Source organism: Marmota monax, unplaced genomic scaffold (genome assembly GCF_021218885.2).
Source record: "Marmota monax isolate L192 unplaced genomic scaffold, Marmota_monax_Labrador192_F-V1.1 WCK01_AAM20220418_F8-fsc00156, whole genome shotgun sequence".
Classification (NCBI taxonomy): domain Eukaryota; kingdom Metazoa; phylum Chordata; class Mammalia; order Rodentia; family Sciuridae; genus Marmota; species Marmota monax.
The window spans coordinates 2,500,859-2,789,216 of NW_026694013.1; the positions used below are offsets into that span (position 1 = coordinate 2,500,859).

General features: G+C 34.7%; 4 protein-coding genes and 1 pseudogene across 15 annotated transcripts; 4 read left to right on the top strand and 1 right to left on the bottom strand.

The window, feature by feature from the left end:
* Positions 1–16,173: 16,173 nt before the first annotated feature.
* Retnlb (resistin like beta) lies at positions 16,174–18,026 on the top strand. Its single transcript, XM_046464050.2, has 4 exons — positions 16,174–16,254; positions 16,350–16,492; positions 16,933–17,013; positions 17,764–18,026. Exons 2-4 carry the CDS (start codon positions 16,375–16,377, stop codon positions 17,889–17,891), a joined length of 327 nt encoding a protein of 108 aa, XP_046320006.1. The 5' UTR covers positions 16,174–16,254; positions 16,350–16,374; the 3' UTR covers positions 17,892–18,026.
* Positions 18,027–53,790: 35,764 nt separating this feature from the next.
* LOC124106425 (large ribosomal subunit protein uL15-like) lies at positions 53,791–54,198 on the top strand (annotated as a pseudogene).
* Positions 54,199–69,086: 14,888 nt separating this feature from the next.
* Positions 69,087–158,111, bottom strand: Dzip3 (DAZ interacting zinc finger protein 3). 11 transcript variants are annotated; one of them, XM_046464040.2, is made up of 33 exons: positions 157,524–158,044; positions 156,986–157,049; positions 146,504–146,602; positions 145,485–145,557; positions 143,903–144,058; positions 136,869–136,985; positions 131,665–131,745; positions 130,361–130,485; positions 127,273–127,387; positions 124,097–124,216; positions 122,676–122,777; positions 121,026–121,118; positions 120,218–120,270; positions 114,894–114,970; positions 112,620–113,237; positions 110,317–110,349; positions 108,955–109,124; positions 108,056–108,100; positions 104,152–104,177; positions 100,496–100,661; positions 98,876–98,971; positions 98,591–98,718; positions 89,628–89,696; positions 85,295–85,391; positions 83,423–83,526; positions 81,614–81,701; positions 80,072–80,173; positions 76,458–76,583; positions 74,795–74,934; positions 73,291–73,411; positions 72,537–72,680; positions 72,337–72,438; positions 69,087–70,825 (listed from the first exon to the last, which is right to left on the bottom strand). In XM_046464040.2, the coding sequence occupies exons 3-33, from the start codon at positions 146,533–146,535 to the stop codon at positions 70,715–70,717; spliced, it is 3,630 nt and encodes a 1,209-aa protein (XP_046319996.1). In that variant the 5' UTR covers positions 146,536–146,602; positions 156,986–157,049; positions 157,524–158,044; the 3' UTR covers positions 69,087–70,714. The 11 variants fall into 11 exon arrangements, with proteins under 11 accessions (XP_046319996.1, XP_058441456.1, XP_058441453.1 ...); XM_058585473.1 differs by having other exon boundaries at positions 145,485–145,554; positions 157,488–158,044; XM_058585470.1 differs by having other exon boundaries at positions 157,488–158,044.
* Cip2a (cellular inhibitor of PP2A) lies at positions 157,969–193,449 on the top strand. Of its 2 annotated transcripts, XM_046464046.2 has the most exons (21): positions 157,971–158,329; positions 160,317–160,464; positions 162,878–162,990; positions 164,253–164,347; positions 164,894–164,990; positions 166,380–166,502; positions 166,647–166,792; positions 170,109–170,184; positions 174,729–174,947; positions 175,905–176,064; positions 177,676–177,817; positions 178,883–178,982; positions 181,253–181,371; positions 183,210–183,405; positions 185,006–185,080; positions 185,168–185,278; positions 188,623–188,819; positions 190,810–190,923; positions 191,100–191,182; positions 192,090–192,229; positions 193,134–193,449. In XM_046464046.2, the coding sequence occupies exons 1-21, from the start codon at positions 158,228–158,230 to the stop codon at positions 193,302–193,304; spliced, it is 2,727 nt and encodes a 908-aa protein (XP_046320002.1). In that variant the 5' UTR covers positions 157,971–158,227; the 3' UTR covers positions 193,305–193,449. The 2 variants fall into 2 exon arrangements, with proteins under 2 accessions (XP_046320003.1, XP_046320002.1); XM_046464047.2 differs by lacking the exon at positions 192,090–192,229 and having other exon boundaries at positions 157,969–158,329.
* Positions 193,450–223,194: 29,745 nt separating this feature from the next.
* On the top strand, positions 223,195–223,641 carry LOC124106451 (60S ribosomal protein L7-like). Its single transcript, XM_046464064.1, has one exon. The coding sequence runs from the start codon at positions 223,195–223,197 to the stop codon at positions 223,639–223,641; it is 447 nt and encodes a 148-aa protein (XP_046320020.1).
* Positions 223,642–288,358: the final 64,717 nt, after the last annotated feature.

The following is a 288,358-nucleotide window of genomic DNA, read 5'->3' on the forward strand; positions in this document are numbered from 1 at the left end:
AGGTAAGAAACTTGTAAAAGTTTTTTTAAACTATGTAAAAATATAGGATCACTGAGAAATTAAATAATACCAGCTTGCTTATTCTTTTCTTGGACCACTTCTAGTCATATAAAAACACTTGCATAGGGCTGGGATACAGCTTAGTTGGTACAGTGCTTGCGTAGCATGCACAAGGCCCTAGGTTCAACCCCTGGTACCACACACACAAAAAAAGTTTGCATAATCTGGTCTCACAGCCATGATAAACTTCTGTATTGATTGAAAATACAAATAGAATATACTTCCCCACCTCACAACATAAGAACATCAAAATTTTCATTTATTGTATATAATTTGGCTTTTTTTAAAAAGAAAGGCTGGTAAACATGGAGAAGACTCTAGCATGTTTGTTTTTCTTGTGTATGTATGTAATAAAAACATTAAAGATCTCCAAAATTCTCAAATATTCCTGAGTATTCTGTAGGAGAATTTACTACAATTATTTCATGGTTTGCATATAACATTTGGGGGCCCCCATAGAAGTCTGTATATCAGTTAAGAATAGGAAATAATAAGGAACAAACTCATCCTGACGAGGTCATTTGGCTACATACGCCCTGATTCTTCAACTATCTTCCCTCATTAGCTTGTTTCACCTGGCTACAGCAAACTACCAATTTCCTTGCACAACACTCTCTTGCTTTTTTTTTTTTTTTTTTTTTTTTTGTAAATGCTGTACTCAGCCTAGAAAAACTGCTAGGCTGCCACCTTCCTGCTACCCCTGATGATCATCTAAGACCGAACTCTGGTGCTACCATTCTGAAGGACTTTCCCAGAGAACCTTAGGATAAGTTTGTCACAAGTAGGCCCTCTCGAAAAAGGTACATTCATACATTGCTGGTGGGACTACAAATTGGTGCAGCCAATATGGAAAGCAGTATGGAGATTCCTTGGAAAACTGGGAATGGAACCACCATTAAACACAGCTGTCCCTCTCCTCAGTCTATACCCAAAGGACTTAAAAACAGCATACTACAGGGACACAGCCACATCAATGTTTATAGCAGCACAATTCACAATAGCTAAACTATGGATCCAACCTAGATGCCCATCAGTGGATGAATGGATAAAAAAAAAAACAATGTGGCATATACACACAATGGAATTTTACTCAGCATTTAAAAATAATAAAATCATGGCATTTGCAGGTAAATGGATAGCGTTGGAGAATATAATGCTAAGTGAAGTTAGCCAATCCCAAAAAAACAAATGCCGAATGTTTTCTCTGATATATGGACGCTGACTCATAGTGGGGTAGGGAGTGGGAGCATGGGAGGATTAGATGAATTCTAGATGGGAAAGAGGGGTGGGAGAGAAAGGGAGGGGGCAGGGAATTAACAAGGATGGTGGAATGTGATAGACATCATTATCCAAAGTACATGTGTGAAGACATGAATTGGTGTCAACATACTTTATATAACAACCAGAGATATGAAAACTTGTGCTGTATATGTGTAATAAGAATTGTAATGCAAAATAAAAAATTAAAGAAAAACCAAGTAGGACCTCTCTGAATACTTCTTAAATGAGCCAATGAATTAGAATATGTATTTTTGTATAATAGCTGTATATTTGCTATCTTGTTTTCCCTGTTCATTTTTCTCTTTTTTATATCAGTTTAGTGGTAACACACTCTTCATAAAAATTTCCATCTGTCACTACCATGATAAGGGGTAATCAAAGGTTTAAATGGGGTTCCCACATCTGAGAACTGATGTAGGCACTGAGCAACTGAAAGCTGAGAAGTATGTCTCCTCTTACTCACAGAGACTAATTGCCTCTCAGAAACTCTTCTAAAACCAGAGTGGTAACCAAGACTAGCAAGTCCCAGAGACCACTCCTGCTGATGCCAGCTTCAGGGTGCTCTATTGAAAGGCCAGGACCAAAGATTAGCAAGCATACCACAAGGCCACCTGCTCTGTTTCCTCATGGGCAGCATGCTGCTGAGCCCAGCTCTCTCTCAGCTGCCACAGCACAGCTCCTTGGGAGTGGGTGTGGGCGGGTACACCTCAAACCACACTGGCATGTGAGGCCAAGGTTGTCTGTACCTCCGTGTCTGAGTGGCTTATCTGGATGCTGTGTTTTAGTTGAAAGGGGGATAACACTTTGCTTTGCTGTTGGGTCTATATTTACTTTTTCCTAGACAACCCCAGTCTTTAAATAGCTTGAACCCATTACATTTTTCATTTGATTGCTTTTCTCACTGCTTTCTGTTGACATTTCCTTTGATGGGAAATGATACAGTACTTCAGGTAATGCTGCTATTCTGAGAAGGAATTAAACCACCTCAGTGTAGATGAGCCTGCTTTGACTTAATGGGCAAGCCACTGAGCAGGCTGTGGCTTTTTCAAAATAAGCCTCACTTCTGCTTATAAGCCTTAACAGATGAGACAGAATCTTCTTATCACTATTCCTGCTTTATACTGACGAAGTGAGCTGCATCCTGATAGTTATCACACTATCTTTTCTTTTGACAGATATTCTTTGAGTACCTACAACCATCATGCAATGTGCTAAGTGTTGGAGATACAAAGATGGGAAAATGACAATTGCCCTTACACTCTACCAGAAACCCAAAGTGGAAACAACCACCTATAGTTCAAAGCACAATAAAACAAGTAAGTCTAGGACATAGGAATATGTAAAGTGCTGTGTTTATACTTCTGTGGGAGGAGCCACCACTGAGAAACTGGCATTTGAGGAAGGATTTAAAAAAAAAGTAAATAAAGATGGAAGGAAAGGACTTTCTAGACAAGGGAACAAAGAATATGGCACCTAAATTTTACCTTTATTGCTCTTAAACAATTTGGGTTAACTGTTTTCAAAATCCCTTATGTAATTCTTATTGTTGTTGTTATTATTTTATCATTTGAAATATCAACCTCTGTTAGAAGTGCTTTGTACTCTCTATTTATTTCAATCTTTTCCTTTTATTTCTATTCATCATTTAACTTTATGTATTTTTATATGATGTTAGTCTCTAAACATGTCTCAACCTTATCTTCTTGATGAATTGCATATTTTATAAAGATAAATTACTTGTCCTTGTCTTTATCTGGCTAGTGTTTTTGGTTCAAAAATTCCAACATTGTCTGATTTTGTAAATTACTTTCATTAAATAAAGTAGTCGAGTCTATAATATTGGACCCTAGCCTTTTGCCTGGACCTCAAGAAGAAATAAGATAATAAGCAATAAACTCAGTCTCTGACAAAATGGCTTTAAGTGATAGAGATTGTTGAAGATTTGAGTGAATAAGAACTAGGCAAACAGGGAAAGATGGTGAATGTGTAAAAGTTCACATTATCTGAAACCAAACTCATGCCTCCACTTCTTCAAAAGTTAGGAAATGTGAGGCCCTGTAGAGTTGAGCTTTAGTCCTAGACAAACCATTAACACTTCCTGGCTGCCCAATAAGTTATAGGCTTCCTCCAGCAAAAGAATGAAACCATCCCGCTGCAGGACCACAGGTGGGAAAATGGGAAGGAAGACAGTGGGCCACAATTTCCTTTTGTTCTTTGCCTCTTTTTCATTTTGGTTAAACCTTGAGGGTGGGTTGGAGAGAACTGAAATAAACAGTGTAGTATTGAACTAAACCAGGCCTGCACCACCACACCCAGAACTCTTTATTTTACTCCTGCTCAAAAGTCCTGGCTAGGAGGGCAGTGAGAAACCAAGAGAGTGAGCCAGAGAGGTGTGGACAGGCAAGAAACAAGAACTCCAATCAGAGGGACCCAGTAAAAGAGACTGAGAACTCCACAGAAGGCTACCTAGAGAATAAAGCAGCATTGAACATCTGCCAGTCCTAGATCTGGATCTGGAGCTTTGGGAGTGATAGCATCTTGTATGTGAAAGGGATTTGAAATGGTGGTTCCAGATAGAAGACAGACAACTGTATTTCCCAAAGATGGCTGTAATAAGACTTGCTTTCCCACATATTCTCCCACAGTCTTACCTTTGCATAAGTGTCCCTCCATTTGAATCTGGCCTGATCTTAATGACTTATTTAGCTAAAAGGAGGTGGTTGAAGTGATAGTATGCATTTTCAAGATTAGGTCATAAGAATCCTTGTAACTACCATACGCATCCTTAGAATATGTGCTCTTGAAAAATACTTTTTATAAATCTAGCCTTCATGTTGACCAAAGTCAAAGTTAATGGCATGTAGCACTTCGCCTCATCTCAGCTCCCAGCCAAATGCCAGAAATATGAGTGATCCTTCTTGAAAACCCAGATCAGTTGAGCCTTCAGATGCTACCAATTGATTACAAATATATCAGCAGTCCCAAGAGAGAACCTAGCTTTGCCCACCCAATATACTGAACCATGAGAGATAAGTAAAGGTAGTTTGCATTCCGACATAACCAAATTTAGTACTGAGTTTCTGGTCCCACAAATGAGGAAACTGTCACAAATTTAATCTACTTTTCTTCTTCCTTTCTGATATTACAGTTGCCAAAAATAAAAACATTTGTTCTTTTTCTACCTCTTCATACTTTTGTTTCCTAGAAACTTAATTTCTGACATTCAGAGATTGTTTTCATTTTTTGTGGTTTCTGGTCAACTGTAGATTCATGCTCAATTTCTCTCTGCTTTTAGGAACTCATTGAAGAAAAATACCTGTTTTAATAAACTCTTGCATCATATAGCTTTGCAAAACTCAAGAACTGAATCCTATCAATTTACTTTCTTTTCAACAGTACAAGAATGAAGAGGAGCAGTTAGATGGAATCAAAGTGATCACACCGTTAAATTTTATATCCCAAATATTAGGAAGAGAAAAAAAACAAATTATTTTATGTATATAAGCACATACTGGATTTTATCAAGATTTTTACAGAGAAATAAGAGATTAAAATTTTTAATTTTATAGACAGATTAAAATTTTTCAGTCAGCAAATATCCATAAAGGGCATTTTCCATTTTGTGTCAATCATGGATTTGTAAAGATTCAGTTCATTCATATAATTTTTGGTAGCCTGTTATAACAGATAGGACACATGTCCAGATTGATGAGAAAGGATGTTTTTCGTAACAGATGTATGGGTAAATTAAAATTCCTCTCAGTTCTTTAAAAGCTCATGCTGACAAAATGTTCAGAATCAGTTAGTGAGTTACATGATGGATATGTAGGATGTTTAGACAATAGATGGAAAAATTGAAATAGTTAGCTGATCTAAGATGTAATGTCAGAATAAGTGTTCTCATGAAGAAATGCAGAAAAAAGTTGGCAACCTTAACTTTCCAGGAAAAATTCTGTGCGTAAAAATTATCTAAATCCAATATACTGCTTTCTATCCAAGTCTACAAGCCTACTATTTTTGCTAGAATAACAACAAACATAAGATTTAACCAGCTATACTGTGCAACCAGAGAAGTGAAAAATTCTGTGTACAATGACTCCAAGAGCTTTCTACTGTCATGTATAACTGACTAGAACTAATTTAAAAAAAAAAACCCTTAATCATCTATTAATAATGTTTCTATGTATACCATAAACAAACAAAGAATTTGTGGGCTTACTTTAATCAAGTGTGTTGTAGTAGTTGCCTCACTGGTCTTAGCTACTTGAAAATCCTTTCATTTTTTTATAGCAACAAACAGAAGTTGGGCAGTTTTGAATGCTTCTTGAAGAAATGTATTGATTGGTATTTGGGAACAGCAGTAGGAAGCGCATGACTTTTGCAGCTGTGAGTTTTGATAAATCACAGAGACCTTTGAAAGTGAGTTTCCTTACTTGGAAAATGAGAATGGGGCCATATTTACTATGAAAAAATTAATGAATTGTAATCTCTTATTTATCTCTCTATAAAAACCATGCTAAAGTACATAGCATGCTTCAAACCTTGAACCTGAGATTCCTCTCACCCAGCTAGCTTAGGTGTCTCTCTGTGCCCTTCCTCAGCACCTGATAACCTGCTCCTTCATATCTGTTATTCTAATTGTCTAGTCACACGTTCCTATCAGCTAGTATGTTCTTTAAGAATAGGAACTGTATCTTGTAATTGTATCTTCAGTGCCTAGACATACCACATGAACCAAACTAGGTTTTCAACAAATGTTCAGAACCAAGAAAGGATTTTTATAGAACCAATGCAAGAATTACATGTTCCATTTGTTTAAACTATGTGATAGTTACCTTCCTGGAAATCCATACACCCACATACATGAGATTTATTTAAATACAATTGTATGATATACAAATACTACCTGTTTGCCACAAGGAACAATAAAACTTTTATAGTGAGGGTAGAGGGATGTTTTAGGTTTAAAAAGGCTAATTTGACAACAAGATCTTCTAGAACAAGTTAAATTGTAGTGCCAGACTTCTGGCAACTATGTGTTGAGAATGTTCCAGCTCATCTTCTAAAAACTCTACTTGTATATAATTTTAAATCATGGAGAAGTTTGGACTAAACCCTCGAAGTGCTTCCTTTTTTCACTGTTAGGTACTTGCCTAAGTGAGAGATGCAAAGACAGTGATGTCTTCTCGGGGAAAGAGATAACAAAATATTTTTCTAAGAGAAGAGGCATGCTAACCTCCATGTTCAGATGTTGTTAATATTGATTTATTTTCAAGCCATCAGAAAAAAACTGCCCCACAGCTGAAAGGATTTGAGCTCATTTGGAACTAATTTGGACTCTTCTTCAGTTTCTGAGGACATAGTTTACAGATGAGAGCTCCCTCCAACCCGCCATCTCTTTGTCAGTACCTATAATTCTGCACAATTTCATCTCTGGTTGAAATTCAGAGTATGCTACTTATTCAGCACAAATAGTTCATTATTTTATATTCTAAGAATTGAAATAGCAGTAAAAGGATGTGTATATCAGCAAATAAAACATTCTTCTAGTTTATTTTCTCATCCCAAGAGGTGCTATTCCCCTTTTGACATCCAAATTACCTGCTATTTTTGCTGTCCTGCTGTATTCAAAACAAATCTTTGTATATTTTTATTGAAGTGTCTCATTAAACTTTTATCACAATACATTGTGAAAAAAGATGTTTCATTCCAATATGCACTTTGAGTTCCTTGCCTGGATACCCCATTTGATAGACAGCAACCATTAATTTTTGATAGAAGTAGATCTCCTTCAGCTTCTCCCCAGTAACAGTGTTAGGGGCCGAACTGTGTCCTTCTCAGAATCAACATGTTTTAACCCTTACTCCCAGTACCATAGTATAAGTATCTGGAAATAGAGACTTTAAAATTAAGGTGATGAAAGTCTATTAGGGTGAACCCTAAGCCAATAAGATGGGTGACTTATAAGAAGATGAGGTTAGGACCCAGGTATCACACAGAGGGTCAGACCATATGAAGACAGAGGGACAAGAAAGCCATGAAAAGCCTAAGCAAAAGATCTTGAATAATATCAGCCCTGCCACACCTTGTTCTGTCTTCTGATTTTCTATTGCTTAAGCTGCCCTGTCTGTGGCACTTTGCTATGGCAGCAGCCTAAGGAAATTAATACAACTGTGTAGAAAACTGTCATTAAATAGAAACAGATGTCATTTCTGACCCAAAGTGAAGACCTAGAATGGAACTAAACAGCTGAACCCAAATTCAAAGAACAAATTCAAAACCTAGGAGCAGACTGAGTAGGATAGTCCATGACCTCATCAATATTTTACCTTCTCCCATATGTGAGTGCTGTCCTTTCTCTATGACAATGAAAAATTTTGAAACAAATTTTCTTAATAATTTGCCTGAGAGAAATACAGGAGCAGACAAGGGAATGAGTAAAGTCTGGTTTCAATGGGGGGGGGGGTGGCTGATACATCAGACACAAAGCTAATTTTCAAGGTAGCACAAGAATAGGACTAGAAAAACTAAAGTGCAATCAGCTTAATGATTGTTATTTCCAGCACTGAAGAAGAAAGTTTGCTTTTCAAAAACCCAAAATAAGCAATATGCAAGCATGGAGGAAAGAACTAGAAGTTAAGTATGTGATTAGACTTGCCTGCTATTCACATTATATGAATGTAAATTGTTGCATTTTATCAATAATTTCTGAAAAGAAAAAGAATGTGTTTGGGTATGAGATTTTTACTTGTTTCTGAGTTTGGGTATGATTTATTAAGTGTCTCAGCCTTAGAGACATACTAAAGGAGATAACACTTTTGAGGCTTCATCTCTCAAACCAAATAACCACCTTCACAAAGCAGAAAAATTTGCTTCTTTATCCTTAAATAAGCCAATTAAACCCCAATAGCCTATTAACCAATGGCTGGTTCACTAAAATTTGATTTGGAAGAGAATGATAATGCAACAATATAATTTATTAATAGATGTAATAATTAACATTTACTAAATGTTATTCATAAGCTACATAATATTTTTGCACAAATTAATTCTTAGCACTGTCCTTGAACTCTTACTTACTCAGACTGAGCACAGAGGGGATAACAGGGAAGACCCATTCCTGGCCTCATTTTGGGGCCAGCTGTGGTTCAAAGGCCCTTGATTCCCACACTACATATTGGGTTGCTGCTACTCAGTCTTCCTTCACTCCAGGCCAGAAGTGCATCACAATGTCATGCTCACCCAGGCTTTCCTGTCCCTTAATCTATTTCCTTTCCTCAAGTATGGCCCATAATAAACATCATGTGTCTTTAATCCTAACTGAGCAGTTACACCTCATAGGACCCAGACTACCACAAAATATTTGACTATTTTTTAAAATGCATAAAGATGCTGATATAATAAATGCAAGCAGGTTAACAGTATCACTGAATTCATAAGCAGTTTTTTTTTAATGTATTTCTGTGTCAAGTGTCTGCACTTCTTACAAGTGTCCTGCTATCACCCTCCTCCAGGATTATTGATCCCTCCGAGGCTCTTCCAGAATGTGTTCTTGCTTCTTTCTAATCCATTCTCTACACAGTAGCTAGACCTTCAAAATGCAAATCTTCAACACACAAAATACTCCCTAACTATTTAAGTGAATGAATATGATCTGATAGAGTAGAATCCCAAGGCAATTTTATTCCTTCTCTGATCAACCTTGGAACCTGCATTTCTGGACTTATTCTTTCTCCATTCCTGGATGAAATCTCAGGCAGGTCCTACATTTTTTGAGTGTTCTAGAAAAAATCTAATAAGCCATTAACTTGGCATGGAAAAATCCATGTGGATTTGTATTTAAGAGAGATGTTTCCCCTCACCCCAGTTTGGCTGTTTTCTGATGGAAGTAGAACACCAGGCTGTTCTACTTATCTTCACATCTTGCCAATGACACTTCTCCAGGGCAGACTCTTTCACCTAAATTCTTAACACATGGTAAGTATGTAGTTATTCATGTGAATATTTATATAATATTTAATGTTTTTCTCTCCAACTATACCACAGTCTCCACAAGAGTAGAGACTATGTGTTTTTGTTGGTGATCCAATTCCTGACCCCTTAATAGTCACTTAATTAATATTTGTTTTGATAAATGAATATAAAAAATAATTAACGAGTACTGAAGAGTATGAAAGCTATCATGGAAGTGCAAGGATGTTAAAAAGGTATTCTTTTAAAAATTTTTTGGAATATCTATTTTGGTTTCTTAAGATTGTGACACCATGGCCAAGAATGGGCTTTAAAATGTTATTTCTTCCCCAAAAGTAGAGATTTGGAGAAAGGATCTGGAAAAAAAATAATCATAGCATGGACAGGGGAAATATCAGAAATGTCAGATGGAGGACTAGGGATGACGCTTGGTGGTAGAATGCTTTGTTTAGCATGTGCTAGGTCTTGGGTTCAAACTTCAGTACTTTAAAAAAAATTGTCAGACACATTTCTCTTTTTCTCAGGAATCTGTCCATGGTTTCATCTCTCAGAAAGAAAACAAATAGAATACTTTCTAGGAAAATGAATAAGAAAATGGAAATTAAATACCAAGAAATGCAAATCTGGAATGATCATTTTCCTCTGGGATAAGCTAAATGACTGAAGAAAAAGCTCCACATAGTATATAGTCTTCCCTTGCCTACAAGAGAAGATAGAAGTCTGGCTTTTAAATGGGAAATTCCCTCTGTTAATACAGACAATTAAGTAACTTTTTGCAAAATATTGTGCATGTCAAGCTCTTTAGCCAAAATTTGCAACTTTTGTTCTGTTAGACTTTCTTTCTTTGTTCCCAGCCTTGCTTTTACTCACGTTGTCTCAGAGTCTGCTCAACTCCTGATTGCTTGGGATTTATTGTGGTCCATTTGCCATGCTTGGAACTTTACTTTAATAAATATGTCTCTACAAAAGAAAGTGTTACAGCCATACTCCAGCTTTTTAGATCTGGAACCACATATTGCCCAGACTTCCAACCCTAACACTAGACTGCCAGGCCAGGCACCCAATGAAGAGCAGGTGGTCAAAGTTTCATGCAAAATAAGAGTGACAACCTCCCAAATATCCTGGACTCTTGCCAGATTTGTGTAAGTACAGCCTATTATTTTTATGACAGTAAAGTTAAATGAATGAGCACTCAGAAGACCAACAAAAATTGAAGGCTGTCACGACTAAGGGAAGCTCAGTCACCATGAAGCCTTGTGCCAAACTTGATGCCAACAGAGACTGCCAAGATCACATGTCATGGTAGGCTTCAGTCAACTTCAGTAAGAGCAAGTGGTTTAAATTGTTCCTTAATTCTGTGTTGGAAATTCAGAGATCCAGAGAAGAAAGGCAGCAGAGAAAGGAAGAGGCCCTCAAAGCAAAGATAACCCCTGGATTCTAATCTATGGATACAATTCCCGGGTTTGTGTATTCGACAAAAGATCATGGTCTATTTGATAACACAGCTTTGAAGTCTCATTCCCAGGTCATGGCTTTTGGCCAGGGCTCAGCATGGGAGAGACAAAATAATAATAATGGAAACTGATTGCAGAGGAATATGTCAACAAGTGTAACACCCATGAGGAGTATGGTTGGAGGAGATGAACTGTGAAAAATTGAATATTGCAACTAGCAGTTGTTAGAATTCTTTTCCCCAAACCCGGCATGCTCCTGTTTAGTTTTATAATAAATATCAATTACCCAGTAGGAGAGAAGAGAGTCAACATCCATCACCAGACATCTGGTTTTGAAAACAACATTGTTGAGGAAGAATATAATATGTGAAACTGCATCTTCCACTCTCCAGCAGTCTTGCATCCAGAAAAAGGAATCACTTCGCTGTTTTATTGCAGTTTTTATGGTATTGCATAAAACATTTTTGGCTTCGTGATTTACCTGACTTCACTCTTTTATGACCACAGAAATGTGAAATGTACCTAAAATCAGCCACACCCAACAGCTGAACTTAATAGACAAGTAGTACCACAATTAACCTTCTGTGACTACTGTCAAGAATATATATCTCATAAACGTCATTATTAGACATTTTCCAACATTTTATTTGTTGGACAAATGAAGTCTCTCAGCCACTCTGGAATGCAATCTCCTTTAAGAGATGTGTACCTGATTGAAGCCTTGGTGAGTAAGGGTCCTTTAAGCTTTCACAACAAATTGAAAGCATCCCCCCACCCCCTTGATGGTACAGAACTCTGCAGTCTTAATCAGGTTTTATACAACCCCTGAGCAGATTCCAACATCATTCTGAAGGACATTATACCAAGAGAACCCATAGCTAATTTCTATTCAAGAATGAAATAACCTCTGATTTGAATGATAATACAAATCTGGATTCCCAAATTTATATCTAACATTGCTTTTATTTATCAGGAAATAGCTAATGTATATGAGTCAACAAGTTTCATTTTTGTTGAATATCAAAAATGATCAGCATGTAATGTCTCATCAGAGACCTCCTCAACACCAGCCAAAAACACAGCTTAGAAACTTGTTTGTTTCTGGGTCTCATTTTTTTTTTATCTAGATGTACCATGAGTTTTAAAAATCAAACTATCTTTAAATATAATTTATAAACATGTAATACTATTCTGTTCACTATAAAATAAAAACAAAACAGAAAATATTAGATAATGAAAAAAAATAAATAAAAATGAAAGATCTAATATTTACTTCTTATAATTCCATGGATTGTCCTGCACACGTTTTGGAGTTCTACACTCCACACTGAAGACTTTTGTTTCCACACACAAGGGAAGTCATTACAAAACCATGCTGTGAAGTTACAGCTTAACCTCGGATGGATGACCCTGTCAACTCCACCCCCATCTGCTCTGCCTTTACCTTTCTTTCCAGTTGCCCAGGTTCAGATTTATGGTCCTCTTTTTGTAGTAACAACCCTATGCTAACAACTTTTCAAAATTTGTTTACATGTAAAATAAAATACAAAATAATCAGTGGAGATTTGGATGAGGCAGGGAATAAAGAGTTAAAAGATAACTGCACATTTGGGTGTTTGGGAAAAGAGTGCACCTTTAGAAAGAAGGTAGCTCTAAGGAACAGAAGAATGTTTACAAAAAAAGACTACTTAGTTTATCTACAAATTATGGAAAAACAAAAACATTTCTTCTACTCTTTCTGTTTTGAACATTTATGAACATTTTTATGAACATTTTTCCTGGATTACTGAGATTGAAGTCCTATAAACAGGATGTTCGATCCCAGGGCAATGTCCTTCTATTATTAGCAGAGACTACCAAGGGTGGGCATGTTAGCAACATGTAAAGTACATCATTTTTAAAGAAATTTAAAGTAAAGCTAAGAGTAAGTAAATTTAATACCATTTTTATTATCACCATGCATGGCAATTCTAAATACTATCAAGAGTAAAATATTCCTTTCCAAATGTTGTTAATCTAAATTCTAAATAATTGTGGTGATTACTGTTGAGTTTTAGTCATATGAATTTAAAGCTTCTGATTAGCACATTTTATTATTCGTCCTTTGATAAACATTGTATTCTACATGGAAGTTAATTCAGAGAAATTTCAGTTAGCTAGGTGCCCCTACATACTTGCCTCAGTTACCCACTTTCATTTCAACAGTTAGTAACAACTCAAAACATTTGTTTCTCATATCTTGTGTTTCCAATCTCTATACTACAATATATTCCTGGATTTAAACAGCAGATTCTAAATAAATGTAGTCCAGTGATTGCAAAGACAAATTAACAGAAATTGAATTACATTCATGTGACCATTATATATGATTATATGAATTTAATGTGTTAAAAATTAAAATTGAAACAGTGAAAACCAGGAGGTACAATATTTTTCTTTGATAAGTACAAACTTCAGTTCACATATAAAATATTATAATGAAATATTTTTAAGATTGATTTTTTTTCTTTGACAGTGTTTTTGTCTTAAAACCATAGATTGGATCAAGAATAGTGACCTTAACTAATCATTATATAATTACTACTGAAAATAATTTTGTTACATATAGGACAGGGGTGTTAAAAAGTGACTCCTTATGTGCCAAATATGCTGGACATGCCACTGACTAAAAATATTCCCCAGAGGTGATGGTCCCCATCCCTGTGGTCCAGGCTCATTATAACCTACTTGACTCTCCTACAATCCTGTTCTCTTTCCTTGCCATTCCCAACAAACTGACTGGTCAATGTAATTAAATTCAGGTACCTAAACCTATATTTTTGTAGTCATCCACTTTCAGACTATCACTTTCTTTACCTGATTCATAAATAATAAATAGAGGTTTCTGTTTTCCTGTTAGAGTATCTTTTAGTAGGTCCAGTTGTGTACTGATTCCTCTTAAATTTATATCACTGACTCTTACCTATTCAGTGAACAGAAGATTTGTGTACCCAATTTTTTATGCTACAACTGCATCTGGATGCCTAAGAGGCAGATTAAATTGACATGATCAAATATGATTTAATGTTTCCCACCATATCTACTCTCTCCCCAGAGAACTTCATATCAGTAAATTCCATTATTCTTCAATGTGTTGCTTGGGATTAACACCTGGGTATCTCATTTCTCTCTTTCTCCTACATCCACATCCAGTAAACCCTATAGAGGCTCAAGTATCTACACATAATCCAAATGCATCCAGTCTTCACTCCATCCCCAACTCCCGCCCGAGACCTAGAAATCTGTAAAATCCTGCTACCGTCTGTTTCCCAGCTTATCTGTTTCCCATCCATAGACTCTTTCACAGTGGCCATTGTAAGCTTTTAAAATATAAATAATCTCACCTGATCCTCCGAACAAAACACTTCCATAATTTTCTGTCAAATTCACAAAACTCAAAGCCATGACACCAGTGCACAAGCTCTCTATAACCAAGTAGAGGTGGTACCTCTGGCCTCTCCTGGCTCATCTGTCCCTTACCTCACTCCAGGTGAGCCATGCTGCCGTTGTTGCCATTCCTTCAACATACCAACAGTCACCCGCCTTAGGCTCTTCACACATGATTTCTCCTCAGCCTGGGACACTTGTCCAGATTTCCCCAAGACTTTCCCCTTCACTTCTTCAGGTCATGGGTACCTCTTATGAGACGCCTTCCCTGAACACTCTATGCTACGTGGAACACCACACCAGCACACCCTACTGCCTTGCTTTGGTTGATTTCTCCTCAGGGCATTTTTCAGTATCTGACATATTATACTTCTACATTATTGTTTACATTTCCCTCCCAAGTTAGAATGTAGTCTCGAAAGGGCAAGGATCTTGTCTGCATTGCCCATGGCTGAGTCAACCAAAGCTAGAATTGGTACAGAGAGGCTCTACAAATATTCATCCCATTAACCAATGAATTGTTTTACCCGACTTTTATACCAAAGTCCAGTCTCTGATCTTTCTTGTTCACTCTCCCCCCTCCCCTTCCTCAACTCCTACTTGGTTATTGAGAATGCCTCTTTTGCTGGCATCTCTGGGCCTCACTCTCATGTTTTCTTGACAGAACCTTGTAGAAAAAAAATTGCAATTTGTTAGCAGGCGTCTCTAGGGAAGGAGGCAGAAAGCCTGGCCACATAAATAGAGTGGGCTTTTCCAGCTCTGATTGCCTCCAGTAATGGTCACCCCCACAGCTATTCTCTGCCTCTTCATTGTGTTTTCTTTAAACCTCATTTATTCGTGGTGGCCACCTGCCCCATCCTGGATGATGAATTGGAGCACTTTTGCTTTTTGTGGGCACATATGACTCCTCATTCTCTCATTCATGATTCTAAAATGTAAAAAAGTTCTGAAAGCCAAGAATGTTTTTTCTAAACTTGATGCTAACTCACTTGGCAGGAAAACTTATGTGGTTCTTTATGACCATTATTTATTCCATGCTAATATTCACACATTTTATAACAGATATATTAATGTGTTTGATTAACAGAGTGCTGCTATAGACTTCCTTGCTGGTATAACATAAAATACAGAATTTGCTCTGTCTAGCTTTCCCAAATCAGAACTCTTTTGAGTTGTGAAACATGTCTGGGCTCAGAGGTCTTTGATGATGGAGGTGGCTGAGTCTGACTCAACTTTCCTAGCCACATGTGGTAGAAAGGGATATCCATATGACCCAGAACTAAAGACTAAAATGTAAGAGGAAATCTTTTGATCTTCTAGAAAAAAAGAATCCTGCTTCCAAAATGAAAAAGCCAAGCCTCAAATGGAATGGTTTTGCCTCAATTCTTGCTTCGTGCTCAGGGTCTGGACTGAGGATGTGGTACTTGCCACCTGTGTCTGTGAGGAGCCAAGATGAAAAGGTGAGTTGAATATTGTCGGGGGAAAGGGGAAGAGAAAAAATCAAACTAATAATAACAACCCTATCCCCAAAAGAGCCTGGAATCATGCCTCATGTTCTTCTTAAGTAAATAGAAAACTCCCTTATTTTTCAGCCAAGGTTACTCAGTCTCTCTGTTAATGGCCCAGATGGGATATGACAGGTACAATATAACAATGTGTCTGAACAGGTGTCAAATAGGATCCTCACTCAGCAGACCACAAAGTAACCACTTCCTGATGAAGGATCAAACAAGAGGTTCTAATATGGGACAGGCAACAGAAGACCCAGGTGCTAGCCTTATCAGTTTGCCAGTAAGTGAGGAGAGAGAACAATAAGGCAGGAGCACACCCACTGACAAAGAACCAACACTGTTGCAGCAATTGCTTATCATGAACACACTCAAGTTTATCACAATCCTGTGTCATGCTTATGTGGTAATGGTGCCAAAGTCAATACCACTGGGTATTAAAGCGTTGTTGCTTGCCTAGTCCTTGCAAAACTTTTCTGAACTTTTTGGTGAGTGAGTCTGCACTGCCAAAATCCTCTTTGCTTCTCCAAAGAGCTTAAAGAGATCCAGTACTGGTAATGCTCTTCTTCGATCCTTGCTCCCTTGAGACTGTCCCTCACACCCATGATGGAGCTCAGCGATCTCAGCTTCTTTCCATTTTCCCTCCCAGCTCCAGGACACTGACTTCCTACAAGATGAAGCATACTTCTTGCCTCCTCATCTTCATCTCCCTTCTTCAGTTGATGACTCCGGGGAGTTTTCAGTGTTCCTTAGACTCTATAGTGAATAAAAGAATTCAGGAAGCTCTCAAAGGTATAGGGAACTGCCGGGAATTGGGAGAAATAGGAGGTTCACCCTTACTCATGCCTCCTGTTCTTAAACCCTAATTTCACCCCTAGTGCATCCTAAGTCAGTCCTAGTCAGCCCACCAGAGCCCAATCTTCCTGCCCAGGGCTTCCTTAACTCTTCTACCCACTTTGGGCTCTTGACTCAAGTTTTCCTGATGAGGAGGAGGAGGAGAAGAGGGATAGTTATAAAACATTCAAATGTAATACATAGATTTATGTTGATTAGTTTAATTTCCAAAGCCACTTTATGAGGTAAGTACAGCTATAACTTCCACTTTACAAATGAGGAAGCTAAACCTTAAAAGTTATGATTGTGGACACAGTGATACCTCTAAGGTAGAAGAAGATCTGGAAGGGGATTATGAGAAAGCATCATGATGGGCAATATGTCTCTCTCCTACTCAGAGTATAAACCCTCCATCCCAACCAAGACACTCTCGTGTGTCAGCATCACAAGCTCAGGAAGACTGTCCTCCTGTCCCGCTGGTGAGTAACACCATGTGGAAGACTTGTGGGTAAGATGCCCCTGTTTTCCCTGCCCATCCCCTAATACATATACGTTCCCCAAGTTAAGGTCTGTGTTACCTTGAAGCCAAGCCGTAATTTCTGCTTCTCGGAGATAACTTCCCATCCCGTTTTCCTTAGGATGCTATTGAGAGATCTTGAGTTTCTATTACTCCCCACTGTTCTGCCCCCACACACCAGCCCATTCACGTCAACTGCCTTGTCATAGTGATAGCTTTAGTCTCTCTCTAGTTCTAAGCCTCTGTGTTGGTGGTGGTGATGGGGCATTCACAGAGGTAAATTTATCAATTTAAAGAAACTGAGCCGGACATGGTGGTGTATGCCTGCAATCCCAGCAGCTTGGGAGGCTGAAGCAGGAGGATCACAATCACAAGTTCAAAGCCAGCCTCAGCAAAAGCAAGGCACTAAGCAACTCAGTGAGACCCTGTCTCTAAATAAAATATAAAACAGGACTGGGGATGAGGCTCAGTGGTTGAGTACCCCTGAGTTCAATCCCTGGTAACCTCAAGAAAAAAAAAGAAACTGTTGTTGCTTCTGTAATTTAGGGATTTTTTTTATTCTTAAAACAGACTGCAACATTGACTGTAATTTAGCCCCCACAAAACCTAGATTTATCCCTGGGCTTCACGGGGATAAAAGATGTTTACAAATGTGCCTTCCAGTTCTCAAGATCCAAGGGCTCTGATGTCAGTGTCTCACATGTCCATGCAGGTATGGTCGTCACTGGTTGTGCTTGTGGTTATGCCTGTGGTTCCTGGGATGTACGGGGAACAACCACATGTCACTGCCAGTGTTCTGTGATAGACTGGACCACTGCCCGTTGCTGCCATCTGGCCTGAGAAGAAGGAGGCCGAGAACCCAATTTTGTGATGATGTCTATAATGAAACTGTGATTCCAACCAGGAAATATCATTTATTATAATACTGTTTCTTGAGCAATAAGACCAACTTAAAAAAAAAAAAAAGAAAGAAAATAAAGACCAACGTTGTACTTCCCTGCATTTATGTCTTTGATGTTATTGACCTTAGCTTGGGATTCTTCTAGCCGGAAAATATTTTCAGTATCTCAGAAATTCCATCTTAGTATGGCATGTAGGATTGGTGGTTAGGAAAGCTAAGGGAAGAACGGGGGAAATTAGACTGACATGCCTTCCCCTCCCTCATCATTTAATAAAAAATGTCAAGCATATTGCTTGGCATGAGGCACAGAGAAGTGAAATAACATGCTCTTATGGAACAATAGTGGGCTATAAGCTGAGTGCATAAAGAATTTCCAAAGTATAGGCAGGCAAGGGTAGCTTTAAAGAAATAGTTTCTAGATTTTCAGCATGTATTTGTACTCTTTCTTAAACTCAAGTACCCGAGATGTGCTTTGATCAAGGTGACTTCTTTCACCACTGCCTTTCTCCGAGGCAACAATAGAAGACTACAGCCCTCACTGAATCTTGCATGAAGTAGAATTGCGTGCGGTGGCAGGCCACCAAAATCAGGCCATAGGAGAATTTGTCTTGGGCTTTCTGAAAAAGAGTTTAGTGCCTAAATAAAAACAGAGACTCAAAATTGTCCATGATTCTTGTTTCGTGGGTTATTTGTGTGAGGGAGGACATGATGTCTAGAGCCTTGTCAGACATCTTGTGTCTGTGAAGTTAGTTCAACCATCTTGTGACCTTTTAGACAGAACTATTAGAATGGTAAAACAGAAAAGAAGAAAGGAACCCAGGGCTGCAATTATATTATTCCACCTCTGAACAATCTCTGGAATCATTTAAACATGTTTCTTAATAATGAAATTATAAACATCCTTATTTATTCATTTAACAAATATTTATTAAATTCTATCTATATCAGGCATTGGGATTCAGCAGGGGCCAAAATAGGTAATTATTACTACCTTTATAAAGTCTGCATTCTATTTCTAAGTCTTCTGGCTAGGAATTTTGTTGCTTTCCTATGGATAGGATTAATCTAGGGCAATGTCATGTTATCTAAGCAGATGACTACCAGGGCATACATTTTATACTTCGATTTTCCTGTTAAAGCAATAAATGAAAAGCCTATATTGAGAGATGTCATCAAACTTGATGATTCCTGGCAGGGTAGCTGCCAGGTTTGTGGGGCTGTTGGGGAGAAAGAAAAAGTCAGGAATACTTCCCTAAATAGAGAAGCAGAGCAAAGGCAAATAGAACTTCTTAGGATGCACTTGAGATTGTCCAAGCCTCCTCCTGAAGGCCTGAAGTCCTTCCTGCCTCCTTAGATCCCAAGTACTGCCAGAGTGTTTGTGGAAGTTAACCATTACCTGCATCAGACACTGAACATGCAATGAACACTTAGCTCCCAACCTTTGCAATCTACAATCATTTGTCTCAGGCTGACTGGTTCTAAAAGAAAAACATAAATCATCACTGATATAGAATCTGATAGCCTATCATCTATGATTTGTAGACAAGTTGACTTCAATTCTAGAACATTAAATTAACAATAAAAGATAATATTCCTAGTTACTGAATTTGTGGGGGCAAAAAAGAAAGAAGGGAAAAAATGGGACCACTCTCTAGTGCTCTTTCTCCTTCCCATAAGTCTAGTATAAATATTCATGATACTAGGCATACCTTCCCTACAGATGGAAACATAGTGGTTCAGAATATGGTTCCATGATGAGGATATGATTAGAAGAACTAGAAAAATATGATTGCCTTTTAGATTCTTATGGGAGGGTGGTGTTATGGTTTGGAAATGAGATGTCCCCCCAAAGCTCCAATGTTCATGCAGGAATATTCAGAGGTAAAATATTTAGATGATGAGAGATGTAACCTAATCAGTCTAATCCAGTTTGAATGGAGTAATAAGTATTATAGGCAGGTGGGGCAAGGAGGGAGGAGGTGGGTCCACTGGGAGCATGTTCTGGAAGCATTCATCTTCCCTGCAACTCCTTCTCCTTACTATCTCTGCTTCCTAGCCACCATGAACAGAATAGTTTTACTCTATCATGCCCTTCAACCACGATATTTTGCTTCATCCTGGGCCCAGAGCAATGAAGTTGGCTGACCATGGATTGGAACCATAAGCTCCCCTCCCCCGCAAACTTTTCCCCCTTTAACTTATTTTTGGCAAGTATTTTGGTTACTACAATGAAAAGCTGACTAACACCAATGCAAGAACCCTGGTGGTATCACAAGTCAGATGTTATAGTGTTGTTCTCTCATCTCCTCCCTCTATTCCTGTCCACCTTCCTTTTGCCATGCTATGAGTATTACAGCAAAGTTCTTGCTCCTCACAACTCTTTAGGTTAAATTACTTATTTTGAAGGCTCAAGTGAAAAATAGATATGACAAATATCTATTTATTACTGTTCTTCTCATGTAGACCAATAATCTGTAAGGAAAAAAGGAATCACCCAAACACAGGCCAACAACTACTAATCTTTACAACCCACAACCTAAAAATACCATGAAAATAAGACAACGAAGGAAAAATTTCAGAAACCTATACATTATTCAGTAGTTTTTGCTAATTTAGTATTTTCACAATGAGGTTGGAGGGATGGAACATTCAGAAAGGAAAGAGGAAGAAAAGCAAAGAAAAAATTATGTGCATTTACTCATTCTTTACTCAAATGCTTAATACATTCTATGTAAGATTCACATGTTACTCTTTGGTTATCTAGAGTAGCAGGCCTATCCTCCTTTTATACTGCAAAAGTGATTTTCAACCAGAGAAATTACAAATATCCAGATATATTTATGGTTGTCATGCAAGACAGGGGAAATATATTGCCATCTAGTGAGTATTAGCCACAGATGCTGGGAAATATCCTGCAATGCACAAGAGAGGCCATATAAAGAATCATCTTATATGAAATGTTGGTAGCCTAATACATTTACATTAAGAAACTCAGTGCTAGAATATATGCTTCTATCATGAGAGAGATGACCCTATTTCTCACTTAGAACACTTGGAACAAGTATTAACAAAGTGAAAAGTACTATCTTTCTAAAGACTTCTATTGATAGGCTAATAATACTTATGTATCTCTGTTCCCTAATTCTTATAAGGGCTGCTTATAACCTGAACTCCAAATTTTACAAATAAATGATTTTAACACTTCTTCCTCACATGCTAGCAATTAGAAGTACATTTCTTCCACAGGCTTAAACTGACCAATGCATAAGTACCTGGAAATATTTTGAATGGCAGATTTACAGTTCTACAGAAGTCAAAAAACTATAAGAAAGAAAGGGATTTATGCTAGCAGTGCCTCATGTTTTATTTGTCTACATGACAATTGTATTTACTTCCTTGTGTGCTCTCTGGGTGTCAGAAGGCAGAGCTTCTGTATATTTGCGCAGTAAAACTTAATGGGACCATAATGGGAAACGTTGATAATCTAATAAACCATCATCAGACTCTTATTTTTAGTTGTCGCATACCCTTTTTCTGAGATATTGTGCTATTTTAGCTAAATAAATCTCCTTTCATTTAGGTGAGAGGAATTATTATTTTTTCTTCTGGAAAACCCATAGAGAGGAAATGTCAAACACATAAACTGTATGATAAGGAAATGTTAGTACTAAGACTTGGACATAATCTCTTAGAATATGGACTGGAGGTAGAAGAGAAGATCCTGGATGATGAACAGAAACTCCTGCATGGCTCTAAATAATCTGAAAAGACAACAGAAGGACTTCTACAACTCCACAGAAGCATTACTTACCTAAGCAATGAAGATCATTTGCATGAGCAGTGGTATAATGTGAGGGAATCTAAGAACACTCCCCTTTTTTAAATGCCCTTGTCTTTTTGACCTCAAATAGTAACACTACATTAATTTGGAAAGCAAAAGGGACTAGAAATTTCTGAGCCTTCTAATTAAATACATATATTAAATATATTTAATAGGAAGGATCCCTCTCTGAGCTTTTCTGGACAGTGTGGTTTGTATAATGGGCGGAATCATAGAAGCTAAATTTTAAAAATTATCAAAGTTTACAGTATTCACCCTGTATATATTCAAAGCTCTGCCTCAGAGGGAAATAAGAGGGAAGTGGAAGAAAAATTGTTCCCTTCCTGGGAGAGGCCCCATAGCTGAGGGGAAAGTGCTATAAATAGTAGGGATGTGAGGATATGTCTGTAAGGGGTCAGGAGGGAAGGGTGGACCAGACAGAGATGATGTTCAACCCCAGGACTACAAAGACCCCAGCATACAATTTTCCAATCCCAAAGAAAGAATTTAGAGGACTTAATGGAGAGGGCTTAAACATCTTATTACTCCTGTACTCCTCAGCAGTGGCAGCCCTGTGAAAGGGAGGGCCACTCTGGCCTACAAGCCGGGGAATGTGTGGCATAGGTTGCATGCCCTCTGGGCAGATGGAATTCTTTAGATATTTTGTGAGTACATTGTGCTTTGATCACTGCGCTTTGATCCTCACCTGAAGACTGAAGACAAGGGAAGTGGCCCATTTCATTTCTTTATTTCCTTTGTTATCAACATTCTTTGGAGTCCTTCTCATTTCACTGCCTGGAACAAGTATTGCTAGGCACTCACTAGTGTTTACCCCAATAGAAAAGGAGATTGAAGAGGACCTGAGACTGAGTGTGCTTAGATTTTAAAAGGTGGGCTTTCTCCCGTTGCATTCTGAAAAAAAATTTATTGTAAGTGAGGTTTAGGGGCTTCATTAATCCCAGGAAGAAATTTGTGGGCTCTCATTGGCATATAGTTGGTAGAAATTTTGCAGCCAAACAATAGGCTTCAAAAGGAAAGAACCTGGTGCAAAACTTAATTCTAAGCTTAACTTATGTGCGAAATAAGGCTCATAAGTTTAAGGTAAATAAGGAAAAGTACAGCTATCTAGACAATTCAACAGTGTATTGTCTGTTATTGATTTTTGTACACTTACGTAGAAAATACACATGGGTTAAACTACATTGGGTGTGGTTTCCTCTAACTGGAATTATTACCCTTAAGATTAAAACTTTTAAAAAAGAATAAAACCTATCAGTCCTAATAACATAATAATAGCTGTGTACATTGTACACACACATATAATTTAGGAAGACATTAAAAATACTTATTGATATAATTTTTAAAAAATATTTAATACATTTGTGTTCCCAGAAATAACTAGTTCCTAGTTTTCCCAATATTTCCTCATCCATTGAATTGAAGAAATTTTTAATTTCCAAAAAGATAACTGTTTTTTAAAATTGGGATTTTTCCAAAAGAGAGAATTTAAGCTGAATTTATAAATATTTCCTCCATAAAGAAATTCATGGTCTGATTTACAGTTTACCAAAAGCCAATGTTCCATGTCTACACTGTGCCATAGAAAAATCAAACAGATATTATTCACGCTGTTTGAGACATTCTTCTTCCAATATTGTGATTTAGGCATCAGAGTTGTTACCTCCTAGACAATGTTTCCATTGCTTAAATATACATCTTACTTACACTGGGGAGAACTGGAGAATAGGTTAGACTCTGTAGAGTTTGGCAGTGGCGGAGAAGAGTAGTGTGGCAGTTCCAAATAAGTCCACACCTTATGGCTGGAGAATAATCTTTGGTTACATATTGCCTCAGCTAAATAGCTAATTTCATCACTGGAAAATTCTACCTTACACAAAACACAAGAGCACAAACCCAATTCAATCAAATTCTTTGTCATTTTATAAAAATAATGGTTTTTCCTCTGTTATCCAATAACTTATTCTTCATCAGGATGGCCTTTCCATCCATATTTCTATTAATATTCTGTTCAGAATTACTTAGTTTATAAGATGATTGAGGTAATTTCTAATGTAGTTTCTAAGTTGATCAACACTTTAATTTTCAGGGTTATGATTTCCACACATGAACTGGTTAGGGGGAGGCATGTGCATTTAGTCTATTACATTGAGAGAACCCCAAGTGGGAAAAAAACCAAAGAAATGCATGACAAGATACATCATAACTATACTTCTGAAAACTGAAGTCAAAGAATAAATTCCTGAAAACAGGCAAGGAAAAATGACATTACAAATAAGGAATGTCATTTTGAATGACAATGGACTTTTCATCGCAAACCAAGAGGTCATAGGAAGTTACACATTTTTCAAATGCTGAAAGAAGAGAACTGTCAACTGAAATTTCCAAACGTAGAGAAACTATCCTTCTGGAATGAAGAGGAAATAAAAACACAAAGAATGGGTCACTAGCAGACACACCCTAAAGGAAGTTCTTCAAACATAAAGAAAACAAACAAACAAACAAAAAGTGAAGATATTTGAAGTATCAAGAAGAAGAAAAAAATGGAGAAAGCAAAAATTATTGGCAAATATAGTAGACTAAACTCTTCATAAACTTAATAAATCATATTTAATGACTGAACAAAAATTATAAGACCATCTGATACTTAATACAATTATATTTAAAAATAGAGGAGATGAAGGAGCTGGGGTTGTGGCTCAGTGGTAGAGAGCTTGCGTAGCATGTGTGAGACACTGGGTTCAATCCTCAGCAACACATATAATACAAATAAATAAAATAAAGATATTGTGTCTATCTACAACTAAAAAAAAAGTATGTTAAAAAGAACAGAGAAGATGAAGTCATATAAACAGAGGTAAGATTTCCACACTTAAAGTGGTAAATTGATATCAGAGAAGAGTGATAAATCATACACACACACACACACACACACACACACATACACACACACACACCAAGCAACCAATAAGAAACTATAGAAAGTAATATACTCAATAACACAATAGATAAATCAAGGTAAAATACTGAAAAATTTTGTTTAAATAACCAGCATGAAAAGAAAAACAAAGGAGTGAAAAATAGGGAAAAAAGGAAAGCAAATATTGAGATTGGCTAATACTGCTTTACATGGCATTTCAGATAAAGCAGACTTCAGAACAAAGAAAATTACTAGAGAAAAAGAGTATTATATAATACTTTCAAAAGATTAATCTCTCAGAAAGACACTAAATATGTATACAATGGACCCTCAAACCCTGAAGCAACAAATACAGGGGTAATAAGAGAATAAACCTGTAAAGGAAATTTTCAAAACCTTAAATTCTACTCTATGTATAAAATTTTCCTTTCTGAATATCTACAAAAGTATATCTGCCTTACCTTTTGCATTATAATGTGGCCTCCTTTCTCAAGGCATATGTCCCCTTTTCTCAGAATAAAGACATAATGAAAAGGTATCAACAGAAGTAAAAAAAAAAAATGTACTGCACTCCTAAGACTTGCTGGTTTTGGATTTATGACTTTGACTCCAATTACCCCCAGGCTGTTTGTGATAGTTATAAATTTGCCTGAGTAATAGTCAATCCCATGATCATCCTATTTTCAAAATTCAACTGATATAGTTTCATTTAGCATTTGTTCCTAATATTCCAGTAATTAAAGGGAAAATTCTTCATTTCAAACTGAGAAACATGGAAGTATCTGGAAGCCACATTGAGCCGCAGATATATAGTTCTGAAGGAGTGAGCAACCATAAAGTTAGAATAAACATCTCTTTACTTGTCATTTCCAGAATTTTATAAACTAAAGAATTACATGTTCACACTCTCAGAAGCCACAAGAATGACAATTGTTCAGCATCAACACAAGGAGGGTATTGTAAAGGCTCCATTCTTCTACTAGCCATTGCTGGGCCCTATCTTCAGTTGACACATTATTTATGCAATAATAAATGTCTTTTGCATTAAATAAATCTCTTCTTTTATTGAAATGATAGGTGGTGACTGTTATTTTTCCTTTTGGCAAACCCTTGAAAAATAGAGGAGATGAAGGAGCTGGGGTTGTGGCTCAGTGGTAGAGTGCTTGCCTAGCATGAGTGAGGCACTGGGTTCCATCCTCAGCAACACATATAATACAAATAAATAAAATAAAGATATTGTGTCTATCTACAACTAAAAAAAATATGTTAAAAAAAACACAGAAGATGAAGTCATATAGACAGAGGTCCCTCATAGACTGTAGGGGCAAGAAGAGTAGGACACAATCCCTTAGGTGGTAAAAAGAAACTGAAGAGGAATCTTTGCCTATGACTCAGTTCTTCTCTAAGATCATCAGTTTATAGAGCCATACAAAGGCACAGTGGTACATGCCTGTAATCCCAGCAGCTCTGGAGGTTGAGGTAGAAGGACAGCAAGTTCAAAGCCAGCCTCAGCAAAAGCGAGGCACTAAGCAACTCAGTGAGACCCTGTCTCTAAATAAAATGCAAAATAGGGCTGGGGATGTGGCTCAGTGGTCAAGTGCCCTTGAGTTTGATCTGTGGTACTCCCGCCCCCCACCAAAATAGAAGAAGCCATACAATCCTGTACCTCCACAGTGACAACTCTTTTCTGAACAATGAATATTTTAGTTGCAAGACCCATGGTAGCCTTTGAGGGATTCTGAGAAAATTCTTTCTTCAAATGTCGTTCTACACTGTGGCTCAAATCCTACAATCAGCTTAATTTGGGTAGGTTTATAAAACTTTGAGTTCTCTAGTAAAAAAAAAAAAGAAGAAGTTTTAAAGTATAAACTTAAAGTAGAAGTTTCTACTTTAAGCTGTACTGAACAATATTGTATGTGTAATGGTAAAGGCAGTGAAAACGAAAGTGTACAAAGGCAAATTTTATTTATTTCAGTATTTACCTGTGGTCAGCCATGCAGTCAAGCTCTGTAGGGAAACAGGAAAAGGAAGCAAGAATATGTTGACTACCAAGAGCTTCCTGGGACAGGGTACCCTAACTGAGGAGCAGATGATGAAGGGGGGAAAAGGGAGGATGGTTTTGTGAGAAAAGGGCTTGCATGTGGTGGGGGTCATTCAGGACTCCGAAGGCTATTTGACACTTGCTTAAAAGTGCCTAGATTCTTCCACATGCAAGCAGAGGGGAATCATCTGTGGATGCTCCAGGTGAAGCCTAAGTGAGTATACACAAGGCATGGAAGATGTTTAAAGAAGTTTATGATGTCTCTGGACAGTACTGGGGCAGATTAAAAATAGGGTCTCAGATAGGGGAAAGACTTATGAAAGCTAAGGAAGACGGTGCAAAGGTTTAAAGTAAGTACTATAAATGGGGACACAAGAGAACCTGCAACACAGCAGCAGAAAATGAGAAAAATATGTTTTTAAACTAATCATTCAAACAGTTTGTGCCTGATAATCTCAGAATCCAAGTGTAAGGAACATGAAGCCTAGGGGAAAAGTGGTCATCTCTCAGCTTTGGGTTTTAAACTGGTATCTTTAAATCCACAGTGAGGCAATATTCTTGAGGTCAAGGACTTACTGAAAAAGACAAGGGATTTTCTATAATCTAAACAATTGGCTTTACAAAACAAAGGCAAAGAGCATAGAGATTTCCTTTAAATTATCAGGCAGAAAAAATGGAGGATACACTGTCCGGTAAGTCCTTACCATCAGCAAGGAAAAGCCCTTTTATTCTAAAAGAAGCTTAGGGGGACTCAGAGGCCTATAACTACTTATGAGATTACCTGCGTACCCATGAAGGGACTCAGACATACACCCACTCTCCTCCCCAGTCTGAGCCCCCACTTTTCAGAGCCAGAGGAGAAAGATGATTAACAATGGTAGTAGAAATCCTAAGTCAGTTGAGGGTAAATTACGTTTGGATTGGTGCTCCACTCCCGAAATTGCTTGGGAATTGAGGAACTTGCCTGAGGAGACACAGCTGGGAAGAATCATGGCTGGGAGACTGTGAAGTCTGAATCTAAAGCCGCTTTTTCCGTATCCAGGTTGTCCTCCAGTGTGGACCTACACTTTGGCTTGCTGAGTGTTCTTTCTGACCCTTCTTTGCCTGTTGCAAACCACTCTGCTAATGTTGAGGTTCTCATCCCCCAAATCTTGTCTTGTCAAATACCCATCTCAAAAACTTTGACCAGTCCCCCAGTACCTACTGAACTTTGCAATGGTATGTTCCACAACTAATTCCAACCCATCCTTCCAAACTTATTTTCTAATTCTTCTATAAAGGTTCTTTACTCCATTCAAATGTCCCTGATCCCTATAGTCTCTAATCCACTCTGTACTTCTTTTCTCCATGTATTTGTTCAAATCATTTCCCATCCCAAATGCCATCCTGGTAATGCTTCCCATGTCTCAAACATGACTCCTGCCCACAGAAAGCTATCAGTCCTTGAAAACCATAAGTAGATACTTCATCCTCCACTGAAGCTCTCTCTGAACAACCTTAGTCCACAATGACTATGATTTTCTCTTGCCTCCAATATGTGTCCATTGTAATTTCAGGTTGCTTCTTGTATTATTGGTTGTTTCCCTTATATGTGAAATTATACCTTATTATTTAGATCTTGGACACTAAGGATGACCTGGCCACAGACTATGTTTATAGGGAGGCAACTTGCTAGTGGGAACATTGCACACATATGGACAGGGCTAGTAAAAATGATCTGCTCACTTTTCATCAGAATGACAGAGTAGTAAGCTTGAGAATGGCAAATATGTTTTTTGTTACATATTCTTATGTAAATATAATTTTTAAAAATGTTTTATTTGTTCTTTTTATACATGACAGTAGAATATATTTTGATATATCATATACACATGAAATATAACTACCCATTTTTGTGGTTGTACATGATGTGGAGTTACTCTGGTCATATATTCATACATGAACATAGGCAAGTTATATCTGATTCATTCTACTGTATTTTCCATCCCCATCTCTTCCCCCCACTCCCCCTACTCTGCCCATATACCTCCCCCACTCTGCCAGAATGGAGGAGGGAATATATCACATCTTAAAAATTGTGAACAAGTCAGCATCCACATATCAGAGAGAATATTTGGACTTTGGTTTTTTGTAATTGGCTTATTTCATTTATCATGATAGTCTGAAGTTCCATCCACTTACTGGCAAATGCCATAATCTCATTCTTCTTTATGGCTGAATAATATTTCATTGTGTATATATACCACAGTTTATTTATCCATTTATCTGTTAAAGGGCACATAGCTATTGTAAATTGAGCTGCTATGAACAGTGATTAGGTTGTGTCACTGCAGTATGATGATTTTAAGTCCTTTGGGTATATAATGAGAAGGGATAATGGGTCAAATGGTGGTTCCATTCCAAGTTTTCTGAGAAATCTTCATACTGCTTTCCAGAGTGGTTGCACCAATTTGCAGTCCCCTCAACAGTGTATGGGAGTACCTTTCTCCCCACATCCTCACCAACATTTATTGTTACTTGTATTCTTGATAATTGCCATTCTGACTGGAGTGAGATGACACCACAGTGTAGTTTTAATTTGCATTTCTGTTAATTGCTAGAGATATTGAACATTTTTTTCATATATTTGTTGAATGATTGTATTTCTTCTTCTGTGAAGTGTCTGTTCAGTTCCTTAGCCCTTTTGTTGATTTGGTTATTTGGTTTTTTGGTGTTAAGTTTTTTGAGTTCTTTATATATTCTGGAGATTAATGCTCTATCTGAGGTGCAGGTAGCAAAGATTTTTCTCCCATTCTGTAGGCTCTCCACGTTCTTTATTGTTTCCTTTGCTGAGAAGAAACTTTTTAGTTTGATACCATACCATTTACTGATTCTTGATTTTATTTCTTGCACTTTAGGGGTCTTGTGAGGAATTTGTTTCCTAAGCCAACATGACAGAGATTTGGGCCTACTTTTTCTTCTAGTAGGCACAGCGTCTCTGTAATAATGCTTAGGTTCTTGATCCACTTTGAATTGAGTTTTGTGCAGGGTAAGAGATGAGTCTAATTTCATTTTGTTACATATGGATTTCCAGTTATCCCAGCACCCTTTGTTGAAGAGGTTATCTTTTCTCCAATGTATGATTACCGTACCTTGAGAATGGCAAATATACTGGTACTTAGTATGGACCTGCCATGGACCCAAAGTATGATCTGTGAAAGTGTTACCCAGGAGGGATAGTCTTGGCCTTGTATCCACTTACAATCAAAAAAGAACCCCTAACTATTATCTACCAGTAACCCCAACTCTCTATCTCTTCTTCCCTATGCTAATGTCACATAAGGAAAGATACAGAGCAACTGCATGAGAATTACATTTCCCCAATGGGAAATAACCTTCTTTATTATGGATGTTACAAGTAACTTACTCTGGCCATGACTAAAATATCTCTGACATGTAGTTCCTAGTTTAGCTGTTTCTAAACAAGGGTTCCAAAAGGTTGGGACTGACTGGTAGCAAAGACAGTTAATACCCATATGAACTCAGAGAATGGAGGAGGGAATATATCACATCTTAAAAAGTGAGTAGACTATGAAATTCATGTAATCCAGTCTTAGAATAATATAGCTTTTCATCTGTGAGTTAGCTAATTTGAGTCTGGGGGGTGAAATCTGAAAAACATAACCTTTCTCTTTTTGTAATCCAAAACACCAGAGGCATTAGATCACATCTGAGGTAGGAGATTATTGGTTTTAAAGGATCTGGGCTCATTGCATGGACATTTTATTGGCCCTCCTGTGCTCTAACCTCAAGAAAGTGGGCTGGTTCTTGAGTAGGAAAGAATGGGATCGTTTGAAATCTCATCAGTTTGTCCTAAAAGGATACAGTCGGAGGACATCCATGTGATGAGAGAGAGGCCTATAATCAGCAGAATAGGAATCTCTTGGCCTCTCTTGCTGCTTTTTGCCAATCACAAAAGGGGCTGAGGAAAACCAAAGAACCACCACGAGGGTTATAAGTGCCCTGACTTGAGTTTCAACCACCACCAAGTAATCTTAATGATAATAAGTGACTTACAGTATAGGGTGGATTGTATCTGATTAGAATGAGCATAGAAGTTTACTCAATCTAAAAACGGATAAGAATTTGTTGGACACACTGCAGAGTGCACTTGGTTTTTCCACCGAAGGACTTCTTTATGATCTGCACCACTGTCAACCAATCCACAAGCCCTTTCACTTCAGAGGAGGGGTGATTGAGATGAGTGATACATAGAGCTGAGAAGGTTCCATCTTTCAGACACAGCACAGAAATTCCTTCTGAACAAGTGAGCTTGAAATGCTGCCTGGGCTCAGACATATCTAAATCATGTTCCTGAGTTTGTAAACCTCTATTTTGACCAGATATTGACCTAACATCTTAAATGCCCTGACTTAACAGGAATCAAATAGGTTGCCATGACATTGAAAAAAATTGGGGAAAAATGCATGATTACCTGAATGCATTTCTTTAAGAGTATGATAGCTGTCAGTGCACCCACACCTAACATTTAGAGAAGGGTTCAGGGACCCACTATTTCATATAAACGGACAGCAAAAGCTCCCTTCTACATATGAAAAAAAAAAGGAGAACAAACTGAAACATGATCAAAAAGGCTCTGGATGAAACATACAATTCAAGGAACTTTTACTCAAAAAATAAAGCATACATAACATGTTAATACTGATATGTGAGAAATCAACCCAAAACAAAGCAGCAGCAAAACAAAATCCAAGTATTTGTACAAACATGTATGCATATAAATGCATAAAATAACATGATTGGAGGGGATTAGATTTGGAGTGTCATCAAGTGGGATTTCCACTACCTTTAGAATTTAATTCATTTAACATAGTTATGGTTGAAGCATAACCTCTGGAGACAGGTGGGCTGACTTCTAACCCTGCTTTTGCCATTTCTTACGTAAACTGGAGATGATTGTATGATCTATGCTTCAGTCTCCTCATCTATAAAGTAGGAATAGTAACAATACATAGGTCATAGGTCTGTTGTTGAGGTTTGAATGTGAAGTGCCCTCTAAAGACTCAGGCTTTAAAGACTTGGTTCCCAATGCAGCAATGTTCAGAGGCGGGGCTTTCAGGAAGTGACTGGATCATGAGTGGGCTCTGATCTCACTGGTGGATTAGTACAATGATGGGTTCAAATTTGATGGAATTATTGGGAGGTGGTGGAAACTTCAGGAGGTGGGACCTAGCTGGAGGAAATAGTCACTGGGGGCATGTCTTTGAAGGGTATATTATGTTCCCCATCCCTTCTTCATTCTCTCTCTTTGCTCCCTATCACGAGAAGAATAGACTCTTCTGCCACTGTCCTGCTTCCATAATGTTCTGCCTTACTTCAGGCCTAAGCAAATGGTGTCAGCTGACCATGAACTAAAACTTCTGAAACCAGAGGCCAAAACAAACTTTCCCTCCTTGATGTTGATTTTATCAGGTTTTTGTCACAGCAATATAAAGTTGACTAATATGGCTATTGAAAGAATTAAATGAATTAATGTGTATGAATATATGTAAATCAAGTAAATATCGGCTTTAATTGATGCACAATTAAAAATACATTTTAATTTTCTGAAGTACAAATTCATGGCCTAGTACCTAATAGGTGCTCTATATTATTATTTATCCTCCTGAGATGACATCTCAAAAACATTGCTCTGTCATTGACATTAATCTTTCTTTCTTGTCTATACCAAATCACTGTTTTTTCTACTGCAAACAGTAGTGAATCTGGCAGAATCAGGCCATTATCAGAAGCAAAGGTACCAAATAAGAAGATGGGGAGCTGTGCCAAGGATCAGTCCATTTATCATCCTCAAAGAGATAAAGTAGACATTTGTGAAGCATTAACTTATGGGCCTAGAATTCTAAATCACATCACCTATAAATCTAAGCTGTTCTTGAGTGAGACTTATACCTGAGCGTGAAAGATGAAGAATAATGGTGTTATTTATCTGCTAAAGCCCCATGGATGGAAGAGATCCAAGAATTAACATTGATAACCAAGACTACTGAAGAAGCACTGTCCACTCTAATTCTAGGTATTCTGTTGACAGTCTTGCAGAAAAATTCAGACAGGAAATGAGAGTGCCATTGACAGGAAATTCTCTGGTCATAATTTGTTTTACCAGCTTTGGGTGGTTTTAGGGAATGGTAGTTCCTTCCTCCCCAGGGAGGTAAAGCTAATGTGATTAGCAGGATTTTTTTAAAACCCTTCATTGATAGGCTTTTAGTTTTGTTTTTCTCTTAGAGGAATTTAACATCCCATGAAGGTTCTATTGTGTTAGAAGGAAGTTGAATCAAGTTAGTTTTGCTCATGTTAGGGAAAAAAATGTGTTCCATTTTAGATTAAATTGTCTAGTTAGTGACTGAAGGGGTGAGGTAGTATTGTTTAATCATTTCCTCCTCTAAGGAGAAACATTATAGATTCTAATGATGTTAAAGGTAAAAACAGAAAAAAGTCACCAATGAAACTTGGTATATTATGTTCCCCATGAATCAAATTGAGTGCACACTAAATCACCTAGTGAATATTAAAGGAACATTTTAGCAAAGAAAAAAGAAAAACAATTTCTTGTAAGATTCAAGATAAATTAACATTTACAACAAATACTCTCTCAATGCTGTGATTAAAAAGGATGTTATATAGGCAATGAGGGCACAAAAATTCTGAAACAAGGCAACTTTAAATGTGTCTGATCTTTGGAATTTTTAAAAACAACTGACTAGGAGATTTTTGAGAGGTTTCATTATAGAAAATATAAGAAATGTAGCAGATTGACATAGGCTCAGCGTCCTGCCAGCATTTATTGAAGGTTTACTCCTGGCCCCACCACGTTAGGTGCTATGAATGGAAGGAGCAAGAGAGTAAAACTCGCTTCTCTGAAAGCCCTGAAAATCTACTTAGAGAGGTATGATCAGCCAAGGGCAGTTAGTGAAAGTAGATAATTAAGAGTATGTTCAGCTTAAAAGTCATCATTTGGGTTTAGATTTGAGGGCATACAGATTGACAAGAAGAGAGAAGACCTGAGTTCTCGGCTTGGCTCTGCCACCAATTAGATTTTGGCTCTGAACAAGTTTCTTAAGTTCCCCCTGAGTTCAGTTCCCTGGGAAGAAGCATGAGCAAAACCTAGGAAAGCAAAGGCAGCCCTGCTATATGCCCTGCAACCCCACTTCTATTTTGATACACTGCAAATGATTCATGGGTTACTGTATATGCCTTAAGATTTAGGAGAAAACAGGACTTCGTGGAAATGAACAGAGTAAAATCCCTCCTTTCCATAGTTCACTGTCTGAGGGAAAAGAAAAACTTTTAACATTAAAACACATATAAAGTGAATAATAATGTTGAATTGAGCATTATGTTATGATTAATGCTAGTTCATTTACCATGATCTCTCTTACTGAGGTACATACAAGGATTTTATAGGGTGACTATAAAATGGAAAAATAGCTCCCTTGACAATAAGCATTCAAACTATTGGTAATTAAATGCAAATTGAAGTAACATTTCTATTTATTGAAATGGCATGGATTAAAGAAATGGTATTATTTAGTGTTAATGTGGATGTGTAAGGAAATGGGCCCCTTCACATACCACTATCGGGAGTGGAGCTGAATCTCCTTTTTCTAGAATGAAAATTAACACAGTTTTAAAAGGTTCTTTAAAAGGCACATTAAACCCGTAATTTCATTTCTAAAAATTTCTTCTGAGCAAACAATTGTACAAGAGTCCAAAATATATAATACCACTTCTGTAACATTGTTTAAAATAGTGAAATTATAAACCTAAATATCTATCAATAGATTAAATGAATGAAAAACAGATACACATATCATGCAACCACTACAAATAAGGTTTGTAGTGGTTAAAACAACCTAGGTAACTCTATATGACAAAGCTTGGGACAATTTTAAATTTAGTTTCTTTGTCATCTGTTTCTGAAATTTTTAACGAACTATTGTGAGAATGTGAGACAATTTAAATAAGTGACTAATATAATGCCTCTGATAAAACTTGTGCTCAATAATCAGGGTCTCATAATATTTTTAACAATTAGTAGGATTTGCAAGCATGTGGGTCCAGGTTTCAACAGATGGATTTATATCTTCAATATGAGTGCCTCTATCACTCTTTTAAAACGGGGCTGGGGATATAGATCAGTTGGTACAGTGCTTGCCTTGCATGCACAAGGCCCTGAGTTCAATCTCCAGCATCACATACACACAAAAAAAGTTTAAGATGTTTTTCATAAAATTTATAAAGTATTTTCCATTTATCAGTGAAAACACAAACGGTCCCTAAACTTTTGTTTCAAAGGAAAAAAGTATCTGTGCTTCTCCTAAAAAAAAAAAAATGGGGGGAAGGGGGTACCAGGAATTGAACTCAGGAGCACTCCACCCCTGAGCCATATCCTCAGCCTAATTTTTGTATTTTACTAGAGACAGGGTTTCACTGAGCTACAGGGTCTCACTGAGTTACTTAGCACCTTGCTGTTGCTGAGGCTGGCTTTGAACTTGCGATCCTCCTGTCTCAGCCTCCTGAGCTGCTGGGATTACAGGCATGCACCACCTCACCTGGCCCTCAACAATTTTTTGTTCCCCTTCCATGGGATTAATGGCAAACAAGAAAAAAAAAAAAGACCCATTGCCTGGTGACCTAGAACTAACCACTTTCTTATCATTTTTTTTTCATGATTCTCTGCTCAAAATCATCACCAAAAAAATCCTCTCTGGTCAATGTGAGGACTAAGAAGAAAACATCTAAATGTTAGAAAAAGCATGGTATTTGAAAGTTATTGGCAGTAATCTTAGAATTTTAATTAAGAATGCCAAAAACTGTAAGTTTTAATGTAATGTGTGAGCCACATACAGAAATGAATCATCTTTTGATAAGAGTTGGCTCCAGTGATAATGGGTCATAAAACACCATCACCTGACTTTATTGAATAACTTAAAGACAAATTAACCAAGGATATAATTTCTTTAGCTATTAAGGATTATTAAGAAGGGTTGGCTATTTTCTCGATAAAAGTGTCAAATAATTTGTTTCCTCCCTACCTGCCAACTCTTTCCCTCTTTTTATTCAATTACCTCCCTGTCTTTCTCCTGACCCCTTTCTAGCCTTATCCTAAATTACCTTTCACTTGAAGCTTATACTTCTTTCTTAGATTCATGTAAACAGGGTGAATTAACTATCAGTAATTCTTTACATTTTAATCAGCCTTAGTTTTTTTCTATGGAGCCTAAAAGTAGTCTATTATTATTTTTTCTACATAATAAAATATTAATAATTTAAAAACTATGGCTAAGAAAAATTAAGGGAAAAAAGAAAATCATGTATGATATACCATCCATAAAACCACAATTATGTCTTAGACTATCTCTATAGTGTGTTGTGCATATACAACAAATTTTAAGAAAAATTGCACCACAATGTCATAGTTTTTTAACCTATTGCTTTTTTACATAATCATTATTCAAAAATTTCTCACGTTGTTCAAAATGTTAACATTTGAATGTAACAGAGATTATCATTGGAAATGCTTCTTACAGGGGCTAGGGTTGTGGTTCAGTGGTAGAGCACTTGCCTAGCAAATGTGAGGCACTGGGTTTGATCCTCAGCACCACATAAAATAAATAAATTAATTAAATAAAGTTATAAAAAATTGATGAAAAATATATTTTAAAAATGCTGCTTACAACCCTGTTAACCAATGGGGTCCAGAGGAGAACCAATCAATCACAGCTTTACTCAAACACAAAAGCAAGCACAAGTCAGGCGAGTGTTAAGGAGTAGACAGGGTATTATAGAGGCAAGTACTCTGGAGAGTAAACCAGGTCCAGAAGTTGGGAAAGCCTCTCAAGGAAGTGACTTTACCTAGTAATAATAATGCAAGTATTTGAATGTTTAGATAGACTTACACATTATCTGCTTATATTTGAGGTTCTTTACCTAGTTAGAATTAACAGGTATTCATATCTATTTTAATTCATGCTTTACAACTCCTATTAGCCAATTGTGTGTAGATAGCGTTGCTTTGCACCCTTTGCTAATCAAGAATATTTTCTTATCTCAAAAGTGTTTTCTAGGCTATTGTCCTATAATAAAAATGATTTATATAGTAGTGCCTAAATATTTCTGTGGTATGGACTCAACCACATAACTGTATGCTCAACATACTGCAGGCACATACCTGCATCCTGACTCCAGTTTTGCAAAAGGCACTAGGGAAAGAATCTACAGACTCTCTAAGCTTTCTTCCTCTGTAAAGCGAGGATCATTATTTCACTTTATAAATATGTTGTAAGGATGATATAATGATGCCTACCTTAAATTTTACATTATTATTCACCTACTTGACTGAATATGGTGGGAAGAGACAGGGATGCAGACTTGGTATATCATACAACTTCTCCAATGTTCCCAAAGTGACTGGCCATTTCCAGTCACTGATGCGATTTCCAGATTGTTCCTAGCACAAAGTGGAAATGTGGATACTGCCACCTAAAGAGGTTATAAGTTCCTCTCCTGCCAGGTTGCAGACTACTCCAGTCTGAAGGCTTTCTCTTCTTTCGTGGCTACCAAGGATGACCTCTGCTTGATGTTGTTACCCTTCTCTCTTTAGTTTTAACTCCTGCCTTTTTAAAATTTTATTTATTTTTTATTTATATACGACAGTGGAATGCATTACAATTCTTATTACACATATTGAGCACAATTTTTCATATCTCTGGTTGTATACAGTAGACTCACACCAATTCGTGTCTTCATACATATACTTTGTATCATAATGATCATCACATTCCACCATCATTTATAACCCCATCTCCCTTTCTTCCCCTCCTACCCCTCTGCCCTATCTAGAGTTTATCTATTCCTCCCATGTTCCCGCTCCCTATCTTACTATGAATCAGCCTCCTTATAGCAAAGAAAACATTCAGCATTTGCTTTTTTGGGATTGGCTAACTTCACTTAGCATTATCTTCTCTAACTTCATCCATTTACCTGCAAATGCCATGATTTTATTCTCTTTTAATGCTGAGTAATATGTCATTGTGTATATGTGCCACATTTATTTTTATCCATTTATCCACTGAAGGGCATCTAGGTTGGTTCCACAGTTTAGCTATTGTGAATTGTGCTGCTATAAACATTGATGTGGCTGTGTCCCTGTAGTATACTGTTTTTAAGTCCTTTGGTTATAGACCCAGGAGAGGAATAGCTGGGTCAAATGGTGGTTCCATTCCCAATTTTCCAAGGATCTCCATACTGCTTTCCATATTGGCTGCACCAATTTGCAGTCCCACCAGCAGTGTATGAGTGTATCTTTTTCCCCACATCCTCGCCAACACTTATTCTTGATAGCTGCCATTCTGACTGGAGTGAGATGAAATTACACCTTTCAAGAAATGGTCTGGTTAGACACACTTTCATTGCACCCCAAGTAGCCACCTCAGGATAAAAACACCACATATTCTTCACATCAATTATTCCCAGAGGGCTGGGGATGTGGCTCAAGCGGTAGCGCGCTCGCCTGGCATGCGTGCAGCCCAGTTTTTTTCCATCCTCAGCACCACATACAAAGATGTTGTGTCCGCCCAAAACTAAAAAATAAATATTAAAAAATTCTCTCTCTCTCTCTCTCTCTCTCTCTCTCTCTCTCTCAAAACATTAATTCCCAGCATACAAAAGCAATCTTCTAAGCAAAAACTCCTCTGTGTATCCTCCTTGCTGGCATAATCTAGACCTCTGATCTCTGATCTCCATTTGCTTTGTTTCATTTTTGTAAGGCATTCTGTTTACATGGTATATTTTTTCTAAGTTTAGAGGTCAGATGCCATCATTTTTTCCGCTCTACCAAATATTCATCTTTTGGTTTTATATTTAGAAAGGATATAATGAAGAAAACAGAGATTTGTAATTACAATTCAAAAACATTTTGGATCCTTAAATTATCTAGGAAGTCCCCAGATATTTGAGTTGACAATTCTCTTAACTCTTTGAAATATTTTGCAACTGAAATTGTTTAATTAAATATTTTCTTGTTTTGACATGGAGACTTGTAAAAGCAGAAAAGTAATTTTTAAGTTATATTCTCTGGAGTAATGAGAAACTTGGAACTTGGAGTGGGAAATTGTCTTTTCATTATTGACTTTGTGGCCATTTCTGAGGGTGGGATTCCTGATTCCTGAGTCTCTGAGACTTGATTTCCTATCTAAAAATGGATTAATGTTAACATGACAGCAATGTCATGAGGATCATACAATATCTGTGAAAGTGACTTGCAAATATTAAAAGTTGTACAGAAGCTAATCATTGTCTCTCTACAACAAATATCACAAATATTTATAAAGTAAAAATATTGCCATCAGACTTACTTTATTTCTGTTACAAATGATTTTTAGGAGGTTTTAAAATTTACTGATGATATTATTTCATTCAAGCAGTTAAGAATGAAGAATATTTCATTTATCAATGAAAGAGAGTTTTTACTTGCTTAATGTTTTTGAACCTTTCAAGACATAGCATTAACACTTTTGATGTCAAGCCCCTACAGATTCAAAGCTGGGCCAAGGAAGCAGAATGGGAACAATTACAAAGAGTTGATTTGGTATCTGTAAAACTGGTGTAACCATAATTAACTCACATTGACCTGTAGGTGTTTTATGCCAACATTGTAATATAGCAAAATAAGTGTGGACTTTGGAGTCCGACTGACCTAGTTTCAAGCCTTGCATGAGGCCTCACTTAAGTTTTCTTTATATTGTAGATAATAATTCCTACCTTGCAGGATGTTTCGAGGATAAAATATGGCAAATAATAAGTTATATAACAACCCTGGAATGTAGATGAAAAACTTTCTGTCTTCTATCTGTGGTGCTTCCTTTTAAGCGCCTTTTCCCTATCAACATTCAGACTGATGGCATCTCCAGCAAGTCCACAGTACAGTGAAGGTCAAGTTGGCACTAAGTTTGAATGCAAGTCTTCCCTTTGGGAGGATCCTACTGACAAGACTATTTCCTTGGCATAGTGCTAATTGCTTGTTCCTATGGTATAAAGAAACATGAATTGAAATCTGTAAATTGATGAATGCTTGCTCATTGAATATGTACTTATTTATCACAGAATGGTAATTTTTTTCCAGAAAGAAATATTTCTGATCTACATATGTGTGGCTGATGCATGAAGTAGGTTTTATAAATCATTATGTCATCACCACCAAAAAAATGCCTTCAAACCATATTAAAAAGAGCTTGTGACAAGGGGCCTATCAACTTGAATGGAAAGGCCATAAAACCATCAGTTCATGTGACATAAAACTGATATATTATGTGATAATGCTTCAAGTAGAACCCAAGACCCCATTCATCATACAGACTGCTCCACACTAGGTTCTGAGCTGTGTTAATGAAACCGTCACGCTCGATTCACGCTGCAGATGGCAGTCCCCAATCCACATTGGGAACTTAGACACCAGAAAATGTTCCCATTGAAAATGTGTTTTGTTCACTAATGAAGTTTCCCAGGAGAAAGCAACATTAGGACAGAGGTCAAACAGCTTCCTGATACAGTATCTTCATGTGTAAAAGTCAAACTAGCAAGATGGTTCTTGCTCAGAGAAGGACATCCAACTCATTTGGTTAGCCTATAATAAAATACAGGGGCTGGGGCCCCATCTTGGGGGCAGGATCTGGGACTCTTCAGATTCAAAAAAGATCTCTAATTGATTCAGACTCACCCTGTGGCTTAGCTTTTCTACTTAAATTACCACCCCAGGACCAACAATATCCGCATTATAATTTGGGAACTTAGTGGAAATGAAGAATCTCATACCTCACTCCAGACCTACTGAATCAGAATACAAAGTTTAACAAGACCACAAATGATTCAAAGTATGTTAAAATTTAAGCAGTATTAAAGCAGTGTTTCTTACTCTTGGGGCCATGTTAACATGTCTTGGGAAGATTTGAATATCCTAATGCCCAGCTGTGCCATCAAGTCAATTAAATCAAAATTTTTGGGTAAAACCTAAACATCATTTTTTTTTGGGTGGGGGGGTATTTGTTTTTCCAGTCTCCCTTATTATTCTAATATGTTACCAAGCTTGAGATCCACTAGTTAAGAACTTTATTTACAGTTTACACATGTGGCTTCAGCTGGAGTCCCCATAGCATAATAAGAGTATATACAATTATGGCTTGAGGATAGTACTCAAATAGTAGAAATAAGAGTCATTCCTATTGTGCTGCTCCTTTCACCCCAAAGGTCCCTATGTAAAGGTCTGGTCTCCAGTGAAAATGCCTTTGGGTTTTTAAGAGGTGGGTCCTTCAATGGTACAGAATAGAGGACACAGAGACTAATCCACAAAGTTACAACTATCTTATATTTGATAAAGGGGCTAAAAGCATGCAATGGAGGAAGGATAGCATCTTCAACAAATGGTGCTGGGAAAACTGGAAATCCATATGCAACAAAATGAAACTGAATCCCCTTCTCTCGCCATGCACAAAAGTTAACTCAAAATGGATCAAGGAGCTTGATATCAAATCAGAGACTCTGCGTCTGATAGAAGAAAAAGTTGGCTCCAATCTACATATTGTGGGGTCAGGCTCCAAATTCCTTAATAGGACACCCATAGCACAAGAGTTAATAACTAGAATCAACAAATGGGACTTACTTAAACTAAAAAGTTTTTTTCTCAGCAAGAGAAACAATAAGAGAGGTAAATAGGGAGCCTACACCCTGGGAACAAATCTTTACTCCTCACACTTCAGATAGACCCCTAATAGCCAGAGTATACAAAGAACTCAAAAAATTAAACAATAAGATAACAAATAATCCAATCAACAAATGGGCCAAGGACCTGAACAGACACTTCTCAGAGGAGGACATACAATCAATCAACAAGTACATGAAAAAATGCTCACCATCTCTAGCAATCAGAGAAATGCAAATCAAAACCACCCTAAGATACCATCTCACTCCAGTAAGATTGGCAGCCATTATGAAGTCAAACAACAACAAGTGCTGGCTGGCGAGGATGTGGAGAAAAGGGTACTCTTGTACATTGCTGGTGGGACTGCAAATTGGTGCGGTCAATTTGGAAAGCAGTATGGAGATTCCTGGGAAAGCTGGGAATGGAACCACCATTTGACCCAGCTATTGCCCTTCTCGGACTATTCCCTGAAGACCTTAAAAGAGAATACTACAGGGATACTGCCACATCGATGTTCATAGCAGCACAATTCACAATAGCTAGACTGTGGAACCAACCCAGATGCCCTTCAATAGATGAATGGATTAAAAAATGTGGCATTTATACACAATGGAGTATTACTCTGCACTAAAAAATGACAAAATCATGGAATTTGCAGGGAAATGGATGGCATTAGAGCAGATTATGCTAAGTGAAGCTAGCCAATCCCTAAAAACCAAATGCCAAATGTCTTCTTTGATATAATGAGAGCAACTAAGAACAGATCATGGAGGAAGAGCAGGAGGAAAAGATTAACATTAAACAGAGACATGAGGTGGGAGGGAAAGGGAGAGAAAAGGGAAATTGCATGGAAATGGAAGGAGACCCTCATTGTTACACAAAATTACATATAAGAGGTTGTGAGGGGAATGGGGAAAAAACAAGGAGAGAAATGAATTATAGTAGATGGGGTAGAGAGAGAAGATGGGAGGGGAGGGGAGGGTGATAGTAGAGGATAGGAAAGGTAGCAGAATACAACAGTTACTAATATGGCATTATGTAAAAATGTGGATGTGTAACCGATGTGATTCTGCAATCTGTATTTGGGGTAAAAATGGGAGTTCATAACCCACTTGAATCTAATGTATGAAATATGATATGTCAAGAGCTTTGTAATGTTTTGAACAACAATAAAAAAATAAAATTAAATAAAAAAATAGGTGGGTCCTTAAGGCATGCCTTCAAAGGGGAGGTGGGATATTGAGAGCCACAGCCGAATCAGGGTGGCGCCTGGCATTTTACCAGAGGGAGTGGTTGAGAGGTGACACCAGCGAGCCATTGGGATGATGATAATTAAGTTAAGCTATGTATAATTGCTGTGACTGGATGATGCTGGATTGGGGCAGGCTGTGTATTCAGTTGTATATGGGCCCCAGCTGTCCGGCAATAGGGTGGCTCCTGCTGCCTCGGGCGCCTGCTACTTTTGAGTTCTTGCAGAGTTCCCCTTGAGTTCCCATTGAGTTCTCGCAGAGTTCCCATTGAGTTCTTGCGGAGCTCGGTTGAAGGCAGAGAGAGTTCCCGGGGAGTGCGCATGGAGTGCCGGTGGAGTTCGGGCAATAAAGGAGTTCCTGTTTGAACCTACAAGTACCTCATGGTGGCTCGGTTATTTGTGCCCAGCAAGACTGCGGCATTTGGTGGCCCGTGCAGGGGACGCCTGAAGCTTGGGGGTAAGTGAAATTGCTCGCCCCTGAGGGAGGGCGAGAGAATGGGTGACCATTTAAAAAAACAATGTGTTCTTGTTTTGATTTGTTTTGTTTTTGTTTCAAGCTGTCTGTCCTTAGAACTTTCTCAGGCAAACTGGGGAAAATGGTTGGCTCAAGGTTTGAAGTTGTTTGCCCCTGAGGAAGAGATAGAGGTAGACCACAAATGCACATGTCAAGAAAATAGAAAAACTGATACAATGATTTTTTGTTCCATTTTTGTTTCGTTTTTGTTTTTGTGTTATTTTGTTGGGTGGCGTTATTTTTATAGCAGAAATATGGAATTAAAAATTAGTAAAAAACAAACCTAAAGGGTGTTAACTAAATTGCTAGAGGAAGGAGGCATCTCAGTAAAATCAAGAACAGTTAGGGCATACGTTAAGATGATACAAAGGTGTAGCCCATGGTTCATTAAAGAGGGGTTATTAAATATATCACAATGGAACCATCATGGTGAAGAAGTAAAAAAGATAGAAAAGGAAAGCCCAGGAACTCTGCCAGTTGGCACATTACCATTATGGACGTTGGTACAATCTTGTTTGCTTAGTCAAGGAGAAGACATTTTAGATCAAGTAAAAGAGGAAGTCTCTCGAGTTAGTCAGACAGGGGAAGAAAGTTTAGAGAAGGGACGGCTATCAGGGGAAAAGTTACAACAGGAGGTTGCTACTAACAACTTTCTATCACCAGAGGGCGTAAGTATTCAACCAACAGCTCCACCTATGGAGACATCATATGTTGAGTGGCCCCCAACCCCCATAGTTGATAGATGGGATCCTGAGACAGGACCTCAAAGATTAGCATGCCCTGTATTTGAACAGGCAGGAGGGCAGTGAATTCACCGTGCTCTAGATTTCAAAACAGTGAAGCAGCTAAAAGAGGCTGTAACAACCTATGGTCCTCAAGCACCCTTCACTGTAAGCATGGTCGAATCCATTACCAACTTGGACATGATGCCAGCAGATTGGACTAGTATGTGCAAAGCTGTGCTAAATGGAGGACAATATCTGTTATGGAAGGTTGCCAATCAGGAATTTTGCACGGAGACAGCTAGGTGAAATGCAGCAGCTGGTTATCCTCAGAGAAATTTAGATATGTTGCTAGGAGAGGGACCTTATGAGGGTCAGCTGCAACAAGTTGGATATGATCCTGCCATATACTCACAAATCGCTTCAGCTGCGATTAGGGCATGGAAAACTTTACAGGGGCATGGAAATTTACAAGGTCAATTATCTAAGGTAATACAAGGAGCTAATGAACCTTACGCTGAATTTGTAGATAGGCTTATTCAAACAGATACCAGAGTTTTGGGGGATACAGAACAAGCAATGCCATTAATTAAACAGCTAGCCTATGAACAAGTAAACAAATGGTGCAAGGAGGCCATTAGACCACGGAAACATGAAGATTTAAACACATATATTAAATTATGTAGAGACATTAATGAACAAGGGCAAGTCTTGGCAGCTGCAGTACAACAGGCTTTAGGTGCCAGGCCAAAAACATGCTACAATTGTGAACAAACAGGACATTTTTAAAGGAGTTGCCCCATAGGAGGAGGGTTTAACAAAACTAGGTATCAAAGGGGTAGAGTACCGGGTATTTGCCCACGATGCCATAGAGGGAGACATTGGGATAATGAATGCCGTTCTCAAACCATCTGGTACTCTGTTATCAAAAAACAGACAAGGACCAAGTGTTTACCCACGATATCGTGGAGAAAAACATTGGACTCCATCGCCAAAAAACGGACAAGGGGGCCCAATGTTCCAGGGCCCACAACCACAAATATATGCGGCACTGGAGGAGACCAGCAACACCATCAGGGTAGTGCCCAGGACACATTATCCATTAGATCTCTCATCAGACAAACCAGAGGGAGCACAGGGTTGGACATCTGTGCCTCCGCCAGAGCAGTACTAACTCCAGAGATGGGAGTTCAAATCGTTCCCACAGGGGTAAAAGGACCTCTTCCCCAAGGAACAGTAGGCTTATTATTAGGACGCAGTTCTTCTACTCTAAAAGGACTTATGATAAGTCCTGGGGTAATTGATCCCGATTATGAAGGTGAAATAAAAATTATAGCCAGTTCTCCAAAGGGTATATCAGTAATTTCACCAGGAGATAGAACAGCACAGTTATTAATAATACCCAGCCTACATGATAAATTTTTCACTATAGAAAGAGATTCCAGGGGATTAGGCTCCACAGGTGTAGATTGGGCTATGCTTTCTTTAAATTTAGATTCTCGCTCAATGCTAAAACTAAATATTCAAGGACATGAATTTAATGGGCTACTGGATACAGGTTCAGACCTTAGCATTATCTCTTGTCAATAATGGCCAAAACATTGGCCGTTTCAACAAGCCACCCAAATGCTTCGAGGCCTAGGGGTGGCAACTAATCCCCATAGAACTGCAATGGTATTAGATTGGAAGGATCCTGAAGGATGTGAAGGAATTATATAGCCATATGTATTGGATCATTTTCCTATAAATTTATGGGGACGAGATGTCCTAGATCAATTAGGTTTGACATTAACAAATAACATTAATCCAAATGCACCCACTATTATGGCTAGACAATGTTTTAGGAAGGAAAAGGATTAGGAGAAAAAGAAGAAAGTATACTGGCACCAATACAAATAGATCAAAAAATAAATAGACATGGATTGGGTTTTCAGGAGGGGTCACTGAGACAATAAAATTACTTGGAAATCAGAAAGACCAGTATGGGTTCCTCAGTGACCCCTGACTAAAGAAAAGATAGAAGCAGCCCATGACCTGGTCAAACAACAATTAGCGGAGGGACATATACAACCTTCCGTATATCCCCATAATACTCCCATTTTTGTCATCAAAAAAAAAATCTGGTAAATGGAGATTATTGCAAGATTTAAGAGCCATTAATAATGAGATGGTTATTATGGAACCTGCTCAATCGGGGATTCCCCAATTGTCTGCTTTGCCAAAAACCTGGTATGTTTTAGTTATAGATCTTAAAGATTGTGTTTTTTCAATTCCAATTCATCCTGAGGATAGTCCACGTTTTGCATTTACTATCCCTGCGCTGAATCATGAAGGTCCCGATCAGAGATATGAATGGAAAGTACTCCCTCAAGGGATGGCTAACAGCCCAACTATATGTCAAATTTATGTTAACAAAGCAATCCAGCCACTTAGAAATCAAAATCCTGAACTACAAATATTTCACTATATGGATGATGTATTATTAGCACACAAAGATAAAAACACATTGCTAGAATGTTATGCCATACTTACAAACTTATTAAAAAATTATAATCTAGAGATAGCAATAGATAAAGTACAATTAAATTTTCCAATTAATTATTTAGGAGTTCTATTATTCTCAACCATGGTCCATCCACCAAAAATTCAAATACGAGTAGATCAACTCAAATCACTTAACAACTTTCAAAAGTTATTAGGAGACATAAATTGGATAAGGCCTTATCTAGGCATACCAACAGGAGAGTTGGGACCTTTATTTGATATCCTAAAAGGTCCATCAGATCCAAATTCACCCCGCATGTTAATGCCTGAAGCAGGAAAGGTATTAAAAATCATTGAAACATATATGGAAAATATGCATTTGGATATAATTGATATAAGTTTGCCTTTATTATTTATTGTACTACCAACAAAGAATATTCCTACAGCAAGAAGGTCCATTATTATGGATACATTTATCTTATTCTCCTAACACTATCCTTACTAGGTATCCTGAGGCTGTAGGACAATTAATATTCAAAGGAATAAAAGCAGCAAAGGGAGTGTTTGGAATTTCTCCCAATAAAATTATTAGTCCATATACTATGGATCAAATTGATGAGTTAGATAATGAGTTAAATACTTGGGCAATAATCATGTGCAAATCTAATGTTTCATTTGATAACCACTTACCATCTAATCCTTTGTTGTCTTTTTGGTCTTCTCATCCTGTAGTTTTCCAAAAATGACAAGAAAAACACCTATCATGAATGCTCCAAATATATTCACTGATGGGTCAAATAATGGTACGGCAGCAGTAGTTACCCCTGATCAAACTTTTACATTTTTAGTACCCAAACAATCAGCTCAAAAGGTAGAGCTTAATGCAGTATTACAAGCTTTTGTAATGTTTAAAGATTCTGTATTTAATTTATTTTCTGATAGTCAGTATGTAGTTAATGCTATAGTATCCCTTGAAGATGCTGGTAGGATTTCCCCTTCCTCTACTGTTTTCTCTTTGTTTTCCACTATACAAAGTCTAATCTGGGACAGAAAAAATCCATTCTTTATAGGACATATCAGGGCACATACAGGATTGCCTGGAGCCCTTAGTTTGGGCAATGATTTAGCAGATAAAACTACACATGACATACATATTTTTTCTACGCTAGAAGAAGCTACAAAGTTTCATAAATCCTTCCATGTCAATGCAAATACTTTTAAAAAGCATTTTAAAATAACTAAGGAACAAGCTAGACAGATAATAAAACAATGTCAAAATTGTGTGACCTTTTTACCACAAGTTAATCTTGGAGTCAATCCTAGAGGACTGATACCAAACCATATTTGGCAAATGGATGTCACACACTTGCCAGAATTTGGAAAATTAAAATATTTGCATGTTACAGTTGATACTTCTTCCGGATTTTTGATGGGCTCCCTTCATGCCGGAGAAAAAACTAAAGATATTATAGCTCATTGCTTACAAAATTTTGCCACTGTGGGCATTCCAAAACAGTTAAAAACAGATAATGCCCCTGGTTATACTTCTACCTCTTTTAAACAATTTTGCTCATCATTTGGCATTACTCATATAACAGGAATCCCATACAATCCACAGGGACAAGGCATAGTTGAAAGAGCTCATCAAACTATTAAAATGTACTTATTAAAGCAAAAAGAGGGAATTGGGAAGGGGTATATATCCCCCAAAGATAAACTTAAAATAACCCTTTTTACTCTAAACTTTTTAAATTTGGATTTATCAGGGCTTAGTGCCGCGGAAAGGCATATGTGTCCAAAAAATGTACATAAGCCCAAGGTACTTTGGAAGGATATTCTAACAGGACAATGGAAAGGTCCTGACCCAGTGATTGTCTGGAGTCAGGGGTCTGTTTGTGTGTTTCCACAGGGAGAACAGCAGCTGATTTGGATTCCAGAGAGACTAACTAAAGTGATTTCTACAGACCAAAAAGAAGATGACTTGACTCAAATCCATAACAGCTGATATCCTTACATCTGCAACAGTGGTTCTCCCACACCTGGAGGCTAATGAATAATGAACACCATTAAAGCCTATTTCAAATGTAAAAAAAACCTTGGGGCTTGCTGTGGGAATACCTTCAGACCCATTATGCAAGTTGCAGGAAAAAGGATGGGATATCCAAAGAAGAGTCAAACCCAGGTGGTAACCTGGATGCCTTTTTCAATATCTATTATTGCCTTTTCCCACATCATGAAGTTCTATTTTATTTTTTTGAGCTCATACAGGCGTAGGTTAATGTTTTTCTGATCAGTTCTATTTTTTGACTGTGGAGTTTTTAAACATTGCAATGGGGATTTCACCTGTGAAAAGCTACAAGGCCTTTACTATTATGTTATGTGTTGTATGTATTGTGTTATGTGTGCACACTTCTGTTTTGTGTTGTATGTCTATATGTGCATATGTCCATATATCATATATGAGGAGCGCTCATGAAAAAATGGATCCAAATATTTTTTTTATTCACGTGATTTAAATGGTTTAATTTAAATTGGGTAAACAGCTGTTGAGAATTGTTTTAATATGTGAATAAATAAGGAGGTTAACAGATCTGTTTACTTTCACCTTTCCTTTTCATTATATTTAATAATTCTGTTCAGGATAATGTAAATTGTTCAGAAAATTGTTTTCTTAGTGCATGCTGGAATGTTACATAATTTTTTTTTAGCCATCATTGCCAGAATTCCTATCTTCATCCCAGTGCCAGTGAAGACAAAGATAAAACCAAACTACAGCTTCTACGATAGCTATTACAACAAACTGTATAAACTGATGCATCAATGAATAATAACTCAACAAGTGATGCTCAATCAAGGAGTCGATTTACTTTGGGAGGAAATGGACATATTGATGATTCCTCTGCTTTGAACTGCTTCAAGAACTTGCCTGGACTATGTATCACTTGTATGCATTGTGAACTATCTGTTGGTGCAGCGAATTGTGGTAGTGCTGGGGCACCTTTGCTGATGGTGTCATCGGTGGTATAATTTTTCCAAAAGGAACGTCATTTGGCTTGGTGTCGTGGCATTTTGAATCCCCCTCCCTTCTGCTTGTGATGGTCTAAAATTTGGGGGCCAACAGAGGTGAGGCTAAGAACCACACCCCTCACTGGCACCAAGGCCAAATTTGGGGGCCAACAGAGGTGAGGCAAAGAACCTCACTTCCCCACTGGTGCAAAGGCCTATCCACAAGTATGGCTGTATGCTGGACCGGCAGTCAATGACGGGTAAGATCCAATTGCAATGTTACCAACCTAAGACAGGAGGCTGACACCTTGAGGTCAGCTCATCCGATGACGGGGAAGGACCATATGTAGTATTGGACAACCTAAGACAGACACGGTCCCTAAGCCACATGCTTGTTGTTTAATTAAACAGAAGGGGGGAGATTTTGAGAGCCACAGCCGAGTGGTGGCGGGGTGGCGCCTGGCATTTTGCTGGAGGGAGTGGTTGAGAGGTGAAGCCAGGGAGCCATTGGGATGATGATAATTAAGTTAAGCTGTGTATAATTGCTGTGACTGGATGATGCTGGATTGGGGCAGGCTGTGTATTCAGTTGTATATGGACCCCTGCTGTCTGGCAATAGGACTGCTGCTGCTGCCTGGGAGCCTGCTACTTTTGAGTTCTTGCAGGAGTTCCAGTTGATTTCTTGCGGAGCCCAGTTGAGGGCGGAGAGAGTTCCCAGGGAGTGCTGGTGGAATTCGGGCAATAAAGGAGTTCCTGTTTGAACCTACAAGTGCCTCGTGGTGGCTCGGTTATTTGTGCCCAGCCAGACTGCAGCAGTGGGATCCCTGTCTCAGTCAAGAACTCTCACTACTTCCTGGCTGGAGATTTAATCAATTTGCTCCTATGTACACTATAATCCACAACCCTTACTAGACTAAGCCCATATAGGTTCCTTCTCTTTAAACTTCCCAAACTGTGAATTAAATAATCCTTTTCTCTTTATAAGTTAGTTGCCTCAGATATTTTGTAGTAGCAATAATGCAGCTGATTAATACACAAGGTATTCTATTACATTCTTTTACCTTCAAGACAACCCTGTCAAGAAGTGTTAAAATTTTTTTAAATGGAGAGAACTGAGGTCAGGGAGATAACTTTTACCTTCCAGAAAATATGAATTTTTAAAAAGCAGGAGCATGTTTTCAGGAGTGATAGAAGTTGGGTGACTAACATTTCATCAGAACAGAGCATAGGGATTCAAACTAGGAGGTTTTTTAGGATCATATCAGTAGAAAAGTAGAGGACCTAGGATCCAAGCAACCTGGTGGTGATCCTGGATAGAATGTCTTTTCATCTTTGTTCCATTTGATTACTGCAATCTTAGGATGTAATGGCCATTAATTTATTGCTTATTTTTTAAAAGTTACTTGAGATATAGTTGACATATAGTAAACTGCCCATATCAGAAGTATATATAATTTGTTAAGTTTTGACATAAGTATACACTTATGAAACTATCACCACAATCAAGAATTACATTTATTGTCTTTTTCTAATTATCTTTTGTGTTCTGCATAATAATTCATTCCTATCCCTTTCTGCACCTTCTTTGTTCTCAGGCAACCACTCATCCGTTCTCAGTCAATACAAATAAGTTTACATTTCCTAAAAATTTTTACAAATGAAATCATACAGCATACATTATGGTTTGGATGTATGGTGTCCCCTAAAAGTTCATGTGTGAGACAATGCAAGGTTTGGAGGAGAAATGATTGTATTATAGCCTTAACTTCATCAATGCATTAATGCCTGATGGGATTAACTAAGTGGTGACTGGGTGGGGTGTGGCTGGAGGAAGTGGTTCATTAGGGCATGACTATGGGGTATATATTTTGTTTCTGGAGAGGAGATTCTCTCTCTCTGATTCTTGATCATCATGTGTGCCAGTTTCCTCTGATACACTCTTCCGCCATGATGTCCTGTCTCACTCTGAGCCCCGAGGAATGGAGCCTGCTGCTTATGAATTGAGACCTCTGAATTTGTGAGCCCCTAAATAAACTTTTCTTCTCTAAAGTTGTTCTGGTTGGGTCTTCTAGTCAGAGCATTGAAAAAGCTGGCTAAAACAGTATATATTCATTTTTGTCTTAATTCTTTAAATCAACGTAATTGAAGTTCATCCTAATAGTTGCATTATGAAATGTTCATTCTTTTTATTGTGTATTCACTTACCTGTGAAGGTATTTTTAGATTATCCAACTTGGGGATGACAGAAATACTCTTCGTATGAACTTTCATATACAGGCACTGTAAGGCCATATGTTTACAGTTCTCTTGGATAAATGCCTCGGAGTGGAATGGCTTGAGCCATACAAAAGATGTAATGCTTAACTTTTTATTTTATTCCAAATAGTTTTGGAATTTTGTATTCCAACATATCATTTTATATTTCAAAAGCAGTATATACATATCTTGTTTTGTCGTGATTTGCATAGTTTTTTTTTTATTTGAAGTTTTGTTGCAACCCTGTGTTGAGCAAATCTTGGTGCCAATTTTTCAACATGTGCTTACCTCATGTCTCTGTGTCACACTTTTGTAATTCTCTTACTATTTAAATTTTTTAAATTGTACCCAATATAGTAATCTGTGATCAGTGATGTTGTTACTATAATTATTTTAGGGTATCACAAGCTGAACCTTAGTCTCACTGCCTCTCTTTAGGCCTTCCTATTCCCTGAGACACAATACCATTGAGACTAGGCCAATTAATAGCCCTAAAATGGCCTCTAAGTTTTCAAGCAGAAGGGGGAGTTGAATGTCTCTTACTTTAAATCAAAAGCAAATCTACGCTTAGTTAAGAAGGTATGTTGAAAAATGAGATAGGAGAAAAGCTGTTTCTTGCACCAAATAGCCAAGTTATGAACATAAGGAAAAATTCTTGAAGAAAATTAAAAGTGCTATACTAGTGAATACACAATCAGAAAGTGAAACAACCTTATTGCTGATGTGGAGAAAGTTTTAGTGTTTGGATAGAGACCAAATCAGCCACAATATTCCCTTAAACCAAAACCTAATTCAGAACGAGGTCCTATATCTCTTCAATTCTATGAAGTCTGAGAGAGGTGACAAGTTGCAAAATAAAGTTTGAATCTAGCAGAAGTTGTTTCTCAAGGTTTAAAGAAAAAAAAAGCTTTCTTTATAACATAAAAGTGCGAGGGGAAGAAGCAAGTGCTCATGTAGAAGCTCCAGCAAGTTTTCCAGAAGATTTAGCTAAGGTTATTAATGAAGATAAATGGCCACACTAAATGACAGATATTCAATGCAGAGGAAACAACTTTACTTTGAAATAAGAAATCATTTGGGACTTTCATAGTTAAAGAGAAGTCAGTGCCTGGCTTCACAGCTTCAACAGACAGGCTGACTCTCTTTTTAAGGGCTAATGCATCTGGTAACTTAAGTTGAAGCCAATGCTCATTTCCGATTTAGAAAATATTAGGGAATTTAAGAATTATAATAAATCTATTCTGCCTGTACTCTATAAATGGAACAACAAAGCTTGGATGACAACACATCTGTTTATAATATGGTTTTCTGAATATTTTAAGCCCAATGTTGAAACCTAATGCTCAGAAAAAGATTTATTTCAAAATATTACTGTTCACTGATAATGTACCAAGATCTCTGAAGATGTACAATGGGATTAATGTTATTTTCATGCCTTCTAATACATCCTTCATTTGGCAGCTCATGGAACAGAAAATCATTTAAACTTTGAGGCCTTATTGTTTAAGAAATAACTTTTTATAAGGCTATAACTGCCCTGCATAGTGATTCCTTTGATGAATCTGGGCAAAGTGAATTGAAAACTTTCTGGAAAGGATTCACAGAAGTATTTGTGAGGGCTGGGGATGTTGTTCAGTAATAAAGAACTTGTTTAGCATGTGCAAGGCCCTGAGTTTGATCTTCAGCAACACACACACAAGCAAATTATGATTTGTGAGAGGAAGTCAAAATATCAACATTAACAGGAATCTGGAACAAGTTGACTGTAATGCTCATATATGAATCAAAAGGATTCAAGACATCAGTGGAGGAAGTAACTGCAGATGTGGTAGAAATAGGAAGAGAACTAGAATTAAAAGTGGAGTCTGAACATTTTTATTAAGGTGTTGTGATCTCATGAAAAGACTTTAGTGGATGGGAAGTTGCTTCCTGTGGATGAGAAAATAAAGTGGTCTCCTGAAATGAAATCTACTCCAGGTAAAGATGCTGTGAACTTTGTTGAAATGACTATACAGAATTTACAAAATTACAAAATTTCCTCTAGGTAGCCGACATGTCATCCAGACTAAGGAAGACTTGGAAACTTCAGGGCCATGTGAGCCATGGCCATGGCCACATAATGCGGGTGGCATGCATCACCACAGGATTCACTTTGACAAATATCACCCAGGTTACTTTGGGAAAGTTGGTATGAGGCATTACCACTTAAAGAGGAACCAGAGCTTCTGCCCAACTGTCAACCTTGATAAATTGTGGATGTTGGTCAGTGAACAGACATGAGTGAATGCTGCTACAAGACCGGAGCTGCTCCCATAATTGATGTAGTGCAATCAGGTTACTACAAAGTTTTGGGAAACAGAAAGCTCCCAAAGCAGCTGTCATTGTGAAGGCCAAATTCTTCAGCAGAAGAGATGAGGAGAAGATTAAGGGTGTTAGGGATGCCTGTGTTCTGGTGGCTTAAAGCCACATGGAGCTCTGGAGGTTCATTAAATGCCAACAAATATTTTTTTAAAAAAAAACCTTAGTTGATATACAGTGGTGGGTTTGAGAAGACTGACTCAATTTTGAAAGTTCTGAGTAAAGTGCTACCAAACAGCATTTACATGTTACAAAGAAATTTTCAATAACATTTTCACAACAAAATATCAATGTGGAAAATTTCAATGTTGTCTTATTTTAAGAAATTGAATGGTTATGCAAATCATCAGCAATGACCACCCTAGTCGTTCAGCAGCAACTGACAGTGAAGTAAGATTCTCTACCAGGAAAAGGAATACAACTCAAAGGGTGAGACAATCATTGACATCTTTTATTTTTTTTAAAGAGAGAGAGAGAGAGAGAGAGAGAGAGAGAGAGAGAGAGAGAGAATTTTAATATTTATTTTTTAGTTTTTGGGGGACACAACATCTTTGTTTGTATGTGGTGCTGAGGATCAAACCCGGGCTGCACACATGCCAGGCAAGCACACTACCGCTTGAGCCACATTCCCAGCCCCATTGACATCTTTTAAAACAAAGGTACATACATTACTTTTATCAAAATAATATTGCACTTAATAAACTATAGTTTGGTATAAATATAACTTCTATGTGCACTGGATCCAAAGAAATTATGATTTACTTTAATGTGATAATTAGCTTTATTGTAGTGATTTGGAACCAAACTCACAATCTCTGAGGTACACTTGTATGTGTATGTGTTTGTGTGTGTGTGTATGAGTGTCCCTTATTCTCCACATACTCAGCCAACACTTGGTGTCTTCAGTCTTCTTAATTTTAGACTTTCTAATAAATGTATAGTAGTACCTCACTATTTTAGATTTGCATTTTCCTGATGACTAATGATGTTGAGAGTGTTTTCATGAACTTATTTAGAATGTATATTCCTTTGGTGAAGCTTCTGAACTAATTTTGTCTCCCTCCTACTGAATCGTTTTTGTATTACTACATTATGAGAGTTCTCTATACATAATTCAATCAAAAATTTATATGATTGGCAAATATTTTCTGTCTTATGAGTCTATTTATAGCATCTTAAAAGAGCAGAAACTCTTACTTTGGATGAAGTCCAATCCATCTATTTCTCCTTTAGTGGTTTATGCTTTGAATGTTGTACCTAAAATTGTATCTTTTACCTATCACAAAGTCACAAAAGCTTTGTTTGAGTCTATATATTTTAGTTTTAAATGTTACATTGAGGTCTATGATGCAGCCACAGGGTATTGAGCAGTTTCTTTTGCTTTTATTTGAAAAGTCTCCTTTCTCCACCCAATTCTCTTTAAATTTTATAAAATATCAGTTGTATATATATGCATGGATTTACTTATGGAATCTCTATTCTGTTCTCATTCATATATTTTTCCATGTACAATTACTGTCTTGATTATTCTAGCTTTAAAATTAGCAAAGTCAAATAGTGGAATTTCCTCATCTTTTAAGTTCATTGTTAATGCTGTTTTGGCTATTTTAAGTGCTTTAAATTTTTAAATGAACTTTAGAATCAGCTTGTTCAATTTCTATATATAAAGAAAGGCTTCTTGGGATTTTGAGATTGTCTTAATCAATTTTGGAAGAAATGATATCTTAGCAATATTGAATGTTTCAATCCATGCAAGTGTATTTTTCTCCACATATTTAGGTCTTAAGTTCTTTCAGCAATGTTTGTAGTTTTTATTATAAAGATGTTGCCTATCTTTGTTAGGCTTGTTACTGAATATTTCATATATTCTCAATGTTATTATAAACGTATTTATTGCTTTCAAATTTTAATGTGTAATTTCTTATTATTATTACACAGAAACATAATAGATTTTCATGTAGTAATATTGTATCTTCAAATTTAATAAACACAGTTTTTTTAGATTCCTTCAGACTTTCTACAAAAATAATAATTTCATGTCTGGATAAAGAATAATTTACCTCTTTCTTTTGAAACTGGGCTTTTCATTGATTTTTTTCTTGCCTTATTTCATTGACTAGAACATTTAATACAATATTGAATAGCAATAGTGAGAGCTGGCATCCTTGCCAAATGAATATAGGGAAAAAGCATTTCATTTTTCACCATTAAGTGGTAGTTGCAGGTTGTTTTTTCTGTTTATTTTTTAAAAATACATGGCCTTTATGACATTGAATAAGTTTCTTTGTATTGTTTTTTTTTTTTAAAATCAGAAACTGATGTAGGCTTTATTAAATGCTTCTTCTACATTTGTTAGGATGAATCAGATATTTTTTCTTTAGTCTGTTAATATAATGAATTACATTGATTTTAAAATGCTAATTCAACCTTATATTCTTGAGATAAACCTCATATGATCATGATGCACTATCCTTTTTATGTACTATTGAATTCAACTTTTCAAAATGTTGTTAAGACCTTATATTGGTCATAATATTAACTCAAAATGCACCTGAGACCTAAAAGAAAATTCAAAAGCATAAAACTAGATCAGAGTAAAAAAAATCTCAATGACCTTGAGTATGGTGATGATTTTTCAAGTATAAAACCAAATGCATGATCCATGAAAAAAAAATAATAAAAATGAAAAATTTCATCTCCATAAAAGACAACTGTCAAAAGAATGAGAAGAGAGATCCGCCGCCCGCGCCTGCAAGGTAGGCAGACCTACAACAGACCGGCGGATCAGGCCCAGGAGCCTGCCGGCGTGGTACACACACCACCCTAATTGGAGTAGGGGCAGAGCAGAGTCGCCGCCCGTGCCAGGAACAGGCCCAGCGACCTGCAGGCGGGGTAGCCACGACACCCCAATTGGAGTAGGGGCAGAGCAGAGCCACCACCCGTGCCCGAAAGGTGGGCAGATCTGCGACCGACCAGCGGGACAGGCCCAGTGGCCTGCCGGTACGACAGACACGTCACCCCATTTGGAGTAGGGGCAGAGTAGAGCTGCCGCCCGCGCCTGCAGGGTAGGCAAACCTGCAACCGACCGGCGGATCAGGCCCGGTGGCCTGCCGGCGTGGTACACCCGTCACCCCAATTGGAGTAGGGGCAGAACAGAGCCGCCGCCAGCGCCCAGAACAGGCCCAGTGACCTGCCGGCGTGGTAGCCACGACACCCCAATTGGAATAAGGAGAGAGCAGAGCCGCCGCCCGCACCTGCAGGAAAGATACGCAAGCAGTATGAAAAGACAAGGAAAGAAAGGACCACAAGCAATGCAGGTCAACGCAACTTTAGAAGAGGTAACAGCTGCAGCAGATGGAATGTCAGATAAAGAATTCAGGATATACATGCTTCAGATGATCTGGAGTATCAAGGAAGACATTAGACAGCAAAATCAGACAATGAAAGATCACTTCGACAATGAATTACGCAAACAAATCCAGGAAGCAAAGGATCAACTATACAGGGAGATAGAGGTTATAAAAAACAAACAAACAGAAATCCTAGAAATGCAGGAAGCAATAAACCAACTTAAAAACTCAATGGAGAATACTACCAGCAGAGTAGAACACTTAGAAGATAGAACATCAGACAATGAAGACAAAGTATTTCAACTGGAAAAGAACATAGACAGCTCAGCAAGACTGTTAAGAAACCATGAGCAGAACATCCAAGAAATATGGAATAACATTAAGAGACCAAACTTAAGAGTCATTGGGATACAGGAAGCTACAGAGCTCCAAACCAAAGGAATGAGCAGTCTATTCAATGAAATAATACGAGAAAACTTCCCAGACTTGAAGAATGAGACAGAATCCCAAATCCTAGAAGCCTACAGGACGCCGAATGTGCAAAATCATAAGAGATCCACACCTAGACACATTATAATGAAGATGCCCAACATACAGAATAAGGAGAGAATTTTAAAAGCTACAAGAGAAAGGAAGCAGATTACATTTAGGGGTAAGCCAATCAGGATAACAGCTGACCTTTCAACACAGACTCTGAAAGCTAGAAGATCCTGGAATAACATATTTCAAACACTGAAAGAAAATGGGTTCCAACCAAGAATTGTGTATCCAGCGAAATTAAGCTTCAGGATGGAAGATGAAATTAAAACCTTCCACGATAAACAAAAGTTTAAAGAATTCGCAGCTAGAAAACCATCTCTTCAAAACATCCTTGCCAAAGCATTACAGGAAGAGGAAATAGAAAATAACAATGAAAACCAACAGTGGGAGGTAGGACAATAAAGGGGGGGGAAAATAATCAAAGAGGAAAACAAACCATGTTTAGTAACAGAAATAAACAAATATGGCTGGAAGAACAACCCATATCTCCATAATAACCCTAAATGTTAATGGCTTAAACTCACCAATTAAGAGACACAGGCTAGTAGAATGGATCACAAAACAAGACCCAACAATATGCTGCCTACAGGAGACGCATTTGATAGGAAAAGACATACATAGGCTGAAGGTGAAAGGTTGGGAAAAATCATATCACTCATATGGACTTCGGAAACAAGCAGGAGTGTCCATACTCATATCAAATAAAATAGATTTCAAGCCAAAGTTAATCAAAAGGGATAAAGAGGGACACTACATACTGCTTAAGGGAACCATACACCAACAAGACATAACAATCCTAAATATTTATGCCCCAAACAATGGTGCAGCTATGTTCGTCAAACAAACTCTTCTCAAGTTCAAGAGTCTAATAGACCACCATACAATAATCATGGGAGACTTCAACACACCTCTCTCGCCACTGGACAGATCTTCCAAACAAAAGTTGAATAAGGAAACTATAGAACTCAATAACACAATTAATAACCTAGACTTAATTGACATATATAGAGTATACCACCCAACATCAAGCAGTTACACTTTTTTCTCAGCAGCACATGGATCCTTCTCAAAAACAGATCATATATTATGTCACAGGGCAACTCTTAGACAATATAAAGGAGTAGAGATAATACCATGCATCTTATCTGATCATAATGGAATGAAACTGAAAATCAACGATAAAAGAAGGACGGAAAAAGCATACATCACTTGGAGAATGAACAATAGGTTACTGAATGATCAATGGGTTATAGAAGACATCAAGGAGGAAATTAAAAAATTCTTAGAGATAAATGAAAACACAGACACAACATATCGGAATCTATGGGACACATTGAAAGCAGTTCTAAGAGGAAAATTCATTGCTTGGAGTTCATTCCTTAAAAAAAGAAAAAACCAACAAATAAATGATCTCATACTTCATCTCAAAATCCTTGAAAAAGAAGAGCAAAACAACAGCAAAAGAAGTAGAAGGCAAGAAATAATTAAAATCAGAGCTGAAATTAATGAAATCGAAACAAAAGAAACAATTGAAAAAATTGACAAAACTAAAAGTTGGTTCTCTGAAAAAATAAACAAAATCGACAGACCCTTAGCGATGCTAGCGAAGAGAAGAAGAGAGAGAACTCAAATTACTAGCATACGGGATGAAAAAGGCAATATCACAACAGACACTTCAGAAATACAGAAGATAATCAAAAACTATTTTGAATCCTTATACTCCAATAAATTAGAAGATAGTGAAGGCATAGATAAATTTCTTAAGTCATATGATCTGCCCAGATTGAGTCAGGAGGATATAGAAAACCTAAACAGACCAATATCAATTGAGGAAATAGAAGAAACCATCAAAAGACTACCAACTAAGAAAAGCCCAGGACCGGATGGGTATACAGCAGAATTTTACAAAACCTTTAAAGAAGAACTAATACCAATACCTTTCAAGCTACTTCAGGAAATAGAAAAAGAGGGAGAACTTCCAAATTCATTCTACAAGGCCAACATCACCCTGATACCTAAACCAGACAAAGACACTTCAAAGAAAGAAAACTACAGACCAATATCTCTAATGAACCTAGATGCAAAAATCCTCAATAAAATTCTGGCGAATCGGATACAAAAACATATCAAAAAATTGTGCACCATGATCAAGTAGGATTCATCCCTGGGATGCAAGGCTGGTTCAATATACGGAAATCAATAAATGTTATTCACCACATCAATAGACTTAAAAATAAGAACCATATGATCATCTCGATAGATGCGGAAAAAGCATTCAACAAAGTACAGCATCCCTTTATGTTCAAAACTCTAGAAAAACTAGGGATAACAGGAACATACCTCAATATTGTAAAAGCTATCTATGCTAAGCCTCAGGCTAGCATCATTCTGAATGGAGAAAAACTGAAGGCATTCCCTCTAAAATCTGGAACAAGACAGGGATGCCCTCTCTCTCCACTTCTGTTCAACATAGTTCTCGAAACACTGGCCAGAGCAATTAGACAGACGAAAGAAATTAAAGGCATCAAAATAGGAAAAGAAGAACTTAAATTATCACTATTTGCAGATGATATGATTCTATACCTAGCAGACCCAAAAGACTCTACAAAGAAACTATTAGAGCTAATAAATGAATTCAGCAAAGTGGCAGGATATAAAATCAACACGCATAAATCAAAGGCATTCCTGTATATCAGCGAGAAATCCTCTGAAATGGAAATGAGGACAACCACTCCATTCACAATATCTTCAAAAAAAAATAAAATACTTGGGAATCAACCTAACAAAAGAGGTGAAAGACTTATACAATGAAAACTACAGAACCCTAAAGAGAGAAATAGAAGAAGATCTTAGAAGATGGAAAAATATACCCTGTTCATGGATAGGCAGAACTAACATCATCAAAATGGCGATATTACCAAAAGTTCTCTATAGGTTTAATGCAATGCCAATCAAAATCCCAACGGCATTTCTTGTAGAAATAGAGAAAGCAATCATGAAATTCATATGGAAAAATAAAAGACCCAGAATAGCAAAAACAATGCTAAGCAGGAAGTGTGAATCAGGCGGTATAGCGATACCAGACTTCAAACTATACTACAGAGCAATAGTAACAAAAACAGCATGGTACTGGTACCAAAACAGGCAGGTGGACCAATGGTACAGAATAGAGGACACAGAAACCAATCCACAAAACTACAACTATCTTATATTTGATAAAGGGGCTAAAAGCATGCAATGGAGGAAGGATAGCATCTTCAACAAATGGTGCTGGGAAAACTGGAAATCCATATGCAACAAAATGAAACTGAATCCCTTTCTCTCGCCATGCACAAAAGTTAATTCAAAATGGATCAAGGAGCTTGATATCAAATCAGAGACACGCCGTCTGATAGAAGAAAAAGTTGGCTACGATCTACATACTGTGGGGTCGGGCTCCAAATTCCTCAATAGGACACCCATAGCACAAAAGTTAATAACTAGAATCAACAAATGGGACTTACTCAAACTAAAAAGTTTTTTCTCAGCAAAAGATACAATAAGAGAGGTAAATAGAGAGCCTACATCCTGGGAACAAATCTTTACTCCTCACACTTCAGATAGAGCCCTAATATCCAGAGTATACAAAGAACTCAAAAAATTAGACAATAAGAGAACAAACAACCCAATCAACAAATGGGCCAAGGACCTGAACAGACACTTCTCAGAGGAGGACATACAGTCAATCAACAAGTACATGAAAAAATGCTCACCATCTCTAGCAGTCAGAGAAATGCAAATCAAAACCACCCTAAGATACCATCTCACTCCAGTAAGATTGGCAGCCATCATGAAGTCAGACAACAACAAGTGCTGGCGAGGATGTGGGGAAAAGGGTACACTTGTACATTGCTGGTGGGACTGCAGATTGGTGCAGCCAATTTGGAAAGCAGTATGGAGATTTCTTGGAAAGCTGGGAATGGAGCCACCATTTGACCCAGCTATTCCCCTTCTTGGTCTATTCCCTAAAGACCTAAAAAGAGCATGCTACAGGGACAGTGCTACATCGATGTTCATAGCAGCACAATTCACAATAGCAAGGCTGTGGAACCAACCTAGATGCCCTTCAATAGACGAATGGATAAAAAAAATGTGGCATTTATACACAATGGAGTATTACTCTGCATTAAAAAATGACAAAATCATAGAATTTGCAGGGAAATGGATGGCATTAGAGCAGATTATGCTAAGTGAAGCTAGCCAATCCCTAAAAAACAAATGCCAAATGTCTTCTTTGATATAAGGAGAGTAACTAAGATCAGAGTAGGGACGAAGAGCAGGAGAAGAAGATTAACATTTAACAGGGATGAGAGGTGGGAGGGAAAGGGAGAGAGAAGGGAAATTGCATGGAAATGGAAGGAGACCCTCAGGGTTATACAGTGGAGGGGGTAGAGAGAGAGGAGGGGAGGGGAGGGGAGAGGTGGGGAGGGGGGATGGTGGAGGATGGGAAAGGCAGCGGAGCACAACAGACACTAGTATGGCAATATGTAAATCAATGGATGTGTAACTGATGTGATTCTGCAATCTGTGTATGGGGTGAAGGTGGGAGTTCATAACCCACTTGAATCAAAGTGAGGAATATGATATGTCAAGAAATTTGTAATGTTTTGAACAACCAACAATAAAAAATAAAAAAAAAAAGAATGAGAAGATAAGTCACAGATTGGAAGAAAATAAGAAAGACATAGCTAATAAAAAAACTGTTATCCAAAATGTGAAGAGACCTCTTAACACTGAACAATTAAAAATGAACAAAGACCTAGACCCCTCACCAAAGAAGAATACAGATGGTAAATATGCATTGAAAAGATGCTCCACTTAATATGTCATTAGGGAAATGCAAATTTAAATAAAATTGAGATAGTACTATGCACATATTTGAAGAACCTAAATATATAACACTGACAACATGAAATGCTAGTGAAGACATGAAATGACAGGAACTCTCCTTTTTTGGTAAGAATGCAAAATGGCATAGCCACTTTGTATAACAGTTCGGTGGTTTCTTAAATAAAAGATAAAACAGATAATACTTTGTACCGAATGAAAATTAAAATACAAAATATTGAAATTAGGAAAGTGTAGAAATACTAAAACTAAATATTAAACAGTATTTGGAAATGTATAGCACTAAAGGCCTTCTTAGAAGATAATCAATCAATGACCTCCTGGAGATTATTCTGTTTGTTACTTGTGGTTCTCTTCTCAGCCTTTGTTTCCTCAAGTGTATGAGTTACTTATTACTAAAAAGAATACTCCATGGGGTACACAGTTAGGTCTTTTCATTCTGCTCTGCAAAACTGAGTTGCTATGCTGCAGTGTACTCCTAGCTCTATTCTCTCAAGAAGGGAATTTTACAGATCTTATCTGAGCTTCCTCTCCCCACAGCAGCCTGGAAATTTTCTTAAAGTAGCAAAATGGGTCAACTATAAAGCTCATCTTGCTTGTTTCTGATTTGTCAGGGTTCACTGTCCCATTATGCTTGGGTTAATATTCTAAGAACTGCTGTTAATTTTATCTGTTTGTTTTGTTTCATTCGGCAGCAGGGTAGATTCAGTTTATGTTTGTTTGAGAGACATCTGATTCATCGTTGGATATATTTGCTGATAATTGAATTCTGAATTGGCACTTTTCATCCTTCAGCATTTATGTGCACCAATGCATTATGTATTGGCTTGCTTTTTTTGTGTGTGTGTGAAAAATCAGTGGCCAGTTTCATTGTTGTTCGTTTAGGGTCTAAAATACTTTTAGGAGGTCTCATTTTCCCAGAAGCTAATCTATGATGTGACTGAGTATGATGGTGAGGACAATGGCTCCACATCTTCTTCTCCAAATGCTACTTGGCATTTGAATAGCTTTTCAATGTGTAGCTTTGGAAAAAAATCTCAGTTAATATTCAAATGAGGCTTCTGACACATTCAATTTTCTTTCCTTCTGTGAATATATATAATATGTAAATATGACTATATACATATATACTAATGTTTTCACTTTTCCATTTTTTCCATTTTTTAATTTTATGATTTTTTCCATTTTAAAATGCATTTTGTTTTTTAAAATCTAAGCTTTAGCCTGGATATTTTCTACTGCTATACTTCGATATTCATTAATCCTCTCTTTTGCTGTGTCTAATATATTATTGAACTCATTTACTGAACCATAGATTATAGTTATTGAATTTCTTTAGTTTTTAAGTTGTTCTTTTAAAAAATTCCAATTTAACATTTTTTTTATCTTTCTTTTAAAATATATTAGTCACAGAGTTTTTAATCTTAATGTTCCAATATCTGGAACACCTCTGAGTCTGATTCTGTTTTGTTGTTTCTCTTAGCTTTTAAAAATTTTAGGTCAGTTTTTTAGCATGCTTTGTAAGTTTTTTGTTGTTGTTGTTGTTGCTGAATGCTACTCATCATGAATAAAAAAAGTTAGGAAACTCTGGTTTATGATTATCTCTGTTCTCCAGAAGACAGGTAGATCATGATCAAATCACTTGAACCCAATTGAACTTGGTTAATTCTGGTTTGTCCATTCCCCTTGAACTTTCAGGTTTTCAATGGAATGCCTGCCATTTGTAAGCCCTGAACCCCAATTTGATCTCTGGAATCATGATAATGCCCAAATCTCAACTTTAGCTTTTTAGCCTCTTAGCAGCAACTCTTTTCCACTTAATTTTTGTCTTACCTGGCACATGTACAGCTTAGAAAATGGCAGATGTTTCATGAGGGAAAATGCATGAAAGAGTGTGAGTTTTACTTTTCTATGGTCCTTTTTTGTTTCTGGGACAATGGTACTTTAGTTCTGTATATCTTAGTAATGCATTTCCCCTCCCTAATATGTTAGTTTCTCGTGCAATATGTAGATGCTTTATTTCTATCATCAGCCTTAAATATGAAAATGTGTGGAGGAAAAAAAGCAGCCTTAAGCAGAGTTCATCACAGTATTTATATGTTTTTTGGAAAGTTGACTTCTAGAGTTGTGGCTATCCTTCATTACTTTTTAATATTTTCATCAGATCTTTTTAACCTCCCCCCCAGCTTTTATAGGTTTTCTTAATTAAAGTATTATTGGGATAGCAGTTCTCCATAAAAAAAACAGAAGCAGAAAAATTTTAATACATTCTTATTTTCTTCTTTAGAACTTCTTAAAAATCCCATACAAATCTAGATTTTAAATGTTCCAAAATTAAAAAAACTATTAATATAGCAAAATGTCAATAGTATTTGTAAGGTATTTTATATGGCCATCTATTGGCCATGACTGAAAAGAATTCTTTAGGAAGCACTTGAGTTTCAAACTACTGTCCTTGCCTTAAGTGGTACTCTGTATTCTTATGTAAGTTCTATTTAATTCACAGGGCCCATTTTGAATGCAGACAATGTTTTGGACAATAGATACACAATGGTGAACAAGAGTCTTGTTGACATGTATCTTATATTGCGAGAAAGATGAAATCAACAAACTGAATTTTAGATAATAAGAGAAAATAGTATCTGTGTTGAGGAAGATAATTACATTACAGTAGTTAAGGAAAGCTTGACATTTGAGTAAAACTGAATGAAGAGAGTGTGAAACATGGAGTATGAGGAATGTCCAGGTGGAAAGGTAAGAATGACCAAGAATCACCAAGGTCCATACCCATTTCTTCATTTTCCAAGACAGGTTCCAATTGTCCCAGCTTACAATGACCAGGCCAAACTCTTGTTAATAGTATTTGCTTATAGTTCATTGGGCAGTAAATGCATGTTACATCATAATATGAGTTATCAATTTGAGATGCTTGCTTTCCACATGACTCAGCTTCTTCAGGTCAGAAACTATGTCCTATTGTTTTGTTGTATACAGAGAGTCCAAAATTGTATTCATTTAGCAAGCATTCAATAAATACTGATGAGTATGATCACAGGAGTCTGATATAATGATCTGTGATGTTGTCGTAACTTCAAAGAGCATATCAACTCTAGATTAATGATATTGTTGAGCAGAGGGTAGTAATCGATTTTTGCTTTCAAAAAATATATTTAAAATCTATTGGTCTTGAACTTTATTTGTAGTGATCTGATAATGTTATAAATGTATTCATAATTTATTAAAAACAATCTACTTTTCTTAACTGAAAATATTTCATTATTAGTTGCTGAGGCATAACTTTATTATAGACCTTAGGAATTAAAACAATTTTCCTTGGATTAAAATAATGCACAACTTCACAACTATTGCTTATAATTAGCCTACTTTTTCGTCATAAAATATTTCCAAAAAGAAATCAAAGGCCTGTAACACTGACAGAGATAATTCATACTGCAGAACTGTGGTGGTGTGATACTGAAATCATAGTAGTAATTGTAAAATTTCATGGTTTAAAAAAATGATGCAACCTTAGGGACATGTTCTAAATAAGCACCAAGATGATATTTGAAATTAAAAAGGTGAAATATCTTTCCTTTGTCTTTTATTGTTTTTTTAGTTGTAGATGCACATAATTTAGTTGTAGATAGATATATACATTTATTTATTTTTATGTAGTGCTGAGGATCGAAGCCAGTGCCTCACACATGCTAGGCAAGCACTCTACCACTGAGCCACAACCCCAGTCCTGACCTTTGTCTTTATTTAAAGTATTGATCAAATACTTTAACCTTGATGCAAGAAGACTGTAAGTTTGGCTTTACTCTGAGCTATAATAGTATTTCCTTGTGCTAAGATTGTTCTAATCTTGTTTTGCTTCTGTCTTTATCCAAAGAAACAACTTGTTGATTTTCAAATAGTCAGTTTTGTTTGTTCTTTTCAAGTAGGCAGTATGGTGTTAGAATCTGACTTAGAATCATGGCCCTACTTAATAGTTGTGTGACCTTGGCAAATCAATTCTTCAGGGTTCTTATCTTCCAAATGAAGATGAAGTCTTTGCCATAAGCCTTCAAAACATTCAGTCTTCAAAATCATTGTTAGTTGTTCAACCCCTTGAGGCAGTATTCCATATTATTAAAAGGAATCAATCAAATGTTTATGAGGGTGTGATTATCTGAAATAAACATATTGAACATTTTGGGGTGTTGTGAAGCTGGAAGTAGAACTTTGATCATATTCTCTCTTCATCTCTTTTTAATAATGGTAGTTAAAGATAAACAAATTTTTTAGAATTTTATCATTAAGGAGTAAATTTAAACAGGTCGAATAGTGGAAATTTTACTGCTTTGGGAAAGACTAATAAATGTTCATTAAAAATTATAATTTTTTTTCTCCATTTTCCAGAAAAAGAATTAGTTGAGAAAAGTAATTCATTTATAAACACACAATATGTCAAATACAGAATTCAAAAGTCCAAACATAGATCTGCTTGAGAAAGTATCTTTCTATTAACACCAGTAATTTCCAAAATTTAGTGTGTATCAGAGCACCTATGGTGCTCATTTGCAAGGCAGATTCCTAGATGGCCTCCTGGAATTTTTATAAACACAGCATGTAATGAGGTCTTGGTCTAGGATAAGATACAACAGCCCATTAGCTCTACTAAGTAGCATCTTCAAATGTACACAGCTGGTTACTGAAAACAGCCTATTCAAGAAAATCAGAAATCATGTATTTTTATAATAAATTAGTAATCATTTGCTGTTTTTATCTGGCTATAAACTAGAATAATCTCAAAACTATTCCAATCCCAGAATTCTTACCTGAGAGGCTTACAGATAAGGTATTAAGAGCATTTTATAAATGCAGAGAATTTTTTGCTAATTCTGAATCTGGTAATTAAAAAGTATTTAAGCCTGCCTTTCCTGAATTGACCATTTAAGATAAAGTTCATCATCCAAATTGGGACACTTCTGAAAGTGAAAGGAAGAACGAATAATTATGTCAAGACAACAGGCACCAATTTGAACTATCCTAAGCAAACTATAAAAGGGAGAAGTGAGTCCAACTTCTTTCATGATGTCCCACTACTATTATATACTTTTATATACTCAAAACCACATTCCTAGTACAAAACAATCAATGAGTTTACCGTGTAATCAATTTAATTGGAAGAATATTATTTAAAAGGAATAAAATACTACTTCTCTTATATGCAATGTCAACTCAAAATAGGATGGAGTTGGGAAGTACTAGAAGTGAATACCAAGTAAGGGACAGAAGTCTGTATTCAAATGCCAAAATGCCAAGAGCTAAACTCTTGGACAAATTATTTTCCTCTTGCTTGACTCTTAGTTTCACCTATAAAGAATAATGACATCAAGTCCAGATTTACTAATGGATCAAATGAGGTACCAATCACATTTGAAGGTATCCTTTATATTTATTTTTTCTGTGGTGCTGAGTGAAGGTGTCCTTTAAAAACTGTAAAGTGTTAATCACATGGGAAAATATGAAGGAAAATAGAAGACATATCCTTTAGCAGCAGCTGCAATGATATTACTTTATACCTGCAGATTGTTTGATATACATATTGCATCATCAGATGCTTTCTGTCCTCACTGCATCTCTGGGCACAGTAGAGTGTTCTTCTGGACCATCCTTCAGTACACAAGCATGACAGTGATAATAATTCTCTGTACTATGAAATTATATCAAAAAGAAAAATAATCCCATTATCTTCAGCACCTGTAGAACTAGACAGGACTTTCAGGAACACTGTCCTATTATGTACATTCTTACCATACACTGGCTGTTATGTTAAGTCATCTGGCTTTTCCTTGGAGCTCAGAATGGCAGGTCAGCACCAATCTTACAGCATGAATTTGTAAAGGAAGTATGTAATAGAGCATAAGGACATCAGGTATTGGGACTAGATTTGTCACTATCTAGTCACATAAATTGACATGCCCATAGAATGAGAGGATAGATTATAAAATCATCAAGGGCCTAAGAAGTTCTGGCACGCTGATTCTAAGACATCATTGTCATTTTGTAAGTCTAGATACTCACTTCTTCTTGGATATTTTCCTTCACATTTTCCTAACCTTTTTCAAAACAGAAGAAAAAGTTTAAGCACAGTTAAACAGAAACAAATGTTTAAAATAGAGATTTAAAGTAGTTTTGGGTATACTGAAGATAAAATACACAAATAAAATAGTTGCTTAAGAAACATTTATTATTTTCCACATGAAAATGGAGTTACATTGTAAACATAAACTAAGTTTTACAAAGTAACTTGCTACATGACCATGACTTTGAAGTGCTAGGTTAATTTAAAGGCCCTGTGTAATTCTAATACATTCTTGGCATTTTATATATGATGACTGCTACCTTTTTTGAATATTTTCCCTCATATTTTCTCATTACAGAAAAATAACTATTTAGCATTCAATTACAGAAATAGATATTTTAAATAGAGATTTTAAAGTAACTTCAAAATATCTAAACTGAAATATATAGTTCAAATAGTTGATGAGTTAGAAAACATTTATTCTATTCCATAAATTAATGAAATTGAGACTGTGAATGTGAGCCAAGGAACATATGAATCAAAAAGTAACCCTAAATTACTTTAATTTTGCAACTAGAGACATATACAACACAGCATTTACACAATACTATTTTCAAAATAGTTTTTTGACTGCTAAGAATTAAAATTCTCAGTGACAAGTTTTATATATGCAATCCAGCCCAGTGGGCATCAATTTTGTCACAAGAAGCAACAACATATAAACAGTATTCCCCCTTAACCAGAAGAAGAAAATTAAGACTTTCTAAAGAGAAAATAAATCCCTTCAAAATGCAAATTATTAAGGTCCAAAGAGCATGTATACAAATGAACATAAAATCTCATGGCAAGTGCACTAATTTGTATATTAGTACTCCTTCCCTCTTTTACCACGTCCTGATTTCTCAGAATATTTGTTCTGCACCTATTATGTAAGACACTGGGAACACAAATGTCTTGTGGTGTTCTGGCAAATGTTTAAGAACCAGCTCATGAAGGAAAGACAAGTCATTACTTACAGTATTTACCAATTTCTACTGTATAAATACTGCCACCACGGCAGCTTTCCTTCCACCAATCATTTGATACCTAGTTTGCAAAATTTCTGAAACTTTAACAATCATCCCTCATAAGCCATTGCAAACCAGCTCCAACACACCTCTAAAATATGTACCCATGAAGAGATTGTGAGCTACCTGACAGTGTGGTCTCTACCATCAAGTAGCTCACAATCTCTTCATGGGTACATATTTTAGAGGACAGAAAAGAATAGGAAAGAGAAATACAATTTAAATAATCCAATTAAATTTTTATAGCTAATATTTAAAAGTTAAGAGGAACACTAAAATCCATGGGATTTTTCTACATCTCTTCTTCACTATTCTACTTTTTCTCCTAAACTTTTTTCAGGAAATTATAATGTAGTGTACTTGTCAGAAAGTAAAGAATGAGTAGAATAAGAAGGAAGAAAGACAAGAAATCTTAAGAAATTCAGCAACATAGCTATCGTGTTTACAGGAGAAAAAACACCTACGAAGATAAGAGCAAATATAATTTAACAAAACTCATCTTCTTTAAACCTCTTTAGTTCAGTTCACAAGTCTTGAAGATTTGTCTTGATTCCTCTGGCTGCCTCTTCAATGAGATTAGCTTGCTTCTTTAGCATAATAGGAGAGCACTGCTTCACACTACTCACACAATCAGTTCATAATAAAAGGCAGAACTAAGTTCTGGAGTATGAAAACTTAGCCTCCTTTGCAGTCACCTGCCTTATATCACACCTTGGGCAACTGTCGGCTGGGGTGACCAGGAAATTCCTCTGGTAATAAAACATGGAGTCTACAGGTTGGACATGTCCCCTGTTGCATCAACCATGGTCTAATGCACTAAGGAGCAAAAAGATTCACATCAGTCTCTTAGATTTAGTCTAGCAGAGGCAGCTGTCACTCTGTATACCAACCAGCATATCTTCTGATGGACCTTAAAGCTTAAGCCTTACCCAGTGGATAACTATGTGATTTGTGATTTGCTGAGCAATATTATTTGGTAACTGCAGAATACCTTTTAGCCAGTTTATTTTTATTAAGATTCTTTCCCCAACCTGTTGTCACAATGACTAGCAATTCTTCCTGACAAAGAAAATCAGGAAACTTGCTATAATCTCTTTCTGGTTTATTTCATTATATAGTATGCTCATATAATCCAGAAAAAGTCAAAACTAAAAATACAAATTTATCAATACTTTGTATAAAATGCATATCATGTTCAGAAGTTAAAATCCCTAGTGATGAATAAACTCAGGTTGTCGTCTATGTTAACAATGGCAGTGATATTCAACTATAAACTATCTGTTAAGAATCTGCTTGAATACTGACTTTATAAAAACAAGTAATTTTGACCTGTATGAATAATGGAGAGCCAGGTCAGATGAGAGAGGATTAAGAATTAAGCAGTATAAATGAGGTTCACTAACCCGAATCCTAGAAAGTAACCTGAATAAATTATGTGCTTTGTATTCAATTGGCAAAGACAAAGAGCAAAATAAATTTTGTTAAATATTTACTTTTTATTATAAATTGTCAGGACTTTTAAAACTTAAAATAGGAATGTCAGGTGGCTAAGAATCTCTCTTGGAGCTCTTTTGGGATTAACTATTTTGTGTATATCTCTTCATGTCAATGTAAATGCAATACATAATTTTGTACCAGGTACTACATATTGAAATTTTGAAATGTTTTACAAACATGGCTTGAATGAGCTGGTTATTTTTCTGAGAAGCCTTTCTTGTGTTAGACTATTGTTTCCCATGTCAAATTACATCTCTCCACAGAGGACTTAGACCGTATACTGTATATGAATAGCACTTACATAGCAGCAACACTAGGAGTTAATTCATATAAATGCCAAAAATAAACAGGAGATATTACAGCCTTAATATTTTTCTAACATTAAAACTCAAGTCTGAGCATCTTCAAATGCAAATATAGGAGCCTGGATAGACTGTTAAGATAGGTTTATGATTAATAATGGGGGGGCAGGCATCAAAGGTATAGACACAGTATACTATGAGGAATTTACAGCAAGTCAAGGTAAAGTGCCACTGTTGTGTTGCTAGTTTTGCCACTAAATTGTCATGTCAATCAATATTTTCTCAGAGACCTGCTTACCGTGTACCATTTAAATCTCAACGTAGTCTCTTCTCCTGTAAGGTATATGGAGATATGAGAAAGCAGAGCGTAGATATTGTACGAACAGGAGAAAAGTATAAATGTTTCTGTGTGGTACCCAAAGGTGAAGTTCAGAGTTATACCTAGTGGAGCTTGTCACAGGAAGATGATGCATGTATATGATTTTAAATAAGGTAATATGAATCTCCCTTAGCTGATTAAAGGGTTACCTGAGAGTGGAATTTGTGAGCACAAGGCAAAACTGAAAGGTTTTCTGGAGAAAGATTCTCATGACAGATTACACAAGGTTCCTCTTCTTCCTCCTCATCATCCTATGGAAAAATAAATATGTTAAATTTGGCCTATTTGTTTCTCCTGAATAGAAATGTGTTCGTTAAGTGTTTCAACAATTCAATAATTTCAGTCTCACCAAATTATTTGCTCCTTCCCATGTGGCAGAACCTTGTGAACTGAGGGGTTTCCAAGCTGGTTTGGGGGTCTGGGGAGCATTAGGCTGTGATGAGGTATGACTGGGTGAAACACAATTGCCATTTGGTACTGATTTTCCTTGACTCTGAAAATAAGAATATTATATTGATAGTTTAGAATTGTTCTAAAACAGCATAAACTTATAGAATTTCAGACAATGGGGTGGAAGAAGAATTAGCAAAAGGATAAATAATCAGATTCATGAGGAATCTTGACACAAAATGTTGACAATACTTGTCAGAGTTAGGTGAAGACAAAAATAACTCTATATGTTCTTTTAATTAAAATAATCCTTACCAAAAAAATTTTAACAAATAAATTAAATAATCTTTACAGAAAATTAAGGAAAAAAGGCACCATTTAGAATCATTCAAAGTAACCTAGAGAAAATTTCCAGAGGGTCAGTTTTATTCTAGAATGATCTGGTGAAAGACATTTAAATTTGTCCATTCAAGGACATTTGTTCTTTCAAGTAGAAGTTATTAAATTATTTACTGTTAATCAATTATTTGCTATATGACTACAGGTTATCAATTTTATTAGCATGCTATGGAAATAGTTAAAATAACCAACTATTAGAGAGATGCAAGCAGAAAGATATGAAATAATAATTGAATCTGGGGCCTCATGTATCTAATCAAGCACTCTACCACCGAGTTATATAAACCCCTAAACTGAGAGATAGAGTTTTTTACCTGTGATTTCTTGGGATCGATAAATTGGGAAATTTTGTAAACAATTTCATCATATGTCAGCCCAGATAAGGTCTTCCCATGAGAATCCTTCAATTTTCGTAAGAAATCTGTAAGTTCCTTTCTGAAAGAGATGAAAGAAAGAGAAGTGGTGATTTTCCCTACTGACTTGAGGATATACCCTCCAAATGAGACATAAAACCCTGTTACATAATATGTATGTAGAATACAAATGTAACCCTTCTGGTTTCTTATCTAAAACAATTGATTATAGGTCCATCTGCAATTATATTAAGCCAAAACAAAAACACCTAATTCTGTTTAATAATGATGTTTAATGTTTTCATTAGTAATAAAATTTAGTATTTATTTTCTTTCCAAAAAAGAGATTATAACCTTTTTTTGAGAGCTCATTATATAAAAATTGAGTTTACCTATTTGTGTACTAAAGTTTTTATATTTTTCTCTCAAACTTCCCTTATGACTAAAATATTCCTTTCACCTAGGTTGTTAGTGTTTTATTTCTTATTTACCTGTTAAGAGTTAACTTTTTAAAATTCATAGAGAAAAATAAAAATTGGAATAAAAAAGCAAAAATTAAAAACCACATTTTTTGATAAAGGAACTTACAATTGTTTTAATCAATATGCTCCTTTTCAATTCCCAAAGTCCACTGAGCCTACAACTACTTTTTTGATGAAAGAGAGGAGGATCAAATACATTTCTCCCTCAAATGAAGAGTCGTGTAATTAGCCTGATATATTTACCTTTCATTTATAATTTATTCATTTTATACTTATCTATTTATAACAACTCTGTATATTATATTTTTCACTTTTATTTTATTATTATGAATTATAAACTTATCATCGAATCCAGATAGCAACAGTAGGCATAGTAAAGTATTAGTTTTTGAATGAAAATATTGGTGAAAATTCAAATTACATCCTTGGGTACAAGAAATAAAAGAAACTTCATTTGTGTAGGAGAATTAAATATCCTTCTGCCAAAGTCAGACTATAGAAAAAAAGAGCACAATAAAATCATGATTTCTTGCACTTAACTGTTTTTCCTAACAAAGAAATTATAAGAATCTTCAATAAAATTAAGAAAATAGGGAACTATAACCCGATGATGTTTGGGCTTATTTAGCATACAATTAACTTAAAAACCCCTTTGAAAATAGGTTATCAAGGTAAATATTGCAGCTGGTAGCATTAAAATTCGATCGGTTACTACTACTAGTACTCTCAGTAAATGAGCAAACCTAAATTTAAAATGTTATTTTCTCATAATTAAAGTCTAATAATATTAGTGAAGAAGTTTAGCATTTCTGTTGAATACTATCCTTTCTTGGTAAATTTTATTTTTCTTACCAAGACCATGGTAAAGAATTATTTGTACTTCTGTGTGAATTTTATGTTTCTCTGAAAGGTTTCACTGTCACAGTTACGGCTATGGAAACTGTATAATATGATCTACAAGCACTAAATAAAAACTAAGGTACCTGGTTTGTTGTGGGAAAGCAGTTTTCAGCCTGTCTGTAATCCTCTCCAAATTCATCAGGGAAGGATCATTTCCCAGACCTGTACCAGGAGGCACAGTCTCTCCCACAGGAGCTGGCATAGTCCAGGCTATGCCAGTCATCTGTAAGGAGCAGAAAGTTATAACCCATCAGTTTTAACTGGTACAATTCCATGCCAACCTGACACTTACATACTTCAGAAAATGACTACAATGAAGAATAACACTGATACTCACATTCCCTTTTCAGAGATCCTTTAAACTAGTGCAACAACATTTCTAATTTGTTACCTAACTATTTATTATAAAATAAGACATGCTTGCCTCAGTAATTATAAACATGTACATAAATGCACAGTGTTTTTGCTGTATTTTTTATAATAGTGGAAAACTGAAAACAACCAAAAGACTGTAAAGAAGAGAATGACTAAGTTATGGTAGATCTAATTAAGTAACTAAAAGAAAATCTAAATTATGGAGCATGAATGATGTCCATGAAATACATCTAGTTTTCTGCCATAAAGTATTTTCTTATAATATTAAAAATTTTTTTAAATGTCTAAGCATATGCACATACAGAAAAAGTTTTAGAAGTCATAAAAAAATTAGCAACTGTTAACAGTCACTGGATAACTTGAATAAAGTCTTGTAAGTAAGAAACAGAATACTGCTCAGAAAATTTGCCTCAGTATTAACCTTTCCCTTAGCAATCAGAAAATAATGTTAATAGAAAGTTAAGGTATTTCAATGTTTTCAAGAAAATTTTATTACAATTTCATATACATATACACATAATTACTTAGAACATACAAAAAAGTTATAATTTTTTTCATTAATTACATGTAACATCATTCTTTTTGAGAAAGATTCTCTTTTAATCAAATAAAATTTTACTTTAGCCAAGACAACAAATAATTCTAGTAATTTTAAATTTCTTTATTACTTCTTCAAGCTTAGATAAAAGCTTATCTGACTATTGGTAGGTAGGAAGATTTGTTACTTGAAAGCATATATTCCAAGGTGGTGGTACTTATATTGTTTGTTTATAGATATAGTTAAAGAACTCCTAAGTGTTATACAGTACGTGCTTGTATAAATTTTTTCTTTGGCTTCATGGCATAATTTAGTTTGGAGTGATTTGGCTTCTTTGCTTTTCAATCCACCCAACAAACATGCTAAAAATAAATTATCTATTATAAATACCAATCTATTAAGCATTGTTGCCTGTTACAAAAGTAAAATTGTAAATGTGATGACTCTATAGTATAAAAATATATCTATTCAAAAACCAAGCCAGATGCAGTGGCGCACTGCTGTAATCCCAGTGGCTCATGCTTGTAATCCCAGTGGCTCACGCCTGTAATCTCAGTGGCTCAGGAGACTGAGAAAGGAGGTTTAGGAGTTCAAAGCCAGGCTCAGCAACATAGCGAGGCCCTAAGCAATTCAGTGAGACCCTGTGTCTAAATAAAATACAAAAACCAAAAAGGAGCTGGGGATGTGGCTCTGTGGTTAAACACCCTAGTATCCCCTCTACCCAACCACTGCCCCCAAAACCAAACTGTCAGTTGATAAAAAACTAATTGAAGAAGCCCATAATAGTGATAAACAACTAATTAATATCTATTTCATCACCAAGAAAGACTTACCAGGGGGGTTCTAGGTTGGCCTGCTGTAGAGATGACACCAGAGCAAACTGGTGGCATTTGAGGAACAGTAAGTATGGGTCTGAAGAATGATTCTTTCACAAGGGGTCTTCCCAAGAACTGCTGCATCTAAAAGAGAAAATTTAAAAAATTTAAAAAAAACTATACACATTTATATATTTATACAGGTTATACAGGCAATGATTTAAATTCACAGAGCAATATAAAGATAAACATGCTGAAGTTCAGATACAAAATATATCAGAAGCAATATGTTATAGTTTCCATCTTAAATGTCCCACAAAGACCCACATGTTAAAGGCCTGGTTGCCTGCTGCAAAACTATTGGGAGGTGGTAGAACCTTTAAAGGATGGGGGCCTACTGGAAAGAAGTTAGGTCACTGAGTAGAGATAAGGGTATGTCCCTGTAGAGTATATTGGGACCCTGGCCGCTTCCGCTGTCTGTTTCCCAGGGGCCATGAGGTGGAAAGCTTCCTCATCCATTCACTCACCACCATGATGTACTGCTTTGCCAAAGTCACAAAGCCAAATGGCCAAGTAACCATGAACTGAAACCTGTGAATGTGTGAGCCAAAACAAATCTTTCCTCCTTTTGTTTATCTTGGATATTTTATCACAGTGACAGAAAACTGCCTAAGAAACAATGTATGTTAGAATATTTGTTAAATATATAAATATCTCGTGTGGTGAGATATATTGGGAAGAATATTGAGAGTCAGAAAAGAGAACTGGGTTTTATTTCCACATTCTCTCGATTTAGCTTAACCTTGGATGCCAATTTCCTAGTTTGGTGATCTTTAAGGTTCCTTCCCACTTGTATAATATAGGACTATATAAAGGAGGTTCTTGGTGAGTGCTGGTCATGTTGGCTGTTAGTATTGTTATATTGTTATGCTGAAATTTCACAAAAAAACTCAAAAAGTTATCCACAGAAAATATTGCTTTTTTTGGTTATGTATTAAAGATACCACCTAATGGATGCACAGCTTCATGTTTAGCTCCAGGAGGAATAGAAGAACAAAGGAGGATAGACCTGGCAGATAAATTCTCTACAGTGACTTCCAGATGTTTATGGGTGTCATTGTATTTACCAGGGATTTGGGGAAACCTGAACCTTTTTAGCAGCTCTCAATGAGAGAGAAAACTTGTTGGTTGGAGTACAAAAGAGGACAGATTTATTGAGCAACTATCATGTGCCAGGACTAGCATTGCATAAAGCATTAAATAGGCACTCCACTGTTTTGCTGAAGTAAAAAAAATAACCAACATTAACATAGCTTTAAGAAATGATCCTAAAACTGGCAAATGAAAAGCTAAAGGAGAGCATTATAACAGATTGGGTTGATACTTGGTTTTTAATACCACTAAAGGACAGATATTATATATCTTATAGGTTAAAAAAAAAATTTCTGAAACATATGGTGGAATGCAAATTTGAATTGGATCCTGGATATTAAAAATTACTTATAATTTGCTTAGGTAAGATAATGATGTTTATGAGTATATCCAATGAGAGTTCATCATCTTTTAGGGTATAACCTAAAGTATAAATGGATAAAATTATATGATGTCTTGGGTTTGCTTCCTCTCAGGGAGGAGAGGAAGAAGGGGTGACATAAAACAATGCTGATAATATTGAAGCTTGCTCTTGGGTTTGCAGAAGATTGTTATAATATTTTTATGTGCGTTTCAAATTTTTCATAAGTTTTTAAATAATAAATTAATGGTGGGTAACTGAGTTAACAGTATGCTCTTTTTAAGAACCACAGTTACCTAACAATTCTTTGAGAATTAAAAAGCCAGGATACATGAATCAAGATATAATGAAACACACACACATACACTGAGAATAATTCACATTATCAGAGACTTCGCAGGTAGACTTCTATAACTTTGAAGTCTAGTGATCATTTCTTGAACACTGGAACTTCAGAGATGGATGGCAATTTAGTGATCAGATCATCTAGTACAATTTCCTAATTTATTAATGGGAAAACCCAGAAAACCAAAGTCCAGGACAGCTGATTTGACCAATACCAACATAGCTCTTCATACAGTGAGACCTAAACCCAGTCCCCTTTAGTGTACTTGTCTTGTATAATACCACCTCAATTTATACAAATAACACTAACATTTCTAGTATTTGTTCTCTCAAAAGTATTTTGTTGCTGCTCAATGGCCAATAGTGCTTGCATTTTTACACAACTGTGAGCTGAATCAAGAATGGTAGAGAATTGGGTTAGTAAGTACAGAAGATATATATATGTATACCCCTCAGACCATTAACAAAGGATGCTTATAAATTGCCATTGAGCCTAACTGCCAGTGGATTATGCCCTTTATTAAAACTGGGTAAGCCACAAAGATAGTCTCTAACAGCATAAAGATCTAGAGGGTGTGGGGGTCAAGATTTCACTGTTTTTCAGTTGTAGAGTATCACAGGTATCTTCCAGTCAAGGCTGATGCTGGTTTCATTCCAGAAAACTCTTTAAAAGAATTCTATTCAGCTTCTCAGTTTGTGGAGCCCTTTTATCACGGGATTACAGCCTATAAGCAATATTTTGAATATTGGCAGAAGGTATAAGATTTTTGGAAATCCTACCAAAAATATGTGTTGCTTCCTGTAATAGATAATCTTTGAAATTTCTCTGTCGGCTACTTCCTTCTCAGGGTACTTGGGTATTGATGATGTGCTAAGTCTTTAACAACAATGTTCATAAAACATTGTTCCTGTAGAAACTGAACTGACCAAAATTATAAAAGGCAATACTATTATTCTAAACTAAAGCTCATGGGGTATATCATAAAGTTCTTTTAGTTTTGGATTCTGCTTTCAAAATGTGCAGTGTTAACTCCATACAACTCACATAATTTGTTATATTCAACCATGAATAGAAATAACATTTTCAGAGTTCTACTACAAGCAGTTGAGTGCTGATATCAATAGTCATCTGCTTCCAAAAATCTTATACCTTTCTTCTTTTACTATGACCAGTTCTATTAAGATTATAAAAAATTATTACCTAATGCTATCATCCTAAAAGTTCTTTTGAAAACCTGTGAGAATTCACTGGATGTGAAGGTACAGAAATACGTATATGGTGTATCTGGTTAGATTCATTGTCTCGTAAGGAGCAGGGAATGGGAATAAGTGTAAGCTGTCCTTGCGTTGAAAATAAACTAGAATATAAAAGTTAAAGAAAAGAGAGTCTAATGTAGAAATAGAGAGGAGTGAATCCTTAGTAAATGCTTTCTAGGGAATGATACTGAAATATTTCAGTTATTCTGTGGTAACATGGAGGAACCAGGAATTCTGAGTATTCATCAGGTATCTCCTACAATAGAGGTGAGATTGAGGATGAGAAAATATTACTTTTTAAATTGCAAACAAATCACTAAAATCCATTCATAGAACCCTACTGCACTGGCTTCAATTGAGTCAGCCAGTTATTACATCATTTGGAAATTATCATCTGTTAATTGTATTAGTAGATATGGAGATAATTGCAACATCAAACATACTGCATAATCAGTGTTTTACATCCTTATATTATCAAAAATAAACTGGCAATTTTCTAAAATGTCATATTTCTTACCAATATTTCAGGACTGGGTGGTGGTGGAGGAAGCTGGACTGGAGGCAAGGAACTCAAGGCAAACCCTTGCTTCACCTTACTAATTTGCTCATTGTACTGTGTCTGGTGGAAGAGAAAAGATATTTTAAAGCACAATCAACTTCAAAGAAATAATATACTTGATATAGTTTTGAATAATCCAACAGAATAGTAGCTCTCAATCCACTGATGGAAAGAATATAAAAACATAAGACCAATGCTATAAACCACTATCCCCACTGTAAATACTATATTTTTTAGATGTGTTTGTTGACTGACAAGAAACAGTGACACATAATTCACAGTTCCTTGTGTAACTCCTTGTTTCTGTAAGTTTAAGTGCCAAATAGGAATCACTGAAATAAAGTATAGAAAGAATCTAAGTCAGTGGAGTCAAGTAATACACAGGAAAACAAGCATTTTTAACAAAGAGCTAAACTACTTAAAAATGTTCATTTTTAAAAACTAAAGGGAAAACTTTGGGAATACTGATTAAATGTCCACATTTTGTTTATCTCAAAAAGTATATACCTTTAGCTTGCTCTTACTCCACATGTATTTTATTCTTTTAGATTTTGCCAAAAATGAAACTTCAATCCTGGAGGCTTATTATTATGTTTTCAACATTCTGGGCCACTCTCTCCATCTTGCTTTACAATATTATTTGGCAAACAACCCACAAAAGCAGGAAAAGAAAGTCTTATAAAATAAAACATTTAGAAGTTTCCACACAGGATGTGTGCTTGGAAGAAAATAAAGACAGAGAAAAAAGGGACAGCTCTTTAGACACCAACAGATATGCTAAAGACACACTAAAGACTGAGTAAAGAACAGTCTGGGGAAAAACAGTCAAAACCACCAAGGAAGAAACTGTACAAGTCTATAGTCTTTGAGGTAGCTCCTCACAACTGAGCACCAATACTTTCTTGCTCTGTTGTAAATTGCAAAACAATCAACATTATGTATCAACTTTACAGATATAAATATTCTAAAACCAAAAAAAAAAAAAAAGATTCTAAAACTAAATTAATTACTAAGTATTTATTGAATTACTTCTTTAGATTACCTTTCCCCTTATCCCAATTCAAGCAAATCATTGATTAAGAATTAGTTTGCATTATGGAATAATTATATACAAAGTTAAAACTGAAAATGAGTACAGGCCTATTTGATCTTTCTTTTAAGTTGAGCATATTATTACTTAAAGCTAGTTAAGGCACTTATTTTTGATGGGGTAGCATTAGCTTTGGAATTTCAGGGAAACCAGGTATGAGGGACAAGTTTTGAGTTTATCATTACCTGGACTAAGGATCTAAAGGCCACATGTATGAATCTAGAATGCTCTCTACCATCAAATACATGAAAGTAATCTCAATCTGAAAGCTTAAACTTTGGTATCTGAAAAAACAAAATAACAACAAGAACAACAAAAAATGCTCTTCCCTAAATTTCTGTAATTGCTTTTATTTTAGATGTCTTGTTTAACAATCAGCCAATTTGCTCTAAATATATTTCAGGACTTACCCTGAGAAATGCAATCTTGTTTCTAACATCCGTCACAATGGCATTCCAACTATCTACTGCAGCCTTTAATTGAAGTGATTCTAGATTGCTGATGTAAACAAAGAAACACAGAGAAATTTCTTTTTATGTAACACCTAGGCTTCTGCAAATTTCCGTTGTGTTCTCTAGCATACATGTAAATAACATATAACTATAAAATTACTTCTATCACCAATAATTCCCTTAAATTAGGTCAGAGTTGTGTATGGAAGAGTTTGTTATTAAAAATAAAAACAAAACTAATAATATATATAAATTGTTTTTTCAAAAGAAAATCAACCTTAGTCTTCCAGAATGCCAATTTTTTTCTAACTTGCTGATATTTTAGAGACCATATTATAAAACCTTTGCATAGGAATATTTCCAGTGAAGTAGGGAAGCTATATGGGAAATTGCCTTAGTCATTTACTACAGGAGCATTTTAAAAAATGTTGACCGGTCTTAGAAGAAGGTTTTGGTCCATCTTCACATTAACTCTGACATCACAGAGCCAGAGCTGGCTTACCTGGTTCCTCTGTAAATTAGAAAAAGATACTGCCTTTGGCAGGGCAAATTAGAAACAAATACCTTTTTGGTGAGGATGAATGAGATTCCTTTGCGCATTGCATAAACTGCACAAACACAGTAGCTTTGTCAAGCCATGTCCAACAAATAACTAAGTTTGAACAGCTCTGAATCTTCAGGCCTGTCATCTTTAGAAGGGACTTCATGTGGAAGTCTAAAATGTCTGTCTTTTGTAACACTGTCATACTTGTATTACCAAACTCAAAAATTTTAAAACAGCAGAATTAGTTTTCACTAAGATCATCTCATAGAAAGAGGCCTCATAATATTTTCATTTATACTGCATTCTTTGTCTCTGTAGCAAGCAAAGGAAGACCAATCACTTACAACAGTACTTCCTAAACTTGAATGCCCATCAATACATCCTGGGAATCTTGCTAAACATCAGAGATTCTGATTTTTAGAAGAATGATAATTATTAAAATGCTAATCACTAAAAAAATTAAGGATGTCTTGATTACAGAGATTCTTTTTAAATTAAGTGTTTAATGTCAAAGGTATACCCCATAAGATTAAAAATTTAAGGAAAATTTCATTCAACTTGCTCAATATTTGAAAACTACTCTTACATAACATAGTAAGAAACTGCCCTTAGCATGTGATTTTAGGTGTTAATACTGATTTTCCCTCAAGGTATCCTAATAGCGTTTGATATAAGCATTATTAATAGAGACATTTAGATATGAGCTTGCAGAAAAAATCTTTAAATGTCTAATTGAATACTCACTACTCAATGAAGTTTCATTATGTATGTATTATAGATGTATTTCTTCTGTTCAGGTAAAACTTGTACATGTCCTCAATATATAGCATTGTTTGATAATACTGTGAGAGTAAAGTATTTACTTCTCATATAAAAAACAAATAAAAACAAGCATTATTAGGGAAAACAACTAGAAAAAAAGTTTTCCAATTGACTGAGACTTCTGATATAGTTCACTGTGAAGGAAAGAAAAAATCTTTCTACAGCTTTTACTGTACTCAATGCTTCAGCAGAGGCAACAAAAAGTACAGCCATCAAAGTGACTAACTTCTGAAATATATATATGGCTATATGTGTGTGTGTGTGTGTGTGTGTGTGTGTAGCTACCTTACTCCAAAGATTCTGGTATACTCTACGTGAAATACATTGTAGATTACGTTCAACCTTGAAGACATTTGTGAACCTCTAAGATCAAGATGCATTCATTATGAGGAAAAGGTTACCTTGCAGCCATGTGAGTCACTCTGGCAAGCTGATTGAGACACTCCTTTTCAGTCTGCTCCAGATGAAGCAAACCAAAATCTCTACGACACTGTAAGAAATACACCTATGGATTTTGACAGAAAAAGAAAGAAGTTGAAGGTGTCCTTCTTGTAAGTGAATATTGGCTCAAGTAAATTTTAAGCTATTTTTCAATCTCTCCCAATAGCACCTGAACTTCTTGATCATTCAAGATACATTTTAAATATTTTTGATCGAATGTAATCCTATAATTCTAATGTTCATATTCAATGGTTACTGCTAGTAAACATTCCAAGAATGTTACTTTTCAAACTTGTACACATACTGGTATAATTTTTGAAACTTCAAAAAAATGATGCTTTGATCCCAGAGATTCCAATTTAATTGATAACAGGATTAACCTGAGCATTAGGATAATAACCTGGGTAATCATAATAGGCAGCAAAATTTGAGAACACTCAAAAGAAGTCCTGCTACTTTTTTCCCTTGATGAATAGGCAAATAATGAATCAGACCACACAGAAAGATAACAGTCCAAAGGGCCTTGGAGTTTCTCCGATATCAGAAATCCTTTCTAAGTCATAACTGATACACAATGACTCAGCCTCTGTTTTTCACTACTCATCACACAATATTCACTACAGATTATACTCTTGGACAGCATTGTTACAAAGTCCTTCCTTTTTAAAATTAATAGTGGAAGCAGAAATAAATTTTTGATTAAAGTAGTAAAAAAAGAAGAATACAAGCTTGAGCTTTTAAGGTTATGTGGGCTTTTTCTTTTGTTAACGCTAGTATTTCAAAACCACTTCCACAGATTTTGAGTTCAGATACACTCCTTGGTTCTTGAATTCTGGAATCCCAAGTACTCTGCTAGAGAATAGAGCTTACCAATGACAGAGGTGGGAAGGTTTGTAATGCTTTTAATGTCAGCGAACTCTCCAAAAATGTGAATCTTATTGTATATCAAGTTTGGTTATCTATAAATAAAAATTACATATACATATACAATTATATTTCTTTTGAGAGATACTAGCTATGGTGTTCTAAGCTAACTTAGAAGAAATTGGGTGACTTTCTAGGGGCCTGGAAAATAAGTTCGTTTTTGACTCTGGGGTATACAATGTATATGGAAAGTGGCAAAGAAAAGAAATATTATGGCAGTAGTGAAATGTTATTTTTTAAAATTAGGTTATTTATCCTAGTTAGGTATATATGATAGCAGAATGCATTTTCAATCATTGTACCCATTGCAGCACAACGTTTCATTTCTCTGATTGTACACGATGTAGTATCATACCATATGTGCAATCATACATGTACCTAGGGTAATGAGTCCATCTAGTTCCACCATCTTTCCTGCCCCAATACTCCCTCCTCTCCTCTCCCAATCACAGTTCTTCCATTTTACCATGCCCCCCTCCCATTATGGATCAGCATCCATATCAGAGAGAACATTCGGCCTTTGGTTTTTAGGTATTAGCTTATATTTAAAGTTTGGCTTAGTGACCTGGCTTCATGAAACTTCCCCAAGGTTTATTTATTTCCTGTACAATACCACAACAGAATGATTTCTTGGAATCACTGAAGTAAAACAACATGTGATCATAAACACTGAAGTACTCATATGCAGTATGCCAGTGAGTCAAAAAAACATGAGTTTAAGCTGTGTTTTCCTTCTTAGTACTAAAATATCTTATTTTGGATTATTCAAAACCAGTCTTTTTTCATTCTTTAGGATACCAGTATTACACAAGTAAAACATCCCTCCCTCACTCTTCATATATATATGTGTGTGTGTGTGTGTATATATATATATATATATATATATATATATATATTTTTTTTTTTACCTCAGCTGTTAAGGCTCTGCTAGTTTCTGCATTCACCTTGCTTAAGTATGTTTTAATTGTGCTTTCCAGATTATGCTTCTCCATTTCCCACTGGGATCTGAAATATATGGTCATTAAAGAGTTATCAACATTATAGCAAGAATCACCTTTTTCATCTTATTCAGGAGGAAGAAACATATAAACTATACCATGAGTAGAAAATGATTTTTTGGAAAATTATATAACACGTGAGAACAAGAGAAGATATTGCTCAACCCCTATTGTTATCCTTTAGTATCAAGAGTGCAGAAGTTTTAAAGTTGTCAGTATATGGGTTATTATCTAAGACTTGGTTCTAAAATCAAGCTGTCTTAGGATGAATCTTAGCTCTACAACTTACTAAATGTAAAGTCTTGCTTGAATACAATGGACTGAATGTTTATACCCCCATTAAAATCCTAACCTGCAAGATGTCGGTATTAGGAAACGGTGTCTTTGTGTGTTAATGAGGTTATGAAGTAAAACCCATATGAAAGGGATTAGTATCCTTATAGAAGAGGTTTGAATGAGCTGACTTTCCCTTTCTGCCATGTAGGGTGACAGTGAGAAGATGGCTGTCTACTGAGGAAGCAAATCCTTACCAGATACCAAACTGACCAGTGCCTTAATCTTGGACTTTCCAGCCTCCAGGACTATGAGAAATACATTTTTGTTGTAAATAAGCTACTTATTCAATGGTATTTTTTTAACAGCTCAAAGTAAGACAGCAAGTTACTTAACTTTTCTATACCTCATTTTCCTCACAGGTAAAAAGAAAGTTGTATTATTTTTAAAAATAGCTGTTGTGAAAATTCATTCAGACAATATACATAAAGCACTTTGTGTTTGGCACATACATACTAAATAAATGTTAGCCACTATCTTTGTTAATAAATTTTACATCAGGTTTCCACAAACCCTTTTGTATCCTAACAATATAATAAAACCACAAAAGTTTTCATTATTACTGTCATAAAATATTTTACTGGTTTTATCAGTGCTCTCATTTCATACCTTAAAATAAGAGCAAGTTCTACATAGCTTGAGAGGAAGGAGAAACATAAAGGTCAGGTCATTGTTTATACAATGGAAAATGGTTTCCTATAATATTTCTTTCTTTTTTTCCTATCCCTTCTCAGTTTCCTATACTTGAGTCCCAAAATTCCATAGTAAATACAAACCAAACTCTGTGTGTGTGTGTGTTTTGTACTAAGAATTGAATCCATGGGTACTCAGTCACTGAGCCACATCTTCAGCCTGTTTTATACTTCACTTTTGAGACTGGGTCTCACTAAGTTGTTAGAGCCTTGCTAAGTTGCTGAGACTGTTCTTAAACTTTCGATCCTTCTGCTTTAGACTCCCAAGTTGCTAGGATTACTGGCATCACCACACCCAGATATCTTTAATGAAAATAATCAATCAAAAATACAACATTGTAACAGGGACTATCACAAAATCATTCTCAAGGTTTTACTATTAGAAGCACGAAGAAGCTCAAGTGCCTGAAAATATTGATAAGAAGCTTGACAATAATATTATTAATACCATTAAGGCCAGAGTTTTTTGAGGAGAAAATAAAAATCACAAAATACTCAAATAGACAAATTAACACAATAGAAATATTATGCAATTAAATATTGTGCAAAATTTGCTTTAAAGAAAAAAATTGTACTTCATCAAAAAAATTTTTGACTTAAATGATATCCTGAAAAAAATGAAGATTACCCACAGAATGGAAGAGTATACTTCAAAGAAACTTGTATCCACAAAATACAAGAAATTCTTAAAACTTACTAATAAAAAGACAATCAAATTTAAAAATAGGCAAAGAAAGCAAGTAAAAATTTTTCCAAGAAGATAGATGACTAAAAAGCACATGAGAAGAGCTGGGGTTGTGGCTCAATAGTGCGGAGCTTGCCTAGTGTTATGGGCAAGGCTATTTAGGCAATGACCAAACAGACTCCATTTTTACCCTGAGACTCCATGTCATGTATGTAAGAAATGCTTCTTCCATGAAAAAACTCTGCCTCTGCCATCCTGATCCTGCTTAGCACATCCTGCTTAGAAATGCAAATGTTTCTGTTCTTCTTATACAATGTAAAATTATTCCTTTTTTGGTTCCCATTTTTCTTGGGCAATGTACCCTATCAGAGAATGATTGTCTAGACGTTAATAACCATTCTTTAAACTGTATGTAACCAGTGGTATTTTGATCCACTTCTCCTTCTGCTTATGATTTTAGAGCTCATGATTTTTATTTATAGTTTTGAATCATAGCAACAGCTATTTATAATTAATGTACTGACATGATTTACTTGTGGTTTTGGACTATAAAAAGTGTGTTCTAACCCTTGAAGAGGGTTGAAGGGTGTAGACTTGCAGCCTGCCCCTTGGCCCGCCAGCTGGTGTTCCATCTCCTGCTTTGAGATTGACTTGGTGATTTATTACAATCTCACCATAACATTGTGTTATGGTGAGATTGTGAATACTGATGGCATTTATACATAAAGATTTTGTGAATGTTTTTCATTGTGTGAGAGGCATTGTGTACGATCCTCAGCATCATATAAAAATAAATAAATAAAATAAAGGTATTGTGTCCACCTACACTAAAAAAAGAAAACACATAAGAAAATGTTCAACATAATTAATCACTAGAGGAATGCATAATGACATAGTGCTTCAAACAAAACAGGTAAAATAAATACAGATAGATAACAAGTGTAGTAAGAATGTAGAAAAATCAAAATTCTATATATAGTTATTTTGACTATAAAAATGGTGCTACTACTTGGAAGATAGTTTGGTAGGTCTTCAAAAAGTTAAACATTGCCAGGCATGGTGGTTGCATAACTGTAATTCTAGTGACTTTGGAGGCTGAGGTAAGAGGACTGCAAATTTGAGACTGGCCTCAGCAATTTAGTGAGACCCGAATTAAAAAAAAAAAAAAAAAAAAATGCTGAGGATGTGTCCCAGGATCTAATCCCCCGTACCAAAAAGAATAAAAAGTTAAACGTAAAGCTTACTGCTGACCCAGAAGTTCTTCTTCCTAGTATATATTCAAAAGACAGAAAAACATTCACAAAATCTTTATGTATAAATGCCATCAGTATTCACAATATTGTACATACTAACCAAAAACTTGGTAAAAAGCCAAATTTCCAACAAATTAATGAAAAGATAAAATGTGTTATATTTATAGAATATTATATATTCATAAAAAAGAATGAGAACTGATATATGCTACAACATGGATTTTGAAAACATTATGTTAAGAACTTAATTGCAAGGGGCCACATGTTATGATTAATTTACATAAAATGTCCATAACAGGCAAATCACATAAAGACAAAAGGTAAATTAGTGTTTGCCAGAGCTAGAGGAGAAGAGAAGGGGGAATGACTTAATGGGTACAAGGTTTCTTTTGGGAGGTGATAAAAATGTTCTGTAAAAAGACAGTGGTGATGGCTGTATACCTCTACAAATATACTAAGAAACCAACAAACAACTTTCATATCCTCAGTCTTTTTCATTTTTTATTTTGAGATAAGTTCTTGCTATGTTGTCTAGGCTGGCCTCAAACTTAGGATCCTCCTAACTCAGGAGGATTATTATTATTATTATTACTGGGATTATAGGCATGTGCCACGCCTTGCCCAAACTGTACATTTTAACAAGGTGGATTTTATGCTATATGAATTAGATCTCAAAAAAGCTGTTCCTACAAACAACAGGTGAATGAGAATAAAACTTGGCTAATTTCACAAAGCAGTCACACCCAGTAGTATTAATTAGGGTAAAAAAAAAATAACTCTGAAGTTTTAGTCTGAGGCAATAGTTTGTTGTAGGCCTATAACATTGCTGATTCAATCTTTCTCATCATTTTTTTCAGGATCAGACCTCCCAAATTGCCTAGCACACTTCCAATTTACATCTATTGTCCCAATGTAATTACTGATGCTGCTAAGTATCATGCTCAAAAGTACCCAGTTTGGCCACATGTGGTGGTGCATATCTGTAATCCCAGCAACTTGGGAGGCTGAGGCAGGAGGATCCTGAGTTCAAGGCCAGTCTCAGCAATTTAGTGAGGCCGTAAGCAACTTAGCAAGACCCTATCTCAAAATAAAATGTAAAAAAGGCTGGGGATATGACTCAGTGGTTAACAGCCCCTGGGCTCAATCCTTGGTACCCCCCCAAAAAAGCAAGGTACCCAATTTGGATGACACATTATATGGCTATCCTATCCATAACATATAGAGAGAAATAAGGAGTTTCAGAAAGGGCATACCAACCAAAGAAAAATCTAAGTTTGTACCTTTTCATGGAAAGTTGCTCTTTAAGGTTCTTGATTTCATTATCTTTAGCATGGATCTGACGTTGTAATCTAGAATAAGAAAGTAAATTACATAATGTTAGAAATTTTTGCCTTACCCCAGTCAGAATAGCTCTACCTGTAGCCAAAGAAGGGACCAACTAACTATGTCTAATTTGGATCACAAATCTTGAGCCTGAAATATTAATTGAATTTGTGATGGTTAATTTGGATTGTATAGTTGATTGGACTGGGAGACACCAGGAAATGCCTAGGATTAAGATACTCTGGGTGTGTCTATGACAGTATTTATAACAACCACTAGCATGTGGGTGGGACAGTAAACTGTGGGGGAAGACCTGCCCTGAATGTGGATGGCACTGTCCAATCAGTTGAGGATTCAGATGGAATAAAAGGTGGAAGAAGAAAGCTGCAGTAGATGAAAGCTCTTTTTTTTTTTTTTTCTTTTGAGCAGGTGCATCTATGACTGCTGTCATTGCCAGTGGACATGACACCAGCTCCTTCATTCTTCCAATGTGGACTCTCAACAGATATTCTCCAGAAGTCCCTAGGCCTCAGTCTCAGACTGGGACTGCATCATTGGTCATCTGGCTTTCCAGTGCACAGATAGACATTTAGAGACTAGTCAGCATCTGATTGTGTAAGACAATGTAATAAATCTCCTTTTATAATCATTCATATAAATATCCTGTTGGCTCTGTACATTTAGAGAATCCTAATACAACTTCTACACCTGGTCCTTTTGAACTTAACTGATTTCTGAGTCTGATTTACTGACTTCTCAAAGAAAGGAGAATTATGTACTAACCCAGTACATTAGAAAGCCAGAGAAAAGTGTTATCTTGTATCTCAGCACAATGATTTGGAAAAGCTTTACCCATTAGACTTTACCCACTAGAAAACAGGGATAGTATCATCTTTTTTTCTAAAATGGTTGTGGGATTCAGAACTTCAAGTTCCTTAATGAGATCACTGTATCGAGTCATGCAAATTATCAAACAATTAAGATCTTAAAAAAAATCAGACCTTAAATATAGAAGTAATGAGGTTGTGTGCATAGAATTTAATTAAAAGTATAAATTATAACTTGGGAGTCACATGACTTAGTTCTGGAAAGATTGGGTAAAAATTTCATATAAATCAGAAAAAAACACTATGGATCAGATTAAAAATGAATATGCAAGAAATTCTTAAGAGAAATATAAAGTAATACCTTTTGGCTGACATATGTAGTCATATACCATTTTTGAGGTTCCTTCCTTGTGTGCTGCCATATTTATTCTTATAACCAAGCTTTTTTATAAACCTGTTAATTAGCTTCAATATAAAGAGATTTATAGCAAAAATACATTTCTCCTTAAGTCCTTTATAGTTCAGATTGTTGGGATACATAGGTGTTTGATTAATATACATTATAGAATGCTAAGTCCTTAAAACAGTGACTTCAATGTTGGCTGAATTATTAGATTTTAGAGACTACCCATTCACCTTTACTTTAAATTTTCTGAAACTTGTAGACTTAAATGTTCTGTTGAACTGAGGAAACAATGAAAAGAAACCAGGCCCCACTTTCTGTAGAAGAGATCATGTTCTCAAGTGAAGAATAAGAAATACAAGCTTTGTTACAATATAATACACAGAAATATGCAGACAGAATTGAAAAGTTAGTCATATATGTTGCTTAATGATGGGGATACATTCAGAGAAATGTTAGCATGAATATAATAAGGTGTACTTACACAAACTAAGATGGTTATCATGTCATTAGACAATATCATTTTATGGGACAACCATCACATACATACTCAATGGCCAAAACATTGTTAGACAGCACATAACTGAGATAAGATTTCTAAGATGACATCTTTTTCCTTATATACTTCCATTATTTCAGTATTTTACCCAGTGTAAGAGTAGAATGGGCAATAAGAGTTGACAGACCAATTTGTGTCTTCATACATGTACTTTGGATAATAATGTCCATCACATTCCACCATCATTGCTAACCCCACCCCCTTCCCCTCCCACCCCTCTGCCCTATCTAGAGTTTGTCTATTCTTCCTGTGCTCCCCCCCTCCCTACCCCACTATGAATCAGCCTCACGTATAAAGACACGAATTGGTGTGAATATACTTTGTATACAACCAGAGATATGAAAAATTGTGTCCTATATGTGTAATAAGAATTGTTTTTAAAATATTTTTTTTGGTTGTAGATGGACACAATACCTTTATTTTACTTATTTGTTTTTATGTGGTGCTGAGGATTGAACCCACTGCCTAACATATGCGAGGCAAGTGCTCTATCACAGAGCTACAACCCCAGTCCCATGTAATAAGAATTGTAATGAATTTCGCTGTCATATATAAATTAAAAAAAATAAAAATAAAAAACAAAACAAAATAAAACAAAGAGTTGACAGCCAGTGGGAAATTCAGAAGACCTGATTCTTAAATATTGTTGAGTAGGTAGGCACAGTTCCCATTATCCAGCATGGATATGAACCAGCTATATGTGTTCAGGCATTTGTAAGTAACTTTTCAGTCCTATTTTTCTCATGTTGGAAGAAATTCTTCAATTTTCTTTTAAGATCTAAAGTTTTCCAGCTAAGTCGGGCTGGCTGTCAAGTTTGTTATATAAATTTTATTAATAGCAGTTTCTTGACATTTACTAACTGCTTATTGTAGTTTATACAAAATATGTCACTTTCATATAAATCTTAACAACAAATATTTGCAAAACATTTATTGTAGGCATGGCATGGAATTTGGGTCAAAGGGAAGAAATATTTTTTTGCTATCTAAAAATCTCCATATTATAAGATAAAAGAAACCAATATATATAATTAAGGAAATGCTATCACACACTCTTAGGAAATGTTTCAGTGAATTAAATAAGAAAAAAGGCTTAAAAGCTTAATAGGGAGTTCATGTTTTCCTTCTATCTGGCTATCTTTCTTTCCTTCAGCACCTTGTATTATGTTTTCAATGAAGTTCTTCCTTCACTGAAGGAAGCTCTTTCTCATCCAAATAATCAAAGGTAATTTCTTTACTCTATAAAATTCAATTTTGGTATTTATATGTACTTTTCAAAAGTTAAACTTTTATTTTGAAATAATGGTAGAATCATACGAAGGTCTAATAACAGATTCCATGCACACTTTCCCAAATTTCTACCAATGGTAACAGACTGCAAAATTGTAGTATAATATCATAATTAGGATATTGAGAGTGATTAATTGAACAGTTTAAGCCACAAGATCCTTCATTTTGCCCTTCAATAGCTGCTCCCTTTTCTTTTTTATAACCTTGGAACCACAAAACTATTTTCTATTTTTAAAATAGAATAAATTCTCAAATTTTAAAATAGAATAAATTCTCAAATAAATTCTCAATGAGAATCGTATAGAAATGGAATTTTATAAAGTATAAGTTTTGGGGATTGGCTTTTTTCAACTCAGTATAATTCCCCAATGTCTTCAAGGTTTATAGTGATATCACTATTTCTTTGTGGATGATGATAACTCATGTCTTTTGTCAGTTTTGCTAGAGGTTTGCCAAATTTTAATGACATTTTCAAAGAACCAGTTTTTTGTTTCATACATTTTCTCTGTTGTTTCAGTGTTTCCACCTCCATTATTTTTAATCTTTATTATTTCCTTCCATTTGCTTTGAGATTATTTGGGTTTAATTTGCACTGGAATTTTTGAAATGAGAGCTTAGATTATTCATTTGAAAATTCTCACTTTTTCCTTTTTTCTAATGATTGTATTATTTAGTGCTATATAGTCTTAGAACTGACAGCTATGCACCTAAAATTTTAATATATTGTATTTTCATGCTAATTTAATTCAATTTACTTTTATTTACCTTGAAATCTTTTCTTTAACTGTTGAATTATTTAGACCTGAGTTGTTGCCATATATTTGGAAGTTTCCTATTATCTTTCTGTTATTTATTTCCAGTTTTATTCCTTTGTGATTCTAGAACATGTTTTGTATGATTTTCAACTCTTAAATTTGTTGAGTATTGTTTTATGGCCCAGAATGTGTCCTGTGTGCACTTAAAAGCATGTGTATCTGGCTGTTGTCAGACACTGATTAGATAATGTTGGTTGATGGTTCTGAACTCTTCTAAATCCTTGCTGATTTTTTGTTTACTAGTTCCATAAGTAATGAGAATGGGGTTTGAAGTCATCAACTATGTTGTAGATTTTTCTGTTTTCCTTTTAGTTCTATCAGATTTTGCTTCATGTATTTCAAGGATCTGCTGTTTGATATACATACCTTAAATTCTTATGTCTGCTTAGTGGATTGATCCATTTTGTCATTATTCAATGTCCCTTTTTGTGTCTGGCAGTTTTATTTGCTCTGATGTTTACTTTATTTGATATGAATAGTTTGCATATTTACCATGTTTTTTCTTTCAAACTGTTACTGAATTTGAATTGAGTTTCTTGTAAACCACATATTATTAGAACATATTTTGTTTGCTTGTTTTTAAGTTCACTCTTTTAGTCTTTTCCTTATAATTATTGATATGTTAGGGCTTAACTGTCATTTTACAATTTGCTTTCTGTTTATATCCCTCATTTTTCTTTTTTTTTGTTTTGACCATCTTATGGGTTATTCGAACACTTTTTTTTAGGTTCCATCTTGACTTTTATTTAATAGTGTTTTTTAACACATCTCAGTGGTTTACAAAAAAATTACATAATTAAAATTACAAATTAATGTGTGAAAATATATACATAATTACTGGTATTCATCTTTTCCTTCTTAAAGTGAAATTCAGAAATCATACTCTGAATTAGGTACTTTTACCCTCCTCACTTGTAAAATATATTGTTTTATTTTTTCTATATGTTACATTCCAGATGAGGTGGTACAATTAAAGAAATTAATGAGCATTAGAATGGACTCATTATTTTTATTTTCCCACTCATTCTGATTCTGATATTATTATTCCTTTTTTAATCTTCTATTTCCTTTAAGTTTAGAAAACTTCCTATTCTCCTTCTGTAAGGGTAGATTTGCTACCAAAAAATTCTTATACTTTCCCTTTGAGTTTGTCTCTCTTTCTTTTCATTCCTGAAGAATATTTTTGCTGAATACAGGATTCATGACTATTCTTTTCTTTCAATTCTTCTCTTTTCAGTAATTAAATAATGTGCTACTTCCTCTGACTCCCATGATTTCAGATGAAAACTCTGCTATAATTCCAATTAATGTTCCAACATGGGTACAATATCCTCCCTGCTCCTGGTATCTGTAGTTTTGCTTCCTTCCTTTCCCAGAGTCATACATTGTCTAAAAATATTAAATGGAATATTTCAGAAATAAACAATTTGTAAGTTTTACATTATTCTCAGTCTGAACAGTGTGTTATAATCTTGCACCCTCGTGTTCTGTCCTGGCTGGGATATGGAATCATCCCTTTGTCCAAGATATCTACCTACCCATTAGTCCCTTTGTAGCTATCTTGACTATCAGATCAATTGTCCTGGCACTACAGTGCTTATGTTCAAGAAACCCATGTTTTACTTAATAATATTCCCATAAAAGAAGAAAAGTGATGCTATTTTATTAAGTATAATTGTTAGAATTATTCCATTTTAGTATTAGGTACTGTTCATATCTAACTGTACCTAATAAAAATTAAACTTTATTATGGATATGTAAGTTTAGGAAAAAAAACATTGTACACACAGGTACTACCTAATCTTCAAATGTATCCCCCGTGGTTAAGGGGGACTACTCCTATAATTAAGATTATTCTTTGTTTTTAATTATCAGAGACATACTTAAGATGTGTCTTGTCATGGATTTCTTTCAGTTTTGCCATTTAGGGTTCAGTTTTAGCTTCTAGAACATGTAAATTTATGTGTGTTCTCAAATGTGAGAGTTTTCTATTCATTTATTTGAGAGTTTTCTACTATTCCTTTGAACACTCTTTTTCAGTCTACTTTCTCTCTCTGTTCTCCTTCTGGAACTCTGAAAAGAACTTTAGCTTTTTGTCATTATTCAACAGGTCCCTGAAACTGTCTTTTTAGATCCACCCACTCCCCAATCTGTTTTCTTTTGCTCTTCAGATGGGACAAATTCTATTCATCTATCTCCAAGTTCACTGATTCACTCCTGTCCTCTTTAGTGACTATAGTCAGTATTTTTAAATTAATTTTAATTATTGTATTTAATTATAACTTACTGTTTCTTATTATAACCTGGTATTTTCTAGGTTTTCTTTTTGAGATGGGGGTCTCATTATGTTGCCCAGTCTGGTCACAAAATTTTGGGGCTCAATGATCCTCCTGACTCAGCCTCCTGAGTAGCTGGGATTATAGGCCTTCAGGTTTCCATTTATTTCAAGCAAATTCAATTTTATTGAAGCATTTTTATAACAGTTGCTTTAAAATCTTTGTCAGATAATTCCAACATCTGATTCATCTTAATGTTGACATAGTTTACTCTCTTTAACATGATTTTCCTGATTCTTGGTATTATAACTATGTTCTATTGTAGCCTAGATATTTTGGATATTATGACTCTGGGTTCTATTTAATCTTCCTTTTTATAAGCAAACAGTACCCCTCTTGAGATATAATATAAGGGCCAAATGGGTATGTACAGCTTTACACTGGTCCCTACTGAAAGCACTCTAACAGAAGTGGGCACTGAATTTCACTGCCTCAATGATGTTGAAACATGTAGAAATTTAGCTCACCATTGAGCCTAGCTGATATCTTCCCATGAAGAAGGAGCACCAACTCATACTAAAAAAGGCACCTTTTGTCTCCAAGTGGAGCATAAGATCAGCTCCCTACTGGCCCTGCTGACAAGAGTGGACTCACACCACTTTCTTATTAGAATGGAGGCAGAAGCTCCCTATGTGCTTGCTCCTCTGTCACCAGCTAATAAGGGGGGAGAGAAATGGAATGCAATTAGTTCCAGGGATAGATTTAGCTTTCCATGGGAGAAGGAGAGATGAAGCCTAGTCTTGACTAGTCCTACCAGGAACTGCCTTGTTGAGTCTCATTGATGCTGGTTAGAGGTAGAGGCTCAGCTCTCATCCACTAGATCACACTGACACATACTGGCAGATGAATTAGGTGAATTACCTCCTTCTGTCTAGAAGATCAGCTGCTTGGATTCATTCCCCAGATAAACAAATAAATACATCATCATCATGATAAGGTCAGCTGCCTTCTCAATATTGCTGATAGTATCCTGATAGGGAAATAGATACTGCCACCTCTTTGTCAAGTGGACACTCAGATTGCACTGATTACTTTCTAGGGGTGGTATGGGGGCCACTGGTGTTTGGCTAGAGTAGGGTGGTCACTATCAAAGGGTTTACTGTTGTTATACTTTCCTTTTCCTGATCTCTTGATTATAGGAAACAAACTTCTTAGAATTTTTTTTCTTTCTGTGGTTATTCACAGTTCTAGCTTCTGTAGTATCTTGTCTGGGATATATATGGGAGGCAACAAGAACACTTACTGCCATTTTTGTTCCAACACACCCCAAAGTCTTTAGACAATATATTTCACTCTTTCACCTTTTATTTATTACTTTTGTTCCTATGTTTGGTTATGTTATAACCAGGATGCAGGGAGCTGAGAAGAATGGGACTACTGTATCTTGTTGGACCTAAAAGTTCCTGTTATATGTAATTCTAATTCTTACATGTTAATCTATGGTATCCATTTGCTCATCATAAATTTTGCATACATCTTGTTATCTTTTACATGTACTTTATATAATTCTTGACACAGTGGGCACCTGACATATGTTTGGTGAATGCTCTGATGTGAAGACATATGCATCCTATAGAGTGGTGGTTGTAGCCCTATGGATTGAGAAGGAATATTCTTTGATGGCAAAAGAGAGGCTGCTCATCCACACTGATAGAATTGCTTTTCTTATCTCTGATGTTACATGACATATTCTGGATTCATTATCATTTTCCAGGCTAAAAGATAAAGTTTTAAATCCTGAAATATAGATAAGTGAAGTAAGTGATTGTGGCCCGCTCAGTTTGCCTAGACTTTCTTAGGTCCTCATCTCCTTCTGAACTCACAGGATCTCTCTTACTCCAATAGGGACAAATCTAAAGGTGTTGGTAATTGAAATTATGTTGACAAAACTATGGCATCTAGTTCTTTGTAAAACCCTTTTTATGTTTAAACTAACAACATGTGATAGAAAATTTAGATCTAAATTGCTGCCAATACTTCTCCAATTTTATAAGACATATCTTGCACTCCCTTACTATAAAACATCTGCTAGTTTTTTTCTCTACTCCCTACTAGAATTCTAGCAACTTCAATGGAATTTGAAATAGACTTCATGGATGGCTGGTGTTGTATAGTACAACTGTTTATTAAAATAAGCAAATGTGTTACAAACTATGCTACTATTACAACTGAGATATATGGGAGGCAGCTATTAGTATAAAAAATAAAGTAGGTGAATCGTTTTTCCCTAATCAGTCAGAATTTGGGGACTTTGGCATTTAATACTTAAGACTATAAAAGAAGAGAGATTGGTAAATATGGGAAGAGTCTCCATGACACAAATACTGACACACCAATATAAAGAAGTACTCAAATGATTCTATGGGTGTCTTTGAGAAATGTACTTACAATATGCTATAAAGAATCAGCCAATCATCAATCATATTTTTACAAATTATGAGTTACAACCTGAAAGTTAATTATTCTCTTCATATAATTCTATTACCTTCACACTTGTTTAGCCAATACACGAGCAGCTAGTTATTTCTCAATTCAATTGGCAAGGCAAAAATATAGTCGGTTTTTAAACAAGCCCTGTTTGGAATTTTGACTGTGTAGTCATATTGCCATCTAGTGGCCAAAATAAGTATCCTTATTAGATAAACAAGGGAAACCCACAATTTCCCTTCTATCAAAAAATTTGTACTTACTTGGAGACTTTATTGATTCCAAAAGCCACTTGTTGGTTAAGAGATGCAATGATTTTGTCTTTCTTTTTAATTTGCATTTGATTTTCTTGCCATCTAAATGTCACTGTTTTCAACTGTCTTTTGAAATCCTGGTCAATGAAAAATATTATTTCACAGTTAATTTGGCTTAAATCATTAGAAACTAAAAGAAAAACTCAACTGTATTCTTTTTAAAAAGAAACAATATTAAGTTTAACATTTGAAATATTTCTTGCTTTCCTCAGATCTAGTGGGAAAAGTACTTACTTCACACTGATAGTGCAATTTATAAAGCTGCTGTTGACGGGCAAGCCTTTCCTTTTCAGTTTCTCCATTGTCTGTAGTTACCTTGCCAGTTGAACCCTATTAAGAAAATGAAATAATGCATGTCTTATTTTTCTCTTTAAAAAAGTACTACTATTTTGTTATTTACAGGGGATTTAAAGATACCATCTAATACCTATTCATGTTTCATATCTCAACTAAAACATCACTTCTCTGATGAGATAAACTCACCTCTCCCAAATTACACCCTTCACTAACAACAGTTACTTGTCTGCTGCTGCTTCTATCGAATAACACCATCAGCATGCTTACCTATACTAGTACATTTTAATTATACAAAATAATGGGTTTCACTATGTCATATTCATACATGCAAATAATGTATTTTTATCACATCTACCCTCATACTTAACATTTTTTTAAAGTATGCTTTTTGTAATAATGAGTCAGACACTCATTATTCCAATTTTAAGATAAAAGGAGCAGCAAGGTGCCCAAGGTCACACAGCATGTGGAGGAACCTGATTTCTAACTTAATTATCCTCCTCATATAATTCTAATTTATATAATTTCTAACTTAGGCAGTCTTAATTGCCCAAACCTCTTCACTGCACTTTATCAACTCACTTTAATATTCAACTTCTCCACTAGATTGTAAACACTGTTAACAAGGACCATGTCTTAACATAATGTCTTGGCAACATGTACATGATAAATGTTTTTGTCTTTTCTTAAATGAATAAACATTTTTTTAAAGGTATGTAACATTTTTATTCTAATTTTGAGTTGCTAGAGCTCTCCTGGATACTAAATAAAAACTTGGGGTCCCATAATTAAACTTTACCGTGACATCCAAAACTAAGAGTATGTAATTTCAGTTTAAATGTACATATTTGAATACTGTAGATGGGAAGGAGAAAAATTGGGCATGACCATTTATATGAATGCTGTACTACCAGTCAGGTAATCATCTGTACTGACAAATACTTCTTAGTGAATATACAAACAGTGACTACTATCACCAAGGGAACAAGAAAAAATTATTGTACCTTATATTTTTATAAACACTTGATAAAAACCAGATTTAATTAAAAAAAAGGTAAGTGTGTTTTACAAAACTATTTTTGGTCATAATATTGAATCCAGTAAAATTATTTTCCCCCCTTGTGGTGTCCATAAACCTTTTACAAGGAATACATTTGTAATCACCTTTAGCCAATAGAGAAGCCCAAGAAATGATTTGAAGGCTAATATGAAACATTTCCAGTTCCTAAAGTTTTTTCTCCCCTTCTTTTTTTTTTCCTTCACCCTCCCCACCATATCTCCCTTCCTGTTTTTACTTTCTCCTTATAATAGCAGAAACTGCTGGGTTTTTAAAAAAGTCATTCTGGGGGCTGTGGCTGTGGCTCAGTGATAGCACATGTGCCTGGTAGGTGTGAGGCACTGGGTTCGATTCTTAGCACCAGGTATTAAAAAAATAAAGATCTATCAGCAAATGAAAAAAAAAAAGTCATTCTGTTCAAAGAATATGGAAAAAAACAAAGGTTAACAACTATTTCTGGAATACAGAATCCGGGCTGTTCCCTCTCCATTCACACTTACCTGCTCTATCATGTCTAGAATATGCAATTCATCCAGGCTATAAAACTTGTCTTCAGATGCAGAATCCTCTTGAATGTCACTTGCATCATCTTTCATAAATCTACCAATGAGTTGTGGATTTGTTTGTTCTTTCTTCAACTGTTCTTCCTTCTCTACCATATATGAGCTGTAGTGGTGATATGATCAATGTGATTTTGTATTAACTATACATTGCTTTTCATCTAAGCTATTGTTTCCTAAATTAGTATTGTACTTGTCTCATGAGATGCCCAGAATTAGAAGGTGTCATGGTTAAAGAATGTTTGGATAGTGCTCATACCATATTTTTCTCTTCAACATTCACAACGAATATTAGAATATTTGAGAGATCATTAAAAGAAACTATTAAATCCTATTCAACCCAATAAATTTATTTATTTATTTTAATTATATAAAACACAGGTTACACTCTGTCATTATCACAAAGGTATGGAACTCAACCAGTTCCAATTCAATCTCCACTATTTCTCCATCTTCCCAGTCCTCTCCAGTCAATCTTACTTCAATCCATTTATAGTTTTTTGTTTTTGTTTTTCAATTAGTGTCCTGTGGATATACCTGATGCTGGGACCCACTGTGCCACACTCATGCATTCACATGCAAAAGCTTGGTCAGATTCATTCCACTGTTTTTCCCATCTCTTCCTTCTCCTCCTCAATCTCCTTTGTCTACTCCACTCATCTTTCCTCTATATTAATGAAATTCAAGCTACCTTTTTCCTTTCTTTGTCTTTTAATGTTCCCCCCTTATTTTGGATTAGCTTCTGCATATCAGAGAAAAGATTCTACCTTTGACTTTTTGAGACTGGCTATTTCACTTAACACGACAGTCTCTAGATCCATCCATTTACTGGCAAATGCCATAATGTCATTTTTCTTTATGGCTAAGTAATACTCTACTGTGTGTGTGTGTATACACATATGTATATATTTGTGTGTGTGTGTACGTATGCGCGCGTGCGCGCACACACACACACACACACACACACACACTTTTCTTTTATCCATTCATCTGTTGAAGGGCACCCAGGTTGGTTCCATAGCTTGGCTATTGTGAATTGTGCTGTTATAAACATTAATGTGGCTGCATCATTGTAGAATGCTCATTTTAATTCTTTTGTATACATACCAAGGAGTGGGATAACTGTGACACATGGTGGTTCCATTTCTCGTTTTTTGAGGAATTGCCATACTGCATGCCAGAGTGGTTGTACTAATTTGCAATCCCACCCAGAATGTATGAGTATACCTTTTCCCCACACCTTTGTCAACATTACTATTATATAATTGCCATTCTGATTGAAGTGAGATGAAATCTCAAAAAAGTTTTGATACGCATTTCTCTAATTGCTAGATGTCAAACATTTTTTTCATATATTTGTTGACCATTTGTATTTCTTTTGAGAAGCATCTATTTTGTTTCTCAAATTATAACTGAATTATCAGTTGACGTGTAAAACAATATTTTGAGAAACACTGGCAAGCATGTCCATATCTGCTCTATTATTTATTCATCCGAACATTCCCTACCACCCAAAATTGTCTTGACAAGTAGGCTGGTTTAATCAACTTCAGTGTAAATGGAGGGCTATGCATAGCAACATAAAATAGATTATCAAATGTAGTTTCTTTTACAAAAGAATTTTTAAATAAAACTATAGTGACAACATAGCATTCAGTAACTACACCACTAATAAGAACCACTAAAAAAATAAAAATAAAAATGCTAAATATATAATGTCAAGTGTCCAAATTTTATGCTTATGTCTAAAATTTAAATACATGCTACTAATCTTTTACTTGGCCTACTATTTAGTAACTCTAAATTTTCTCCCTAATCTCCCTGAATGATAACTAGAAATAGTACTTTTATTTAAAACACAATATAGATGACTTGATTTTGCAAGTGGATAAAATTTTAGGATACAGTATTACTTTTTTAGAACACTAACATCTAACGTTTGTAGAATTGATAAAACACTGTATAAGCAGTCATAAGACATAACTGAGATATTCTTAAGTAACTTAAACATTTAGAAAGTTCAATGGAATCAACTGTTTATATGGACCAGTCTCGCGAACTCAATTTTTTAACTTATTTGAAGAGCTTAAAAAAAAAAAAAAAGATACACGTTTCCAGGCACCTCTCTAAGTAAAAAAAAATATAATAAATTTGCATTCTTAAAAGCTTCCCAAGATTATTCCGAAATATTTTCAGTACAATAATGGCACTGGAAAATATAGGAAAATGTTCATATTTTTAACAGTTGAAAACTGAAGTATAAAGAGGTAAAATTACAATAATTTTAGAGACTGAAAACAGAACAGAATGTCAAACAAAGTATGAAACAAATGTGAAAGAATGATTAACTGATGAATTGGGATGATAGGTATTTATACTGTTGTATATATAGTATTCTCTTTACTTTGTGGATATTTGAAAATTCTCACTTAAAAACAAAGCCTCCAGGGTATATTGATCACTATATAGATTTGGATCTACAATGTAAAAAAAAAAGATTGCTGACAATGTGTCACTTTTATTAAGTAATTTTTATGGTATTTAGAAAAAGCCAAGAAACAAACAAACAAATAAACAAAACAAAAAACCTGTTGCTCTAGCGGCTCAATATGTTGCCAAAGAAAGCAAAATCATATCTTGGCTGATGAACTAATTTTTGTTGGGGAAGGGTACCAGGGATGAACTCCGCCACTGAACCATATCCCTGGCCCTATTTTGTATTTTATTTCAAGACAGAGTCTCACTGAGTTACTTAGCACCTGCTTTTGCTGAGGCTGGCTTTGAACTTGCCATCCTCCTGTCTCAGCCTCCTGAGCCATTATGATTATAGGCGTGTGCCACTGATGAATTATTTATTCAACAAGTGGATTGTGTCCATAAGAAATATTTACTAGAAATAATAGCTTTAAAGTTTACAAAATATGTTCTTGCTTTCATTTAAAAGATATCCCAATTCATGTTCTGAGAAATTTTCTAATGTTTCTAATAAACAGTTACCAACATTTTGGTAGAAATAATGTTGTTCCTTCATTAAATGTTCTATCCCCTTCCTTCATCTACTATATTGTGATCAATCACATGGTTATATAATATCTCTTAGTGGTGTTTTGACATTGAAATTTTTATGTTAAAAGTTAAAAATTCACTGTCAATAACTGAGATTAAAAAAAAAAACAAAACCACCACCATCACCACTTTAGGTTAAATAAAAACACATTAAATCGAACTCTTCTAAAGAGGTCACTGGGGAATAACAATGATTTATTCTAGATCTAGTCTAGATTTGGCTACTACAATGTAGAATACAATTAAAAATATTTTATGCAGAACTCAAGTTATTTCTTGAATGATGCAGTGAGCACTAGATGACTCCTAAGTAGCCTCAGAGAAAAAATGGTGAGAGACTATTCTCCCAAGCTAAATGATATTTCAACTTTTTGTCATTTTCTGCAACATAGCAGCAACTTGTTAAGAAAAATAACTGTTTTTTTTCTTCTCTTAGTGAAAAAATTTTCAAAGGAAAGCTGAGTGTTATGGACAAAACACCCTTTGCAAATACTAAGAAAAACTTAAAAATTAAATTAAATAATACTTACACTTGCTCTTCTTTTGAGTCCTTATTCTGAAAAAAAAGCATTAAGAATTAATAACCTATATCAACTATATCAATATAGCATAGTGATATCTCATTTAGATCCAGTGTTTCTCAAATATTTTTGATCAAAACCAAATAAATACATTTTATATCATGATGCCATATATGCTTACTTATCTATATCTTTACTCACAAGTGAAAAACTAAAATATAAATTTCATGAAATATTCATGTTATCTGTAATGAACAGTGACTGTGGTATTTTTTATTTCTATTATTCTACCTTCTTTAAAATGGTGGTTCTAATCTATTAAATTGATTTTATAATCTACTACTAAGTCATGACATATAACATTAAAAATCACTGACTCAGATAATGAAGGTGAATATTGGGGTCGAGTTTGAACCTGTTGGTAAAACTCAGAAAAGGGTATATGTAATTTTGATTTATTCCAATGCTAATTACAAGGGTTCTTGGAAACTTTCATGTAAAGTGCAATCAGACTAAATCATTAACAATCTTAAAGAAGTTGGCCAGGACCGGTGGCAGATGCCCATAATTGCAGTGACTCAGGAGGCTGAGGCAGGAGGATAATGAACAAGTTCAATGCCAGCCTCAGCAACTTATTGAGGCCCTAAGCAACTCAGTGAGATCTTGTCTCTAAATAAAAATATACAAACAAGGGCTGGGGATATGGCTCAGGAGTTAAGTGTCTCTGGGTTCAATTCCCAGTAGAAACAAAATCAAAAGAAAAACAAATAAACAAACAACAACAAAACAATAACAGAGAAGTATTCAGGAGATCTCAGTTTGGAGGAAATCTTTAAAAAGTCTCTAAATTTTATCTTCATTAAAACTATAGCAACAATGTATCAAATAAAGGTAATAGAAATGACATAAATTAGGAATACTATATAAGGATTAATTTCTACCATCTCTTGTTTACAAGAAATTCAGAGTTTCTTTCTATACAGACAATGGTCTTCTTCATTTAAATTATTTTAAAATTTATTTTTAGTAGCTGATGGACACAACACCTTTTATTTCATTTATTTTTATGAAGTGCTGAGGATCAAACTCAGTGCCTCACACATGCCAGGTAGGTTCTCTACCACTGAGCCACAACCCCAGCCCCAGAAAATGCTCTTCTGCTATTACCAGTACACTAAGAAAATTCTGATGTTTCAGTTTTCTGACTTACGTTAAATGTTCAATGCCAATTTGATTTTACAATTTAGAATTACTGACTCTGACTTTGGTTCCTGTGCACTTGAATGCCCAAGTTGAAAAGATCTTTGGTTGTACATAATAAGTATACCTAGTATAGTATAAATTATTTCTAGATTATTTCTCAAATTTCCTTCTAGCTGTTCCCATGACAACTTTATGCCAATATACATCAATCTCTCTTGAATTCATCTCTGCAACTTCTGTTCTGTAGCAAGGCCACACAATCTGAAGAGCTAGATTTATTTTCTGTCATTTTTTTCTCCCACAAGGCTTCATCACAAAAGACTTCTATTCTTTTCCCAATTCTAACCCTGGGAAGGAGATGGAAGGATCTAAATACCCAAAAGAGTTATTTACAATTCACATTATATTAGAAGAAATACTAAATACCTAACTGAAAAAAGAGAAAATATAGAATAGCTACAAAGTCTGTACTGTCCCCACTATATGCTATACAAATTCTACCTTTTCTTGATATTTTATTAGAGAATATAATTTCATGCAGAGACTGCTATGGTTTCAAATGACTGTTATGGTTTGGATATGAGGTGTCTCCCAAAAGCTCATGCATGAAACAATTCGAGAAAGTTCAGAGGTGAACTGATTGGGTTATGAGCCACTTGAATGGATTAACTGGGTGGTAACCTAGGAGAGTAGACAGGGTATGTCTGGTGGAGATGGGTTGCTGGGGGTGTGCCTGTATAGTACGTATTCTGTCTCTGCTGAAGTCTGTCTGCTTTCTGGTGCCATGTCTTGAGCTGCTTTCCTCCACCATACTCTTCTACCATAAAGTTCTACCTTACATCAAGCCCAGAGCAATGGAGTTGGCCATCTCTGGACTGAGACCTCTGAAATTATGAGCCCCACATAAACTTTTCCTCCTCCAAATTGCTCTTGCCAGGCATTTTGGTAACAGTATCGCATAGCGGACTACAACAGTCATTGTTGCTTTGTGCAAGAAGCATACTTTAATGTTAAAATTTTTCGTAAGAATTCCTCATTAGAGAATTTGGTTGATGTCACTGTTTGTAACTGGTTGCCTATGCTACAACTAGACAATTCTTTGCACCTACAGCACAGCAATTTAAGCATATGAATAGGATTATTCCATATAAAATAATTGTTTGTGTAACTTTAAGCATTTTTTAAATATTTTAAAATTTAGATAAAAGATACAAGATAAAGGTATAAGATCTCTCTTCTAATATCCAAATTTTATCTTAATAAAATTTATTTCAAAAGTACTTGAACTTCTTAAACTAAATTAGGAAAAAAGATGTTAAAGAAACAAAATAATACCTAGATATTTGTTGACATTTAATAAAACAGTTTTAATAACCATATGTATGAAATTTTGAGTGATATTTCCATTTATTTCTAGATGTATTTTCTCTGTTTGATTTCAATTTGACATTTCCATTTAACTAAAATTGAGAATTTGAGAATTATCGTATTTTAATTTTTTGGAATCAAATAAAAGACATACCACATAGAACTTAGCTTTGTGGTTTGACAGCTGTGAATTTACTTGTCCAGCTTTAGACAGTATTAGACCTGGGACTTATCAATATTTTGGCAAAAATAAAATATACCACTAATCTAGTGAACTGGACTGTGTTTTATAAGGCAAAAACTCTCCAAAAGTAAAAAAAAAAAAAAAATGCATATATCTGTCTTTTAAAAACAATTTAATTTTCAAAACTTTGGAGTTAAATAAGTTACAATAAATGATGGTTATGAAAACTGTGAAAATAACACTGATATTTATTTATCAGATAATGTATAAATTATCTTTATTTTGTTCTTTTTTGTTTTTTCTTTTTAGATACACATGGCAGAATATTTTGACATGTTATTTATTTTGTTCTTCACATCAGTAAGTATTTTGCGAATTCATCTTAAGTTTCATCAATGATTAAAATTTGTGCATACTTCCAAATGACGAATATTATGGTCTCACCAGATTGTAGCTGGGAGAACTACAATTACTCAGTATATAATAAACAAAGATATCAAGATTTTAAATATATTGTTTCAGACTAGAAAAACAATATTTTTTTTTTCACCACTAAGTATGAACCACAAAATGGACAGTAATATGTCTGGTTAAAAAAAACACCTCACTTTGCATTGAAACTGTCTACGTGATTAGAAGACTTTTTGATAAAACTGTAAGACTTTTTGAATTGTTATTTTTGGAACTGGTAGACATGAGGAAAGAACAATGAAAAAGGTTGCATTTGTACCTTTATTGCACATTACTGCATTTTTGGCAGACTCTCAGACACACAAAAGAAAATAAGATTTCTTATTAACATGTTGAAAAATGCTTCTACATTGTAGAAATATGACAAAGGAAGCTGTTATTAAAATACTCAGTAGACATTTTAAAAATAACAGTGGTATGCAGAAATTAAGGGAATTTTAAATTGACTAATTCAATCAACATATTTATATATTGAAAAGTGAAAATTATGATTTAGTTGTATATACTGTTTCAACCATGTACAACGTAAGTGGATTTCTCTATAATCCTATACTCAACATGCCATTGAGTCATTCATGCTACATGTCTATCTTGGACTAATTTAAGTTCTAACAATGAATTTATGTATTAAAATGAAGAGGTCATAATCAGACAACTCTGTATTATAATGCTCATGTAGTCTCTTACCTTTTTATTCTTAGTTTTTTTCTTTTTCTTTGGTTTACTCTTAACCTAGCAGGCAAGAAATAAATCATTTAATATGCAGCTCAAAGTATACAATGGGTTATTTTGCATGCTTCTAACTACTGATAGTTTGTCTTTTACTACTATAAATCATATTTCTTTCTAGGTTTTATGGAAACATTTATTTTTATTTTAATCTTAGTTTTTTGTCCTAGACAAATCAATAACGTATAAAGGAATAGAATATTCTGTCAATAAGTAGACTAAGGATAAATGTTTTCAAGTGCTCACTTGAACACATGCATGTGACCAACAAAGAAAGAAAGCACTTTTATTTTACAACTTTTTTTTGCTGTATTGTAGTGCTGCTTATCCTATAATTCAGATATCTAGATATGTGAGGAAGAAAGCACTTTTAAAAAAGCAACATATTCATGTTCATAAGATGAACGATTAAGTCCATGAAAAACTTAGTGACTATATAATAACTTTTGCCAGTTATTAAGAAACAGAGATTCTACCCTAGATGATTTAAATTCTACTTTTGTGCAAGTGGCATTGAAATATTTCAATTTTCTCTTTCTCTCTGCTCTATATCCCATTATGCACTCTTTTTCTTTCTGCTACTCTTCCACTTAGACTTCCATTAATAAGGAAGAATTGTACTCAGAAATCTAGCATGGAGCCTGGCACAGAGTAAAGTGTTCAATAAATGTTGATAAAATAAATGTTAATGGCAGGAATTATTATGGAAGAAAGTACTAAGGAAAGATGTATTCCAATTCAAGTTCTGTGTGAACACAGTTAAATATAAGCTAAAATCATAATGCCTTAAGTATAGTACACACAACTAAAGGCCCAGATTAAGTTTTTGAAATTCAAATATTAATGAAAGCTTATACTTCCTGGAGATCTTTAATAGATTCTGTTGAAGATTCACTGGGTATCGAGGCTCCATCTTTACTCATTTCTGCTAACTGTATTTCAGGGTTTGATTTCACATTTATATTATATTCCATGAATGGTGGACTTAGTTCTTCCTCTTCATTCTGCAACTCTTCTATTTCAATACCTAATTTTTAAAGACAAAGCACTCAGAATCTAGATGCAAGCAATTTTAGTCTCTTATTATGATTATAAAAATGCTTGCCTAAATATCTGTATGTGTATATGTGTATATATAACATATGCCAAAAAAAGAGATACAGAATAAATTTTACTTTTTCTAAATACTAGATAAAAATACAATGTCTATCAATGATCAAATAATAGGTACATATAATTAGCCTGGAATTAATCTGTATGAACCAAAATGCTATGATATTTTGTTGGTATCGTAAGTAGACTGTAGTAGAACTTAAGTAGACACAAAATACTGTTTCTGAGTTTTGACACTGACACTGTAAATACTGTAACCAGTATTATTTTAGGATACAAATCAGAAACATAAAGAAGATAAGAAGATAAGGAAAAGTTAAAATATCTGTTTTTTCTTTTTCATAAGAAGGATATCAGCCCCTTATTATGTGCTCTCTTTAACACTGTTCCTTGTTATTGCCACAGAGACTCAGCCCAAAACTTCACCTGGATGGTCCAACATTTACCTCTAAACAGATCCTTTTTTTTTTTAAAGCTGAATGTTAATTATATTTAAAACAACAGCAACACAAAAATGGAAATAAAAAGCCAGGTATAGTGTTGTGTATCTGTAGTGTCAGGTACTTGAGAGACAAAGACTTAAGCTCAGGAATTTGAGAGGCCATAATGGGGAAATTAGGAAAACCCCATCTCAAAAAAATAAATAAATAAATAAATAAATAAATAAATCAAATAAATAAATAAATGGAAGTTTAAAAATACATTAACTCACTTCATCACCTGGCCAAAAAAATAAAATAAAAATAAAAATAATACAACTATAAACAATGAATTGTTAATCAGATAAAGCTGTACATGTTTGACAACACATAGTACGTCAAGAAGGTAGGCATTTTTGCCTGCTGAAGCGAAGCATCTGGTAAGTAAAAAGTTAAAACATCATCCTTAGGTAAAAACCTGAAGTATATGTACTAAGACCAAGGTTCATTCAAGATTCAGCTGGCCAGTATTAATATGAACAAATGATTTCCCAAGCTTTTAATAAATAGGTATAGTTTACAGTTTATTAAACAGTTAATCTGACCAAGTATAAATCCTATAGCTATCCCTTAGGTATCACAAATTAAAAGATCACTCTTAATCACTTTATTGTTAAATATACTTACGTTGACTGCCAGTTATTGACTGCAGAGCAATTCCTATGGTATACAAAAAAATAAAAATAAAAAAATTTAGATGTACAACTACAAATGCTACCAACAAATGTCTGACTAAGAAAAGAGTAAGATTTTTATACAGCACCAATTCATTCTATAATTAACTATAAAAATAGCAATTTATGGTCATCAAAGCAATTTAGATAAGGCACAACCTAGATTATCATATAAAAATTATAAGCTCTGGGCTGGGGATGTGGCTCAAATGGTAGCGCGCTTGCCTGGCATGCATGCGGCCCGGGTTTGATCCTCAGCACCACATACAAAGATGTTGTGTCTGCCGAAAACTAAAAAATAAATATTAAAAATTCTCTCTCTCTCTATTTCTCTTTAAAAAAAATTATAAGCTCATGATTAAAGAGAGAAAATTACACAAAAATTTATAGTTGATAAGAGAAAAAGCCTAGAAAATAAGTGCTTAAACAAAGCAACAAATTCCTTATTATTAATTTAAGGCCATGAAGGGAAATTGTCAATTAAGAAGTAAATTTCCATTGAAACTTTGTGATTTTTTCTAAGCAATCTGAATTATTCTGATGAGCACTCACTCTTCTTGTCTGTTAATATTTATTGAGCACTTATAATATGCATCAGGCTGTGTTAATCTCTAGAGATTGAAGGGTGAAAAAAAAATAACAACCTTCATGGAGATTTAGTGAGGACAATGGTATTAATCAAATAATCACAGATAAATGAATAAAAACTGCAAGTTTAATAACTGAAGAAAGAGAAGAAAGATACTAAGAAAGCCACTATTAAAGGAACTTGATCAATAAGCTCTTCAGACCATACAAGTAAAAACTGCTTGAAATGCCTGAAATTGGCACTTAAAGTCCTTTCCAAGTATTACCTCAATTTCATGAGTTTTTGCTATTTAAAATCTTAATACAGTAAATATATTTTGAAAAATAAAATTAGTAAGTAAATTTATAAATCAAGAATTCTTCCTTATTAATTTTCCCATTTCACTAAACTCAGTGTCTCCTCACACTTATAAAAAGGCTCTCAAATATTAATCAAATAAAGCTATTCCAGAACCTTACTACCAGGACTGGGAGTGAGGCAAAGTAATTTTCTCTGAAGAAAACCTAGACCAGGTTCAACAATTACTAAAAACTTGGAAAATTGTACATTTAAATAGTATAGATGTGGTCATCAGTTACTCATTAGGCTAATAACTTGGGGACAAGAAACATTCACTCAGAATAGCAAGCAAGAATTTCAATGATGCTGACAGGCTTTGAACTCTACTGCCCAAGAGGAAATCTGAGAAGTAATCCTGGGATGTAGCGAAGAAAGTCCAAAGTGTTTCACATATCAAAAGACAAGTCTATGAATGGAACTGCTGAACTCAGACACTTCTAATATCTAATATTTTAATTACCCACAGCAAATGGATAGCTACTAAAATTTTAAAATAAACATCAAGGTTTGGCTGAAAAGAAGAGGAAAAGAAACATATACCTATTGTGTCTATAAAGGCATCCTCAAATCACACAGCACCTGTAATTCATAGTTTTAGGCATATTTACTTTTGGAGAAGTAATAAAATCATTTTATTTAAAAAATTTTAAAGCTGGGCATGAGAGTGCATGCCTATAATCCCAGTGACTTGGGAGGCTGAGGCAGGAGGATCAAAATATAGAGGCCAGCCTTGGCAACTTAGTGAAGCTCTAAGCAACTTAGCAAGAAACTGTATTAAAATTAAAAAATAAATAAAGAGGTCTGGGGATACAGCTCAGTAATAAAGAGCTCCTGGGTTAAATTCCAGTACCAAAAGAAAACAAAGTCTTAATAATTGCTTTCTCAATATGAAAAAAGAAATCCTCTTGAGTATGTTTTTTTCTATGAACTCCCTTCTACTTTAATGTCATTAATACCATTTTTTTTTGTTTCCTGCATCATAATATATTATTACATTTCTATAAATTTGTTGTTTTCCTCTGAAATATCCTTTCCTCATCTTCTTCATGTGGCAAGCCTCTATAGATCATTTAAGAATTCCTTAAATATTATATTTTCCAGAAAGCTTTTTAAGACTCCTTTGAGGGAGGACATCCCTCATATTCTGTAAATATCTGTAGTACCATAATTTCCATTACCACCTTCTTTTTTTTTCTCATCACCTTCTTAATGAGTCTATTCTACCAAGAATTCAACTTCACTGACTCTTCCTACCCTTCGCATTGTGCCTGGCACAGAGCAGACTTTCAGTGAAGATTTACTGACTGAAGTAAACAATTACTTAGTACCTTGTTGATAGCAGGATAACATCCTCTGGATGATTTCTGGTACTGGTATGCCTAGGTAGATGGATAGCTGATGGTAATCAAGGGAGATATTCTCAATGGGATTTTCCTTCACTTTGTCAATATCCTCTTGCTTCATCCCAAGGCGCAGAAGAATATCTGAAACTTTTTTCCAAATTGAACTGAATTGTGACTCAGTGAGACCATTCATCAAAATCTCACTAAGAAGGATATCCCTGTATTTGCACAGCCTCAGGATGTCTGCAGACTTAGAGAGATCAGAAGATGGTGGTTCCATATTCCAGCCTTTTTTTGGTGCAGGGAATACATTCAAATGTTTTATGAGAGCTAATAGAAGGCATAAGTCAAACTGTTTGGACTGTGGTAGCTCCTTGTTTGGAGGATAAAGAAGATGCCATGATCCACCCAATGGGTGATTGGTCCAAAGATGGTTGTAGTAGGATTCCAGCACATTCTTGTGTATAAGCAGCTCTTTTTTCAAAAGAGGGGGTGGCATAGCCTCATCAAATATTTGCCGGACAATGTCAGTACCAGAAATAATAATTATATGAAGCAGATGATAGAAATAATTATAATCAAGTTTGAAGATAGGCATTTCATCTGAAAATGAATTTTGAGAAGTCAAGACATTCCACATTAATGCTCGTTTTCTATGTGGCCTCTTGAATTACATTCTAAGCTCCTAAACTATTCCTAAGGAATGAAGCACAGCATAGTGCTTTGCCACAACTGGTGCTAAATAAACATGCTGCTTTCTATCTAGCTGTCAAAAAACTTTAAACAAAAACAATATGTACCCAAGCAAAAGCAATCATCAGAACCTTTCAACCATCCAAGGTTTCATTCAAGTACATGAGCTTTGGCAACCAAATGTCATCAAAGTATTAGGCCTCTAAAATTCCTAAAATTTTCCAGGAATGATAATTGCAATGTTTATACTTCACTTAAACAACTATACTTTATCCTAATTTTTAACACTATTCAATAGAGTTTCTATGACAAACATGTTTTATATTTGCATTGTCTAAAAATTGTCTAATACTGAGCACTGTAAATGTGCTTGAGGAACAGAGTGTTAAATTTTATTTAATTTTAATTAATCTTTAAACTATGCCATAGGCTGGTTGTTACCATATTAGAAAGCACATGTCTATATCAAGAAACATGAAACAATATAAATCCTTATTACTCAAAATGTCATCCACAGACTAAGAGCAGCAGCATCCACCTGGGAGCCTGTCAGAAATGCAGAATCTCAGGCCCCACTCCAGATCTACTGAATTAGCACCTGCATTTTAATAAAACCATTAGATTTTATTAAGTACATACAAATTCTTAGAAGCACTAATCTAGTAAACTTCATGTTTTTACACCCCAAAATAAATTTAATGATAAAGTATGTATGTCATTAATGAAATAAAATAGGCATGTGACTAAACTATTCAGTATTTTTCCAGTTTAGTAGTACTTCCACAGAAAGAAAATAGACTAAGATGAGTTAGAAAGTAGTAAGAATTTGGTATATGATAGTATTTGGTATATGATAGTATTTATTATCAATATAAAAATGTATTTATCATAGAATGTGGCTTATTTTATCCTTCTTGATTTTATGTTTTAATAAATTTTTAAATTAGTATTTATACTTAGTATAACTCATATATGCTGTGGACCTGAACAAAATTAACAATAAAATGACTCAAAGAGCTTTCTCCAGGTAGCCCAATAAAAAGCTGGCTGCTAAGAGGGATATCCATTTCCCCTAGCACAAAAGACTGCCACCAAACTAGTCTTCCTTGGGACCAAGGACCTGTAATATCTCTAAGTGCTGGAGAGAGCATTTCCTAGTACATTCCTGAATATTGGCACCTTAGTTTAGACTACTTGGCTCAGATATGAGAATGTTCATTTATCCCATGTTAGGATGCTCTAAATGCTGCTCTATCAAAAGGAAAAATAGTAACAATGGGAGAGGAGTTGGAGGAAAGCTCTGCAGGGGCAAATCTTATTGTGTAGTCACAGCTACCTGGCATGCCATACTCTAGAATGCCAAAGTAATATGATACCCATATACTGCTGATCTTTCGGTCTGTGAGTTCTAGCCTACACAAGGTGCTGCTCACTGATATAAACCCAAGTCAATAAAGCCAATAAAGGTGATGGTATGCTTGCTTGTTAATGGCATGACACTTTACAGAGAAAGTAAAATATGTTCACATACTTTTCAAAAGGAGTCATATAAAACTAAAATAATACCTTTTGTATTAAATTTTAAACTGATCTTCGGTCTTATATCAGTATCAGTTATTTTCAGAGACATCAACTTCTTATAACTGCAAATGGAAAAAATTAAGTTACCGTGAAATAATATAAAAGTCAGTCAATATTTGTGGTATAAGTATGGTTAAATGGGTATTTTCTTCTCCTCCTACTGGAAATGATTCAAAAGCAAAGGAAAAAATCGAATATAAAATATAAAATACCAACAAAACCACACGCATTTTCATTGTAATTAAGAGGCAAATAGTATTGGTAGATTCATACAGAAAAGAATCACGTAAAAAGTTTATCTGCAAGAAGGCTTTGTGGTAGCAGAAAAAAAGAAAAATGGCTTACATTGTCAACAAAAGCAAAAAATAGCAAACCTGGAACTTCTTGGCCTTCTCTTTTCCAAATTTTTTGGCAATAACTATTCTAATAGAACCCAACTTACTCATTGTTATGGTGTAGACACTAGGTGTGCACCAAAAGCTCATGTATTAAACAATGCAAGAGAGCCTAAAGGTGAAATGATTGAGTTATGAGAGCCTTTATCAGTGCATTAATCACCTGATAGGAATTAACTAGGTGGTAAGTATAGGTAGGTAGGGTGTGGCTAGAAGAGGTGTGTCCCTGAGGTTGTGTCTTTGGGCGTAGTCTTGAATGAATGAGTGGAACTAACTCTCTTTGTTCCCCTGTGCATGCAATGTCTTGAAATACTTTCCTCCACCACACTCTTCCATTATGATGTTCTACCTCATCTTGGGCCCAGAGGGATGGAGTCAGCTGCCTAAGGACTAAGACCTCTGAACTTTTAAGACCCCAAATAAACTTTCCTTCATCTAATCGGTCTTATTAGATCTTTTGGTCACAACAGTGAAAAAGCTGACTAAAACAATGTTTAGGATTTTGAAAATGAATAAACTGGCATACTATCAACACAAATAATTAGAAAAAAATTAAGTAGCAGCCAAATTTATTAAACATACTTAAGCACTAAGTAAATATTGCCATTAAGCAGATGGAAAAAATGTGTGGCTTGGCTTTGAAATGAACCCTCTCACAACAAACAAAACAAAAAAATACTTAACATTAGAATCTTTCATGACAGAAAGTTTAGTGTGGCTACTGACCGCTGTGAATTGATCTTATCTACAGCATCACCTATAACACTGCCAATCACCCACAACACTGAAAAAATTTAAAACTCTTGAACATTATGAAGTATTGGCTAAGACAATAAGTAAAAGGAATTCTGCTAGACTGCTGCTAGGGAGTATAAACCAGTAAAACCACTGAGGAAAACAGTTCAGCAAGATCTGATAAAGTTGAGTATATACACAAATGGACTAGCAATTCCAATTATATATATATATATATATATATATTTTTTTTTTTTTTTTTTTTTTTTTTCTGAAAAATGGAGACTTGTACAAGAATGTTCATTTGTATCACTAATGTTATAGTCTGAAATTAGATATAACACAAATAGCTGCCAACAGTAGAATGACTATGATGGCTACACATAAAGTTAGAACTATGAAATGAAGTAATAATAAGATTAAATTATATAAACATATAGCTTTAAAATGCATAAAACATAAATTTTCCAAATATATGAAGTTCAAAACTTTTTAAATTATCTTGTAAGTAACAATATATTGTGGAATTTATAAAAATGCTGATGAAACAAATTAAAAACAATAGCACAAAATGTAAGAAGATATTATTTTAAGATTTTTATGCTATATATGATGTAGTATAATATTTAAAAATGGACATGGTAAGTTGAAAATATATATTATAAACCCTGGAAAAATTACTGTGGGAGAAAAGATAAAACGAATAACCAAACCAAGAAAGAAAAACAACAAAAAGAAAAAACTGAAAACAATAAGATAGTAGATTTAAATCCAATCATATAAATAATTAGAAAATTTATATGGAATAAAAACTCCAGTTTAAAAGGCAGAGAATGTAAGATGAGATATCAAAAACAACAACAACAAAAAGCAAGACCTATGCCATCTACCAAGAAAACAAAAAATTAACTTAAAATATAATAACATATATATACATATATATATGAATACAAACACATATGCCACACAAATAAAAATCACAAGTATACAGATTAAAGAAAATTTTTAAAAAAGGTAAGCTGGAGTAGCTAATATCAGACAAAGATTTAAAGTAGGATTATTAGCAGAGACAATGAGAATGTTATATAACAGTAAAGAGATCAAATCATCAAGAAAATCTTAAAATGTATATACAGCATTTAAAAAAAAGCTTCAAAATACACAGACAATATAAAAAGATAAAATAACAACAGCAGCTTCAATATTTCCCCTAAGGAACTAAAAAAGTAAACAAGTAATTATTAATGATATAGAACACTGAAATGAAACTATAAAATACCTTTGTCTAATGTAGAGAATACTCCACATAAAAAGAACAGAATGCAGCTTGCAAATGCAAATATAATATTCATAAAAATATATAATATTATGTCTCATACAGCAAAACCCCACAAATTTAATTAAAAACTATAGAACTAGAAAATATATTCTGCAATCACATAAAATTAAAAGTAGGGACCAACGCCGCAGTCCGGCTGCAGCAAAATAACCGGGGGGTGACGAGCAACTTGTGTACATTGATACAGCAGGAGTGGGAGACTCTAACAGACCAATATGTAGAGAAACAGCTAAAATATTTCCCAAATACTTGGCAATTAAGCAACATTATTTCCAAATAACCATGGTACACACACACAGGAAATTAGAATACATTCTGAATTTAATGAAAATAATAATAATCATAAATTTTTAAGTACCAAAATACATGAGACATATTTAAAGCAGTACATGAGGTGGGATGGAAAGGGAGAGAAAAGGGAAATTGCATGGTAATGGAGGGAGACCCTCATTGTTATACAAAATTACATATAAGAGGTTGTGAGGGGAATGGGAAAATAAACAAGGAGAGATATGAATTACAGTGGATGGGGTAGAGAGAGAAGATGGGAGGGGAGGGAGGGGGGATGGTAGAGGATAGGAAAGGTAGCAGAATACAACAGTTACTAATAGGGCATTATGTAAAAATGTGGATGTGTAACCGATGTGATTCTGCAATCTGTATTTGGGGTAAAATTGGGAGTTCATAACCAACTGGAATCTAATGTATGAAATATGATATGTCAAGAGCTTTATAATGTTTTGAACAACCAATAAAAAAAATTAAAAAAAAAAAAAAAAAAAGAAAACTATCTTGAATTCAATAATAAAAACTTTCATCTTAAGAAAAAGAAAAGCAAACTAAAAACCCAAACAAGCAGAACAAGGAAATAACAAATAGCAAAAGTCAGTGAAATTGAAAATAAAAATGTGTAAGAGAAAAATCAGTGAAATGAAAACTGACTCTAAAAAGATTAGCACAATTGATAAATCTCTAGTGAAAATGGTCAGGAAAATAAAGACAAAAAATAAATAAATACTGTCAACATCAGAAATGAAAAAGGTGGTATATTACTACAGATCCAAACTCTCTGTCCAAAGACATCAGAAAACTGAACCCGTGGAACTACGTCCACTGAAGAAATGAGAGAATACAAGAAGGAAGAGATAGAAAGAGAAGATATCTCCAAACATCTAGCCAAATCTTGACTGCCATTATCCTACACCTGGGTTTGACTAAATGTGGAACAAACCAAAAGCAGTTCAGTTAATGGCAAAAGATCTGGACTGACACTGGAACCATTTTCCAAGAAAAAAAAGTCCACAGTTTACAACCAGCCAAGTGAACTGCCTAGCAAAACAAAAGTAAATTACTCACTGGAGAATAATGGAATTCAGAATCTCTACATTTATTATGCATTTACTTGGTACCAACTATATGCAAGGCTTTAAGTTATGTGCTGAGAATATATCAGTAAGATATAGTTCTTGCCCTCACAGATGTTAGAGTCAAAGGGTGAAGATAGCAAGAAAGTGTAATAAATTTGTGAATGTTTTGACAGAAGTAACAGCACTACATGATAGAAACACCTACTTTCATCTAAGTAAGGCTATCCAGTAGTTTTAAATAGGGAAAGTCAAAGAAGCAAAGTACTCCATGCAAGGCCCATAAAATAGTAAAACATTTTTACTTCCAAATAAAAATCTGGACATTGCTTGAGATGGCACACCCAAGAAACTAAAAGAAGCTCAGTATAGTTAATACACAGTATATAACTATAAATTTAGCAGAATAACAAGAGATGACACTAGTGAGTTCAGCAGGGTCCAAAATGTTTGAACAGCCAGGCTAAGGAATTTGAATTTAAATTTTAAGAGCAATGAGAAGATTATGAAAGATTTGCTATCACAGAAGTGATGTATTTCAATGTTTATTTTAGAAAAGTCCTACAGACAGCTATGTGAACAACAGTCTAGAGAAAGGCAAGGCTAGGAACAAACCTGTTAAGAAGCTGTTTAGAATTCCAAATAAGAAACAATGATAATCTAATTTAGTTAAAGGGGGCAGGCAGGGCAGAAATAAGGAAAAAGTTACAATATATTAAGAAGTCAAATTGCTAGAGGACTTTTAAGAGTTAAAGAGCAGTGTTGATAAAAAGATCAAGTGTTCAGTTTGGGGCATGTTGAGTATAGACATTTATGAAAAATAAAAGTAGAGATACTTGGGATGCAGGCAGATAAAAAGGTTAAGATTTTAGGAGAGTTATCTGTGCTAGACAAGATTTGAGTTTCATTAACTCATAAGTGAAAATATTGCCTTTGATATCTATCTGGGTAGACTGAAATGGTATATTGTTTTATACTTTAAATAAAAGAAAAAGAGAATCAGTGAATTTGAAAAACATTATATTGGAATTTTTCATTTTAGTAGCAATTCTCTATACCTCTATGAATTTCTAGCTTAAAAAATGTGTGTGTGTGTATTCAGCTTTTTAAAATACTTTTTCACCTAAGGAACCAGGAAGATTCTAATTGTGAGATCAGCTTAGAGGTCTAGATGAGCTTTGAAGAAAGATTATTATCAAACAAACTTAAATGTTAATTTTAAGAAAAACATGTTTCATTTTCTCAAGAGAAAAGTATCCACATAATTTATCCTTCCCTGCTTTACAATGTAAATGCATACAGCAGTGAGCACAGAAGGGGGAACAAAAGGCAATTCAATACGACTTTTTCATATATCTAAATACTACCTTAAAACATAATGGTGTTCTTTCTAACAGGTGACATAGCACAGAAGCAGCAACTAAAAACACATACATACTCAGAAAAAAGTAAGAGAAAATTTTCTTTCAAGCTTACCTTGCTCCTAAATTCTCAATGGTTATATATTCATCCTTTCTCACAACTTCAAACTGCAAATGATGGGAAAAAAAAAAGTAGCCCTAAAGTAGTTCAGTTTCCAAAATTCTTTAATGTTAGTTCTTAGCCTTAACACTTGAAAAGAGACAATCAGAGTAAAACCATAGTGAATATAAAATAAAGAAAACGTAACTGAAAGGTGAGCAATACATGGTCCTGTTGAAACAACAAATTAGAGTTGCCTTTAAAACAAATTCAACTTTATATCACTACACAATCTAAATAACAAATTTGAAAAATAAAAATACATATCTAAAGGTAAAGAAGTAAATGAGATTCATTTCTATTCAAATTTGTCATAATTATTATAAACAGATAATTCAATAAGATATTTCATTAATTAAAAATAAAATGTATACCATCTGTGTGCACTGTGACAAGTACTACTATAGGGGTTGCTCTACAGATATTTTCATAGGAAGATATTTACAGACTATAAGAGTTTCAGAAAGTAAAATTATTTTTAACTTTAGGTAGCAAAGAAGTAAATACATTATAATTCCTAGTTGATGATACTTTCCCTCATTCATATGCACATGGCATATTCATCTGTTCTCATGTTTCTGTATCCTTATTTTTAAATTTTTTTTATTCTTAAAGACCACTTAAATACTACTTCACATAAATCACATGAATAGAAATGGCAAAGAAATATGACTAGGATTCTATTATGATTACAAAATCTGTTTCAAATCAAAAAATATTATTCTTGTAAAGGAAACCAAGAAAAGTTTTAGAAGATACTCACCAAAATTTTAACAATGCCAGGTACATCACATTGTAGCATTCTTACCATGTCACCTGTACATCCTTCCTTCAAACATTTTTTCCCACTAAAACTCTAAAGTTAATAGAAAAAAAATAAAAATAAAAATCACTAATGTGCAAATGTGAGTAAATTTAAATAAATAGGTAGAAGCACCTGTTGCCAAATAGTAAACTAACAAGTGAATAAACATTTGGGAATTGTTCAGATAATCTATTTCATATCAACAAATACTCTATTTAAGATGTATGGTTTCACTTTCTTTTCTAGTCATTTCTATTTCCAAATGTGTAAAGAGCTATATTACAGCCTAAAATGTATTTGCTGTTCCAAGGAAAGCAACTTTATGTAAAATGTTCTAATTGAGGAAGTATAAAAGAATACTGAATTTCTTACTGAATACAGAATTACCAGATACTCAAAGATTCCCGAGAAAACAGAAAAATACAAATGTTGCATCATTCTTTTCTCTGACTCTGACTTTGCCATTATCTCTGGCTTAGTTTTACATTTCTTTTACTTCTCTTTTTAAGATTGAGCAATACTAATGGTCCTAATAATAAAAGAAATTGAAGAAGTATTTAAATACCACTTAAAAATGAATAGTAGTGCCTTATATAATTCTTTGTACAGTTTATAATGTCAGTTCCTCACAATAACCTTATGAAATAGGTTTACCTTATCCTTTAGAACTTAAAAAAATTTGTCTTGGAATGGCTACATTACCAGTCAAATGTAATAAAATTAATAAGTGTCTCAATCTGGAGTTGAACCCATATTTCCCAAGTCTATATCCAGTTTTTTTTATAATACACCACAATTTATAAGGTTTTCTTACTGTTTGCACAATATAAACCCTACAGAATCAAAATTAAGACCCAACTTATGGTCATTAACTCACTAAAGAAAAATACAGAATTGTGTTATGGCATTCCACTTCAATTTTAGTAGGAAAGAGGAGTATGATATGAGTAGAAACTAAATATAAACAAATCCAAATATTAAAACAAATTTGTCCTTGTTCTCAATGCCTAAAAATATAAATTATCACTGAGCATGGTGGTGCACATCTATAATCCCAGTGGCTTATCTTGGGAGCTGAGGCAGGAGGATCACAGGTTCAAAACCAACCTCAACAACTCAGCAAGGCTCTTCAGCAATTTAGTGAGACCCTGTCTCAAAATAAAAAATAGAAAGGGCTGGGAATGTGGCTCAGTAGTTGAGTCCCCCTGGGTTCAAATACCACCCCCCCGAAAAGAAATTATTCTTAAAATTGTATAATTATCCTGTGTATTTATTAAGCAGTTCTACTCTGATTTTATATCCTTTATGTGAATATATGGAACAATATTTCTATTCTTGTGTATAAACATCTAGAGGCAAGAAAATGAATTGTTAGAAATAACTAGGCAAAACAACTAGCAGAATACCTGCTACAAAGAGCTATTTAATAAATAATAATGAGGGATGAAGAATGGTGGGAAGATAAGCATCAGAGAGAAATGAGAAGAAAATGGAGAGAGGAAAAAACAGGGAAAATATACATAGGAAGAAATAAATAGAATGAAGACAAAATGGGAAAGGGAAGAAGAAGTGCTGTAGCAAAGTTTTAAGAAAGAAAAGCAAATATACCTGATCATGTTCACCTGGATATTTTAAATTCTTGAACTTTTTCCAACAAATTTTATGGAAATAAACACAGCAACTTTTACTGCACATTAACTGAAAAAATCCCTGGAAAAAATAAAAGTAAGCAATTGATATGGAAATAAGTAGTAATTCATGTAAGTACAAAAAATGCAAACTCCTCAAGTTACTTTTAAAAGTACTTTATCATAATGAGTTTTGCATGGCATTCAAAATTTACCTATAGAGATCACTGAAGAACTTTACATGTCATTTTTACAATAAAGACAGTTTAAAAAGGGCAATGATTTGAACAGGTCAATGTAATATTTTCCATATTCTATGTACAATAAAATAACAGAACCCAGAGAGTAACCTCTAACAAGGAAAATACAGTAGATCCCAGATCATCTTCATTTTTACATCTTCTTTTCTACCAGCTCCAACTCCATACCATTATTCTTTGAATCTCTTTTATATAACTCATCACTGCACCTCAGATTTGTTCCATAGTGACAGTTCCTGGGCTACTATGTTATCACAGGTATGGATATGTTTGTCCTTCCTATATGCTCTCCCTGGGAACTATAGCCCTATTTCTCCTTATGTAGGAATTCTGCTTATATTACAAATATTGAAGCTGCATGTCCAGGACTTTATTTTACCAGGCTTTCCTAGGAAATTTCAGCACCATAGTACCATGTTACCTAAACCAATACGGAACATGCTTTGTTTTGAGAACTCTACCTCACCTAGCCCAGGAAATATCTTGGCCTTCTTTTCTCCACCTTCTCCATTTGTTATAAACATTCCTTGCAAGTGAGACTGCAATTATCTTACAGAAGTGGTGTTTGATTTTGCACTGATAATCAATCTTCTTCTCCCATCTTATGATATCACCTAGTTTTATTCTGATTGATTTAGAGAGATCTATCAGAAGTATTCTGATTGTTGAATTTATTCAAGTTAAAACTCAAAGAGTTTCATTCCTTTCCCTTCTAGAAGGCCTACTGAAGAGGTAATGAGAACTTATTTAATATCATAATTACTGAGGAGTGACAACTTTTCTCTTTAGTAAAATGCTCCTGTTCTCGATTTCTAACATTTCTAATTATTAAGTAAAAAGAATTTCTAGATCATTTTCACTGTACGATAACAGGAATAATAGTTACAATTCTGTAGGTATGTGTTATAAAAATCTTAACAAAACTAATTATTTTTTAACTAACGTACAGATTGTGAATAATTATTGCTCATTCTGAATTGAAATTCTCAGAGATAATGAAACATCTTCTCAACTGCATGACCATTGTAATTAAGTTAAAACTCTTTTAAAATAATATTTCAGAACATAATGATATAATAATTTCATCTAAGTTAATTTTATAATCACATTAAAATACTCAGTAAAGTATTAAATATGGTACCTTATAATTGGTGTTCTTTAAAATGTCAGCTTCACAAGATCGTTCACAATCTAGATAACTACAAATGGTCTGTTTCATTATATTACTTTCAGTTGTCTTGATAAAATTATTGAGAAGATCCTAGATTTCAAAATAAAAAATATTCTCATGAATAACGATAAATTAAAATAACAATATTTCCAAAGTTTTCCTTAAGTAATGTGTCCATATCATATTCCCTTTTGAAGGATCTGCATTTTAAAAATAGTTAGAGAACGTATTTCCTACATGAAAAGTAAACAAAACTGTAAATACTGAATTTTACAGAGTGATAGAAACATGGAGAAAGGAGAAAAATATATGTTTGAAGCTATATTTCTTTTTTCCATCTAACCTATAGTAAAACACTTGGCATGTTCCTGTCAAGAATTACTTGCTTAAGAAATTATATATTATATATACATATATTTATATATATAAATAAAATATATATAAAATATATCTCAATATCACAATTGGGCCCTAGGACACTGGCAAAAGTACAGTACAAAAATATGCTTTCAACTGCCAAGAGTTACAACTTGAAATACAATTTCTAATTTTAAAATTGCTGAAAAGTGAAAAACACATTATCAGGTCTTAACTAATAAGGTCATAAACACTTATCCTTTAGAGGGATGGTATTAGAACATTTCAAATAGTATTACTGCTAATTTTCTGAGAGCATATGATTATTTCATGAATATCAGTCATTCAGGAAGATAAAGCTGAAAATCTTTGCAAGAAGGTAAAATGACAAAAATACAATATTAGAAATTCTGTATCTAATTATAAATATTATTTAATGGGTTCAATATACAGAGTATATGAATAATAAGCAGAAATAAGAGAAAACTAAAAAGAAATAATCATATACATAAATCAAGAAAATGTTTCAGAACCAAAAACATAAGTTCAGAACACTGGGGATACACAAGATATCCTTCAAAAACCCTCAGAAAGAAAATGGAAAGAAGACAATGCAACAGGTCACACGTAAAAGGCTGAAAACCATAATGACATCAGATTTCTCAAAAGTAATACTAGAATCTAGAAGATAACAGAAAAACATTTCTAAAAAATGAAGTAAAATTATTTTCAACCTATAGTTCTATGAGCAGATATAAGTAAAGTGTACAAAGGATAAATTATTTTGAGACTTAAAGTTCTTAAAAAATTTACTTCCTAAGGAAGCACTCTTCTATGGAAAGCTGCTGCAGGAGGTGCAACACCAAAACCAGGAGCAAAGTAGAAAGAGAAAACTTGAGTTCTGACACATGAAAGATTCTACACAGGAGAGAGGTAAAGGAAATCCCTAGGATAAGGACATTTAATAAAAATTTAAAACTACTAGTAAGATGGGAGCTGTTGTGTGTTTGTGTATGTGCGTAAGAGTCAAAGAGATGTATTTTGTATAAGAGGGCTAAACCTTTATAGTGGAAAGTCAAAATAAAACCTAAAATGGACAAATTTTTTTAAATAGCAGTACTTTCTTTGAAAAATATGTAAAAAACAAAGAAAATGACTAGAAACTTAGAAGGAGTCAAATATAGGGAACAGGAATTGTAGTTAGAGATGGCAGAGCAAGAACTCTTAACTTTTTGTCAAACTGCATATATTGTATTACATTGCATAATATAAAAATTCACTGACCATAATCTGGATAATATAGAAAATTATTTTAAAAGAAGGAAAAACAAACAGTAAAGATTATGCTGGGAATGCTTTAGGGTGATATAGTTTAATACCTAAAAAGTATACAAAATTATTGCTAATTAATAATTCAAAGTTAAACTTCATATGTTTATCACGACAATGCCAAAGGCCATTTATGAAGTCTATTGATAATGAAAAAGGTATATTAAAATATTCCATTGTAGGCTGGAAATGTAGCTCAGTGGTACAGTGCTTGCTTAGCATGTGTGAGACCTTGGGTGTACACAGATACACACACACCCACAGTGACTGGGATTTTTTGATTTCTCCTTTCAGTTGTCAACTTTTGTCCTATATATTTTGGGATTATATTACTAGGTATATATAAATTTTGAATTGTTTAGCTTCCAGGATAATCTAATCTCATTTTTTTAAAATGAAATGTCCCTGTTTAGTTTAAGGAATATTTTTGGCCTTAAAGACAACTAAAATATAAGGCTACAAAAAGGTTTAAAGGTAGAAGCTTGGAAAAACACATTCCATTCAAACATTAACCAGGAGAAACCTGGTATAGCTATTTTCATACTAAGTAAATTAAAAAGAAACCTACATGGCTTTGAATAAAAATTACCCAAAAGAAAAAGAATAAAAGTTCGGGGGAATGGGACTCTTACACTGTCTTAAGACTATAAACTGGCACAATTTCCTGAAAGAGCATATAGGAATATATTATCAACAACTTTACAAGTGTGTAAACACTTGTTTTACAATTCAAACTTAGAAAATTTATTCCAAGGGAATGATGTGAGAAATATGCAAAGATCACTTTATATTAAGAGTTAAAAATTGAAACGTTTAGGACAAACTAAATGTTTAATAGCAGGGAATGGTTAAGTTAATTAAGGTGGAACTGCAAAAATCATATTATATAAGAATATAATTACTAGAAAATTAAAACACTATAAATTTCCAGGCTACAAATATATGAATATAGTATAGCCAAGTTAGCAAAAATAAAGGTATAAAAAAATAAAGGATATGTGTTTATATGCATATATATATATGTGAATAGACATAAATGAAAATGTTAACAATTGTTTTTCCACTGAACAAATACATGTGAATTTAACTTTTATCTTTGGATAGTTTTACATTTTCCAAGTTTTCTGAACAAAGCATTTAGTGCATTACAATTTAAGTTAGGTAACAAAAAATAAATAATTAGAAAAAAATAATGCCATCTATTACATTTAGTTCTATTCATGAAGTACTAGACTAGTACGGATATTAACTTTCCTGTTGTGGAAAATGCTGCTACTCTGTACTTGATGAATCATACTTACATTATATATAGAACAGATAATGAAATCAAAGTTGTTTCTTAAAAGGTAATTTTCAATAAAAGAGGGTTTTCCATAGAATATAATGTAGTTTTTAAATAAAATTTACCAAACATGATTCCAATCAGTGAAATGAAATGTTATTCCTAAATAATTTCTTACTTTAAAAGTTGTAGGTAAATCTCCATCTTCTGTAGGATCTATGTCAAACCAATGATCACTTGTATCTCCTATTTCTTGTAAGCTTTTATGAAATTCTAGCAGTCCTCCATTATATCTGTAAGGCATTTTAAAATAGGTTAGTTTGAATGAAACTCTAATACTGTATGGTTTAAAAATGACATGACAAGTTATCAAGTTTGTGTGGTAAGTAGGGTTGTAATAACCTCTGTCATGCAAATTCTAGGATTCTCACCTGTGGAAGATTGGGCTGAAATATAGATAGAAGGGGAGGCAATGGATTATGTAGTGGCTCAAGCTTTAACAGTATGGGAGCCATAGTAATTAAAGACGTTAGCTTTGTTAACTGGATGGCTTTTTTTAACTCTCTTGTAGGCCCTGAAGAAAGAGACAGACACTGGTCAGCCAATTATTATCCCAGAATATACTGTGAAAGCCAGAAGACTCTAAGGTAGCATTTAAAGAGATTTTCATCTTCTGTATCCATAAAGATAATTTGTGTTAAAAGGGCCAGATTTTAATCCTAAAATGGAATAAACTGCAAATAAGACCTAATATATAAGCCTCTACAGACTGCAGCTATCAACTCAGTACACTATAAAACTAGAAGATAGAAACATTTAAAGAATTTTCATCTCCTCTAGAGATAAGGGTAGACTATGCTGCAAATAAGGCCTGGGATTTAGTTACAAGGGTAGAACAAAAAAAAAAAAAAAAAAAAAAAAAAAAAAGATCAAATGCATAGCCACAACAGGACTACTTTGCTAGGTCAGGGCTTTTGTGGGGAATGAGAGGATTCTGCAAAATCTAAAATGAGGATATTTAATGGAATGTGCTCAGAAACATTGACTCTCTAAATTCTGACTGAATCATCCAACTGGCAAAGACCGGTTTTTTGCTAAAAGACAACAGCCCCCTTTAACTTACAAACTATACAAAAACATGAGAGACACAAGTCTCAAAGGATGATGCCTTCCTTCTCAATATATTCCTCACCCTATAGTCACTACTTTCAGTCTAGTACATCTAGGGTCAAATATAAAAGGGTCAAAAAGGGAATAAAAAGGTCTCGGGAATAAAAAACTTAGATTCTAAGAATTGCAGAACCTACAGGTATGCACATTTAAGCAAAAACAAGTGTGGGAGTAGATCTCAAGAACGCAAAGCCAATGGGCTGGATAGAGGATTGTATACTGATATGAGACAACTCTTACAGAATTTAAAATTTACTTTCCTAGCAAGGATACCTGAAGTCAGTCCTGACATGCTGTTGAGAGGCTCCTAAAAATTTGAATGATGGCCTACAGTAAATGAAGAAGAAATGCTAAGCATTTTTTGGCAGATTACTGAAAGAGTCAGGAGGCTTGCGGAGGTAAGAATGTTAGAATGGACTTAACCTGGGCTATGGCTGTGGCTCAGTGATAATAGCACTTGCCTAGCATGCATGAGGCCCTGGGTTCAATCCCCAGCACATATCTCTCTCTGTTTCTCTCTCTCCCCTCAAACTCTGCCCCCCCACACCCACACACAATATAAAAATCCAGAAAGAACCTGTTATTAGATAATGTTCATGGAAAGGCTCAGAGAGAAGACATTAGTTTCATTAATGCAGGAAAAAGAGTTAAGAAAAGCACCAGTGCCTTGAGAAACTCAGTGGTGGTTGTCCTCTATAATGATGCTGCCATACAACTGTGTTTTCTATTAATGATGGTCTAGAAAATAGATTTCCTCCTTTGCCCATCAGTAAAGAGAATAAAAAGTAGTTTGCATTCTAAGGGAAAGACACCAGTACATATTCTTTGTCTTGTCTTAGACTACAGTTAATTCTTACATTCTGTCACAATATAGGCTGAAAAGATTCTGATCATCTTTAAATTCTGAAAAGCATAACACTAGCCCACTACATTGATGGCATCATGCTAATCAGATATAGTAAGTAGGAAGTGAGAAGTCTACTGGATACACCAGTGAAAAACAGGTATGCCAGTGAATAGTAGATAAACCTTATATAGAACCAAAAACTACCACACAGGAGACACTTTAAAGAACCCAATTATTTGGCCTAGTCCCTTACAGGGGTTTGCTTAAGTAAACTCCCTAATTCATCCCTCGGATCTCATTGAACCACAATTTCCTCAGTGGAGACTTCCAGTTCTCAGAACCAAATTGGAGTTCCAGTAAAGACTTGGACTGTTCATTATGTTTTCCTTCATAGCCCTTCACCATTTATCACATTTCATAATTGAATATTTTATAACTGTATTTAATTAAGGTCTATATCTTTCACCATACTGTCAGTTACATAAAAATAAGACCATTTTAAACTACTATACTCTTAATACCTAGCACAATTTCTAGAATACGACAGATGCTTAGTAAATAAAATGAACGAAAGATGGTACAAAAGCTAAAGATATCCATATAGGAAATGAACGGATAATCTATATAGTTTCCTATGCACAATTTCACTTTCCAAAAAACAACGGATAATCTATATAGTTTCCTTTGTACAATTTCACTTTCCAAAAAACATGTAAACATTTAAAACATTCCCTAAACTTAGCACTTGTACCCTTTCAATTCTTTACAAGTTTACTTATATTTTGAAAACATTAAGTCAATGGTAACATTAATAACTACAACCACTGTTCATTTATTAAGTATTGTATTTTTTGTGTCTTGGGCACTGTTCATCACCTATAACGTCCTTATGAGGTGAACACTATATTATTTCTAGTTTAGAGATAAGAAAAAACCGATAGGCCTTAACAACATTAAGTTTCTTAGGGTCATAGAAAATGCATCTGAATGCAGGTTTGTCAGACTCCAAAGCTTGTGTTGCTAATGTCAACGTCAGAGTTCCTCTTATTGTCATGGTGTGTTAAGTTTGGTATTTAATATTCTCAAGTATATTAAATAAATTATTTTCTATAGGAAAAGATGAAGACAGAACAAAGCAGTATGAGTTCACAATGTTATGATGCCTGACATACTGTGTAAATGTTATTTCCATTTCACAAATTAAAAGTTGATGATGCTGAAAGATCTATCCACTATTTAAAATATTTACCTCTTCTGTGCACATCGAAGTAAACCACGTCCAAAATAAACTAAACACATAAAGTTTTCACAAATTTCATTTTCTTGAATTACCATCTTCATCACCAGAAATTTGTTCTCAGCTTCTGTATAATCCTGTAGTGACATAAAACTGGTTTGGCTGATGTGAAAAGAATTTCGTTCTTTTATAATAAACAATTATTTCCCAAACTGGAGAAATTAGGCATTTTTGAGGATGATCCAATCATTTCACTTATTTACAACTTCAATCTTACCATCTATGTATATGATCACAAAGACAATGCATTCAGAACTTAAAATATTTATGAATGAATACAATATCTCTAATCATAACATTTTTATCCAGTGTTTCAAAGTGAAAGTTACATAACAATTTTTGTATTTGAAATTGGAAAATATTACTAGTCAAAATAAGTGTTTTTCTGATCACTACTGGAGCATAATTCTCTGTCATTCTTAATGTTTCCTTCTAATTATAGCAGAATTCTAATTTTTCAAACTGGAAAGAAGTGACTCATTGACCATAGATATAATCTCATTTGGGAAAGCACCAGATAGATCATAAGCAATACAGATTTGGAGGTAAAGATCAGGATAAATTCCAAAAGATGCTTTAGCTATAAATAATAAAACAGGTATAATAGCAATGGTCTGGAAAAAGCAAGCAGAAAAAAATCCTTCAAAGCCTTGTTTAAAAATGTTCTCTAGTATATCAGACAGAATGATAATTAGTATTACATGAAATTATTTAAAATAGAAATGTCCTCAGTTTGTATACTTAAAAAAATTCTATTTCACCTAATGTCATATTTATATGTTTATGATATCATGTAAAAAATACCCATTTAGGAAAAAAAAGTGAAAGAAATCTCGAGGCTGCAAAGAAAACATTAAAAATCAGTGAAAAAAAAGAAAATGTTAAGTTTGAAGGAAACTTTAGAAATTTTCTAGTTAACTCCCCAATTTTTATTTATTTGCACTTTATTTAACAAAAAATTTTTAGGTAGAACTCATATTTTACAAAAGGGGTAAGATTAAGAACACAGAGATTAAGGCATATTAGCAAATGAATTAAAATGTGCTGTACAAGTTAAAGCAGCAAAACAATTTTCTATTTTACACAAATGGTAAGCATCTAAAAAAATCACTTTAAAAAAGGTAAAGTTAGGGCAGTATAAATACATGTCAAAAAAGGCAATGAAAGGTTTCAATTTCTAGAGAAGTTTTAAAAGTCAGCATTTTAATTTGCTAAAATAAAGTTAACATAATGGGCAAATAACACATACTACATACCTCTTTCTTTCCTCTTTCAGTGAGTGCTACTCCATATAAAAACAGTAATGTCAAATAATAACCAATATTAATTTGGTATGCCTGCAAAGAAAAAAAATATATGTTAATTGGTTATACAGACCAAGCTACTTCTTGGTATACAAGTTTAATTAAATATCCTTGGCCTACTTAATAATTATGAAAAATGTAAAGAATTATTATTTTGTCAATTATATAATCCAAACTATAGAGTATGCATGTTTAGATCAATTTGATAATTTGATTTAAGAAGAGAAATTTTAAAAAATAAAAGCAAATGTAATTCATAATTTTTTTAAAATTCTATATTTTATGTATCAAGAATACTTTAGGAAATAATATAATAATGAACAGGCAAGTATCTAACACCTATCTGAAAAAAATTCAATCATCTCTGACATCAAAATCCTTTACTCTCCACATGTTGGTTTTGTTTTAAAAATATAAAAATAAAGCTTATCATTTCTTCAGTGAAAAATTTTAAATGTGTGGATATTTACTTCATTTAAACACCATTTACTCAAAGTTCAGAGATGGAGACAGTTTAAAGATAAGGGAAGGAAGCAAGGTAGAAGGGAAAGGCGTAACTACAAAGGTAGCATGAACTCACTAGGATAATGATTATACAAATACACACTTGTGATAAAATGTCATAGAACTATACATGCCTGTGCATAAAATAATCAACATAGCTGGCATGATACTAATATCCTTAAGGCCTGCCTATAAGGTTGATCCTTAGCTTTTGTATTGGAACTTGGGTTTCATTTTTTTCCCCCACTATTTTCTAGCTGTTGAAGGTGGCTTGCTGGGCTTCAATTGTTTGAACTGAAATTTATGATGATAATGAGATTTATGCTGAAAATCTGGGAATTTTTTCTGGTAATTTGAAATTTTAATACATACCAGGCAAAGGATCCCCCAGATAACCAACCAATAAAAATGTGGAACACTTAAATCTCTAACGGACTACCCCTGGCAGAAGCAATACAGATGTTGCTACATTTGTGTTGCTGGGGTTGAGAGGGAAGAGGGAGAGTATACAATGCCCTGATTACACGCAGGAGAAAACACAGGGAAACCTACAGATAGATTCTTTGAGATTCTATCTGTGTCTTTTCCCCTTGTGATCTGTTATAGATCTTTACTACAACAGTGTAATAAATCTTTGGCAATTAGTACAATATGCTGACTCTAGTCCTTGTAGCAAGTCTCTGAACATGAATGAAGGTGTCTTAAAGACCAGTGACAGAACATTATCATAATACTATAAATTTTCTGTTTTTAATAATGTACTGTAGTCATGTTGGAAGTAATAACTATTGGAAGTAAACTGGCTAAAGGATATACTAAGACCTCCTTTATTACACAGTTAGAACATTTGTGAATCTATAATTATCTTAAAATGAAAAGTTAAAACAATTATCTATGGAGAAAAATATTTTTCATTCTATTTATGAGGGCTAATTTTATATGTCAACTGGACAAGCTACAGGCAGCCCATATTAAACATTAATTCTAGGTGTGCCTGCGAGGGTGTATTCAGAGAGATTGGCCTTTGAATTGATAGACTTAGTATCTGATTACCCTCCACACATGGGTAGGCATCTTTCAATACACTGAGAATCTGAATAGAACAAAAGGCCAAAGAAGGAAGAAGTCACCATTTTTGCTTCTTGTATACTTGTCTAAGGAAGGACATCGCATCTTATTTTCTGCCCTTGGACTGTGATTTATACTACTGGCTCCCCTCGTTCTGAGTTTCCAGCTGTAGATGTATGTATGTGTGTGTATACACACACACACACACACATAAAATACACATTCTTTCTTCATAATAAATCATATATATATATGTGTGTGTGTGTGTATATACATATTTAGGTGTGTGTGTGTATATATAACATAAACTAGTTCTGTTTCTCTGAAGACCTTTAAGTCTACTACTCTTATACTCTATACTTACTGAAGAGTACAACTGTACTCTGTACAACTGTCATGTGAAGTGTTCTAATGGGGGTTGCCTCATACCATAAACAAGTTTTTTCCAGGTATAAGGATGATTAACATCCGTTAAGATATAAACTTCCTTTTTATGCTGATCTAACAGTATTCCCTCACCCTAGCACACTTCTTATGACCAACTGTATGTATCTGTGAGACAACTGAAGAGAATTAGAAGTTTGGCTTCAAAAAGTTGTGGAAACAGATGTTGTGTTTGTTTTCAATGGACTAAATAAGTTTACGAACTTCCTGTACTTTCTAACTGGTTTCCACCTTAAAATTCCCATCTCTGAAGAGTCAGTACAATGTCATAGTTGAGAGCATAGACTCTGAAGCCAACACTATATGGATTGTATACTAACTCCACTACTTACTACCTGGAAATTAGCAAGTTATTTAACCTTTATGCCTCAGTTTCCTAAACTAAAAAAATGGGAATAATAAGATAATTACAAAGAGTAGATAAACTAATTTTTGCAAAGTGCTCAGAAAACTGGCTGTCATGTAGTAAACACTAAATAAATGTGGTTATCATTTTGCAATTTTTTTAAAAACTCAGCTTTGTACAACAAAGTCTATGCCTCACGCAATTCTAAATAAAAACATTTTTGAGAACAAGATGCAAAATTGTGGTAATACTATAATCAGAAGGCAAAAAACTCCAGAAATTTCAAAAGCAGCACATTTATGACCTTACCTCTGCCCTTTTTTCCCTATCTTATCCCAGTTAGCAAAGATGATTTGAAGTACTAGAACCAAATGGCTACAGATGTGACTGGCATCTACACTCCACCCTTGCAACCCAGTGCTGCCTCTTACAAACAAAGTGGTCTTGCTCCTCCTTGATGGTCTTCAAGGACAAGGAGAACAATTTGGATATAGCAGTAGGTTGCTTTGATCATAACATTAATAAAAGTCAGCTCACAAGTGCTACCAAGAGAGGGAACTCTTCCATTTCCTATTTCTGTTCAAGATTCGTCTTTGAAGAAACTTGGACAATGTTCATTATATACTGTTATACTTCATTGATTGTCAATCTGATTAGCAAGCAGCAGTAGATACACATCCTAGGGATATCAAGATGCAAACTTCCTTTTCTTTGGATTCTTTTTTGAATACATCTAGAATCTCTTTATTTCTGCAAGTACTAAATAAGGACTAATGTTTAACCCCTTTGTACATCCTTATAATATGGAATCTTTTATTTTAGGACTATCTTTTAGGCATTTAAACAGTACTTTTTTGAAGATAACCATAATCTATCTTTCTACACATATGCAGAATTCAGTTTACTTTACAGATCCAAGTTATGCCAAAAATTTGATTTTTTATTTTATTGCCCTTTTATTATTATTACTATTATTATTATTATTAGTAGTAGTAGTAGTAGTAGTAGTAGTAAACTGGCTAAATTAATGGGGGATACCAGGGACTGAACTCAGGGGACAAAACCACTAAGCCACATCCCCAGTTCTATTTTGTATTTTATTTAGAGACAGTGTTTCGATGAGTTGCTTTGCTGAGGCTGGCTTTGAACTCCTGCTGGCTTTGATCCTCATGCCTCAGCTTCCTGAGCTTCTGGGATTACAGTTGTGTGCCACTGTACCCAGCTATAACCGGTTTCAGAATGGCTAAATCAAGCTAAGTAACATGCACGATCTCACATATTTATCATTTTATGTAATAAGAAGACTTAAAATCTAATTCACATTTTTAAAAATACAATACATCATTATTAACTATAGCCACAATGTTGCATAATATCTCTTAAACTTATTATTTCTCCTAACTGAAATTTTCTATCCTTTTTTTTTTTGACCAATATCTCCATCTCCCCTTCTTTATCCTCTGGAAAAGTGCTATTCTATTCTCTATTTGTACAAATTCAACATTTTCTAGATTGCACATATCAGTGACATCATGCAATTTTTGTCTTTCTATGTAAACACCTTATTCATGGAATTTTTGTCTTTCTATGTAAACACCTTATTCTTATTTTTGAAGTTCATGACTTTTCATTCATAATTTGGAAAGCATAGTTCTACAAGTTCCAGTTTCTGATAACTCAAACAGTTTTTTGGTAGAGAAGAGAGCTAGAATAAGTTCATTATAGAGATGCAGTCACATATGAAAGTAAGATAAAGGAAGGAAATAAATTCTATGTACTCTTCTCTAGAGGTAAAAGAGGAAAAGATAAATTGGCTTACACCTCTAAATAAAAATGCATTGATGTTCCTGCATTAAAATATGCTGTCCACTTAAGATGATCATGGGCAAAATGAGTAAAAATAAGTACTCTTAAGCAGAGGTTAAAGGTACCTGTTGGTAACACAGTGTAATGACACATGCTTACTATCCTGGGTACTCTCTAAGATGTGTAAAACTTGTTCTTATCATGTATTACCACAGAATATTGTCCAGTGCTTGCTGTTGTCCTTTATTATCATGAGGGGTTGGTTCCAGGACCCTACCCCTTCTAGAGATGCTATATCTCTTACATATAATGATAGACTATTGGGCTGAGGTTGTAGCTCAGTGGTAGAGTTATTGCCCAGCATGTGTGAGGCACTAGGATTCATCCTCAGCACATCTAAATATAAATAAATAAAAAAGGTATGGTGTCCATCTACACTAAAGGAAGTTTTTAAAAATGATAGAGTATTTGCATGTAATCTACTAAAATCCTCCCACATATTATAAATCACCTTTAGATTACTTATAATATCAAATACAATGTAAATGCTACAAAATTAGTTATTATGCACTATTGTTTAAGGGATAATAATATGATAAAAAGTCTGTGCATATTAAATACAGATACAACTATTATAGGCCTAACTATCTTTTTGGTCTGTAGTTGGTTAAATTCAGATCTATTGAACCTGTGGCTATGGATGACTAACTGTATGTCTTTTTTGTGACATTCCCCCAAATGCTTTTTTTGTACAGTCTGCTTTGGTCCACTTCATCTGCAGTTTTTTTATTTAATCTATGTTTCTATCACTTAAGTGATAGCCTTGAAAAATCAATTTTGTGAGGTAATTCTAAATTCCTGACTTGTTAATATGGGCATATAAGTCAAGTGGGGATATTACATTGAGACAATGGGACAATAAATTTTTTTGAGGCTCTGAAAAAAATAAATGCTGTCCAAGTTCCATTATTTCAAGGAATATACTTACAGTATAATTAGTAGCTTGAATGTTCCTAAGTGCTGTTTCCAATTGTGTTATCAAAAAACGTAAAGTTAAAGCAGGAACAATTTCCTCCCCATTCTGGCTATTTGCTGCAACTTCTCTCTGAAAAATAGGTTAGTTGAGAATTTCTTTAAGTTAGAATAAATACCCATAAATATTTATATTATACCAATAATACATGCTCACTATAGAAAAATTGGAACAGATAAAGATGGTTTTCAAAAAATCTATAGCACCCAGGTATACTCATGTTTGAATTATAAGTAGTTGATGAATCTTGTTTGTAACTATTTCCTATAAACACTAAAAGCAAGAGGTTGGCAACATCAACTCCTACTTCAGAGTAAAAGAAGTAATCCTACTTTACTCTCATTATTTCTCTTCACAAGTATAGGTAAAATCTTCTTTCCAGCCCCGAATCTGTGGTAAATAGAAACTATGGCAGTACTACCAAAAATCAGGGCAAGCATTTTATACCAAATTAGAGGAAATGAGCTAATATGCACTTTTATTTTCTACCTACTTTGTTATTCACATGGATAAAATTAAAGAACTATGTCTTTTCTGTGTGCTGATTCCCCAAAGTTGTACCCTCAAATGCTTTAAATTATATTGTATTTAATGATGTATACAACCTGTGAAAAGTTTAATCTATAATTTCTTTTTTTGTGTGTGTGCCTGTGTGTTACTGAGGATTGAACCCAGGACACACACAGGCTAGGCAAGTGCTCTACTACTGAACTACATCCCCAGCCCTAATCTACACTTTGTAAACTTGGTTTCCAGTATATAATTCTTTCCTTCTTTTCTCCTAACTAACTAGATACTGTATTTCAGTCTCCCCAACAGATGACTCAATAAATCTCTTTTGTTATCAACACACATTCCCTAAAGTAATCCACTGTTATATTTTAAAATATTATCTACAAACTGATAGTTTCCAAATTTATTTTTCTAGTCCACAATTGTCACCTGAATTACAAACTCATATATTCAACTACTTACTCAACATTATTTCTTGAATTTGAATAGGCATATAAAACATAACACTAAAGTTATACCTCTGTCAAACAGGCTAGGTAATTTCAGATTAATCCTCCTGATGAGAATGACTAAAAATGCTAAACAAAATATGAAAATCACTGAAAGCAATGGAATGCCATAACGGCATCGAAAATCTCTGAAGCCAACATGCAGGAGAGGTGGAAGACCCAAAGACATGAGATAGACTTAGAACCACTTTTCTAAAGGAACTGCCAAATTCACTTGTGGCTATGATGCCAGGCAGAGCTCTCAGGAGATAGGCAGAGTTAGAGAAAAATTAGAGTTAATGGCAGGGACTCTAGTAAACACCTTATTCTTTTGTTTTGGTTCTAATAAAAGCAGACTATAATTAAAAGATCTGAATGCAAGTAGTTTATTTGGGAGGTAGAGAATAATGGTTAGAAAGGGGAAAAATAACGAGAAGGAAAAGCAAGCTTTTTTTTTTTTTTTTAAAGAGAAGGAGAGAGAGAGAGAGAGAGAATGAACTTTTTTTTAATATTTATTTTTTAGTTTTTGGCGGACACAACATCTTTGTATGTGGTGCTGAGGATCGAACCCAGGCCGCACGCATGCCAGGCGAGTGCGCTACCGCTTGAGCCACATCCTCAGCCCAAAAAAGCTTTTAATAAAGTACAACGGGCAACTGGGGTTCATATAACAGCGACACTCTGGACTCTTGAAAAATTAAAAGCCTAAGATTTACCTGACTAAAGGGGAGATGGAAAAGGAGTATTTATATAATAACTTCTAATTTATGTCATAACTTCTAATACATTGATTGAATGCTTTTGGGAGGGGGGATTAATAAGAACTTCCGAAATGCCAGATGTACAGCATTCAGCAGTTTTAGAACAGGCCTTGAGGCAATAGATGTAGATATTAAAACACAACTGACCAGAGCATACTGAAAAGATAGTGTTTCAAGAATATGTGCAAGGCACTGACAACAGACCCTTTCTCATGAAACAGAAGTAAGTTTAGAATTATCCCAATCCCTGGGTGAATTACTTAAGTCTAACAGAAAAGCAAATAAGCAAAGACTAGGGGAAAATTAGAGTGCATGGCTTATCAAAGAGAAGGGACTTCCACCTCTCCTACATGTTGGCTTCAGAGATTTTCAGTGCTATTATGGCTTTCCATTGCTTTCAGTGATTTTCATATTTTTAAATACTGTTTTTAGTTGTAGATGGACACAATACATTTATTTATTTCTATTTTTATGTGCTGCGGGGATCGAACCCAGTGTCTCATGCATGCGCTCTACCACTAAGCCACAATCCTGCCCCTGATTTTCATATTTTGTTTAGCATTTTTAGTCATTCTCAATGGGAAAATTGATCTGAAATTACCTAGCCTATTTGATAGAGATGATAACTTCAGTGTTATGTTTTATATGCCTAATCAAATTCAAGAAATAATGTTGAATCAATGGTGGATATATAAAACTATAATTCAAGTGATAATTCTGGACTAGAAAATATGCAGATTTTTCCTGTTTTCTAGTTCTTCACAGGAAATTGTTTTGAAACAACTCAGGCAACTACTACAAATAGCAGAATTCACTGTCATCTTTTCAATGATTATGGAATTTGTATTGATATTTATGTTTATTTGTGATTACTTGGATTATTCTTGTTTTCTTTCTTTTTTCAAATATTATTAGACACTAGTCAGTTTTATTGATTCTTTTTATTTTATTGATTCAATTTAACTTTTATTTGATTTAACTATCCTTATTACTTCCTTTTATGTTTAATTTTCTGTTCTTCTCTTAATGTCTTAAAGTTCATGCATAAATGACTGATATTCAACCTTGCTTCTTTTTCTAATTCATGAATTGTAAGCTATAAATTTTCCTCATAGCACTGCTTTAGCTAATAATATAAGTTTTAATAAACAGTTGTTATTCAGTTCAAAAATGTTAACTTTCATTGCAATTTCTTCCTTGACCTATATATACCCTAGATTACAAGCATCTATCTTAAGAACATGAGATTTCCTAGTTTTATATTTTTATTATTATTTCTAGACTAATTGCTAATGTTCTATATGCTTTTTATGAGTTAGTTGATCCTTTAAAATCCAAAGAGACTTGCCTTGTGACTTAGCCAATTTTTGTAAATGTTCTATATGCACATTTTAAAAAATGTATATTTTACCACTGTTGGAAGTAGTGTATTGTGCTTGTGTGTCCCAATGGGATGAAGTTTGCTGTATGACAACACATTTTGTGTCAGCAGTTTTTAAAAAGAACAGTACTAAAATCTCCCATTGAAATTGATCATTGTCCCTTTACTATTCAGTTTTTATTTTTATTTATTTATATATTTATTTTTTACAGTATTGGGGATTGAGCTCAGGAATGCTTTACCACTGAGCTACATCCAGAACCCTTTTATTTTTAATTTTGAGACAAGGTCTCACTAATTGCAGAGGCTGGCCTCAAACTTGCAATCCAATTGCCTCAGCCTCCCAAGCATTGATTAGAGATATGCGCCCCCTCCCACCATGCTCAATTTTTATCACTTTATCATTCATAAAAGTTCCGTGTGTATATATCTCTATTTCATCTGCAATTTGGGTTCTATTTTCTAGACTTATCCATGTGTAATGTCAAGAAAAAGTAACACAACCTTTTAGTTATTACAGTTTTTTTAGTAAGTCTTAAGTCAGCAAATTTCTGAGCCCTTCTCCTCTACAGTTCTCTTACAAAATTTTCTTGGTTGTTTTTCCTCTTATTTCTCATTTGAAATTCAGAATTATCTCTTAGTAACAACAATAACAAAAATCTTTTCAAATTGGAATTAGTTGATATTTAATTTAGGAAAAATTGAGAACTTTATTGTACCGTGTCTCTTTACATGCATATTTTCCACTCAGGTCTCCTTTTTTTTTTTTAAATACTCTTAATAGGGTTTTAGAGATATTTATTTATTGTTTTAGTAGGAAGCATTGATTTCTAAACTTAGCTGTGAATAAAATCAGGGTAAATGCTTGCTAAAGTGCAGATTCCCAGACCTACCCCAAGAGATTTTGATTCTTTAGTACTTATATAGGGTTCTGATATTATCATGTGAGTGACTTAGGATGAACTTTGAAAACTACTAGTTTATCTTATGTATTTCTTAGTTGTTTTCTTGGGTATTTAAATTTTTTTTTTTTTTGCTATTGTAAACAAAAACTTTTCTTCTATTCTTACTTTCTAATTGACTATGCATACATAAGGTTTATTGATTTCTGAGTTTTGCTGTTTCTTGATAGTTTCCAAAGTACAAGAGGAAAACAAAGGAGTCAAGACAGATTCAATCACAGTAACTGATCTCAGTTAAGGTTATAACTACATATAAAATCGTAGGGAAAGTTTCAGAGTTTAAATTTTTAATTGTAACAGCATTAATTTATTTCATGGAAACAATCATGTATTTTTTACATATAGAAGGTACAAATGTGGTATTTTTAAGATACCTAAGGTGTACTGCCCCCACTGCCATTTAACCGCCACAGATTAAAGAGTATATCATTTTTCTTAACTTTGGAAAACACTATTAACTTAAGAAATAGTTCCATTACTATACTGGAAGCTAGCACAAATTATTTTTTAGAGAAACTATTTGCAAGATGGAAATCTATATATTCTTTAGAATATTTATTTCACTCATAAAATCCAAAAGTTTTGCATATCATTTCTGTTTTATATTTTTGAAAAAAAATTTTAGTAAAACATTAGAAAACTAAAAACATTCTCTTGTCCCAGAGTGTCACAACGGAGGAGGCTAGGAAGATGGCGGAGTAAAGGAAAGCTACATCCCAAGTTGTGCCATGGCATGGAGCCAAAACAGTGGATGTATAGCTTCTGAAGGCTACATGGAACTAACCTGGAGGCCACCAGTGCAGATTCACCACAGACAAGAGGGAGAGTGAACAAACACAGACTTAGCTGAAGGAAATCTGAGATAAAAAATGCTGCCTAATCTTAACAGATTCAGAGGCTGCATTGCATGCTGGTGCTTAAAAATCATGCTTTATATGTCAACCGGCTGTGGAGAGCTAAGTTGGAGCCATCTTGGGACAAGTGCGCTGCCAGAATGGCAATTCTGGAACTTAAGAGATCAGGAGGAAAAAGAAACAAAAACCAAAAAAACAATGACAACATCCCAGCAGTACCCATTTTTGAGGGACCTACACTGGGCCTCATGAAACAGGAGAAACAGACACACCCAGGGGCATTAGAGTCAGAAGGGTGGAAGGGACCCCAACTCGCCTCTCCTTTGTGTTTATCTTATGTATATGAAGCAGGCTGGGAGTCTCCATGGGTAGGGGTGAATACACTCAAGGACTAAGCTCAGGAAGGCTGTGATCCTGGGCAGCAGACTGGATTTTGTGAGAGGCTCCTTAAAACCAAACCTCCAAAGAGATCAGCTACAGTCTAGCTCTAGGAGTCAATCTACTCACTCCAAAAAAGGGTCTACCCAACAAATCCTGATTAGATCTCAGTCCACTCTCTTGGCAAATGAACAAAATGCCAAGCAGTACATCCTAACCCATCCCACCTCATACTGATAAACAGGGAAGCTGAGTCTTACATCAAACAGCTTCCATCTTAGACCACTTCAATTGGAAGTTCAGAGAGCAACACAAAAACAGGAAAGAATTAACAATTTTTACCCTTTGCTCTTAGTACATTACTTAAGAAGAAATGGAAAGAAAGTCTATTGGACATAAGCAGTGCTCACCTACTCTGGTCAATTATTTTGATTACCTCAGTGGAGAAAGTTAAAGTTCCTTCATTCTTCACTAAGATTTTGGAATTTTTAAAAGTTATTTTATTTTTTATTCTTTCCATATGTGTATATGAGACAGAAAGTGTGCATGCATGTGAATTCTGGCTGTGTTGATTGGTTCAGAATCATATACATACATTTATTTTTCCCCCCTGATTTTCAGCATTTTTAAAAAATATTGTAATTACTTTTTCCTAGCATTACCTTTAGAGGATTCAGACATTTTAGACTGTATATTTTAGTTTGGTTTTGTATTATTTTCATTTGTTTATTTCTCTTGTTTTTCTTTCTCTTTTCCTAATAGCCAAATTCTACTGTTTTCATTCCTTCTTTCTTGATACATGCTGCTTCTATTTTTTCCATTCCTTCATTATAAAGATTACTTGATACATCTCTTCTGCATTCTCTGTTCACTTTCTGAAATTGTAAAGTGTTTTCTAACTACCTAACATGTTTCCTTTTCCCGTAAATAACTCTACTTTTACCACATTTCAGAACTAATTGGTCTATATAACTCATACACCCACCATTAATGCTAAATACAGTCATTACTGCTGTGGATGATACAGTTGACACCTGCTCTTTTCTTTCAAGCCAGATCTAGTTCACGGTTATTGTTCTTACCATTGACAAGTGCTAAATATACCATTCCTCTTCATTAGTGACAATTTGCTTTAACACTGTGTATTGTTTATTGTTTGCAACAGTTGTTATTATGATGTATTTTGCCCCATTCTGTGAGGTGCTGGGAATCTATAGGGACACTAAAAGTTCACAGATTAGAGACTGCTACAGAACTAAACATTCCCTAACATTACTCCAACTTAAAGAAGTAAGGAGACAAAAGTCCCAAAGCAACAAGAATAAAAGGAGGAACAATCAGAGGGAACTTAGGTCACATCCTTGGCATTTATGCATACACCCAAAACAGAGAAAAGTCCTAGAAGAAATAAGGTAACTATAAAAGGATATGCACACAAAAAATGATAGGGGTCATAAATTGAAACTGATTTCCATGCATGTATGAGTTTGTTGGAATAACCCAACTACTATGTATAACTATAAAGCTTTTTTAAAAAAAGAAGTAGTAGTAAAATGAAGATTCCAAGACCTGAGTTACAGTGCATGAGTTAAAAAAAAAAATCATTTACATAGAGCTATTACTTCTGCCTCAAAGACAAATTATAATGTTACCTGCATAGTCTGGAAAGAAAAATCTTCTTGTAAGAACTTCTTAATGTGAGGAATCACACCTTTTGGTAGAGTATTAATTGCATTTAATAACTTCTTAACTTCTAATAGCAGGTTAACTGGAACAAGGTCAGTAGGTATGTCCTTTTTCTGTTTGTCCTACAAGACATTTATCCATTAAAAATTTATACAATTCTACATACTCTCGTTTACTCTAGTGATTAAAACTAGCAAAAGTATTAAAAATAGAGTCAAATTCCTACTATATGTATATCATTGTGACAGACACGTAGAATGCAAGTAAGAATAAGATAGTCTCTCTGTTCTCTAAGCAACTTAGTGAAATCCTGTCTCAAAAATTACAAGGGCTGGGAAGAACCAGTGGTAAAGTACCCCTGAGTTTATTCCCCAGTATCAAAAGTTTTTTTCTTTTTTTTTAAATTACAATATTATATAGATTACTCTTTTCTTGCTGGGTACAGTGGTACAAACCTGTAATCCCAGCACTTAGGAGGATAAGACAAGAGGTTTGCAAGTAAAAGGCCAGTTGCAGCAACTTAGTGAGGCTCTATGAAACTCATCAAGACTCTATCTCTAAATAAAATATGAAAAATAAAAAGGGCTGGGGATGTGGCTCAGTAGTTAAGTGCCTCTGCATTCAGTCCCTAGTACCAAAAAAAAAAATCCAAAACAAAAAAAAAAACTTTCAATAAATATGATATATAGTATTCACATAAATGTTTTAATCAACTATAAAGTATTTGTCATTGACAATACAAAAATTACATCAATGCATAATGCAGAACTTCTCATTTAGGCCTAGAATTTTTAACAGGAAATATAATAAAAATAAGAAAGAAAAGTAACTTCATAAATAATTCAGCAAAACATCTTAATAAATAAAATTTTTGTATGTGATTGCATTCACATATGTGTTTGTAGTTTCATTTTTCTTGAATTTTCCTTTGAAAAGACAAATGAGGTGGCTAGGGATGTCAGTGGTAGACCAGTTACCTAACATGTGTTGATCACCAGCAATACACACACACACACACACACACATACACACGTGCACACAAAAGAAAAAGATATGATTTCTTTCTTTCTTATCCCCAGAACTGGGGATTAAAACCAGAGCTTCACACATAGTATACTAAATGCTTTGCCACTGAGCGTATATCCCCAGGCCTTTCAAATTTCTGAGTCAGTATTTCACTAAGTGGCCCAGGCTAACCTCAAACTTGTAATCCCTTTGCCGTCATCACATTAGGTTTAAGGTATAAGCCATCAAGCCTGGCCCAAAATGAGAAATTTCTTAAAACTAACTGTTCAGATGTTTCTGGGAGAGTGAATTTAATTTTCTATTAATTTTAACTCACAGTGAGAATTGGTACTTAGAATGATAACTTTGACATATAGTATCAATCATGCAAGAAATATTTAATTATGATCATCTTACTCATTTAGAAAAGTGGACTCATTCAAAAGCTTTTAAGATTATTGACTAAATTTAGCATTACATTCTCATACAGAATTAATCATTATTAATTAACTACAAATAAATGAAAATTAAATTTTCTCTTACCAGTTGACTGGTTGATTTTTCTATCTTATTCTCAGTTTCCTCTTCAGTCTGTTCTTCCACAGTAGAATCCCTACTGAAAATGAGTAACAGAGGTGTTTTCAGAGCATCTCCTTACAAAGATCACGAATTATAGTAGCAATCAATCTAACAACTGAGTTCTGTCTAAAGTTTTAGATAATCCTGGTAAGTATCACATCTCTTTATGGACTCAAAGACATTAAGGTAGACCTTACTGGACGATGGATGGTAGAAAAAATAGCAAGTTAATATTAAAAAAAAAAATTCTCATTTTTTTTAAAGATCAGTTCAATATCAATTTGTAGAACCTGACTCAATTCCTAGTCAATAATTATTGTTCCTTCTGAAACATAGCCACAACACTTCTAATATTATACACTTTGCCTACAGATACAGTTCTTTTCACATATCTTCCTATTACATTATAAACTCTTAAGTATACAGATTTTGTATTAATCATTATTCCTTCCGCACCAAGGAGGCAGTAAATGCTTGTGAAATAAATTAATATGTAACATTGCTTAGTATATGAGACAATTCAAGGGTGTTCAGCATTATATGGAAGACATACAGGCAGGCTGAATTTGCACTGTTTGGAGGGAACAGAATACCACAGGGTCTCCTGTGTTATGCTTAAGTTACTTTCTTAAAGTGAAAATAACAGCATCTACTTCATAGAGTTTTATGAGGTTTATATAAATTAGCATTTGTAAAAGCATTAAAAACAGTGTCTCAACATAGCAAGTACATAGTGTATGTTAAAATTATTTTGTTGAGAATGTCCCAAGTACAGCAAGTTGTAGCACATTTTTCATTAGCCCTGGTAGAGAACTTCTCTAAAATTATACTTCACCCACTCCTCATTCCCCCACTAATCAAAAACTGTCTTGTAGCATAGGATATCTAATTCATAATAGACTGCCAAGGTTACATGGAAAAGACTAATGTCATGCCTTTGGAATCTTAACAAATGAGTTTGTTTTTGTCAACCTATTCCTTACCTCACAAAAAATTCTTCTGGTAAAGATTCCATGTTGCACAATGTTCCTTTATAAGTCTTCCAATGCTTGAAAACTGACTTTTACTACTGCTACTTAAAGCTATAAGGAAAGTAATATTTTTAATTAGTAAAGTTATTCTCTTTCTCCCTCCTGTAAGAACTAGTCATTAAAACTTTTTGAAACTGCTATAAAAGGAAAATAGTTTCCCCATCCAAACACAATGTCTGCCTATACTTTAATGTACTTATTTTTCTAGGCATAAGTATATTTTCAATTTATAATCATATTGAATGAAAATATTCTACCCCACTTTTTTTTAGCCACTGAATAATATACAAAAAGCATCTTTCATGTTATTTTAGCCTCCTAGCCAACATTTTTGATAGCTACACAACAATTGGTTGGGGTTTCCTTGATGATTTTCTAATAGTTGGACAAATAGAGTTCTCATGTTTCTCTGTGATAAACTCCATTGTTTACAGCACTTTTCTATATTTATGATTTTTTCCTTTAGATAATTTCTCAGAAGAATTTCTAGGCCAAAATGCATTTTAAGACTTCAGTGCATATTTCCAAATGGCTTCCTGAAGGGTTTGTAGTAATTTACTTCCCATAGAGGTATGAGTTTCTGCTTTATAGTATTAATTATTTTACTTCCTTTTAGTTTAAAAATGACATGTAGCTACTTTATCCAAAATTATATGATTGGATAACTCTATAAATAGAAAGTGGGATGTAAAGAGATCTTATACATCTTTGGTTAGAATACCAATGGATTTTGTGGATGTTTCCTGAAGGAAAAAAAAATACTGAAATAATACAAATGAAAACAAAAAGACAGCGTCATTAGCATTCATTTATTTATACAGCTATTTATTCCAAGTTAGCGCCATCTGATCTTCTTTATTAAGTGTTCAAGCCTCTAGACTCAAGTATCTTCTGCTAGGCTGGCTTCCCTGTCTGATCCCCCTTTTTAAGTCCAGAAAGTGTTAAAGCAAGCATATGTATAACTACTGATAAATGTTCTTGGGCAAAGGAAGAAATGATGCGGAAAAGAAAGGAAAGTGGCAGCAACATCATAAACATAACAGATCTACACTGCTTTGCAGCATAAGACTGGGTAAAGTTTCTCATTTATTCCTTCTATAACAACTTTATTTCAGTAACTAGGGAGCCCGTTTATCTAAATGGGACAAAAGGGCTGGGGTTATGGCTCAGTGGCAGAGCATTTGCCTCACATGTGTGAGGCACTGGGTTCAATTCTCAGCACTGCATATATATAAATGAATAAAATAAAAGTCCATCAACAACTAAAAAATTTTTTAAAAAAGAAATGGAACAAAAATTATTTTCAAATATATACACACAATGCAAATTGTAAATTAGTATGCAGCACCTTGAATTTTCATATCAGTGCATATTACTATCTATTGTCTTTGATCTGCATCATATGCCATTGTATGTCATTTTTACCAGATCATTACTGATAAAACTTAGCTGTGTCTGGGAATTTTTTAAAAAAATTTGCTATTACAAACAATGCTACATTAAACAACCTCAAATACGCAGCTTTATAAAAATTTGATAGCTATTTTAGAAAGATAGATTTACTACATCAACACTGAATTAAATATATTCCAGAAGTTCATGATTCTGTTAACAAGCAGATTCTGACACTTTAGTTATTACTTCTACTAGATTTTACCAAAATAATTTAAAAAAAAAAACTACTCATAGGATGAGATGTTAGTTACTTCAAATCTAAACAAACACACTAAATACTTCCTAGGAATATCAAGATACAAGTTCCTCATAACCAAAATCTTAATTATTGTTATCTATGTCTGCCAGACAAACATTAATAGCCATTCTTGGTGTTTTTTTGTTTTGTTTTGTTTGTTTAAATATTATGTTGTCTTAGTCATTGGAGTGAGTATAACAAAGTACCATAGAGTGGGTATCTTATAAACAACAGAAATTCTTATCTGGAGGCTAGAAGTGCAAGATCAAGATGCCAACACGTTTAGTTTATGTGAGGATCCCTTTCTGGGTTGCAGACTACTGACTTCCCATTTCTTGTATTTCTTGTAGAAAGCTCTCTGAGTCTTTTTATAATCTCTTTCATGATGGCTCCATTCCAGTGATATACTTTCAAAGACTCCCACCTTTTAGTACCATCTAATAAACAAATTATAATTTTGTATAGTAGGATTAAGAATGAACAAAATGTAGTCATTATTTGATTTTCTAATTTTCTATCTTTGTTTAACTTCCTAGCAAGGTCATAAAATGAACTCACCTAGACAAGAGTGGCCAAAACATTTGGCCACAAAGAATAAATATACAGTTGACTCAAGCAAATTATGCATTAAGAACATTCCTATGACTAGAAGAATTTCTACAGAATTTAACAGAAATTTTAATCATGTATTTTCTGTCCCTCCAAACCCACTGTCATTCTGTGTTCTTTCTACTTCACAAAGATCATTGTTAGCACTGGATAGCAATTCACCACAGAGAAGAGTCTTGAAATATATACACATTCCTCCCAATAAAGAAAACAAGCCTGTCTAAGGCATAATTAGCATCTTGTCAGAAGCAGGTTTTTAATTCTATTTACATCTATTCAGTAATTTATTTCTGGAGTTAAATAGGCAAACCTACATAATATATACATGTGCATAACATATATGCACATGTATTTTTTTGAATATTTAGAATGTATCCATAATGCACAGGTTAGGATTTCCCTGACCCTCCACTCGGCCCCGCAAAACAAACAGAAAACATTTCGACATGAAACTGTCCACCTGAAAACCAAGGTGTTATGAACTGGATAGGTAATTCAGTGTAAAAAGCACATACCTAGTATGGGTGTGGCCCCGAGCTTGATTCCCAAACATGTGCATATATGCGTGAGCGGGTGTGTGAGCAGGTGCGCGCGCGCAAGCGCGCACACAGAAAGAGCGAGCTCCCGCAGCAGCACGCGCGCACGCACACGGAGGAAAAGGGTGGGAGAGAGAGAAGAGAGAGGGAGAGAGAGGAAGAGAGAGAGGGAGAGAGGAAGAGAGGGAAACAGGAAGAGAGAGGAAGAGTGAGGGAGAGAAAGAGAGAGGGAGAGAGAGAGAGAGAGAGAGGAAGAGAGGGAGGGGGACGCAAGAGAGGGAGCAAGCATGCTTGCCTGTGTGCACGCTAGAAGGAAAGGGAGCATGGGCACGCAGGAAAGCAAGCAAATACCACTCTGCTCAGAAATTTGGGAAGGAACCAAAGAAGCAGCATATACTACTGAAAGCATATTCTCTAAAAGTGAAATATCTTCAGCAAATTAAAAAAATAGTCATTAGACAATAATCACAAAGCAAGAATACATAAAGAGTAGAGAACTTATCTTTTGTGTGCCTGTCTGTACCAATTGATGAGGTCTACCTTATCTATCTCTAACTTGACTCAGTGGCTGCTCATGTCCTCTTAGAAAGGCATACATTTGTAAGGTGAGAGGTAGAATAAGCTTATGGTTATAAAGAATATCCTTTCATACAAATGTCCGAATGTCTTCTCTGATATAAGGGCGGGGGTGACTCAAAATGGGGTTGGGAGGGAGAACAAGGGAGGAAGATTACCTCTAGATAGGGAATAGGGGTGGAAGGGAAAGAGAGGGAGAAGGGGAATAGCATGGATGATTATACAAAATCCATGTATGAAGATGTGAATTTGGTGTCAACAGATCTTATATACAATCAGAGATATGATAAGTTGTGGTATAAAGGTGTATTAAGAATTGTAATGCAAAAATAAATAAATAAATAAAATTAACCAAATTATCCAAGACTTATCCAAGACAATTACTCTTAACCTGAAGATAAATTCTGTGAAATGTATGGAAAGAAAAATCAGCAATTTGAAAAGTGAGAAAGGAAATTTTATGGTTTGACAAGTCACTTATATAGTAGCTAAATTTTAATATTTGAGAAATAGGAAAGAAAGCAGAATTATGGAATAAAATAGTCAAGCCCTATTTAATGACAGGAATATCTGACAAATGTATCTATATGTGATTTCACTGTCAGGCAACATCACAGAGGTCCTTATGTAAACCCAGATAGCATAGGTCAATCGTTAGACATGGTCCCTTGATACAAGGAAGACTTGATAAATCCAAGATATGAAGCTGGGGCTGTAGCTCAGTGGTAGAGCACTTGCCTCGCACGCGTGAGGCACTGGGTTCGATTCTTAGCACTGCATAAAAATAAACAAATAAAAAAATTTTTAAAAATAGATATGAGGTTGCTCAGATAACATGTCATACAAATTCACAGTTGAGTTTTTTAAAAATTTAAAATTGCTATTTTTATAAGTAAGTGATAAAATAAAAGTATGTAAAAAAGTAAAAGTTTATTATTAAATATTATGTACTTGAAATGTACAATGTGAATAAGGCATTGAGTAATGATGTTAAGACAGCTAGAATGTCACTGGATGATAGGAAATTTTCAGCTCCATTATAACCTTATGGAACACTATCATGTATGTGTCTATCATTGACCAAAACATTATGTGGCACATGACTATAATTGCAAAGAGAATTTTGTTTTTTTCTGATCTATCTCTGTGACAAAGGTAACATTTCTGAAAAATGGGAGTTGACGCTAATTATAAAGACCTTGTTTTCTGGTTCTGCATAAAGGGTAAAAATTATTTAATATCAATATGTAAATGGTTTTAGCTATAGTAAGGACATGGTATCTAAATGACCCAATGCTGACCACTGCCAATTTGCTACCACTGAATTTCGCTAGCTTGAAATTCTGAAACCTGGGCCAATGAAACTTTTGTTGCATTTGCTATTTATGTCCACTGAATAAACAATCCCCTAGTAAGTCCCACAATGTCAGAGAATTCTTATTAAAAAAAAATTTTTTTTTTTTTTTTAAGTACTGAGGATTGATCCCAGGGGCACTCTACCACTGAGCTACATTTCCACCTCATTTTATTTTTTGAGACAGGATCTCCCAAAGTAGCCCAGGCTGGTCTCAAACTTACAGTACTACAGCCTCAGCCTCCCAAACTGCTGAGATTACTGGCATGTATTACTGAACTGTATAAATCTTTTTTGTATCCCCAGTGCCTAAAATAGCACCTGATATAGCCTTGAACTCACAATCCTCACACTTCAACCTTCCAAATAGCTGAGATTACAGGCATGAACCACTACACCCAAAGAAGCACTCAATATTGATTTAAAGAACAATGTCACACATCGTTCTGCATACCCCAAACCTTCTGGAGACAGAAGTAATGAGGACTTATGAATAGATTGAGTACCTTCTTTGCTAACCCAAAATCCTACTAAAGAAGTCAAAAGGCAGCCCATGTGCTCCTTCAAAAGTCAAGGTGAGGCCAGGCATGGTGATGCACGCCTGTAATCCCAGCAGCTCAGGAGGATCATGAGTTCAAAGCCAGCCTCAACAAAAACAAGGTGCTAAGCAACTCAGTGAGACTCTGTCTCTAAACAAAATACAAAATAAGGCTGGAGATATAGATCAGTGGTCAAGTGCCCCTGAATTCAATCCCTGATACCAAAAAAAAAAAGTCAAGATGATCAGGAGGTCAAGACAGAACTTGTGTTCTTTGGCAGTAAACTTCTCCATGTCCTTTGCTGTTTTTTCCACATCTTTCTAAATACTTTTAAGTACCCTGGGGTTTAGATTTCAGATGTGTCTTCTCTATTCATACTGACTTTCTACACCACTTAGTCTGGAGGCTTTTTGTTTTCCTTTAGCCCTGACCTCTCCTTTAATTACCAATATTAAATTAAATAGCCTGCTTGACATATAACAGATGTTATGTTAGACATTTAAAACAGAGCTCCAGATAACTGCACCTTCCCACAAAATGACTAAAAAGAGCCACTCAGACAAGTCAGGTTAGATCAACACACATACCTGAGGGCAAGAAACAAATGTTCATGGTTTCAACCACTGACTTTTGAGGTGACTTGGTTATTCAGCCAAAACCAATTAACACTTTGCCCTAGCAAATATTGCAACACCTTAATTTGACTTTGATAATTCCTATTCTGCCTCCATTTGTCTCCCTCTATAAATCTTATTACTAACATTTACTTATGTGTCTAATTTATTATCTTTATCCCTCAATAAAATAAAAACTCAGGGTTGGAATTGTAGCTCAGTGGTAGAACACTTGCCTACCATTATGAGGTCCTTTAGTTATTCCCCAGCACTGAAGGGAAAGACAAAAACTAAAAACAGACAGACAGACAAGAAAGTAAAATAAAAACTACATGGACAGAATTTTTTGTCTATTTTGTTCACTGCCACATCCTCAGAATCCTTTGAAATATACCTAGCACTTAAGTATTCATTAAGTACATGCTGGATGAATGAATGAATGAACAATTGATCCTCCGTTTAAAATTCTGGTACAATTCTCATGTTACAATATTCAGTATTCTACAAACTCTGCAGTTCTGTAAAAACTGTACTTCACATCTTCATTCAGTCTGATTCATTTAACATAAGTTAAACCCTGATTAAAAGAGATTAAAAATTAGTATTTTCAGAATTGAAGACAGCATGTTTTAGGTTTTCCCAGAACAAATAAAGGAACTAGTCAGACATAAACTCATGTTATAAGATCCTAAGCAAGTGTTGTTTACTCCTTGAAGCCTGATTCCTGAACTATGGAAAATATCTAAGCCAAATATAAAGAACAGACAGTAATAAAAGTTCACAAAGAGATACTTTATGCCAATCCTTGAAGAATGAAGGAACTGGATACTTAACATTTTATCCTTAAAAAAATGTGTATTCTACAACATTCTCTGTTTCTCTTAATAGTACTTATTCTGGTTCCCCCAAAGAGTATAACCTCTTTGAAAATAGTATTGGCACTCAGTAGATATTTGATTGTAGCATTTTTCAATTATATTTTCCTGACAGGTTAAAATGACTTTTTTTTTTTAAAGGTAAAAATGAAGATTCTGACTTTAGGTTTTTAACATTACTGGTGTAAAGTAAGTGTTCTTTATAAAAATACAGAATATAAAATGTACTAAGCCTTTAACTTCTACAAAACTATGAAAAAAACCAAATGTATGGAGGCTGGGGTTGTGGCTCAGAGTGCTCGCCTAGCATGACTGAGGCACTGGGTTCAATCCTCAGCCCCACATAAAAAAATAAACAAAATAAAGGTGTTGTGTCCATCTACAACTAAACAAGAAATCTTTAAAAAAAAAAAAAAAAACAACAAAAATCAAATGTATGTATGCGGATAGAATTAATAAAGGCCAAGCAAAATTAATGATTCAAAAATGAATGGAAAAGAATTAACAAATGAAAGTTGGTTCTTTTGAAAAGGTGCATAAAAATGCAAATAAGAAAAAAAGACGTTAGAATGAAAAAGGAAATTTAAAACTACATGGAAGAAGTTAAGAGACTAAAAAACTAAATGCAACTTGTTGTATATCAATACTTTTTAAATCTAGAAAAATTTGGTATGCTAAATATTTTTTCCAAAAATAACTAAAGAAAAGGTTGAAAATTATAAGACTTATAATCTTATTAGAAATTCATAATTTGTGGAAGATCTACCAATATACAATCTACCAAGTTTAATTTATTAGGCCAGTTTTGTATTCATTCTGCATGGATCAAGTAATTCCTATATGATTATCATTACTCTATACCATTAAAAATGAAACACTGCAATTCATTTTTCAAAAGTAATACATACCCAAATTCCAAAGAAGAATAAAGAAAAAATATTGTAAAGTCTCACTTAAAAACATAGATAATAATACCTGAATAAAATATCAAAAAATCAAAACCTACAGCATAGCAAAAACAGGGTCTATTACCACTGCCTGCGTGACCTTGGGCAAATTATTTCATCTTTCCTTTAGTTTTTTTTTTTCATCTGTAAAATGGTGATTATAACAGAATCTATAGCAGGGAGTTCTTATGAATATTAAATAGGTAGGTAGAAAGTCCTTAGAACAGTGCCTGGCACATGACAAATGCTCAATTAGTCTGTGTAATTATTATTCCGAGAAAAAATGCAACATAATATAAAGAGGAATCTCCTAAAACTGATATAAAATACTTATAACAAGTCAATAGTACAAATTATACTGAGTGTAAAAAATACTAGGCCAGGTGTGGTGGTGCCTGCCTGTAATCCCAGGGGCTTGGGAGTCTGAGGCAGAAGGATCGCAAATTCATCAGCCTCAGCAACAGCAAGGCACTAAGCAACTTAGTAAGACCCTGTTACTAAATAAAATGCAAAGAAGGGCAGGGGATGTGGCTCAGTGGTTGAGTGCTCCTGAGTTCAATTCCCGGCAACCTCACCCAAAATACTGGTCATTCTCATTGAAGATATTCAGTGTTATCATGATTTTTCATATTTTCAAGATTATGCTAATACAATAAGATAATAAATATTGGAAGATAAAGTAATTATTTACCAATGATATAAGAAAGAAAGTCTACAGAATAAACACAACTCTATTAGAATTATTAAGAGAGGCTGGGGTTGTGGCTCAGTGGTAGAGCACTTGCCTAGCATGTGTAGGGCACTGGGTTTGATCCTCAGCACATTAAAAAAAAAAAAAAAGTATTGTGTTCATCACAATAAGTAATCAAAAAGTATTGCCTCATTGTCTTGAGGCTTCACAACTAAAAAAAAAATTTTAAATTAAAAAAAAATACTAAGAGATTTTGATAAGTAGCCTGATTTAAAACCAAACCAAACAATTAGTATCCATTTCTTAAGAGTAACAACAAAAATTTGTGAGAAAAAGAGAATCTTCTTAAAATTATAAATACCTAGAAATATAATTCAATGGTACAAAATTATATGATAAACTATATAAAATTTCACTGAATAAAAAATATACCCCAAATACTGTTGATTGACTACCTCAGCAATACCTGTATTCTCCTAATTACACAACCTAGAAATTTGGAAATCCTTCTAGAGCAATCCTTCTCCTCAATCTTCAGGAATAGTCACTGAATCCTGCCAAATTGACCTCATAAATATTTCTCAAATTTTTACCCCTTCTAAATCTCCAAATCAATTATCCTAGTTATCCTTTGCAAAGACGGAAGCAAATTAGTCTCCCTATTTCTAGTCTTTCCCCTCTCAAAATCATAGCCCATTCATCAGCCAGAGTAATCAATCTAAAACACAAATTGACTAGATAAGGTCCCAGTTTAAAAACAGAGATCACTACAGCACTCAAGATGGAATCCAAGCACAAGGCCTTTAGTCACCTGGACTGAGCATCATCTCCTTCATCTACTCTTTACCCTTTTTAAGGAATAAAAACATGGTTCTGTTTACCAAATCAGGAATGCAAGTATCACTCACTAAAAATGCCCAGGTTTCTCACAGCTACAAACATGTTTATATTACTAAGCTTCCATTAAATTTGGTGAAGATTTTTTTCATGAGAAAAAATTACTTTACATTAATATAAACAGAAGAAAATGCAAAATTTTGTTACCGCTTAAGTTAAAATGCAAGATTCAAAAGAAGGCTCACACACACAGAGTTGGAGCCTTTTGCAGGTGCTAAAAATGGTGATGCTTACACCTGTAATTGGAGGTGAAAGTGTAATACTACCAAAATCTTAACACTCCATTTACCAACACCTGTAACTAACACAAAATAACTGTCAAGCAATAATTCCTTTTTTTTTTTTTTTTTGGTAATGGGAATTGAACCCAAGGATGCTAACCACTGAACTACATCTCCAGCCGTATTTTCCATTTTGAGTCAGGCTCTAGCTACTTTATGGAAGCTCATCTTGAAACTGTAATACTCCTGCCTCCCCAGTAGCTGGAATTACAGGCATATGCAGTACACACTCCATAATTCATTCTTTATGTTGATTAACTCAAAGGTCTTGCAAGATCTTATATGACCTCATCTCTGTATCTCTACCACTCATTCTTGCTCTCTACTCTGTATTCCTAGTATGTTGTCACATTTCCACTTTAAAGTCTTTGTCCTCGCCATTCTCACCAACTAGAAACTTTTTCCACTAATGAATATAGCTTTTTCTCAACTCCTAAAAGTATTTCCTCAAATGTTGCTTCTCCATGAGGTAACAATACTGTTTTCCTCCATCATTTTCCTTATTTTTCTGTTTATTATAGATTTCCTACCAGAATGTAAGTTCTATGACACTAAGATTTTTGGTGTTTATTCACTGAATCTCTAGAGCCTAGAACAAGTACATGGTAGAATCTCAACGAATTAATTTATTGAATGAGAAATCCTGTCAAACAGATCATACTTAGATTTTACTTTAAGACTGTAACAGTGAGAGCCTGCCTGGAGTCACATAGTCAAAGATGAAGCAATGATTTGTAAAAAACACGGTTCCATTCTTTACAATCACTGATACTTTCATTTATGTGGTGAATTCCTAAAATACTTTTTATTTAGGATATTTACCTTATCAGACAGTTTCTTCCTAGCAAGGGGTACTTCCACCTCTTTGTTCCCAGACTGGCAATGCCTAACTCATAAACATTCAATAATTATTTAATATGGAAAATGAATAAATGCATAAATAAATACATTAGGTACCCCCAAACTTTTACATGAATGTCTCAATGGTCCAAAAGATTGTCAACTATCCTATTTAATTTTAAATCGAGTTTTAATATAAAAATACAGTGTGCCTTAACAAAAGTACTGGCACAGAAAGTTTCTTCAATTGACAAAACGTGATTTCCGAATTAAACGGACTTGTGCTGTATCTGCACAATTTTCTACAACCTGGTTTTTAAGGTTTTATTCGTCATTAGCATATACTACGTTGAAAGTTCCAGAATCAGTTACTCACTTCACTCTATACACATGCATATTACCTCTCAACAAAAAATGCAAAGTGTCATTTTCGCCATCATCGAACTTTACAAGACATGCTAGACACACAGACAACTTCGCTTACAAAAATTAACGCTGAGAACATTCTCCGGAGCAATACCTGGCCCAGGCGTCCCCGAGGTAGCTTTCTGGAGGAAGTTTGGCACTAGTGTAAGGGCATAACTAACTTGCTGTAGAACCCCAGGTACCACACACAGGTCCTCTCTAAGAAATATTCACTCCTAGGCATAAGGGGTGGTTGCAGCAAGACTTAAAATTGAGGCCCCTCCCAGGCCGCGTCAAAATCCAGGACCCAAAGATTCTTCTCCTCAGATCTCCTCACCGTGTCTAGACTAGGGGAAAGCGACCATTTCTCTGGTAGAAGATGATGCACAAAGAAAAAAACTGGCCCTCCAGCGTGAAGGCCGAGGAAACACACAAAAACAGAACACACTACTTAGTCAGGACCGACCCCCGGAGCCTAACCACCCCTCCACAAGTTAAGCCGCAATCGCGTTTATCGCGAGATTTCTCGTCTTCTCGGAGCTCAATCTGAAACCTCGCGGCCTCTTGTGTAAGAGGGGCTAAGAGGCCGCCTCTCAATCCCTTTCACGGACCCCCAGAGCACCTCGACCCCTAGGCCCACCCCTCCCCGCAGACCTAGCAGTCCCCCAGAGTGTCTCGAAACTTCCGGAGCTCGACCGGAACCGGAAACAACTGGGAGTGGGTGGAGCCGCAAAACGAAAAAGCGCGGTGAACAGTGGAAGCCCGAGCGGACTGAGACTGGGCGGCTTTTAGACCAGTACTGCGAACTGGACTGTCCCGATGGACTCCACCGCCTGCTTGAAGTCCTTGCTCTTGACCATCAGTCAATACAAAGCCGTTAAGTCAGAAGCGAACGCTACTCAGCTTTTGCGGCACTTGGAGGTAAAGGATTTCGCGGCGTGGGACAAATTGGGTTCTCCGTCCCTGATAATTACCACGGATCCTGGTGTGGCCGGGGAGTGGCGGCCCCAGCTTGGGGCAGAAAGGACAGCTCTTCACTCTCTTAACTGTCATTTTGTATTATGAGGGCGAGTGAGTATAAGCGTTCAGGTGGCTTCAGCGAGAGACGAGGGCCTACGGAGGACTCCAGGAAAAGAGCGGGTGGGAAATTTGGGCCCACTCATCCACACCACTCCTTGGTGTTTTCATAGTTTTTAATTTTGCCATTTAGGTAGGTGATATATTTCTGATGGTGAATGCCTTGTGCAGCTCTCAGAAAAAAACTGAGAATGAAGAAATGGGTGTCTGCGTGAAAGGGGATTATCCATTCTTCCGAACTTCCTCCATACTTTGTCTATATAGACCCATGCAGAACTTGAGCTTTGAATTTTTTATGATTCACAAAGCTAAGTTTAGTTGATTTTTTTTGTATTATAGTTATACATAATATTGGGGTACATTTTGCATAATCATACAAGCATGGAATATAATTGTCTCTACTTGAGTCGCTAGTATTTATTCTTTCCCCCTCTTTCTCCCTCCTGTTTCCACTTCCACTATTGTAGTGGTCTGCCTTCTATTTGTTCATAGTTTCTTAATTGGTTCTTTATAGGCTAAGCTGATTCTTGATGATGGTATTTCACAACAGTAACCTTGTGACTAGAAATTAAAAGTAGCATTCAGATTGGGCCTGGTGGTGCATTCCTGTAATCTCAGTTACTTGGGAGGCTAAGGCAAGAACATCATATGTTCAAGACCAGCCTGGGCCTGACTCAAATTTTTTGAAAAGGTCATAGTTCAGTGGTAAAGTGCCCTGGGTTCAATCCCCAGTATCCAATACACAAAAAGTATGGTCTTAATTTTCTAGAGGACTATAGTTATCAGTAGGTAAAAGAGCAATGCTTAGAAGGTCTGTACCTCAAAATATATGTTCTCATTGTTTGTATTTTCATCTTTTGACTTAGTGTTTTTTGGCTTACAGACTTTATTTTAGTAATACTGTAAAACCCATACTCCTTGAGAACAGATAATGTGAAACTCTTAACACCAAAGCTTTCAAAGAAAACTAACATGGGTGAGGGAATAAAAGATCAGAAAAGAAAGATTAGAGGGATAATAAAGCAGGCAAAGAAAGATTAGAGGGATAATAAAGCAGAAAATTTTTAAAGTATTTAGAACAGATTTAATCTAATTTTGAAGTAACTAATGGTTTTTCTATCTTAATATAACAAGATGCTTAATAATGAATAATTTGTAAAGCGTTTTGGAAATTCATGCTTTCTGCCAGCTGGTTTTGTTTTTCAATCCAAACTTTACATTGTGACTCTCCTTTCTTTGTTGGTTGTAAGAAAGGAATGAAAAATTGAATAAACAAAAATTAAATTTTTAATGCCTATCCTGGCTACTTAAAATTCTTTTTTTAACTATTTTCTCCATTATCTCTTACTTTTTGGACTTAGGTCTTATCTTTGCAAAGGAGCAATCCATAGTTATCCTTGAGGTTTCATTTTTTTCATTCTCCTCCCTCAAAGTTGGTGAAACTAGAATTCATTTATAAAATAAATGTATAAGTAATAAAGGGCAAATTTTCAGTCTAGGGTTTTGTAGAGTGTTAAATATAGTATGGAAGACAAATATTACTAGATAGTCAAAAGTTTGCTACTGCATGAAAAAGAGGTATAGTGTATGGTAGGCTACAAGTCAACCTAACTTATATGGTGTAAGTGACTTAAGAAAAATTGACTGGAAGAATTTAAACTAAGATCCAAGTGATTGCTGTAGCGATTAGATAATCTAGGATGTGTGAATTTTTCATAATGGGAAAGAAAGTGGCAGTAGCACTTTGAAAAAACTGAGCTTATTATTTGAAACGAAGAAGAGGTGAAAATTGCCAACTCTTAACTAACACATTTTGTATACCATTTAATAGGTAATTTCTGGACAAAAGCTCACACGACTGTTTACCTCAAATCAGATACTACCAAGTGAATGCTTGAGTTGCCTTGTGGAGCTACTGGAAGACCCAAACATAAGTGCTTCACTGATCTTAAGTATTATCAGTTTGCTGTCTCAACTAGGTAATGCATTTAGTTTCTTTCTTTCTTTTTTTTTATTCACAGTTTTTGGAAAATATATTAATTTAATATTTTCTTTCCTTTTCTTTTTTTTTTTAGAGAGAGAGAGACTTTTTTTAATATTTATTTTTTAGTTTTCGGCGGACACAACATCTTTGTTTGTATGTGGTGCTAAGGATTGAACCCGGGCCGCACGCATGCCAGGCGAGCACGCTACCACTTGAGCCACATCCCCAGCCCCTAATTTAATATTTTCTATAGTCCAAATTTAATTATAAATTCCCTTGGAGAACAAGTCACATTCAAAAGATTTCTTCATTGCAGAACTTTTCAGAGTTACTATGAATTGTGAATCTTTAGAAAAAGGATAATATGTCATTTCTTAAAATATTAGGTCAAGGAATCAAAAGCATTTCAAAGATTCCATGTTTTATAGGAAAGAATGCAGTTTGGGAAATGTTAAGCTGCTTTGGAATTTATAAACTACAAAAATCTGTACCTACATAATGGCGGTATTGAATACACCATTCAGAAAATCATAGTTACCAACCAAAAAATCATTTTTTCTGTGATAGACATTACAGAGAATTTTGAACTAGGGATAAAAATACTGTTGTTGCTTTTTCTAATTTTTTTCCCTTTGCATTTACTTAATGATTAGCCCCCACCCCTCATTTGAGCATGGGGTGGTGGGAGTGGGATATTTCTTTGTGTAGTTGTAAAATGAAGATAAGCTTAATAAATTCAAGTGATACGGAAATACTAGCACAGGGAGGCATTGTCCAATAGAAGAATAGAAGTTTTTTTAATGATAGAAATTTTTTAGGTCCTTATTGTCCAGTCAAGTAAGTACTTGCTACACAGGGCCATTAAGCATTTGAAGTATAGGTACAATACTGAGAAACTAAATCTTTAATTAATCTAAATCTAAATAACCACATATATAATGTAATGGCTTTACCAAATTAGTAAGCCTAGTTGTAGAGTAAGATGGGATGAGTCTTTACTCATTACCACAGCTCTTCTCATCATTGCATTCACCTTTGGGGATGAAATCTCATTTTTTTGGTTTGATATGTATCTTTTTAGGTATTTTTCTATTTTAGGACAAATGATTTTAGATATTTAGATGGTTGTTTTCAATGCAGTTGGTGTTGTAGAGCACCAGATGTTTTATCCTATATCAGTATAATTCTAGTAGCTGTCTGCTACTATAATTAGAGGGTGCTATAATTTATGTAGCCATTCTCCTAATGGTGATGTTATTTTTCGACTTTTGCTTCTAGAGTCAATAGTGTGCTGGGCATGGGGGCATTGATAGTGAATGCCTTTGTGCAGATCTTATGGAAACAACTGCTGAGTATGCAGAAATGGGTATCAGTGTGAGAGAGGATTATTCATTCTTCTGAACTTCTGCCATTCTTTGTCTATACAGCACAGTGTAAACCAGTGACTACCTCTGGGGTTTGATCTCTAGTACCAAAAAATAAATAAACTCAATAGTGCAATGAACTTTTTTTTATGTAATTTCCCTCAAAAATTCCGAGTAAGGTTTTCAGGTCATTTTAAAATTGGATAGCCATTACAGGAAGTAAATTGCTTTTTTTTTTTTTTTTTTTTTCTTTATATACCAGGGATTGAAACCAGGGGCCATTAACCATTAAGCCATATTCCCAACCCTTTTTATTTTTTATGTTTGAGACAGGGACTCACTAATTTGCAGAGCCTGGCATTGAATCTCCGATATGCTTGTTTCAGCCTCCTTAGCATCTGGCTGGGGTGCGCCACCTGCATAAATTGCTTTTAAAACAGTTGTACCTCTTCTAACACCCACCAACAATTTAGGTGCTATTTCAACATTTAAATATACTAGACAATTTTTAAGTGATAATCTTTATTTTAAGTTATATACACTTTAATAGATTTATATTGTAGAGGCTTTCTGGTTTACAACAGAGTCAATGTGATAATCTGTTAATAGCAATATTTCTATAAGGATGTAAAATGAGTTTTTTCTTTGATATTAATTTATTCTCCATAGAGAAATCATTTGAGTTTCTGAATTGGAGGGTGTTGATAAGTAACCATATTTTCACACTTTATTTTCTTAAATGACAACTTATGTGAAATAAATTTAAAATTACTTTCCCTTCATTCATGAAGTCCATATAAAAAAAAATATGAAGAGAAGGGAGAGTGGAAGGGAATAGGAAAGACAGAATAAATCGGACCTAACTTTCCTAGGTTCATATATGAATACACAACCAGTGTAGCTCCACATCGGGTACAGCCGTCATGTACAATGGGAAGTTATACTCCATGCGTGTATAATATGTCAAAATGCACTATACTGTTATGTATATCTAAAAATAATTTTTAAAAAATATAGTTTGTACCATTTTATTTTAACTTACAGCTGTAGACAATGAAACCAGAGATTGTCTTCAGAATACATATAATCTGAACAGTGTGCTGGCAGGAGTGATCTGTCGGAGCAGCACATGCCACAGTGATTCAGTGTTTTTGCAGGTATGCATACCCACATAGTATGCTGTGACACTTATTTCCAGATCAAAATTGACAAAATCTGTTATAAACTGTTAAACTCTATATGATGATATAACGACATGATTAGGCATGGTTCTTTTCATAAAGAGCTGTTTGGACACACATGTAATTGTTTCTAGAGAAAGGAATTTTACCCATACTACAACCATTCTTGAAGAAACCCAAATCTACTTTATAACAGATGTCTGCATTTTGAAATGTAAGCTATTCATATTTAAAATGTAATTTGAGTTGGCATCTAATCTCCATCTATTGAGGAAACATCCTACAAAAATTAAAGCTATGGTCATAGTTTTATTTAGTAAAGATTGAAAACTCTTAAATGTATGAAATTTCATTGAATCTAAAATGTAAGCAATTGTAAGATGGAGAAACATCAGCAATTAAATTGGCATGCAATTTTAGAATTGATTCAATTTGAAAAAATCTTTTAATCGGTTAGTGAGCTATGTATGTGTTTCACTCCCTATTCACCTGTAGGATGATTAAGTGAACAATGTTGATGATTATGTTAGTTTTATGTTACTAAGTTTTCAGAACCTGAGAGAGTACACTAAAGACAAAAGGTTTACTGGCTCACAGTTTGGGAGGTTCAGGAGCATGGCATCTATATCAGTTCCGTTCTGACAAAGGCCCTTATGGCTGCAGTCACATCATATCAGAGAGCAATGGCAAGAGCATAATCATAGTGAGATAATAGGGCCAAGCTTGCTCCTTTTGCAACCTTCCTCTCTTGAGAACTACCAAAGAGGACATGAGAAAGATTTCATGTACCCAGTGACCCAAACACCTAGCACCAAGCCCCACCTCTCAGATGTTCCACCACTTCCTAATAGCATCAACCTGGGGACCAAACCTTTTTAAAGGTTTTTTTAAAAAAAAAAAACAAAACAAAAAAACCTTTAATAACAGTGAACCCCTGAGAGATACAATTATACCACTTCCAAATTGTTAACAATGGTGATGCTTTTTCATATAGAATGTGTAGAAATGTGTGAATTAAGTGATAAACTCAAAGCTTCCTATTAGTCTCATTACTTTGTATGTGTTTGAAATTTTAAATAAAGGAAAAAATATTGCTCTAAGAAATGACAAAATTCTTGCCCTAACCTTTGCCTCTTCAAATGATGACATTCTCATAATATGTGCAACTGCCCAGTCATGTGAGTAGGTACCAATGGGTTTTTATGTGTTTATATTCATACGTATTTTTTTATTCTTAGTGCATTCAGCTTCTGCAGAGGTTAACTTATAATGTCAAAGTTTTCCATTCTGGTGCCAATATGGATGAATTAATTACATTCTTGATAGATCATATGTGAGTATGCACTAAACATGTAACCAAATAATTTATTGATTTATTTTTAAACTAAAATGATGTGGTAGATTAATTTTTCTTAGTGGTTTTTTTTTTTTTTTTTTTTTGTACTTTTTAAACTAAGTGAGACTGACTCTTATTTGGTCCTCTTAGATGATTTTAAAGATCAAAACAGAATTAAAGAAGAACTGCTTCAATTTTCATAGCTAGGAGTCATGAAACATTGGTTTGGGCAGGAAAAAGTTAATGAAAGTGGACATTTTGTATATATGCTTAATCTTCTTGATAGGAAATATTCAATGAAATAGCACATTGTCACTCTGACAGTTATTTTCATATTTCTATGATGAAGTTGACTAATTTAGTTTCAAAGAGTGAAATAATTATTAATTACTATTCAGAGCTTGACAGTCTTCAGATGTTAAACTTTTTAAATATAAAAAGGAATTAGATATATGAATTAGTTTATCATTTTGATTGATAGAATGTATTTAATCCTTTTTGTCTGTTTTTTTTTTTTTTTTAAACACCAATATAAAATAACAGTCAATCATCTGAAGATGAGTTAACAATGCCTTGTCTAGGATTATTGGCAAATCTATGTCGGCACAATCTTTCTGTTCAAACACACATAAAGACTTTGGTAAGAAGTTTGTTTTTACACATATTTTTCTTTTTTTTTTTTTTAAAAAAAAAAGGTTAATTTAAGACCATCCAGCAGATACATCAAAGTTAATGTAGTGACAGATTATCATATAAAGACTTGAAATATTCTAGTTTTATATATATGTTATTTCTCAAAGACGATGTAAGTTCAGAATTAATGCAAATGTTGATATCTAAAATGTTTCCTTCTCTGTAGTATTCCATTGTCACATGAAATTAGGCAAGAATTGTTAAGTTATTCTGTGCTAATAATGCAGGCATGTCACTAGCACTCCCATTTACCTGAGTCTGCATTGTCAAGGACAACTCCTCCAGAAAGGTCCATGAGTAATCACCTAGTATCAACTATCAGTACTTGTTGTAAGTGAAAGCATCCAAATAAACTAACAGAATCACATATAGAAGTAGAATAAATTGGGAAAGTTGATTGATTACTTGAATTGCTTTTGAACACATCTCTACTGTGCAATATTCTGAATTACCTTTTTGATTTTAAATTAAATGCTATTAAAATTGTTCAAGTGCTGGGTTTTATTGACCTAGTCTTACTTTGGAAGTGGAGTTGATTTTTGAGCCATTAAAGGGTTTGAAAGGTTTTTAGAAAAAGGAAAGCTTCCATGTATGGGTGGGTTGGTAGGTATACACACCTGTTTTTAATTTCTGAATAAAAAATAATGTCCACATTCAGAAAACACTTAAATATAATAAATAATAAACATTTGCTCGTAATTCCTTACATAGAAACTGCTCTTTATGAAGACTGTACTTATCTATACTACTCTTAGTAGTTTATGAACTTACCGATCTTACCTCATGAATGGTCTCATAAGTCTAAATGGTAATTAGCAAATGAGAAAAGTTCATTGCTACCTCAGAATAAGATAAATTGTCTAACTGACTGAATATTTTCTTGCTTTATACCACAATTAAGAGAGTTCCTCATTACTGTTTTTATTAACTTAAATAGTAAAACAACTTCCCGTAGTATTTAAGCTTTTTCCTTTCTCTGTATCCATTTTGAACTATTAGAAGGGACACATTTATTATCTGTGCATTATTTGAAGTGACAAAGCTTGGGAAAAATTGATCTCCCACCAATTTGACATGTTTACCAAATTTATATTTTTTCTGTAGATCCTTTTTGTTTATAAAATTAGTCAAATAGTTTCTAAATTTAAATTTATCTTTGTTATAAATTGCTCCTTTAGAGCATTCATCTTTTAAAGATGGCAATCATTACTGAAAAGAGTTGATAATGATTTTTAATAATACTTTCACCCACTTTGTGCAACATTCACTTTTTAAACTGAAATATAAAACTTATAATTTTTTATTCTAATTCATTTTTAATTTTTTTCTTCCTCAGAGTAATGTGAAATCCTTTTATCGAACTCTTATAACCTTCCTAGCCCATAGTAGTTTAACTGTGGTTGTGTTTGCACTTTCAATATTATCCAGTTTGACATTAAATGAAGAGGTGGGGGAAAAGGTAAATATAATTATTTTTCTATTATATGTGGAGTGTTTATAGTCTCTGATATTTTAAAAAATCATTGAAGCTTTTTTTTGCATTTTAGTATGGTGTCAACTTAAATTTTTTTATGTAATATACTTTTCCTAATTTGTTTTTAAGCTATTTCATGCTCGAAACATTCATCAGACTTTTCAACTAATATTCAATATTCTTATAAATGGTGATGGTACCCTAACAAGAAAGTATTCAGTTGATCTACTGATGGATCTCCTCAAGAATCCAAAAATTGCTGATTATCTTACCAGGTATGACACTCTTTATTAAATATAGGATCTCTCTCTCTTTTTTCTTTTTTAATTAAGATGTGTTGTTTTTGCTAAATAAAACTACTTTTTAAGATGATAAACTTGTATTCTACTGATTCATAGAATACTAAATTGAAATGTTTTGATATTTTTATTAATTCCCATTCTTTTTCTCCTGAACCATAACAAAATATAACAAGTTGGTGATGATGGGGTGGTATATGTATGTTTCAACTATGTCTTACATCAGTAGGATTCTGCTGTCATTATCTAAAGATGTAGATATTCTTAACTAGTGTCTTTTAAAATTAATTTTAAATCTTGAACATTATAATTCGTTGAAAGAATATTTTTATTAACATTTATGTTAGTATGTCTATGACTTTAAATTTTTTGTCAAAATATTAATGTTTTCCTTGGTACATGCCACTTTTGTGTCATAGTTAAAATGGAATGTTTATATGTCCTTTCTATCAGTGAGTTTCATGTAACCATCTATCTTTTGAGATCGGGTAGTAGCTCTTTTCCAAAGATCTCATGGCCTGTTAACATCTTAAGTTAAATTTCCATAGTGCCTAAGCAGCACTGTGGTCCCGACTGAAGAAATTATTGAAAATGCTTTGAAGAGTTAAATTAAGTTATCATTCACAAATAGGAAAACATTTATTGAGCTCCTACTATTATCAGACACTCAGGAAGGATGGGTTCTTGCAGTAGCAAAATGTAAAGACAGTTCCTGATTTTTAAGAAACATGGAATCAAGTGCCAGATGCAATGGTGTTTGCCTGTAATCACAGGGGCTTGGGAGGCTGAGGCAGTAGGATTGCAAGTTCAAAGCCAGCCTCAGCAACTTATTGAGGTTCTGAGCAACTTAACGAGATCCTGTCTCAAAATGAAAAATAAAAGGCTGTAGATATGGCTCAGTGGTTAAGCACACCCCCCAGGTACAATCCCTAGTACAAAAAAAAAAAAAAACAAGGAAAGGAAAAAGAAACATAGAATGAAGAAATTTAAAAGGGAAGGGCTGGGGATATGAAGCAGTGGTAATGGTAGGGTGCTTGCCTGGCATGTACCAGGCCCTGGGTTCAATCCCTAGCACCACCAAAAAAAGAAAGAAAAGAACTTTAAAAAAAAAAAAAAAAAAAGCTGGATCCATTGGTACAATTATTCCAGCAACTAGGGAAGGAGATCACAAGTTCAAGGCCAGCCTTTGCAATTTAGCAAGACCCTGTCTCAAAATAAAAAAATTAGAAAGGATTGGGTCTGTAGCCCAGTAGTAGAGCATCCCTGAATTTAATCCCCTGTACAAAAGAAAGAAAAATATTTGAAAAACAATGCTATGGACTAAGGCAAAATTGACTTCTTATATATGGGTAACTAATATTTTATAAAACCCAAGAGGAATTTACATTAGTATTTCACTTTATTTTCTTTAAACTTCTATAGATGAGAGCACTTTTTGTTCCACTTGACCTCCCTTTACTTGCCTCTTCTCATCTTTTATAAGTGTCTCAATATCCATGTGTATTCATTCTGGCTACCAGGTAGTGCTTGACAGCTTTGTATACTGGAAATTTCTTTGAGCTATATCTTCCTAGGAGTATAGAAAGATAATCTGTTTTAGCATTAGTAAGACATTGTTTGATCACTGCTTCTGAAAATATCACAGTTTTATTATCTACTTTTTCCTCTGTCCAGTCTAGAATCCAAGAAGACTAGAACCCAAGAATTACAAGTCTACTTGTAGACCTGTTATACCATTTAGCAAACCTGAGTCTTAAGTCTGTTCCAAAGTCAAACTTAATGCCTAGCTTACTAATCACAACTTCAACAAATCACACAACTTTATCTGGGCCAGCCCTCTTGAATTATTGATTCCTAGTTGACTTCCTTTCTCATTGCTTACAATGGTTTTTTTCAAATATTTGTTGCTTTCTTCTTGCCACCTTTTGTGCAGATTACCTTATCTTTGTTTAACACACAGAAAAAAATGAAATGGAATCCCATCTGACTGAAGTTTGCTCAAATCTTTGTCTGCAGACAAATTTATTTGTGTTTATACCAGTTCTTGTCTCATTAATAAATATTTTTTATTATATGTGTTAAGTCTTATTCTGTCCTACAGTTAGCAGTTTCTCCATCTTTTTTGTACGTCTCACTGAATTGTCTCTTTCTCCTTTACTTATAAACATGCTCAGTGTCAGCTTTTCCTTTAACCATATGTCCTTATTTCTTTTTAGGTATATATCCAAATTTTCATCCAAAATTGGGGTCCCTGGCAACCTCTTCACACTTTCTTTTTTTATTTCCTCTGTAAGGCTGAAAAACTTTATATGTCTAACTCATGTTTATTCTTCTAATACTCAAGTCTAAGAAACGTCATTACCTAATTAGGCCTGCCCTGACAAATCTAGGCCTAGAAATCTAGGCCTGATACCCATTCTTTGTTCTGTATCATCACACACGTTCTTCCATTATACTGTTATGTTTTACATTACTTTGCATTATTACCTTCTACATTTCTTCTTCTGTGAGCTCTCTCCAATTTAGTTATATAGAACATAGCATGAATGGTACCTCTCCTAGAGTTCAGTATCATGTGTTTGCAGAGCCTAATTTAATGCTTGCCAATTTTAGATGTTTTATATAAATAAGTAGCTATGTAATTTATTAGTATATTCCTGTGACCTTTGAATTTTTATAAAATGAACACAATCTTTTACAACATAAGACAGTTGAGAGATTAAAATTCAATGATTATTGCCAAGTGAGTTACTATGTTTCAATAAATGAGAGGGCAAATTTATGCTTATAATAGTATAAGATAGATTCCAGATTTTAAACATAGGTACCCAACTTGCAGTGATCTGACTTCTTAAGAATTTTTTTGACGTCACAATAGTGTAAAAGCAATACACAGATTGGTAGAAACTGTACTTTGGATCTTGAATTTTGATCTTCTGTTTTAGCAATATGTAGTGTCATATTTTCTTACAATGCTGAGTGGTGGCTATAAGGAACAGCTACCAATAAGCTGCTGAACAACCAATACTCCGTAGTGTATTATGTGGCTAAGGTATTAAGTAGATAAGGTTGTATTAAATACTTTTTCAACTTAAAATACTTTCTACTTAAGATGGGTTTATTGGGACATAACTGCATTATAAGTCAAGAAGTATCTGTAAACTTTACAAAAATTGTATTCTGTATTAGAATAAATAAATAGTGGAAGGAATACTTATATGTTTCATTTATGTTATAAATAAATCCTTTTTGATATATCATTAATTGATATATGCTTTTTATTTAAACCTAGGTATGAACACTTTTCTTCATGCCTTAATCAAGTATTAGGTCTTCTTAATGGTAAAGATCCTGATTCTTCTTCAAAGGTATGTAAAAATACATTTTTGTCTTCAACCTTTTATAAACTATAATGGGCAGAAAAATCCAAGTGTACTGCTTTCTTAATATTTACAAACTGAATACATTTGTGTAATAAATATTGAGACCAGGAAGTAGAATATTATGTGAACTCTAGTTACTCTTCTTATTCTCCTTTTTAAGTCAGTACCTGCCAGTTCCTTAGCAAGGATGACACAAACTGACTTCTGATAGGCTATTTTTTCTAATTTTTAATTTATGTAAACAAAAACATATAACATGTACTTTTTGCATTTTTTTGTTGTTGCTGTTCTGAGATTTACCCACATTTTATAAAGCTTTACAGATTTGTTGCTGCTGCTGCTGTTGTTGTTGATTGACTATTAGGAAGAACCTTATATTAACTATTTTCTACATGTCTTTTGGTGAGTTTATGGACATGTATGTCTTGGCTGTGTACCTAAAAGCAGAATTGCTCTGTCATGGAATATACATATGCTTTATTAGGCACCATGGAACCGATTGGTCTTATATAGTAGTATGTGTGTATATATATATGTCTATATATAAAATAGCATGCAAGTATGTTTGATTATAAGACCACAATGACTTTGATAGCAGAAACTGAAAGAATAATATGAGAAAGGAAAATTATATATTAATGTCGTCCATGAACTTAGTTGTGAAAATTCCAAACAAAATATTTATCAAATCAAAGCCAGTATTTAGAAAGGATCATGCCTTGTCACCAAATGAGATTTATCCCTGGAATGCAAAAATGGTTTAACTTTTGAAAAATATATAATATAATTTCTCACATTAATAAGAGCAGAAAAATAATGGTATTAACTTATTAGAGGAAGAACAAGCATTTGATAGAATTTAATAGTCATTCATGATAAAGATTAGCAAAGTAGGAATAAACAGAAGTTTCTTTCCCTCATAGAATAACTACCAAAAATCTATTGCATCATCATTTCTAATGGCTAATTATGAGAACTTTCCTTCATTTTAGAAATAAGAAAAGAATGTTCATTATAACCAGTTGTATTCAACAGTATTTATTGGTGATGCCAAACAGCCCAGTAAGAAAATGAACATGAATAAAAGTTATAGAAATTGGAAAGGAAGAAATAAAATTTATTATTCAGATGATGTTATTGTGAATATAGAAAATCTAGAATTTATAGAAATCATAAAAATTAAGTGAACCTGTTGAGCAAGTTGGGCTGGATGTAAGATCAGTAATACAATTAAATTTTATTTTTATTCTGGTGACAAATAAATGGAAAATAAAGTTCTTAAGATGGCATTTACTGATTTTTAAGGAAATATCAGATGATTAGGGCATAAATGTAGCAAAATGTATGTGGAGCCTCTGCTGTGAAATTACAAAACAGTTTAGGAAAACACAACTAAGCAAATATGAGTATACCAAGTTCTTTGGTTGGAGGAGTTTGCAATGTGTAATTAATCAAAACCCAGCAGGTTTGGTTGTTTTTGTTTTAGTGTTAGTTTTGGTTTTGGTGTTATATAGAAATTGAGACACTGTTTATAGAATTTATATGGATATATAGAAATTCTGAAATAACCTCAACTCTTCTGAAGAACAAAATTGAATGATTCATAGTACAGATACAAAAACTTAATGTAACACTACCGTAATAGAGCAGAGTCATAATGATAAGATAGCTAGCCCAGTGGAACACAGTATTGTCTTAAACCAGACTCAAAGTATATAGTCTTCTGATTGATAGCAGTAGAATCTTAAAAGTATGGTGATTTTTAAATGACACTAAATCAATTGAATATATGTCTAGGAAACAAACAAACAAAAAAAAGCCCTAACCTTAAGCTTATCTCGAACCAAATGCAAAAATTAATACAAAGGTTGTAGATGTAAATGTGAATGGTAAAAACAGTGAAGCTTTTAAGAGAAACATCTAACCAGAATATCTTCAGAGCCATGGGATGGACAAAGATTTTGTAAAGCAGGAAAAATTAAACAGGAAACAAAATATAGGAAAAATGATAGAGCTGGGGCTGTAGCTTAGTGGTAGAGCACTTGTCTAGCACATGTGAGGCACTGGGTTCGATCTTCAGCACCACATGAAAATGAATAAAAGTATTGTGTCTATCTTAAAAAAAGAAGGAAAAATGTTGGTCAGTTAGACTACATTACAATTAAGATTTGATGTTCATGAAAAGACTATCAATAAGAAAATAAAAAGGCAGCTGGTATGGTGATTCAGGCCTGTAATCCCAGAGACTTAGGAGGCTTAGAAAGGAGAATTGCAAGTTTTGAGGCCAACCTCACCAATTGAGCAAGACCCTGTCTCAAAATAAAAAGCACTGGGGATGTAGCATAGTAGTAAAGTGTCTCTTGGTCAGTCCTAGCACCAAAAAAAATAAGAAAGAAATAGAAAACAAAAGGGCATCTAAACTCACAGCATGGAAAAGATATCCACAATACATATGTCCAAAATGGACTCTTACCCAAAATATATTATTTTAAAATTATTTTTTAATGTAGAGTAGAAAAAAAACGCCAAACCCAGTAGATACCTGAATATAAACAACTTGGTCAATAAATATTAAATGGTTAGTCAACTTTATAAATCTTCAGGAAAATGCAAATTTAAATGGTATTAATGCTATATAACCACTGGATGTTTAAAATGGAAAATACTAGACAGACCATAATTTTCATACAGTACTAAACTGTGAAAACTGCCATTATCTACTAATACTGGGTATATATACATATATATATATATATATATATATATATACACATATACACACACATACATACATACATAAAAGTATGACCCAGCAATTCCACTTTTAGGGATTTACCTCAAAGAACTGGAGATATTGATATAGATATATATATATATAAGTATATATAGACACAAGTATTTTTTTTTTTCCACAAAAAGCCATATACAAAATACAGTGGTACTCCTATTAGCAAAGAATTGTAAACAACCCAAATGCCATCATCAATGGAATAAATAAGTAAAATGTGGTATTTGTTGCATCGGAATAGTATATAGCAGTGAGAAGGAATAAAATGCAATAATAGTATGTATACATCTAAGCTAAGGAAACCAGACATAGGGGGCTGGGTACTGGGGTGCATGTCTGTAATCCCAACAGCATGGGAGGCTGAGACTAGAGGATTGTAAGTTTGAAGCCAACCTCAGCAACTTAGGCCCTCAGCAGCTTAGTGAGTTCCTGTCTCAATATAAAAACTGAAAAAGGGCTGGGGGTGTGGCTTAGTGGTTAAGTGCCCTAGTGTTCAATCCCTGGTACCAAAAAAAAAAAAAGGAAAAAGAAACCAGACATAAAAGTACTGTATAAAGTTCCACGTGAGTTTCTTTGTATAAATCAGCAAACTGGCTGAAATTTTTATATGGAAATGCAAAAATTCAAAAATATGTAGGATAAAATTAATCTCTATATCAAAAATCTTTAGGGGAGAGGACTAGTTGTGGCATTCACTAGGAGGGTTCACTGAGGGATCCTGGAATTTTTAGTAGAGTCCTCCTGGTCACAGATGTGTTTAGAAAATGAACTAGCTCTGTACTAATGATTGATTTTATGAATGTTTTAAGAAAATCAGTGTGGGTGGAAAACTATCTCCTTAAATATGCATAAAATAGCTCTGTGAAATACACAATAAACTTTGCTTGTCTCCAGGTCAAAGTTTCTGGACCTAGAGATCAGGGTTTAACTTTAGAGCAATGTGAATCTATTACCTATTCAGAAACAAGGTCTGTAGTTTATATTTGCAAGTGTAAATTAAAGATTGTTCATCATTTATTACCATACATGAATATGGGATGGATTTTATTAAAATCAGATACTGTCATGTTGAGTAAAATGCAAATCCTGATTATGTCACTTAAAAAGTAGTAGATAGGCAAAGAGATACCAAATAAAAAACTTTTGTTAGTTTGATAGTACATGAAATAAGATAGATTTTAACTTGATGGCTAATAAGCAGACTGGTAGTAAATGTAGTGGTTATAGCCCATTTTACAAAATGGAGAACTGAGTATAGTAGGGTAGCTAAGGGTCATAATGCTAACAAGTATGTAAAGAATAGTATAGAAACAGTCATCCATACGGTTTTAAGGCTTTGAGATGCCACTTTTATCTTATCCTACAGTATGCTTTATAGTGATTCTTGACACTGAGGATTAATTCTTAACTTTTGAAGTTTTTGTCATTTTATAACAGAACATGCTTGTGTTTTAAAATGATTTAAGTACTATAAAAAGAGTATAACAGTAGTTGAAGTCACCCTTCCCTGTTTTGTTCTCATAGTCCTGCTTATCAGAGGTAAGCACTGTTAACAAATTTCTTTATAGCCTGGAACCTTATCACACATTTGAAAAATAATACTGAAAGATAAATTGGAAGCCATTTTTAACTTTGTTTGAGAATATTTTCTTTAAAAACATGGTGTTTTTAGCTTCATCATATGCTTTGTATGATGCAGTCCGATGAAATTGACATTAAATGAAGACTTTATATTATACAGGTTTTAGAATTACTTCTTGCCTTCTGTTCAGTGACTCAGCTGCGCCACGTGCTTACTCAGATGATGTTTGAACAGTCTCCATCTGGCAATACCATTCTGGGAGGCCGTTCTAAGTGCTTAGAACCTACTGTGGCTTTGCTTCGTTGGTTGAACCAACCATTGGATGGATCAGAAAACTGTTCTGTTTTAGCTCTGGAGTTGTTCAGGGAAATATTTGAGGTAATAAAATTAGACAAATTGATTTTTCTACTTTTCATTACCCTTAACATTTTGTTTTCAAGAACATTCATAGTAAACTTCCAATTGTTCGTATACTTTTGGAAAATTATTCTGAAACAGTCACTCTAGACTTACTTGCTGCATTCAACTACCAAGTGTTTTTTTGATAAGATTTGTATAGTTTTGTTGTATGGTTATACTTTTAATAGTCACATTCTGTCTTTCTCAGTAGAAGTTGTTCATTGTCCTTATTAGCTGTTGAGTTTGTAAAGATAGAATATGAGATTTAATTGAATATAAGATAGAGTGAACATGCCAGACTATATGCTATGCACTTAGGATAGAGGAAAAAATCACCTTAGTCAGTAGATTCTACTATCTCTGCAAATTAGCATTCTCTACTGTTTTCCCTGTTTTTACATTTTTTTATATTCCACTGTCTTCCTAAAGCATTTTCTTTCTCATTGGTGGATGCTTCTGAACTACAAATAAATATTTGTGTGAGTGATTACATACATTAAAGATTATGCACAAATTATCCTATTTTAACTTGATCTTGATTCTCAACAGTTTGAATATTTTTAAAAAGCCTTTGAGATTCTTGATGGAAATTATGGTTATTAACCATTAAGACCAATCTGTTATTATTTATTATAATTATTTTTAGCAAATTTGGGGGGGGGTTAGTAAATACTTAAATTATTTTGAAAAATTTTAAATCACCAGGTCTATTAAAAATGTCTTATTTGCAAAATCTTATTATTCCCTTTGAGGAAAAAAATAGCCATCATGGCCTTCAAAAAGGGATGCAAAGGTAAATTTTAAGCAGGAGATTCAAGTCAAGGAAATATTAAAGTAAATAAGACATCTAAAGAGACTGTGACAGCTGCATGATGACTGTTTTGTACTCTGTATTTCATCTTTATTTTTAATCATTGTTGACTATTAATTTTCTAGGATGCTATAGATACTGCTAACTGTTCCTCAGCTGACCGTTTTGTGACCCTTCTGTTGCCTACAATCCTTGATCAGCTTCAGTTCACAGAACAAAATCTAGATGAGGCCTTACTAAGAAAAAAATGTGAAAGGATGGTTAAGGCCATCGAAGTTTTGTTAAATATCCTTTGCTGTCATAAGTATGGAAATGATATTTTTTTTCCAGTACTGCATTACATTTTGTCTTTGTATTTTGTCATTTCCAATGATCATCTCTGTTCAGAAATATTAAAACTGAAAAATTTTAAAAGTTTCAATGAAAAGTCTCTAAGTATATAGACGTTCCCGCTTTTCTCTGTAAAATGTTTAAACTAAAGTGCATTTTAAGAAATGCTTTCTAATCTTAATTTGAAAGCATTTTTATTACAAATTGAGATTTGGAGATGCATTCTAAAATTATCTTATTACTGTCTTTTGCTTTTAATTCTAATTGTTACCCCTATATGATAAGTCCTGCTATCTTTAGTGGAGTGTATCAGTAATAAATATGTAGTTGTCATGATTTTAGCCCAGCTTTTCTTTCTTTTTTTTTAATTGTGTGTTTTAAAAATAAAAGCCTTTGGGCTGGAGTTGTGGCTCAGCGGTAGCACACTTGCCTAGCATGCTTGAGGCACTGGGTTCAATTCTCAGTACCGCATACAAATAAATAAAAATAAAGGTCTATCAACAAATGTTATCAACATAACTTTATTTTAAAAGAAAACCTTAAATACAATTAGTTTCACTTCTAACTTCATTTTTAGTTCTTTCCTGTGTTTGCTTTTTCCATATACTTAATTCTGAGTTGCTAATTAAGTGCAAATCCCATTTTTAAAATATTTAATTAATGCCCTCTCCCCCATAAGCAAATCTAACCAGATCTCTTAATTCACCTGGTCAAGTTTCTTGGTGTATAAAGGAACCAGAATATGCTCAACTTTTTACAGCACTAACTCTTAACTCTGGTTTGGTATTAGAATTATTTGAGAAACAAGAAAATTTAGACACAGGAACCTTCCAGTGAATCTGATGTAATGAAAGTAATTTTGAAACCTTAGGATTAGTGGAGATTGTATGTTCTGCGTGTTGATTTTTGTTTGTTTGTTTGATTCATCAGTGTAGGGGATTATAATATGCCACCAGATTTGAGAACCACTGCTTTACAGATTCATGTTTATTCTCCTTGACTTTAGAGATATTTGCAATTGATATACTCAGGCCTTTTCATTGAATGCCATCGTAACAGCCTCTTTTTGGTGGTAGATATTCACAGTAATTTACAATATGCAAAATGTGAGGAAATAACTTCCCTTAATTCAATAAATATTTATTGAAACGTGATCTTTGCTAAGAAAACGTGTACATCCGGTGGAGAAACACCTTTTTTAATATATTTTTTTTTTTTTTTAGTTGTAGTTGGACACAATACCTCCACTTTATTTATTATTATGTGTTGTTGAGGATCGAACCCAGGGCTTCGCATGTACTAGGTGAGCACTCCACCACTGAGCCACAACCCCAGCCTCCATCTTTTCTATTTTACTTTTGAGTCAGAAACTTCGTATGAGTTCTTCACTTGCCACTTACTTTAGTACCCTCAGTTCCAGTTTTCTGTCATTGAGCAAATATAACAGTAATTATACTGGATTGCAGTGACAAATAAATAATTAATATGAAATTATTCTGTTGTATATAACTACACAAATATATAGTATATTGAGAATTTTTTGTTTGTGTCTTAACAAAACTTAACCTCTGTGTGGAGATGATACTTTGAAAATGCACATTGCAAAAATTCTGACTACTATCAAATGTACCACTCTGATAGAACAGCAGTTTACATATGGCAAAATTGACCTGGGGTTTGGAACAAAGGTAGCCGATTCTGAATTATGGTGAGTATAAGAAATTCATATTGCAAAGTGGTCAAGGGCAATAAAAATCAAAGATGTGGTGATGCTCATCTTTAAAGATCATCCTAGTGTATGTTCAGTTAACTCAAGGTATAGCAGAGAATTAAAGTATTTTTTCATAATGAATTTGTTTAAAAACATTTAACTTATAGATTGTGTACTTCTTAAGAAAATTATTAACTTCTGTGGTTTCGTTTCATTGTTTAGGGTTTTGGGTATGTGCATGTGTGATTAGCTAAGGGTCCTGCACATTCCTTTTCTGGAAATTCTTTTTTATATTGCCTCAATTGTTATTTAATATCTTCATTCATAGTTTAATGACTTTGTTCATAGGAGTTTTGTTCATAATGTTTAATGAAATATATGGGGAAAAAATGGGATAGTTTTATTTAAGATAATGAATCACTGCTGATAGTTTTTTAACAAAGACAACTTTTCTTGGCCTGTCAGGAGTTGTGGTTAAAGGTAGATTTTCACTGAAAGTAAGAAGACATTCTTTTATGTTTCTTCCTCATCATGAATGAAGATAATCTAATAAAAATTATCTCTTTTTTACTTTTTATACTCTGAGAACATGGCCTAGTATAATTCTTTCACTTTGTATTGGGTATTCTTAATTACCTAAGATTACCCCCCATTTATAATCCAGTGACAAAACTAAGAATTAAATGGGTCATATTCCAATACAGCTTAAAGGATATTGCTATTTGAGAATAGAAAAAGAAACACTGTTTAAACTTAGATTATTAATACAAGTTTGTTCTCTTTGGGTCTTGAGTTTTAAGAATATTGATCTCTAATATTTTTACTCATCAGCGGACGTAATTCCTTATCTTCTTGAGTTTTAAATACAAAGATATAGGGCAGGTGATGTAGCTTAGTGTTAGAGTACTTGCCTAGGATGCATGAGGCCCTGAATTTAATCTCCAGTTCCATTTAAAAAAAGGGGGGGGGGGGTTGTTTGTTCATTGTCTTTAGAATTATGAACAGAAATAAGCCCAAAGAATTTTTTTAGTTATCTAATTTAAATATGACTTATGTTTAAAGCAAACTTGCTGCTGATGTAATTTTGAAAACTCTTGATTTGATGAACAAACTTAAACAGTTGGTTCCTGGTATGGAAGTAAGCTTCTACAAAATCCTTCAGGTGAGTTTAAACTTCTCAAACAGTGAAGTTGATTTATATTTAACTGATATCTAGTGAATATATTTGTTTTAATATTATAAATCTTTAAAGGATATTTATTTTAGAATTGGCCACCAGAAGACAGTTTAAAGTTAACTTTTATCAGTACTTTTAATATTCTCGTTATACTATTATTTTACATATTTTCCCCAAAACTGAACATTAAGTGCTCCTGATTTAAATGTATAGAATGTTAGTGATAATAATACTCTTCATTCTTTTCTTGTGTCATACTTGAGGATTTCTTTATGTGTTTCACTTGGCATTAGGAAAGTCGTGTTTATTTTAGATTTCGTTTTGTTTTGTTTTGATTAGGGTTGATGAGAAAGAATAGTAAGGGGACAGGAAAATGTCTATGTTATGGTTTGGATATGAGGTGTCCCCCAAAAGCTCATGTGTGAGACAGTGCAGGAAAGTTCAGAAGTAAATTATTGGGTTCTGAGAACCTTAACTTAATTGGTACATACCCATATCTGTACACTGATATGAATTAATTGGGTGGTGATGTTTGGCAGGTAAAGTGTGACTGGAGGAGGTAGGTCACTGGGAGCATGCCTTTGGGATTTATATTTTGTCCCTGCTGAGCAGAGCTTTCTCTGCCTCCTGGTTGCCATTATCCTGAACTACTTTCCTCTTTCACACCTTTTGGCTATGATGTTCTGCTTCACCTTGTGCACAGAGCTAGCCATGGACTGAACCTCTGAAACTGTGATCCAAAATAAACTTTTCCTCCTCTAAAGTGTTGTTATCAGGTCTTTTGGTCATAGCAATGAAAAGCTAACAGGAGAAGAGGACTCAATTCAATTATGAAAAAGTATAAGATTAGAAGAAGAGTGCAGAAAATAACTCACTCAGATTTCAAAACAGTAGTGTATGAATAAAAGCTCTACATGTTATCAGAAGACAATAACACCATATTTAGTTTAAATATCTAATTGGCCTTTTATTTACAGTTCTAGAATCGGGCAACATCTCGTTCTATCAAGTAAAATAAGTGTTCTCATTAGCTAGGCAAAGGGAGATTGGCTTTCTAGATAGAAAAAGTTCTAAAAAATCCAGAAACAAGAAACAAAAAGCAATTGGTCATTTTAGTTACTTGACTTAGAGGTTTTTCATCTTTTTGTTTGTATTTAAAAAGACTCAAATCAAAGTTCAGTTTGATTATGTAACATTTAGTACAAATGACTTCATTCTTATTATTTCTGATCTTCTGGGGCCTAGACCAACATTTGTTTAACAGTGTCTATTTTAATAACACCTGCCATTTATAGGTATTTAGCAAAAATGTTTAATTAATTATTACTGTTAATGCTGAATTGTTAGTACAGTAACTTAGCAAAGATATCTCTAAAATGTGTAGAAAGGGTAGAAGCCAAAACAAACTTTAGGCACGTCCACTTACACACTTTTGAGAATATTATGTGTAAAGGCATAGAAATGATTCAGAGTTTGACTGTACCAGTTGTTGGTGTAGTCTTGAGTGAGTAATTTCATCTCTCTATATTTAAATTTCCAAACTGCAAATTGGATTCTTCTTTGTGGGAGAAATTATAAAGAAAGATATCCATTGAGGGTTGTGTAATTAAAGACCTGCTGTTACCATAATTGTGTAGCACAAATTATGCTTGAGTACCTACAAGTCACCTAATGTTTTAAGTGTGAAGGAATTATATATTAATATCTTTATTAACAACGTGCCTTTTAAAGAATTGAGTCCAAAAATGTGATTTTTATGTTCTTAGGGGATGTTTTTCATAGTGGATGATTTGGTGCTGACAGTACCAATATAAAATATTTACTAATATAGAGAACTAATACTTTATACTGTTTCAGTCATTAAACTTAAATTTTCTGATTTGAGTTCATTTGAATTTTTAATTGATAACTGCCAATTTGGACATTATTAGCCATTTTTTTCTTTCATTAAATGGTAATTAGAAAAAGTAAACAGTGATTCTAAACATTAGTAAGGTGTGAATGATATTTTAAAATTATCAAAATATTTTAGATGTAATTTTCATAGACATAATTGAAAGCATCCCAAACTTTTGCTAAATTTTTAAGCTAGTGTTCATAGTGATTGCATGACAGTGTAAATAGCTATAAACAGTAAAGTCCATTAATGCATTCAGACATTAAATAGAGACATTTTAGAATTTGCCACTTTGCTCTAAAGACCTGACATCATATATTCTTTCTGCCTCTTATTTTCTGGTTTCTGATTTGTTTAGGATCCTCGTTTGATTACTCCTTTGGCTTTTGCTTTAACATCAGATAATAGAGAACAAGTCCAATCTGGATTGGGAATATTATTGGAAGCTGCTCCACTGCCAGACTTTCCTGCATTGGTGTGAGTTACAGTCATTTGCAATGTATCTCTTGTGCTATTGAAATGATTACTGTTTGTGCAGTAATCCTTAATATGAATAGATTATTGAATTGAAGATTTTGTGATTGTCAGTAATTTTTCATGCGATTAAAATAAAATTTTGATTCCTACAACTGAAAGGGCCAGACATGTACTCAATCATGGGAACACTAGATCCATGGAGTAAAAGATGTTATCCAGATACCATCCTTCTTTGTCTCTTACTACCTGTTTTTAAAAATGTAGTAGGTTCAGGATTCTTTTTACACTTGGATCCTACCATATTAGTTTCTTTACAGGAAGAACTTTTCCTTTCTAGTTGTTTTAAGTGAGTAGTATAAGCATAACTATCCTTGACCAGATCTGGGTTGTTGCTAAGGTGTTAGCTGTGAGAACTACATGGATTAAAAGTTATTTGGATAAGGTTGATGTAAAGGTTCCTGAAGAAACATTCTGTGCTTTTATCAGAAAATGGAATAGACACTGGCCAGGCAAGATTTTTTCACTATGCTCACCAATTTTAAATAACAAAAAAGAATACTTGCAATGATGTTTGAAAAAATTTCAAATTGTTGTGTTGGGAGTAGTTCTCTGTAAACTAAATGGTTGCGATCAAAATGTCTACTAAAGGTCATCAAATATATGGTCATACAGGAAGCTTCTAAAGTTAACAAGATACAAATGGTCTATAAATGTAGCAACTCCATTTGGTGTTTGCTTGATTGCTTTAATAGTGTTAATATTTAAAAATTTCTCAAGCTTCAGAGGGAAGACTGCATCCACAATGAACATGGGCATCTGAACCTCTGCCTCTGGACATGAGGTTTTCATTACTATTTTCACTATTTTGACCATCCTTGTCTTGTATTGTAGATACTTTTCTCAAAACATTCATATATGTTTACTATTTAGTGTTCTTATTTGATATTATCTTGGGCAGTTCAATAAGGCAAATTTATAGGATGGATAAGTAAGTAGGTTTTTCTGTGCATGCTTATTTATTAACCTTTAACAAACATTTGGTAAGGGCCTATTATGACTGTGTGTCAGTCTCTTTTCTGGACATTTTGACCATAGCAGTAAATTGACTGGGTTCCTGCTGTCATAAATTTACAGTATAGTCAGTGGAGAATATTTAAAAGTGAGGGTGAGTTCATTTTGTATATTTTGTTATGGGAAGGAGAGGTAGTTAATATTAATATTGCATAGGGCATTAGCAAAGGCCTGAGGAGCTCATACAAAGCCCTGAGATAGGAACAACATGGGCTTTTAAGGATGGAAATCTGATTGGTGAGGACAGAGTTTAAAAAAAAAAAAAAAATCAAGGACATAAAGGCCAGGTGATCTCTCTCATGGCATAAAGGTTGCTTTGAACAGTACCAATAATTTTGTAAGTCATTGCAAATAATGCACACTCACACACTAGTTCTGCAGTACCTCCAAACCAAAGATGGATGTGTTACAGTGAAGGATTTAAGTGAAAAAGTAAGTTCTTTAGTAAATTTAGTACATTTCCCAAAACCCTGTTTCTTCATGCTCTCCAAAATTATTTTGAGAAGATTTAAAGATTTCTATTCAAAAAGACCCATTCTAAGGGCTGGGGTTAAAGCTCAGCGGTAGAGCGCTCGCCTCACATGTGCAAGGCCTGGGTTCGATCCTCAGCACCACACTAAAAAAAAATAAAATAAAAGTTATTGTGTACAACTACAAAAAATCAATATTTTGAAAAAAAAAAGTTCTAAAAGATTCCCTAATTATGCATTGTTTTTTTTTTAACTTTATTTTGTTATTACTTTGTTTTCTTTTTGACTCTCATTCAGACTTGGAGAAAGTATAGCAGCAAATAATGCATATAGACAACAGGAAACAGAACATATGCCCAGGAGAATGCCTTTGCAGTCATTAAGTCACAGTTTTCCAACATCAGTAAAGTGTTTAACACCTCCCCTTTTGAAAGATAATGTTCCTGGGTTGAACATTGAGGAATTAATAGAGAAACTTCAATCTGGAGTAATGGTGAGTGATAACAATATTAAATGGGATGATGCCTGGTATCTCCCAGCTAAAAATTACCTCTAATGATAACATTTATTTAAATAACCTTAGATGTTCATTTCATAACTGAAACTTTCTTTTGACATAAGAAGTATATTATTGTGGAAATTTTGAAAGGACAGGAACAGAAATCAGTCATAAAATTTTAGCATTTATTAACACAATTATCAGTCCTTCCTAGTCCCCTTTCTACCATGCAGCCAGCTTAAGAAATAGTTTTAAAGTTGCCATAAGCTTATCAAATCTTTCCTCCTTCTCTTTCTCCTTACTCCCCACCAAGTTAGTGACCCACCTTATGTAATTTTTTTTTTAATTTTAACATATATGATAGCAGAATGCATTATAATTCTTATTACATATGTATACCACAATTTTTCATATCTCTGGTTGTATACAAAGTATATTCACACCAATTCGTTTCTTCATACATGTACTTTGGATAATAATGTCCATCACATTCCACTGTCATTTCTAACCCCATGCCCCTCCCTTCCTCTCCCACCCCTCTGCCCTATCTAGAGTTCCTCTGTTCCTCCCATGCTCCCCCTCCCTGCGCCACTATGAATCAGCCTCCTTATATCAGAGAAAACATTTGGCATTTCTGTTTTTGGGGATTGGCTAATTTCACTTAGCATTATCTCCAACGCCATCCATTTACCTGCAAATGCCATGATTTTATTTTCTTTTATTGCTGAGTAATATTATATTGTGTATATATGCCACATTTTTTTTTTTTTATCCATTCATCTACTGAGGGGCAACTAGGTTGGTTCCACAGTTTAGCTATTGTGAATTGTGCTGCTATAAACATTGATGTGGCTATGTCCCTGTAGTATGCTGTTTTTAAGTCCTTTGGGTATAGACTAAGGAGAGGGATAGCTGGGTCAAATTATGGTTCCATTCCCAGTTTTCCAAGAAATCTCCATACTGCTTTCCATATTGGCTGCACCAATTTGCAGTCCCCCCAGCAGTGTATATCTTTTTCCCCATATGCTCACCAACACTTATTGTTGTTTATCTTCATAATAGCTGCCATTCTGACTGGAGTGAGATGAAACCTTAGGGTAGTTTTGATTTGCATTTCTCTAATTGCTAGTGATGATGAACTTTTTAAATTTTTGTTGATTGATTGTATATCCTCTTCTGAGAAGTGTCTGTTCATGTTCTTGGCCCATTTATTGATTGGGTTATTTGTTTTTTTGGTGCTTAGCTTTTTTCATTTCTTTATATACACTAGAGATTAGTACTGTATCTGATGTGTGAGGGGTAAAGATTTGCTCTCAAGATGTAGGCTCTCTATTCACCTCACCGATTGTTTCTTTTGCTGAGAAGAAACTTTTTAGTTTGAATCTATCCCATTTATTGATTCTTGATTTTAATTCTTGCACCAAAGGAGTCCTATTGTAGCATATGTGCTGCCAAAGCAAACATCTGATATAACATTCTTTTATTTTTCTTTGTTATTCATCATTAAGTTTTAATGATTTAATTGCGAAGTAGAAATTTATTTTATGATTTTTGTCATGTTAACAATTTTCCGATTTTGAATCTAAAAACTTAGGTCAAGGATCAGATAAATGATGTGAGAATATCTGATATAATGGATGTTTATGAGATGAAACTCTCCACATTAGCTGTGAGTACAAGCTTATTTTAACTATTTCTGAAAAGTTTTAATAGTTGTTTTGGAAATTGATAAAAATTAATGATGTTTTTGTAACAGTCCAAGGAAAGCAGATTACAAGATCTCTTGGAAGCCAAAGCTCTAGCTCTTGCACAAGCTGATAGACTGATTGCTCAGTATCGCTGTCAGAGAACTCAAGCTGAAACAGAGGTATGTGCGGATATAAAGACGTGTCTGGTTAGTAGAAAATTTAATGAATGAAGTAAATCATATGCACGATATTATATTTTTATTACTATAATCAAAATGTATTTTCCTGAGGATTTGATGCATCTACTCCACTTTGAAACTTTCTTCCCTTTAATTATGGTTAAGTCGGGCTGGGGATGTGGCTCAAGCGGTAGCGTGCTCGCCTGGCATGCGTGCGGCCCCGGTTCGATCCTCAGCATCACATACAAACAAAAATGTTGTGTCCGCCGAAAACTAAAAAATAAATATTAAAAATTCTCTCTCTCTCTCTCTCTCTCTCTCTTTAAAAAAAAATAATTATTATGTTTAAGTCTATCTTTTGATTTTGTTTTCTATCTAATTGATATTCTTTATGTATTTTTTGGTTTTAACCATTATTAAAATGTTAGTGTTCCCAATTTATGGCAAGCACAGATTTTTTTTTTTTCCTGTGCTGTATTTAGAGCTTCCTATACAGCTACATTTAAGTGTACAGCAAATATTTAAAACTAATCATAACTAGTAGTGAATTAATCACCTTTCCCTTTAAAAAACGTTTTTCTTGGGCTGGGGTTGTGGCTAAGTGGTAGAGTGCTTGCCTTGCACCTGTGAGGCACTGGGTTCAATCCTCAGCACCACATACAAATACATAATTAAAATAAAGGAATTCTGTCCATCCTCAACTTAAAAAATTATTTTAAAAAAACAGAAAATCAAGTCCTGTTGATTCTACCTCCTAAAAATTACACTCTTCTGCCTTATGTCTGTTCCTAATTCTGTTTACTATAGGTCAATTCCTTTTTGTTTTTCATAGGAAGAGTCACAACAGAATCTCTAATTTAGAGTCCTCCTGCCTGAGTCTAGTACTCTATTTTCAGCTACCCTCTACACTCCAGCCAAAGTTGTTTCCTGTGTTTGGTTCTGCCCTTCTTCACCCCACCCCTAGAGATCTCTGAAGCAATAATCTGATTATCCCTTCTGTGCTGAATATCCTTCACAATAGCTGCCATTGCTCTCAGAATATCATTGATTGTTCTTAGTGTAGCATATAAGGATTACAACTACTTCCTAATCTATATCTAGCAATTCTTCTTATTTAGTGAAGTCAACCATATTAGACTACTTTGCATTTTCTAAAACTTACCATACTTTTGTGTTTCCTTGTCTTTGTAATTTCTGTCTCCTGTGTAGAACAACTTCTCTTTCTTTGCCTGACTCCTTATAGTCTTCAGATTGCAATTTAAATACCTCTATTTCCCAGAATTCTGCTATGATCTTTTCCAACCCATTCGTGTGTTTGCCTATTCTTTTACTGTGTATCAATGCTGTGCTTAATAATATTTCTCACATTATATGCAAATACCATTATCTTCCCCTTACTTGGGACCTTGGAGATTTTGTGCACCTCCAAGCCATACATAGCACATATTTAGCATATGGTAGATGCTTGGTAAGTTTGATACTGGTTATGTACAAATATATATAAGATGTATACCTTATAGGTCAGAATTTAATTCAGTAATATGAATTCCCATCAGTCACAAATCTACACAATTTAATTTTATTTGTAATGAATTATTATAAAGTTGTTTGGATTTTTAAAGGCAGTAAAAGCAGTGACACATAAAAATACCTTTATGATATTTTCAGATTAAAGGCATTCTAAAAAATATGGAGAAATATAGGTTTGGGGGTGTGTGTGTGTGTGTGTGTGTGTGTGTGTATGCTATTTTAGCATGGCTTTATTTGTCTTAACTAGTATATTGAACTTAAGTGTAAATATAAAAAATTAATGATATTGAAATAATTTGTTTCCATCTTTTCTCCTAGTGCATTCTTGTATTCTATGTCTATTGGACATGTCTTGCATTTTATTAGAAAATTTAATATTTGGGTGCGCTCAATGGTAGCACACTTGCCCTGGCATGTGTGAGGCACTGGATTCCATCCTCAGCACCACATATAAATTAATAAATAGGTAAATAAAGATTAAAAAAGAAAATTTAATATTTTATTCGTATACTAGAAATGTTTATCATAAAAACAACACTAATTCATATTACTTTTTTATAGTCTATGTCATAAAAACGAGTAGGATGTAGGTTTTTATTTGGCATTTGAAAATAAGTAGTATTTTTAAGGCTAGAAGGGTAGGGATAATTCATTTCTCATTTTAGTTACTTTTATCCTTTAATGTTTCATGTCACTTATTAAATATTGCTATGTTCTTGAGTATGCCACCTTAATTTTAAGTATTAAGGATCTGTGATGTAACTAAGGTCTTATTCTTAATTCTTACATGAAATGGAAGAACTGACGTATGCAACTAGTAGTTTATTTTTAATGGCTATCCTTTAATTGTAGCTACAACTACTTTTATTTATTTATTTATTTTAATGTGGTACCGAGGATTGAACCCAGTGCCTCACAAGTGCTAGGCAAGCACTCTACCACTGAATCACAACCCCAGCCCCTATAGCTACTTTTATGTTAAATTTTTGTTCATTTCCTTTAGCCTGGTCATCTGAAATTGTTTTTATGAGAATGACTTACTAAATATAAAACTATAATAATACAGTTGAACATTCCTAATGCAAAATTCTGAAATCCAAAATGCTTCATAATCCAAAGGAAAATTTCTTACCATGAAACTTTTTATTTTGTTTACAAAATTGTTAACATATTCTATAAAATTGCCTTCAGAGTATCTATGTAAGGTGTATTTGAAAGAAATGAATTTTGTTTTTAGATAGAGCCCTATCCCCAGGATACTTCATTATGTATATACACATAATCCAGAATTCTGAAGAATCTGAAATCTGAAACACTTTTATTCCAAGCATTGGGGATAGGAATACTCACCCTGTGTCTTATTTATTAAAAATACAATTGAGTAATAAGTATATATGATTAATGCAACTCTCTATAGTCAGTAGATACTGACTTATTTGATACTGGGTGAATCTTTTAAATCATGGATAGCTAAGCAATATAATCATTGAATGAACTTAGTTGTCGTAATTAGTATTAGGTTGAACCATGTCATTTTTTCATTTCTGCAGGTCAAAAAGTAGTTGTATATTGGCAATTTCATAACATTTAACATAATATCACAGAGATTTGATGTTGGTATTTAATTCATCTCTTAATGACCTTAAATTATATGCACTGAGATGTATGACTATAGATCTCTAGAATAAGTTCTTATAGGTGAATTGCTGTGTATAAATTCTTAATGGACCTCATTGTACACGTGATTTGTTAACTGAAATGTTATGGATGATACATAGTTATATATAAATGATAGTCTGCTGTTTTCTTTTAAGGCACGAACACTTGCTGGTATGTTAAGAGAAGTTGAAAGAAAAAATGAAGAACTTAGTGTATTACTGAAGTCACAACAAGTTGAGTCAGAAAGAGCCCAGAGTGATATCGAGCATCTCTTTCAGCATAATAGGAAGTTAGAGACTGTGGCCGAAGAACATGAAATACTGACAAAATCTTACATGGAACTTCTTCAGAGGTAAATAAGGTTTCCGTCCAAGGTTACAACCTAGAATGAACACACTATATTTTTTTCTGTGATACTAAAATTCTTTTGCAAGCATTTCATATATTTTGCTTACCCCATAAAATAAGTAGTTATCAAGAAACTTGAGTCATGGTGAAATGAACTATTGCTTCCTCAAACTCATTAGTAAATTTGGAAATAGAATATAGGTGTCCTTTATTTCTTTGCAGTTAACTTTGCTTCTTTTATTCATATAGTCACCAATCATATGGGATGTAAGCTCCATAAGGACAAATTTCTTTGCTTTTTTTGGTCACTGAAAAATCCGTAAAGCCTAGAATGGTGCTTGATTCATATATAATTAAGCACCTCATTAATTGTTGAATGAACTTAGTTGTTGCAATTATCATCAGGTCAAACCATATGAGTTGTCATTTCTGCAGTTCAAAAAATAGTTGTATGTTGGTAGTTTCCTAACTTTCAACCTTAATAGCAGAGAGATTTGGTTGTGTTTAATTCATCTCTTAATGATGTTAAGTTATATGTATTTTCTTGTATGAATACAGATCTGTAGAGTAAGTTTTGTAGGTGAATTACTGGAGTATATACATTTTAAAATTTTGACAGATATTTTCAGATTTATATCTAAAAAGGTTATACACAACAATTCATCTATAAGAACTTCTAGAGATCTATAGTCATATAATTCTTATTCCTACTAATAAAAGTTTTGATTATTTTTTTCCTCCCTTGTCAAACTTTCAGACCATTTTTAAAACTTCTGAATTTCCAGGAAGACCAGGAACTATTATGTGTATTCTAGCAAACAATAAAAATGAAAACATTCTGAGGAACTTTTTTTTAAAACTTATTTTAAAATTGTGTTAATACAGATGTAGAAATTTTTAACTTTGCAAGGTTCTTTGGTTTATTTGTCTATCAATAAAAGTAATGGAAGTTGTGATGACTAATTCATTTCTAAACAGGGTAGTTTCCCCCAACAACTTTTGAGACACCACTGATAACATGCACTCTGTGTTAAATCAGATTAACATGTAAGAATGTAAGCTGTGGTCCAAAAGAAATACGTGGTTTCTGGGACCTACTTGTGGCCACCAAAAGTAAAACTTCAGTTGCCATGGAGGTAATAAAGGGAAGCTAATTGTTAGGGAGTGTTCATTTTAATTATCAGGAGTATCTGAAGGTATTCAAATTCAATAAAAGTATTCAAATTCATATTGGTAAGAACTGTGTGATAGATCGATGAAATCTTTTTTTCTTTTTCTTTTTTTTCTTTTTTTGAGTGTGAAAGAGTAAGATTCAAGCAAGAGGAAAAGAAATAGTTCTCACAGAGAGAGAAGGGTTTTAATAGGAGGTTACCACAGATGAAATATTTCTGTTGGCCACATTTGGCCAGTGCCACCCATTTTTGTTGATTAGGGTTTTTTAGTTGTTTGTTTTAATCTTTTTACTGTGACCTGCTTGTGTCCACCAAAAATAAAACTTCTTTAGTGGCTAAGTAACTAAAACTTTTAGTAGGTAAACTAAAACTATATCCACAAAATAAGGCTAATGTCTCACATATTTCTTTTTTTCTTTCTTTTTTTTTTTTTTTTTTTTTTTTTTAGTACTAGGGATTGAACTCAGGGGCACTCAACCACTAAGCCACATCCCCAGCCCTATTTTGTATTTTATTTAGAGAAAGGGTCTCACTGAGCTGCTTAGTGCCTAGCTGTTGCTGAGGACTGGCTTTGAAGTTGGGATCCTCCTGCCTCCTGCATCAGCCTCCCAAGCTGCTGGGATTACAGGCTTGTACCACCACACCCAGCTTGTCTCACATATTTCTATTTCATATTAATTTTTAACCACATCAGTCAACCTGAACATATCTTTACTGTCTTAGAGTTCATTGAAATCGGTTTGTTCATAACATTCCTCTTATTAGTACTATTTTTTCCATTGTGTTTTCTTTCATAAAGTTACCAATTCATTGTCATTTCAGAAATGAAACTACTGAACAGAAGAATAAAGATTTGGAGATCACATGTGATTCTCTGAATAAACAAATTGAGACAGTGAAAAAGTTGAATGAGTCACTCAAGCAACAAAATGAAAAGTAAAATTTCTTTATTCTAATATCTTATATATTCTAGTTGGGATTTTACAAAAGAAAAATATATATTTGGCAGATTTCACAAGTAATTATGGTTCTTGTGTTATTTTCTGGGGAAATACTTGGGAACAAAATGTCACAAATAATATGGTCCAATGGTTTTTCTTTTATAACTTCAGAACTATTACCCAGTTGCTAGAGAAAGAAGAACAGAGAAAAGAAGTCCAAAACCAGTTAGTAGATAGAGAATGTAAATTAGCAAGTAAGTAACTTCTTGTTTAATACATTGCCTATTTTTAGCATGTTTTGCATTGGAAGAAATGCATGTGTGGCTTCTTTTACTTTTTAATTACTTTTTACTTCTCAACTTTTTTAAACCTTAAATGAGACTCACAACTTCCCTTTTCTTTTTGTAATATTTCATAGAAGTAGTTTCCTTAGCTTGATCCAAGTTGAAAAGACTAATATATATATATATATTTTTTTTTTAGATCTAGGGGTACAAGAAATAATTTCCTTTTAAAAATTTTAAGAGTCATAACAGCAGGTGGCAGTGCTAGGTAACTTTTAGCTTCTAGTTTCTTAATGCTGCATCTGTGAAATGATGTATAAAAACATTTTGTTCTAACTCACTTGCCTTAGAGCACAGAAACATACCTATATAATTTTTCATGGTTTTCTTCCCCCTGTTTTTTCTCCTAACCCTTATGCTCTTGAGAGTTGTTCTTCCTGTCTTTGATGTATAATATATTTATATTCATAACAGAGGAAACAGGGAATGGAATGAATACTTGGTAATTCCTGTACTAACAGAGTGGAAGAGTTTCATGGTAATTTCTATTCAGCAAATTCTGTAAAAACATGTATTTGCAGCAAGATATCTCTCTCTTTTTTTTTTTTTTTTAATAATTGTAGTTGGACACAATATCTTTATTTTATTTATTTTTATGTAGTGCTGAGGATCAAACCCAGGGCTTCATACATGTTAGGCGAGCACTTTACAGCTGAGCCCCAGCCCCAGCAAGATATCTCTTTATCATACTCATTGCTTTTTTTTTTTTTTTTTTTTTTTTTTTTGCTTTTATAATAGTTACTAATGCTTTTTAAGGTAATATCAGTATAAGACCAATGAATATATAAATGAATACATAGCTGGTGTTTGTTTTAAGATTTGCATCAAAAAATAAAAGCACAAGAAGAAAAGATTAAAGTCTTACAAAAGGAAAGGGAAGATAAGGAAGAATCCATTGATATCCTTAGGAAAGAATTAAACAGAACAGAACAGATAAGAAAAGAGTTGAGCATTAAGGTAAGACTTCTTTGCATTTGGAAAGGATAAATTTGGATAAATTTATGTTCTGTTTTATTAGTAATTTTGTTTAAAAGATATTAGGATTTCAAAGCCATTTGACTGTCACTTGTTATAAGGGCTCTCTAACACTGTTTTTCATAAAATCATCAAACATTTATTGAATGTATACTGCATACCAGCACTTAACAGCTTTCAAGTGTTCAAAAAATATGGAAAGGGATTCCTGGTTCTTGATGTCATATGCAAGTACTTATATTTCTGCTTATAATCTTCCTTCATAGCTATTTAGAACTTTGTAATTTGCAAAGGACACAACATTTTTTTCTTAATTGTCTTCAGATTAACAAATGTTGTATTAATACTTTAATATTAATACATGTAATTTAAAAATGAAAAAATGAAGTCTGAAGTAACAGAATCATGGTCATAAATATTCCAAAAATAAAAATAGTGCTCTTTCTATTTTATGGTCACTCAACTTGAGTGTTAGCCATGAGTTATTCTCTCTGGCCAATTATGTTACCACCTATTATAAACCATGAGTAATAGGAGAGACATAAAATTTAATACCACTTTTACATTTTTTGTTGTCTGCCTTAATACATTTTTTAGTAATTTTTAATGTAGTAGTATATAGTAGTTTCTGCAAAACTTTAGCTGCTAGCTATTGATTTAAAAAGATAAGTTGAAAGTATTTTCCTAATTTACATTATATTAATGCTTATCTTTACCATATAATTTGTCTAACTGCAATATAATACACATTATATTGTTATCTTGAAATGGTTGTCTTACACACAAATGAAAAATAAAGGATCTTAACATACCTAAAGATAAATCATACTAAGCTATTTTTCTTCTCAATTTTCATTTTCTCCTACCCCCTTCCCCAATTCCATAGGCTTCCTCCCTAGAGGTTCAAAAGGCTCAATTAGAAGGTCGTTTGGAAGAAAAAGAAAATTTGGTGAAACTTCAACAAGAAGAGCTGAACAAACACTCTCATATGATAGCAATGATTCACAGTTTAAGTGGTGGAAAAATAAGTCCAGAAACTGTAAATCTTAGTATATAGACATCATGGCATTTTGGAATTTGTAATAATGATAATTTGGGTGTATTTATGTATTGGAGGGGGGTGGTTAAAGGAGGTTACTTGTGACTCCAAAACAATGGGAAATTCTTATCTAGTTAATAATTTAGTAAAAATCATAATTTGATGCATGTTTTATTTGGTGTTTTGAATTAGAATTTTTTTTAAACTTTTCTGGTTTTGGCTTTTATTGCTTAAAGCTTTCTTTGCTTGTTACATTAGCGTATTCTTAAGAAACCTGCATTATAGTCTTTCTAAACTACTCTTTTCCTTGTCTACTCTCATTTGTGATTACAGTCATGGGTCACTTAACAAGGATACATTTTGATAAATACCTAATTAAGTGATTTGTTCATTGTGAGAACATCATAGATCATATTTACACAAACTAAGATAGCTAAGACATCACTAGGCAATATCATTTATGGGACTACCATGGTAAAGGTGGTCTGTGTTACTGAAGGAAATGACATTACACTGGGCACATGACCTTACTTAGGTTTTAAAATCAAACTTTCTTAAAATATTTTGAAAGGTTAATATGTTGAAAACAGTTAGTTTGTAAAAAGAGATATGATGCAAAGAAGTTTGTCTCTAAAGTAGCCTAAGAGAAATCAGTGAATTTAAAATAATTATTATTGCATTTAACACGAAGTAAGATAAAATAGCAGAAACTCTTAAATTTGGAAAAAAAAATACAGTGAATAATTATCAGAAATAATGTATAAAAATTAGGAAATAGCTGTTGTATAAAATGATTACATCATCTAATAGAAAACTAATTTAAAGAACAGTTTGTAAGGTATATTAGTTTTTATTTATATATATATATATATATATATATATATATATATTTTTTTTTTTTTTTTTTTTTGTAAAATGTATGTTGACCTACACTTCCAATCGCTTTTAAATTTCTTATGATTTACATAAGGAGAGTTTAAATTCTGTTCTTGCTACATATTCAGAAATGTATTTGTTGTTAATTATACTGATATGTATTTAATGTGTAAATAATTTTTAATTGGGCCATTTAATTTTTTATTCTTTTTAGTTATACATGACAAAGAATGTATTCTGATATAATCATACATACATGGAGTGTAACTTCCCACTTTTGTAGTTGTACATGATGTGGAATTATACTGGTCATGTATTCATACATGAACATAGGAAAGTTATGTCTGATTCATTCTATTGTCTTTTCCATTTCCATTCCACCTCCCTTCTCCCATTCCCTATCCAGTCTAGTGAAACTCACCTCCCGACTCACTGCCCACCTATGAGTGAGTTAGTATCTGCTTATGAGAGAAAACATTTAGCCTTTGGTTTTGGGAGATTGGCTTATTTCACTTAGCATAATCTCCGTTTCATCCATTTACTAACAGATGTGAACCTTCTTATGGTTGAGTAATACTACACTGTGTATATGCCACATTTTCTTTATCCATTCATCTGTTCAAGGGCACCTAGGTTGGCTCCATAGCTTGCTTAGTATGGATTGAGCTGTTATAAACATTGATGTGGCCGAGGTACTATAGTATGCTGATTTCAAGTCTTTGGGTATATGCCAAGGAGTGGAATAACTACATCAAATGGTGGTTCTATTCCAGGTTTTCTGAGAAATCTCCATACTGCTTTCCAGAGTGGTTGTACCAATTTGCAGTCTCACCAGCAGTGTATTAGTTTGCCTTTTTCCCTACATCCTCACCAACATTTATTGATACTTGTATTATTGATAATTGCCATTCTGACTGGAGTGAGATGACATCACAGTGTAGTTTTAATTTGCATTTCTGTTAATTGCTAGAGATATTGAACATTTTTTCATATATTTGTCAACCGATCCTATTTCTTCTTCGGTGAAGTGCTTGTTAAATTTCTTTGCCCATTTATTGATTGGGTTATTTGTCTTTTTTGGTGTTCAGCTTTTTTGAGTTCTTATATATCCTGGAGATTAATGCTCTTATCTGAAGTCCAAGTGCCAAAGATTTTCGCCCATTCTGTAAGCTTTCTTTTCACATTCTTGGTTGTTTCCTTTGCTGTGAAGAAGCTTTCTCATTTGATACCATCCCATTTATTAATTCTTGATTTTACTTTTTGCATTGTAGGAGTCTTGTTGAGAAATTTGGTTCCTAAATCAACATAATGGAGGGATTGGGGCCTACTTTTTTTTCTCTTAGGTGCAGGGTCTCTGGTCGAATGCCTAGGTCCTTGATCCACTTTGAGTTGAGTTTTGTGCAGGGTAAGAGTAGGGGACTAATTTCATTTTGTTACATATGCATTTCCAGTTTTTCTCACACCATTTATTGAGGAGACTATCTTTTCTCCAATATATGTTAATGGTGCCTTTGTCTAGTATGAGATAACTGTATTTATGTAGGTTTGTCTCTGTGTCTTCTATTTTGTACCATTGGTCTACATTTCTATTTTGGTACCCATACCATGCTGTTTTTTGTTACTGTACCTCTGTAGTATAGTTTAAGGTCTGGTATTGTGGTGCCTTCTGCTTCACGTTTACTAAGGATTGCTTTGGCTATTCTGGGCCTTTAGTTTTTCCAAATGAATTTCATGACTGCTTTTTCTGTTTCTATGAAGAACATCATCAGAACCTTAATAGTAATTGCATCGAATCTGTTTAGTGCTTTTGGTAGTATGGCCAATTTGACAATATTAATTCTGCCTATCTAAGAGCATGGGAGATCTTTTCATCTTCTAAATTCTTCTTCAATTTTTTCTTCAGTGTTGTGTAGTTTTCTTTGTAGAGGTCATTTACCTCCTTTGTTAGATTGATTTGCAAATATTTTATTTTCTTTGAGGCTATTATGAATAGGGTAGTTTTCCTAATATCTCTTTCAGTGGATTCGACACTGATGTATAGGAAAGCAATTGATTTATAGGTGTTAATTTTATATCCTGCTATTTTGCTGAAATCATTTATGAGCTCTAGAATTTTTCTGATGGTATATTTTTGGATCTTCTAAATACAGAATCATATCATTAACAAATAGTGATAGTTTCAGTTCTTCTTTTCCTGTTTATATCCTTTTCTTTCCTTTGTCTAATTGCTCTGGCTAGATTTTCCAGGGCTGTGTTGAATAGAAGTGGTATAAGAGGGCATCCCTGTTCTGTTCAAGTTTTTAGAGGGAATACTTCCAATTTTTTTTTTTTTCCATTTAGAATGATATTGGCCTTGGGTTTAGCATATATAACTTTTGTAATGCTGAGGTATGTTCCTACTATCCCTAGTTTTTCTAGTGTTTTGAACATGAATGGTAGCTGTATTTTGTCAAATTCTTTTTCTGCATCTATTGAGATAATCATGTGGTTCTTGTCTTTAAGTCTCTTGATGTGATGGATTATGTCTATTGATTTCCATATGTTGAACCAACCCTGCATCCCTGAGATGAACCCCCACTTGATCATGGTACACTATCTTTTAAATATGTTTTTTTTTTATTTTTTTTATATTTATTTTTTAGTTTTTGGTGGACACAGCACCTTTATTTTTATGTGGTGCTGGGGATTGAACCCAGTGCCCTGTGCATGCCAGGCGAGCGCGCTACCACTTGAGCCACATCCCCATCCCCTTAAATATGTTTTTGTATGCAATTTGCCAATCTTTTATGAATAATTTTTACATCTATGTTCATCAGGGATATTGGTCTGAAATTTTCTTTCCAGGATATGTCTTTGTCTCATTTTGGTATTCAGGTGATACTAGCTTCATAGAATGAATTTGGAAGGGTTCTCTCCTTTTCTATTTCATAGAATTTTTTGAGGAAGATTGGTGTTAATTATTCTTTGAAGGTCTTAAATTCTTGGCTGAGAATTCCTATGGTCCCGCACTTTACATCTTTGGTAGGCTTTTAGTGGCATCTTCTATTTTATTGCTTGAAATTGATCTATTTAAATTTTCTGTGTCATCCTCATTCAATTTGGCTAGGTCTAAGAACCGACTTGTTTTGCCAATTTTTTTCAGTTGTTTTTTTTTGTTTGTTTGTTTCCATTTCAGTGATTTCAGATCTGATTTTATTTACTATCCTATCCTGTCTTCGTCTGCTTTTGGTATTGATTTGTTCTTTTTCTAGGACTTTGAGATGTAACTGGGTCATTTATTCATTGACTTTCTATTCTTTTTATGAACGAGTGCAATGCAATGAACTTTCCTCTTAGCATTGCCTTCATAGTGTCCTAGAGATTTTGGTATGTTGTATCACTATTCTCATTTTACGTCTTAAGTATTTTTTAAGTATGTTTCTTCTATCCATTCATCATTCAGTAGCATATTATTTAGTGTCCAGGTGTTAAAGTACCTTCTGTTTTTTTATTTTATCATTGATTTCTAATTGAATTTTATTATGATCTGATAGGATGCAAGATATTATCCTTGTTTTTTTTATTTTTGTTAAGAGTTGCTTTGTGGCCTAAGATATGGTCTATTTTAGAGAAGGATCCATGTGAACGAAGTGTATTGACTCATTGATGGATGAAATCCTATAGATGTCTTTTAAGTCTAAGTTATTAATTGTATTTTTTAGTTCCATAGTTTATTTAGTTTTTATTTGCAGGAGCTATCAAATGGTAAGAGAGTTGTATTCAAGATACCCAGTATTACTGTGTTGTGGTCTATTTGATTCTTGAAGTTGAGAAGGGTTTGTTTGATGTACATAGATTCTTCATTGTTTGGGTCATAAATATTTACAATTGTTATGTCTTGTTAATGTATTATTCCATTAAGCAATATGAAATGTCCTTTGTCCCTTCTAATTAAGTTTGGCATGAAGTCTACTTTATCTGATATGACAATGGAAACCCCTGCTTGTTTGTGAGCGCCATGTGAATATGTTTTTCCTCATGGTTTTACTGGATATCTTTGCCTATGAAATGAGTCTTTTGTAGACAGCATATTGTTGGGTCCAGTTTTTTCATCCCAACTGGCCCATTATGTCTTTTGATTGATGAATTTAGGCCACTTACATTCAGTGTTATTATTGAGAGATGATTTTTATTCCCTGTCATTTTGATTTATTTCTGGTTTTTTATTTGAATTGGTTTCTCTGTTGGTTCGCTGTTTTTTTAATGTACTTTCTCCCTTTGCTGTTTTTCACTTTTACTTTTCATTTATGAAATATTTTATTGAGTATGTTTTGTAGTGCAGACTTTCTAGTTGTGAATTCTTTTAACTCTGTTTATCATGGAAGGTTTTTATTTTATCAATTCTGAAGCTTAATTTTGCTGGGTATAGTATTCTTGACTGGTATTCATTTTCTTTCAGAGCTTGGAATATATTATTTCAAGACCTCCTAGGTTTGAGGGTCTGGGTTTATTCCCTCTAAATATTACCTGTCGTTTTTCTCTGGAAGCCTCTAAAATTCTGTCCATATTCTGAATGTTTCATAATAATGTGCCTTGGTGTCAATCTGTTTTAATTTTGTATATTTGGGGTCTTTTAAGCCTTCTGTATTTGATTTTACATTTCATTATTTAGGTTTGGGAAATTATCAGATATTATTTCATTGAAAAGATTGTGTATTCCTTTCATTTGTATCTGCAAGCCTTCATCTATCCCAGTAAATCTTGAATATGTTTTTTTCAGGTTTTCCCCTATTTCTTGCAAGTTATGTTCATAGTCTCTTGAGATTTTTTCTCCACATTCAACTTTGTTTTCAAAATATATATTTTGTCTTCATTGCATGACACTCTGTCTTCCAAATCTTCTAGTCTGTTAATGATGCTTTCATTTGAATTTTTAATTTGGATTATTGATTCCTGTATTTTGAGGATTTCTGCTTGGTTTTTTTGTTTTCTTTTTCTTCAGAATCTCTGCCTCTTTATTGACATAATCTTTTACTCCCTGTATTTTCTCTCTGATTTCACTCCTTGTACCATCCTTTACCTCACAGATCAGTTTAACTATGTACATTCTAGACTTTTTCTCTGACATTTTTTCCACTGTGGTATCAATGGGTTCTACTATTAGAGTATCTTGGTTTGTTTGGGGCAATTAGTTTGTTTGCTTTTTCATGCTGTTTGTATGTCTACCCATCTAACAGTATGGATCTGAAGCAGTAGAGTTTCTACCTTGTGGACTTTAGTATCCCGAGGGTTTTCAATACCTCATTTGTGGAGAAGCTGCATATCTGCTTTGTTGTTTTTATGCCATGGAGCACTCAGCCAAGCAACCTCTATGCCTCCATCTTGAAAACCTCTGTGCCATTTAATTTTAAAAGTATAGATTAAATATTATTTTGTTCAAAGGAACATTTTATTATTTTTGTTTGATTTTATTGCTATACCATTATAGCTATTAATTTGCTCTTTTCACTATATCTCTATTTGTCTCAGGTGAATTTAGCTGCACTTCTGGTTTTCAACCCTAATTTTCTGAATTTATGTTTAAAAGTTAAATACATTTTTGCATTTTATTGCATTAAGGAATTGCATTAAGGAATATAAATCTACACTACTTTTATTATATTTGTCTACATTTTGTTCAGTTCTGCAAATTGTTTTTAAAAGTATTGTGCAGAGTAAGACATTTTAGATTATTTGTTTTATTGAGGTTCAGTCTCTTGCAATTATGTGTATATTTTAATGTGAGAAATTCTACAAATGGATAGATATAACTGAAGAATGAACGTTTTTACAAAGTGAAAACTAAAAGTTAAAAAATAAATGTTTGAATAACTAAAAACTAAGGAAAATCATATTTTTATAATTTTAAGCATTACAAGTTCAAAGCCAGCCTTAGTAATTTAGCAATGCCCTAAGTAACTTAGCGAGGCCCTGTCTCAAAATAAAAAAATAAAAAGGCTAGGGATGTTGCTCAGTGGTTAAGCATCCATTAGCTCAATCCCCAGCACCCCCCCTCCCCAAAAAATTTTTTTAAGCATCTCTAGGCACAGCCTAGCCCAGTTCTGCCATATAGAATTTTTTTGTGTGTGCTGTCTATTACCATAACCATTAATCACTTATGGCTCTTTAGTACTTCAAATGTAGCCTGTGCAATTAATGCATTGGATTTTTTATTTTATTTTATTTTATTTTATTGACCATTCTACTGGACAGTAAAGCTCTAACCTGATTTTAGAAAGTATGTGTTTATTTAAAGAATTCAATTTGCCTATTCTTAAAGACCTACATAGACCTGGATAGGCAAATGAAGTATTCCCACTTTATCTGTGAGTTTGCTTTCTTCGTTTTCAGTTATCATGGGTAATCTTGGTCCAAAAATAACAATTCATAAGCTTTAAATTGTTTATCATACTTAGTAGTACTATGATGGAATCATTCAACTCTATTTTGAGACATAAATCATCTCTATCCAGTGTCTATGCTTTATGTGTTACCTACTCATAGTCATTTAGTAGTCATTACAGTTATCAAATTAACTGCTGGGGTATTGCAGTGAGTGCTTGTGTTTAAGTAATTCTTATTTTACAGTACTTACTAATGGCCCAAACCACAAGTGTAGCAGTGCTGACAATTTGGATATTCTGGAGAGAAATCAGTTAAGTGCATCTTTTAGTATCATCTTACCTAATCACAAAAAAAAAAAAAAAAAAAAAGTAAGTGCAATAAAATTTTGACAGAAAAAGCACATTTGAATAACTTTTACTACAGTATATTGTATAATTGTTCTTTTTAATTAACTATTGTTGTTAATCTGTACCTAATTTATATATCTATTTGTAAATATGTATTATTGGAAAGAATATAGTGTAAAAATAGGTACTAGGTTTCAGGCATTGAATATCTTGGAACATAACCTCTGTAGATAATGAGGAGACTTATTGTACTCCATATGTATATTTTTAATAGGCTTGTTAAAAATATAATCTTAACCTACTTTTGATCTTTCTGAAGAAGAAAATCCATACTTAAGAGCTCAAGGTAAGTCCGAATTAAATATTCTTCATCACTTTCTGTCTCTTAGTACCTTCTTATTACGAATGTTTGGGTCATCACTTTCCTTGGCTCTCTCAGTGATCACTGATAAGTATTAAATGTTTATTATCCTCAGGGAATATGTCTTTTGGATTAAGAACATAATTATACATTTCTAGCTTTCACTGAGCTAGCATTCAAGATAACTTTAAAACAAAATAGGCAAATGTTTTGATTTTTTTAAATAATATATATAATGAGCCTGATAAGTTCTTAGTTGTAGTGTATAAATAAAGGGGTTCTTTTGAATATGCAAATCACATTGAAATTTTATACTGTCTTAACTGTTAAGCATTTTGTATGTAATTGACTTTCTTGTTGCTATTCAAAGACTGAGTGGCCTATTTTGTTTTTACGCGTTTTCATCTAAGCATTTCCTAAATACACTAGAGAAAATTTAATTATCATATTCCATGAATATATGCTGTCCTAATTCTTTTTTTGCTTGTTGAGCTACAAATATTTCTTCATAGAAGCCATTCATTATGAAGAGAAGCAAGCATTTTTCCTCTATATTAGCTGTATTTTTTTTTTTTTTCAGTTTCTAATTCCTCAAGGACCTACTGTTTCTATACTCTTAGAATCTTGAAAATGGCTAATCCTAGTATACCTACAAAAAAATCTAATAAGAGAGTGGCAGTTTCAAAGTGATTAAGAATAGCCCAGATTTTGGTTTTATTATATTTAAAATTAATTTTCCAGTAAGAAGCAGAGCGTTTGGCAACGATTTGGTAGTGAATGAGTCTGCCTTTCCATTATATTATCTTCAGTTATTTTGAGAGTTGTATTTTCATTTCACTTACCAAAAAAATAAAGTGCATCTGGCCTTATCCTTTTATCAAACTTCAAAGAATAAGTCTTATTATTAGTGCTAGCAAAATTAGCATTGTTCATGCTCAATTAAGTAGAGATTTTATTTGCTCACGAATTGTAATATGAATTACTATCTAGTGATTTGTGTAATACAGTTAATCAGCATGTTAGAACTGAAAAGATTCTAAAAACAGCCTAGGTTTCTTAGTTTAGAGTAAGATATTTAAAGTTCTGTGGTATTCTCAGGAAGAATGACCCATGATTCAAACATAGACCAACATGCGATTGAAAATTCCCCAAAGGTATAGTTGGGCATGGTGGCCCATTCCTGAAATCCCAGCCAGTGGAGTTCTAGCCAGCCTGAGCAACTGAGTGAGACCTGTCTCAGAAATTAAAATGGTTGGGGATGTAGCTCAGTAGGAGAGTGCTTACCTAGCATGCTTGGGACCATGGGTTCCATCTCTTATCACCACCCCCCAAAAAATTCAGATGTGTTTTGGGGGCAATTTTACTTCTAGGAATTTATCCTACGGAAATAAGGATGGATTTAGGTACATTAGTAGTTGTGTACAACATTAATTTGGCATGAAATTTGGAAACTGTCCTATATACTATGGACTATATATTGTAGGAGATTGGTTAATCAGTATAAAATACATCCAGATTTTGAAATATATTTAAAGTATATAGAAATTGATTTCAGTTTGTGAAGTAGAAAAAGCAATAAACTAAACTAAAAAAAAAAAAAAAGATTTACATGTCTCTCTTTAAGATATATGTGTGTGTATATATGTATTCATGAATGTATAATGAGAACTGAATAGTGATAGGTTCCAAATAATGAAATTATGATTAACTTTATTGGTATTCTTAGATTTTATAATAAATGTTGACTTAACTTTTTAAAGCCAGGTTTTCATAGATTTTCTGACTATATATAATTTGACTTTTGGTTCTATGCAAAGAAAGTTTTATTTAACCCATTTTAGTATTCTATGAAATGAGAATAATATGCACTTATTAGAAAAATAACACAGAAATGAACTTTATGGGTTTTAATTAGATTATCAATTAGTGTTTATCTTCCTTGATGGGAAATGGAATATAAAACTTTATATATCATGTTTGTCTACAACTAGAGTGACAGTTTTATTGACTAAACTACTAGTCTGGATTGCACTTCAATATAATTTATTTCTTTTAAATAGCTATTTTAAAGTATTAAGTAAATATTTTTGTCTTTGTGGTTGACAGCAATTACTTTTGTATTTCAAAATAGTTAGGAGAGAGGATTTTTAAATCTGCCTTCCCTTGAATGTCACAGTATTTTCCAATCATTGAGTGCCTGTAAAATTTGTTCTGAAGTTACACATCATGATTTTTTGAACTTCCTAGAAGCGATTATGTATAAAGCCTAGACATAGTTTGCCATATTTTAATAACAAAACAATGTATTTCAGATTTGGATCTCATTGCATTTCTATCTCTTGACAAATTTATGAACCCTAAGAACAAACCAGTTTTTAAATTATACTTAACTACTTAAGCCACATATGTGTAATAGCCTCATTAATTTTCAACTTAATATAAATTAGTTTACCTATTTTATCATTTTTAGTCTCTTTTAAAAAGTCCATAAATGTTTATTTCTGTGTACCCAAAGTAAAGACTTACGTATGATGTTTACAAAAATAGTGAAAAATATAAATCTTTGGTTATAATATAAAGAAAGAGTTATAAGAGTATTAGAAAATTGAAATATGACAAAGAAGAACAATAAATTAGTAATACATATTTTGGGCTTGCTGTGTTAAAAGAGAATGGTAAGCAAGGTCACCTTGAACCAAGTAGTCTGAATAGCATTTTATGCAAACACCCAGGAGATTATTAGACTGATTGAAGCCATCAGTTGAATTGCTACTATCTTTGAGCTAGTGAGTAATAGACTTTGGTTATTGCTATTGTAGGTTGATCCAAGTAGTATAATATCTGATTTGCTAGGTCGTTTGGATGTATATTTAACTTTAGATCATTGTGCTGATTTCAGTCTATGTTTCTTCCTAGGGTTAGTTCATTGATTATTACATATGGTTACATTTATTTTTTTTTATGTCCTTTTATATCCGTCCTTTTATATGGGCAATAGTATCACCTTAACTTTATATAAGGTATAAATGAGATTTTCTGTTTGGGGAATTGAAGGATAATAAGGGATTGAATATAAGTAAATGAGGCCAAATTCAAAATTTAGAAAGGATCCTTACTTCCTATTTCTACCTGACATACAGAGAACTTGTCTTTCACCCTCACAAGAAGAAGAACGCTGAAGAAAATGAAAAAAAAAATTATTTTTTTCTTAGATCCATCAGATAATTTAAGTTACAGATAAACCTCCATCCTGAAAACTATAGAGATAGATGAATACGTAAATATGCATAGGTGCATACACACATATATAAATGTACTTGAAACATTGATAGGAACACTTTAACAATAACATTGATAAATTGCTAGAACCTGAACTAGCTAGTCCTGTAGGACCTTTCCAATCAGCCTTCCTTTGGAGGACCATAGGCAACTATGACACTCAGCTACAACACCATGAAAATACATATTTTCCCCAAGGACTCATGTTAGCAAGGTTGCAATGATTATATGGTTCAACTAGCTAGTTTGGAAGTTCCACAAAAACAAACAAACAAAAAAAAAAAAAATTGCCCAGTGTCCTAAACCCATCAAGCCAAAAGTAAAATGTGCCACAGGGAGCAAAAACACTAACATACCAGCTATCCTGGGTTTCAGTGTAGAAGAGTTATGTAACTGGCTCAGGTCATTAGAATTTTTGTGGATCTGAGGACTTGAAACAAACCCATGGGGTTCCTGCTGGCTAATGTACTGTGAGGTAGTACCTTCCCAAGCTCACTTCAGGAATCTATATAACAAAGAAAGGAGGCAGTTTTGAATTCAAATTGGCCACCCAACTGTGGAAGAGTAATGAATGCAGGTAGGAAAGACAGAGTAATCACTGAGAACTTTAGGAATTTGCCAGACTTGGCTTGTCTTCTGTCAATACACAGAACAGGAAATATCAGAACAGGATATTGAACAGAAAAACTGAAATGCTGTTGGAAGTTTGTAATAAGTTCTCACTCTACCTTGATACTTGATCAGGCTTTTCTCCTGACAGCTCCACCAGGTTCTTCATGGTCATCAAAGAAAATTTCCTTCGTTTTTAACCCAAGTTGGAGCAAAGAGAGTAATGAAATTTACCCAGAACATTCTACAGACTTTTTGTAGAATGTCTACCTAACAAGGAAAAGAACTGCCTTATCAGAGGAGCAGAGGGCAAATTACCCAATTCTAGCCTTCAAGTCTCACTGAAGGAGATTTTTTTTTAATAAATAAATAAAAGAACTTGTAAAGGTTACAGCCTAATCACACATATCCACTAAATGAATGTGGCCATTAGTACTGATCCCATGATATGAAAAGAATAATAAAGGATTATTATTCAATGCAACTCTGCCCACAGACTTGGTAATTTAGATGAAATGTTCCAGTATCTTGATGCACAAACTACCAAGATACATACAAGCAGAAATAGATGATATTAAAAGCCCATATCTATCAAAGAATTGCTCTATCAGTAGCCTTCCAAAACGAGTACACAGGAGGAAGGATGTGGAAAGGTTGATCAATGGCAATTAGGTTAAAGTTGGTTAGAATCAAAAAGTTCTGGTGTGCTATTTCACAGTAAGGTGAATACCATAATGTGTAGCAAATAATTATATAAAACCAAGTATGATTTAATGGATAACTTATTGTAGTACACAATGGAAGATTGTTCAGTGCTAAAAATAAACGATCTTTGAAGACTTTATAAAAATGTACATCCCTAATCGAAAACACCAATCCATAAAGGTTAAGTATTGTATGATTCCAATTATATGACCTGAAAAAGTCAAAACTATGATAGTGTTTAAACTGGTGGGGAATGAGGTGAAGAGGTAGATCAAAGGGGATTTTTAAGGCAGTGCTAATTATTCTGCACAAAGAGTGGACACGTATCACCCATTTGTTAAAATCCACATATCTTGGGAATTTTTCCAGAATAGCAGTACACGTAGAACTTGATCAGTTTCTGACAGTTTCACCCAAATTAATGAACCCTAAATTATTTTTGTTGTTATGAAGATATTGTAGTTAGTATCCTTAAACAGATGTCATTTGAAATAGAATTACTTGAAGTGTATGCATTTTTAACATCCCACCATTAATGTTTATTCCCTTGTTTCCTCATTGCATTGTGATCCAGCATTTTCTTAGCTGCCATATATATAAAAACATGTATATATAAAGAGAAACTCTGTTTCCTTTTCTATCAAGCTATATTAATAGTTTATATAAAGCATATCAATTACTTTCCAAATTTTCTCCAGTTATTTTTTCCTACTGGATTGGAAGCAAACTTTAAATTGTAAATTTTCCATTTGTTTATAGTAAAAGTTGCAAATACATTTTCCCACTCAGTTGACGATTTTATTTTTGCTTATGCTGTATTTTCTGTATAAATTTTTTTCACTTATAATTTTTTAATCTTTCCAATTTTTTTTATTATTACTGCTTGATAATATTTTAGTATTTTCTAGCAGTGGTCTTCCCATTTTTTTTATTTTAATTAGTTATACATGACATAGAATGCATTTTGACACATTGTAGACAAATGGAGCATAATTTCTAATTTCTCTGGCTCTACGAGGTGCTGAGTCACACCAGTAGTGTGATCTTATGTGCTATTATTATAGGGCAATAATGTCTGTCTCATTCTATCATCCTTCCCATCCCCATTGCCATCCCTCTCCCCTCAATCCCCTCTGCACAATCCAAAGTTCCTTCATTTTTCCTACCCACCCTGCCCCTCCCTCAAACCCCACACACACACGCTATGGATTAGCATCTACTTATCAGAAAACTGTGGGAAGCCATTCTGACACGTGACTGGGCGGCTCCCGTTAAGGGTCTGAGGCGTTCTTGCTGTGTGGGAACTTTCCCCGGCCCTTTCCTGATGAGAGAACCAGTCCATGTGGGGGTGTGACTGACCACTGACCCCGGGGGCCCAATCACTGACCCTGACCTTGGAGTGCAGTCCCCCCTCAACCTTCATTGGATGGAATTATCCCCTGAATTTCTTGTTCCCCAATAAAAGGCTACTCCCAGGCGTGTTCACTCTCTCTCTCTCCTGTTAGCCCTGAGTAATCCTCGCTGCCCTGCTGGGCGGTTAGAGGTTGGAGCCAGAGAGGGGAGCCGTCTGGGACCTGGCAATAGAAATAAGGTAACTGAGTCTGTGTGTTTTATTTCGATCTCTTCTAGCTAACTTTTATGCCAAGAACCTCATTAATGAAACCATTGCGCAGGCCGCATGGTGGAGAAAACATTTGGCCTTCGGTTTTTGGGGGGATTGTCTTAATTCACTTAGCATGATACTCTCTACTTCTGTCCATTTACCTGCAAATTCCATTATTTCATTCTTTAAAGGTGAGTAATATTCCATTGTGTATATGTGCCACATTTTCTTTATCCATTTATTTGTTGAAGGGCATCTAATTTGATTCTATAGTTTAGCTATTGTGAATTGAGCTGCTATAAACATTGATGTGGCTGTGTCAGTATAGTACGCTGATTTTAAGTCCTTCCAGTATAAACTGAGGAGTGGGATAACTTGGTGGTTCCATTCCAAGTTTTCTGAGAAATCTCCATACTGCTTTCCATAGTGGTTGCATCAATTTGCAGTCATACAAGCAATGTATTAGTGTCCCTTTTTCCCCACATCCTCACCAACACTTATTATTGCTTATATTCTTGATGATTGCCTATAGACTTGAGTGATGTAAAATCTTAGAGTAATTTTGATTTTTATTTCTTTAATTGCTAGAGATAATGAACATTTTTTCATGTTTGTTGATCGATTGTATTTCTTCTATGAAGTGTCTGTTTAGTTCCTTAGCCTATTTATTGACTGGGTTATTTGGTTTTTTATTGTGGGGTTTTTTTGTTTGTTTGTTTGTTTTTGTTTTTTGGTATTAAGTTTTTTGAGTTCTTTATATATTCTGGAGATTAGTGCTGTGTTTGAGATGTGTGTGATAAAGATTTTCTCCCATTCTGTAGGTGCTTTCTTCATGTTATTGATTATTTCCTTTGCCAAGAAGAAGCTTTTTAGTTTGAATCAATCCCATTTATTGATATTTGATTTTATTTCTTGCATTTCAGAAGTCTTGTTAAGGAAGTCAGGCCCTAAGCCAACATAATGAAGATTTGGGCCTACTTTTTCTTTTCTTAGGTTCAGGGTCTCTGTTCTAGTGCCTAAGTCTTTGATCCACTTTTAGTTGAGTTTTGTGCAGAGTGAGAGTAGAGGACTAATTTCATTTTGTTACATATGAATTTCCAATTTTCTCAGCACTATTTGTTGAATAAGCTATCTTTTCTCCAATGTATATTTTTGGCACCTTTGTCTAGTATGAGATAACTGTATTTATGTAGGTTTGTCTCTGTGTCTTCTATTTTGTACCATTGGTCTATATTTCTTTTTTGGTACCCACACCATTTGGTTTTTGTTATTGTACCTCTGTAGTATAGTTTAAGGTCTGGCATTATGATGCCTCCTGCTTCACCCTTCTTGCTAAATATTGTTTTGGCTATTCTGGGTCTCTTTATTTTTCCATATGAATTTCATGATTCCTTTTTCTAGTTCTGTTAACAATGTCATTGGGATTTTAATAGTAATTGCATTAAATCTGTGTAAGTTTTCATAGTATGGCCATTTTGCCAATATTAATTCTGCCCATCCAGGAGCATGGGAAATCTTTCCATCTTCCAATTTTTTAGTTGAGAATTTCCCTACAAATGCACTCTTATTTAACAGTCTTCATTTTAGAGATTCAGTGCAGGGAATTTCAGACCCTTCCCCACTGCCCTAAAGAAGTGTAAGGCATTCACTTCAACCACAGAATCAGTGGACAGTGCTCTCAGAGATACTCTGGCTGAGCAGGAGATGGGCAGACAAGATAATTGTTACTAACCCCTTGAGCATAAGTTCACACACATCTAGCCCAATTGGTGTGATTCATTGTGTGGTGCTTTTATTTTTAGAGTTGCCTGCTAACCAAAAGAAAGGTGAGTGAGGTATTTGTGTTTAGCTTTATGGACACAGCGTTTTCCACAGAGCTCAGAGTTGCTCTCTCAGCTGGGGTAAAAGCAGGCAATAGGACTGAAGACTCTTGGGTAAATCCCCCAGACCCTCTTAAAAGCTTTCATGCAACTTGAAATGCTGTGGAAACACTGGAATTCCAAGTGTTTACACCAGGTTGGACAGGTAGAGAAGTCAGGATGGAAAGGCAAATGAACCTGAGTGTTGGGAAGCTTTGTAAGAGGACAACTGATCAAGACAGGTTAAGGGGAGCTGGCTGATATGGTTGCTGCCTCCATGCCCAGATATACAGACTATGCAATCAAGGCTTGAATAAATGACTGCCAATCATGTGGGGTAATCCAAAGAAGGAATCCCCAGTAAGAATTCCCTCCATTTGAGATACTTCAAAAATTGTTGACTCTTTGATATTGCATTTTCTTAATTTGATTTTGTACATTTTTTATCTTTAATGTTATAATGTGTTAATTGGAGGTATTAAACTACTATTCTCTCTGGTTATACTCTGACCCTCTTGTATTTCTATGCCTGCTATTTCTTCTGCCTCTCCCTGTAGGATGGTTTTATTTTGTGGTTTTGTTGTTGTTGTTGTTTGGTTTTTGGTGCTGTTTTCATTGTTGTTGTTTTGGTGGAGGGATTGAACTCAGAGGAGCTCTGGCACTGAAAATTCTTCCCCAGCACTTTTTGTTTTGTTTTAAGATAGGTTCTCTAAAATGAAGACCATTAAATAAGAGTGCATATATAGGGAAATTCTCAACTAAAAAATTGGAAGATAGGTTCTCCCAGTAGCAATGGGAGAGAGATCCATTCCAGCATATGCCAAGGTGGCCCTTGGAATTTCAATCCTTTCACCTCAGTTTTCCAAGTGATTGGAGCTGCAGGAAAGAGCCACCATGCCTAGCTGTTTGTGTATGAGAGAGAAAGAGACAGAGAGAGAGAGATGTAGTGTATTAAGTGGGCTTAATCATTCTGTTTTTATTATTACTCCTTTCTGTACTTGCCGTCTTTTCTATCTCTGTCTCATCACTTTTCCCTTTCTTTCCCTACCCTTGACCTGTTTCCCTGTTTTGTTTTTGGTTGGTTTTTAGATTTTCTTTTCAGATTCTTGTGCTTTTTTGTTTCTTTTTTCACTTAATTTGTTCTTTTAGTTTTGTTTGCTGACTTGTTTACTTTGTTTCTGTTAGAGTTTTGTTGCTGTTATTTTGTCCATTTCTTTGTGATAATGTTCTTTTATACATTTCATCTTTTTCTTAACTCCCATCCTTTTTTTTTCTACTCACTTTCTTGTTTTCCACCTGTCTTCTCTCCACCTACCTATATTTTTCCTCCTTATGCCTCTTCTTTCTAATTTTTTAAAATACCCTATCTAGTGTAATATCAATTCCACTCTCTTTAAAACTATTTCATTAACCTACACTAAGGTATTGCTCCCCCTTTTCACTTCTGAACTACTGGAGTTATAGAAAAACATTTTTAATAAGTTTTTTATGATTATTCAAATATTCACTGTTAAAGGGATCATCTTCTCCCTACAGAATGGCATAAAGGATTGATCAAAGCATGGTGACACATTGAGTGGATCCTCTGACACAGAGATAGACCTCTGGCTTGCGACCCATAATAAAATGAAAACAGTGAACTGAAGAATCTTCCCGTAGCAATGGGAGAGAGATCCATTCCAGCATATGGCAAATCTCAATATAGAAAAGCAGGTAACATGAGAAAGCAAAGAAACATGACAATGTTCAGTTTCTCATATCCCAATAACAGAATCAAACTATTGGTATGGAAGTGGATGAAATCCTGGACAGATAATTTAAAAGTTGATGTAAATATCAGTGAACTACAAGAAGACCTAAGGAATGAAAGAAGAGAGAAAATACAGGAGGTGAGATAACATTTTAATAAAGAGAGATTCTGAAAAAGGACCAAATAGAAATGTTGGAGATGGTAGACTTGATCAAGTCAGTTGAAAGTCTCTCTAAGCGATTAGATTATGTAGAAAGATTTTCAGTTATTGAGAATGAGGTCTATGAACTTCAGCACTTGGCAATAAATACAATAAAATAAGAAATATGATCAGAAACTTTGGGACTTTAAACTATTTGAAACTTTGAAAGACTGAAATTAATCAGCTAATGTTTAGAAGTAAAACAATCATAATTCTGATTTCTCAGCAGAAATTCTAAACTCTAAGAGGGCTTAGAGTGATGCTTCAAGCCCTGAAAGTAAATAATTGCCAACCAACATTTCTGTGTCCAGAAAAGTTGTTCTTCAGAATGTAATAAAAAAAATAGCTTTCAAGATAAACACAAACTGAAAGAATTCATGGAGCTGGGCACAGTGGCAGACATCTGTAATCCCAGCGACTCAGGAGGCAGAGGGAGGAGAATCAGGAGTCCAAAACCAGCCTTAGCAAGGCCCTAAACAATTTAGCAAGATCCTGTCTCAAAGCAAAAAGAGCTAGCAATATGGCTCAGTGGTTAAGTGCCTCTGGGTTCAATTCCCAGTACAAAAAAAAAAAAAAAAAGAATTCATGGATACTAAGACAGCATTGCAGAAAATACTTAAATAGTGCACATAGATGAAACTAAAAACAAACTCTATAGCTCACAAATGGACAAATCTCATCTGAAGAGAAGATTAATGAGTACTCAAAATTATAAAGTGGGTTGGGGGTTGTGGCTCACTACAATAGAGTATTCACTTAGCATATTCGAGGCCCTGGGTTTGATCCTCAGCACCACATAAAAATAAATAAAGGTATTTTTGTCCATCTACAACTAAAAAATAAATATTTTAAAAAATTATAAAGTGATCAAAATGACAGATTAAAAAATCTCAAATATCAATGTAAATCATAACTCTCCTTTTAACAAACAGACTGGCAGAGTAGAATAAAATAATACAACTGTTTGCTAGAAACTAAAGTTACAGGCAAAGACATTATAGGCTGAAAGTGAAAATTGACAAATGATATTCTTTGTGAATGAAGCCTGAAAGCAAGAGGAGTGGCTACTCTGAAAGCAGACTACAAATCAAAATTAATTGGATGAGACAAAGAGGATCGATTGATTATGATAAAGGGAAGACTCCAACAAGAAGAAATAACAATAGTAAATATCCATGCCACAAAATTCTGTACCTATTTACATAAAGTCATTGACATAAATGCCCAGATAGACTCACATACAACACTGGATGATTTAAATACACCTTCTCATCCATAGAGATTTTCGGATATAATTCATAAAGGCCTTTGAGATTTTAAAAATGGTTTAAATGAAATATGCCTAATACACATCTGTAGAATGTATTTTATCTAACAATAGCTGAAATCACTTTTTTCTTATCTGTTCATGAAACCTTCAAAATAGCCCATATGTTATGTCACAACAAGTCAGCAAATACAAAAACATTAATATAATTTCCTGCATCTTATAAGATTGTAATGGAATTAAATTAGATATGAATCTTGAGACTCTAGAAAAACAAGATTAATTCAATTCCAAAAGAAGTGGAGGAAAAAAACTAAAATGAAAGCAAAAATTAAACTAGATTTAAAAAAAAAAGAAACAAAGATTGATTCTTTGAAAAGATAAGCAAGATTGATGAATTCCTTAGGCAAATTAACCAAAAGAGAGAAAATATCCAAATTAGTAAAATTAAGGCAAAGGATATATCACTATAGCATCTCTGAAAACCAGAGGATCATTAGCAAGTATATTGAAAACTTAGATTCCAATAAGTTGGAAAATCAAGAAGAAATGGACAAACACACCCTACCTAAATTGAACCAACAGGATATAGAAAAGCCTAAGCAGTGAAACTGAAGCAGTAATTAAAAGCATTCCAATAAAGGAAAAACCCAGGAGCAAACATTCCCAGCTGACTATAGCCAGATCTTAAAAAAAAAGATAATGTTAGTGCTTTTCAAGTTATCTCATGAACTACAAGTGAGAAGGTAATACTCCCACATTTCTTCTATGAAGCCTATATTAACAATGCCAAAACCAGATAAACATTCAGGAAAGAAAATTACAAACCAGTATTTCTAAGGAACATAGAAGAGTTCTTAAAATATTAGTAATTTATAGTAACACAATTAAGATTATATATCATGATCAAGTTGGTTTTATTCTAGAGATGCAAGGATGGTTTACCACATGCAAATCAATAAAGTGAATTCACCACATAAATAGAACTAAAATTACATGATCATCTCAGTAGATGCTTAAGAACCTTCAACAAAATGCAGCATCCATTCATGTAAAAAGCAACAAAACCCATAACAAAGAGCTTACCTCGACACCATAAAGGCTATATATGGCAAAGCAATATCCAAAAAACTGGAAGCATTTCTTATAAAATCATGTATAAGATAAGGATGTCCACTCTTTATCTCTCCTATTCAATATAGTATTCAAAATTTTAATCAGCAAAATTCGGCAAGAGAAGTGTTGCGGCACACGACTAAACCAGTCAGGATCACTCAAGGAGAACTGGACTGGCACAAATTAATGACAGACAAATACCTTTTACTTTGGGTTCTGTGATGGCCTCTCTGACCCAGCTCCCATAAAGGAGGCAAAGCAGGCAAGAAAAAGAGGGAGCACGCCTCAAACCCAGGTTTTATTAATGGGGGGAGCTAATCCATGGAACATTCTATCCAAAAAAAGGGCAAAGAGGTAGGACTACAACAAACTGGTGGGTGTAATTCAACCCCATTTAGGTGACGCCCACTCCCAAAACTGTACCTTTCTTATCCCAGCTGAGGTAAAGTTCACTTGCATAGCAGGGTACAATACCAATCCAATACCTCTTTACGGGACTTAAAGTTGTGTGCATAGCTCCTGTTCAGGGCATCCCCTGACAGAATAAAAAAATGGATACAACTAAGAAAAGAAAAAGTCAAATTATCACCATTCTATACTTAGGAAATCCAAAAACACTTCATCAGAAAACTTCTAGAATGGATAAACAAGTTCAGCTAAGTAGCAGGCTACAAAAATAGCACACAAAAATCTAGCTTGTCTACACATCAATAATTAATCCACTGAAAAATTAGGAAAACATTCCTTTTATAATAGCCTCAAAAGCTAGAAAGATATTAAAGAAGACACTCTAGCATCTTTTCATCTTGAATTTCCGTGTTTATGAATAGGTAGACTTAAGTTTACTCAAATGGTCATGTTACCAAAATCAATCTACAGATTTTTGTAGTACCCATCAGAACACCAATGTCATTCTTCACAGAACTAGTGGTGGAGGGGGGTAGCCTAAAATTCATGAGGAAGAACAAAAACAACCAGAATAGCCAAGGTGATTCTGAGCAATAAGAGCAATCACAATACCCAATTTTACATTTTAATATAGGATAATAGTAATAAAACCAGTATGGTACCAGAATAAAAATAGTAGAAAAGAAGACAGAAACAAGTCCACACAAAAACACCGATCCTTGACAACATTGCCAAAAACATCTTGAAGAAAAGACACCTTTTTTAAACAAATGGAGCTGGGAAAACTGGATATCTACATATAGAAAAATGGAAGTATGATGGGCATGGTGATACACACCTGTAATCCCCGTGGCTCAGGAGGCTGAGGCAGGAGGATTGCAATTTCAAAGTGAGTCTTGGCAACTCAGTAAGATGCTCTCTAAACAAAATACAACAAAGGGCTGAGGATGTTGCTCAGTGGTTAAGTGCCCCTGGATTCAGTCCCCCCTACCAATATAAATAAATAAAAGAAAAATGGACAAATTTTTACCCCTCACGCATCAGATAGAGCACTAATCTATAAAGAACTCAAAAAAGCTAAGCACCAAAAAAAAAAAAAAAAAACCCAAAAACCAAATAACCCAATCAATAAATGGGACAAGGACATGAACAGACACTTCTCAGAAGAGGATATACAATCAATCAACAAATATATGAAAAAAAAAGTTTATCATCTCTAGCAATTAGAGAAATGCAAATCAAAACTACTCTAAGGTACCATCTCACTCCAGTTAGAATGGCAGCTATTATGAAGACAGACAACAATAAGTGTTGGCAAGGATGTGGGGGAAAAGGCACACTCATACACTGCTGGTGGGACTGCAAATTGGTGCAGCCAATATGCAAAGCAGTATGGAGATTTCTTGGAAAGCTTGGAATGGAACCACCATTTGACCCAGTTATTCCTCTCCTCCGTCTATACCCAAAGGACTTAAAAACAGCATACTACAGAGACACAGCCACATCTATGTTTATAGCAGCACAATTCACAGTAGCTAAACTGCGGAACCAACCTAGATGCCCTTCAGTAGATGAATGGATTAAAACAATGTGGCATATATACACAAGGGAATAGTACTCAGCAATAAAAGAGAATAAAACTATGGCATTTGCAGGTAAATGGATGGCGTTGGAGAAGGTAATGCTAATTGAAGTTAGCCAATCCCAAAGAAACAAATGTTTTCTCTGATGTAAGGTGACTGACTCATCGGTAGGGAGAGGGAGCATGGGAGGAATAGAGGAACTCTAGATAGGGTAGAGGGGTGGGAGGGAAGGGAGGGGTCAGGGGGTTAGCAATGATGGTGGAATGTGAAGGACATTATCCAAAGTACATGTATGAAGACATGAATTGGTGTGAACATATTTTATATACAAACAGATATGAAAAATTGTGTTCTATATGTGTAATAAGAATTGTGATGCATTCCTCTGTTATGTATTTAAAAAATAAATAAATATCAAAAAAAAGAAAAATGGAAATGTGCCCTATTTATTATCTTACCCTGTACAAAAGTTAACTCAGTTTATCAAAGATCTAGGAATTAGACCAGACACTTTGCAACTGATTGAAGAAAATGTAGTGTCAAAACTTCAACACATAGATGCAGTCAATGACTTCCTCAATAGGACTCCTAAAGCCAAAAGAAATATAACCAAGAATTAGTAAATGAGATGGCATCGAACTAAAAAGCTACTTTTGCACAGCAAAAGAAACAAAGGATTGTTAAAAAAAAAAAAAAAAGGAAAGAATCTACAGGAGAAAATCTGTGTCCACTGTAATTCTGACAGATAATTAATATCCAGAATATATAAAGAACTCAAAGCCCACTTAGTCATTTAATAAATGGAAAAATGAACTAAACATATATCTCTCAAAACAAGAAATACAAATAGCCAACAAATATGTGAAAAAGTATTCAACATCCTTAGCAATCAGATATACAAATAAAAATTATACCAAGATTTCATCTCACTCCAGCTACAGTGGCAGCCATAAAATAAATAAATAAATAAATTCCAGTGAGTATGTGTAGAAAAAATAGCACATATACTGATGATGGGATTGTAAATTAGTACAAACACTGGGAAACAGTCCAAAGATGTGAATAGAACCATACGGTAATATGACCCATGGTACCACTCCTTGCTATTTATCCCAAAGAATTAGTCGTTATACTCTAATGATACCTGCATACTCATGTTTATAGTATCATAATTCATAATAACGCAGTTATGGAACCAGCCTAAGTGCCATCAACAAATTCATGGATAAAGAAAATGTGGTTATATATACACATTTGAGTTCAAGATAACCATAAATAAAAATGAAATTATGTTACTTGAAGGAAAATGGATAAAACTAGGGAGCATCATATTAAGTGAAATAAGCCAAACTCAGAAAGTCATGCACCATATATTTTCTCTCACATGTGGAAGAGAGATAAATGGGGGGATTTTTATGAGTCAAAGAAGGGAGACCAGTGGAATACAGGATGGGGAATTGGTGGTGGTGGTGGTGGTGGAGGTAATGTTTAATTAAACTCACCAAATTATGTCACTGTGATAACAAATATATCACAATGAATTCCATTATTTGTTTAATGCATGAAGAAAAAATATTAAAAGAAAGAAATATTTATTTTAGTACGTGGTTTCAGAACTTTCAGTTCTGGTTAGCCAGCTCTGCTATTTCTGGCCCTGTGGTAAGGCAGTACATCATGGTGAGAAGGGGTTGGTGGAACAAAGCTGCTTACCTTGGTAGTTAGAAAGAAAAGAAGGTGCTAGGGACAAAATCTCTTCAAGGCTATGTTCCCAGTGAACTTCCTCCAACTAGGCCCCACCTCCTAAGTTCCCACAATGTCCTAATAGTACCATCAACTGGGAAGCAAGATTCCAATACCTAAGCTTTTAGAGTACATTACAGATCCAAACTGTAAAGCCTCTAACTTAAACACTGGTCTTCTTTTTTTATATACTCTGCCAGCTTTGGGGCTGGAAATTATACCATTAACTTTTAGGCTTTTGGCCTCAAGACTAGAAATTTCCATCAACTCTTTGTGTCTCCATCTGGCCAACTACAGATCTTGAAGCTGCTCAGCCTGTATAATCAGGAGTCCCTTTTTAAAAACAATCTCTCTAGATACACTGAATTGATTCTCTCTGTCACCATAGTTATTTACATGTCTATCACATCTTATGAGGGTTTTCTCTGAGGATTCCAGAAATTCTGTAGTCTTTTAAGATAAAACTAGAATATATAACCCCTTATTAGGAAAATTTAGATAAAATTAAAAGTTAATGTGTATAAGAAAGTAAAAATCTCCAGGCCATACCCTTTGGGGTGATTAATTCATCAAGAATAAATAGGTATTGTCAAGCCAACAAATTGGCTATTGAGGCTATAGTTCTACTTTACCAGTGTTCTAATACTTCATAACTTTATTGTATTTGATGATGAACAATGATATGGTCATGATGACAGTTAAATAAAGTTTTCTATGAGCCAGGAGCCTGCTTTATGAGATAAATTAGGTTTTGATGAATTTTTTCCTATTTTCAAATTAGTAAAATATTTTGAAGGACAATAGAGCAGTTTTTCTTATTATTAGTTTTGCACAGAGGAGTAGACAAAATGGGCAAGAGCAAGTTTGATCTGGAATCAGACTGCTGCCCTAGAGAAGGTCCCAACAGAAAGCAGTAGAAAGAACATCAGGCAGAAATTTCTACCCAGAATTTCAGGAAATTCTGGCACAAAAGGAGGGTGAGAATGAAAAAAGTATAAACTATGCTCACAAAACCTGATTTTGTGTAAGTGACTATTATTTCCTAGCTCTGGATCCTAGGCAATTTATTTAGTTCTTCTGAGCTTTAGAGTCTCTGAAATTAAATTGTTATTAAATTATATTGAAACACCCCACCACCATACTCACTTCATCACTTTTAATGTTCAAATCAGGATACATTAAAAGATAATAGTAATTTTTCAAAGCTAAAATCCTGTACAAATATTGATTTTGCCCACTATTATGCATAATTATATATGATCATTCACAAGAAGATGTACTTGAATCCAAGAGTCAAGCAAGTGAGGGATCGTATTTCTTGAAAGATATGAGGACTAATCAAGTCTTTAATTATGGAGGAATTGAAATTCTATACAGAAAGCAGAATACATGTGATATGTTAGGACTTAATTTATTAGTACTTGATAAGTCTTGTAATTTAGGATTTAATTAAAAAACAAAAGTCAAAGTAGTAGAATCTAGACATAGAATTAGACCTGGATCATCATTGATTTCAATAACATGTAACCCCTGCCTTATCTTACCCTAATTTTTTTTGTTTTGTTTTTTAATGCCTACTAGTCAAAACCAAGATTGAGTTCAGAATATTTCAAGAGGCTGATCTACAGATGAAAAGAAATGATGCGTTGCAGGCTTGGAGGTAAAGAGAGATATCAGATAGAACCAAGTAGATCTTTCATATCAGCATTTTTAAAACTACTTATTCTGAAAAAGATAGGCTTATAAATCTGAAGAGCTTTTTGAAAGATTCCTATTTCTATATATGGATCACTACCAGGGCATTTCTTGTCATTAATGTAAGGACTCTTGTATAGTATCTTTGTAGTATCTTAGCCGCTGTACAAATCATTACAATGCTAACAGAATACTAATAAGATACCTAGGTTTTTTAAGAAAGCAGAATGATATTAATCACCAATACTGACACCAGAGCATTCTAGTCACATATGATGATAAACACAATTTCAGTTATATTATTTTATTTCCTTTAAAAATAGAAAAACAATTTATTTTACAGTATGTAGTCATGCATCACTTAACAATGAGGATATGTTCTGAGAAGTGCATTATTAGATGATTTCTGTCCTTGTGTGAACATCATAGGATGTGCTTATACAAATTGAAATAGAATGGCTTACTACTCACCTAGATTATATGGCATAGCTCCTCGGCTACACAACTGTGTAACACATTACTATATTGAATACTATAGACAATTTTAACATGATGGTAAATATTTGTGTCTTTAAGCATACCTAAACATAGAAAACAGAATAAAAAATGATAGTTAAAAAATGGTACCCTTCTCTAAAGCATGTATCCTGAATGGAGGACTAGAAGTCATTCTGGGTGAGTCAGTGAATGAATGCGAAATCTAGAATGTTACATTCCCTAGACTTTATAAACATTTAGGCTCTATTAAAATTATTTAAAAAGTTATTATTTTCTCAATATAAAACTAGCTTACTACAAATTATTTTTTATTCTTTTACATGTTTTTTTTCCTTTTGTTTTTCCTTTGGGGATTGAATCCCAAGTGTTGTACGTGCTAGGCAAACACTTTTCCACTGATCTACACTCCCATCTGACTGTAATTTTTTTCTTTATAAACTTTTTAATTTTTTTAAAACTTTTGACACTTTTATAAAAATTATCACTATAAGACACATATTGTATAGCTACAAAAGTATTTTCTTTTTATATCCTTCTATAAGATTTTTCTGAGATTTTCAATTTTAATATTTTTACCTTTTAAACTTTTGTGTTAAAAGCTAAAGCACAAACACATTAGCCTAGGCCTATACAGGGTCAGGCTCATTAGTATCACTGTCTTCTACCTCCATATCTTGTTCTGAGAAACTAAGGTGACTCCATTTTAAAAAATAAATAAATAACAGCAGCTTCTACCTCAAGGCCTGTCCTAAGGAAGGGGGTGTGACTCTTGTCCTTGGAAAAACCCACAGAACACTCCTAAGTACATACCCACCCTGCTGAGTTGTTTTTCTGTAAATAACAGGAGAGGTCTGTGGCACCAGGTGTCCCTAACTCAGTTAGGCTAGGTGAGGACCTATGGCAACCCCCTTAGCAATCTCCAATCTGCATAAGACAGGGAAAGTACCTGGAATGCCAGATGACCCCAAAGTAGTTTGTGGTGGTTGATAACATGCTGGGAAACCATGTAGTTTAGCACGGACACCCCTCGTGGCCTAAACTAATTAGTTCAAACGAACCCCCCTCTTGTACTAGCCAATCACCCTTACCCAACTTGTTCCGGCCAGTGAATGTGCTAATCAATGTTAAGAGTTGTTTGATTTTCCCGCAGTATGGAATGATTTGCTGTGTGATGTTGTGACGCATAGAGTATCCCCCCAAAACCTATAAAATCTCACTGAACACAGGACCGGGACTCACTCCCTGGGACCGCTGCGTCGGGAACGGTTGTGAGTCCAGGCTTGAGCTGCAATAAAGACTCTTGTGTGCTTGCATCGGATTTGGCTCCTGGAGGTCTATTGGGGTCCCAGGAATCTGGCATAACATCAATTGGGGTCCCACGAATCTGGCATAACAGTTCTACTAGAAAGTCTTCAGGGACAATAACATCATCTCCAATTAAGGATTTTGAGAAAACATTAAGAGGACATATACAATTCCTGCAAGCATTTAAGTACTGGATCTGCACTATGACCTTGTATAATCATTTCTCCTGCAAACCTCAATTCCTCAAGGACCTACCTGCATCTCAAGAAGGTGTGACTCTTCAGAAATATGTCCATGCAGTTTGCTTGATTTGTTTCTTTTCATTACAGATTGGTTTATAAGAAGATAATAAACCATGAACATTTCTCTGTGTTCATGAAAATCTTTCTGTGTTGGGTCCATGTTTTCAAAAATTTTAAGAGCCTTGTTAAATTCTGCAAAACTTTTTGCTAAACACTTCATTAAATTTTGAGGTTTTTTTTTTTTTCCTCCAATTTCTTTTTCTCTTGCTTCTTTAGCTGCTCTCTCCTTTCTAGTACTCTGTTCTTTGAACTCTAGCCATCTTGGCCACCATAGATTCCTAGCTCTGCCTCCTTAATCGAGGCAATTATGGAACATGGTCTGGAAGCTTCCTACGCCCTGTTCAAGAAACTATCCAGGAAGCAAGCTGGGGCAGCCATGGTGCTTGCCATATTTATTTTCTTGCTTTCAAGGATTATTGTCCTTTCTGTTTATTGACCAATTACTTGAACCCTCTTATCATATTGTTATGGTTAGGGTATGAAGTCTTCCCCAACAGGTTCTCTGTTAATGCAGGAATAATGCAGAGGTAAAATGATCAAGTTATTAGAGCTGTAACCCAATCAGTTCATTCAGGTTTGAATGTCCTGAGTAGTAACTTTAAGCAGGTGAAGCATGACTGAAGGAGTTAGATCTCTGGAGATGTGCCCTGTAAGAGTTCATCTTCACTGAAGCCCTTTCCTCCCTGCCTCTCTTCCCTCTCTTTCTTCCCCTTTTCTTTCCCCCTCTCTCTCCCCACTCTCCCCTCACCCCTTCCTGATTGCCATGAGTGGAACAGTACTCTTCCACCATACTCTTCCACCACAATGTTCTGCCTCAGGCCAAGAGCAATGGAGTTACCTGATCATGGACTGAACCTCTGAAACTGTAAGATCAAGATAAAAATTTCCTTTTCTATGTTATTTTTATCAGGTATTTTGGTTACAGCAATGAAAAGCTGAGTAATAAGCATATATTTTGTGCATTTAAAAAAATTTTAAGTGAGAGGATAAATCTTTGTTCTCCATCTTGTTGGGAATAGACATCTTAGTTAAGAGACATGTATTTAGGTTTGTTTGTTTTAAAAAAGATGTGTTTGACCTGAACAAAAATGTTTTAAAATCTAGAATAAAATCTAAATTTCATAGTCAAAGCCTTCCACAATGTGCTTTAAATCTGAATTTTAAAATTATTTTCCTGTATCAGGCAGAATAACTAAAAACAACTTATGTTTCTACCTCTTTATTCACAGATTTCCCATGCTGTTAGCACAGCATTGCTTTCCTGGCTACTGTCTTCATATCTTATCCTATATTTTAGTCATTCCTATTTCATATGACCATTTTAATTGTGTTTACCTCATTTTACCAACAAAGATTATAAGCTCTTTTAGGATAGGAATTGTGTATGTCCTCTTAATATGTTTTTTCAAAGGCCTACCATAAAGTCTAAGAAGCAATAGACTCCTCACATACGTTTGTAATTTCTTTAATGGAATGTTGAATAGCCTGGCAGGAGAAGCCTAGAGTTTTATTCATTCTGGTCTTAATCAGCAGTACACAAAATACTTTGTGAAAGTATAAAAATGTGCTATGATGTGGTTTATAAATGGCCATTATATGATATTATAAATTTAGGTGTCCTACTTTTTTAAAAACCAAGACATTGGGGCTGGGATTGTGGCTCAGTGGTAGAGTGCTTGCCTAGTATGTGTAAGGCCCTGGGTTCAATTCTCAGCACAACATAAAAAAGCAAAGGAATTACGGCAGAGCTGAAGGTAAAGCACCTGAAGAAGTAGTTTTCCCCAAAGATGCTTCGAAAGGCAAGAAGAGGGCTGGGATTGTAGCTTAGTGGTAGAGCACTCACCTAGCATGAATGAGGCACTGGGTTCGATCCTCAGCACCACATTAAAACACAAATCAATAAAAAACAAAGGTATTGTGTCCATCTACAACTAAAAAAAAAATATTTAAAAAAAAAGAAAGGCAAGAAGAAAGCTTATCTATGAAAAAACCAAGCATTACTACAAGGAATGTAGACAGATGTATAGAACGGAGATTTGAATGGCTAGGATAGCAAGAAAAGCTGGTAATATCTGTGTACCTGCAGAACCCAAATTGGCATTTGCCATCAGGATCAGAGGTATCGATGTGAGCCCAAAGGTTGATAAGGTGTTAGAACTTCCTCATCTTTGCCAGATTTTCAATGGCACTTTTGTTATGCTTAACAAGACTTCAGTTAACATGCTAAGGATTATAGAGCCATATATTTCATGGAGGTACTCAAACCTGAAGTCAGTGAATGAACTTATCTACAAGTGTGGATATGGCAAAATCAATAAGAAACAAATTGCCTTAACAGATAACACTTCGATTGCTCAATCTCTTGGTAAATATGGAATCATCTGCATGGAGGATCCAATTCAGGAGTTCTACACTGTTGGAAAATGCTTCAAAGAAGCAAATAACTTCCTATGGCACTTCAAATTATCTTCTCCAAAGGTGGAATGAAGAAAACGACCATCTTTTTAGAAGATCGAGTTGCTGGCAACAGGGAAGACCAGATCAATAGGCTTATTAGAAGGAAGAACTAAGGTATCATGGTATTTTTGTTATCTGGTTGGTTAATAAAACAGTACCTGCTCTCAATGTAAAAACAAAACAAAACAAAAATCAAAAACAAACAACAACAACAACAAAAAACAAAGACAGATGGTAAAGCACTTTATATGATTTTACGTTGTGTGTTTTGTGTCCAATCCACAACATACAATTTCTCAGACACCAAGTGTCATAAATGCTGAATTTTTCCACTTTACAGTTCTCTTCTGTGTACTAAGTGGACAGCATATGAAGAATCACCTCTATTTTCACTGACACAAAAACTGAATACTAATTATTCAGTATCTCTGGAACTAAGCCTGAAGCAAGAAGCCAGATCTTTAAGCACATGGCTTTTGGTGCCATACTGTAAGTATTTAAGTACTGGATCTGCACTATGACCATGTGTAATAGTTTCTCCTGCAAACCTCAATTCCTCATGTATAAACAGGGGACAATAATGGTACCTAAGCACACAAAGTTCTGTGTAAAAATGATAATGCTTTTGAACTGAATTAATATATATGTTCATACACCTAAATCAGGCCATTGCTTTTAAGGGCAAAAATTCCTTACCAAACTGTTCAAAACTGATGGCCATGATAAGAGTGCAGAAAATCCCAGGTATCATCCAGTTTTAGTTTATCTTATCTCAACTTGCTTTATCAAGAACATTATTGCAAGATGTTTAAGACCCAAAAAAATTCATCTTATCTCATGTCTATTAGTCTTGCCAGGATATGGCCATTCTTAGAAAATGAATCAAATTCTACTTATTTATGCACTGAACATAATTACAATACTTTTATAATAATTGTTTTTTCATTTATTGAATACTTTTCTGTTCTAAATAATATTCAGAGTACTTTTGTACAGACATTATTTAAAATCAAAATCTTACGATGTACATTATTATGGATTGAAGTTTTGCCACCTCCAAAACTTACCTTCCTAATTCATTGGTGTTTCTCCTGTGACTGACAAGGAGCCAGCTGCTCAATAAACTATCACAAGCTGAACTGACTGGAAAGGAATGAAAATATCATTGTGCATTAACCTCACAATTAAGAGAACAGAAATAGCAAAAGGAAAAGTTGGAATGAGGAAATAAATTTCAGACTTGACAACTTTGTCTTCTTCAGTTAGTGAAGGGTAATCAAAGCTCTACTTAGAAGTATATACTAGCAGCTGCAAAATCAGGTATCTTTAATTTGCATGATTATAATTTTAAAGTGTTCATTGGTAGCATAAATTGATTAATAAAGTACTGCATGGAGAGTTTATTTATTGAAGCATCACTGAATAAGCATCTAGCTTTGTTTGCCCATTTTGTATATTTGTATTCAATTTTGATCACGAGGAAAGATACTGTCTTTCTGAATCATACCCCAGGAATTTTCAGATATTTTGAAATTATAAATGATCAGTTTGATGTGAGATATTTCTTTCCTCTTTTTCGTTACTTCTATACATGATCAAAGAAAAAATTAAGATATTTGTTTGCCTATCTTGTGCTCTTAATTCTAATTGTAGACTATTTCTTTAATAAAAAACATAACTCAAATTTAGAGACATGATTTTCTCAAGAAGTTTACAGTATTTTTAATATACAGAAGACATTGGTGAAATGTATTATGACATCCATCTAGTCCCAAAAGGCAGACAGGCTTATAATCTACATTATAAGCCATGGCTTTGCCTCCATACTTATCTATTATAAATAATATTTATTATATTTATTTGAATGTGTAACCTTACTTAAAATAAGCATTTTACATAAGAGCATCTAAACAGAGGTTACTCCTTTAAACCTACCCACTCATTAAAAAACACCAATTGGCATTAACACTTTTGTCTGTAAACTGTTCTTTTCCAGCATCTTCCTTCTTGGATCATTTTACCAGACTCACAAAATAGTTTCCAGATTGTTGAGACTATTAGGTGTGTAGAGTGAGCAACTGATAAAACTGAGCAGTGGAGAGGAGAAAAAAATCTATGCGGAAGTACTTGGTCACTTCCAGTTATAACAATTTTCCAAGTAGACATCATCTGTTAAAATATCTATGCCACCTAGCTATAGAAGAAAATGATGATTGGAGGTGTTCATATTGTAAGGGAGAGGTTAGGAGGAATAAATGAGCTCTGGAAAAATACTAGAAGTGAGTTTATTCATACATTGTTTATTTATGTCTTTATTAAGTAACATTAAGTTTTTTAAAAGATATATTTTTCCCAAAAATCACTAGTCTCAAAGTATCTCAGTTAATTATTTAGGACTTTTTGTTTTGTTTTGTTTTGCTTTAATTCCAGAAATTGGACCCAGAACCTTGCCCATGCTAGGCTCAGATAGTTATTGTTTTGAATCTCTTGCAGTGATAAAATATTCATTTTATTTATTCTCCAAACTATTGGAAACCCTCAGTTTTGAGCTGGGCACAAGGGCTCCTGGAATTAAGACTGTTTCTAGTGGCCAGGGTAATAAAAGCATCCTTTGCAACTTGGTATAATAAATCGGCTAATGGAATATAAAGAGTGGTGGACAATTTCTGGGGGAAAAAATCCTTAAAGGATATGGTTCTTCTTTTCTCCTTTTTTATTTTTTCCAATTATAAATGGACAAAATGGTTGGATCCGTAACAATTTGAATCATAACTTGATATAAAGAATGTCATCAAGCTAGAAGAAATTTGATCCTTTACACTGGGACATACATGAAAGCCCTGGATTAACTTCTTCCAGACTTCTTAAGAGAAAATAAATTTCTGTGTTAAGTCATTGTTATTTTGGGGGTTTCTGTTTTTAACATGTCCACTTTCAAAGAGAAATTTTGTTATTGTTTTTGTTCCCTTTGGTAGCTAATACAGGAACCATCAAGAATTACTGACTAAATATAACCAAATACAATCCTCCAAAACTGGATGAAAAATCGTAAATTATAAAAAGAAAAGATAAATAATTTAACCATATCAAAGTGTTAAAAATTACCATAAACAAATTCAGAAGATAAAATAAAAGATTTAGTAAATTTAATGAGCTTTAATGACAGACATGGCATTAGGATATAAAATGTACAAAGAACAATTGCATTTGGAAAAAGAAAACAAATATCCCTATAGAACAATAAACAAAATAAATCCAGAACAAACAACTTAGGAAGAACCAATCCAAATGCCTTAAAAGCATTTGAAAAGGTCCTCAAATCTTTTAATAGGGAAATTAAAGTAACAATGAGATATTACTTTTGGACTGTCAAAAATTAAAAAGAATGAGAATGTCTATCACTGTTAGTAATGCAGGAAGAAGAGTAATTTCATGCATGGCTGGTGGCTGATGAAATTATTAGTTGTTACTGGTTTTTTGGAAAACAATTTGGCAACATCAATTAAAATTTTAAATGCATTTTTAAAAAATGTAACATTCCCATTTCTGGAACACTTTTACAAGTAAAAATGGTGAGAAATACGCAAGAATGCTGATTGCAATATTTTTCAAAGTGGCAAACAAAACAAAAAAATAACAACAGAATAACAACAACAAAACTTCTGGAAACTTTAATAGGATAATTGCTGAATAAATTATGATACTATATGATATGGAAAAGCATACAGCCATTAAAATAGTAAATTGAAGTGGTAACTTGATAAGGCAGGTTTTTCAATGAAGTATTTTTGAGTAAGAAAAATTGGAACATAAGGATACACACACACACACACATATATATATAATTGATCCCATTTTATTAAACAACTAACACCAGTGTAAGATGTGTCAATATGTTTACCTAAACATAAAAACATAGATAAAAATTTTGAAAATTCATTCTAAATTGTTAACCAAGGGCTGGGTATGTAGTTCTGTGGTTGAGTACTTGACATATGCAAGATCCTGAATTTGATCCCCAGCATATCTCTCTCTCTCTCTCTCTCTCTCTCTCTCACACACACACACACACACACACACACACACACACACACACAAATAAATAAATAAATAAATAAATAAACAAACACTTGTTAACCAGGATTAGATATGGGGTGGCTAAAAGCAAGAGGGATGTTTTAAGTGGAAGGATAGAAGAATGAAGACCTGATATGGGTTATGGCAACAGAAAAAAGGTAAGCCAAGAAAAAACAAGTTTTAGAATGTGTTTGACTGATTTATATGTAAAATTAATTATGTTTTATATATACATGTTTGTAGACATATACTTAATTCTAATCCTAATTTTATATCAAGAAATACCAGCTTTTTTTTGGTACCAGGGATTGAACCCAGGTGCGCTTAACCACTGAGTGATATGCTCAATCCCTTTTTTATTTTTCATTTTGAGACAAGGTCTTGCTAAGTTGCTTAGGGCCTTGCCAAGTTGCTGAAGCTTACCTCAAATTTAAAATCTTCTTGCTTCAACGTCCCAAGTTGCTGGGATTACCAGCATGCACCACCATGCTCGGCAATATCACCATCTTGTTACATAAAAATATGTTGTAGGAAGAGTAGAAAATACAAAATATTTTTTAAATTCATAATTCCATATATATGTGTGTATGTGGGTATTCCCACAGATACTGTTTTGCAATTCATTCTTAAGTTTACAAACATCTTTAATAATTCTCAGAAGCATATGATCTTACATTATAACAAATATTAAACTATTGCTTCTTTAGTCACATATCAAGTTTTTTCACAAATGTTCTCATTCTTAAATCCCAATGAAAATTGAGAAGGGAAGAAGATGAACACCATGGAAATGAGAGGGTTTGAATGCATTGTTCTTTACTTCATCATAAATCTTTGGCAAATCTGTATGGAAATCATCCTCTTTTTCTTTCCAGCATGTAATATATTATAACATCTTCTATGATATCAACCCTTCTATCTTAGGAAGAAGAAAGAATGACTATTAAGAATATAAATTCTTTGGCTCCCAAACAATTGATTAATGTCTGTACATTCAATGCTGCATAACATTTCCTCTTTAGAAGAAATTATTTTAAGATTTGAGATCTGACTTTTGGTTCTGTGTATTAGAGTATCTGATCAACTACATTTTAAGTGGAATGAATTGCGTTCATTAATTTATAAGAGATTCTCAAAGGGTCCTCTATATTTAAGAATAGTTTTTTCATTTTATTCTCAAGCCAATTATTTATGAGTTTTGATCATTTGAGTATAACAACTGTTGACGGAATATAATTCTCACTTGATTTTTGTAGTTGTTGTTTTTGTTATTGTTGGTACCAGGTATTGAACTCATGGGAGTCTGACCACTGAGCCACATCCTCAACCTTTTTTCTTTTTATTTTGAGACAGGGCCTCGCTAAATTGCTTAGGGTCTTGCTAAGTTGATGAGCCTTGTCTTGAACCTACAATCCTCCTGCCTCAGCCTCCTGGGTTGCTGGGATTACAAGCATGTGCCACCCAGGACTGGCTCACCTGATTTTTTTAAAGTCACTACTTAATATTTAGGCCCATATTTTAATCCCCTTCCTTTATTCAGCATAGGGAAGAGGTAATCGTGTCTCTTACACCTAAGTAGTAATATAATAATATCATAGGTCAAATATGAATCTCCAACTGCCATGCCTATCTACCTTATACATTTGGCATCTATCAACTATCAACTAAGCCACATTAGCATTTCACAGATTCTGCCCTTTCTTGGGATTTATTATTTTTCAGACACATCCATGACACCCATACCACCATTACCATACACACCTTCCATTGCTCCCCACCACATGTCTTCAGAACCTACTAGTACATGTCTCCAGATCAGTCAGAAATGAAAACAGACTTCTGATTTTTAGCATTTGCCTATCATTAATTCTGAATTAAACCTCACTAAAGATCAGTCTAGTTAGTTTCTTCTACATTTGGATATTTTGAATCCTCAGAGCTTATTAAAACCCAAGTTAAATTGTTCTGTCTGCTTTCTCTGGATTTATTCTTTTTAAAATGTCCAAACACACCACACTTGTTTTCTAAGATCACATGGAAAGTTCTAATGTCCATGTCATACAAATCAAAAGCCAGTCAGGAAGATGTTTCTCTATTTTCATTTCATATGGCCTGGGATTTCTGTGAGGTTACTGTTAACTGTCAGTTTACACATTCTAATTAAAACATATTCTTATAAGAAGCAACAAAGATCATCTCAATTAGACTGTCATATTTGATATTTTTAATAAAACTAATTAGTTATAATTTTTGTAGTAGGTGCTTCAGAATTTATTGTTAGCCTATTTCTACTCTCAGTGTTACTGTAAGATGATTCAATATAGATGCCTCTACTATCTTCTCTTTTTCCCCAATGAGAAATGGTGAATTAATTGGTTTGAGGAATAGTTATGCCAAAGTAGCCATTAGTAGTGAAAACTGATTACATGAGCTGTAGACTCTAACTCAGAATTGTATTTTGTTTTTTAACATGATTTCACCAAAGTTATTTAAACAGTTCTGAAAGCCTTTTGTTCCAGAGAGTCATTTTCAAGTTTCCTCCTCCTCCTCCTCCTCTTCTTTCTTTCTTTCAAACTTAAAGGAATCTATAGATCAGAAGGATATTAGGGTGTTAATGGATACTGAGGGAGGTCAAAGAGGAGGGAGGATTCTAATCCTTCCTTGCTCAGGTGAGTCATTCTCTTGGTCTCAGTTATCTCCCTCCAAATGGTTGGTTTCCAGGTCCTCTCTGCTCATGACACCTGTGTTTCCTAATACCTAGTGCCTGCTCCTACACATTCTATTCCTTGTATGCCTTCAAAATATGCTAAGTGCTTCAAAATTAAAAGGAGATTTACATAGCTATTTGCCCTATGCCTTTAAGTGATAAAACTACTTTTTAAAAATTTGTTAAGTATGAAAGTATAAGCAATAGCATACATAGAAAGAAGTTTGAATGGAGTTGAATGAAACTTACTTCTCTCTTCCCACACATCTCTTGTGCCCATTTTGTTTCTTAGGTACATTCTAGAAATTTGTACACATGCACGTGCACATGCATGCACACACACACACACACTTTTAGATATCTTCAGTATCACATATATACTCCTTGAACTCTACTGTCTATTGAATGCAAACCATGAGGAAGTCACCACCGAGATCAGAATTGGATAAAGTACAATTTTGTTCCAAAGGCACCATACAACTTGTCTCTCTGACTATAGCTTCTCCCTGTCCCAATCCATCCAGATAGTCTGCCATGGCTATTTTCCTAAAGTACTGCTTTCTACATGTCTCTGCTCCAAGAGTCAATAATGTTTCCTATAATCGATTTCTCAATTTCTCTGGCTAGGTTTCTGAGCTTTTTAATCATGCTGTTCAATTTATTAAATTATCTAATAGTGTTCCTAACATTATTAATAATTACAAATCTTAAATGTGAAATGCTTACCTACAGAAAGGTCAATTTTATCTTTTTCCCCTGAGAAATATCACAACTCAGTCCCATCTCCTGGACATTTGCTTATGTTGTTTCACTTGAGGATCTTTTCTCCTCTCCAGCTCAGGGAATGTTCCTATACATTATACCTAAACCTTACATTGCATGGGTAAGAAAACTGTGCCTACCAGGATTAAGTGATTTCCTACAAGGCTCATGCCTATTTTCTGAAAGAGATAGAAATAACTTTTACCCTGGACCACTAGCTTTTGCTTTATCCTATATTTCTTTAAAATCAATTCCAGATATGTTAACAAGCAGCCATGAAGAAAAGAGTTAAGTGTGGCAAATGCATTAGTTTATTGGGTTTCTTCATTGTTACTGTGTGTAAGTACAAGTAACACAAGAAAGTAATCACAGTTCATTCTGGAGTGGGTAGACTGTGGTGCTGAGGAGTCCTCTGGTGCAGCATCTGAGTTAAGCAAACTGGATGAGTGCCTCTCCACCTTCTCCTCTGTAATGGGGCCAGTGATACTTGCCTTGCACACTTGAGTGTAGAGGGAGAATTTTTTGTCCACTCAGAGAAAGAGAGCTTTCATTTGGGATCACAATGACCTGTTTTCCCTTTCTTCTTCTCCCTGTTACCAATATAAAGTATGAAAATGAAATAATATTGTAAATTATTTGGTAAAGGGAGAATGTCCAATGCATTTAGCCTTACTTACTCAGTAACTCAATCCCTCCAATACTGACTTAAGCAATGAACTCCTTCACTCAAACCTGTTCCATGTCCTTCTCCCCACAACCTGCTTGCTCCCACTTCCTGCTTTTTCACCCCTGCCCTAATCCAGTCTTCCTGCCTATGTGAAGTTTTTGTAAACCATCTTCTCTAGACATTCCTCTCGGTCAGGATACTCATTGTTTTCATTCCTTTATTCTCTAAAACTGAACTTGTATCTCAATAACTTCCTCCCCTTGTCATCATATTCTGGCTATGATGCTCAATAAAACCTGGATACAGGTACATATTTCAAAGCCTCTCTTCTACTCCTGCCAAGGCCCCTACTCTCTACAGCTTGATATTGGTTGCTCTGGCCCATTCTAGCATCTGCCAAGGTCCAAACTCTGTGGGTGAAAGTTGCCTTGTGATTTTCACAGGTCCTAGGCAGGCACTTTTATCTTGTGGGGACCCTTTATCCACAAAGAAATATTAAGGTAGGTTTACAGTTGTGTTGATGTAAAGACAAATATAATCTGGGCTGGTTTTATTTTATCTGTAATTAATATTACACTCATATTTTTCTTCTGATTTGTCTTAAGACAAAACATTTTCATGCGTCCCTGAGAGCACTGTGGGCCCTTGGCATTGTGACTTCCATCCTGATAGGTGACTCAGCTTTGTGAAAGGCAGATGTTCTTGAGTTCCGTTTTACGTGAACTTGAGATGTGCCACAGAGAAAAAAGGGGCACAGATGGATAAAAGAAAAGTAACCCTCTTTTATGTGTCCGCAGTGAATCATTTCTCACTTTAGCACATGATGCTTCCTTACCTATCTTGAGCAAATGCTTTCAGCTCACTTTTAGGCTACCCTTTTTCAGAGAATATCCTTAGAAGCATGGATCTGTTAGAGCTTGATGAAGCTTCAACCTTCCTCAGAAGTGAAGCTGACTTGCTTCTGCTGCAGACCATGACCTTGGTTGGTAAGACTCATGATATCTGTTGGCTTCACTCATTTTACTACTTCAAGGTGGCAACTATGATATTTGATTGATTGAGAGGAGCCATCAATTCTGGAGCCGAACTTATTGCTTGGGGTTGAGTCAGCCTCTATGAATCTCTGACTCTGAGCAATGAAGAGCTCATAGTGTCCACACTAGGAATGAAAGATATCTGGGAGGTGGCCCAGGCCCTACTCACTTGGCCTTCAGACAGTTTGTGTTTTTTTCAGAAGCCACTATTACAACATTTATGACCCAGGAGAGGACCACCAATAAAGACATTTTTAGAAGACTTAGTTGTAGGTGAATAAATGCCTTAGGAGAGAGAGATTAGACAGTGACTTAACCTAGAGGTAGAGATTGTATGCTGTGAGAAAAATGAATGGGAAACATTATGGCAAGGAAAATGAGAATTTGTCTCTGGTCCTCTTCAGAACTTCTTAATGTTGGAACTTGGCCCTCTGGTGGTCTCCTATGTCAGCAGAGTCACTGGGCAGACACTAAAGGAAAGGTAATTCACTCACTGCAATTCATAATTTTTTGATCCTTTTATACAAGAACAAAGGCTAATAAGGTTAGTCTCAAGAAAAAGGCCAAGTTCTACACTAAAATCTCTAAATACATGTTACCTTTTATCTCCTTTTCCTTTACATGTCTGGGCTACATAGCCATCCTCCAAGTTTCAGCTAATTGGAGATTAAGAAATCAGATTCACAGTGTGGTCTAGAATCAGGTCACATAAGTGTTTTAATTCCAAAATCATTTAACAGTGTACCATAAAAAGTGAATGTTGTTCTAGTATCCAGAATTAGTTAACATTAGACTTTAGTAATATCAATTTAATTCAAGCTAGTTATTTAAGACATTATATTTCTATCATATCAATCAGACTTGGATCAGTTCCCAGTGTCCAGTCATTGGATTTCATTACTGTGATTAAATTTCAAAGTACCTAATTATAATCCATCAAGTCAAATACAGTAATAGAAGCATTCCTGAAGTCTGGCTGTTTATACACAAGTTTATCACAGGTAGTTAGACATTTAAGGACAAGACAATAGTGGTGGCAGGAAGAAAATCAAAATTGAACCAAAGTATTAGAGATGATTGGATGATTCATTTAGTAGAATCAGCATTGTAAATAGTTACTCAAAATATGCCATTCAACATCATTTTTAGTTTTTCCGAACAATCCTTCTAATTTTATTCAATACCATAGAAAGGGACTCATAAAAAATTATTCAGAGAGAGATAATAGCAGTTACTTCTAAGTTGTTTGTGGGTGGATTATTAAATTCTTTATACATTTCTCTTTACGTTTTCTCCAATAAATGATGTCATCTTTATATTGTGCAAGATATTTAATCATCTAAATCTATGAAATCATGTAAGCAAAAATTTCACTTTACATATGAGAAAATCAAGTCTCTAAGAGATGAGATGATTGCTTTATATATTATAAGTAGGAAAGTCAGTACTAAAATTCATGTTGCCTGATTCAATGCAGTTTGCATTTCCAGCTCTGCATTGTTTATAATCTTAAGGAATTAAAATTTGACAGATTTCATATACTTCATTTTTTAAAATATCCCTGCAAGGAAGGGCCTGAACTTCACATAGGAAAGGTTTTCCAAAAAGTACTTTCTCCTACTATTTCTGGAGGTAATGAAATAGAGTGCATCATGGGGCAGGTGTGAACCTGCTGATTGAGATAAAAAATTGGAGGTAGAAAAGCTAAGCATTCGCTAAAGAAAGCATGCTATAATGGAGGAGCACTGATTTAGGAGGTGGGTGATCTAATTTATAGAATCATTGTTCTATTGACTGTCACTAATTGGCTATGTAACTATCGTATTATGCACATCTCTCTCTCTCTCTTCCTGGATTATTTACTAAGAAAATGGGGGAGAGGAGACACTTTTCCAGGTTATCTTCAAATTTCTTTCATTTGATAATATTTGTTTTGAAATGCACAGCATTTACTTGAAGCATACACATACAAAATATATGCTAAATTGGAATTTTTAAAAAACAAGCATATTTTTGTACACACAACACAAAGCAAAATCAGTGTTTGCATAAATTGACCAAAATATTAAATGCAAAGCAAACCCCGTATTTAAAAGACAAACAACAAATGGAAAACCAGTGGATAATGGGTTAGATGGAAATATAAAATATTCTTACCAAGAAGCTTTAGTGGCAGATTGTTTGTAATCAAGGAAACAGAAGGAAGGACATCATAGATTATACTAAAAAGTATTGAGCAACAGAATTCTTTGCAGACACAAGGATGGTGAAGGAAGTGGCAAATGGTGCCTAACTTCATTGCCTCCTTTGTACATACTCTTTCCCAAGTCCTACTGCCCACTCTGGGAAAACATCTGATGGGGATCATCTACCCTATATTACAGGTGGTGGTGGTGACTGAGCTGGCATTACCCATTAGTGCCACAGACGGAGTGTGTCTTTCTGGGCTATGGGCTAGGATTTTCCCCCTTCCAGTTAAATGCTCTCCCCTCAACCTTCCGGCTATTTACATGAGGAACTGTGATCTGAGACTCCTGTGATCTTCTGCTAAGACTCATTTTTCTTTGAAAGTAAATTTCTTATTCATCTATACTGGCTATCTGCCTCAGGGGGAGAGAACTTAGGAAGTATTGAAGTGAGCCTAGAGAATCTGCCTCAGGTGTTCACAAGAGTTCCGCCCCATTTCACCTAAAATCTTTTCTGGGTTAACCATTTTGTGGAGGGGCTTCTTTCCTTACGGATGGAACATGGCTATAAGAGGAAGCTGAAGAGAGAAAAGTAATAACGTATGGAAGAAATATGAGTCAATTTTATTATTTGACAAAAATAACTATTCTCTCTCCTCAATATCCCCTCCAAATCTAGCACATAATTCTCTTGGCAGATTTTCATTCAAAGATTAAAAATATGGTTTGAATAAGCTCCTTTCTCTAATATTTTCATTAAAGACCTGGAGTAGGAAATGCTACTGACCTCTTTTGGAGACCTCACTTGTCTTTAAGGTGCTCATCCACTTATCATCAAAGAGTTAATGAAGACCATGGACCTAAAATTTTGTTTAGCAGTAACCAGACCTTTCTGAGTGAAGATTTTTAAGGGGAACTGAAGAAATTTTACAAGGACCAAAGCAATAGCCTAGGGCATGGAGTTATTAGTGGAGATAGGTTATGGGGTTTGGAAAAGTAGGTAAGTATTCGCTGGTATATATTGGTAGGTAATATTCTTGCAACAAAGTGTTCTATGGTGCTGTGTTGTACACACAACACAAAACAAAATCATTGTTTGCATAAATGGATCAGAATATTAAATGCAAAGCAAACCCAGTATTTAAAAGACAAACAACAAATGGAAAGCTAGAGGACAATGAGTTAGATGGAAATATAAACCTCTGCTTGCTGAGACATTGTTTTTTCCTATAGAATCATCATGTGAGTGTATTTTCAGGATATGCATTTTCAGGATATGATTTTATATGACTTTTACAATTTTATATATTTTGATGGCTCCAAGTCAACAAGCAGATTTACTAGAAATGAGATCATGTCAATTAATATGAACATACCCAGTGGATATTTCTACAAGTAGTATAACAGTAGTATAGTTGTTTTTTTTTTTTCTCTTCAGGGAAGAAGAAATACTGGGTTTGTGATGGGAAGAATTCATATATTGAGGCTATGGTTAAAGGGAGTGAAGATGATGGAAAAATAATTGTTGAGACTAGAGAGGGAAAGGTAAAAGAACATCAAATTCATCTTGGCAATGTTCTCTATTTAATCAGTCATTAAACATTTCTGTGGGAGGCCAACCTTACGGGTGACTGAGTTACACACCCCAGCTGGGTGCTGAGGCGCTCAGTCACAGAAATGGATGTGTCTCGATACAGCCCCATGGGTGAAGCTATGCTCACCTGTTCCTTTGTAATATAACCCCTTGCCCTGTTTAGGATAGAATCTTCCATGGAAGTGCCTTGTGTGTGTGCCCTCCTCTTACTGTGTCCTTGGGTGTGACCTACCCAGGTGTCAGTCAACCTGCTGACAGTGGACATCATGAAGATAGACTCAGCCCCCTGAAACCTGACCCCTTGCCTCATTTGAATAGCTTTTCCTCAATAAAAGGGGTCAGTGTGTGCTCTCACTCTCTCTCTTTCTGCGGACCCTTAAGGTCAGAGGAGCCATCACAGCAACCCCAAAGAAAAAGGTATTTGTGTCTCTTGTGTGGTTATTTCATGCAGCCCAGTTAGCCCAGTTTAACTAGAGTGACCCCTGAGCCTTTTAGTTGTGAGAACAGAAACCCGGCACATTTCCTTTCTCTAATATTTTCATTAAAAACCTGGGGTAGGTAGAGATCCAACATGGCGGCTGGCGTGGAGAGATCAAGTCTCTGACCTCTTCAGCTGCGCTGGCATAGGGAGTCTTAAACTGTCTAAATGCTGTTTGCTCAGGATCACTAGGCAATGCTGAACTGACGTGGATCTGGGGCGAACAGTCTGGGCCTATCAGAACACACACGGAGCCCGGATCTGCTGAATTCAAGCTCCCGTTCGCCTGCGTCTCACAGACAAACCGCTGTGACTCAGCACTAAACGATCCCGCTGAAACAACTGGTCGGCCTTTCTGAACCTGCGGAGGTTAATATCAACCGAGCCTTCATAGGCAGTGGCCACAGGATTGAAACAGGGCTTGGGAGAGCCAGTCAGGACCCACCCGTTGCATTGGTCACACAGCAAAGGGAACGAACTGTCGCCATTTGCATGGGATACCAACATGGCAGAGAACTGACATCACCAGAATGCGGCAGAGGAGATAACTTCCTTGAAACCGGCGGCAACAGGTGTGTAACCCCCTAGCCCTCCCTCTCCACACAGCAGGGAAACCTTAAGGGCCCCTCCCAGCTCTCCCGTGAGCGCGATAGTCAGACCGAGGGAATCAGGAGTGGCGCGGGACCCGCGGCGTGGAACTCCCGGCTACCGCTCCCACCAGTGCTGACAACTGAGGTCTCTTGCACCAGCTACGGGGGGTGTGGCTACCTGAGGGCAAGCAAAATAAGCTGAGGGTTCTCAGCCCCAAGCTCCACAAACTTAGGTTCTGAGGGAATGGCAAACAGGGAGAGTGTGCCCAGTCGTTCAAGAAAATAGGGCTCCTGGAAGCAGCAGACCTGGCGTGTAGCCAGTATTGTGGTGAGCGTCACTGGTGAGCGGGGCCTGGCTTGAGGAAAATTGGGGAAGTAACTAGACACAAGAAAAGGCCCTAGGCACTCAGGATTGGAGACCCGCCCAGTCTGGGAGGAGGAGCTGCTGCACAGTGATTGGTTCCCGCGTATTGAGAGGAAAAGCTTGGCCCGGTGGGCACAGCTCCACCTACTGGAAGAGAAGTTAATCAAACTCTAAGACTGCATTTATTAAGTTTTTTTTTTGGGGGGGGGTTCATTTTCATTCTTTTATATTTTCATTTTATTTATTTTTTTAAATATTTTTTAATTTTTTATTTTTATTTTTTGAATTTTTTTCTTTTTTTACTTTCTATTTTTTTCTTTTGTCTTTTCATTTCTTTTCAATTTCCTTATTCCCCTTCCTTGAATTCTACCTTCTTACTCTCATTCTCTTTAGTGACTTCTTCCCTTCCCTTCTAATACCTTTCCTCCCAAGCATCAAATAAATTTATAGGAGTAAGCAGTAACTCAGCAGTCAAACAGAATAAGGAGTAACATGAGCAGCATGAAAAAGCAAGGAAGAAAAGGAGTACAAACAATGCAGGACAGCCCAAATATTCAGGAGGACCTAGAGGCATCAGAAAAATGGTCAAATAAAGAACTCAAGGAATACCTTAGGCAGATGGAATGGAATCTTAAAGAGGATATGAGACAGCAAATTCAAACAATGAAAGAACACATTGAAAATGAATTACATAAACAGATAAAAGAAGCAAATAAGCATCTTTATCAGGAGATAGAGATTATAAAAAAATCAAACAATAATTCTAGAAATGAAGGAAACTATAAACCAAATTAAAAACTCAAATGAGAGTATCACTAACAGAGTGGAGCAAGTAGAAGAAAGAACGTCAGATAATGAAGACAAAATATATCATCTTGAAAAGAGTCTAGCCAACTCAGAAAGGCTGGTAAAAAATCATGAGAAAAACATCCAAGAGATATGGGATAACATAAAAAAACCAAGCTTAAGAGTCATTGGGATACAGGAAGGTATAAAGGTTCATCCAAGGGAATGAGCAACCTGCTGAATGAAATAATTATAGAAAACTTTCCAGAAATAAAAAAGAAAACGGATGTACAAATTGTCGATGCATACAGGACACCGAGCATACAAAATCACAGTAGACCAACAACAAGACACATTGTTATGAAGATATCCAATATACAGAACAAGGAGAAAATGTTAAAAGCTACAACAGAAAGGACACAGATTACATTCAGGGGTAAACCAATAAGGTTAACAACGGATTTCTCATCACAGACGCTGAAAGCGAGAAGATCCTGGAACAACGTATTTCAAACACTGAAAGACAATGGATGCCAACCAAGAATTTTGTATCCAGCAAAATTAAGCTTCAGGTACGACAACGAAATAAAAATCTTTCATGATAAACGAAACTTAAAAGAATTTGCAGCCAGAAAACCAGCATTGCAAAGCATCTTGAGCAAAACACTACACAAGGAAGAAATGAAAAACAATAACCAAAACCAACAGTGGGAAGTACCTCAGTAAAGACAGAGGGTGGGGGAAAGCTAATCATGGAGAAACAAACCAAATTAAAAAAAAAAAAAAGATAAATAATCAAACATGGCTGGAAGTACAAACCATATATCAATAGTAACTCTAAACATTAATGGCTTAAACTCTCCAATAAAGCTACATAGGCTGGTAACATGGATTAAAAAAACAAATCCAACAATATGCTGCCTCCAGGAGACACATCTGATTGGAAAAGACATACATAGGATAAAGGTGAAAGGTTGGGAAAAAATATACCACGCACACGGTCCTCATAAGCAAGCAGGGGTGGCCATCCTCATATCGAATAAAATTGACTTCAAGACTAAGTTAATCAAAAGGGATAAGGAAGGATATTATATACTGTTAAAAGGAACCATTCACCAACAAGACATAACAATTATCAATATTTATGCACCAAATAATGGTGCTGCGACGTTCATAAAACAAACTCTCCTCAAGTTCAAGAATCAAATAGACCACAACACAATAATTATGGGTGACTTCAACACACCTCTCTCACCATTAGACATATCCTCCAAACAAAAGTTGAATAAAGAAACTATAGAACTCAATATCACAATCAATAACCTAGACTTAACTGACATATATAGAATATATCAACCATCATCAAGTGGATATACTTTTTTCTCAGCAGCACATGGATCCTTCTCAAAAATAGACCATATATTATGCCATAGGGCAACCCTCAGTAAATATAAAGGGGTGGAGATAATACCATGCATTTTATCTGATCATAATGGAATGAAACTGGAAATCAATGATAAAAGGAAGGAAAAATCCTACAACACATGGAAAATGAACAATATGTTACTGAATGATCAATGGGTTACAGAAGACATAAAGGAGGAAATCAAAAAATTCTTAGAGATAAATGAAAATACAGACACAACATATCAGAATCTATGGGACACAATGAAAGCAGTTTTAAGAGGGAAATTCATCGCCTGGAGGTCATTCCTCAAAAAAAGAAAAAAACCAACAAATAAATGAGCTCACACTTCATGTCAAAGCCCTAGAAAAGGAAGAGCAAAACAACAGCAAATGTAGCAGAAGGCAAGAAATAATTAAAATCAGAGCGGAAATCAATGAAATTGAAACAAAAGAAACTATTGAAAAAATTGACAAAACTAAAAGTTGGTTCTTCGAAAAAATAAATAAGATCGACAGACCCTTAGCCATGCTAACGAAGAGAAGAAGAGAGAGAACTCAAATTACCAACATACAGGATGAAAAAGGGAATATCACAACAGATGCTACAGAAATACAGAAGACAATTAGAAATTATTTAGAAAACCTATATTCCAATAAAATAGAAGATAGTGAAGACATCAATAAATTTCTTAAGTCATATGATTTGCCCAGACTGAGTCAGGAGGATACACACAATTTAAACAGACCAATATCAATGGATAAAACAGAAGAAGCAATCAAAAGACTACCAACCAAGAAAAGCCCAGGACCGGATGGGTATACAGCAGAGTTTTACAAAACCTTTAAAGAAGAATTAATAACAATATTTTTCAAGTTATTTCAGGAAATACAAAAAGAGGGAGCTCTTCCAAATTCATTCTATGAGGCCAACATCACCCTGATTCCGAAACCAGACAAAGACACCTCAAAGAAAGAAAACTACAGACCAATATCTCTAATGAACCTAGATGCAAAAATCTTCAATAAAATTCTGGTGAATCAGATACAAAAACACATCAAAAAAATTGTGCACCATGATCAAGTAGGATTCATCCCTGGGATGCAAGGATGGTTCAATATAGAGAAATCAATAAATGTTATTCACCACATCAATAGACTTAAAGATAAGAACCATATGATCATCTCAATAGACACAGAAAAAGCATTCAACAAAGTACAGCATCCCTTTATGTTCAAAACATTAGAAAAACTAGGGATAACAGGAACTTACCTCAACATTGTAAAAGCTATCTATGCTAAGCCTCAGGCTAGCATCATTCTGCATGGAGAAAAATTGAAGGCATTCCCTGTAAAATCTGGAACAAGACAGGGATGCCCTCTATCACCACTTGTATTCAATATAGTTCTCGAAACACTGGCCAGAGCAATTAGACAGACGAAAGAAATTAAAGGCATAAAAATAGGAAAAGAAGAACTTAAATTATCACTATTTGCAGGTGACATGATTCTATACCTAGCAGACCCAAAAGGGTCTACAAAGAAACTATTAGAGCTAATAAATGAATTCAGCAAAGTGGCAGGATATAAAATCAACACGCATAAATCAAAGGCATTTCTGTATATCAACGACAAAACTTCTGAAACGGAAATGAGGAAAAACACCCTATTCACAATATCCTCAAAAAAAATAAAATATTTGGGAATCAACCTAACAAAAGAGGTGAAAGATTTATACAATGAAATCTACAGAACCCTAAAGAGAGAAATAGAAGAAGATCTTAGAAGATGGAAAAATATACCCTGTTCATGGATAGGCAGAACTAACATCATCAAAATGGCGATATTATCAAAAGTTCTCTATAGGTTTAATGCAATGCTAATCAAAATCCCAATGGCATTTCTTGTAGAAATGGATAAAGCAATCATGAAATTCATATGGAAAAATAAAAGACCCAGAATAGCAAAAGCAACTCTAAGCAGGAAGTGTGAATCAGGCGGCTTAGCGATACCAGATTTCAAACTATACTACAGAGCAATAGTAACATAAACAGCATGGTACTGGTACCAAAACAGGCGGGTGGACCAATGGTACAGAATAGAGGATACAGAGACTAATTCACAAAGTTACAACTATCTTATATTTGATAAAGGGGCTAAAAGCATGCAATGGAGGAATGATAGCATCTTCAACAAATGGTGCTGGGAAAACTGGAAATCCATATGCAACAAAATGAAACTGAATCCCCTTCTCTCGCCATGCACAAAAGTTAACTCAAAAATGGATCAAGGAGCTTGATATCAAATCAGAGACTCTGCGTCTGATAGAAGAAAAAGTTGGCTACGATCTACATTCGGTGGGGTCGGGCTCCAAATTCCTCAATAGGACACCCATAGCACAAAAGTTAATAACTAGAATCAACAAATGGGACTTACTCAAACTAAAAAGTTTTTTCTCAGCAAAAGAAACAATAAGAGAGGGAAATAGGGAGCCTACACCCTGGGAACAAATCTTTACTCCTCACACTTCAGATAGAGCCCTAATATCCAGAGTATACAAAGAACTCAAAAAATTAGACAATAAGAGAACAAATAACCCAATCAACAAATGGGCCAAGGACATGAACAGACACTTCTCAGAGGAGGACATACAATCAAGCAGCAAGTACATGAAAAAATGCTCACCATCTCTAGCAGTCAGAGAAATGCAAATCAAAACCACCCTAAGATACCATCTCACTCCAGTAAGATTGGCAGCCATCATGAAGTCAAACAACAACAAGTGCTGGCGAGGATGTGGGGAAAAGGGTACACTTGTACATTGCTGGTGGGACTGCAAATTGGTGTGGCCAATTTGGAAAGCAGTATGGAGATTCCTGGGAAAGCTGGGAATGGAACCACCATTTGACCCAGCTATTGCCCTTCTTGGTCTATTCCCTGAAGACCTTAAAAGAGCGTACTATAGGGATACTGCTACATCGATGTTCATAGCAGCACAATTCACAATAGCTAGACTGTGGAACTAACCTAGATGCCCTTCCATAGATGAATGGATAAAAAAAATGTGGCATTTATACACAATGGAGCATTACTCTGCACTAAAAAATGACAAAATCATGGAATTTGCAGGGAAATGGATGGCACCAGAGCAGATTATGCTAAGTGAAGCTAGCCAATCCCTAAAAAACAAATACCAAATGTCATCTTTGATATAAGGAGAGCAACTAAGAACAGAATAGGGAGGAAGAGCATGAGAAGAAGATCACCATTAAACAGGGTCGAGAGGGGGGAGGGAAAGAGAGAGAGAAGGGAAATTGCATGGTAAAGGAAGGAGACACTTATTGTTATACAAAATTACGTATAAGAGGAAGTGAGGGGTAAGGGGAAATAAAAACAAGAGAGAGAAATGAATTACAGTAGATGGGGTAGAGAGAGAAGATGGGAGGAGAGGGGAGGGGAGGGGAGATAGTAGAGGACAGGAAGGGCAACAGAATACAACACACACTAGTATGGTAGTATGTAAAAAAGTGGATGTGGAACCGATGTGAATCTGCAATATGTATATGGGGTAAAAATTGGAGTTCATAATCTGCTTGAATCAAATGTATGAAATATGATATGTCAAGAGCTTTGTAATGTTTTGAACAACTAATAATAAAAAAAAGAATCAAAAAGAAAAAAAGAAAAAAAAAACCTGGGGTAGGAGATGGCACTGATACCAGTCAGAGATCGCACTTGTCTTTAAAGTACTCCTCTACTTACCATCAAAGATTCAATGAACACAATTTAATAAATAAAACAGTTGCCATGGCAAACATCATAGGATCTGAAATTCATGTCCTTTTCTACATCAATGGTTCAAGGTCTTTTTTTTTTAAGATTGACCTTGGAGTAAATAATGACCTAATAGATCTATGAACCAAATTATGTTTGTTGGATAAAGGAAGAGGTATATAATCTGAATAAAAATAGCACAGTGTCAGAGAGCCAAGAGATGGGGGAAATGGCCAATTATGTCAAAGGCTAGAGAAAGACATTGAGGGCTTGAAGAAAGACTGTAATCCCAGCCAATCAGGAGGGAGACTGAGACAAGAGGACTGTGTGTTTAAAGCCAGATTCAGAAAAAGTGAGGCACTAAGAAACTCAGTGAGACCTTGTTTCAAAATAAAAATACAAAATAGGGTTAAGGATGTGGCTCTGTGGTCAAGTGCCCCTGAGTTCAATCCCCAGTACCAAAAAAGAAAAAAAAAAAGAAAAAGAAAAAGAAAGAAAGAAAAGAAAAAAACAAGGCTGAATTTCAGAATTATGACCTCTGAAAGAAAAGATTAGGTCAAATGCTGTGTCATAATACTGTAAGGTTCAAGGGGAAAGGTGAAATGAAACCATGACAGACAGCCCCCATCCTCTTTTACCTATCTATCATCAGGACATTCAAGGCAGCTGTGTAGTATTGAGGAGACAGCTCACTCTCAGAACCTTCACCTCTATCACTCACCTGGTGTTGATCTGCTAGCCCCACAGAATGAACATTTTTGCCTGACTTTGAATAACACTTCTTTGTGGAATTAAAGATAATTCTTTGGCCTTCTCTGAATTCTTTCTAATTCTTTTCCATCCCTACTTTGTATCAAGTCATAACCTATAATGAACAGTTATAATTACTATCAAGAAAGTTTATCTTTTTTTTAAAGAGAGAGAGAATTTTTTTAAATATTTGTTTTTTGGTTTTCGGTGGACACAACATCTTTATTTTATTTTTATGTGGTGCAGAGGATCGAACCCAGCGCCCTGCGCATACCAGGCGAGCACGCTACCACTTGAGCCACATCCCCAGCCCCAAAGTTTATCTTTTTAATGTTCTTATCTTTTTATTGAAATAACTTTAATCTAAGGGAGTGCCTTTGCAGTTGTAAAATTCTGGATGCTATTTGTAAATACCATTCTTTAATGTCTTCCACAGAGTAGATATCTGTGTGTAAAATAATCCCATATTTGGTGGATTTTATAACTAAGTAATGGAATTAAGGAAAAATTTTAAAAGTGGTCCTTTTTAAAAGTAAGTACAAAGGAAAATTCAGAAAGCCCTAATTCAGTTAAGTATGGACACAAAGGGGACATTTGCTTTGAGATAATATCCTATTGGGAAAAAAAGCAAAACAAAGATCTAAATGTCTTTTATCTCTTTTCCATCAGTTTGTGCTTTTCTTTTTTCTTTTTGGTGTTGGGGATCAAGCAGAGGTTCTTAGTACAAGCACTCTACCACTGGGTTATCCTCCCAGCCCAACTGTCAACTTAGAAAAAAAGACTTTATTGAGATAAAATTCACATACCATATAGTTCATCTCCTTAAAGTCTACAGTCAATAGTTTTTTTTTTTTTTAAGAGAGAGAATTTTATTTATTTTTTAGGCGGACACAACATCTCTATTAGTATGGGGTGCTGAGGATCGAACCAGGACCACACGCATGCCAGGTGAGCGCGATACCGCTTGAGCCACATCCCCAGCCCCATACAGTCAATAGTTTTAACAATGTGTAAAGAATTATGCAACTAATACCGCCAGTTATCGGCAACGAGTTCTGTATCTTGGTAGCCTCAGAGTAGGTGAAGGAATGCTCAGTGGGATGGCCAAAAGATGGGAAACAGGTGGGATGAAGGGGGAAGGGCAGGACAGAGCAGCCTAGGATACAATAATTAACAACCTTATAGCTCCCTGTAGGGAGGGGCAATTCCTGTGATAGGTTACCTTAGCAACAGGGAGCAGGGGCAGGTTCTTGATAAGGATGAAGGAAAGGCTCTAAAGAAATTAACACTTCAATCTCTAAGGGGCCAGTCTCCAACTTCCTGGACTCACTCAAAATTGGCCTCCTTGATCTGACTTGACTCTATTTACCTACCAGTACTTATTGCCTGTCTAATTCTGGCTTCATTCCCCACTTTAATTTTAGGAACTTCTTACCGCTATAAGGAAAAGGGGGCAACGACTGCTCTGGCTTCTTTGAGCTGAGTGGGGGAGCTCGACGTGAGGTGGGGCAAGCAGTTTGGATTTCCCTTTTAGAATTTGGGTCAGATTGAAGTCTGGTTGGGGAAGATCAGATTGCAAAGTCATCTGAGGATGGGTGCTTCCATGAGAGAAACAAAAACATGAGTACTGAGTAAATGTTTCAGCATCTGGAACATGTCAATGTATATCATGAAGATGATAGAAGTTCTCTCACCAGAGAGTATGAGGGCTGAGAAGTTGTCCCCATAATAAGACCAGAGTGGACCAGGCTTTTATTTGGGAATATAAATCTTTAACCTCCTCAGAGTTATCAGGAAGGTAAACACACATTTAATTTTTAATGTTGCAGATGTCCATTACCATAAGATGTAGTTAAGCTACTTAATGTCATCTGATCTCGTAAAATCTTTGTAGTTGTATGACCTCTGTGTCTAGTAGAGAATGCTGTATTTCTGTTACTTAGGGCTAGATAATCATGTTAGTTAATATTAATCCTACCTGTGTAGGAGGTTAGGAAGATCTGTAAGCCTTAAACAGGCTAAAAACTTCTGACTTGGCTGTTTCACTTGATAGTTATTAAACATTCCTTCTTCAGAATCTCTCTTTTATAGTCTCCAGTCTTATTTATTTGGGGAGGCTAACACAAGTGTATATCTTAAGTTACATTCAACTATTATTATTTTTTAAATGTTCAGGAATAGCTGTGTTTTGATTTTAACTGTTTTTGCTAGGTGTTTAAGATGAAGCAGGTCAAACTGACTCTGTTTCTATCTATTGTTAAGAGTCAGATGAGTTCCCATGGGAGTCACTCTTGAGGGAACTTGAGAGCAGCTTCTTAGTTCTGCTAGTGCCATTTGTGCTAGGATGAGGCCAGGTCTTGCTGAGCATGTGGCTTCCCTTGGAAGCATCAGGGATGTCTCCCTTCTCCAATGAACCTCCTCTTCATAGCAAGTACACTGATTGGCTTTCTGTTCTCCAGTGGTCTCATTAATCTCCCTGAAAGGAGGTTATGTGGCCCAGAATTGCAAAGCTCTTTAGAGAAGTTCCCTGTTCCCTGGATTCAGACTGACTCAAGGGCAAGAGCTAAATATTGGTTTTCTTGGCCCTTTTAATTTTTAAGTCTTGATCTGAAACATCTAGCAAATAAGTTTCACCAGTCTTAAATTAAGAGCACTGGGCTTTAACCTTAATGTCTATAACCTTATAATCATTTACCCTTTTTATTAATTGGGGTCTGTACTATCCTATCTGCCCTATAGGTGATGGCTTATTATCTTAAATTAACCCAGGTTTTGTTCTTGAAGTAATACCTCTGCAAAACATTAATAGGCAACATTTAGACAGTTTATAAGGAAAATACAAAATAAAATTAATAAGAGTAAAAACATTTAGTTTGTGTAATAACTATCTTGAATTTTGGCTGAGTTTTATATCACAACCATCATCATAATGTAATTTTAGAATAATTTTATCATCTCCAAAAGAAGATTTGTACCCATTAGCAATCACTACTCCTTCTTGCCTCCCCTAGTACCCTTATGCAATGACTCATCTGCTTTCTGTCTTTATAAATTTGCCTGTTCTAGCCATTTCATATAAATGGGATCATAAAATAGATTTTTGCGTATTTGTGTGTGTTTGGCTTTTTCACTTAACAAACTTTTTGAAGTGCTTTAATTTTGTGGCATATATACATACTTAATTCCTTTTCATAGCTAAATATAGCCCATTTTGTTTTACCATTTGCCAGTTGATAGTTATTGGGTTGTTTACATGTTTTAGCCATTATAAATAATGAGTGTGTGAAAGTTTTTGTATCAATATATATTTTCATTTGTCTTGGATAGATATGTAAAAGTAAAATTGCTGAGTCATATAACTCCATGTTTAGCATTTTGAGGACTAGCCATATTGTTTTGCATAGTAGCTGCACCATTTTGCATTCCTACCAGCAATGCATAAGTGATACAATTTCTTCTTGTTCTCACCAACACATTATAGTGATAGTATCTCTTTGATTACATCCATATTAATGGATTTAAATGGGTATTTTGATATAATTTTTGTTTGCATTTCTCTAATGAGTAATGTTGTTGAACATTATTTCATGTACTTGTCTTTGTATATCTTCTTTGGAAAGTATCTATTTAAGACTTTTCCCCTTTTTTTATTTGGGTTATTGCCTTTCTGCTATTGAGTTATGTATTAGTTCATTTTCTATAATGAAATTTATCTCTGTTGATAAATTTATGAGGTAAAGGGATTTAATTTACTCACACTTCTGGATGTTCAAGGACATAGTACCAGGATAAACTCAGCTCTGGTGAGGATCTTATGGTGGATAGTATCAAAATGGTAGAAGTACATGTTTGAGAGAGAGATCACATAGTTGTCTGGAAGTCGAAGACAATAGGGACTGGCCAGACTTGTTCTTTTATAACAACTCTTTCTTGAGAACTAACTCAGGATCTCTTAAGAACTAGCTATTCCTTTTTGAATGCAGTATTCCCAGTGACCTAAACATCTCTATTAGGCCTCACCTCAAGTGTTCCATGTTCTGTCTCAACATTGCTACATTGAGATCAAACTTCTAACATATAAACCACTGGGAGACACCATAACATCATGCCCCTGGCCCGTAAAATTCACATTCATCTCATAATACAGAATGTATTCATTCCATGCCAGTAATTCAAATTCTTACCTTCCGTCATCAATTAAAAGTTCAAGTCCAAACGTTTATCTGAGATCTAAGACAAAGTTTTTCCAGCAAGGAGCACTTATAAAAACAGGAAAAAAAATGTTATATACTTTCAAGATCCAGTGGAAGAACAGATATAGGATAAACATTCTTATTTCAAATGGAAGAAATAGGCAAGTATAAAGAAGTAGTCAATTCAAAGCATGCCTTAAACTCAGTAAAGCGGACATTAAATCTTAAAGTTTAAGTCTGGCATTCTGTTCAAATTGTTATGGGGGAGGGCTGTGTTAGTCAGATTTCTGTCACTATAACAATCTATCTGAGATAATTAACTGAGAAATAAAGGTTTATTTCAACTCCGTTTTGGAAGTCCTAGTTAATGTTGTTTTGCCCTGTTGCTTTTAGGCCCGTTGTGAGGCAGCTCAAAATGGCAGTAGCAAGTGGCAGGGTAAGACCTCCTTACCTTATGACTAGGAATGAGGAGTAGTATGGATAATCATTATCTCTCTCAAAGTTATGCCCTCAATTATCAGGAGACCTGATAGTTAGGCCCTACCTATTAATGGTCCCACCTTCTCCCAACAGCACCACCCTGAGGACCAAGTCTTTAACGCATAGGTCTTTGGGGGACATCCAAGATCCAAACTATAGCAATCTCCACAACTTTGTGCAGCCCCACCTCCAGGCTTTGCTTGTCACAGGCCATGTGGTTATTCTCTCAGGTTGCATCTTCACAATGTGTAGAGCTTTCTCCAGCAAGAACTGTATGTTGTCATTACTCTACTTTTTGAGGTCAGCAGTCACCCTAATGACTCCACTAGGTATGGCCTCATAATTTTTTCAGGGGCTTATACCTATGGCAAACTTCTGCCTGAACCCCAGACTCTCCTTTAAAATCTTGCATTTTGTATGCTTGCAAAACCAGCTTCATGTTGATGCTACAAGGTCCACTACTAGCATGAGTGTAAGGGATGACTTGAATCTGAGAGGGAGCCATAGAGTGGTTCACTGACTCAATCCAAGGAAATGAATCCTAGGGCAGTACTGGGCAACATTCCCATGGAGAGCTCCCTGGGATAGGTTCCTGAAACAATTCTGCATTTCCTGTCCTCTAAAATATGATAGAGGGGTAGCCTCAAAGGTTTCTGTGATGCCATTGTTTTTTTTTTTTTCTCATGGTCCTGATACAAAGCAACTGATTCCCTTTTATCCTTGCTAATTATGTTAGCAAACAGTTACGGGCTTCACCCTAGTCTTTTTCTACTGAATACACTTTTACACTCTGTTTTCTAGGTTAATCTTTCCCAGATCTTTCCACTCTGTTTATTTTTTATTTCAAGTTTCATTATAAATTTGACTACAAGCAGTCAATATTACCTGTTCTGCAGCCTGAATGCTTTGTTGTTTTGAAATATCCTCCACCAAATAAACTAGTTCATCATTCTTAAATTTAAACTTCCATAAAGTTCTAAGGCATGGACACAATGCATTGAAGTTTTTTGCAATTGTGTAACAAAGATGATCTTTTCTCCAATTTTCAGTTGAATCATCCCTTTCATCTGAAACCATTTCTTAGTCTTTTAATCTTTGAAGTACTCAACAGAATCACTCATAAAATTCTGTGTTGTGTTCCATGACTAAACACTCAAGGTCACTCCAGGAAAACTGGGCTGCACAAAATAACCACACAGAGACAGAGAAATCCTTTTTTCTTTGGGTCCTGTGACAGCTATTTCCACCTTAGGGATTTGGGGAGGGAGAGGGGGGGAGATGCATGTGTAGAACCCTTTTATTGGGAAGAAGCCATTCAAATGAGGCAAGGGTTTCAGGGGTTTGAGTCTAGCTTCATGATGTCTGCTGTCAGCAGATTGACTGACATCTAGGAAGGTCACATCCAAAGGCAGAGCAAGAGAAGGGGACACATAAAGGGAATTTCCATGGAACATTCTATTCTGAACAAGGCAAAGTGGTAGGATTACAAAACAATAGGTGAGTATAGCTCAACCCCAGGGGTACACCTACTCAGAAGACTGGCCTTGCTGTCCAAGCAGGTAACTGCCCAAGCCACAATGGATGCAGTGGTTGGTCAGAGCCTGGTGTATCAGGACTGGAAGGAATGGTCATTCAGAGCATCTCCCCACATTTCTGCTTTCAGCATTCTAGATTTTTCCTGGCCTGCTCCTACAAACTCTTCCAATTTCTTCCTATCAGCCAGTTCTAAAGCTACCTTAATGTTTTAAAGTATAGTTATAGTATCAACCTCACTCCTTGGTACTGGTTTTCTGTTTTCTGTAGCAGTCCATTTTCTGTTACTACAATGAAATACCTGAAGCTGGGTAACTTTATTTATGTAAATGATTTTATTTAGTTCACAGTTTTGGAGCTTCAAGGACATGTTGCCACTGTCAGCTTGGTGCTGGTGAGACTATTGTGACAAATGGAATCACAGTGGAAGAAGTACATCTGAGACCAAGGCGATCATTTGCTTGTTAGGAAGCTACAAGAGGCCAGAGAGTGGCAGGGCTTTCAACAAAAAGTCAGCTTTTTGTTGCTGTAAACAAAATAACTGATGTAAACAATTTAAAGGAAGAAAAGTTTATTGTGTTTGATGGTTTCAGAGATTTTAGTCCCTGCTTAGCTGATTCCATTTCTTTAGGTCTGAGGAAAGCTAGAACATCATGGCATAAGAGCAGAGAGAAGGAAAGCTTCTCAGCTTATGGCAACCAGGCAGTGTGTGGTGGGGGTAGGCGAGAGCAAGTGTGGGAATGAGCAGGGGGCAGAGAAGGAGCTGGGACAGGAAATAGCCTTCCAGGTCACACCCCCAATGACCTACTTCCTTCAATCATGCGTACTGATTACGGTTTCTACCTCCGAGTTGTTCATTCAATCATCAATGGATTAATCCACTCTTGAGGTCAGAACCCTCATGATCCAATCATTTCTGAGCTCAGACTTGAACATTGCTGCATGTTCAGATATATTGCTGATACATCAACATTGCTGATAAGTTCCTCGTCAGATATATCATTTTCAAATATTTTTCCCAGTCTATTTATTGTCTTCACTTTCTTGATAATGTCCAAAGCAATTTATTAGGCCTCCAAATGCAAGTTTATTTTTCTGAGCACATTTGTTAAACTCATTGTCTCTTCAATATTTAAAGTGATTTGTAAATACAATGTGGTTATACTATAAAAGGAAATCATAGGAAGAAGAACATGTATAACATTAATGCATCTAGAAGGAGGAGTCTAAAGGTGACTTACTGTGTCCTGCTTGACCTTCCACTGTGTAATGGAGGTCTCATTCTCCCAGCCTCATAATATATCTCCCTGGTTCCAGTCTTCTTCATCCCCATAATAGAAGTTATTAAACTTTTGATTTCCTATGATGCTTGTAATGTTAACAAAGCCAATAAAGCCAGTAAATATAAAGTATTATGCATTGAAAAAAACTAGTCATGTCAGAAAATAGAAAGAATCAAGGCTAAAAGGAGGTTTTTGATGATGTAGGGATCGGCATATGTTCTATGTTTTTGAAAGGCAGAAGAGAAGGAATTTGTAAAACTTGAAAATCAAAGTAACCCCCAAAGAGAAGGGATTACTGCTGGAACACTGTCAAAGTTCCTATGGATGGGAATTGGGTCAAGACCGTGAAGAGAATGAGAGCCTTGAAAGAAGAAGGCATCATCAGCTGGAGTAAAATGGGGCAGTCACTTGACATTAGTACTTTCTAATCAAGAAAAAGGGTTGTAACAAAGGTAGTAGGAAACCGTTGAAAAAAACCCAAGCAACAATTTGATAGTAACGATGCAGACATATTAATCAAAATATTAATATTCCTGGGTGGGGTGCGTACTCTTATAATCCAAGTGACTTGAATACTCACCTAGCATGCACAAGGCCCTGGGTTCAATTGTCAGTACTGAAAAAAAAATATGAGTGATTAATGTCCCTGTCATTGCAATAGGTGCTTTAGTAGTTACAGAAGACAGAATCTAAATTTTTCTTAAGGCATTTATAATGTAGTTGTAAAATAATCTAACATAGTCATTAAAATATGCACACAAGTTACTGATATCAAGGCAGTAGTATAGGTTGTATATGTGGTAAGAATGAACAAAGGAAAAAAATTACAAGCTAGGATAATTGATAGAGGGAGACATAGGTTTTGAACTATATCTGAAAGGATGATATCTACATCTTTGATTCTGCCCTCCGGATTGCTTCTTCAGAACTTCTAACATACGTTGGAACATCAATATAAGGGCTAAATCATGCATAGTGTGCTCTTTGTACTCTCAGAGCTCCTCAGGGTCAGTGAAAAACAGTAAGATTAGGGCATTGTAGAAAATTTTGATTCTATAAAATGATGCTTTTCTTTATTTCCAGGCAAGAAGGGGGCTTTGGTAGAGGGAGAAACTGTTTCTTCTAGGGGGAGAACCTGTTTCTTCCATGGAAATTGACTTAATTTCTTCTGGTCCTATCTCTAAGAAAGCATTTTTTTCCTCTGAATATTCTTTCCAGTACAAGTTAAAATGAGTAATCAAAGGAGAGATGGGGAATGGATCTTATAATTGTCTTCTCTCTGCAGAATCTGAGTGTCAAGGAGGACAAAATCCAGCAGATGAATCCTACAAATTTTGAAATGATTGAAGACATGCTAATGCTGACTCACTTCAAAGAAACATCTGTGCTAAGTACCCTTAAGAGACGCTATGACCATTGGATGATCTATGTATATATATCTGTTTACTGGTAAAATATCATGCTCGCACTCACTTCTCCTGGGTGATATTTTACATTTAATTAATGCACACTTACATAGGAACTGTGTTTGAGGAACACCCATTTGGGAGGGAATTATCTTAGCATTTCCTCAATTTTATTTTGTCAGCATTCATGTTTCTTCCCACAGGTCATTTTGGTAAGTTAACAGCATAAGTCTTAGATCCTGATAGACCAAGTTAACTCTGTTCCTTATCAATTAAGTTTCTCAACTTCTTTTTTTTAACCTTCATTTTATTTATTTATTTATATGTGGTGCTAAGGATCGAACCCAGGGCCTCACATGTGGTAGGCAAACACTCTACTGCTGAGCCACAACCCCAGCCCCCTCAACTTCTTTTTAAGAAATTTTTGTGAGTGGAAATTATATTTGAGCTGTTTCTCTTTTGTCATAGTTTATGGGGTTTGCTTGTATTCATGAATATGCACACAAGATATTTATACACACATGAATACCTGTGTAGAGACAGATAATCATTTATTCAACACTCCTAAAAGCAGTTATTGAGTATCTTACATGGCAATCTCTGTCTGGACATTAGAGAAAGAAATGAGCGGAACCCCTAAAGTGTACATGTATCGATGATAGAAATTGTCATCCTGGCGATCAGAAAGTTTATGCATTAGTGACTAGTAGACTGTGAGCCCACTAAAGACACACCAAGTTTCTGTCGTGCTTCGATTTTCCTACCAGGTGTGCAATAAACACGTATTTAATGAATCAGTTAATGAAAAAATAACATGCTTCATTTATAGGCCCAATGGTAATAATGAATACCACAGTGTTCATCAACCTTTGTCTAAACCCTGTTCTAGGGCTAAGAATATACACAATATAAACATATTTTTGGGAGCCATAATTCAACCACTTCAGTGACAGACTGACCCACAGGAGCTATTTATTTTCTCTCGGTGTTCTAAAAGTCAGGTTCTTAATCTTGCTGAGACAGAGATTCCCTTCTAGCCTCAAATGTCTGATGACTACTTATCAAAATTCCTGCTGTTAGTGTTCTCTTTGTCTTCAAAAGCTGTCTGTATTAGACATGTTAGCAAGTAGTAGATATTTTACTCAATTTTGCTTTGGTGTGACCAAAATGTTCAATTAATGCAACTAGAGTTCGTGGTTAAGAGGTTTAGTCCATGGTGGGGCAATACCATTGCTCTCGGCTCAAGTGAGACAGGACATCATGGTGGAAGGGCACGGCAGATAGTTAGGAAGCAGAGAGAAAAAAAAAAAGGGAATGTGCCACAGCGAATATGAACCTTTCTAGGGCATGCCTCCAGTGATCCTCCTCCTCCAATCATGCCCCACTTGCTTATAGTTACCACTCAGTCCATTCAAACTAAAATGAACTGATTAGGTTACAACTCTCATAATTAATAATTTTACCTCTGAATATCTCTGCATTAACATAGGAGCTTCTGGAGGACACCTTATATCTATATCATAACAGCAAATCTCTCAAGGAAGAGATAGTCCCAGGTCCTTATGTTAGTCTAACCTGGTTCTGTATCTTCCAGTTAGAAGTCCCTTCTTTATAAGAATCTAAAAGTTCTCTTCTTTTGTATTCCTTTATGAGTAAATATTTGATCAAATGTTACCTGACAGGGGAAGAACTGACAAGCTTGAATGTATTTCTAATCTGTTTTCTGAAATCTGTTTTGATCTTTCCTCAGACATATTTAGGTCTCTTCTACGTGGCCATAAACCCTTACAAGTGGCTTTCTGTGTATCAGAAAGAAGTCATAGCTGCCTACAAAGGAAAGAGGTGCTTGGAGGCTCACATCTTTGCTTTTGCTGATAATTTCTTTCAGGATATGCTTCATATAAGTAGCTGCCCTAGAAAATGAAAAGCAAAACCATCTGATCTGCGATTTCTCTGTCACCAAGTGGCACGTAAGCATTGTGTGCAGAGCCTGGCCTTTACAGGTATCTAATATGGTGAAGCCCCTCTTTCCTCCTGGATAATATGTGGGCAAAATAATGCATATCTCCTAGGCTTATTGGGACAATTAGCTTAGACTTCAGAGTGAAATAATGCATTTATAGTGTTGTGGCTGATCACTGGCTCAGAGTAAACACCCTTTAGATATCAGCTTTCATCACACAAAGCATCTACTGATTCGTTTGACACATAGAAGTTATTCTATAGCTCTTATTAAACATTCTTAACAGGCTTAGAATTGCAAAAATATAAGCCATTACCTGTTTTCCATTTATGAAAGCAAAAAATAACTGAAATGGAGAACAGACCTCAACCGATCAGCAAGCTTTCTTTATTAAGCAGCAGAAAGACACATTTTCAGGAGAGAAAATGACAACTGGTTACAAAAGGAGTCTGATTTTTATAGAGTTTAGAGAGACTTAATCATCAACAGAATGTGTCGGTTAGGCAGTCAGGGAAATAGTTGTGCAAGTTCAAAGACCATTGTTGCTGTGAAATGGTGAAAATTCAGAGCCCATTATTTACCTTCTCTCCAGAGGTTGTTGTTCTCCTTTTTCCCTGGGGGTTACTGTTTTCCATATCCTTCAGTTTATGTTTAGAGAAGACAATAGGCCTGGAATTTATATGTTCTTATGACTTTTTTATGTACATAGGGAAATCTATTTTATTCCACCCTATTTAAATGTGTGTGTGTTTTTTTTTTTTTTTTTTTTTTTTTTTTACTAATTAAATGAAACAAATACTTTCCCTTGTTCCTGACTTCAAACTGCAGCCAAGGAAATTGTGGATAAATTCATGGAAATAAAAGTGCCTATAGCATAAGAATATTTTGACATTTTTCTTTCTTTCTTTCTTTTTTTTCTTTTCTTTTCTTTTCTTTTTTTTTTTTGTAGAGCAAGAGAATCAGTCTATACTCTTCATAAAAGTGTTTGCCATGTTTTTTTGTTTTGTTTGGGGCCTGCACTAAGTTTCAGTGGAAAGAGATATGTTTCACTGAAAATAAATCTTAAGTTTAACACCTATGAATTGTTTGATTTTGGGATCTAGAATACATTCTATGTAAAAATAAGATACTCAGCAAGTTATCATAATGCTTCAGTCAGTGATTACTTCAATTATAGTATCAGGTAGTCTGGCTCCATCATTTCAACCGACACTTTAGAAACCATAGTACACAGGCTGGGTTCTGTTTTTCCAAACGATCACATTCAAAGGTCTCTGTACTGACTAATAAAGAAGATGGACTGAAAATTCAGTGGATGGGAGCACAGAACAGAAAATATGCTGTCGTGGGCAGCTACTGTGGGTTTATTGTAGTGGTATTATTGAAAGCTCAGTCTTGTTCCCGGTGCCAATCCAAATAATGAGGACAATGCTTTGAATAAAAGGATAAAGAAGTTTTATTGATTTGCCATCAAATGAGGAGAACAGCAATCTAGTGTCTTAGGAGCTACTGTCCCCCTCCCAAGGAGAAATAAAGGGATTTATAAGGAAATTCAGGGACTAGGCTCTGGGTATGCCTGTCAGAAGACATTATTCATGTTAAAATGGTGACCTGGAGATATCCATTGAACAGCCCTACTGGCACCAGTTCCCAGGTCTTCACATTTATCTTACTGACACAGAATCCTTCATTCCTGTAATCAGTGAGCTAAAAGGCAGGGTAACTAATTTGGGATGGAAGAATGCTAATCTTGCTTCCCCTACCCCATGATTGGGAAGGGTAGAAGAGGAGGGGAAAAAAAAAAAAAGAAAAAAAATCAGTTTTAAAATAAGCCACCTGCTGGTCAAGAAGCAGAATACTCAAAGCAGGAAGTGAACCACTGGTACAGTGAAAACTAAAAAATGTGGCTCTGAAGGAAAAGAGAAGAGAGTGAAGAGGAAGGAAGGACAGGGCCTTAGTAATACCTTTTTATATGTTAATTTTGATGAAAATAATGCTGGCAGGACAGGTGAATATCACCAGGTGACAAAGACCCACCCCTGTAAGGTGCTCAGGTACTTGGCTTTCCCATGCAATGATGATGTCACCTTATGTGTTGGGCTCCTCATTGGTTTCTGCTATCCCAGGAGGGATACATGGTCTCAGAATCGTAGCACTAGATGAGTAGTTCGACTTCAGCCTTTTGTCGATATATAGGCCTGTTCCTCAAAGGAAGGTCTTTGTCCTATGATACTGTAGGTAATATAGAGTTAGCAGGGTATGAAGTGTAAAGGGGAAACCTAAAGCAAAATTGCCTGGTGAAAGAATTGGTGGATGTTTTTCTGAGAAGAGGATTGGATTTGATCAAAATTACTTAATTTCCATCACACTGATGATCATAACTAGTTAACTGTGTCACTGAATTTCAAACCACAGAGTAGAATCTGGTGCTGGAAAGATTGTGAACACAAAAAATTTTGCAATATTTTGCTACCATAGTCACCATGAGTGATACCAGGAAAAAGCTGATAAGTGTTCAAATATCATGGTAGGAAAAGTGAAATGGCTCTATCCACTGGATCATGGCAGCTTTGCCATGACCACCTGAGGGGTAGGTGGAAATAACCACAGAACAATTAGTAAAGTTAAGAAAAGTCTTGTTTTATATTTTTCCTCTACCCCTTGAGAGGATCTTCAAGTGCCCTGTACTAATAATCTGATGATTTATGTAATTTCAGATCTGCTTCAAGCCAGATCCTGTTGGTTCAATCCTTTGTAAGTTATGCCCTTAAGATCCAAGCTATCTGACTTCCTTGAATGGCCACTTGATCCTGTTGGTTCAATCCTATGTAAGTTATGCCCTTAAGATCCAAGCTATCTGACATCCTTGAATGACCACTTTTGATATTTCTTAATTTCATTGGCTATAGTATGATGTCAGATTTCCACAAATATGCACAAAAGAAGTGTGCTTCCTTTGCTCCTAACTCCTGTTATCAAATCCTGATTTCTCGATGCATATACTCTCAACTTTAATCACAATCCATGTTCTGAAAAAATTTACTTTATTTTTCTATTTTTGATCCTTGGCAATTTTTAATTTCGCCTACTTTGTTTAGCCCTTGATAGGTTAGTGGGCTTTTATATAATAATTTAAAGATAACTAGACCATTAAATTTGGTATGTAAAACAAAATTAGGTAATATTAAGTATAACTCAAAATTAGTGAATTATTGAACTGCTAAACTTAAAACCTTTTCACTTTTGGCTTTATTAGTTTGCTTTTTCAGCTTGATTCTGGATGTTGCCAGCTGTTTTTGCTAATCAAGAAGTATTTCAAAATAGCCATCTGGTTCATCTTTAATCTATAGAAATTACTTTTCCAACCAACCACCATATTTCTGAATTTGATTGATTTCTACTATTTGAACTCTACTATTTTCTAGGTAAAAATTTGTTTTAGCATGCATTTTAGGCTTATGTGTGTGTGTGTGGGGGGTATGTGCTAATGGGTATGTCTAGCCATTGAATGTGTGATGATACATGATACATAACACTTCATAATACATAACACTTCTATGAAAGTCTTTGCTCATATAGCCCTTTTACTTATTTAAAGGACAGTGAATACATATTATTTAGAAGGGATATAATATTTGTAACTCTACATATTCTTGAATACCATATTCTATGTAATTATTTCCATAAAATGGATCTTTGAGGATGAGTAGAAAACCACAAGACATGATGAAATGTGGCCACTGGCTGGTCATTCAGGTTTACTCTGTGTAGATGACCTGTTTGGTCCCATTGGTCTGAATGTGCCTAAACAAATTCAAGGTCAGTACCATTACAAGTCACTGCTTGGTGTGAAACTCTAGATTACTTAGGAATAGCAGGAAGCAAAAATATAGTTTAATAATGGCAAAAGTCTGTTATATTATCCTAGGATATCATTCCAGGCATGAAGGTTGAGAGGGAAGACAGGAAGATTAACAATGGGGAAATATTATGGAATGTAGTTTGTGTGGAAATAGAATGTGGTATTTTTGTTTTGTTTTGTTAAATAACCACTTTATCTTCCCACTCAGGCTAATAATGATTAAAACCAATTAATGAGCTTCCATATGTAATCATAATAGCAATACATTGTCTTTCATCCATCTGTTTTTCTGAATCTCCATCCCCAAAAAACATTTTATGACCAAGTTTGGAAGGAGCTTTTAGCTACTGGTTATTAAAGCAAGAATGGTGATGAACCTAGAAATGGAGGGCTTGTCATATTGTAAAATTCTCATTAAAGTTAATCAGTTGTAGTTATATTTCTCTTTTATGCTTCTCAAGAACTTTAGGAGTTCTAATCATGCAAGTGAATCTTATCTTGGAAGCATTTGGGAAATTCCAGACCTTGAGAAATGACAATTTCTCTTGTTTTGTAAGTAACATAATTATCATAATATCAGAATCTTTAATTTTTACGCAATGGTAAAACTCATGTCTAAACACATGAAAAAAAGTCTAGAATTTCAGAGAAAGTCTTTTAAAGTCTATAGTAGTAGGGTTAGATGCCTGAAAAAAATTAACTTTCTTCATTGCTAAAATAATTAACACTACCTATAAATATGTGTTTGAGCAGCTCTGATTTGGTCAATTTCAGGAAGAAAGTATTTATCTTAATAGTTTGAACTATCTTTCCCCTCCAAGGAGGAAAGCTCATTTTTTTGTATTATAGTAAATTCATATTAAATTTTACAGATTTGTAAATTCTACATAATTTTTAATATTCCTCATTACAAGGAATTTAGTAGGTATTTTCTAATTTTCTTACTGTGATTATTCTTTCTATTCTTGCCTGTAGCCTCCATATATCTGTATATTTTCCCAGAGGAATTTTTAATTAGGAAAATATTTTTATGTACTTTTTAATAACAGAAGTCCCATGACAGAGGAAGAATTTTGATTTTTAAAATCTAGTTTTACAAATGCATTTTATGTCATGAATGAGAGCAAGGAGTCACTATATAATTTACAAGCAAATTTGCAGAAGGCTTTCTGTTTGAGTCTCTGGGCATAATTAAACAATTACCTCATGCTGATTTGCCTAGTTGCCATTCAAAGTCTTAGAGTTGCCGTGTCCACACTTATATTTACTTGCAGTATCTACCTGGTCACAGCAGGTACTAATAACTGGTACATAAACAACAGCTAAATTTGAAATTTGTTGGAGTGCTAAGAAATTTTCTGCTGAAAGATGGAAAGCAGAAACAAGAATAAGAAAATATGGAAGGGGGGATTTGTAGAAAGTTAAAGAAAAGGAAGAAAGGAAAGAAAAATAAAGTAGAAAAGAAAGAAATTGAAAGAGAATAAGAAAAAACAAATTTGGAAGAATTGAAGGTAGTCGAGAACTAAACAAACAAAGATAGGAAGGAAGCAATGAAGAAAGGGAGAAGGAAAGAGAGAAAATCAAGAAATCAAAGTTAAATTCTTTTAATTAATGCTATGCATGTATGTAGACATATATTTAAATGTATATACATACACATATACATATGTACATACTTGTATGTGTTCAATTATACATGTGTATGTTTGTGTGCGCGGCTCCCATTGTCCTACATTTTTTAACTTACTAGCTCAATCCCCCAGCACGTAGTACTCTCCTGCTGCTGCCAGGCTGCTGTCCTCTTCTGTGCCTTTCTGGCATGGTGTGACCTCCATCAGGCTTATGGCTTTTTGTAAAGGAAGGAACAGTGCCCTATTGTTGTTTATGCCAAGGTATGTTTTGAAAATAAATCATATCATATAACTACTCTTCTTAAATTTCTAAATATCTTTGAGTACACATGAAATGAAGCCCTACTCTTTACTGTGTCCTACATGTTTCATACAATATGGTTCTAATCTGTCTTTTAGATTATCATAAATTTTATTTTCTCTTATCTGCTAAAAAACAATACAACTGGATTTTCTTCAGAATTTAAAACATACCAAATATTTCTGTGTTAGAACTATTGTAGCAGCTACTTACTCTCCAGAATACACACTTCAAAGGGGTAGGGATCATGCAGGTTTCTCTTATGTAGTATCTCTAGTGATTAGCAGGTTTTCTGGATTCTAGCAGATTTTCAATGAATGTTTGTTGAATGAATGAATGAAGAAGTATGCTGAAAAATATTATATTTCTCAATTTTAAATAAGAATATTGGGACACCTAGAGATTCCATAATGCATTCAAGAATATACGGTAGCAACAGATAGATATGAATAGAAATCAGGGCCACTGCTAGTTCTGGCAATCGTTCTAGCTCCCTCCAAACATTAACTGGTTCTATATCCTCTCAATCCCATGTTGCAGATTTTTTTGGTACTGGGGATTGAACCCAGGAGTACTTAACCACTGAACCACATTCCCACTCCTTTTTTGTATTTTATTTAGAGACAGGGTCTTAAGCTGAGTTGCTTAGGACCTGATAAGTTGTTGAGGCTGGCTTTGAAGTTGTGATCCTCCTGCCTCAGCCTCCCGAGCTACTGGGATTACAGGTGTGTGCCACCACACCCAGCCTATGTTCCATGTGTTTGAATCTTTTGGGGAAATAGTCACTTTGAGAATTATATGTATAATGAAACTATTGTGATTGTTTGGAAGTTTGAATAGGAAATTGAGTTCTGTGTTCAGCTAGGGAAAATTCATCAGGATGAACTTTGATATGAAAGGTGTACTATTATATGCCGACATTAAGATCTGTAAGTCACCATTGTGGTACTTGATTAGTTTTTCTTTTCTTTTTCTTTAATTTTTGTCATTCTGGGGATCAAACCATGGACCTTGTACAAGCACTCTACCACTGAGCTATAGCATCTGTTTTCTTTTTTTTTCCCCTAAGTTTTGCAGGAACATCAAAATATGTATCTTCATTCATTTTCCACCCACTCAGATTTACTTGAGAAACCTCAGGTGATTTACCAGCAGCATGGAGAAAGGAACTACCATATATTCTTTCAAATTCTATCTGGAAAAAAAGAACTTCATGGCAATATTGTGGAGCTGAGGGTCATTACAGAACAAGAAAAAGAAAAGTTGACAGATTCTGGGGTCTGGAAAATGTTGCTTTAGGAACATTTTCTTGACAAGTTTCCCTGGCTGGCCTCAAACTCGAGATCCTTCTGCCTCAACCTCCTGAATAATAGAGGTGTACTGTTATATGCCAACTCGTATTATACGTGACTCAGAATGAGTCACTGAGCCTCGTTCTCTTAGCCATTTTAAATCTCAGTTTGTTCATGTTACAAATTAGGGAACTAAACCAATTATAGAACCAATATTCCATAATTCTATATGGGTACAATATAAATGGTGACACTATTTTTCAATGTGGTAGTAAAAGAAAAAAGCGTTCTTGGAGGTAGAAAAGATGTCCGCCCAGTACAGTTTAGTGTGTGTGTGTGTGTTTTAAAAGTATTAGAAAATTTAAGGTCTTAAATGATTAGAACCACCTGGGCAGAATAGAAATGGTGTGTGGTGGTCAGTGGGTGTTTTATAAGAAAGAGAATTTGGTTTGGGATATGAAGAAGAGGAATAGGATTTAACAGAGAGTTGAGGATTGAAGGCATTTATGGAAGAAGGAATAAGGTAAACAATGCCAGTACAGGGCAAGCCAAGAGCAGGAGCAGAGTCCAAGTTGACTGGAAGAAAGTTTTTACATAAGGGGAACAGTGAGATTTTATTCTGATGGGTTCTGCAGCCAGGGACTTGGGAAGCTGTATGTGCATCTGTGTGTTGTAGGCATTGATAGGATAATATGAGGTCACTGGTCCTATCAAGAGTAGTGTTTAGGGTGATTAAGCTCGTGTGATGGGCAGGATGGCCAGGAGGCAAAAAGAAAAAAAGATGATGGAAGTGATTGTAATAGAGTCAGTGTAAGATGAGAAGACAGTTACCCAAGGTAGTGTCTGAGGGAATGGAAGGAAAAGAGAAGGAAAAATTGACAGATCTTGCCACTGAATGAAAAGAAGAATGAGGTAGAATGATTATTCAAAACTTATTAGCAAGTTGATGTGGATAACTGCTATGAACAGAAAGATAAACATAAATTATGGGGCCAGAAACTGGATTTCATGTATTCAGTCAACAAATATTTATACTGTAGGATTGCTCTCTGTGCAGCAGGAGCTATAAATTAAACATGAAGGACAGAGTGGTACAAACAGCTCCTTGCCCTTGTGAAATCACATTCTAGTATAGAAGGTAGGCAATAAACAAGTAACAAATAAATAATAAGAGATTTTTAGAGAGTAGTAGGTGTATAAAGAAAAAAATAGGGTGAGGGCTAGAGAGAATGGGGTTTGGTAATGTGGGTCGTTTTATTTTAGATGGAACAGTCAAGCAATTTCTCTAGGAGAAGGCAATATTTTTGCAGACACATGAATAAATGGGAGAGCAAGAGGGAAAGATTTCCAGAAATACAATTCCAGGAGGAACAAATGATAAGTGTGAAAGCTTCTAGGCAGGAACATATCTGGCTTCTTTTTGGAATAGCAAAGTAGTCACTGTGGGTAGTGGAGAGGAAAGGGGAATTAGGCAGGTGCCAGATCATGTAGCACCTTGCAGGCCATGATAGAGAGCACTTATATTGTGTTTTGAGTGCTATGGGAAGTCATTGGAAGGGGAAAATGGCAAACTTACTCAGTTACATTTCAGGTAAGCCATTGAAGATAGCAGTGTTCCCACAAGAGTGGATGTGGTCTGAAGTTGCAGATACAGGCTAGCAGATTTTGGGGAACAGTTCTCCCAGTCCATTATGTTTAGATAAAGAATGGTATAAATCTGGCAGCATTTTGATTACTTGGTCTTCAACTCCTAATTACCCTGATCAGATGGGAAAAGCTGTTCTAACTAGAAAATTGTTATTCCTATGAGTATAATTCGTGATATATAAGCAGCACGTATTTCCTCCCCTTTCTTCTACCTAAATTTGGAAACAGATTTTTTTTAAAATTAGTTTTGTCAAATCTAACATTCTTAACATTAATTTCTATGCTGTATCTGTTAAATATGGTCTTAGATAGGAACTAATTCTGACCTTAATATTTCTTTGAGCATCTATGATTACTGATAATGTAGAGCCATCTGAAGCTTTGGGACTTCTCTAGAACATTTATGTGTGACTGCTCAGATTGATTACTGTGCAATGCCTGACATCTGGTGGTCACAATTGGGTATTGTCACTCTACTTGTTTTCCATATTTATTGTACATCCATTGTCATTTTGAGAAATATTAAAAAATATTATGTACTCTTTCCATCCTTGTTTGCAAAATAATAGTTTCAGAGAATCACGAGGATTGATATAAGAAGGAACATTTTAGCAATATGAGGATTATATCCAGATCTCCTAAAGTAAAAGCAATTGTCTGTACTACAAAAGAATCTGGTATAGAAAATCACAGCAGAGAAGCTGCCTACTCACTGAAGAAGCCTAGGAAATGAGGTGATGTGTTACTTCAGAGCCAGCCCCCATCTATTGTGGATTCCTGTTCTCTCTTTGACTCTTAATTAAGTCTGATCTTTGCTTCAGATATGACAGAGACTCACTGCCTCAGTTCTCTTAGATATGACTCCTTCAAAATCCTTTACTTTTTACTACCATATGTTTATCTTGTTTCTACCTATGTCCCCCCATCCTACACACATACTCTCTGGTACCCTTTCCATTTTTTTTATTCATTGTGCTCATTCTTGCTATTCAACTTGTGAATAAATTTTAGGAGTAGAGATCAGTGACCAAGAAGTTCTAGCCTTATGGAATCTTTGACATTTTTCCTAGCACCCTAATATTCATTTCCTACAGTGTGTGACAATCATAAATAGTGAAAAAATAATCTATGGAATATGAGGAGATATTTATAAACTATACATCTGATAAGGGATGAATATTCAAAATATGTAAGGAACTCAAACAACTCAGTTGCAATAAAACAAACTAATTAAAAGTGGGCAAAGGACCAGAAAAGAGACATACAGTAGGTTTGTGAAAAAAAATGCTTGTGAAAAATAGATTCTCAGGAAATACAAATCAAAATCACATTGGATATCACCTCATATCTGTTATATTGGCTATTATCACAAAGATAAGAGGTATCAAGTGTTGGTGAGGATGTGGAGAAAAGTCAACCCTGTACACCATTACTGGGAATATAAATTAGTTTAGCCATCATGGAAGAGTATGTTGATTTCTCAAAAAATTAAAGTAGAACTATCATATGATCTAGTAATCCAATCACAGGTATATATGAAAAGGCAATGAAATTGCAGCATTTTCACAATAGCCAAAATACTGAACCAACCTGTTTCCATCAAAGTTGAATCTATTAAACAATATGATTTACACGCACAATGAAATACTATTCATTCAAATAAAAAATGCTATCTTGACATATTCAACAACTTGGAAGAATCTGAAGAACATTTTGCTAAGTGAAGTAACTTAGGCATTTATCAGAAAGATAAATGCAGTGTGATCTCACTCATGGAATCTCAGAGTCAATTAAATTCAGTAGATCTATTATACAACATGGTGTTTATAGCTAATAACAGTGTATTATGTATTTGAAAATTGCTAGAGAGTAAATTTTAGATGTTCTTATCACAAAAAAACGTATGTATGTAAGGTAGTGGCCAAATTAAGTAGTTGAAGTAGGTTATTCCAAAATACATATGTGTGTGTGTAAGTACACACACACACACACATTTATCTATCTATCTATCTATCTATATATATATATATATATATCTCAAAACACCATGTTGACAACACACAAAATTTTGGTCAATTAACAAAGAAAAAATATTTAAAATATAAATACTTAAAATACTTTACAATTTTATGGATTGCCTTTTCATTAAAAATAATGTGTTATATTTGCCATTGCTTGAGTTCTTTTGGGAAAGTCCACTTTCTTTGTAAAAAACTATTTTATGAAACAGCTTAATGGAAGTACCTTTGACCTAAAATAAACTTCATATGTTTTAAGTGTATAATAGCTAAGTGTTGGTATATGTATTTAAATAAGAAACCATTACCAAAATCAAAATAATTCACATTTCGATAGAAAAGTTTCTTCAGGATCTTTTACAATCCCTCCCTTTTGTCTCTCTCCTCACTTATTGGAGCTCTCCCCTCCACTCCCAATCCCTAGGCAACTACTGTTATGCTTTTTGTCACTACAGACTAGATTGTACATTCTAGAATTTTATAATGCAGAATTATATAGTATATACTCTTTTTGTCTGGTTGATTTCTACCAGCATAATTATTTTGACATTCTTCCATGTTGTAGCAACTTTTTTTTGTTTGCTGAATAACAATCCACTGCGTGGATATTACAGCAGTTGTTAATTCATTCAATTGCTATAGATATTTGGCTTGTTTCCAAATAGATCTGCATAGCATTCCTGTAGCCTGATTTCTTGTTTCTGAGATTGAGGTTCAGGATAATAGATCTTCACTTCAGTGAGTGATAAATAGGAAAATACGACCAGCTCAAAAAAACTTCCTCAGGAGCAAGTGTTTGTTGGTGAGGCTGGAGTGATTCTGCCAAGTCACTGACAGCCTGCCTTGGCTTTGGCCTGCATCATGTTTCCTGATGAAATGAATCACATTTGGAGTCAGGCATGTCAGTGGTGCAGTGTTAAACACAGTAGCCGATTTATGGATCCCTTGAAAGTCAGACTCAGCCTCCTAAGAGTGAGAATGAGATATGACAGGCTACACTGCTGATGTTCCTTGGGTGCTGATCCCAGGGTCTGGCTGCTTCCTAGCCTTTGAAGCTCAGGCCTGTTCTACTTATAATTTTACAAAACTTTTTTTTTTCCTCTGGCCCTCAGCCATGATTCTAGCTCAAATTCCTGTTTTTAAAGTTTTACCAATACACCTTTATCTGCTCGCCCCCCCCCCCCCATACCAATTCAAGCTGCTGCTGCAATTGAATTTTTGGGTTTGGCTAGCCTTGTCTTCTGTTGGGAAGCATTAACACATGACCGACGAGAGACAAAAATTGATTAAAGAGGTTTGGCTCTAGAACATGTATTTTATATGGCTTATTTAGAAGCATGCTATAAGCTGTAAGAATAAGCTGTGAATATTGTTCAACAATTTTCTCAGGCCTTCTGGATTTCTCTAAACTGGGTTTCCCTACTATAGTCATATTCCTGGTGTCTGCAAATCCCTCTGACTTTCATATTTGTTCCTGTGCAGTACTTGCTGTGGAGAGCCTGAATGATGCTGAAGAATTGCTGGCCACAGAAGTAAGGTTTGTTAATTGTCAAAGCACACTCTGTTGATGACAATGAGGAATGATAGAAAGCAACTTAGTGCTCCATTCTTCTTAAACGACTTGCAGAAGTGGCCTTGGTGGGAGAGGGCTGCTTCTGTCCAAAGCTTACTGATTAAAAGTGCATAGTGATTAAAAGTTACTCAGTGGAGTAACTTTGGAACTATGGAAAAAGATTTCAACTGAATGGCAAGTACCTCTTTCATTTGGTGTATATCTTTATACTATTTATTCTAATTTGGGTTACTTTTGTGTGGTCATTATGGTTTTTTGTTTTGTTTGTTTGCTTTTCAACAGAAGTTTATCATCACACTGCCTACATATTATTTGGTTTATAGAGTTTGTCTTTTTAATTTCATCTTATAAGCATTCCAAATGTTGTTATAAATTATTTAGGAACACTTAAATTAATATCAATATTTTATCAGAGATTTGTTCTATTGTTTATTGTGATGGCTTCCTGTTGATGGACTCAAGTCTTTTTTGCCCCGTACCCTACTTTGGTGAGTCTTTGTAGGTAAATGCTTTTTCTGCATATCATATTCACCTCATGCTAGACTCCTAGATGTGAAATTACTAGGCAAGGAATATGAATTTTTTATAGTCTCATGATGCATATTCTAAATTAACCACTAAAAAGATTTTAGTAAACTTCTCCCTCCTGGAGTATATAAGAATGCACATCATATTGTCTGTTGCAGCCCACATAGCAGGTAAACAGTTAACTAAATGCAGACTGTGAGCCGACTTGAGAAAATAAAAGTAAAAAAGAATTATATTAAGAACTAAAGACAAAGGATATGAAAATCCAGTGGGTGATCCAAGCTTTGATAGAGACTAGATCTAACAATGGAACAAAAGCCTGAGCGTTTATTATACAGGTATGAGCATTAAAGAGTTTCAGTGTGAAAAACTTCTTGAGGTAAACAGGGTGAAGTTTTTAATGCCCAACAGTTTTTAAAGCCCCCACCAATTTGAGGAAGACAACTTGGTGGGGGCTTAGCAGTTACATCCATCTCTTCTACTGGGATTTGACATCAATGTTTTTGAACTAGGGAATTCCGTGACAAGCATGGAATAATTCTCCTTAGCAACAGGAGTCACCTTCAAATGGGTGTTCCCCTAGCACTCTTAACACCACAGCATTCCCAGAAGCAGTGTCTTACTGTCCAGGGTTTACATAGTTCAAAGCAATGATTTATATACTGCTCATGACATCATATGATATACAGTGTCTTTTTAGGATACAATTCTGTGATGATGTGGCTTTTCTTAAACACTTCCTTTTGCCAGTCCTTGAAATCAGTCTGCTCTGGAAGAATATATGGGATCAAAGAATGAGCAACCCAATAGATATATAGTGCTTGCTGCCATAATTGTGAAAGGCAAAATAATTAATTTTATATAGCAAGTTAGTGATTTGTTTCTAGAAGGAAGAGGAGAGGAACATGGTACTGATGGGTTATTTTTGTATCAGAGATTGAACCCAGGGGTGCTTAACCACTGAGCCACATTTTTTACCCTTTTTAGTTTTTAGTTTGAGATAGGGTCTTGCTAAGTTACCTAGGGCCTTGCTAAGTTGCTGAGGATGACTTGTGATTCTTCTGCTTCAGTCTCCTGAGTCACTGGTATTACAGGCATGTACCACTGCACCTGGCTCTCATGGAAAAATTCTAAAATTACTGAAAATGAAATAAGCCAAGTCTTGTGCCTTCCTAAGTTTCTTTTAAAGCGGGTGAGAAGCCAGGCATAAAGGATCACAAGGTTAAGGCCAGTCTTTCCAATGTAGGAAGACTGTCAGCAACCAAGCAATATTTTGCCTCAAAAATAAATAATAAGAAGGACTGAGATGTAGCTCCTTGGCAAAGTGCCAAGTCAAAAAAAGGGATGAGAAGATTGCTGGTAATCAATTGTCAACAGGGCCTATTTGCATTTCTTTGAACATAGCTGTCAATTCTGGGGTCTGTGGTGTCTCATTCCTGCCGGTTTATATCCTAGTGGGGGAGGTGAGACACACAGTGGGGTAGGTGCTTACTGCAGCCATTAGGAAAAAGAAGATAGGATCATCTGTTTCTCTTTTTATAGCAAGGCGTGGACATCTTGTGCTTTCTTCCACATGAGAAGTATGGATGCTACAGACTCCCGGGAGCCATCATGCATTTTGGAAACATGAAATATAAACAGAAACCCAGAAAGAAGCAACTGGAAGCAGATAACACAGAAAGTAAGAATTACTTTGGCTTAACCTCTATTCAAATCCCAGACTCTAAGCCCACTCCTTTTTATCTGTAGTTGAGCTCACTTGTTTTTTGGAAAAAGTTGAAAATAACCAATACTATCATCCTCAATTTTGTTCCTAAAATTTATTCTTTTAATCACTATTCTGATGGAATATCTGCCTATTGAAGAATAAGAAGCGTTCCTCAATTAATAATTGATGATACCCATGAATTTCCTATACCTATGTGAAATAGGATTGATTTAGACTCTGCCTTTAGCATATAAACTGTGGGAAATCAGAGAAGGGAGCAAATTACCATAAAATACTTTAAATGACTTGGAGAGGTGAACAAAGACCCTTGGAATTCTAAAGACAAAATAACTAATTCAAAAGGGTGAAAACATAAGACATCATTTTCTGTTTTAACACTTTAAGAATCTATACTCTTGCCTGCTTACAAAAAAGATTTGAGGCATATTCAGTGATCTGTATTGAATGATAATTAAACTAGAAAAACCACAGTTATTAGAAGGAAGTGTAACTACTGAAATTATTACATTTAATATTAAAATTCTTTTGCATTCATTCATATCTTGCAACAAATAGTTTTTTTATGTTTTTAATTGTGGCAAAATATGCATAACAAAATTTATCCTTTTAACCATTTAAAAATATATAGCTCAGTGGCATTAAGTACATTTACATTGTTGTATAACCATTACCACTGTTCATCTCCAATATTCTTTCATCATCCCAAATTGAAAGAGCTCTTTCCCACTTCCCCCAGCCTCAGGAAAGCACTGTTTTACTTTTTCATTTTATGAGAGAAGGCTTTTCTTATGAGATAACTCAAGAAGTCACCTTCATAAAGTGAGAAGTAAGCCATGAAAATACCTAGGAAAATCATTCCAGACAGAGAGAGGAATTAGAGAAAAAATTCCTGCAAAGAAATGTTCTCTTTCTCAAAAAAGAGCCAAGTAGCCATGGGCCTAAGTGGAGGGGAGTGAGAGAATAGGGAATGGCAGGAAATGAGATTAGAGAGAGATTTGGAAAGGTATTAAGAGGATAAGGAGGCTATTACAGGGCTTGGGTTGTATTTAGAGTAAGGTGGGAGACACTGTTAGGTATAGCGGAGAGACATGTGGTCTGATTTACACTGTGAAAAAACTGGCACTGGCTTCTATGTGCAAAAGAACCTACCATAGATGAGAGTAGAGGCAGGGAGACCAATAATAAGACTATTGCAATAATATGTCAAGAAATTGTGTCTCAGGCTAGGTGGTGGCAATAGACATGGTCATGGGGAGAAACTATAAACCTTGAATATATGGCCTTCTCTGACCATCCTACTACTTCCCCAATATCATCCCTTTTCCTTGAATTCTTTTATTCGTGATTCCTATAGCCATATATATATATATATATATATATATATATATATATTTAATTACCTGTCCTACCTAACCTCTACCTACATCAATTCCCACCAGATGTAAGCTCCATAAGAGCATGGATCTAATTAGTATGTTCACTGCTATATTCCAGGGTTTAAAATGTTCCTGGCACATAGTGGTAGATAATTGTTTAATGAATCCTGTCTGCTCAAAACAATCATTTAATGCCATAGGACCTCTTTCATCTTTTTCTGGTTGAACATAATGCATGTAGACTCTTTTAAATAAAAATATTCAACCATAATCTTAATGTTGTTTTATATTTAATCTTTTCATCATGTTTCAACTTCATCTTTCCTGCATTATCATTTATGTGGCTAAAATATTTCAATTTTATGTAACAAAATAATTTAAATATCTCATTGAATATTTATTTCCATTATTAAAAATTTTTGGTGAAAATTCTTATAGATTTCAAGATATATATATATATATATATATATATATATATATATATATATAGAACAAGTATCCAAAAGTAAGTTTCTTTCTCAAATTGCTCTGTTTTATCATATTTCTATCAGCAGCATGAGAGTAATTCTTTTATTATCTTCACTATTACTCATACTTTTTTTTCTATTTTTAATTGATAGGTTGTATTTTAATTTACATTTCAATCTTTTTTTATATTGTCATCATTTTGTACTGTTTCTTCATGAATTTTTGTTTGTAGCCCATTTTAGAAATTAAGGTGCTGAGTTTTTTTTAATTGATGTCTCAGGGCTTTTAATTTATTAAGCTTTTGTGATTTTTCTTTTAGAATTAATCATTTAGGATAAAATTGAAGGAGTTGGACAGATGGTGTTATAGTTTGGATATGAAGTATCCCCCCAAAGCTTCTGTTTAATGCAGGAATGCTCAGATAAAAATGATTAGATTATGAGAGTTGTAACCTAATCAATTATTTAATCCATTTGTTGGATTAATAATTTGAATGGACTCACTAGGTGGTAACTATGGGCAGGTGGGATGGCTGGAGGAAGTAAGTCCCTGGGAGTGTGTGCTTAGGGTTTATATTTAGTACCCTGATGCTTTCTCCTCCTCTCTTTCTGCTTTTGGGCTTTTGAGCAGCTTCCCTCCACCATGCTCTTCTCTTAGGATGTTCTTTTGGACTGGAGCAATGGAGTTGGCTCACCTTGGACTGATCCTATGAAACAGTGAGCCAAAACAAACTTTTCTTCCTCTAGATTATTCTTGTCAGGTATTTTGTTCATAAACGTGAAAAGTTGACTAAAACCAATAAAGAAGTAAGTGGAAAGGGGAGGGCACTCAAACCTAAAAGGGCATCCTAACCTTTACCCGTTTCTTGACTTCCTACTCCACATTTATAAACTTTCTACTGTATATTATCTGGTATCCTAAATCCTCCATGGCTAAAATTTAGGGCATCATATTCTCCCCAAGTGTTATCTTTCTATTGGCTTCTATTTATATTCATGATACTGCTCTTCTCTGTACTTCACAGACTGGAAATATGTTAGCTATGTTTCTAGATCTCTTATTGCTGTTCCTATTACTTGTTTAGACCTTCCCATCTTGAACTTGGGCATCTTGCACTGTCTCTGTACTTTCAGACTCTTCCCATTCTGATCTGCCTTGCACAACGTCCATAAAATTAATTGACCCATAGTGTAATGTGAAGTATGCCATTTTTCTGCTCAAAGTTCCTTTAACATTTTCTCCATTGTTTGATTAATACTTGAAAATGGCATCAGATGTCTTATAAACCAGAAATCACTGACTTCTCAGTTTATCATGGTCTAGTTTGTCTGGACTAAATACCTTTTCTTTGACCATAATTTGAACTCTTTCACCTATGTTGTTTTAAGTTATATTATTCTCTGTCTCAAAATTTATTACTCTCTGGCTCATTCTCACATCAAATATTGTTTATTTTTTGAGCTTCCATGTTCATAGAGTTATTTCTCTATTGCTGATTTTCATGATACTTAATTTCTATGTTTCTTATGTAGTTATTTCACTGACAGGCAACTTATAATTGTGTTTTACTTAGTCTTATGACTGATAAACTCTTTGATGCCAGGGAATTTTGTCTGGCTTACTGTCTTTTACTACAGCATTTAGTAGCAAGGTTTGCACATTGTAAGTACCCAGTAAAATTTTGTTCAATAAAATAATAAGATGCAAACAGTTCAGAAATCACTAATCCTTCATGAAAGACTTAATTTAATGTCATTGCCATAACCCCTCCTCAAATTTGTCATATTTTATATTGACAAAAGTCATTTTTGTTTCTTTCTTTTATATCTGGTTATTTACAGATGGGACTGCACTGGTATAGAATTGTAAAGTTGAAAATTTCAGATTTCTCTACTTCATTATCTGATTTTAGGTAAAGTTGTACTTTTTTAGTCAGCTTTGCATCAAAGGTAAGAAAAAAGCTTATTTTTGGCTTAAGATTTCAGAGATTCTGCTGTCCTTCCTTTCCCCCCTTCAGGAAGGACAGCAGAATAAATAGACATTATTATTGCTGTGTGTATATACGTGACTGCTTGACCAATGTGATTCTGCAACCTGTACACTCAGAAAAATGAGAAATTATATCCCATCTGATTCAAATGTATGATATGTCAAGATCATTGTACTGTCGTGTGTAACTAATTAAAACAAATAAAAAAATTATAAAAAAAAGATTTCAGAGATTCAGTCCATGTCTGGCTCACTACATAACTCTGACCCTGAGGTGAGATAGAAATTCATGATGGAATAGCATGGCAGATGAAATCTGTTCATCTCATGACAGCCTGGAATTAGAGAGAGAGATTGAAGTATCAGGGACAAAATATAAACCCCAAAGTCATGTCCCCATGACCTACTTCCTATGGCTATACCCTTCCTGCCTAGAGATACCAGTTAATCCATTCAAGTGCAAATTAATCCACTGATTAATTTACAGCTCTTCCATTGTAATCATTTCACCTCTGAACATTCTTGTACTGTCTCACACATGAGCTTTTGGCAGACAACTCATATCCAAACCATAACATGTACTTTATTCTCTCCATCTTCTTGACTTAATAAATGTGCTTACCAAGTCTGTCTACCATTTTCTAGATGCTAGTTTGAAAACTTAGTGGTATATCAGAATCCACCTGAAGGATTTTTAAATTCCTGAAGTATGAGTCTTGCCCAGATGAAAGAAAACAGATCTTTGGGAGTAGGATGAAGTCATTAGTATTTGTTTTTACCATTGCAGGTTATCCCAGTCTGCTGGCAAGTTTGAAAACCCCTTTAATAAAGACTTTTTCTTTGAAAATTTCTGAGTATCAGAATGACCTAAGTAACATGACAAACTTAGAGTGGCTTAGACCCTAAAACATTTCAATATACCTAGTCCTTAGATCCTTTATTAGGTTTTCAGGCTCTTCTGATGATGCAGAAAAACTGGTATATCTCAGGACTCATTTAAAATTGAAGGCATAGCAGGAAGAGTTTTCAGATGAGTGGAATATTTATTTTTTTTCAGTAACTGAAATAATCAACAATTTGAAATATGTTTATAACTTTTTGCCTGGGGTATTCTTTTTATTACTATCATATTTTAACCCTTAATGGAATAAAGGCTTATTTATATTTTCTTCTGGCAGCACTTATTCTTCTTTACTTCTTTCTTCAGAAAATTAAAGTTCTGTTTTATAAAACTAGTTTTGTGGGGTGTATGCATTCCTGTTGGGCATCAGAGGGCACTATGGAGTAAACAAACTTCATAGGAAAAGGAAAAGGTTTTGATAGATACTGGAAAAGTGTCCAGACTTGTGTCAATCGGTGATTGCCTTGATGATCAAATTCCATAGCCCAAACCCTTGTTTCAGTGAAAAAAATCTACAAGCATATGTCTTCATAGAAGGGGGAAATAAGGGACTGTGGTTGTGGCTCAGTGGTAGAGTGCTCTCCTAGCATGCACGAGGTACTGAATTTGATCCTCTGCACCACATAAATGTAAATTAAAGATATGTGTCCACCTAAAACTTAAAAATAAACATTTTTAAAAAAGAACGGGGAAATAAATGACTATCTTCATAGAAGGAGAATGCAAATAATAAAGATGAGATTTTTCCATGTCCTATACACGGTTCTTTTTAAAAGAGGACAACTATAAAGAAATATATTCTTTTAAAAATTGAAATATAATTCACATACCACAACATTTACCCATTTAAAGTATATAGTTCAGTATATTCACAATATTGTATAACCTTGACCACTAAGTAAGTTCAGAATATTTCATCTTCCCCAAAGAAACCCTGTACCAATGAGCAGTTATTCCCTATTCTCTCCTCTCTCCAGCCCTTCACTGGGGATTGGTTCTTTCTGGACAGTTTATATAATATGTGGTCTTTTGTTTCTTCTTTCATTTAGGGTTATGTTTTCAAATTGCAGCCACATCATAACATACATGATTTACTTTTCTGTTTATAGCAAAGTAATATTCCATTGTATGAATATACTACATATTGTTTATTCACCAGTTGATTTGCATTTTTCCACTTTTTGACTGTTATAAATAATGCTGCTAGGAATACTATGTATAATTTTTGCCTGTAAATATGTTCTCATTTTTCCAGGGTACATGCCTAAGAATGAAATTGTTAGGTCCTATAGTAACTCTATGCTTAACTACTGAGTAATGATCAAACTACTGTGGCCACAGCACACAGGAAGGTTCTAAATTTCTTCATCCTCACCAACACTTCTTATTGTCTATGGCTTTTTAATTATAGCCACTCTTTGTTGTTGTTCTTTTTAGATATTATAGCCATTCTAAGTTTTTCGGTGCAGCTTTGATTTACATCCTCAAAACAATAGCTTCTTTTATACTTTCAAATTTAGTCATTTATTTCAAAGATGTAATCTATATTGACACATATATCTATCCTTCAGATCTTTGGGTAGTGTGCTGGCTATACTGTAATGAAGCTCTACACTGTTTTCCTCCTCCTCACTCTCACCTTCTTTTCTTCCTTTCTGATGACCAGGTGCTGACAAAACTGCTTTCCTCATGGGCACTGGTTCTTTGGAGTTCGTGAAGGGCTTGGTCCATCCTAAAATCAAAGTTGGTAATGGATATATTTCCATAAGTCAAAATATAGAACAGGTAGGATGATATTTCAAGGGCATTATAATAACATCATCTTGTTATAATTGTATACACATTGTACTTGCATATTTTGCAACTACTGGGAACGACTGCAATAAGGGCTTCTATAAAAAGAACAAAAGAACTACTATGATGAGTATTCCAAAGGTTTTTATGTATAATGAAAATCATATCAAAAAACTCTTCAATTAAGAGCCTTTCTATTCTGCAATATGTTTTGACAGTTTTCCCTTATGTAACAAGTTTCTTTGTAGATGCAGACAAACCCATCATGTATTGCAATCAACATCTTACTTGTCCAGTTAAGAATCTTTCATAACTATCGATTTCTGACATGAATTAAATTGATAAATTGGAATCCCTTAACTATTTGGCATATTGACTTATTTAGAGTAACAGACACATGGTGACACATTAGTTGAGAAAAGGTTTCAGAACATATGTTGAAGTTAGTATTTGAAGGGACAGAGAATTGAACAGATATGAGAGGTGGAAGGTAATGTAAGTTTTACTTAGCATACAGAAGGCTATTATGATGAAAGAATAACAAATAGTTTGAGGACTGTTGATCTTGAGGCCTTGTCTTATGCAATAAATATTCCTAGGGGTGTTGGATAATATGATCAATTATACATGCTGAAATATTTCAAAATAATAATTTATATCTGCTATATGTATTAATCAGTATAATATAAACCACAATGCAGTTAATATACACTAAAATCTCAATGACAACAAAAGATTCATTTTTACTCGACCAAGTCCAATATATATTGCAAAGCTTTCATCCATTCTGTAGTTATGCCAACTGGTACACATGGCCTCCAAAGTTGCTGCACAAGGGGGAAAGATAACCTGTGGAGGAAGCATAGCCATCTCAACTGTGTCAGGGTAGAGGGAATATTGCTTTCATTCATATGCCAATGGTAAGAATTGGTCAAATTATCTTCTGAAAGAGAGAATGGTACAGTGAAGTGACAATTGCTTTTGAAATCTGTAACATGTATAAAGCATTCACAGGTATGTTTATTCTTCTATTCTTACAACACTCAGAGCTAAGTAGAGCAAGAATACTATATTTTTCCAGTTGAGAAGACTGAAGCTATGGAAATATAGTTAATATTCCAAAGAAAGCTCAGCTAGTTGTCATATGACACTCAAAATTGTATTACGTTTAAATCTGAAAAGGAGATGACAAATTATGAAATTTGGAATAGAAGACAATTATTTTGACTTCATTGAACTGTTTCTCTTGTTATATTGAGGTATCTAATTTGTCTGTTATTTAAAACATTAAGACAACTAAACAAAATCAATTTTATAGCTTATCTTACTTTATAAACCAGTAATTCAACCTCTACTGTAATATTAATTATACTATATTGAAGTTGTCTCCTTATAATTTTGTCCTTCCTGGTGACCTAAGCACTTTGAGGCCATAGACTGTGTCTGATTCATCCTAGTATCCCAGCATCTAGCATAGTTCCCTGACACTCCCCAAATGTTAAAATACACTGAATTGAGTGGAAATTGAATCATGTTCAGCAGGACAATAATTGAGCTATTTTTCTCCATTGGGGTTAGAGGTGTTTGGCAGTTTCATGCTTTCTTAGACATTCACTGTAACATGCATATGTATGACATTCATGATTATAGAACAGGACCTTTCTCTTTATAAAACTAATGAGCCCATAAGAGGTCTAAAATCAAACCTTTACCCCTTTAGTATTGTGTTCTAGGGGAGTGAGTTACCACTCCAATCTTTCCTATCACACTAAGTAAGCTAATATATTATTACTCAACATAAAACATGAACCTCATTTTCTTTCTCTTTCCTGGAGACAGAGTAAGAAAGAATACTAAAAGGATTTTTAGAAAGTTTGCTGACTTTATAGAGATAATTAGCACTGCTAAGAATAGAAACGGGTATGCTTTGTTAATGGCATTTGCAAAAGATGGGGAAAATTTCTGCAGTATTAATAATCTATACAAGGTTTAGCTCTAACTTTAATGCTACTTCACTTTGATATCTTCATTTCTCTGAGCTCTGCAGTGAAGAGGTTGAATGACTTTTTGTTTCTCAATGGAGAGGTATTTGGCATCTAATAAGATGGGATGATTTTTATGGATTACAGTGTCCTATGCTTTGTAAATGTTTTGACCCCCGTATACTAAATACCAGAAGCATTTTTAGTCACTATGACAGCCAAAAGATGCCCCCCATCTTCCAAATACACTTCTCCCAAGTTGAAAACCTCTATACCTAATTACCAAGAACTAAGGTCTACAGGTCTAGTATTTTATGATTCCATGAGTTATAACTCTATTAGAAATAAGTAAATATAATTTTAAAAAGATTAATAATGATGGCAAAACAATAACAATTATCAATAAGCACTGATTACTTACTATGAATGCTGGCTAAAGGATTTGTATGAAGTACCTAATTCAATCTAATAACAAGCCAGAAAGGTAGTCCTAATTAATATTTCCAATGTATAAAGATAGTGACTCTTAGAAATATTGACTGCTCCAGGTGACACAGCTAGTAAATACTTAGGTGAGCATGAAGAAGGGAAAATGAATGATAAAGGGATGGAAAGGGCAAACTAATATTTATTGGAAACCAACTCCAAGTATTATGCTAAAGAAATTTACATTCTCTCATTCATTGGACCTCTCACAACACCCCTGAGAAATGTATATTTTTGTTGTTTTCTTACAGATGAAAGTTAATATCAAAATGGTTGAACTTTGACTATTTAATTCCATTTCATTTTTATATGTTTTTGTTTTCTATCATGCATTAGTGCCCTACAGTAATCAAAGTCTTCTATGAAGTTATGTTTAAAAGAGCTAAGTAAGCCTGGCATGGTGGCATGTATCCATTTACTCCTGAAATGTGGAAGTGTATTTTTAGCTTCTTTTTTCCTTCTTCATTGGACAGAAAATGATGAAAATTATTAGAATTATAACTTATCCAGCAGTATATTGGTCTATAAGTTTCATTAATTAACTCAGTAGACATCATTCTGAATCTCTGTGTTAGTTTTTCATTGCTGTGACCAAAATACCCTACCAGAATAAATTAGAGAAGGAAAAGTATATTTTAGCCCACAGTTTTAGAGGTTTGCAGTCCATGCTTGGTCAGCACCATTGGTCTAGGACTAGGATAAAATAGAACATCATGTTGGAGGAGTAACTGCAGAAGATATCTGCTCATTTCTGTTTTCCAAGAAGGAGGAGGGGGGAGAGAGAGGGAGAGGGGCTCAGGGAAGATGTACCTTTCTAGGCACATTCCCAGTGACCAGTCTCCTTCAGCTATGCTCCCCCCGCCTACAGTTACCAGCCAAACATCCAAACAAGGATGGACAGATTAGGTTACAGTACTCATGTGATAATGATTTCACTTCTGAATATACCTGAATTAACACAGGAGCTTTGGGGGAGACTTCATTTCCAAATCATAACAGTCTCCTTCTGCTTACCTCTCCAGACTTTCTTCCTGTGTTTCTCTACTACTCCCCACTCCTGACCAAACCACTTCTTGACTATTTAGAGAAAAAAAAGGGATAAAAAGTAAGTTAGTCCTTTTTTTTTTTTTTTTTAAAGTTTGAAACTGACCACTGTAGACAGGGTAATTTCCTTGGTGTTAACAGAAGATAAAAATCTCCCTGATATTTTATTTGTATACTGGGCTCTTAACTCTCATAATTAAGAACTGATGTCATCCAACTTATGGATTCCTGTGACAATGACTCAAGATAACTGATTAGAGAGGTGACTTACAACTAAATCACCACCAGACACTAACTGACCTTGCTGAGTGTTTTTTCCTGGGCAGAAGGAGGCATGTGATAGGCCTGTTTTGCAAGTTACACTTTGGGGGCACATTCTGTTTCCTGGTTTGGAGAGTGTTCAGATGAAATTCACTCCTATTTGGATTCTGTCAGAAACCCACTATTATAATAGCACTTTTGCATTGTGGAAGCAGGATCTGCATTTCTATGGCATCGTCCAGGCACAGAGATTGGATCTGTCCCCTGTAGGTTGCATGAAAGCCTTTGCCACAGCCCTCCAGGGAAGGGACATGCAGCCTCACTTTAACAGTAAGAGAATCTGAGCCAGAATGATGCTAAAAATGGTCATTCTCCATTTAGGGAGATGAGGTTCACACTGGGAACTAATATAATGAAGATTTGGAAGCAAGGACTAGAAAAGAACCTTCAACTCCATCATTTGCAAGACGGTGCTGCTTTCTAGAGAGAGTCAGTCACTTGCCAAAAGTTATACTAATTGTAAGCGGCAGCAACAGTAGCAACAGAACAAAGTTTAGGGGTTACAGGTTTCTAATTCACTATACAAATACGTTTCAAATCTAATTGTGTGTAGTGTTAAAAAAGGTAAGGAAAACTTTATTCAGGACTTGCAGTAGGGGCGAGACATTGAACCTAACTCCAAATACAACCAGGCCAAATGAGGATTTGTGGGCAAATAACAGTGGGAAGAGGTCAGTGCACAGAAAATTACTAAAAGGAGACCTCAAGGATAGGAGTATTCTTGCTGATCTGACCTAACAGGTTTATTGCTAAAGACAGGCTAAGACTTTACACATAAAATTTGAACTTTGAGGAACATGATATCAAGGTTGGGGAAAATTTCCCTAAAGTGATCCTTGCTGCAACTGGGCTAGACAGACTAAAGACAGAGCAAGTAAGATAAGATTGCCTAACTAAAGTTGGCCAAGGAGAGAGCTTTTGACAATAGGCATTATCTAGGAATAGTATTAGAGTACTGAATCTGATTCAATATGTCTGGGATTGGGACTAAGAGTTTATGTCTCTCACAATTTGAAAAGGGAAGACTTTATTTTAGCATTTTTTGCTGTCTAGGTCTATTTGCCATCATATGATAGTGAGTATGATTTTCTCTTTAATGTGTATTCTTATAATTAGAACTCTATATTATTTTTACCTCTTCTTCTTACCTATTCATATCTTTGAAGTATAATAGCCTTGAGCAACTTTGCATTAATTTTACCAGGGAAAAATGACAAAAGTTCTTCAATCAGCATATGTTTATTTTGATGCAAGAAGAATACAGGAAAGAGAGCATTGACTGGGTATTCATTGACTTTCTTCTGGTTTTACAAGCCTGCATAGATCTCATTGAGAAGGTAATATATATTTTTTTCCTCATCCATTTTCATTTAAGAATTGTCTCTGCTTGATATGTTGATAAGCCTCTGTCAGAGAATAGGAAATAGGGCCAGAAAGTACTGCACATTTTCTTTAATGATCCTTGTGTGCAGCACTCATGGCATTCTAACTAAACTCTCACAGCAGTTCCTCTTACTCCATCATTTCTAATGCAGACTATGGCTATATATTTGCAGCTTGTGCATTACTTCCACCATTAATATGTGAGGAGATTTGTTGAGATTAAAAATGGCCACATTCTTGATTGGGGAAAAAAAATAAAAACAGAGCTATGAGCACTGTAGAGTGCGGCTGATTAACATAAAGTGAATGTGTAGACTCAAAGATGCTTAACAAACTTTGGAAAATTAACATGCAAACAAATAACTGCCATAAATCTCAAGGCTACTACCTTGCAGAATGTAGTTTGTTCATTTAATTGGACAAGTACCAGTTAGTTTAAGTAATTTATGACAGTACTTCATCATTTATTAGTAAATTAGCTGCAGTGTATGGTTTCTGAATTTAGTTTGTCCCTGGACTCTAAAAAATTTCCCCATGGTCTGGCAAAGATTAAGGAGAGTTAATTAAGGAGTTTTGATGGTCTTTTCTGTGACTTTGTCCACATGAACAAGCACAGTGGCATATTTGCAGCTACATGCCCCTTGTTTCCTGCTGTAATCAAGAACTGCAATGAATTTTGGAGACAGACCTGGGCAGTCCAAAGCCTTTGACCTGAAAGTTCTCTAGCTATGTTGTTACATTTAGTTCTCAATGACCCTGTCAAGAAAGATCTGGGATGACTGACCTCTCATTTTCCTTTGCAGATCTTAGATTTTATCAATCAGTATCCTATCAGTTTTATTTATTATGCTTTAGATAAGACTAAATCTTCCTTTAAAATATATATTTTCCTAACAGAGGTGGACACTACATTGATTTTGTTTATTTTCTAATGAGTAAATTTAGTTGGGGGAGGACAGGCACAATCGAAAAAAATGATAATGGATTTACTATACGCTCATTAAAAATAGTAGTGAACCGACCAATATCTGGTAGATGTTTTGTGGCATTATAAAACTGTAGTTTTCTGACTAGCAAATAAACAAAAAAACTGGAGATCCTCAGAGGGATAGATTTAATTTCTGGAAATTTAATTGCTACCTGTGACATCTGCTTACTTTCATTATGACAAGACACTATTTTCAAGCAGAAAGATGGGATATAGTGTTTGTTCAGATTGTGATATGTCTGAGAATGTTATTTATTTTTAGTTGACCTGAAGATTCTTGACTCATTTATGCTAGCCAATGTGGATGTAATTTCCTGTTGTATTTTCTACTGATATGATAAAATGAAGAAAAAAATACTGAACAGATAGTAGAAAGCAAAGATAAGTCTTTGGTTTTCTATGAACAATTTCAAAGAATTCAGTTTAGGTCAGGAATATTAATAGCAAAACCTATCTTGCAAAGATCCTATAATTTGAAAAGATTCATTATGCTGATTAGAGGTCTATGAAGAAAGCTTGTAGCTAATATTAATGGTCTAGATACTTAGTTCTTGCAAAAGAATAAATAATGGGGAGTTTTAAAAATACAAAATAACTAAAATACATCCATAAGTCCAAAATGTCTTATAGCATGTCTATTCTGTGTATAAGGAAAAGAAATTTTCATACATAAAAGTTTTATATTTTTAAGTTTACAAAAATGTTTATCTTATACAGAATTAAAATATATTTTAACACCAATTTTAATTTTTAATTTGGTCTTCAAGCTTATAGTGATCTCCTTTCATATATATGCTGTAAATATATACTTATTTTGTTACTTTAAATATTCTAGTTTGTTTAGAACTTTTGTCAATGATTTACATATTAATGTGATTACATATTTACATTTATATATGATTATCCCTATTATTTCTTAAGGAATACAACAAAAATTATACATTTAAAATCTTATTATTCTTTTAGTATAGCAACTTTGAAAGAATATATCCTTCTTCCAATAATTCAACTTTTTGGGAAATACTCTTACAGGATTGAGTTTAAGAGTTTAGAATTATATAATACTTAAAAGAAAATTCACTTCAGTATTTATCATTTTACTAGTTTTTGAGTCCATACTATCTTATTTGTCTTTTTTGACTAATTTGGCCTGAAAACTTTTGATAATTTTTATACAATGATATGCCATTAGGCAGCAGGAATTTTCCGTGTCAGTAGTCAATGGTGTAAACTATTACAAATCAAGTTCTAAAATACTTAAACCCTGGTAGCATCTTGGAATTATATAAATGTTGTCTCCCAAAAGGAGATCTTTGGATGTGCTAATTTTTATATATATATATATTTGTTGTTGTTTGTTTGTTTTGTAGTACTGGGGATTGAATGTAGAGGCTCTCTATTACTCACCTATGTCCCAGCCCTTTTTATTTATTTATTTTTATGTTGCAACAAGATCTCATTAAGTTTCTAAAGCGAGCCTTGAACTTCTGACTATCCTCCTGCCTCAGCCTCCCTGGTTATGGGATAACAGTCATGACTGTTCCTATCTGAGCATGTTTCGGTGTTTACCTGTCAATCAATCCCTCAGGTGAAATTTGCTGAACCCCTACAATTTAGTCACTTCAGGACCTACTGTGCTAAAGGTTTGGAGGAATGCAAACCCAGAGGGCATCATCCTGGCACTCAAGGAACTGCTGGTATAATTGGAAAGATGTCTAAAAACCAAGACATTTATGATTTGTTTGTTTTCATTGAAAGAATAAGTAAGTTTGTTTAGCAACAAACAGTTACCTGCTTCTTCCTCACCCTACTGGTAGAATGATTCTTGGCTTAGGGTTATGGGGATGACTGAACATATGACATCCAACACTGGATGGATGATATCAGCATCTTATTAGTCACAAATGTTCACATCCCCAGAGAGGTAGATATCCCACACCAGGGCCACACAGGTGTTATATTCAGAATAAAGTGAATGAGCAGGGACTCTGGGAGGTTGGCTTTATAGCAATCATATGGTGAGAGAGATGCTATGTTCAAACAAAAGAATGGGTTGCTTGCCTGCATAATTCCACAGGCTGAGAAGGAATCAAAACCTGTTTTTCAGGGATAAGGAGAAAATACTGTTTCTAGAAATCTGTCATAAGTAGGACTGTTTGCTGGGGGACCTAACCTGGGGATCATAATGGGAAGGGAACTTGTGATTAGGTCACTTGAGCTCCTTTTAATTTTCCCCAGATGTCAAGGCAAACATAATATTGGACCTTAATTATAGCACACTACTCTGTAAAAGACTTTGAATTAAATGCTATAGAAAATGTAGCATTTGTTATAAGTAGTGCTTGCCTTTAGGAAATATGCAGTCAAGTAAGTCTAATAAGTGAAGAAATGCATTTAAAATTGTTAAATGCAATATAAATACAATAAAAGGCATAAACAAAGAAATGCCTAGAGATTAGCAGAGATCACCTCTGCTTATAGGAATCTAGAGAGGCCTGGTAGAGAGAGAAGTGCTAAATTTAGGTTAGATCTTAAAGAATGATATAAATTTAGCAGGTAAAGATAGGAAGATGGTATGAAGGTTGGGGGCAAGTCAGAGCAAAGGCATAGAGATAGGAAAGCAAAGAATATGTTCTGAAATGTTAGGTAATCTAGTTGGAGCACAGTACATGCAGAAGGAAGTACTTATAAGAAAAATGGAAGGTCAGATTCTAAAGGGATTTTAATTAACTATTCCCAATTTTAAGGCAATGGGAGTCAAAGAGGGGTCTGAGCTGTATAATGGAGAAGTCAGAGTTGCTTGTGTTTAATCTGGCACGCTTGTACATGATGTCTGGGATGGGAAGACAGGATAATCATAAGCAGGTAGGAAGCTGGTATAGTAGTATGGGTAAGAAATCAAGAGGTCTTTATCCAGGATAGCAGAAGTGCAAGTTGTGAGAAAGTGACAAAGATAAAGACAGTAAGAAAGAAAATTGATAATATTTGAAGAGATAGAGGACATAGGCAACTGACTGAAACAATTTACTGTATAATATAGGACAAGTGATGCTATGGGGCAGAAAATAATTACTTTTTTGCCAATGTATTTGGAAATGAATTTGCTGAAAAGCCCTGTATTTATTAGAAGCTACACCTGTGACTGCTTGAGAGCTAGATAAGAACTTGAAGAAGTTGTTTTTGTCTTTTCAGTGTTGTTATTATTGTTATATTTTAAAATATGAAATATGCTTGCTTCATATAAAACCTCCATCCATCCCAAAGTTGTCTTGACTGAGGACTAGGAAAACAGAAATTCTCATGTATGTGAAATGACTTTGCTTGAGATGGGAATGGTTGCTTCTTGTGAGGTTTTGCCACAACCCTCTTGTTAACAAGTACATTCCATTTTCTACCTTATGCTGGAGGATGCAGACCTGTAGCAAAATATATGGTGTCAGATGGACTCCAAGCCTCTAAAAGCATTTTTTCAAAGAATATTAAACAATATTCTAGCAATAGTGGTTGAAGAGTTCTGAGCACCATACTTCTTCCCAAGCATCTAAGTGGGGAATGATGCAGAATGCAAGTAGGTGCACTATTGTAAGTGAAGACAGAGTACTCCAAATGAAATCAACATTATCCTGATCCTGACAACATTGACCTTGTGAGTTTTTGGCAAAAAAGGAGGGAGAACGGAAGGAGAAGGAAGAACAGGAAAAAAAGAGAGGGGAAGGGAAATAAGGACTCCCATAATTAAACAGCTGATGCACTGGTGTGATCTCTTAGAAGCTTGGAGTCCATATTGTACCATATATTTTGTCTACAAGAAAATACAAAAGCAGTAGAAAGCCATGGTACATGCACATATTAGAGTGATAGACTCAGGTGGATAGAAAATTTGATTTTGAAATATTTGATGAACCACCACATAGAAGAATTAGACCCATTTATATATATAGTGGAATAATTTAGAAAAAAGAATTTTAACCTCTAAACAAATTTTGTTTTATTATATCACCCATTCAGGGCCTTGATTCTGAGTCAGTGTGTTTCTTTCCAGGAAGATATTCAAGCATACGCTAACCAACCTTTTCGAAGGGAATTGAAGGGAATTCAAGGCTCTATTAGGAAAGTTCAATCACAGCTTTAGTGTCTCTTCTGAACCTGGCTGTCTATGGTTCTTAAGTACAAAGAGTTGGTAGAAAATCATGAAATATATGTTATGGAGTAAGGGGTCATGTTCTGTCTTGCTTGTTATACCTTGAAATGCTTGTGACATTTTATCTGTGCCTCTGTTTTGTCTGTTTTGCTGTCTTACTTGTCTTCTTAGCTAGATGCTCTGGAACCAAAACCCATATGTGATTCATTCTGATATAAACCAAAGTATTCAGTACAGTGATTTGGTTATAAAAGGCACTTCCAAATATTTGTGGAGTAGATAAGTGAATCTATAAATATAAAAATTCATACACAACTATAAGATTCTTTGATACTTCCTTGTCCCCAAAGCCTGTTTTCTGCATGTGTCTCCTTGTGTATATGTATGTATATATTGGTTAATGGAAGTATCCATTATCCAATTGTTCAGGCCAAGAACATCTTTTTATTACACTCCGCATTCTATCCATCAGGAAGTTATGAAAGCTCTACCTTCAACATACATCACATTTCTGATGAGTTCTAACACTTTGACTAGTCTAGATTAGGAGTCAGCAAATTATAACTTTGTGGGTCAAATATAGCCTGCCATCTGTTTTGGTAAATACAGTTTTATTGGAACATTGTCACTCATTTATTTTACATGTTAACTGCTGCTTTCAGTGCTACAATTACTGAGTGGATGTAAAGGTATGAAAGAGAATCAGTGACCCTTTAGAGAAGAATTTGCTTAAGACAGTCATAGGGTTTTCTGTCAGCATTCTTTTTTGTTTGTACAATCCTTTAAAAAATATAAAAAATCATTGTTAGCTCATGACTTCCCTATAGACTTTGCCCATTCCTGTTCTAAATCAATGGTTCTTTTCAAGAATAAATCAAATCATGTTACTTCATGTTAAAAGTCTCCAAAGGCTTCTAATTACATGTAAAGTCCAAATGTCTTACCATCGTTTATAAATTCTTTGGGATCCAGCTGCACTTAACTCTACCTTGCTGGCTGTTTTCTGTCCCTATTTGGTTCCAATAGGACTCAAACTTGTCAAGTGTGTTTCGGCCTTAGGGCCTTTATGCTCTTCATTTTTCTTCCAGGAATACCTGTGCCCAGATTTTTTCAAGTTATTCTTCTCACTCAAGTCAGAGAGGTCTTCTCTGATCACCCCCATCTAAAGTAGATTTTCCTTAGCCTGCTCCCTTCTGTATTGTCATCTCCCTTTACTTTGCATCTTCAGGGCAGTTATATGAGACTAAGTTATTTATTTTTTC

Bases quoted from the DNA above. Each gene is read 5' to 3' on its own strand.
- Retnlb (XM_046464050.2), top strand. From the start codon at position 16,375: ATGAAGCATACTTCTTGCCTCCTCATCTTCATCTCCCTTCTTCAGTTG. The intron at 16,493-16,932 runs GTATAGGGAACT...TCTCCTACTCAG, and splicing joins AATTCAGGAAGCTCTCAAAG to AGTATAAACCCTCCATCCCA. The intron at 17,014-17,763 runs GTGAGTAACACC...ATGTCCATGCAG, and splicing joins ACTGTCCTCCTGTCCCGCTG to GTATGGTCGTCACTGGTTGT.
- Dzip3 (XM_046464044.2), bottom strand. From the start codon at position 146,535: ATGGAATCTTTACCAGAAGAATTTTTTGTGAG. The intron at 144,059-145,484 runs GTAAGAGAAAAT...AATGTCTTGTAG, and splicing joins AAAAATCAACCAGTCAACTG to GACAAACAGAAAAAGGACAT. The intron at 74,935-76,457 runs GTAAGTCTTTCT...TGCTCCTTACAG, and splicing joins GCCAACCTAGAACCCCCCTG to ATGACTGGCATAGCCTGGAC.
- Cip2a (XM_046464046.2), top strand. From the start codon at position 158,228: ATGGACTCCACCGCCTGCTTGAAGTCCTTGCTCTTGACCATCAGTCAA. The intron at 181,372-183,209 runs GTGAGTTACAGT...ACTCTCATTCAG, and splicing joins CCAGACTTTCCTGCATTGGT to ACTTGGAGAAAGTATAGCAG. The intron at 190,924-191,099 runs GTAAAATTTCTT...TTATAACTTCAG, and splicing joins CTCAAGCAACAAAATGAAAA to AACTATTACCCAGTTGCTAG.
- LOC124106451 (XM_046464064.1), top strand. From the start codon at position 223,195: ATGGCTAGGATAGCAAGAAAAGCTGGTAATATCTGTGTACCTGCAGAA.